We start from the raw sequence: 270,172 nt of genomic DNA, 5'->3' as shown, positions 1-270,172 counted from the left end.
GCAGTGGCCGGACCCGCTTTGCTGGTTGCCGGACGACCTCCGAGTCCTATTGACGCCCTTTGCCTGAGAGATACCAGCCATCATTGGGTTTTCCAAACTCCAAGCACTGTGTCCTCGAACCAAGGCGATCCTGTGCCGAATAGCTCGTCTCGTCCACCCAGGTTGTGCAAGTTACACAACAAAAAGTAGAGCCCAGTCCAACGCCGCGGAACACAACAGTAGCTCCTGCTGCCATCCCACTTTAGCGTGTTCCAGTTTCAGATTCATGGTAGTGGGCCAGTGACCCCCTGTCTCGTTGCGCAAGTAGCCAAGACGAGACAAGCAATCACCCGAATGCAAATTCCAGTTTGAGTGGGACAGGACGACCGCAATGTAGGATAAGCGGAATGCATTGTCTACCATTACCAGATCCTCGGGTATTGTCCGATGTCGGATCCGTCTTGCCTGCCTCAGTCTGTTTGTCCCATCTGCAGCGTTTCCTCGGCGACTCCCTGCCCATTTTACTGTGCAACGGCACTCTCAACCTCGTTGCAGATCGAAGCCTTGGCATGGCCGAGTGGTCGAAGGCGCCAGGCCCTGGTGCTCCTGTTAGGCATACCGTGTTGCAGAATTAGAGCGACTGAAATTGCAGAGATACCACCAGTTGATTAAGCCGTTGCACACGGTCCATTTAGCATATTGTCCCATCCTGCCGCACCCTGGACCGTTACGCCAAGACTCAACCCCTCTGCCGCTTTCGCCGGCTTCAACCTCCAAATTCTGGCCAATATGGAAACTCTGCATGATGCTGGCCAGCTACCGCAACTGTAAAGAAAAAAAATCAAGGAAAAAATAAAGGAAAAGAAAAAAGGGAGACAATAAATTAAAGGAAAAGTGTATCCCTTACAAATCACAAAAAGGTATACCCCTCCAACCTCCCCCCGTCCCACTTCTCCCACACCGCAACGGGCCTCTCAAACTTCACCTTCCTCCCCTCCGTCGCCCGTCGCGGTTCCCACCCCCCTTCTCCTTCCCCATCCCCTTCCTCCCCATCCAGCACCGCAGCACCGGGCCCCCAGCAGATGGCATCGAACACGCCCCTCATCTCAACGAGCACCACCCTCGTCGCCCCGCCCGTCGTGTCCACCAGGAACCGCAAGCCCCCGGGCCCGCCCCGCGCTGCCGCCGTAGCCGCCGCCGGTGCCGCCCCGCGCGACTCGACCAGGTGGAAGAAGTCCTCGGCCATGGTCCGCCGCGCCGCCCCGGCCTCCAGCCCAAACGTCCACACCAGCGCCGCCACCCACGGCTTGGCCTCGTCCCGCGCCCGCGGGAACGGCCGCCGCGCCGCCGCGCGGTTGGACGCGTCCGACTCGGCGCAGTACAGGCACGGCAGCGGGGTGGTGCCGGGCGGGAGGGAGAGGATGCGCGGGTCGATGTGCTGGGCCGCGGAGGGCAGCTGCGGGGTGGTGGTGGGTTGCGGCTTGCGGCGCTTCGCGGGAGGCGGTTTGTTTGTTGCTTTGGCGTCGGCGTCGATGTTGGTCGAATCCTGGGCGCGTTTCGTTCCCTTTGTTGGTTGGGGGGTTGAGCTGTCGGGGTTACTGGCTTGGCTGGTTCGGTTCTGTGCGGTCCATCTCGCGCGCGCCAGCTCATCTCCGATCTCCTTCAGGAACTGGCTGCTGGGCACGTCGGCGCCCAAAGCTTTCTCGAGCCGCATGATTTGCTTGACTTCGGACGCGGCCGCGGCCCTGGAAAGAGCACCGATAGCGGCCTCCTGGGCTTTCTTTGCTAGCATCGTTGCAAAGGCCGAGCCTGCCTCCCCGCCTGCCGAGTGTTGTCGGTGCGCGTCCTGGAGGGCTTGGTCAAATTCCCACCACCACTCATCAGGATCAAAACGGCCCTTTCCCGTAGCCGACCCCGACTTCTTGCTAACTTCGACCTCTGCTGTGTCTCGGAAAGAAGTAAGCAGGTCCTTACATTTAACCACCAACGCGTGAAATTGCCTAGTTGATAAGCCGATATCTTGCCGGATGGCGTCGATAATCTTGTTCACCTCCGCCTTTGCCTCGATCTGGCCCGGGCCGACCAGGCGTCTCTCTGCCAAAATTCGGAGCAAGACAAGGCCGATCACGTCGGACGGGTTATCGTGAAAGAGCGGGCGACCCCTCCCGGTATCGGCATCGGGCAAAAGCATCAGCTTCTTGAGTGACCCCTTAGGCCCCTTGCGGTTGCTCTCTGTCTCGTCCTCGGAACTCGACGGCTGGAACTCCGGAGGTGGCGGGCTCCTCAGACTCTTCCCTGAACTCCCCGAGTTTCCTTCCATCAATTGTCGGTATGTCAGCGACGCTTCCGATTCCTCGGCCCGCTCCGCTAGATGGAGCAGCTCCCGCAATGCCGCGTCACCTCCTAGCAAACGCAGCACCAGCATCACGCCATCCCGGATCCTGATCCACCGTGCGCAATCATCACGGAAGCACGTCTCACAGTAGACGCTACCTGGACGAGCAGGTGAGTCCCGGGCTTGTTGACGTTTGGCTTGTGTCCCCCAGGCCCCGCCTTCGAGGTTCCAGATTGCCGGATCAGCCTTGGGAGCTGGGTCAGGTGTATGCCGTGGTGTCGATGGGACTGACGGTAGAGCACGGGAAACTAGTGGTTCTTTCCTCTTGGACGGACCGGCAAGCGTAAACGGCGGGGTTCCTGCAGCCTCTGAGGCATCTTCTTCTGCTTCCTCCTCCATCACCCGATCTCCAGGCCGTTGCTTCTTCGCCCTTTTCTTGGGGCCCTTCAGCAGCTTTGGTACTCTCGGCATCGGCCCGGGTTTAGACGGTACGTAATCATCTGCCATTTCTCGGCCATGGGGGTCGCCGCACGGCTCCACGTCGTCGATTACTTGAAGAATTTCGGGTGAGATCACTTCTTCCTTTTCCCGGTGTCCCTGCTTCCCGCCCCTTGTTCGAGGGGCCTGCATTGACAAGGGCGTCATATCACTCAAACGACTCGCTGCGCTATGCCGGGAGATACTGCTGGCATGTTTTGGTGAGAGTCGTGTTTGCTTCTTCGCAGCTCCTCTGGGCAGAGATCTGCGCTTAGTCTCCTCTCCGAGCGTCGCCTTTCTTGTGACCCCTGGCCCGGAATCTGCGGCTTTGTCGGCCTTTTCCATAATACCATAGAGCTTCCAGGGTATTGGAGGCGTAACGAGAGGACGGGGAGTGTCATTGGCGCTCTGGGGGACTCGCGACGTCGTCTCCTCCAAGCCGGGCTCCATTCTCTTGGCATTTGATGACGGCGATGACTCTGGATCTGCAGCATCCCAGAAGTCCGAAGCCTCAGGTCGAACCGCACGGCCAATAGCTCTTCTTTTTGCCGTGGGAGGTCCGGAGATACCTGTAATTTTGGCATCCGCGGGTGCAGGCGCAGCCGCGGTGCCCTCTTTGGGCACCCTCGGGATTGCTTCCTGATTGATCTCTGTGTCCTCTCTCTTTCGCTTGCCCCTGGTTCTCTGGGCGGTTATATTTGGCGAGGGCGCCTCCGCTAGCTCTTCGGGTGGTTCGGCCGTCGATGCCTTTCTCCCACCACATATTACAGGCTTGAGCGATGTTTGGGACACGGTCGCGGTGTGTCCTTTCGACGGATCTGGCAGGTCTTCTTGCTCCAACTCTGTAGCTTTTGTGTTTCGCTTGCCCCTCGTTTTCGAAGCGGGAGCCTTGGAAGGTGAAGGTTTTGATGCTTCGTCAACGTCTTTGACCGTTGATGCCTTCTGGTCCTTTATCACTCTGGGTTTCGGCAATTGCTCCGGTTCCGTCTTTGCGCCCGCTTCCTCTGTTTTTTTTCTGGAGGGCCTCGCCGCAGGGATTAACTCGGCGACAGACACTGGCGTTTGTGGAGCGGTTTCCCGCGACGCCTTAGATATTGTCACTCGCGTCGTAGGCGTTGGCGCTGCTTTTGGCTTTGCCGGGCTCGGCTTGGGTCTTGGATTTGGAATGGCCTTTCCCCTTTTCGAGGTATCGACGATGCGGGAGATTCTTGCAGGCTTTAGAATTGCTGTAGGTCGATTGCGTAGCGGTGTTCCGGCAGCGGCTTGTTTTCCAGTTTGTGATAAGCCCAGCGCAGATGATGGTCCCTCAGCGCCAGTTGCCGTTTGAGGTTGCCCACCCCTGCCCCTGCTGCCGGTGATGTAGGTAGAGGTTCTTGAGCGCGGGAGAGAGGTCAACCAGGGCTCGTCCAATGACTTGCCATTTATTGCTAGGAGGCCCATATCCCTTCGATTGCTATCGGTCTGATGGTCTCGAGCTCTTTGCTCGTTGGCTTCTGACAGAGTCGGGGGAATAGCCTTCCCCAGGCTGGTATTTCTACGACCAGGCATTTCTGCGGGGTCTCGCGTTGCGTGCTGGCCAGCTGTTTCCCTTTAGGAGCAGTATGATTAGTGGTGTTCCCGCTGCAAACCTCAAGGATGACTTGTGTGGATCGAGACGGCAAAGTGAGTGGTCGACGGTGGAGATAGAGGCTATTCCTACCAATGTTGACTGAACTCCTGTGGAATATCAACTGGTCTATAGCAGCTTTGTTGCAGCTCTCCTTTGTTAGTACCCCGCAGATCCGAGCTCCTCGATGGTTGTGGTCGTTTCCGGCGACCACCGACAACGCTGCATCCAATCGAACAAAGACAACTGCGCGAAACGGCAGCAGATCGTGTTGGAGTATTCCTGGGACTTCTGTGTATGCGGAAATGAACGCAGGGATCTATAATGGGTTGATTCAAATGCATTGTGACGAACGGGCGTTGGGCTGAAACTGTAACGACTAAAAATAAGAATAAATAAGTCATTTACCTTGTGTCGTTCTTTGTGTCCCGGGGCCTACGTTGAGCCAACCTGCTGCTAGTATGAGAGAAGTGATTTGTCTAATCCTGTAGGAATCAGAGTATGCTAAACCTATCACTGGGGCCAGGTTGAAAGAGTTGGCGGACGCTGCCACTCTTAAGGGCCTAGACCCCGATCTGAATACCACTCCAGTTCTCCCTACTATCGTACAGCTCCTTCATAACAGACAATCTCCCCCAAATGCCCTTTCCATACGGGGGCTTCTCTATTCCCGTGCCTGGTCAGCTCGATGTTTCACTGACCAGTCGAGTCCAGAAGCCGCACGATAGCATAGCTCGTCCCTGCTGCAAGTGCACCCACAATCAATGTTTGAAAGGCGCCCCAGACGCCAGCCTTCCTCGTGCGAATGGCAACCCAGTTCTTGAGAAATCCAAACGCGATGAGAATCACCATGGTGATGACGATAGAAACCAACAAAGCCATCGAGGCGCGCTCCATGAAAAAGTAGGGAAGCATGGGGATCAGGCCGCCGACAAAGTAGCTCGCGCCCATGGTAGCAGCCGAGATCCAGGCGCGACTCACGTCGGGCTCGGGCAGGCGCAACTCAAAGTCCATCATGAACCGCACCCACTGCTTCTTGTCGGCGGTGAGATCACGGACGAAATGGTCGGCAGCGGCCTTGCTGATACCGTACTCGGCGAGGATATCATAGATTTCAGCGCGCTCCATGTCGGGCATGGTGTCCACTTCTTGGTTCTCGCGTGCAAACTCGGCTTCCCTGGTACAGAAAATGTTAGCCGCGGTGTAGATCTCGGAAGCGGTAGGCAGAGGACATATACCAGTGCTGGCGCTCAGTGTCGGCGGCTAGATAGGCGCCTAGGCCCATGCTGATCATGCCGCTGCAAAGCTCGGCGAGGCCGCCCATGATGACCAGCTTGGTGTTGCCGAGAGACGATAGGCCAGCTGTGAGGGCAAACGGGACGGTCAAGCCGTCAGAGAAGCCAATGATGACATCGCGCATGATTGAGTCGTATTGTCCCATGTGCTTCTCAACATGGGGTTTTCCGGGCACAGGAACGCTCGACGACATTCGGTTGGCGACCTTGGGGCGAACCAGGGAGGGCGATTGGCGCTGCTCCTCCGGGTCGCCGGAGCGGCGCGTCGCCGATGACGGCGAACCGAGGCCACGGCTCAGCAGGGGAGTCTCGTCAGATGCTTCAGACATGGTGGTTGTGGTGTAGTCCCGACGATTGAATTGCGGCGCGACGAGAGAAGATGCGGTGATCCGGCTGAGTGGCCGCCCCCAAAAAACCAAAGCTCATACTAATTCGGTCCCAAATTCGGGAAGGAGGGCGACGAGAGTTCAATCCTGCGATTCTGTGAGATTCGTATCACTCTAAAATCTTGGCGCTAAGTAATCGACAACAGCAAGGCCGGTGCATGACATCTCTTGCACCTTTGATTCATGGATGTGCGCAGGCAAATTCTGGCTCAAATCAACGAGCAAGCAAACGGGAACCAGCGTTAACAGTAGGAAAGTCTTAAGGGTTAGGGTTATACCGGCAGCTCTCTTGACCATGCTTTCTCACAGCCCTTTCAGCCTTTTCCAGTTCCAAATCCAGGCAATCAAGCGAATTGTGAAGGTGACATGAAGCTACTCGAAGTTCGCAGCGGTTGTGGGTTTGAAAATTCCGAGTAAAATGTGTTGTTGTTAAGTCCCGTCAACGTTATACAACTCTATATTCAAAATGAAGTACCTTGCGAGTTATTAGGCGTGAATGTAGAGTAGTGATTGATCAGTTTGCATGCGACAACATTTCTATCCTAGTCGTTCTAGGCCACCACAGCAAAGTGACTAATATGATTGGTTACATCTTTACCTACGGTACTAGGTACGCCGCACAGCACATACGACGTAGTACTCATCATTCAATGTATTACATGAAGCGCGGTTCAGCCCTCTCAGCTTCCATTAACCTCGTACGATACTATTGGCCAACTGCGCAAATTTCATCTCGGAAGGTTCGAGCAGGATTCTGCCCCCATATTACTCATCCCCCATATTAACCCCGTGGCGCCCGATTGCCAAGTGCAGGACCTGGAAGTGAATGAAACGCCCACGAAACCGCAGAATAAATAATCATGGAAGGGAGATTTAGATTTAGAGCATCCCAGACATCTAGGGTATCTCGAATGCCGCATTCATTGCGAGGTTCTCAGAGGAACCGACCCTCGCGGATACTTCATAGACCGCTCGTACCGCCTACTCACTCGGCTCCTGCACCACCAAATTCACAGTCGTCATGGAAACCCAGTTCGCGCCGGGTCGTCCCTAGGTCTGCGTTCACGTATTATGACGAATACCTCAAGGCAGTCATCGGCATCGCCGTTTTGGGCGGCCAGATTACTTTCACTCTTATCGTATCCGACATTGCCGACCCGACGAGGCTCAGCTCGGAAAACCTGAATCCCGACAAGGCGCCAGCGTCGTCAGTCTTCAAGCGGGAAGATGTCAGGTTGCTGATATCGCTCAGCTGGCTCTGCTTCACCGTCTCCCTCGGCCTAGGCATCTTTGCGCTCGTGCACTCGAGCAACACTCTTAGCAGTAACGGAATCCCGCCCTCAACGAGCTTCTTTTACACTTGGTCCGACGGTGTCATACGGGTCCTCAATGTGCTGCCGATGGGGGCGTTTCTCCTGCTGTCGCTTGCGGTGGCGGCTTACGTACCCATTGTTGGTTGGGTCAGCGTTGGCTTTATTGTGGTGTACGCTGTTGCTGTGCATACCTACTGGTGGATTGATCCGCAGGTTGGTGGCAGTAGCGAAACCGCTTCGACCGCGTCGTCATCTCGCTCGGGCTCTAGGGCTTCTGGGGATATCGAGGCCTGGGGGGCAAGGAGGCGGTCAATTGCATAGGTGGACGGATATGGTCACCTTTGTGCACGCGATGCACAAACAGTGTTCTCTTCCCACATTTCTTCTCCCTACTTTATCATGCCATAACCTTGTTGGAATGCTGTCGTTCGTTTCCGTAACGTCGAGTCTCGGAACTAGTACGATACGGAAGCATCCGAAGATATCGACAAGCATCTGTGGTTTTGGTGCTGAACCCTGACAGTAAGATCAATATATGCGCAATGCGCATTTATGCTTCTTCCCAACGACTTCCCCGCGTTTCCACTTTCAACTGCCGATCATCGGGAACCCCGGCTTAGCACACCCGCCGATCTTGAAGCGCGCGTATCAAGGTCACCGTAGGATCCGGCATGTTACTGTAACATGTGCAGGGAACCAAAGCAGGACGGTCGGCAAGGCCAAAATTGGAAGGTAAGGAACACGTAGGTGCAGTGGCCGCAGGGGATTCATTGGTGGGATTTTACGCCATCCTTCGCTGGCTCGCCGTTAGCCAACAGTTGCTGTCGTCATTGTGCGACAAACAACGGCCCCACGCTCTGAGAGTAGCAGCACCGTGGTCGGACATTGCGACTTGGATGGACCGAACAAGGGCACCATCGCAAGGGGGACACCTGTACATGCGGCTCATGTCTTGGTTCAGCCACCGACTCGGGCCGAAAGAACGTCTCATCTAAAAGCCGACGAGGACACTCGGCGCAGCGTGCTTTTTTCTCCTCTGCCACACATCACCATGCTCACTAGGGAATACTGGAAGAAACGGTCGCTGCGGGTGCGCGATGACAAGCGAACCAAGGCGGCCGAGCTAACGCTCCGCGAATCACTGTATCCCATCTGCTTGGTCACCATCCTTTTCTTCCTGTGGGGCTTCAGTTACGGCCTGCTCGACACGCTCAACAAGCACTTTCAGAACACGCTTGGCATCACCAAGGCGCGATCTTCTGGTTTGCAAGCCGCCTACTTTGGGTAGGTACTACTAGTGTCTCGCAGGAGCAGTAGTGAAAGATGACCGACACTAAGTAGGGCATATCCACTGGCCTCGCTCGGCCACGCAGCCTGGATCTTGAGGCACTTCGGCTACCGTGCGGTCTTTATTTGGGGCTTGTTCCTGTACGGACTCGGGGGTTTACTCGCCATTCCCGCCATCATCAACCACAGCTTTGCCGGGTTTTGCATTTGCATTTTTATCATTGGCAATGGACTGGGTTCGCTCGAGACAGCGGCTAACCCGTACATCACCGGTGGGTGGTTTCCGCTGTAAAATAACAGAGAAAAGTCTGACCAGGTACTTCTCACAGTGTGCGGGCCACCCAAATTCTCCGAGATCCGCATCAACATGGCCCAAGCCTTCAACGGCATTGGCACTGTGATCGCTCCCGTCCTCGGGTCGTACGTCTTTTTTGACTTTGACGATACGAGGGCCCTCCAGAACGTCCAGTGGGTCTACCTCGCCATCGCCTGTTTCGTCTTCCTGCTGGCGGTCGTCTTCTACTTCTCGGACATTCCCGAGATCACCGACGCCGACATGGCCTTCCAGGCGGCCGAGACGCACGCGGGGGAGGACCAGAGCCAGCCGTTCCGCAAACAATACCGGCTATTCCACGCGGCGTTTGCCCAGTTCTGCTATACCGGGTCGCAAGTCGCCATCGCCGGGTGAGTTCCAGCCTTTGCACGAACAAGCGAGAACTCCCGTCCTGACTCTCTCTTTCTCTCTCTCCCTCAATCCCAGGTACTTCATCAACTACGCGACCGAGACGCGGCCGGCGACCAGCTCCGCCCTAGGGTCGCAGTTCCTCGCGGGGGCGCAGGCGGCCTTCGCGCTCGGCCGGTTCGGCGGGGTCGCCCTGATGCACTTTGTCCGCCCGCGCAAGGTCTTCGCCGTCTTCCTGGCCATGTGCATCATCTTCTCGGTTCCCGCCATCACGGAGCGCGGTGACGCCGGCATCAGCATGCTCTACGTCGTGCTCTTCTTCGAGTCCATTTGCTTCCCGACCATCGTGGCGCTGGGCATGCGCGGGCTCGGCCGCCACACCAAACGCGGCTCGGGCTGGATCGTCGCCGGCGTCTTCGGCGGCGCCTGCATCCCGCCCTTGATGGGCGCTGTGGCGGACCTGCACGGTACGGCATTGGCGATGGTGGTGCCGTTGGCGTTTTTTGCTGCGGCGTGGACGTATGCGGCCGCGGTGAATTTCTGGCCGTGGTATCGGGATACTGTGGACGCCTTTTCGACAACCGAGGTTGGGGTACATGGGGCCCAGGAAGGTGTGGTCACTGAGGGAACTGCGGATGCAGAGACTGGAACTGGCAGAGATGGAGGGGTTGTTGATAGGGAGAAGACGGCGGATGCGATAGAGAAAGTCTGAAGGGGTTCGGCCTCGGCCCTAACCGTTTTCTGTTACTTGAGTGTTGGTGGCCGGCGGAAGGCATATAGGCTACTACTAGCATTCGGATGCTGAAAGTAAACGGTCGTTTGGCACCTACCTTTCAGCCTAGTGAGAAGACGGCATGTAGACTGCCGTGTGCGCCTTACGCAATGAGCACACCATATGAATCACTTTTTGCTAGCTACTTTACCTACGGCGTTTATTTCCTGTTCTATGAGACGAATCTGGGCACACGAGATTTCCATTTTCATACCCCCCCCCCCCCCCCCCCCCTGGTGACATTGCTCACCCTGGCTCAGGCTCGGCTCAGCTGGCTCACTGTGCCTTGCTATTACTCTGTTACCAAGATTACTCCCCAACGACAACTTCACTCCGTTGACTGCCTGTCCAGGAGCCCAATCTTAACCTATAGCCGAACACACCTCGCGCGGTGTCGTCGCCAATTCCCACATCAAGGCCAGCGCCCGCTCATTCATCAGGACTATACCCAGGAGCCCCATCCGCCAGTTATCATGGCGCGGCCGACAATCCCAAGCCCCAAGCCCCGGGCAACCCCTTACCAATCGCATCCGACTTCCTCCCACCTTTGGAACTGGCAAGAGTTGCGTCCGCTATCGGGTTTGGCGCACTGGAAACCGCCAGTACGATCAGGATTACTCCTAAATAGCTTCATGCATCGCTTTTGACCACCGGTGACAATGAAGTGGGCTCTGTCACGCCATATGTCGATGCAGACTTGTTCGATAAAGGGCACTCCAATGTTCTTCTGGCACCCGTCGTCCTTGAAGTTGAAGGGGTACGAGGCAAAATCGGTGTGCCACAGTGGCGAACTGGGATCCAGGCTCGCCTTGGGCCCAGTCAGTGTGGATGAAGTGCGTCCATGTCTCCCCAGCGACGAGGCTGGCGGCTTGCAGCATGGCTGCTGTAAGGGCAATGGTCGGGAGGCGCATGATGGCGGACTGTGGCGAAGCCGTGTTAGTCAGTCAAGGTGGGCAGATAGCTTTGGTAGCCTTGTGCACTTACAAGGACTTTGGTGACTTGTCTTGAGGGGCTTCTTGGCGAGAGTGTGACAGTATGTGGCGAGTGTCGCGGTGAGCAGGGAGAGCACACTTCTGTCTTTATACTGGGAGGAGCCCGTGGGAGAGATTATCCCGGCGAGTTTCCCTAGACCAAATGTGGACTTGCTAGCCCAACAGCAGCCGACTCGCCGTGTTGGGAAATGAGAGGGTGCTATCAGCAATGCCGCTAAGCAGAGACACGGTAGACAGGAGGAATCAATACTACATTGCCGTCACTTCTTTCCCGCCGTCTCGCCGTCGCGAAATTAGCATCTGATAATTGTCCATTTCCTTCAGAAGCGGCTCCATAGTCTAGGAGGCCGTTGTATCGCGTGGCCTTGCGGCCGCTCGGTTGCGGCCGACCCATCTGACATCAGCAGAGGAGTTGCAGCTGCAACTTTGAGCTAACAAGCATCAAGGTTTCTCGGTAGTAACAGGAGAGCAGATTGACAGCCCCGATAATAGGATCGTGGTATCCAACCACAAACTCCACAATGCCGCTCATGGGGTATCTTACATTCAAGCCCCGGCTCCTCCGAAGCACGAAAGGCGCAAGTCCCTAACAAGATGTAAATCAAGACTGCCTAAGCTAAGAAAGAACCCAATCAATTCCCAATATCCTCGTATATCTTTGCAAGCAGTACGTAACTTACTGACACGGCCGCCTATTCTTCGCCCTATCTCTTGTCATCACAGAATAGGCCAAAGGTCGCGTGAGATTCCGAGCATATTTCATTCATTCTTGAGGATTATTGCCCGCCTGGATTGCTGCCTACGTTGTCTCGCCCCCAAAGAAAGGTTTATAGGCGATGGGAATAGTAATGGAAATTCTTTGGGTGGGGCTGTTAGGATGGTACTGCGACATTAGAAATCCTTAATTTGCAGCCGTGAAAATATTCCAGTGGAGTTTCGACGGCCTTTTTTGCTGATGACTGGACCTTACGATCAGTACCCATGGTTTTCCATCAGCACTAAGCAGATACCAAGCCGCTTTCGGCCGACTCGATGCCACGATGCAGGACAGGCAATGCATACCAATGTGGCAGTCCGGTCTTCAGATGGGTGGGGAGGTGAACGCCACTATGGAAGGAGAATGGTAGGTTCCTTGCATGCTTGGACCCAAATCGCCCTGTCCCGCTCACAAGCAAGGTCCTTCTGTTCCCGACAGTATCAAATGTTCCATTGTCAAGCTAATTCGACAGCGAGGTCGTGTGTCTCTCTGGGGCGGACCAGCGGACATTGGAAGTCACCAACTAGGCTCCATCTTTACCCTACCCCTGGACCGAGAAGTATCTCGGTCTAGTTTGCTGGGTCCGCAACGATAAGTACTCCATCTTTCCCTTCCCCAATCCAGAAAATCACCACAGTACTCGCCTGCCTTCCATTCCATTTCTCATCCCTCGCCCGAGGACAGACATCCGCATTCTTCCAGGCCAGTTCCTCCTTCAACATCCACCACCCTTTACACAATGCATTTCCCAACCATCGCAGTCATGGTCGCGGGCCTTGTGTCCACCGTGGCCGCCGACGCCCTCAGCGTCTACTCACGCTGCCCTCCCGGCGTTGGTGCTGATTGCCCTGAGCGCACGGGTATCTGGTGGACCAACTTCGGCAACCACATAACCGACGCTCGGGGAGGCTGCAAGAACCCAGGTGTGCCAGGGATCAACAATTTGTGCATCGACTGGCCAGGTGGCCGGGGCCATTTCGATGCCGACAACCAGCCAAGGAGGTGCATCCAACAAGAAGGTGCCCGTGGTACGTCTGTCTCCTTTGAGAGTCGCTTGCTTTTGCCTCCCTCGGTGACTCTATGCTGACTTGGTCAATTCCAGCTATTCCTGGGGGCCACTGCACTAAAGGCGACACGTGCTACATGGATTCCTTCAAGGAGGTACCATGCACTTGGTAAAGGGGCGAACGGCGGGATGTGGTATGTAGGGGACCGCATGTAATAACAAGGAAAAGGAGCGGGTCATACTGAGTGCATGACTTCCTCACACGAGGGAGCGTACCTCAGGGGCTCTTTGTTGATGAATTCAAAACTTTCAAGACACCTGCTTGGATTTCAAATGACCTTGTTTGTAAACCTCTTTCGTCAAGGTGCCATGTCCAATCCAGCCAAATATTTGTCTAGACACGTTTGGGGCTTCGACGTTTCTCCTGTGATTATCACTAGGTGCGGGGCTACTTGTTGGCAATCCCGCCTTCTGGTGGAACTGCTGCAGCATCCCAGGACACTTCTCAAAATGCGCAGTAGGCTCCCAACCATTGTGCTCGTGTCCGTACCTTTCCCACTTAACCAAGCACTCCATCCGTCTTCCTCGTCGTCGTGACTTCAAAATCTCCTCAACCTGAAAATACTCGCCTCTTGAACCTCCCGCGCCATAGAGATAGCTTTTGAAGCGAGGGCGCGCTTCGTTGAGGAAGTTCTCTCTCTGCTGGTGACTTGCGCCACTACCTTTCACATGTGCACTCTTGTTCGTGATCCCTACAAGCATCCCACTCAAACTGTAGCTGGAAAGCCGTAACACGCTTGAAAACGCTCTTGGCAAGTCGCCATTCCTTAAACTTTACGACCCGAGCATCGACCAACTATGTTCCCAAAGTGGATCCCCTGAAGATAGCGGGTCAGGAATACTCTACTGGCTCCACCTACATTTTAGCCGTTAGGATGGATTTTAAGCCTGTTGTAATTAAGAGCTGATGCAATGAAGACATGTCTGTCGCTTGGATGCCGTTCTGCCGGTTGTGCTGACCCTGCGGCACTTCCACTGTACCGACCGGATCTTGCCGTGCTAGGTATCACTTCTTATAACATTCCAATATAAAAGACGAAACTAATCATTGGAAATTTCCTCTTTCATAGATACACGTGTGCTGCCCCGCTTTAACCTGCTTAGTCGATATACCTGCCTGTGCAGGGGGCGTACATGGTGTGCTGACTACAGCGCAGCCAAGGAGCCTCATGGTGCCACCGCCGGTGGTGCAAAGACTCATTCCAAAGGCCAGGTGTGGCCAGCCGCATGCGGCTGGCCTGAGCGCGTCGCGCACTGCCACACAGCCCGTGCGCATGTACACCTGGGTCTTCAGGAAAGGCCTTCGGAATAAGTTTCACATTACGATTCTGCTCGTGGTCTCGCTAGGGGCCGCGAGCGGGGCATCCCGTCTCTCCGGCCCTGCCCTCGCCAGTCGGTGCCGCAATCGCAAACGACGCTTCTTCCCACCCTCCTTCCCATCTTGGTTTCCAGCCGTCTCCTCGCTGAGTGCTGTGAGACTCTTCCGCTCTCAATAACGTAAAGAGGGCCTGCGAACCTGCTCCTGCTTTTTGGGCTCCGGAGGCGGAGGAGGGTCCTCAGATACAAGGCTGCGACATTGAGTGGTCAGACCGTCCAGTGACCGCTACATGTCGTGGAGCAGGTTCTCGATTAATATCTGACCCTCGTGGGAGGAGCAGATGAATGACTCGGCCTTGGCCGCCATCGGATCCCAGAGATCGCGCAGGTCTAAAACTCAGCCCGCAGCAACACGATGATTGCAAGGTTCACAAATGGCCCCGGCCCACCGTAGCTCCAATGGAGACGCGAGAGTCCGAATTGATGCACCGCGGTCACGAACGGCGAGCCAAGCAGCTCTACTTTCTCCTGGTCGGGGAGGCTGAACGAGCCGTCATAGTTCTGGTACTGCAGGAGCTTGGTGATATAGTCCTCGCGAATCCGATCCTCGCCCGATCGCGTCCGTATATTCGGGGCCACTCGCAAGGCCCGCGAGGGCGGAGGGTTGTTAGTGGGCGCCTTGAGTCTAGGTTTCGCTTCCAGCTAGCGGTAATCCATGGGTCGGGGACGGTATGCTCTGTGCTATATAGTTTACAAATTGCCTATTGTTTGTTAACCGACTAAAATAGCTACATCGGTAATAAACGGGTATGTCCTTAACCTCGCTTTGAAAGATCTAGGGTTCGAATCATGATTCTGATCTGGTTTCTAGATGACATGACTAAAAGAGACACAGACTGATCTGGGGGCAAATTTTTTTTACCTACTATTTTTCTAGGGCTATTGCTAACTTCATGTTCATATTTTTATAAAAAAAAGCCATTTAATAGATGTTGCGAATGCCGTTTGTTCGGGATATTTGTTCCAGGCGTCCCTCTTGCCTCAGTGGTCCATGCATTCATTCAGATAGACCGTTTTACTGGGCCCACAGTGCCCCAGGCAGCACAACGCAATATATTATATGTGCAGAACTGAGAAACTTGGAGATAGAAACAGAAATGGAATCAGAAAAAGAAACAAATTCTTCCAACACGACCCCCTGCGGTCATCTCTGTTAAATTTTCTATTGTTCTTTGGCTTCAAGTTCCGGGCTGCTCGAATTCGCTGCACCCACGCCTCGGAGGGCAGGAAGCAGTGAAGCACCGGCAGCAAGTTGGCAACTGAGCACTGAAGTCATTCTATACCAATCATCAGGAATCACGTTTAGGATGATGATGATCCTAGATGTGCTCCTTAGAACGTCTACGCAAAAGATATAATAGTCAACGGGCTCTGAGTACACAGGTCGCGGATATTCTCGCCAGCCAGCGATACACCTTGGAGGACTCAGTTAGCATTGAGAGGTCGCTGTGCAATAGTTGCGTACCCTTTGGCTGCACCAAACCTGCTACCCACCCCGTCGCCATTCCTTCAGCGAGCCCTCTCAGAAGTATTGGGTTGACTGGATTCGTCATACGTTATGAAATAAACTCGGCGGGTTGATGTTGCCAGCCGCACAGTTGCAAATGTCAAGCGACAACAACGACCAACGAGCCTGGCATGTGCTGCTCATTAGGCAGGAGACACATACCGATTCCCCTTGGGGAAGGAAGCTGGGAAAAGCCAGAGAGACGGAAACCACAGGCGAGCCTGGAATGCACCCACCGGAGAGGAAAGAGCTTACTAATCGGTTGCCGGGCGGGAGCCGAGAATAATTGTCCAACTCGTCCATCTCCTCCATCTCCTCCCCTCTCTCTCTTCCCACACTTCTTCTCTTCCTCTACTATACCGTACCACAACTCTCCTCTCTCCTCCGGTCTTCTTACTCTCTCCCACCTCCCTCTATTGTCCAACCGCCACCTGTTTCCGTCCGCACCCAACGGAGAAGTCTTTCTCTCTTTCTCTCTTTCTCTCTTTCTCTCTTTCTCTCTTTCTCTCTTTCTCTCTTTCTCTCTTTCTCTCTTTCTCTCTTTCTCTCTTTCTCTCTTTCTCTCTTTCTCTCTTTCTCTCTTTCTCTCTTTCTCTCTTTCTCTCTTTCTCTCTTTCTCTCTTTCTCTCTTTCTCTCTGTCTTGACTTGCCATGCTCTCGTATCCGGGGTCTCCGCTTAGCCAGGAGGAAAATATCAGCTGCTGCACTATATCTATGTAATGTCTCGAGAGTAACTTACGCTGCAGTCCTTTCATTCCGTCAATGACGGTCACGACATTGTCGAAAGCCTTCTTCTGAGCGATGTCCCTACACCGTTTCAAATGGCTATCCAACAGTTGTAAGTTTCTGTATCTGAGGAGTGTCTCGGCATCTGATGCGTTGCCAAGCTTGAGTGCTGTCATGATCTCATCCTCGCCGGTGATTTGAAGCTGCCCGGTTGAAAGAAGGGCCTCAATTAGGCCATCAGGGCTGATACCCAAGGCCTTCATAATAAATCGCCGATCCAGAAACGACTTATAGCCCTTGTGCCCAACAAGCTCTTCTAGAATTATTCGCTTCCCTGTCCTGATTGCGAGAAGAAGATGGTCTTCCTTCGCTTGGATGTCTCCATATTGTAAGAGCAATTTCAAAATTGGTTGATCTCCGTTCTCAATCACCGCCGTTAGCGTCCCGCCGCGAACTTGACGAGAAGTTTCCTGGGTTTTGAATCCGGCGAGGAGTAGAATGACTAGCTCCAGGTTTGCCGCACCGCCAGCCGCATCGAGCGCCGATTCGCGGTCATCTTCCGGGTAGCATGACGCCCCACGGGATAGCAAGAGTTCGCAGACCTTATTGTGGCCCTTTAGTGCAGCGAGATAAAGCGCAGTCCGACCTCTGTAGGGATTTTCGGGTTTGTTGATATCCACGCCAGTATCTAGAATTGCCGTGACCATTCGAACCAGCCCTCTCTTAGCAGCTCCATGAAGCGTCAGAACTTTCTTTGGGGCAAGCGAGGGAAAGTCAATCGGTTCATTTGATGTGCTGTGATAGCGCCGCTTGTGCTGTGAAAGCTTGGACTGATCATCAAAACCTAGACTGTACGCGAAGCACTCTTCTGAATGGCAGCGGAAAGGCAGCTCATAACGGGCATTGTGCTTTTGCCGCTCTTCCGACGTCTTCATACCCATTGTGAAAGAACCACACCAAGGCTTGGAACACTTGTATGTCTTCCACGGCCCGTATAGATTGTCCAGGACCTCTTCAGCGTCCAAGCTGAGTCGCTCGTCTCTCAGCATTTCTATGCATTTTCGTATGACGAGTGTCCGGGCTTCGATGTTCAGGTAAGAGTTTCGCTTCCTATCATCCTCTGGCAGCGCATGGATTGCAGCCTCAACTCTGCAGGAGTCATGGCCTCTTCGAAATGCTCACCGACTTTGGAAATTAGGCTGTACGATCGAAGAAATAGCCCTCCCAACCGGGCTAGAGCTTGCGCGACCGAGGGGTCCACCGTCGCTGAAGGCTCAGCCCATTCGAGGAGATGGCCGTACCAGCACTGGACCGCATAGTCTTGGAGGGCAAAGTATCCCCTCTTGGCGTTCACCATAATGTAATAATGGTCAGTGCTTTCGAATGGCTCGGAAGTCAGGTATTGCAGGCACAAAATGCCATACTTTGCGTTCTCAAGACTTGTGTTGATCTCTTCTCTTCGGGATAAATGTCTATGACATTGCCCTTAACCCACAGTTTGGGAATTCATTGATACTAACAGGAAACACTTACTCATAAGCGGTATGATGAACCATACCGACCGTACTTTCGGGACCTGCCATCATGCCTGTTGAGTGGCGAAAATCTAGCAATGATCCACACAGCTCCTTGCAGCTGCCGTATAGGCGTTCAGAGTAGTCCACGGTTCCATTATCGGAATCGATGCAAAAGATTGCCTGTATCTCTCTCCAATATAGAATCCGCTTTGCGCATATAACTAGAGTTAGAACTCTGAGCGCAGTGTTCCGTTCTGCTTCTACGGACTGATCCAAGATACGTGAGAGAACTCTTTCGTAACTATCGAATTATTAGTGGAAAACATACGCCCCTCAACGAGCATCTGCTTTGAACGATGTTGCTCAGCGGGGGAGAATGGGGCACCTACGCCTTGCCGATGTCGCGAGGAAAGACTTCGTTCCCTAACTCTCGATGCAGGTCTGGAAGCCGTGGTTGGTGTTGGAGGTTGTGCATCACCAGCTTTGCGTAGAGAGACATGCCTAAAACAAAGTGTGCTTAGAACGAGGAAATATCGAATACAAACATCTACTTACCTTGAGCCTCGTTGGTTACTCGGTAGACGATCAAGTCTTTCAACGAGTCTGGGATACCGAACTTGGCCTGCATCTCTCCAGAGGCCTCCTCGCAGTACTGGCGGATATCAGCTGAGTGGCTTGATGTATCGAGAGATATTTCGGGCTGGGATTCGAGGAGTACATCCATAACTCCGTCTCGTTGACCCGACACTAGGACTCTCACAGATCTATCGGCTTCGTCTTGCCCTGCCTTTGTCAAGGACAAGAGCCATTTGACCGACTTCCTAGCTTCGTCCTTACTACATTCATCAATTCCATCCACGATAACGTACAATGTCTGGTAGCTGGCGAACGCAGTTTTTGTGTATGTCTGTAGCCTATCAATAGATAGCTGGCATGAATCGATGGGGTGAGAATTCGTCCAACAATTCGTGCGACAACGCTACCTCCTGGTTGATAAGCTGATCCAACACCGTGCGGAGCAAGCTTTTATAAGTTCGCTTGTCAGGTTGATCGTGCTTGAAGTAGAAATATGAGATGGAGCAAGAGCAGTCTCGAAGGTGTGCCGCTTGGTCCAGAGCCCGTTCGATGACGCTGGACACCAAGGTTGTCTTGCCTATCCATAACCAGTATTAGATCAGCAGCAGGACTATGTTTTACCCTAAAGTTGCCCTCAGCAGTTTCCATGTTCGTGCGTGACCCTGAGCCGCTCCTGAGCTAGGGTGAGCTAAGGGTGAGCCTAGCCTGCACAGCCGTGTGGCCCAATTTTGGACCCTGGTTTTATCTCCACCAAGACACCGGATATCCCCCTACGGCAATCTTCTCCAACGAGGAGAAGCACGAGCCTGTCGATGTGCAAGCTGACCACGCCAAGTTAATCGAATGAGGTCGCGTCGCCAACCCAGCAACGCTCATGCACATCCGTAGCGAGCTATCCCGCTAGTACTAAAATGTTGGAGTTGTTTAGCAACGACAGCCACGACAATCGATAGCTGCAGACTCGGGCGTTGATGCCGGAACAGCGACTCCCGTCACAGAATTTGTCTCTGCCGCATTGCGTGAAAACTGGAAATCGGCGCTGGGCAAAGATCGACGAGGGTTGCATTGAGAAACTTCTATAGTACAGAATACGGGGCAGTTACCTCAACCCCGCCACGAAGAGCCATTCCTGGAAGACCTCTCATCAGTTACTTCCTCCACGCTGGCCTGAGCTTCCCTCGCCACCATTGTCGTCCTCCTTTGGGAGGAATCGCTTGGCGAATTCGGGAGAGAATCGCATAGATCGGATCCATACCCATCCGGTACACTGAGTCTGGAGCTCCGCTTGGACAGATGCCGACTGAAAGACATGCTGAGATGCGTTGGGGTCGTTCTTCGTCTTCATATACTGTCCAGTTAGCTCAGAAGAGCTCTCGAGCCGAGCAACCTTGTCGTTCGCCATTCCGCAGATATAACCTATGAGGAGCGGCGCCTCAATATACTGAGTGAGCGAGGCTGGGAGTTGAACGTCGTCCAAGGAGCGCACAGGGCCCCTTGCCCACCACAAAAGCCGCTGCCAGTCTCGGCCGAAAATCTCCCTGTGCTCGTCGACGAGCTCGGTTGGGACAGCAAAAGACAGCACTGCACCCTCCTCGGCAGGGATGCGACGCTGAGAAAAGTTGGCGTACTGCTCAGCAATTTCGATGTTCTTGGTGAAGTAGAGCAGATCTGCTCTCGTACGGTGGAAGTCTGTCGGAGGAGCAGAGAAGAGTTTGGCGACATTGAGAGATCCATCCTCGTTGAAAACAGAGACCAATCGAGTCATTGCCTCTCCCTTGTGGAGCATGATCCTTCCATCAACGCTGTCCGGCACAGCAGCCATGGTGGCAAGCTTCAAGACGGGAGGCTCCTTGTAGCTGTCCAAGAGACCTGGCTTGTTACGAATGGCAGGACGTGGCGCGATGCTAGGCGAGGGAGTGACGAGGCGATCCTCCTCATCCTTTTTGCGGCGAACTCGCTTGTCGAGCCCTTTCAAGAACTTCCAGGAAGTCCGGAACGTGTTGATGGCCCACGCGGATGCAGACTTTGACTTGCGAATCTTGTCGAAGTTGCTATCGAGAATAGCATCGGTCAAGTCGCTGTTGATGCCCATCTTGATCAGGGCCTGTCGCCAATTGTGAGTGGGAAGCCATGCGTCCTCGACACCCGCCATAGTCTTGATGTAATGCTCTGCAGAGGTGATGATGTCGTCACCGTGTCCCAACTGCCCCGGCGTCTGCTGCAACTCCTGCCAGGACTCGAAAATTGTCTTGGCAACATCAGGCTGGAGACCAAAGAACTCGAGTGTCTCCTGCGAGTTGAGCACCTCGGGAATCTCGACTATGTCATGGTGATCGGAAGCAGACGAGCTCGAAGAGTATGATGACCGGGAAATGGCAGAGAAGCGGCGCTTGGGAGGGGGAGCGGAGGAGCTGCGAACGATCGCAAAAGCTTCTGACGTCGCGGTGAGAACGCGCGTCCGGCCTGTGCTCGACATGGTGAGACGAGACGATCGTGTCGTCAAGATGCTGAGTCAATATCTAGATGGGTGAGGTTTCTCGAGAAGGGAAGATGTGGTGAGAGTTGGCGAAGAACGCCTCGATTTTTTAGTCTCAGATGCTCAGACCTGCTGGGCGTGAGGTACCGCTTGTACCTGCTGACCCACTTTCATAGACCCACTTCAACAAGCCAATCAAATCGCGTTGAGAAAACTCACAGCAGCTGATAAAGGCAATCTCAAGGACCCACTATACAACGCTCGGGCCACAACGACTTCCCCCCCTTTCTCCCCCCAACATCTAGGCTGGAAGAATAAGACAGTGTGCTAGAGACTACGGTCAGAGTGTGGTGAAATACGGCTGATCGGAGCTGAACAGAGCTGTACGGAGCTGAATGGAGCTCAGATTGGCAAAACATACCAGTATATAGGCTCTCTGACGAAGCCATAGAGCCAACGAACACAAGCAATACAATCAAGCAGTTGCAACACCATCAATTCCACCGAATCCAGTATGCCGTGTTTCTGACAATAAGGGACATAAACTGGGTTTTATAAGACCCCGGGGGAAGGGAAAAGAGGGGGGAGCTGGGTGATCCCAGTTTTGGGACATAGGTAGCCCAAAACTGTTCCCTTCGAAAAGTTACCATTTGAAATTCTAGAACTCGGCTAAGTTATGGAGCAGTGCCTGAGCAAGGTGGCAAGGGGTGGTGTGGGTGACTGGGGGTTGGTGAGGGCAACTTTAAGGTAAAACAACAGACGTTTTGTGGAACGACCTCGGTGACACGGGGACGCTAGGGGATTGCGGGGTGATGCACGCCGAGTGCGAACGACTGGAAGTTCTAGAGACACGAAGGGTAGACCCTTTGATGTATATTGGTACGTTGGTTTTAGGTTTCGGCCATGAGTGTGGAAGATGCACATGCTGATTCGTAGTTTCCCCCTAGGCAGACCTTAACCACGAATGCTGGCCGTCTCTCAAAATAGGAGCGAAACATTGCCCTTCCTATCCGCTATTTTTGTTGACGATAGCGTAATGCACGCCGTAGCGGCCAATACTCTCACAGTTATATCCCAATTCCTCGTCGCCTGGATATAGAGCATGGTGCTAGTCTGGGTTGATCCGGCCAGCTCTCTTTTCTTGCCAAGGCTCTGTAATGCTGTACCTCCGTAGCTTAGCCTCCTCCGGATCGTGATTCTCATCTACGAACTTGCCCGGTTCTCGAACAGTATAACGCGAAGAGAATATAGACGCTCTTAGTCGCGTCCTTTTACGAGGCGGCAATCTTACCGAGGAAGCTATTGTTGTTCGAGAACATCTCTGTACGGGCTATACCCTTCTACAAACCAGCATGCCTATTGGCGTGGCGCTGCTCCTCGGTTAGGCGAAGTTCAAGGCGGAATGGTCCAAACAGATACTCATTTCCAGTATAGTGCAATTGACTGAGCGACCGATATATCGCGCCTGGGCGGTTATCCTCCGTTATATCGGCTTATTCTCGTGAAAGAATCTAAATCACTGGCTCGTAGAAGCCGTCGCCGCAGCCTACCTTCCTGTCTTCCCCTCCATTTGTCTCGGACAGTAGACACTGCCCTCTAAGGACTATTATCGAAGAGTGTTGGTTGTTATTGTCAACATATGCGCTTACGCCGGCTGTCTGGCGCTATTGGGAGCTCGGTTCGATGTACACAAAACGGCTCGCCGAGGCTCAGGGTGACTACATGTTCCTGGTACCGCCAGTCCTCGGGTTACCGCTCGTGAATTTCGCCCAGCACCTTGCGAACAACGTCCGCTACAATTCATTATCTCTTTCATCGTCAATTTGGCTTTTCTTCATTTCTCCTGGGGCAGGTTTTTTTTGGTAGCCACTATGTGGGCAAGAGAGGCGGCATCATTAAAGCAATGAGTCAATGACTTGAGGAGCGACCTCCGGGTGATGTTTGAACTTTGATCGAGTAAGCGGAACCGAAATCGATTTAGGTACCGTAAGTGGAGATTGCTTTACACCTAGAGAAGTAAACTGTAAAATTCTCGCATGAGGACGGTTTCAGGGTAGGTACCTGTAATTATCCCCCGTAGCATACGAGACGAACCTTTCTACTTATCCAGTCTAGACTATTTGTACTGTTTTCTCCCCGGAAGAGAGCCACTGTGACAGAATGAATCCCACTCCTGTCCGGCGGTAAACCTCGGTCTCCGATTCCCTGAGGATCAAAATATAGCTGCAAGGCCCAGGCAGTTCTATATCCAAAGATACACATGCGTCGTCTCTCCAGCTGGCTGTCCCTTTGACAACCTCAATACACTCCCGGCATTCTAGATTTCCCTCCTCCGCGCAGTCAAATCGTATCCAGCCAATAATTGCCCCCTCCACATCTCTGATATAGCCATCCTTATCCTCATCGAGCGTGATGTGACAGTTCCATGAAATGCGTCTCAGCGGAGCGGTGAGAATGCACCGGCGATTGGTGAATTTAAAATCGATGTCCGCCATCCAGCTCACGCGGCTGTCGCAAAGGTTTCCGTATCGGATGCCTCCGGTATAGGCCATCCAAGACCACGACGGAGGCTTCACCCTCATCCCAGATCCTCGTGCCTGTGCATCTGTGGAATGAAAGATGGGTTCCATCCACTCATTTCCGGAACGCTGCCAGAGCAAGCTGCGGCCGAAGAAATCCTTGACGATGCCGAATGCGCTTTGTGTTTCGAAGGTTGTCGCCAGTCGGAATTCAAGTCCACCCATGGCGACTGGCCTGTCTGTTTTCTGGGTGAGGTTGAGCGTCGAATATCTGGTAAACATGTCTTGAAACACGGCCCATTTGTCTTGCACGGCTTCTGGTGACCCCCATTTGGGGAAGTTGGAGCTGCCTAAGATGCTAGATGGCCTTAATGATCCATGTTAGTCAGTGCCTGTTTGATCCTGACGGCTCGATATTTTGAGTCCATTTACCTAAGTACCTAAATAGGTACTAAGGAGCACCCAGAAAGACATGGGCGTTGGACATACGTACCTTGCACCTCTATCCACAGTCTTGGACCAGATAGCAGACCCACACTCCCAGTACATATGATCTCCAGTGAAATGTATGGTTCGACGAGACAAGGCCCGTTCTTGCAGAATCCATCCGCGGCGGCTTAGCTCTCCATTCTCCACATCGTCTTCGAAATTGCCAGTCGCTTTGACGGCAGGAGAGAGAGAAATGGTGCAGTAGGCCGAGGCAAACACCTCTTCCATCCTTCCGCTCTCAAAAGCCCAGTCGAGGCGGCCATTTTGCATTATGCACAGAGAGTCGATCCAGAGAAATCGTACACCTAGTTTCCTGGTGATGTGGACGGCGTCTTGGTAGGTTTGAGGTAGTTCCCTAAGATCTATACCTCGGCATCTATCATCCAAGTTGGCAGCTGTGGTAGTAGGGGTGTCTTTCTGCCAGCGATGGGAGAGCGCAATGTACACTCCCCAAGCCTCCCCGTCCGTTATCCGGAGACGAATGCGATTCATATCACCCTCGTCGCCAATCCCAACGTCAATCACTCTCGTTGGCAGCATGCCCACATAAGAATTGACGTGTTGATGATAGCCATCGCAGACTTGAAGCCACGCCCTGCACAGCGACATGTCGGCCTCGCTTCCTCTTTCGGGGAGGATAAGGAATTCTCGTTGGCCGGCGGACGACTCGACACGAGCAAAGAGTCTTGGCACCCGGGGAGCGGAATATTCCGCGGCTTCTCCTTCGACCGAGAGTTGCAACGGTTTTGCGAATATGTTGATCTCGCCCATCTCCGTCGAGTCGTAGTGAGGGCCCTGAGGGGTGACGGAGGAGAGGACCGTCTGGTAAAAGTTGCATGATTCTGCTCTCTCACGTAGCTCGGAGTAGCTGTCGCAAAGCTTGAGTGTCTGCTCCTGGAACGGGCCCGCCGAATTAGAATCGGGCAACAGCTCACATATTTCGCAGGAATGTGTGTTCGGGGTACGTGTAATGAAGTCGGAAAAGCGTATTGGTCTGGAACGCGGTGGGAGTGGCCTGCATTCCTGCAAATCCACCAAGTCGGCTGCCCGGGAACCTAGTGCCTCTTCCAGCGAGCCCCCACCCCTAACCCGAGCTGTCCTGACATCGTAGTAGTGTTTGTCTTCATCTGAAGCATTGACAAAAAAAGGGATGCGGTTCCATTTTCCATGGAGTCGAATATTCAAGACGCCGGTGCCACCCTCAATAGCTTGCTCTATGGCATCCCATATCATCGCCCCGCTCACCCTTAAGTTTTCTCTCTTGTCCGGGTCATCCGGATCATCCGAGTCATTCGAGCCATCCTGGTTCCCCGGGTTGTCTTGTTTATCCTGTTCTTCCGCGCCGTCCGGCTCCTTCTTGGCCTCGTCCTTTGGTTCGGCCCAACCGCGCTCTCTCCACGCCCGGTTGCTTTCGTCTTTTTTTATGCGCCTTTTCTCTTTTCGATTAGCCCAACGGACGTATGACCCGATGACCCAGTCTCTATATGCGTCGTCCGGTACGCTTAAGACGTGTATGGTCGAAGCCCCACCCTCAGGCACGATTTGCTCGGATCCGTTCGAGGCCATTGTTGATACACCCATCGACTTTTTGGCGTTGCGAGAGCGGAAATATCCTGGCAAGATTGGACCAGAGATCTCCTCAAGAATGCGATTCGGCAAACAGCCACAATAGAGCAACAATGTTCTGCTCTATCAATGGCTTTGTCCTTGCACGAATTATATGGGGCAACGAAGACAATTTCGTGTCAGAGATAACAGCGTATCATCCAGTCAGTATGCCCGAAACGTGGTGAGGGGAAATGCGACCATTTGCCATTTATCTCCCAAGAGTTGCAGCTACAATAGGCAGCCATGTTGCATTTTCCTTCTTGCACGAATCACATACAAAGCAAAAAGGTCTGTGTACCCGGAGCTGCATGCATGATGAGGGGCGATGCACTGTACCAATTACATACGGCTCCGAAGTAAACCTCAAGCGTATGATGAGGGGTTTGTTTCCAGCATCTCTTCTTTGAACGTGATCTATACAAAACGTCTCCGGCGCCGCTCGAACCGCCCGGGCATTTCTACTGAGCGATCGTCGCGGGCAACTTAAAGACGGACGCAAAGAAAAGACACGGCTCACTTCTGATCCAAGACCTACCCGCAACAAAATCAACACCACCACCATGTCTGCAGTCGATATGCCCCACGAAGATGTGAATCAAGCAGGTGAAACTAACAAGACACCCGAATTACCTGTGATCGTTCGTGGCAAAGTCATCCACGTCCAGAGTCCGTATCTAACTCGGGCATTGGCCGAAGATATCTTGAATGGCTACCCGGGAATCTCCCATTCGCCCTCGGAGCTAGTTTTTAGGGAGCCATTTCAGCCTCTTCTGCATAGATGGGGAGACCTGCTAAAGTTCATGGAGAGAGATGATTTGGATGAGACGACAAAAGCCCACACGACTATCCTGCATGAGATTCTCGAGCGCGAGATGCACAACACAATCGGGGTGTTCAAGCAGCACATCTTGAGCCGAGATATCACTTTCGACCACGCGTGGATGATATTCCAACCCGGTTGCATCGTGGTATCTTCATTTAAGTCCGGTCTCGCTGCTTATGAACTGGACAGAGCAGAATACCGAGAAACCCAGCTCGGCAAGATGTTGCGCCTCTACTGCGAATGTCTAGACTGGCACGGGGGCCAATATTGCCGCAAGATGTCAAACATCGACCTGTTCGAATTTGAGGGCACACACAAGATTAAGACGCTCGAAGCGTTCCCGATAGAGCTCTCCGACGACAAGGAACAGATAAAATCCCGACTGGAAAAGCAAGGAGAAGATTTTGCGTCCTTCGTTCACTATCAGTACCAAGCGTAAGTCTGTAGAATTCATGCAACTTTTATTCCCGTATAGGGGATGCTCATCTACGACAGGTACTCGGGCCCTGCATTTACGTGGGACGCCGATGGCTACAAGCAAGAAATCCAGGTCTCTGGGCGTATCATCATCGATCCAAAGTCGTTCGACCAATTCAGCCCGTATTGCTCTGGGCGTTGGAAGCGGATGAGCGCTCGAGACTATGACATGCTCATGACCAGCAGAGCGACTCAGAACGCCATGAGAAAACTGAGAGTGAATGTCGAGGGAAGCCCCGTCATCGTACTAAGTTCATTCCACCACATGATTTGCAGTTCGATGGTGCGCGGATACTCCACCAAGTTGAAGATGTGGCTTGAATTTTCCGTCAGCCATGTCACCGAAACCTCTCAAGTATCGAGCCCCGTTGAGAGCGTCCGCTTCTCTGAGTCCATGGAGAAGATCATCTCTAGCTTCGCCCGGGTACGGCCCACAACCGAACGGGGCCTCTGGACCCCCGACCAGATCGAGCACATAGCCATGAGTATCCATATTCTAGGAGAAGGAAGTCGGTTAGAGGGCACAACAGCCGAGGCAGTATCAGATCGAATTGGTATCCCACTCCTCACAATCAACCGTGACGATCTAGGAACTAGCTTGCTCCAGACAGAGTCGCGCTTGCGTGAAATATTGGAGCTTGTTCACCAGTGGCACACCCTAGTTCTCTTGGACGGAATCGATTTCCTAGTCGACGGAAGCTCAAGCTACGACTTTGGGCTAGACGATGTTCTTCGTATCATTGTGTATGATCTGAACAACCGCAGCTATAAAGGCCCGTTCTTTATATCGACAAACCAGGCGGACGATGTATATAAAGCTCTTCTCATGGTTTCAAATAGCTCAGATGAATAGAGACAATGAGCCCTAATTCTCCAGGAGAGAAGCCCTGCCAAGCAGCTTATTACTCCGGCACCGCTCGACACAGTAATTAGGGAAATCTTAAAATCTTCCTGTGCTGCAGAAGCCGACCATTCTCGCAGTCGTAGGAGTGCGGGCCTCAGTCTAGGTGGTGGGAAACAGGTTATTCATCATATAGGTAGGTACCTTGCTCAGATACCAGTTTAACAAGCTACCCCCCACAAACTCCATTGTTAGTGCAAGTCCCCTACAAGCAACTTTCCAACTTAAGCTTCATACAACTTCAATGCAAAGCGAAAGGCTTCCAATCCATATACACACTAACCCTACCCCTAAACCCTAACCGAAACCTGAATCCTAACCATAACCTTAACCTAACCGCGGTAGGCTAGCGCCGTCCCCCGCATCCCCAGCGATATTTTTGGGGAGCAGCGTTAAGGGTTGTGAAGATGGTGAAGATCCCGAAAATGGTGAGAATGATATGCGCTCAGTAACAAGAGACTGCACCAAGAGCTGGGCGGGGGTGGGGGCAGGTGCCTGGAATGGGGTGATCTACGAGACCTGTAATTATAACTTACACCGTAACTCAATAATATCAATGGTGTTGTGGCTGGCTCAGGCGATACGAGGGTGGTCAGGGTCCCTGGGTGGCAGGGCCTGTGTGGATCACGTTAGCGGGTAAACACACCTAAAGTCAACACACTCAACTCTCTCCTCTGTAATTACTCACACTCTAGCTCTATCCGCGGCTGCCCTTGCTTCCTCGTCAGACCCTTCATTAACCTCGGTCAGGTATTGCTTGAACTTGATAGTCATGTCGCAAATCTACTTGAAATCTTCTTCCTCTAACGTAGCAATCTCTCCCTCTGCCTTCTCCGACTTGGGCTTCGTGTGGAATCGATACTCGGCCAGCGCGACGGCAGTTTGGAAGGCTGGCGGTATATGAGTTAAGCATGTCATGATGCATGGGCAGTAACGGTTACCCTTACCGTTTCGAATCTCTCGCCTATTCCAGTTCATCTGGGCCATCCGCTTGTTTTCCAATATGTAGCGCCGTACCGATTTCTCGATTCTCATAATCAAGCCCCGCTCCGTCTCCAACTTATTAAAGAATTAGTTCCAGATCTTCTTACGGTACTCGTCATCAAGACCCTGGTAGTAGATGATGACGTGAATACGAGAAATAATAGCATCGTCAAACTTTCCCATACAGTTACTGGTAAGGAATAGAATGCCTTGATAGTATTCAATCTCGCGAAGGAAGACTATAAAGTATTTACAAAGGTTAGATACCCGGGACCAGGATAGGGATACCAAAGTTCCTTACTCGAGACAAGACTGTTTCGTTTTAGATCGCTATCCTAACGTCTCTCAAGGAAGACGTCTGCCTCGTCGATCAGCATCATAGCGCCCTATTTATAGGCAAGCTGGAGCCAGTAACGCAGATTCAATTCCATATAGACCTCTTCGGTACCGATATCGCCGCACGTCAAGGCTAGTAAAGGGCGTCCTGCAAACTCAGTAATACACTCTGCAGCGTTGTTAGTAACAGGAAACGCGGAGCTAGGACCCGTAGGTATCCCCCAAAAATAAATGGGGGTGACGTACCGGCAGTCTATATATCCGTCCGAAAGAAAGTTGTTATCAGCATACTGCGCACTAGGTTAAGCAGTTGAGGGGGAAACTCACAAAGGTTTTCCCAACCCCAAGTCCCCTATATAGAAGAAAGACTAAACCTTCACCCTTGTTCTTGATAAAGTCCGCACTCCAGACCTATAAGCTGCCGCCAGCATACTCTGGGTCGGTATACTTGTACACCAATGCTTTGATCATCATCTTACACTCATTTGGCATAACGAGCCGGCCAAATAGATTCTTGTCCGGTGTAACGGGATAGCAGTATCGAATGTCGAGCGTTTCTAGGTACCAAGATGGTTAGTATGTATTTATCCTACAAGATACAGGACTTTATCCTACCCCAGACACGCATACTAAACACAAATCCCTTGAGTTTCCGGGAACAGAGCATATAAGCAATACGCAGACCAGAATCGTCCACAAAATTGCCGATACTTTTAACACTGAGGTTGTCGTAGGTCGCTCCGGCTATATAGAGCACCTTCGACTGCTTCTCCTCGACCTTGGTGTAGTTACTGTAGTTATAGGCCAGGATGTTTAACATGGAGTTGATAAACATACAGTCCGGCGTGTTTCCCGGGATGCTGTAATACGACGCTGGATCGGCATACGCCCGACCCTCGACCTTACAGGGGAAATGGTTAGAAATCACGGATCTGCTTCGAGTTATAGCAAGAATCTTCGCATACCGGTTTTCTACCCGGCTTAAAGGGCTCGCCTCGGTACTCGACCTGTTTGCCCACCAAGTGATCAACCCATTTCTTCTCTCTTTCATCCAGCGAGGCACGGAGTTTAGCCCCGTCTGATTGGTCCCAGATCCTACAAGGCACCACAATCAACGACGTAATACGTTTCTCCCCCTTAAACGGCCGGATAAATGCCTTGTACCAGGCTCGGGAAATGCACTCGCCGTTGAAGTCAAGATACCAGAGGTTGATGACGCAGTCGCAGTTGATATTGGTTGAAGAGAGGGAGAACCCCTCTATCTCTACCGAGTCCACAACGTAGGCATCCTCCGCCTTATCCGACCTGATATATACAGTGTCTCCCGGTCGAAACAGATACCACATCATGCGGAAGGTACAAACTGGTTCATCCCGCGCATAGCACTCGCGCTCTTTGGTAATAGGATCCTTGAGAATCTTGTTAACGAAGCTCAAAACGAGTCTCACGTGAATGCGGGTTTCGCGGGCCACTGAACTAGTATCGTCGCCTGGGCTAGCAGCAGCGACATCTTCGGCGGCTCCATTTACAACGAGATTGGTCTTATCAGTATTATCAGCTTGCTGTACGTACTTCTCAAGCTCCTCGAGATGATGGCCGATGATGTAGAAGGGCTCGTTAAGCTCCAGTTTACCGCTCTCAAGCTTGTCCTGCATGTCGTACAACAGGACCGACTTAAGGGCGTCGATAAACAGGCTGGACAAGATTTCGATCTTGGTGTATTTGATAGCCACAGATATCTTCGGATTTCCTATGATAGAGCCCTTCTCCCGGAACTCTGGTGGTCCGAAATAACCTAGAGCCAGGTGGTTGGGGAAGACCGTGGTGTGTAGCACTGTGGTGGTGATGAAAACCGTCTCTTTGTTGCGGGTTAGGCTTTTGCTGAGGGCTCTATTACGTTCCCTCGAGAGTCGGAAAGGGCGGTCCCAGGTTTCGGACATAATATGGCCGTTGTCGAGGTCTCGATATTCGACACAGTGGCCCACCTTGAGGTGTGCAGGGATTTCACCCATCTCGTCCTCTTCGCCCTCTTCGCTCTCGGCCTCGTCTGCAGCTTGGACCTCGTCGCTATTGCCTGGGTCCTTGCTATCAGGGCTGTTGCCGTCATCTCCGTTCTGACCGCAGCATGGGGACTTGGCCCGCGGACCGACTCTGGCGAGATTCTGGCTGTACGATGGACATACCATGATGCCGAAGCAAAGCACGTTCGAGTGCGGGTGGCCATTTTCCGGACAGTAGAGCGTGGCCGTCAAGATTGACGTCTTCGTTACGCCGTTATCAACTTCATCCTGTTTCTGAGGCCCCCCTTCGACGGTTTCAGTAAACCCGTCGCCTTGTAGTGGGCAGTCTGTAGAGGATGGTGGAGTTGGCTGCGAGAGGCTGCTGTCGCTGCCTGAGGACGAGTTGGAAGGAGCAGATTCAATTGCGTTGGTCTCCGATACAGTTGGTGGGCAGTCGCCATCCTGAGTACGGATGGGTCCTTTCTGTTCTGGGTCCGATATGATGTTGTTTGTTTGCCTGCCCTCTCCAGTGAACTCCGAACTGGCGTTGCTTAGGGAGGTGGGCAAATACTACGACCGAAACAGAGCTCCTCGCTCCGTCGTCTTCGCTGTTGAGTAAGGCGTGTACCACGGGGAAAGTTCTTGGCCGGGTTCAGTGAGAAGATTAAACCATGGAAGGTCGGTTGAGCAAATGGGAAAGGAGCAATTGGGAGGAAGAGGGGCAGCTAGGTCTGGTTTGGTGAGTGCGGCTCTAGCGCTCCCTACCGAGTTCTTTGGGACACCATCTTTTTTGGACTATCTACCGTATCTCGGCACCCCCCAAAGATACAAGGAGTTCCTGCCTATCTCGGCAATTCGGATACAGGCTTTGCTCTTCATCTAAGGCTGACACCAGAGAGGTTAACGACAGCATACCACTGGCCCGACAAGACGACACTAGGACGGAACGGGATGCCGACCGAGCGAGAACCGCTCCATCATGGCCAATCTAGGGGTGAGATAAGGGACAAGGCTGCGACGTACATATCTGCCGGTTTGCCAATATTACGCTGTGGACGAATCCCTTCTCCAGATTGCCGCCCGTCCCGTTTGAAGACGTCTCCGGGATAGCTTATACTACCCCAGGCAGGCTGCCTCTCGGCGATCAATGGCGGCCGATCGGCCATCAATTGGCCTGCACATTGAAATGGAAATGCAGCCCACGTCAATTGCGTCTCGCCAGAAATCGCGACTCCCTTACACCAACCCGGACATAGATGCTGAGGAGCTCGACCCCGCCCTCCACAGGGTGGTTCGGAGATACAGCCTTATCGTGGCAGAGGAGAGACCGAGCGATCTGCTGAGCCAGGCTCTGGGCGCAAACGCCCGACATGAGATCGCAGAAGAACAGCGACAGCGAGAGGAGAGTTGGCCCGCGTAGCTGCAAACCCAAGGATGCTATACCGACTATACACTGCTCCGCCTTGACAGGGCAAAACAAGAAATTGCAAAACGATGGAAGGCCTTCAATGCTGAGCATGCCGACCTACAGCTAGACGAGATGTTCAAGGAGGGTCGGGGTCCGCCCCGCATCGGTGACCTCATGCGAGCAGCCCAGGACGCGGAAGCGGCCTAGGAGCACAAGAAGGGATCCAGCGTTAGCAAGACAAAATCTGCCATTAAGAACTCATAAAAACCATGGACAGCCATTCCTATCTATTTAGCATCATCTCTAACGACGGCAAGTACACAAGTCTGATCACCGGTATACTGACATCGATAACCAAGGTGAGCCCCCAATTTCCCATTACATCTGAGTAGGCGGTCCTCTTACATGCTTGCAGGCGTTTGTAAACCACAAAAGGATAGCCGAGCTGTTCTCGGAAGTCCTAGAAAGGATCGCCAAGGATCTCGCAATGGTAGGTGCGAGTGTCAGGGTATCGGATACCCCGGAAATGAGGCTCCTCGTTGTCGAGCTCTATGTCGCCGTATTCAACCTGCTCTGCAATGCGATGAACTGGTACGGTGGCAGCGGTAAACGACGGTTTATGAAATCCTTTAGACAAGATTACACTGAGGACATCATGAAGAATACCGAGAAGGTCCAAGAGTCCTTGGGCCATATCAGGCTCAAGGCTGAATAGGCGGCGCAGTTTACCGTCCGGGACACATATCAGGCAGTACAAGATACCAACAGGGGTCTCCAGAGCGTGGTGGAGTCCGTAGTGAATTCCACCGTGGAATCCGTAGCGGAATCCGTCTATCAGAAACTGGAAGGGCGATTGTCAGCAGCGGGGGAAAAGAGCAGAAAAGAGCCCTCTACATCAACAGCAGCACTCGAGGAGGTGAAAGAGAACTTGCAACTCCTCCTGGATTTAGGCCGAAATGCTATAAGAACACTTATCGCGAACAGCTAAGCACAGCAGGGTAAGAGCCCAAAGTAGCGAGTATCCATGAATCCCGGCCTCCCAGTCTCGTAACTAACAGCGACATAAAGGTCAGAGAAAGTATCCTCCTAGAGGTGTCTTGGCCAGAGAGAGCAAAAAGCTGCTATCATACCGACACGTTACTGGGGTTGATGGGTATATAGCGGAAGGCTATAGCGACATAACTGATAGTAAGTTGAATACTGTCTACGCTTGATACAAAGGCCTAATAACAATTACTTGAAAGTATCCGACGCTTTAGATATAGCGTTTTTCTATACCCGGGCAGAGATTCAGGAGATGTCAGCGCCTTTTTTGAAACTCTACTTCCAAAACGGGAGGTCCGAGGCCCTAAAATCGAGCGGTTCAATCTCCAAATCCTACTTGCCTTCCGAAGTCACCTACAAGATAACCAAATGGATGGGAGACTCCTCTTCCTCTTTTCTCTGGGTCGAGGGTCCGGCGGCGTTTACCCCGGCAGAGCGCCAGCTCTCCGCTATTGCGGTGCTGCTCTGCGAAGCGGCCTTGGACGGTGAAAACCCTATCCTATACATCTCGTTTACTCCCAAGAGAACCTACGCTGTAGAGGAACCGGGCGGCATGTCTCGATAAGAGAAGGTCTTGATCGCCATGCTCTACAGCCTTGCCGGATAGCTCATCCAGATGCTTCCCGAGGAGCTTAATGCTGCAGCGTAGAGCTTCGAGACGTATGTCTTTGCGAGCCTAAATGGATCTTTTGCTAGCGCATCCGCTGCGTTAGACCTTATCGAGTCCCTACTCGTATACGGGCCGCTAATGCTTATGATCATCCTCAACCGGGTGCAGGTGGCCGAGTGCCCTACCACAACACCGTACCTACAACGTCTCGTCCGGCTGCTAAAGGTACTTAGTTCGGATTACATTACCAAGGCCTTGTTTATTACACAGGGCAGCTCCCGAGCCCTCTCCGCTACGCTTGTTAGCTTGAAGGAGCAGGTGAGCGCGAGACGCATAGTGCAGGCCAAGCCAGGGCAGCCGCTCAGGGGATGGTCAAGCCTGGAGAATCTCAGAAGACCCGAGGAGCAAGCACAGTAAACTGTAAATAGCGGACGCGTGTGGCATCTTGACGGGGGCTCATTAGGACATTAATATACACGAAGCAGCCGAGTCTACAACTTTGTCAGGTATAGCGGTAATTCCATATATACCAGAAACTAACAATAGAAGCTATTGATTGTATTGGTTTTAGGAAGAGAGACGCTGATAACGCTTAAGAGATTTTCTATGCCTCCGGATTCCCATCGCCAGAGAACCATTGTAGAGAAAAACCTCTCCCTTACAGCGTCGGATACATTAGTCCTGAACTGAACCGACTCAGATCCTACTCACTATCGGGAAACTCCAACGACCCTGTCTTCCAGAGTTCTCTGGAAGGAATTAACTCGATTGGGAAGACTTCGCCGGGGCTTTGCTCCATTGCCTTTTTATAAGCTACTTACTAAAGGAACTAAGTATTACACTCGATAACGATTATATTACAGATTAATAGCATTATTACTCAGATATCTAACGCCTCCTTAGCACAAATCGATAAACTGCTAAGACAGCTTATATATCTCCAATGGTAGAAAATGATACTTGTCAGTTAGATAAGAGTATAGACAGGTAACATTACCACTATCGTCAGCGACTCCATTGACAACTACCTGAGTTATATCCCATAGCATATCGACACTAGGACTGAAATGGATAATTAGATCCCTTTAGTTTTTCTTGGTCCCTTAGCAAGGCGCAGGTTACTCTGCTTCAGCGATAAGGCTTTCTAGCACGCATGACGCAAGTTACACACACACCTAGTATACACATACATGGTAATCGGAATTTTTCACCTGGGAACCATTCCTACAGATTACACATCATCTACTTTCCATCGAAAGGAAACTTTAGCAGGGGGCCCTGAAAACGGGCCTCTGGGGCTGTGCAGTGGCCACGTATGGGATCACCCTAGGTCAGTGAAGAATCAGGGAAAGCTCAGGACAAATCAGCCACAGCTCACCCCGGCTCAGGACTACAAATGAAAATGGAAATTTTGCGTGCCCAAATTCGTCTCACAGTGCCAGTCTGTACTTTACCTGGTAGTTACTCATCACAAGATTGACCCCCACTCCTGCCCCGGCGCAGTTATGCCGCGGAACCTGGAAAACTCACTGTACGTTGCCGGGGTTTCGAGGCGCGAGCCTTGTCTAACGAACAGACTTCCAACGTCAGTGATTGCGAAGGCCACACCAAGCGGTCTCCCTTCCGGGCCGTGACAGCAATATGTCGGCAGCCTAATGGTTGGGAATTTATTCAACTGCATGAGAATCCTGTTATGGCCAATCTCCAATAAGTCCCAACACCTACCGTGTGTCAAGGAGGGGGTTAAACGACTTGATTGGAAGCATCGTGGCACCAGGTTTCGCGTAAGCGCATGCACCCCGCGCAGTTGGCCATGTCCTGAGGCCCACAGCAGCCAGACCAACGGCCAACTCTGTTTGAAGAAGAGGGCTGCGGTAGGGCAAGTAGGCACGTAGGTGCCTGGTTGGGTCTGCCAGACGCAAAGTTGATGTAGCTTCGCGGCAAACGCGTAATTTAACCTGCGACCAGGGCGCAAATCCCTCGTACCTCGTCTTTTAATCCGACGTTTCCATCCCATTCTCCCAAACGAGCGAGTCGGACCTAGGGAATTTAAAAACCCTTCAATTCCACTGATTTGACTTTACATCTGCAATCCCACGCAACCAACCTCCTCGACCATGGCTGCCATCATCAGTCCGTTTGATGCTCAGGGCCCGCGCTCGACATCCAACACCAAGGAGTCAGAATACTTCCAACAGCTGAAGGCCTTGGTGCATCCGGTCCCGGTGCTACGGGCGGCTGGCTACGTGGTGGCACCGCTCTCTAGCTCTGACTTGGAGCGCAAAAAGAGGTGTGCCCGGTGCGGAGTCCGCTGTGAGTGGTTTTTTATATGGCCAGGATCTCCATGAAGGAATGGCAAGCACCAGGCGCTAATATGCTGTACAGGCATTCAGAAGGAGCGAAAACGGCCGCGACCCAAAGGGACTGGGCGGCCGGAACGGAAAGATCAATCTACTCCGCAGGCCACGGAAAGCCCAGGAGACGACAAACAGAATACGTTTCAACTTTGCAAATTCCACACTGGAGTGGTGGCTAACAAAGTATGGCACATTGCCGAAATCGTTTTCTCCATTCTACAAAGGCTGGCAAGCTGACCGAGCCCGTCTCTGTCTCTAGATATGGACTTGCTGCGGCGACCACGTGTCTGTCGCAAAACCCTGCGCCGGCGAACGAGACCACCAGGCGCTGCAGTACAGAGTGGGAGAACTAGAAGGACGTTGGCAGTTTCATCAGACCCCCGCACCGGGCCGAGGTGCGCAGAAGAAGAAGTTGGCCGTTGCGCTAGACTGCGAGATGGGCACTGCGTCGGATGGTGAGACAGAGTTGATCCGCTTGACGGCCATCGACTACTTCACGGGCGAAATCCTGATCAACAGTCTGGTCTACCCCAACATCAGTATGCAGCATTACAACACAAGGTATTCCGGAGTGACGAGAGCGGAGATGGAGAAAGCTAGGCGACAAATGCGGTGCCTCTTTGGTAAACACGCTGCACGGAGGGCGCTATGGAGGTTCGTTGGCCCAGAAACCATCGTCGTCGGGCACGCGGCTCAGAATGACCTCGCTTCGTTGCGGTGGATTCACCATTCCGTGGTTGATTCGTTCTTGGTGGAGGATAAGGAGAGGAAGAGGGAGGAACTAGAGGCTGAGGAGAGGAAGAGGGCGGAAGCTGAGGCTGAAAAGAAGGGTGAGCAAGAGTCGACCCCTGAAGAAGACCGAAAAAAAGGCGAGTTGGAGAAACTGAGTTTGTCGCTGAAAGCCCTCGCTCTGAGGAAGCTTGGAAGACAAATCCAGACAAAGGCGGGAAAAGGACACGACAGTCTGGAGGACGCGGTGACATCAAGGGACTTGATCCATCGGCACATTGAGACTCTGATGGTGCCAATGGAACCCAAGGCCTAAGGTTTCAGGCCAAGCACACGCAAACCATAGATGATAGGCCCAGAATAGAGCTTTGCTATGCATTTTTCCCTCTTCTAGTCTAAGCTATTTACAGCTGAATAATCGGCTTGATAACCTGGACTCCGTGGTTAGCTGCGTTCAATGTAAACGGAGGTGTAGTGGCCACTTACAACCCCCGCTTCCATATCTGCAACGGCCTTTTTGAACTCTTCAACTGGATAAACTTTACTGATCTTGTCGACAGGGAATTTTCCCTCCCTATGGAGCTCGATCAACCGAGGGATGAACTACGAGTTGCGGTCAGCATTGCGGTGCGTCGGCGACGACAAGAATGTTACAACCTCTGGAGGATAAGAGTCGCCCTCGGTAATGGTCACCCAGTTCTTGAATGTCGAAAAGAAAGCGCCTGCATCCAAAGTGACCGTCGCCCCCTTCGGTGGGGCGCCGACCGACGCGGCAGTACCTCCAAAGGCTAGGCTATCTAGCATCTGCTCGATAACCTTCGGGATTCCGGTTGTGTCTATGGCGAAATCCACCCCGCGCCCCCCAGTCACGGTTTTTATCTCTTCCGCGACGCTCATTTGCAGTTTAGAAGGGTTGATAACGTGTGTCGCCCCGAGACTCTTAGCGAGCGTGAGCTTTCGATTGACGAGATCGACGCCTATGATCTGTTTGAGTCCGAGCGACGCCGCGGCCATCAGAGCAGCAGACCCGACACTTCCCACTCCGAATAGGGCGATAGTTTGAGAGGGCTTCGGTTTGAGGACGTTGAAAACGGCTCCGGCGCCTGTCTGGTAACCGCAGCCCATGGGTGCGTATATCGACATCTGGTCTGGATCGGGACACTTGACCACACACTTTTCATGGACCGCTGAGATGCGGGCAAACGAAGACTGCCCGAAAAATTGGCCACCAACTGGACGCCCATCCAGCAGTTTGGCCGAGGCGCTCCCGTCCGGCCACCGCGTTGCAGCAAGGTTGACGAACGGAAATAAGCTACATTTGCTGAGCTTTCTCTCCCTGCAAGGTTCGCATTTTCCGCAGGCTGTGAAAGATAGAAGTACTGGATCGCCGACTTTGAGAGACTGATCTTTGACTTGCGACCCGATGGCCCGGACGATCCCTGCTCCCTCGTGCCCAGCAATAGCGGGAAATTCTATGAGACCGCCGAGAGAACCGTCTTGGAGGAGGAAATCCTAGATGTCGCATCAAGTCAGCTTATAGAGCTTTGCACTTGGCGAAACCCTCCGAGTCTTTGCTGGGCCCGCAAGAAGCTCTCACAGTATGACAGACGCCGGAATACTTCATCTCAACAAGCACTTCATCTGGCTTTAATTCATCGATGACAATCCGCCTCATTTCAAAATCACCCCCAGCTGCCTCGACCACAAGGGCCTCGGTCTCGATCGGGAACTGCATCTTTCCGAACAAATCACGTAGGACGGGTAACGGACAGGCCCAACCGCGCAAGAAGCCAGAAAGCCGGGAGCGAATTAAGGCCTACCGGGGAAGTTGTGTCTTTAAGCATCTTGGCCTCCACTTGTGCGTCCGGTCCCTTGACCCCGCGATGTACTGCATGCCGCACCCCGCACATGGGTCATGCCGTCCATGGGTAGCATTTGGCCAGATCCTGCGTTTGCGCCACACCGAGACTAGAGATATCGTCGAGCGGTTGTTGCCCAGAGACAATCGAACTATGTTCCAGTAGACTCGGCTCCCACATCCATTCTGCGTACGCCCAATTTCTTCCGCCTCAATCCAACTGCCAAGGCTGAGCGCACTGCTTTTTTGCATCCCCGGCTACCCTTTTCCGCGTCTTCACTTCCACTATAAGTCTCGACTAGCTAAACAACTGGCGTGTTGTTCCCTAGGCAATTGCCATCGCTTTGTGTACATTACCTACTTACCTAGATATCTCGGCTGCCGCAACGGTTTTCGATAGGGCAGACGAAAAGTCGAGCAACGTATACTGTCTACCTTGCTAGGTTTCGTTGTTGGCTTCACAACTAATTATCAACAAGTACCGACCTGTGCAGATGGGGTGTCGTGTTGTGCCTCACAGAGTGCCATCCGTAACGGCGCATGAAGTCTAGGGTTATCGTCGGCCAGCGTACAAGTGTCTACCTTGTTACCCAACTTCCGGGAATAGATGGGAGGGGAAAAGGAAAAAACGGAAAAGAAAAAAAGTCTGCCGGTAGTAGCGTTCAATTGAGCTTAACGCCGTTAAATTTTGAGTTACGTACCGAGACGTTTAGATCGCAAAAGGGGCGGTCAGGAAACGGCAACAGTGCGAGCCATTTGTTACAAGGCTCATTCTCTTCTCCTTTATGCTAGCAATGGATTCTTGCTGATACCTACTGTTAATTGCGACTACGGTAGCTGCTCTACCTCGTGAAAATGGAGAAATAAATAAGCGCTACCAGTGCTCCGAGGGAGCGGTGTAGTTGTCTGATTGAGACCAATTTGGAGGGGAGACACTATGGTGGCTCCGGTTAGAAGTTCTCGGAATAAGATATTTTGTGGAGAAGGTCCTTGTTCTGAGCAGCCAGTGTCAATACGAAAGAAGGGAATGCTGGAGCGGGCCTGGCGGCTTGATGCAATCCGTAGCGTGAAAGCTACCTGAGGTAGAGTACCACCAGGTACTCAGGGTATCGGGCGGGGGCCCCCATCAGCACGTCGATGCTGATGTTATTCCTGATCGTTCACTGTCCCGGAGCTCACAATCATTGATTCCGGCAAAAATGATGACCCGACCCGAAGCGAGCCGGCAGGGATTGGACCTGAGTCCATGGCCTTGGTAATCATTTAATCAGGCCACAATATGCACCTGGCGGCCCTACAAACCTCGCTTGTCTACCTAGAGTTGGGGTAAACCGAAAGACTCAAGTCCGACGGATGTGTGTCAGGTTGCGTTCAACCATTGGCTACCATGGTGGCTGATGTGAGGCCAACACCGAGTTTTATCCGGAATGCATGCTCCAAAGTCCCAAGCATACTGGGGAAAATTGAGGCTCGGTTGGTATTGGTGACAAGCATTTACAAAGGAACGCTGGGAGTTACACTACGCATAAGCAGGCAGAGTTAGAAAACTGCGTCGAACCATGGCTCACGAACTGCATGATCTCGGCCTGTTGCGAATGCACTCGCACGTGGCGTACTACGGGGGACACGGTTCATCTCCAACCGTCCCGCTTTCTGCCCACCCCCTATGCAAGTCCGGCTAAGAAGAGGCTGCGAGTGGACGGGAAGTGGATGGGAGCTGGAATGCACATGTGGACGTGGCAAGCACATCGCGGCACTGCAGCCAACCACGGTGCCGGACCTGATTCTCAGCTCACCTTGGACAACATCTCGCCTCCATGACAGAAAAGCCCAGGCCGTCCGCGAGGAACAGGACTGGGTCAATTTGGTTACCAACCACAGCCCACCCATTCGGTGGGTGGACGCAGATCCTGCAGAGCCTATTGCACTGTTCGACATTTCTGGTGGGTTCAGACTCGGTGCTTGCTCCCGTCTCGTTGGCTACCAAGCTCTGGCCAACCACGGCGCCATACGAGCGCCGCATATTTTCAACGTCGCCCGTGGACGCCCTTTGAGGAATTTGGGGGGAGGCCATGCGAAGCAGTGATCAACCAGGCAACGCTCAACTGTATTCGCCAGCTCACCGATGGTCAAAGTCCCGGAACATGAATAGGATAACCTAAGATTTTAATAGCCTCAAAACTACGTACGGTGTCATTGATCAAAAAACTAACATCTTGAACGCAAAATCATCTTCAAATCGTTGACTATGGTATATACTGTACCGAACTCCTCAGCTTCATGTGCTGCAAATGTCCCATCCCCATAGTCGTGAAATGGATGATGAAAAAGGAAATACTACAGGATCCCAAAGGAACGAAGAAACCCCCAAAGATACCGATCTTCCGTTGCCCTCCTACCGTCCCAAAACCTCAAAAGATTTTCCAGTCTAATTATACCCGCGAAAACCCGCTACTCCCACACACCCACACCCACCCAAGTTCAACCCAGCCACACTCACCACCCCCGGCCCCGCCCTGAACAACTTACCCCGAGCCTCAAAGCTTCAACTCGCCGAGCACGCCGTGGTAACCTTCGAGGACCTGGCGGGCGCGCTCGTCGCTGCGGGGCTTGATGCTGAGCTGGTAGGGGCTGGGCTCGAGGATGACGTGGCTGTTGGTGGCCTGGGTGTCGATCTCGACGACCTTGCCGGTGCGCGGGCAGACCTTCTGAGCCAGGTTGAAGGCCCACAGGGTGGCGGCGCCAAAGACGAACGTCTCGTCGTCGACGATGTTCTGCCCCAGGCACGTCCGCCGCCCCCACCCGAACGTGTGCATCGCCTGCCCCTCGCGGAAGTTGGGGTACCGCGACAGCGGCTCCTGGTACGTCGGCCACCCCGGCTCCAGCCACCGCTCCGGCCGGTAGTTGTCGCCGTCGGGGTACTTGGAGGGGACGCGGTTGAGGGCCCTGGCGGCGGGGAAATGCGAGTTAGAAGGAGGGGTTTGTACGAAGGGGGGTGTGGCTTACCATTCGCAGGCGAGGACAATGGTTCCCTTCTTGATCTTGACGCCGCGGTACTCGTCGTCGCGCTCGGCTTGGTGGGGTACGCCTGTGTGTTCGCGGCCAGTTAGTTTTACAACCAATTCAACGAGACCTGAATTAGTAGGTTGGACTGGGCTTACCAAGCGGCACACCAGACCTCCACCGCACCGTCTCCTTGAGGCAGGCCCTGACTGTGGGAAGATCCGCATAATCCTGCATCGTCGGCATCCGGTCGCCGCAGACGCGGTCAATCTCGGCCTGGGCCTTCTTCTGCCACTCGGGGTGCAGCGCCATGGACATGAGGAAGAATTTCAGCGGCCCGCTGATGGTGACGACACCAACAAGGTTCAAGAAGCCAATCATGCAGCTCGCAAAGATCTCCTGGTCCTCGGTCTGGTCGAGACTCTCATTCCCTTCGCGGCGGATCTGCTCGAAATACCGGTAGGCCCAAGTGTCATTGGGCAGGTCGCCCCGCCGCATGCGGTCCTTGGCCAGGCGGAAGTTGTTGAGCCACCAGGCGCGCTGCTCCCGCTCGCGCTTGATCTCAAAGTTGTACCACGGGTTCATGAACGCGGGCAGGTGCCACAGCGGTGTCACGGTGTTGGTGATGGGGCCCGACACGCTCATGCAGTGCAGCGTCTGGTCGGCGCTGTCGCCGTTGGCCTTGCCCTGCGTCGCGTCGTCCCACGCCAGGCGGGACATGACGCGCCCGCAGTACTCACGCGTGTAGTCGAGGAACCGCGCGGGGTCGAGAAGCAGCAGCCCGAGATAGCGCTTCATCTCCTTCTCGACATGGCCGTAGAAGTGATGCTTGTAAGCCTCGATCATGGCGGCGTGCGCCCACTTGCGTTGTGCTTGCCATATGTCTGATTGTTTTGTGTGAGAATGGTTCCGGAGATTTGACTCAATAAAAACGTGAAGAGATTTTTTTACTTACCGTGACGGTCCATCAAGGCCGAGTATGCCGGCCCCTCCTTGTGTTTGATGAGAGATCTGATCTGAGGACGGCCCGAGTAGATGTGGCCCCTCTTGACGAGGAGCTCCCGGGCGATGTCCTCATCGGTCACGATGATGAAGGGTTGGCCTGGGACGTGAGTCTCGTAGATAGGGCCGTAGATATTGGCCCATTCCGTGAACTTGAGCCAAAGGGAAAACCTGGGTAGATCATGAATGCGACCCACGAGGGGGAACTGCCGTGGCCCAGGGAACTTGGCCACGGATCCAGAGCTTCTCTTCCTCCATGACAGAATCTGTTGGACAGCAGAGAACAGAAGGCTGGGGATGGCCAGGTAAAGGAGGATTAAAGCGAAGCCCTCCATTTTCACGTCTCGACAAAATGTCGACTTGGTGATGGTCGAGCTGGCGAGCAAGTCGGGGAGGGGGGGGCCTTTGACAGGGACCTCGAGGATACTAATAGAACCGCCGTCCGGCTTCCGTCCGGGAATCGGCCAGGGCCACGGAACCTAGGCAGGTGGGATGCGTGCTGACCTGGCTGGCTCCCTGTGCTGTCTCACCAAATCGCCTGTTCCGAGATCCGAAGCGGGCCCTTGCCTGCTGTGTCCGAGTCACTACCCAAATAAGTAAGCTTACGGTCCGGAGCCGTGCTGAACTTTTAGTAACGGGCTCACCTCCGTATGTGTCGTACCTTGGACCAACCATCCTGGTATCCGGGGTTGTTGGACCTAGATGTGGAGAGAGTCCGGAATGGCGGCTCCATCATCAGGCTAACCGGGCGTGACTAATTGAGGATCGGATCCTGGACTGTGGAATTCTCAGCCACAACGGATGCATGGCGCTCCCGCGACTTCTAATGTGGCCTCGTTTGGGATGCCATTTTATTTGCCAAAATGCCTAGCACGAGGAGGGAGATTCAGCCTATAATCTGCTAGCGGATATGCTGTGTAATTCTGTGTACAACATCAGGAACGGCGGCACACCACAGTACCACGACATATTCTTAACCGGGGTCTCGCACGTCCCCGTATGCCCAACCAAGAATTCATGCGACTCCAGGTCTTGAGACTGCCGGTTCATGATGCCATCTAGCAGACCCGTAACGGCGATGTCCCGTGCCCCGCAGTGTGCATACCACCTCAACCCGGGTTTCGCTCCCGTTCCAACATGTACCGCTAAGCAGTTGGGGTCCAATCCCAGAGCCCGAGGCTATGGCGTGTGGATTTACCCCTTTTGGTTAAGCTGGTTGGAGTCAGTGGTCGACCAGTTATTTTACCTTTGGACGTCACAACCGCCCCGTCGGGAAACGACTCAAGGACGGGGTGTTATGGTTTTGCGCGCAGCAACCCAAGTTGGCCAGTGGGATGCTGGCACGGCAGATTGCGGTGAAATACGGATAACCTGCTTTCTGGGCAAGTGGTGTCTTACAGCGGGCGCCCGAAGTGACAGGGGTCCTGTGATGCAAATGGACATTGGGTTGGGGATGTCCGTAAACTGAGTCGTTTGACAGGCGAATGAAGGGCCACGCCCAGATGAGCCTCTCGCAAAAGCTCGGAGGCCTGATATCACATCTGTGCTTGCACTACCAAGGAAGGGAAGGTCGCGACCAGGCCGCTGGGACGGGTAAACTCCCGAACCTCGTATGTACACTACGAGCCGCGGGTCGCCTGTCAACTAGACAAGCAACAAGAAGCCTCAGCTGGAAGAACAGAGGATTCGGACCACAGACGAAAATCCCGGCCCCGAGAGGGAGAGATACCGGCTGCATGTAGTTAGCCTGGTCAATGATCGGCCAATCTCAAGAAGCACGGTCAAACACTTTCGCAGCTGACTGCGCTGTCCCATGCATGGGACCTGCGGCGATCACGGTCTTACCGATTTGGCAAACCGTTGTTTCCGCGGACTATTCGCACTGGGAATTCTGCCATGAATCATCTCGCTGGCTGCCCGCTGGAGTGTTTACGATGATACAGTTGGTCCATTGTTGGGTGCTGCCATATCCGCGGAGGTCCTATGCGTTGGCGGCCTGGTGCCAGCACGTGATGTCGTACAACGATGCAGCCGGATCTTGGTTCACGATGATGTCGAAGCGGTGCAAACCGTCCTTGGATTTGGGCGGAAAACAACCCTCCCCTCTCTGCATGGGCGGCTGGTGGTGGTGCGGCTTGGCAAGGCAGTGCGATGGTTGCACAGCATTAACTACCCTGGGCAATCGACGACGCGCCGAAAACCCCAGAGGCACGGAATACAAGTGAAGACAACTCCAGGGTTTCAGTAGTCGGGACCGAAGCGAAGGTGGAAACCGAGGTGTCAATGCCCAACGCAGATTCCAAGCGAGCGGTCTGGGCAAGCGAAGAGGGCGTTTTGATGAGTTGTCGTGGCGCCTCAGCCCCGAAGCCTTCTGGGGTTTCTAGCGCTCTGGGCGTGCAGGGTGGCCAGGTTCGGATAAGCCCAGGCCTCATCCAGCACCCAGCCATCGAGAAAGCAGTGGTCCCGCTGGCTGTTCAGCTCTCAGAGTCCAGCGCCGGGTGGGGACCAAGTGGCGACGGCGAGAGCTGCCGGGCATACCGCCCGTCCTCGGCGACTTGCCAAGCCGGCGTTCGCGTGCAGGACGAGTTGCAGGATTCCTCGGCCAGCAAACCGCTTCAGCGACGGCCCCCATGATGCTGGCTGAAAAGATGTGGTCCGGAGGCGGCGGAGCGGGGCCTTGGAACAGGGAAGATTCCCGCCGCTTATTTAGCTCCGCAATTGGCCGCGGCCGGGAGCGCGGAGGAGAACAATCGCCAGTCGCCAGTCGCCAGTCGCCAGTCGCCCAGTTGCCAGTTGCCAGTCGTCAGTCGCCAACCGGTTGCCTTTCCGTAGCGATTGGTGGGAGGGTATCGCGTCTTGGTGGGCTGGTATGCCCCTGCCGGGCGCCTTCGGGGGCCTTTCCGGGCACTGCGATGGTGGAAAGAAGCGTGCGAGGCTGATGAACGTTGCATTAAGATTTGTGCATCGTTGCTTGAGGCTGACCGCCTCCGGTTGGTTATCTCGATGACTGTTGGCTAACTGTATTAGTTGGCGTGATTCCTGCGAACTGGATCCTGCGAAGTAATCCTGCGAAGAATCTGGGGAAGACGGATCCAATTGTCACCAGTTGCTTGCTGGCCGTGCCGTGGGCAAAGGCGAATGAGAATTTTGAGCCTGTGCAGTTGGTCGAAAATTGTATGTACAGTGCAGTATGCACATAAATACAGTGCCTGGATGAAAAATGCCTGGGATACAAGGCTGCAGCGCGGGGTTCACCCAACCCACCACTTGACATCTGGTCTTGGCTCCCCGCCAATTGCCAGGGCTGCCATTGCAGACGCCACAATAATGCCGACCCCGCCAAACACACCTCAAACCAGGTCGTCCACCGCGTCGGGCGTCTGATGTCATCCGACGCGACACGGCGAACAGCACAGACAGAGCCTGGTGTGCACGAGTCGCTTTCAGTAAGAAAGGAGTGCTGTGCGCGGATGTGAATGCGAAAATCCAACATGACAACGTGAGCGGCACCAGTACGCGCACACTTGATGGCAATCCAACGCTGATGATGCCACAGCTCCAACATCTTGTCGCTTCCCTTCCGGAAGTCGACGCAGATGTCGCTCTCCTCGGCGATCCGCCAGTACATCTCGAAAAAGTACGAGCAGCATCCAGACATGTTCCGCCCAGACCTTGAAGTCATCGATGCCCTGCGCCGCGATGCCGTCAACGTGCGCGAAGCCCATCCTAGCGGCATCAAGAAGCTCCAAGTGTATGCCGGGCAACTCGTGTGGATGGGTGGGAAGTTTCCCATCGATGTAAATCCCGCTGTTCCTTCGCCTCCCCCTGCGCCCTGGCTAACCGTGGTGTTCATTGCATGGTAGATTGGCGTCGACTTCACCTGGTACCCTGCTCTCGGCTACCACACCGAACACCCCCTGCCCCAGAACAACCTCAAGTACGAGCTCATGAATGTCCTCTACAACCTCGCCGCGCTGTACTCGCAGCTCGCAATATCTTCCAACCGCACCAACACAGACGGCCTCAAGACGGCCGCGAGCTTCTTCTCCCAGGCTGCTGGAGTGCTGAGCCACATGAAGACCGAGGTGCTGCCGGAACTGCGCATGGCCAACCCGCCCGACGACATGGATGAGGCGACGCTCGAATCACTGATCCAGTTGCTCCTGGCCCAGAGCCAAGAATGTTTCTGGCAGAAGGCCGTCATGGACGGGTATAAGGATGCTTCGATCGCCAAGCTCGCCGCCCGCGTGTCGGATCTCTACAGTTTGGCCGGGGAAGCCGCCATGCGCAGCGAAGCCATCAGCTCTGCTTGGATCCACCACATGAGTGCGAAACACCACCACTTCGCCGCCGCCGCCCAGTACCGCGCTGCCTGTGATTGTCTTGACAAGAAGAAATACGGAGAGGAGGTGGCCCGTCTGACCGACGCTGTCTTGTGCGTGAACGAAGGGTTGAAGGAGTGCAAGGGCGGTTACATCAACAAGGCTGTGGTAGATGACCTCCAAGGCCTGAAGAAGCGCGTCGAAGAAGACTTGAAACGAGCAGACAAGGACAACGAGAAGCTCTACTTCCGTAGGTCCGCGCTATCACCTATTACAGACAAAGATGCTGACTCGTCCGCAGAGGCCGTCCCACCAAAATCCGAACTAAAAATCCTGGACCGCGCCAACATGGCTGTGGCCCGGGTACCTCCTCAGGTTGCCAAGCCATACGAGTACTTTGGAGACCATGCGGAGTTCGGGCCCGCGTTGTTCACCAAGCTCGTGCCTTTTTCCGTGCATGTCGCGGTCTCTATCTATGAAGAACGGAGGGATCGTCTGGTAAACAACAACATCATCGCAGAGTTGGAAACCATGACGGAAAAGCTTCACCAGATCCTCTCCAGCTTGAACCTCCCGGGATCACTACAAGCTCTCGAGAAGCCGCTGGGGTTGCCCGGCACCCTGGTTCAGCATGCCGACGAGATCCGGCAAGCCGATGCGCTGAACAGGCTCCAGCGTGGCCTTGCCGACATTGAGAAACTCTGTGCTAGTGACCGGGCCGTCTTCGAAGAAGGCAGGGCACTTCTAGCAGCCGAGGAAGAGGAAGACAAGAAACTACGTCTCAAACACGGCACGCAGCGCTGGACGCGACCGGAATCACGAGTTGAGCCGAGCCACGACGGCGGAGCCAGGCTGTGGAACCAAGCGGCCGATATCGAAGGTTACTTTGCATCTAGCACATCAAGTGATGCTGTGGTGCGGGAGAAGTTTGCCGCCGTCAAGGACACGCTCGCCATCCTCGCCGGTCCGGATAGAGGAATAATGGACTACATCCCCAACAGCCGGAAGACGGAGATCCCAGAGCTCCTGAAGCCGGCGATTGGGAGACTCAGGGGCGTCTACAACGACGTATTGCGGCTCGAATCCCGGAGGAGAAAGCGCGTCGAGTCGCTCAGGGCCAGAAGCCGTGCGGATGACGTCAAGACGGATATCCTGGCAGAAGCAGCCCGTCTTGAGCGGACGTACCCCAACACACCCATCGTGCCGGCGCACTTTGAGGAGTTTTTCGACAAGCGTCTAGATAGCTCATACGAGGCTGAACTCGAAGCGGTCGAAAAAGAACGGACAGACCAGGAAAAGATCGTTGCCGACATTCAGCGGGCCAACCGGGAGTTTGAAGCGCAAAAGAAGAGCATCGGGGAAAGAGGGAACCAGGACCGGGAGAAGGCCCTGCAGCGGTTGGACAATGCCTACTACAAGTACAAGGAAATTGTGAGCAACGTCGAGGTCGGCAGGAAGTTCTACAACGATCTCAGCCGGATCGTCGAGCAGTTCCGGAACCAGGCACGGCACTGGGTCAACGAGAGGAGAAAGGAGGCGCGGATGCTCGAAGAGTGAGTTGGCGTCGAAACGCGTATTATCACCCAGGCTGACCAGCAAACTTGCAGCGAAATCTCCATGCCCACACTATCTTCTCTCTCACTAAATCCTACCGCAGCACCCCCTGCACAGTCTTACCAGACGCCGCATCCCACATCTTACTACATGCAATCGCCGCAGCCCCAGCCGCAACTGACGAGGCAGAGCGTGCACAGCCCGCCAGCCGAGGCTCAGATCCAGAGCTGGTCCGATAATGTTGAGCAACAACAACCCCGTCCGATGCCGCCCATTGCACCTGTTGCCAACATGCAGGGAGCGTGGACACCGGATATGGGCATCAGGTTTGCGGGATCGCCCGCAGCGGGCGGGAATGCGCAAGGCGGGAGGCAGGCAGGCGGTACGCCTCCGGTCCGGGGCACCTGGGAGCCGAGTAGCGGGATTCGTTTTGGGTAAGCCAGGAGTAAGTAGAGGGTATAGGCGCGGATTGTACAGTTGAAGTCTAGAGCTCGCGGTTGTCTGAGTGGTTTCTTTGCGACGATACAGTGAATGTGGTAAACGACTCGGAGCGATTTACGCAGTTCCATATGTGCCCCTTGTTGAGAATATCAGGCACGGCTGAACCTCATTCATCTCACCGGGTTTCAGCGACTACCAGTTTCAGTCCCCATCTTGATTGGCATATACTTTGAATCCCTAAAGGAGGCCCCATCAATCCGCATCAGATATGCGCACCCACATGTTCTTGTACTTGGGCGTGATGTAATGCTCCTCATCCCACATGTTCTTGGGGTCAACAGGCTGGAAGTCAAACCCCCGGAGCAGCTTGGGTTGTTGGTCAGCTCCATCACTCCAGCGGAAGCCAGAAAAATGAAAACAAACGCACCTCGAAAAGGACTTTATTCAGTTCATACATGGCCACTTGCTTACCGGAACACATCCATCTGCCCCCTCCAAAGACAATGTCCAACGCCTTGATTCGTTCCGTATCCATCTCGACTTCTCCACGCTTCATACCGGGACGGTACGGCGTGCGGAAGAAGCGCTCCGGCCTGTACACGTCGGCGTCCTTGCCGAAGATGGCCTGGCTTCGAGTCATGGCCATCGTGTTGTGTCCGATTGCCGTGCCAGCCGGTAGATATATGCCGTGGAAGGTGTCGCCTCCGGGCGGGACGAGCTTGTAGTGTCCTTGGTTGACCGGGTTGCGGATGCGGAGGGATTCCCAGATCACGGCCTTTTTCGCGTTCAGCCACGTATTTGCGTAACCAGGGAGAAGGGTGGGAAAAATTACCTGTAGATAAGGCAGCCCCTGCGCCTGCTCAAAAGTGATGGGTTTCTCGGCGTCGACGTGCCCGCTCTCTACCGCGTGTCGAATCTCTTGCTTCAGCCGGATGTAGGCGTGTGGTGTGGTGGACAGGTATATCAAGGCGGCGCTGAGGGCGTTGGCCGTGGTCTCGGAGCCGGCAAATAGTTGCAGCATGGCCTCGCCCTCGACTTCCTGCTGAGTCATTCCATTGCGGATGAAGCCACCCTGAGAGGAGAGAGAGAGAGTCGTAAGCAGACGGATGCCGCACGGAAATACTTAGCGGAGAGGAAAGACTCACAATCATATCTTTGTGCTTGGCTCCGTTCTGGAACCGCTCGCTGACGATTTGGCGGACCACACTGTCGCGGTCAATCTCCAGCTTTGATGGTGAGAAGCGATGGGAACTCACCCCATAACCTTCCCGATCCCCTCTTTGGCCGTGACCTGGGGGCCAAACGTCGCCAGGCCCCAGTTGGAATACATGAACGGCCGTATCATCGGCTGCTCCAAAAAGAAACTTATCACCTTAACGCTCTGGTCGCTCTCCTTTATAAACCCGTAGACGTCGGTGCCCGCATCCAGGTATCCAAACGGCTTACTATAGGCTAACCGAGTGATAACGTCGAGGGTGAGATAGCGCATGAGCATGCTGAGCTCGACCCGCTTCAACTCTCCGTCGCCAACAGACAGGTACTTCCTTCTGATCAAGTCCTTGAGGCGTGCGATCTGCTCATCAATGGCAGGTTCAAACCCCGCTCCGTTCTCGCGCCCACTGTACCCGCTCGTTGTCTTGGCTTTGGCCCGATCATGCATATCATTGTCGATAATCGTGCCGATATTTTCGTACTCGGGATGGAACCGTGCGCCCTTGTACCAGTCGTCCTTGACGTATTTGCTCCGGGCGACGGCAATGCGGCGCAAGGCATCCGGGTCCGAGGTAACTATGTGGTTGGGCCCAACCCGCACCACCGGGCCGTACTTGTTGAGATTGATGTACGTCGACCAGACGCGGCCCCTCGCGATGTAGTACGCAGTCCAAAGGTACGAGAAGCGCGCAAGAAACGGGCCCGGGACGTGGCGCAGCCGGTACCACGTCGCTATGGCGCTGGTTACGTACCATAAGATGAACAGGGTGGCCACCCAGCCCCAGATGGGGAGGGTAGTGAGAAAGTTGGGAGAGATAGTAGAAGAGATGGTTGTCATGATTTAGGTAGGTGCCGAGCCAAGTGCTGGATGGGATGCGGACAGAAAGAAACTTGAGTCCGGGGTGGCTCAAGGTTTGAGAGCGCCCACGGCAGATAATTAAGGTAACAATGGCCTCTCAAGAACTTGGATTACGGAGCGGGGGAACAACAAATCTTGTTTTGTTTGTCTTGGTGCGTCGCCACAGCCAATTACGGACTTTGGACCATTGCGAATTCGACGACCCCATTCCTTTACACACATAGAGCACTCTCAAAAGTCTCAAACACAAGTGGTGTGGTGCCTCCCCCGCCCTCACCCAAGCGCCACCAACCCCTCCGTAGCGAATTAGACACATTTCCCCCACAACGATGTGGTTGCAATGCCTACATGCAAGTATAATTTGCGGGATCTAGAGCAAGCCCATCACGCGCCAAGTGACCAACCAAGCTATCCCGTCGCTTGATTCCCTGCGTCTAGCCTGTTCCGTGCACCCCCGTGAAGCTGTCACACTGGATGATCCAATCAAGCTATACAGGGGTGATACGGTAGTGGGCACAACTGCTGTCTTCCAGCTCAAGACTAGTCATGCAAGACCACATATACCCGTGGGTCGATGTGGGAAGCGCCATCGTATAGGAGCACCCAATGCACAATTTGCGTACTTAGCACCATATCGTTGCGTCATTTTCTGGTATAAGGCAGTATATGAAAAGGAACATGGGCAATCGGAGGTAAATTCCTTACCTACTGGTACACGCGTTGCGCCTATGTAGGAGAAGGAGGTGGCAGTAATACACCGAGAGCGAGATAGGTATGTCAGGTAAGGCTATTGTAAGTATGAAGGTCACGCATTGATCCCAATTTGAGAGCCATCGCCATTGTATTCAGCTGCGTTGTGCACACATATTGCGGCCTCCTATAGTAGCTGAACGCCCTGAGTACATGTGTCCGATACGACGCTATTATGCTCCATTGTTCGGCAGCAGATCCTTGTAAACCGTTCTTTCTAGTTCATCATAGAGCCGCGTCACAGTAGCATCCCCCTGCGGCAGTACACTTACGAAGAGTGTTGCGGCAATACCAGACTCTCGATCGATCCACTGTCGTGGGTTGTAATTGTTAGTCTCCGTTGATGCGAGGAGGCAAGCACTGTCGACTTGAAGCGTGTCAGCAACAACTTACCCAGTGACCGTTTGCCATGCCCTGCCACATCATACTTCCTTTCCGTCTCTTGCCCGGAGTGTCCTCCAAGTTGATAATGCCGCTGATACCATGGTCCAAGGGCATTCCCGGCGGGAACTCGGGGACCATGGCGTCGTGGAATTTATCTGTGACCATCTTGAGAACCGCTCTTTGCAGATCGCTCAGCTGTGGACGGAACATCTCGTCAACAGTAGACTTCTGCAGCAGGCCATCCTCACCGGCACTGGATTTCAGCAAGCTCTGAAGTACCTTTGCGTGGTCAGCAGCGGTCATGTATAGACCGCTGCCGAGGCTAAGGAGGGCAGGGTTCGCCGGAACTACCCAGGGCACCGCAGAGAGAGCTCCCGTCTCGGGGTTGCGCATGGTACACGGGGCAGTCCGGCCAGCGACTCTGCTTGCCATGGAGTTCCGGTAGAAGGTGGTGTCCTCCATGCGAAGGGGTTTAAAGACGTGCTCCGACATGTAGTCAGAGAGCGTCGCTCCGGTGATGCGTTCAAGAGCCACGCCAGCAAACTCGGTTGCGCCGCCGTAGTACCATCCCTCGCCGGGTGGGAATTTCATGGGAACGCTCCAGCCCTCCAAGGTGTAGTCGAGGCACGTGGCGGTGCGACCCACAGCTCGAGACCACTTCATCAGTTCAGGGTCGGCGATATCGGTGCCGATGCCTGCGCCATGCGTGAGGAGATGCCTACCCCGTTTAGTACCCATACCCCGTGGGATGTCGGAATGGAACTTAACCCTACCGCAAAGTGATTGGCCGGGTATTATCCTCTAGAATGGGTGTATCATCGGTGAATCCCTTGAGAATTTGGAGCTTTCCGAGCTCGGGGACAACAGTGCGAATATCGTCGTCCAAGCCCACAGACCCCTTCTCCACGAGGGCCATGACACCAGTCATCGTTATGATCTTAGACATGGAAGCCGCCCATGTCCAGGTATCGACCGAGAACTTTGGCGAGTCTGGTGCTATATCGATCCTGCCCGCCGCTCCCTGATACAAGATGCCTGTCTTTCGTTAGGATGTTGTGTCGGGCGCTGTAGCTTGAAACTATGGTGGATCGTACCGTTTTTGTTGCATACTATGAAAGCCGCACCGAGCAATTTGTTGACCGTGTCGTCACCGTCAGCGACGTATTTGTTCAGGATACTATCGAGATTCTCCATTGGAAGTAGCTGCTTCAATTCGGTGCTGGAACTTGCGACTTGGTTGTCCACAAGGCACATCAAAAAGTTGAATGTATGGTTTTCCTAAGAACTGCTCTGCTGATTTCACATACGATACGGTCAAGGAGAAGCAATGCCTTTTGTGCCCAAGATAGCCTCGCGGGGAAATCGGCCCGAGGGGGCTTCAGCTGCAGGTTCTCGATAATGCAGATACTTTCACATTATTGGGCGGATTAACGATATGACTACGGTCGGCGTGGTACGCTTACGGACCTCGTATTTTTGGCCAGTCTACTGTGAACTCTTATGAGTCACCCATTGCGCGCTGGGCCACCCTGTGCCCGTACGAATTACCTGTAGGTTTTCCGCCCTTGCTTCTTAATTAGGTTATTTCGTTTACGTAAAAGTCATTCCGTCCAGTGTAGGAACCTATCAGTGCGTCTTTCCAGACACCACAGGGATCATGCGGGCTCTATCCATGTAATCGTTTAGCAGGATTTGCCGGAACGAACAAGAACAACAAGTTCAAGTTCTTGCATATAAAAGTTCCCTGTCTGCTCAGAAAGTGCCAGAACTGGTAGCTATGAGGACAAGAAACCGCACCCTTTAAATAACAACGAAGACCAGAAGCTGTCGTTGTTGTGAGGAGGGTGAAAACGTGAATCTGGACCTGGTACTTAACTCTTTTTAGGGTCCTAATTGTTGACTCAGCAGAGCCTGGGTCACGTGTTGAAGGCGTTTTCTGAGGATTAAGACGGTAGACCCCGTACCCGCTCAGTTTCTTACTATCCGTTTCCCAACTCCGTTTCCCATCAATACTGCGGTGTGGTCGTAACATCGCCTTCTGACCATAAGTTCCACCAACGCGTTGCAAATCTTATTCTTAGCCAACCAAACGCGTTTACGGCTCTATGCTATACGTCTTGGCAAATTGCAAGGCGTAGCAGCTGAATTGCCCACTGGGCGTGCGGGTTAAATTCACAACCAGGACAACCCCACTTTTTCTAGGAGATGTCATCGCTGGTGGTCCGCAGGGTGGTGACGACGAGAAAGCAGGCAGCCGGCGCAGCTCGGATCGCGAAGACCGGATCGTCATGCTGGAGCGCTGACTACGTCCGGCCGTCCGCCTGCGCTCAACGGTCGGCGACGACGATTGCGTCCAGGGAAGAGCTCGCCTCCTGGTCGCCAAGGCCGGCAGGTCGCCCGCCGTTGCGGCCGTCGAGTTGGGCTGGCGAAGGCGGTCAGCACTCCCGCCGTAACGGGGCCGATCAGAGCTGTAGGGGGTTTACGCACTCGATCACAGCGCAGTCCACGGCAACTAGCGCTAGCAGACAGCGTGCAGCACCCGCGCGTGCGCCGCCGTTATTTTCTGTCGCGTATCCCGCGCTTCTTGGAGATGAAATCGGCTTGCGGTTAGGTATTGTCACAGGTGCCACATGTGGTGTCACCTTTGACAGGGTTATCGGCGAGCACATGCCCCACCCACCGGGCTTGCAGGGCATATCTCTTCGCCTCGCGCACAGCTAGTTTAGTCTCCCTCGCAGAACCACACAAATCCCATGGCATACCTACCTCGGCAGAACGTGAACGCAAACGCGGGGAAGAACTATATTCTGGCGCTTCTTCTGCGCATCTATATGTTGGGTCCTGAACGCGTTCCTAAATCTCGTTTTCGCATTCCCATTCTCGGGGGCGGCTGGCCGCCAGCGTATATCCTTCGCTAGCAGGTATAGCGAGTTGAAACTACGGAATCCCTTAACGTTATATTAATAACAGTACTAATATCACGATCACTACACCCTAGCAGGCCTCTCCCCTCTTACAATAGGCCAGAGGGAATTAATAGTGTTGTTAGCTGAATGTAAGCTAGTTATCGTAGTACACCTTGTCCCAGATACAGAGGACCAACGAGAATTAGTGGCGGGGCGGGGACAAGAAGGTGGTAGGAATGGAAATGGGGAATGCGCCCGAGACCAGAGAAGGGCTGCTAATATAGGACGTAAATTCGAATGTACCAGACTGCGATCCCACGCTATCTTCAAACATGTGCACTATCTATCGGAAACACGGCACCTCTGAATCGTGGGAAATGACAGTTGAGGATTTTGTGTGTCTTGTCTTGATTGTCTTGATTGTCTTGATTGTCCCTCCTGTCTCTCGTCTCCCTTAGAGAGCTTACTCCTTTATAGACGAGATACACGTACAGGATGACGTTAGATCCTGTTATCCTGATCCTTTGGACTGGCACCTGACCCTTTTGACACACCCCCTCAGATTCAACCCATCAGGAGCTTGAATCTGGACTTCTCTCTTGCAGACTGGGTATCTGTATCAGTCCTAGCTGCTGTCAAAAGGGTCAAGAAGCTGGATCCTGGATCTGCAAAACACGAACCCGGATCAGTGTGATCCGGATTAGTGCGTCTCGGATAAGTGTGATCCGATCTCTCGGAGACCCGTTAACCCGGGTCTCCGTGGTCCAGGAAATTGGGAATAAGAAGGAAGCTCACCTCCGTTAGACAAGGAAGAAAACAAGACATCCTCAATTTTCCATCCTCAATTTTCCATCCTCAATTTACATCTGAATTTCCATCCCAAGTTTAACTCCGAACGTTCAGAGATGCTGTGCATCCGACAGCTGCTTGATGGATCTTTGGTGTAAGGGATAGTTAAGAGCCTTGGTTAACCCGTCTGTCATCATTTTGGCTGAGGGTATGTATTCCACTTTGATCTTCTTGCTTGCCACTTCTTGGCGTAACTAGTGGTTATGAATATCTACGTGCTGTAATCGGGTCTGGAGGGTAGCTACTTCAGCCGTGACAAGTCGTATAGTTTGCTAATTGTCATATTGAATCTTGATGTGGTGGTCATCCAATTTGACTGATAGTTCGGCCAGTAGTCGGCTTACAAAGAGAGATTCTTTAGCGGCTTGTGCTAAGGCTAGTAGTTCAGCCTCGGTAGTAGATGTGGTGACGGTTTCTTACTTATTAGCCCTCCAACCTATAAGCCCACTAAATAACTTTATAGCGTACGCCTGGGAGCTCTTTCGATTAAGGCTATTGTCAGCAAAGGAGGTATCGCTGGCAATAACATAGTCGTCGCCACTCCCTAATTGTAAGGCCAGTTTACGCGTATGATGTAGGTAGTAGAGGACTTAGTCTACGGCTTTGTAGTGCTTGGGCCCAGGGTTAGTATTGAATCTGACTAGCTGTGACACTACAAAAGCTATGTCGGGCCTTGTGATCATAGCGGCGTATAGGATAGATCTAGTCTTCCGCTAGTAACTGGTAATTAACGAATACTCTGCTTTATCATTGTACGGCAACAATTCGGCTATAGCTATTGGGGTCTTAGCCATTAGATTCGTTGTAGCTAGGTTGACAATCTTATTAAAGTACAGAAGTCCTTACCAAAAGGCTTCGCTCACCGCCTTCCTGTAACGAGAGCCCTCTGGGCCAGACCGGGGGAACCGGCCGAATGACGGTGGATGATGTTACTGTACTAGGGTAGATAAGAACCTGTCGGATGCACAGCACCTCTGAACGTTCGGAGTTAAATTTAGGATGTCTTGTTTTCTTCCTTGTCTAACGGAGGTGAACCTCCTTCTTATTCCCAATTTCCTGGACCACGGAGACCTGTCAACCCGGGTCTCTGAGAGATCGGATCACACTTATCCGAGTCGCACTAATCCGGATCACACTGATCCGGGTTCGTATTTTGCAGATCCAGGATCCAGCTTCCTGACCCTTTTGACACATAACCCTTTTTAACACACCTCCTCAGATTCAACCCATCAAGAGCTTGAATCTGAACTTCTCTCTTACAGACTGGGTATCTGCGTCAGCCCTAGTTGCTTGATAAATCTTTAGTGCAAGGGGTAGTTAAGAGCCTTGGTCAGTCCGTCTGCCATCATCTTGGCTGAGGGCGTATATGTAACGAGAGCCTCTTGACGGAATTAGGACGACCGAGCGAATGTCCTACAATAATGTCATGTTACCTGGTAGATAAGAACTCTGCGTTGCAGCTACATACGCAGGGGAACTTCTGATCCGTAAGGATCAGTCTTTGTCAATAGAAGGAGGCTGTTCGTGAAGACTTCTACCCATAATCGTTAACTTATCAGTACTGGTATATCGTGTCCCAACTCCCTCAACGTACCTGTGAACAACTCGTTACAATTCTGATCCTTCTCGTTCTACCGTTGACCGAGATGGCGCATACGATGAGCACCCCTACAACCCCTGGATCCGGAGAAGATAGCCAAGGAAACGGGCGGCAATCCCCTATTTACCCTATGACGCTGTATCGATCTGAGTCACCTACAGTAACTAGTCGACCGCCTATACTCTCTTATACCTTGTCGGACCCTCAGGTTTCGCCTTCGAAACGCTATAAAAACCTATTAGAATCGCTCCGTTCTCAGATCTGGTAACTCGAGGAAGTGAAACAGTTATGAGAGCGAGAAGAACGGCTACTCTATGAGTTGGATATATTACCTAGCGGCTCCCACCCGAAAAGAAGACGATACCGGTCCTCCTCTGAGGAATCTAGTGACTAGGAGTACGTTAGAGCGATTAAAGTAAAGAACCTTATCCAGCTTCCTAATAATATCCCCTACCGACGCCGCCTAGAATAGCTCTAAGATTTATACCGAGTATTCCTAGGGGATCCAAAGTAGTTCAAGACCGATACGAATCAGATCCTTTTTACCCTAGACTAGATAGAAGAGAAGCCTTGTAACCGATGGTATAGTTACTGCATAATCTCTCGATAACTAAGCGATAAGCTGTCGAAAAGGACTAGAATGCCTTTAAGGAATAGATATTAAATTGTATTCGAGACCTTGCTGATTCTGAGACTACAGTTACTAAGTAGCTTAACGATACTAAATAGCGAGAGAACTAGTCTCCCTTAGATTTCTATTAATATCTGGATCCCTTAAAGCCTAGTTTCTATAGTAAGATAATAAGAGCTATACTCGGACGTTTTATACTAAACTTTTATCTTCGATTATCAACTATATCGACCTATATATCTATAATAAACTAGAGACTTGGGAAGAAATAGTTAAGCTAGCTACCTAGATTTAGCTAGAATTCCAGTACTAAAGACGTCAGGAATCTCTCTAGCGCTTATCCTGTTATGCTCTTTATTTATCTTCGAATTAGCAACTATTATCCCGCTCTCGAAGAGGGTTGTCTTTGTAAAGGGGTTGTTCTGGGAACACGTTGAGGGAGATGGACCACGATGTCTTGATACCGAAAAGACCTGGACCAGCGGGCGATATCTTGGTGAACAGCCTCCTATCAATTACACAGAGACTAATCCTTGCGGATCAGAAGTGCCCCACGTAAGAGAGTTCCCTCACGGGGTTCTTATCTATCCTGTATCGTAACATCATCTAGCATCATTCGGCGGGTCCTCCTGACCTTCGTCTGGAGACTCTCGTTACAAATTATCCTCCCCTCTGTAGAACCTGTCCTCAGGTTCCTTACTGCTAAGGATCGTCTGAACTTAGGGGGTAAGACTTGGGATAACATCGGGTGGATATCAGGTATACGTCGAGTGCTATTCGTAGCCGCGTAAATGGATAAGTGTCGAACCGGTAGACCTCACAGTCCATCCGCTCCAACGAGCTGTATAGTAGGAAAGGAGAAACGATGGTTTGGGGTAAGGAGTGAGTCGTCTTATAGTCAGGAGGTTTTCGGGAAAAGTTCGGCCGGTTGTCGGGCCGTAATGGGATTCGCGGCTCCGAGGTCCCACTTTCCCGGTTCGGGCCTGAGATCCGAATTACGGCCGAATTATCCGGATTTCCATCCGAACTTACGCGTTGTCCTCGCAACTTCAAAACGCATGAAGATTATGCGACTGCTCAATCGCAAGGCTTGTGTACAGTTGCAAATTTGCAGACGTACATTGGCCGTTTCTCCTCGGGTATAAATACCCCTCTCCTCTCCCACCTTTTCCAAAACTTTTCTTCTTCAGGCTCTCTTCCACACGTTATTTCGCTCGCTTTTCGCTCTACTCCTGCACGTAGCTCGCTGCCCGTCCTCGCCTCTCTCTCCCTCTCTCTCTCTCTTCCTCTCTCTCTCTCTCTCTCTTCTCGTCATCGCTTCGGCCACTTTTCTGTCGCGATGGACGCTTTCGCCGCCTCCGCCGCCGAGATCACGCCGTACATGAAATGCATTCGCTCGGCACTTAAAAACACCAACCCTCGCTCCGGCGAGGTCCTCACGATTGACTGTTCTTTCGAGCAGTCGACCTCCTCGCGTTACTCCCATTGCAATGCAAAGAAAGAGTTGTATACGCCGGTAAGTTGTATGCATTTTCGGCGGATTGGCGGGGGATTTGCTAACGATTACAGGCCGCTACCGGAATGGTTGGCGACTCCGTCGACCTCATGATCCTCATCGATGCGGCTCGCGCTATCGTCGATTATCGCGTAGAGGACGCCGAGGGCGAGCTCGACGAGGAGGGTAATCGCCCTCAAGTTTCTACACTATCTCGCCGCAGCCACAAGAAGATCGCCGCCGCCGCCAAAGATCTGGTCGGGGCTTTCGACACCGCCGAGACCGCTCATCGCCGCCAATTCGGTATTTCCGGCACCACCAAGCCGTCTTCTGTAAATACATTTGTCTCGCTTGTTTTCGTACGCAAATCGCTGATATCTCGACAGCAAGCTTATGTAGTATATTGCTCTATAGTCGCGCTACGCAGCCAACTCCGCCTACAGCAGTCGTCCCGCCCTAGCCGGAACCGCGGCCGCAATGCCAACGTCAGTCTCAATCACCATATTTCCACTAAGTCATCGCTGACTTTTCGCAGTACGAGTCTGAGGTACGCGCCTAGGAGGTGCAATCTGTCGCTCGTCTGTCGTTTAGCGACATTGGTTTCGTAGGTTGGTCGGGCACTAAACGCCGTTTTCTCAAGAAGGTCAAGGAGGAGATCGCCGCCAACGTAGAGGATGCGGAGACCTGGCAGGTTTGGGTGGAGGTGGCTCCTGACTTGGAGCTGGTACCGACCTCAATTTTCTGAGGTTCATATTGTTTTCGGGGGTTTTTCTAGGGTATTTCGGTTAGAGTTAGCATCTAGTATACCCCGGGATATAGCTTCATACAGGTAGATATTAATTAACATCTTATTGCCTACACTTTCGCTAGTTTTCACGTACTTTTCGGAATTATAATACTAGCTTAGGTACATTTGTCATATCCTCCTCTGATACCCACTGATTGTACTCCGAAGGCCAGCCTGCCCATTTGACCAAAAAGAAGGTTTCACCCTAGAATTTTCTCTCGTCTCGAATCTCTTCAACTTCCCACTCTCCGTCGTCCTCAAGGTCTGGCATCGGCATCACAGACGAATCGTCTCCTTTTCGGCTATACTACGGTTCCAACATTGATACAGGAAATACATCATATAAACGATCGTACTTGTCCGGGAGTGCCAGACGATAAGCCAGCGATCCGACTCGGTTTAGAACACGAAATAGACCGATAAACTTGGGCACCAATTTCCTCGGTAACTTAAATCTCAAATTCCAGGTTAATAACAATACCAAACTTCCATTCTTAAACTCCTTTTTCATATACTTCTCGTCGTAATATCGTTTCTAGACTACCACAGCTTCAGCCCAATTTTGTTCTAACTGTTTTCTCAGCTCAGCAAGTTTTTCAATTCTTTCAATTACACTGGGTATCCTCCTCTCTTATACATCGCCCTCGATACGGCAGGAAATCGGAGGTTAATAACCTATTAGTACTTCAAAGGGACTCATCTTAATTATAGAATTAACAGCACTGTTGACAACAAATTCTACTTCTAGGAGGAGATTTGCCTAGGTAATTTGGTTTTAGCATACGAAGCAACGGAGGTATTGAATAAGTGTTTGATTTACTCGCTCCGTTTGCCCGTCGGTTTACAGGTAAAAAGCGGTCGAAAGCCGCTTATATACCTTTTACAGGTAACACAAATCGCTCCAAAACTATAATATAAAAACAGAACCTCAATCACTGACGCAACCATCAATAGGGCTATACTTAAGTTCAATCTCTTTATAAACAAGCTCTACCAATTCTTAGCTAGTGATAGTGATAGACACTAGGAAGAATCGGTTCATCTTCATATACCGATCGACAACCACCAGAATTACGTCCTTCTCGGAGCCATCGGGACTCTTCACCACAGGAAAACCCACGATAAAGTCCATAGTAATTTCGCTCCAAGGTCGTATAGGAATCGGCAACGATTCGAGCGATCCATACAGCTTATACCGTCTTATCTTATTGACTTAGCAGGTATAGCAGGTTCTACAGTAGTCTTTAACATCTTTAGTCATACCATACCAGAAGTATTTTCTTTACAACAGTTCGAAAGTCTTTTCGACACCAAAATGACCTACCAACGGATCGTCATAAAAAAGCTGGAGTAACTCCTACTTAACGGCTTGCTCTACCGGGACGAACAATCGTCCTTGATACAGCAATTCTTGCTCATATCCAAATACCTATTCAGGCGAAACTCTCTGGTTTCGGGCTAGACTCACCAGCCTTTCCTTGATTTTCAGAGTCACCGGATCCATAGCTTGCAGCTCTAGGATCAATTCTCTCATAGATTTCGACGGTTCCGCAGTATAAACCGCTTCCAGTCGAACGTACTCTCTCGCACATTAACGAGTAACAATCTATTCCCGTCTAAGCCAATCGGCTTCTTAGTAATCCTGAAGTCCTAGTAGGTAAACACTCAGCGATCCCACAGTAACTTCTAAAGGACAACCCATTATTTCGGGTTTCCAACTAGCTAGTTTGCCAGGGTCCTATACACTAGCATCTTCGCCATTCTCTAGTACACAGTAGGCTCTCTTAACCCCTTCCGCAGTCGTCTTTCCGACCCGGGTACTAGCTGATTTACCAGGGTTTCTTACACAAGCTAATTTACTCTCTTCTACACAATAGGCAATCTTATTTCTTTCCACGATCAGCTTTCTAATCCGGTTTACCCGAGCAATTTTGCTCTCAAAAGTAGGCATCTACTCGAGTCTGTCAGGACGTTCTTTATCCTCGTAATCTGGTCTTCTCAAGGGGCTATCGGCCGGATTTCGCTTCCCAGGCTGATACTTAATAGTGAAATCAAATCCTGCTAGATACATACACTATCTAACCTATCGGCCATTCAATCGGTTTTACTTCATAAACCTTTATAGGTTATTATAATCCGAAAACACAGTAACTTCATAGCGATTCCCTTCAACATAGTGTCGCCAATACTTAAAGGCTTCCACAATAGCTATCATCTCCTTATCAGGAGTTCCATAGTCCTAGGCCGGTCCAGAAAACTTCGCCGACCAGAACGCAACAGGACGTTTTCAGCCCCCTTTCAGGACCTACGACAGGACAGCTCCCATTACAAAGTCAGAGGCGTCTATCTCAATAATGACAGGGAGTTCGGAGTCGAAATAATACAAAACTAGCGCATCTTAAAATACTCTCTTAAGCCGCGCAAATACCGCACGCTCTTCAGCCTCTAACCGGAGGGTTCCCGGTTTTCGTCCGTTCTATAACCCCTTTAGCAAATTACTCAACGGTAATGCAATCTCCGAATAACCTCGAATAAATCGACGGTAAAAATTGCAAAATCCTAAGAAAACTTGGATGTCTCGATAGGACTGTGGTTCAGGCCAATCTTAAACAGTCTGAATTCGTACCGAATCCATACCGACACCTTCGGGAATTAAAACATAACCCAGAAATTCCACCTTATCCTAATAAAATAAACACTTACTGGGCTTGCAGTATAACTACGCTTGTCTCAGGCATTCTAGGACTCGTCGGAGGTAAGTCGTATAGGTTTCCCGGTCTAGGGAGAAAATTAAAATGTCATCCAAATAACACACACAACAATCGTCCAGTAGCCCGCCTAAAGCAGTCTGAATATAACTTTAGAAGGTCGCAGGAGCATTTGTCAGGCCAAAAAGCATAACAAGATACTCAAACAGACCGTATCGGATACGGAAAGCCGTCTTCTATTCGTCTCCTTCTCGGATACGAATCCGGTAGTATACCTCTTTCAGGTCCAACTTCGTAAAATACTTTACTCCGGATACTCGGTCCAAGAGTTCTGAGATCAACGGTAAAGGGTACCGATTCTTAACCGTTATCCGGTTAAGTCCGCGGTAATCCACATATAAGCATAGAGTACCATCTTTCTTTAGGACAAACAAGACAGGACTTACAGCTAAACTCTGGGATAGACGAATACAGCCTTTCGCCAGGTTTTCACGCAGATATTCCTCCAAAATCGAAAGTTTATATCGTAATAGAGGGTAAAGAGGTCCAACAGGAGGAACAGTATTAGAGAATAGATCAATAGCATAATCAGTACTTTTGAAAGAAGGCAGAATATCTACGTTACTGGAGTTCATAACATCCGTAAAGTCTGAGATTTCAGGAGGGATATCTTCAGGTTTTCGAAGGGTATTCTCCTCTTCCTCCTCCGGAAAAAGCGCCTCCGGCATATCTGGGTACTACATCAAGGAGTAAACACAAGCTTCTCCTCGACATATTTTTAAGAATTTCTTCGGGTTTTCAATCCGAATACACTCCGATTCCGTCATAAACCACTATAAATTCCCTTCTGGGTATAACAAGATCTTATAGGATATTAAACTTAGCATCCCAAAAAGAACAGGGGAATCGTTTATAACAAGGGGGTAATTGATAGCGGTATAAGAAATGCATATTCTTTTAGTAATTCCTTAGTAGTCTGTCAGTTCCAAGGGAACTTTATAAACACCAAATGCTTTAACGATATAATAGTCTATAAACCGAACACGGGGTAATTGTATCCCGATCCATCGGAGTTTCCTCTGCTTCACGAACTCCAGACTGACAACATCAATCTCTACTCCAGTATCGAGATCGACTATAATAGATTGAGGGGCATAGTTCAACAAAGTTACGGAAGTATATATTCGTTCTTTAACTGGAACCCCTAGTACATCGTCTTCACCGACGTAATCGGGGTTTATATCCGCCGGTATCTGCCGTTTCCCCGCCGATTTAGGCGCGATCCCCTACCTCGGCGACTGGGGTACCTAGTAGCTTTATTCACTGATACTCCTTTTTATAGGCAGTCGTTAGCGAAATAGGTATTACTGCCACAAACAAAACAAGTCAAAGGGTTTCCCTAACTGTCTATAGGGTTCAGCTGATTGAAATGAGATGGGGTTGACGTAGGATGATCGTCAGGTTTCGTATATAGCGTCGTTGACTATACGTTTCGTTGGTGATAACGGGATAATAACGCTCTTCGAGGATAAAATGACGATTTATAGGTTAGGGAAGAACGCAATAAAGGAGAAGAGTAAGAAAGATTTCGGGACGAATACTTAGGGGCTTCCTAAGGTTTTCGGTACTAGAAACCATACCAAATTTAAGTAGCGAGTTTGACCATCTCTTCCCGAGTCTCTGGCTTGTTGTAGACGTATAAGTCGATATAGTTACTAATTGCGGACGAAAGCTTCGTATAAAAGGTAAGAGTACGAGCCTTTTCATCCTGCTTCGGGAATTGGGCCTCAAGGGATTCCAAGTACTGATGAAAGTCCAAGGGAGACTGGTTTTCTCGTTACTTAGCATCATTAAGCTGCTTTGCAACAGTAGATTCTTGATCTGCAAGATCTCGAACACAGTTCAGTATCCAATCTTCAAACGTTTTCCAGTCGTTTTCAGCCTCTTATCGTACATCTATCGGAAGATTGTTGCAATGACTGTACCATCGATTGCAAGGACGTTCTTCCATTTGATCCAAGGCGAAAAGGATCCGGTTCATACCCGTTTTGAACCGTTTCGGGTCTCCCATAAATACTCGCTGTAGATCTTAGAGCCATTCCAAACGGCGTCGATAGGTAGTATTGTCAGGGAACTGAATCAGATACTTCACCTTAATCGCCTTTCAGTCCTCATCATAGTCACTAGAACCTGCTGAAGGAGAACGATATCGCCTGCGTTTCGGTAAGGATTCACCTGGTGAGATGCCTAGCTTCCGAAGCAAACCCTCTTCTTGTTCTCACAGTTGTTTCAGCGCTTCCAGTTACTATATCCGAAGACGGGTTGATTCCAACAGGTTATCATGGTAAGGAGCTTGACGCGGAACCCGGGAGTCCGAAAGGGTATACGAAGATATACGAGGTCGAAATCCTGGTAATTCCGACCGATAAAGGCGCACAGGATTTATAGGTAATTAGGGGGTGTTTTCCCCTGGACTCGACTCTGCTCCCAGCTCACGGGAGGTACTCATCGTAGATGCCATCTCGGCCAACGGTAGAACAGAAGGATCAGAATTGTAAAGGGGTTGTTCTGGGAACACGTTGAGGGAGATGGACCACGATGTCTTGATACCGAAAAGACCTGGACCAACGGGCGATATCTTGGTGAACAGCCTCCTATCAATTACACAGAGACTGATCCTTGCGGATCAGAAGTGCCCCGCGTAAGAGAGTTCCCTCACGGGGTTCTTATCTATCCTGTATCGTGACATCATCCAGCATCATTCGGCGGGTCCTCCTGACCTTCGTCTGGAGACTCTCGTTACAGTCTTATCGAAATCGTTAGCATAACCTCTACTTTCCGACGCTATATACTAAATCTAACGACTATTCTATAGCGCCCTCCTTGTACTCCGACTAGTTGAATCCAATGGATAGTCATAGAAATCTATTAACCTGCTTTATCTACAGCAGTAATACCTATTTCGCTAATAATTGCCCCTAGAAGGGTATATCGGTTAGTAGGGTTACCCGGTTCCCGACTAGGGGATTCCGCGGAAATCGCTGGGGAAACGGCAGATACCGGTAGGCGTGAACTCCGGTTATACTGGTACTTCAGAAATAGGAATTCCTACCGAAACCTGTATATATACTATCGGAACTCTACTAGGTCATTCCCTTAAACCTGTTACAGTTGATCTAGATACCGGAGCCGAAATTGATATAGTCAGTATAGAATTCATAAAGCGGAATAACCTCCGATAGGTCAGTATAGAATCGCCCTATATCCAGTATCTAGGTTTCTATATTACTGAGGTTTTCAGTATTTATAAGGTCCCTCTAGGATTAACGGACTACCAAGGGGTTACTAAGAAGATATCTATACTCTATACTGCTGTCAATTACTCTATTATTATAGACGATTCCCCTGTCCTCCTAGGAATAACAAGTCTAACTTCATTTAAGATTTTACTTTTCCCCTACGACTATATATAGTAGTTTATAATAGAAATGAATAAGGTTCGTATAGAAAGCTCTAAGAAATTTAAGAAGATGTACCAGAGAGAAGTAAAAGTCTATTCCCTTATCTAATACCTAGATATGCCAGAGGCACTCTTCCTAGAGGAAGAGGAAGAAGAGAAAACCTCTCGAAAACTAGATAAAATCCCCCCTGAGATTACAGATTTTGTAGATGTTATAAACCCTAATAGTATAAGCATTTTATCTTCTTATAAGAATACTAATCACGCTATTAACCTACTCCCTAATACAATACTCCCTATTAGACCAATTTACCTCTTATTACAAAAGGAGCTTGCGATTCTTAGGGAATATTTAGAGGAAAATCTAGTGAAAGGTCAGATTCGCTTGTCCCAGAGCTCTGTAGTAAGCTCTATTCTTTTCGTACCTAAAAAGGATAGTACTCTACGTCTGTGAGGACCGGCTGAGCGGGGCCAGCGTGAGGCGCGGTCCGGAAGCCTCGGAGCCGCAGCGTAAGCGAGCCTCAGAAGAAACAACGGCACTAAGCTGGAATGGCATAAATAGCGCGTCAGATTGTGAGGACCGGCTGGGTAAGGTCGGCGTGGGCGCAGGACGGAAGCCCCGAAGCCGCAGCGCCGGCGGGGTCGCAAAAGCAACAACAACGCTAGGCCAGAAGGGCGAGGATATTGCGTCAGAGGAGCGTCGAAGGAGCGTACAAGCAAGGTCGATGACGAGGCAGCGAGCGGGGTAAGTGAGCCCAGACGCTGTCATCGTAGAGCATAAAGAGGGGGGTGGAAGACAGGACTTAGGAGAGAGACAGAGTTCAATGAGACCACCATCCTACCTCTAACGAGCACTCTGCTCCTACGTTGCGCGTGCACTGCTCGTACCCAGGTACTCTGGTCCTACTACCCTTGGGTCCTTGACCCTCACACAGATGAGCGTCGAAGGAGCGCACCAGCAAGGAGGACGACAAAGCAGCAGAGCGGGGAAGTAAGCCCTAGCGATACTGTCACGGGCATAAGAAGGAGGGCGGGAGACAGAGCTTAGGAGAGAGGCAAAGTTCAATGAGACCACCACTCGACCCTTAACGAGCACTCTGCTCTTACGTTGCGCGTGCACTGCTTGTACCCAGACACTCTGGTCTTACTACCCTTAGATCCTTGATCCTCACAACGCCTTTATATAGACTACCGTAACCTCAACCGCATTATAGTTAAGAATCGTTACCTACTACCCTTAATTTCGGAAATTCTAGATCGAGCCTCTAGAGTAAAATTCTTCTCTAAGCTCGACCTTAAAGACGTATACTACAGGATTCACATCCGAGAAGGAGACGAATAGAAGACTATACTCCGAATTCGATACGGATTATTTGAGTATCTTATTATACCTTTTGGTCTGATAAATGCTCCAGTAACCTTCTAGAGCTATATCTATACGGTATTAGGAGGACTTCTAGATAACTGTTATATATGTTATTTGGATAATATCTTGATCTTCTCCTCTAACCGGGATACCTATACGACCTACCTCTAACGTATCCTAGGACGGTTACGAGAGGCGCAATTATATTGCAACTCCAGTAAGTATTCTCTTTACTAGAATAAAGTTCATTTCCTCGGCTATATCCTCGATTATAAGGGCATTACTATAGATTTATTACGAATTCAAACAATTCAGGAGTAACCAGAACCCCAATTATTTTATAACATTTAAGTCTTTTTAGGATTTTGCAACTTCTATCGCTATTTTATTCGCGATTATACCAAAATCGCTTTACCTTTAACCAACCTGCTAAGAGGCCTATAAAAGGGATAGAAACTAGGAGACATTTAATTATAAGGCGATAAGTATATAGCTTTTACTCGACTTAAGAATACCTTTAGCAAGGCACTAGTCCTATACTACTTTAATCCCGATCTCCCTATTATTATCGAGACTGATGTGTAACGAGAGTCTCCAGACGAAGGTCAGGAGGACCCGCCGAATGATGCTGGATGATGTCACGATACAGGATAGATAAGAACCCCGTGAGGGAACTCTCTCACGCGGGGCACTTCTGATCCGCAAGGATCAGTCTCTGTGTAATTGATAGGAGGCTGTTCACCAAGATATCGCCCGCTGGTCCAGGTCTTTTCGGTATCAAGACATCGTGGTCCATCTCCCTCAACGTGTTCCCAGAACAACCCCTTTACATGATGCCTCTAACTTCGTAATAGGAGCCGTCTTATATCAGGTACCGAAAGGTAGCCAAAAATATCTAGTTGCATTCTAGTCAGCCAAGTTCTCTAGGTACCCCAAGGACTATAGTATATCGGATAAAGAAATGATAGCTATTATAGAGACCTTTAAGTATTAGAGGCTGTAAAAGGAGGTTGTTCTGGGAACACGTTGAGGGAGATAGACTACGATGTCTCAGTACCGAAAAGGGTTTGATCAGTGGACGATAGCTTCACAAACAGCCTCCTATTATCATTGACTACACAGAGACTAATTCTTACGGATCAGAAGTTCTCTGCGTAAGAGGGTTTCCCACAGGGTTCTTATCTACCCTAGTACAGTGACATCATCTACCGTCATTCAGCCAGTTCCCCCGGTCTAGCCCAGAGGGCTCTCGTTACAATTTATCCTCCCCTCTATAGAACCTGTCCTCAGATTCATATTATCTGAACTCAGGGAAGGGTAGTAGTTAGGATGATATCGGGTAGGTATCGAATACTGTTCGAACCACATAAAGTTGGATAAGGATTGAAGTGCTATATCTTATAGGGCTCCTTTACCCCGGAGATTGCATAGTGAGAAAGAATTATGACTTTAGTGAGGGATAACAAGTTTTTGTATTCGAGGGGTTTTCGGTAAAATTTCGGTTGCTGCCCGGGTTTGGTGGGGTGCGGCTCTATAGTACCGGTGCTCCACTCTTCCGGCTCCGGTACGCGTTCCGAATTATCGCTAAATTGCCCGGATTTCCGTCCGATTTCAAGTATCATTCTTTTCGTAGAACTTGAATAGTATATACGCTCTTGCAATTATATAGCTTGTATACAACTACAAATTATATACGTATATTAACCCTTTTCACTCGGGTATAAATACCCCTCTCCTCTCCTACCTTTTCTAAAACTTTTCTTCTTCAGGCCCTCTTTTATACGTTATTTCGCTCGCTTTTCGCTCTACTCCTATATATAGCTCGTTGCCTGTTCTCGTCTCTCTCTCCCTCTCTCTCTCTCTTCCTTTCTCTCTTTCTCTCATTATCGTTTTAGCCACTTTTCCGTTACAATAGACGCTTTCGCCGCCTCTGCCGCCGAGGTCACGCTGTATATGAAATGCATTTACTCTGCGCTTAAAAACACTAACCCTCGTTCCGGTAAGGTCCTTACGATTGACTGTTCTTTTGTTGATTAAGTAAGGCACACAGTAGATGATAGAAAAGAAGGAAGGTGGAGAAAAGACTTCAAAGTGCTTGATTGTTAATTCTATCTAAGTGAGAGAAAGCCGTAGTTATTATAGATTTGATCTTGTCGGCTGTTTCGGCCTTCGAGATAATTGGAAAGGGGGCTTATTGTAGATCACCTGCTTACTGTAGAGCTAATTTTGAAGATCTCCTTGAATACGAGATTCCTTCGCTCCACAGGTGAGATTATAGTGCGTTTAGAGATGCTGGACCCTGTTCTGGGTGCCAGTGCCCTATTTCGGGTGCCAACGCCCTATCCCGAGTGCCAGAGCCCTGTTCTGGGCGTTATGGCCTTGTTCTGGGCGTTGTGGCCTTATTCCGGGTGCCGGAGTTCTGTTCCAGATGCCGAAGCTCTGTTCCAAACGTTGTGGCCCTATCCTAGGTACCGTACTCTTGACCTAGGTGCTGTATTATCCCCAATATTTTTCCGATCGGCAGGTCCTATTTGGCTCTTGCCGCTACAAAGAGCTGCGTCTTCCTCTTTTATAACAGCGCGATCTTCCTATCGAACCATATAACCGTCTTTCTTAGCTATGAGGCTATACCGATATAGTGCTCGAGATTGTCTAAGTTCTATAGGAACTTCAGCTTTTTGAATGCAGCGATACAGTCGTCAGTTTTGGTAATGCCTTTGCCGTTAACGACGTATCCGAGCAGTTGGACGGCGGGGTATACCGCGAAAGACTTCTCGGCTGAGATGTAAAGCCTACAGTCACGGTCAAAAAGTTGGGTCACACTCCCCACTTTAGCCGACGCGACCGCGTCCCACCACGCGTCTTCCAAATACCACCCTCCATCTTCGAACCACCACAACTTTATCAATTCTGGGCTAAAATGCGTGGTTTCGGGCTAGAATTGTCCCCTAACGTCCGCTCTATCCGTGGGTATAGGAAAAACCTTACCACAGAAGAGCGGGCTGCAATTGTTACGGCTCGAATGGCAGGGATACCCCGCAAGGTCCTGGCTGACAACTTCGACTGCAGTCCGGCCTGTATATCCCGTACAGTCAAACGCTTCCAGAACCGCAACACCGTCGAAAGCGCACCTCGCAGTGGCCGTCCAAAGAAGCTTAGCCCTCAACAAGCCCGATATATAGTCCAGATGGTAAAAAGGAACTCCCGAATGAGCTGGGCCGCCTTGATTGGTTCCTGCCCTGTAGGCACAACCAAGAACACCCTACGTAAGGTTCTTGGTCGGTATTTCAAGCGCAAATTTAGGTCTATCAAGCGTATCGCTCTTAACGAGCAAAGAGCGGCCAATCGGCTTGCGCATGCAAAAAGACTGAGGCACGAAGAGGCCATATTGATTGAGGTAGGTCAACTTATCTAGGCCGTATCAAGGTGCCCGCTAACTGCCCCTAAATTCAGGGAGCTTACTCTGACGAATCATCCGTCGCTACTGCCCCAGATACCCCTAACGGCTGGGTTTTTCGTACCCCAGAGACCAAATACGACAAGGAGATAGTCAATATCCAGGCCCACGTCAAGTCTGAGATCACAATTATGGTGTGGGGGATGATATGGGTGGGTGGGAGGTCTCCTGGTAATCGTGACCAGGGATCCCGACGCCCCGCGCAATGGGTATACAGCCAACAGTTATATCTGGGCTCTGGAGGAGGGTCTGGCTCCTTGCTATCGCCCTGGTACTTTTTTCCTTCAAGATAACGCCAAAATCCACGTGGCTGGCAAGACGACGGAATGGCTCGAACGACACGGAATCTGGGTTATGGAACACCCTTCCCACAGTCCAGATTTAAACCCCATTGAGCACGTCTGGAAGAAAATGAAGGAAATCCTACGTAGGGACTACCCTGGGCTATATTTGCTCAAGAAAAACGAGGCCAATATCGCAAAGGTGGAAGCGGCCCTGAGAGATGCGTGGGATAAGGTGCCCCAGGACTTGATAGACAGGCTGATTCAGTCTGTGCCCCGCCGGCTTGCTGCAGTACGTAAGGCAAAGGGCTGGTATACCAAATATTGAAGCCCTGTCAAAGAGCTTCAATTTGATCAAATCTGTGTTCAATTTGGCCCAGTTTTGACTGCGTTGTGATTGTCCTTGTAAGGAGGGTGGTAAAGTGGGCGGAGGCGCCAAGAGAAGTGTGACCCAACTTTTTGACCATAGCTTTAGCTTTATCAAGTAATTCACAGACGATAGCTAAATGCTCGAGGTGCTCCTCCTTAGTTTTGCTAAATACAATTATATCGTTAATATAAGCCTTAACGAAGTGCTTATATAACTCAAACAGCCTATCTATCTATCGTTGCCCAAAGGTAGACGAGTTCTTAAAGCCTATAAGCATAATGTTAGATCTTTCGAGCCCTCAGAGACTTATAATAACCATTCGGTTATAGTACTCGGTTACAACAGGGAGCTGATAGAAGAAGCTGGTAGCGTCGAATACGGTAAAGAACTTATTGCCTTGAATAGCAGTTATTATATCATCCTGGTCGGGAAGAGGGTAGATATCTGGAATCGCCTACACGTTCAAAGGACGTAGGTCGACGACTATACAGTTCTTTATTTTACCTGTAACCTCCCTCTTGACGATAAAAGCCAGGTAGGCGATAGCTGCAGGGCCATATATAAAGTCGAGTTTGCTTGCTATACGCATTACATCGAACTTAGTATCGAGAAATTCGCTATCCTTGCGTTCTAATAGGTAAGCTCTGATGGGCCTTACCTTATTCTGCTATCCTTCAATAAGCTCGATCCTCATCTTCTAGTCCTCCGGTATTGGTACAATCCTACAGTAGCAGTATAGGTTATACTTATCTAGAAGTACCTTTACCTTTTCCACTAGCTAGAAGTCCTTATTATAGATACTAATACCTACTACGGATTTTATAACGGGCATATCATCAAATTTCTCGATATCGTAGGATGGTATATAATATTCGGACTTCTATAGTAGATGCGAATCTTTATCTGAAGATAGCTCCGTTATATTATAAGCCTCATCTCGGGGTACTCTTATCTTTGCGAGTTCCTCGTCATCTACTCCGACGTAGAGTTCAGCCCAGTTATAGAGCACTTCTTTCTATTCGACAGCGATCGGCTTATCGTCTCTATCGTTGAGCTCTACGATACGTCCAAGCTTCTGCCCTTTCCTGATCTTCAGTGGCTTGTCGGACTTATTGTATACTACAAAGGCCTTTATTGTTTTCTAGTCGACTTTAGCGTCTACGACATCAAGGTATTCAGATATAAAGTATATCACTAGTACATCGGAGTCTATCGGGCTGGTATATCTATTATTGGCCTTGAGTGGCCTAGGAAGGTCGCTCTAATATGCCTAGTAGATACCTGACTGTCCTAGTATAATCGTTACCATTTATACTGCTACAACTCGCCGAGTAACTCCTCGTAGGGTTCTTTTAATAATTTCACCTTCGACCTTTATATTAAATGCCGATCGAAATAAATAAATTCCGCTAACGAAGTCGATATAAACGCTATATTTGACTATAAAGTTGGTACCGATCAACATCTTAGGTCCTAATCCCTCAATTACGTCTATATAAACTTAGAAATACCTATTGAAAGGTACTCTGTTAACCTTGCTAGAGATATAGAAGTCGAATTCTACTTGGATATCGATTTAGGTATATAAACTAACTCCCTTAATATAATGCGGCTCGACTTTTATTTATCGAGGGTTCTTTGCCTACTATACAATCTATTCTTGGTCCACCAGGTTTATAGAACTCCCGGTATCGAAATAAACGTTAGTTGGCTCGTTTCTAGAGTTGGAAGTAATGCCGATTCTCAAGTAGGATGTTTTAGTCGGTGCCTTAGTGTACGTCGTAATATAAGAGTTGGCTTCGATAACCTATCCCTCGTTGAACATAAGGTAAGTATCCTCTGTCTTATTATCCTCGGCTTTACTAGTGTTATCAGCTTTAACGTTCCTAGCTTCGAGCTCTATACTAGTACCGTTTATTTCGGGCCTTAGCGGCAGCACCTTAGGTTTCTTCGTCTCGGGTTCTAGGCACGATACTTTCGGCTGTTCCTTCTGGCTTTGCTGTCGCTAGTTAGGACAGTTTGAGCATCGGGAATACGGATTATATAGCTTGCTTTTATCTAGGTAGAAGGCTTCTTCGTTGCTGTTATAGACTTCCTCATCTATGTCTTCCAGTAGGAGGTATCCTGTTCTTCAAGCTATTGGGCTTCGTTGTCGGCTACTTTATCACTACTGATAACGCAGGTTTCGTTGATGTAAGTATATATACCGTCTAGATTACTTCGTCTCTTAGTGAAGTAGCGTTTTCTCTAGAAGGTTTATTTTCGCCCTCGGCCATACCTGTAGTCTCAGTCCTCTCGGGAATCGTCGAATCTGCTGCACTGGTTACTACAGCTGACCTAGGATCCGCCTCTTCTAATAGAGGATCCTCTATTCCGCTAATTGCTCGAGCTAGGTTAGTTTCAGCTTTACTCCCCTCTTAGGAACTAGTAGTCGTTCTAACCGAAACATCGACTGAAGTTTCTATAGTTTCTCTATAGTCAACGGTTATACTACTCGTTATTTGACCTCTAATATACTTCCTCGTCTAATAGTTCGTAGGGGTTTATTTTCTCCTCTTCGATATCCGCGTTATATCCTACGCAAGTAGCGGTCTTCTTAGCTCTCAGAGTATTATAGTACGCTACTCTACACTTTTTAACGTAGTTCAGGTACTCTGTAAAGCTCGTACCTTCCTTAGGTAGTTAGCACAGCTAACGAAGTTCGGGGTATAACTTACTATATAGTCGTATATATAGCTAGAGCGGTATACTATCTCCCTAGACATATATATATCAGAAGAGTTCTATAGTAAACTTCCTAATAGGTACATCGTCAAGGTTATCGGATACCGTATAACTATATTCGGATATCCAACGTTCTATATCCTAAGGCTTAATACCAAACTTAGCTTAGATCTTATCGGTCTAGCTAATAACTTCGATACGAAGTAAAGCTTTTAGTGATAGTAAGCTCTTCTTAATACCACTACATTACCTTACCTCATAGAAGTTAGTATATTCTCTTACGAAGTACATCCGAGTTAGCGTAACTGACGTTAGTATAGTTATACACTACGTCGATCCATAGATTAACATCTCGGTAACAGAGCTACTTTCCATTATCGATATAAAAGAGATTGCCCTCGCTATACTTTTTAGGGTCCGCGTCGATCTATAAGAGACCGACATCGGTAATCTTCTAGTTTAACTATATAGATTGGGTACCTAAGGTTAGAGTATAGCTGGAGCTATTGGAAGTGACAGGCCCTACATCTCGGAGTCTGTTAGTAAGGAGTCTTATAACGATTTCGATAATCCTTCAGTTAAGCTCATCGTTATCGATAGCTAGGGCCGAAGTTCTCAGCTCCCCTAAATCCTATAGGACTGTAATTATTAACGACAAGTGTATCCGTCTTAGCGGGATTTCCATCGTCGTCGACAGGGTTCTGGATCCGCTTGATCAGAGGTCGCCCTCGTATTCGCCCAGTAGAAACTCGCTAGGTATTTGCCTTGACATTATTCCTATAAGCGGCGACGCTTTAGGATCCGATATAATTGCTAATAGAAAGGTTTGGAATGCTAGAGATACTCTTCGAATAGGGTTTTCTGGCGGCGATACCGTTCTTAGTATAGCTGATGTTTTGTCTCTAGAAGAGCCTTCCTAATTTAGCTCGGTTCGGTAGATCCGCTTATAATGACTTGCTGATCGTAATAATTATGTTATTCTCGTCGGTAGTAGTATATTGTATTGTACTAAGAAAGCTGTTCTTAGCGTTTTCGGGGTCAATGCTACTCTCCTCGAGTACGTAGTTGTAAAGGGGTTGTTCTGGGAACACGTTGAGGGAGATGGACCACAATGTCTTAATACCGAAAAGACCTGGACCAGCGGGCGATATCTTAGTGAACAGCCTCCTATCAATTATACAGAGACTGATCCTTGCGGATCAGAAGTGCCTTGCGTAAGAGAGTTCCCTTACGGGGTTCTTATCTATCCTATATCGTGACATCATCCAGCATCATTCGGCGGGTCCTTCTGACCTTCGTCTGGAGACTCTCGTTACAAATTATCCTCCCCTCTGTAGAACCTGTCCTCAGGTTCCTTACTACTAAGGATCGTCTGAACTTAGGGGGTAAGACTTAGGATGACATCGGGTGGATATCAGGTGTACGTCGAGTGCTGTTCGTAGCCGCGTAAATAGATAAATATCGAACCGGTAGACCTCACAGTCTATCCGCTCCAACGAACTGTATAGTAGGAAAGGAGAAACGATAGTTTGGGGTAAGGAGTGAGTCGTCTTATAGTCGGGAGGTTTTCGGGAAAAGTTCGGCTAGTTGTCGGGCCGTAGTAGGATTCGCGGCTCCGAGGTCCCACTTTCCCGGTTCGGGCCTAAGATCCGAATCACGGCCGAATCGTCCGGATTTCCATCCGAACTCACGCGTTGTCCTCGCAACTTCAAAACGCGTGAAGATTATGCGACTGCTCAATTGCAAGGCTTGTATACAGTTGCAAATTTGCAGACGTATATTGGCCGTTTCTCCTCGGGTATAAATACCCCTCTCCTCTCCCACCTTTTCCAAAACTTTTCTTCTTCAGGCTCTCTTCCACGCGTTATTTCGCTCGCTTTTCGCTCTGCTCCTACACGTAGCTCGCTGCCCGTCCTCGCCTCTCTCTCCCTCTCTCTCTCTCTTCCTCTCTCTCTCTCTCTCTCTCTTCTCGTTATCGCTTCGGCCACTTTTCCGTCGCGATGGACGCTTTCGCCGCCTCCGCCGCCGAGGTTAACCCATTAGTGCTTCAAAGGGACTCATCTTGATTGTGGAATTGACAGCACTATTGACAACAAATTCTGCTTCTAGGAGGAGATTTGCCCAGGTAATTTGGTTTTGGCATACGAAGCAACGGAGGTATTAAATAAGTGTTTGATCTGCTCGCTCCGTTTGCCCGTCGGTTTGCAGGTAAAAAGCGGTCGAAAGCCGCTTATATACCTTTTGCAGGTAACACAAATCGCTCCAAAACTGTGATATGAAAACAGAACCTCGATCACTGACGCAACCATCAATGGGGCTATACTTAAGTTCAATCTCTTTATAAACAAGCTCTACCAATTCTTAGCTGGTAATGGTGGTAGACACTGGGAAGAATCGGTTCATCTTCGTATACCAATCGACAACCACCAGAATTACGTCCTTCTCGGAGCCATCGGGACTCTTCACCACAGGAAAACCTACAATGAAGTCCATAGTGATTTCGCTCCAAGGTCGTATAGGAATCGGCAACAATTCGAGCGATCTATACGGCTTATACCGTCTTGTCTTATTGACTTAGCAGGTATAGCAGGTTCTACAGTAGTCTTTAACATCTTTGGTTATACTATACCAGAACTATTTTCTTTACAACAGTTCGAGAGTCTTTTCGATACCAAAATGACCTACTAACGGATTATTATAAAAAAGCTGAAGTAACTCCTACTTAATAGCTTGCTCTGCCGGAACGAACAATCGTCCTTGATACAGCAATTCTTACTCGCATCTAAGTGCCTATTCAGGCGAAACTCTCTAGTTTCGGGCTGGACTCACCAGCCTTTCCTTGATTTTCAGAGTCACCGGATCTATAGCTTACAGCTCTAGGATCAATTCTCTTATAGATTTCGACGGTTCCGCAGTATAAACCGCTTCCAGTCGAACGTACTCTCTTACATATTAACGAGTAACAATCTATTCCCGTCTAAGCCAATTAGCTTCTTGGTAATCCTGAAGTCCTAGTAGGTAAATACTCAGCGATCCTATAGTAACTTCTGAGGGACAACCTATTATTTCGGGTTTCTAACTAGCTAGTTTGCCAGGATCCTATACACTAGTATCTTCGCCATTCTCTAGTATACAGTAGGCTCTCTTAACCCCTTCCGCAATCGTCTTTCCGACCCGGGTACTAGCTAATTTACCAGGGTTTCTTATACAAGCTAATTTACTCTCTTCTATACAATAGACAATCTTATTTCTTTCCGCGATCAGCTTTCTAATCCGGTTTACCCGAGCAATTTTGCTCTTAAAAGTAGGCATCTACTCGAGTCTATTAGGACGTTCTTTGTCCTCATAATCTAGTCTTCTCGAGGAGTTATCGGCCGGATTTCGCTTCTCAAGCTGATACTTGATAGTGAAATTAAATCCTACCAGATATATATACTATCTAGCCTATCAGCCGTTCAATCGGTTTTACTTTATAAACCTTTATAGGTTATTATAATCCGAAAACACAGTAACTTTATAGCGACTACCTTTAATATAGTGTCGCCAATGCTTGAAGGCTTCTACAATAGCCATTATCTCCTTATCAGGAGTTCTATAGTCCTAGGCCGGTCTAGAAAACTTCGCCGACTAGAATACAACAGGACGTTTTCGGCCCCCTTTTAGGACCTACGACAGGACAGCTCCTATTGCAAAGTCAGAGGTGTCTGTCTTAATAATAACAGGGAGTTCGGGGTCGAAATGATATAAAACTGGTATATCTTGAAATACTCTCTTGAGCCGTACGAATACCGTATACTCTTTAGCCTCTAACCGGAGGGTTCCCGGTTTTCATCCGTTCTATAACCCCTTTAGTAAATTACTTAACGGTAATGCAATCTCCGAATAACCTCGAGTAAATCGACGGTAAAAATTGTAAAATCCTAAGAAAACTTAGATATCTCGATAGGACTGTAGTTCAGGCCAATCTTAGACAGTCTGAATTCGTACCGAATCTATGCTAATACCTTCGGGAGTTAAAACATAACCTAGAAATTCCACCTTGTCCTAATAAAATGAACACTTACTGGGCTTATAGTATAACTACACTTGTCTCAGGCGATCTAGGACTCGTCGGAGGTAAGTCGTATAGGTTTCCCGGCCTAGGGAGAAAATTAAAATATTATCCAAATAATATATATAATAATCGTCCAGTAGCCCGCCTAAAGCAATCTGAATATAACTTTAGAAGGTCGTAGGAGCATTTATCAAGCTAAAAGGCATAACAAGATACTTAAACAGACTGTATCGGGTATAGAAAGCTGTCTTCTATTCATCTCCTTCTCGGATACGAATCCGGTAGTATACCTCTTTCAGGTCCAACTTCGTAAAATACTTTGCTCCGGATACTCGGTCCAAGAGTTCTGAGATCAACGGTAAAGGGTATCGATTCTTGACCGTTATCCGGTTAAGTCCGCGGTAATCCATATATAAGTATAGAGTACTATCTTTCTTTGGGACAAATAAGATAGGACTTGTAGCTGAACTCTGGGATAGACAAATACGGCCTTTCGCCAGGTTTTTATACAGATATTCCTCTAAAATCGAAAGTTTATATCGTAATAGAGGGTAAAGAGGTCTAACAGGAGGAACAGTATTGGGGAGTAAATCAATAGCATAATCAGTGCTTTTAAAAGAAGGTAGAATATCTACGTTACTAGAGTTCATAATATCTACAAAGTCTGAGATTTCAGGAGGGATATCTTCAGGTTTTCGGGGGGTATTCTCCTCTTCCTCCTCCGGAAAAAGCGCCTCCGGTACGTCTAGGTGCTATATCAAGGAGTAAATATAAGCTTCTCCTCGATATGTTTTTAAGAATTTCTTTAGGTTTTCAATCCGAATATACTCCGATTCCGTTATAAACCACTATAAATTCCCTTCTAGGTATAACAAGATCTTATAGGATATTAAACTTGGTATCCCAAAAAGAATAGGGGAATCGTTTGTAATAAGGGGGTGATTGATAGCGGTATAAGAAATGCATGTTCTTTTAGTAATTCCTTAGTAGTCTATTAGTTCTAAAGGAACTTTATAAATACTAAATACTTTAACAATATAATAGTCTATAAACCGAATACGGGGTGATTGCATCCCGATCTATCGGAGTTTCCTCTGTTTTACGAACTCCAGACTAATAATATCAATCTCTGCTCTAGTATCGAGATCGACTGTAATAGATTGAGGGGCATAGTTCAACAAGGTTACGGAAGTATATATTCGTTCTTTGACTGGAACCCCTAGTACATCGTCTTTACTGACGTGATCGGGGTTCACATCTGCCGGTATCTGCCGTTTCCCCGCCGATTTGGGTACGATCCCCTACCTCGGCGACTAGGGTACCTAATAGCTTTGTTCACTAATACTCCTTTTTATAGGTAGTCGTTAGTGAAATAGGTGTTACTGCTATAAACAAAACAAGTTAAAGGGTTTCCCTGACTGTCTATAGGATTCAGCTGATTGAAATGAGATAGGGTTGACATAGGGTAGTCGTTAGGTTTCGTATATAGTGTCGTTGACTGTACGTTTCGTTAGTAATAACGGGATGATAATACTCTTCGAGGATAAAATAACGATTTATAGGTTAAGGAAGAATGCGATAAAGGAGAAGAGTAAAAAGGATTTCGGGACGAATGTTTAGGGGCTTCCTGAGATTTTCGGTATTGGAAACTATACCAAATTTAAATAGCGAGTTTAACTATCTCTTCCCGAGTCTCTGGTTTGTTGTAGATATATAAGTCGATATAGTTGCTAATTACGGACGAAAGCTTCGTATAAAAGGTAAGAGTACGAGCCTTTTCGTCCTACTTCGGGAATTGGGCCTTAAGGGATTCTAAGTACTAATAAAAGTCTAAGGGAGACTGGTTTTCTCGTTATTTAGTATCATTGAACTACTTTGCAATAGTAGATTCTTGATCTACAAGATCTCGAATATAGTTCAGTATCTAATCTTCAAACGTTTTCTAGTCGTTTTCGGCCTCTTATCGTATATCTGTCGGAAGATTATTGCAATGACTGTACTATCAATTACAAGGACGTTCTTCTATTTGATCTAAGGCGAAAAGGATCCGGTTTATACCCGTTTTAAACCGTTTCGGGTCTCCTATAAATGCTCGCTATAGATCTTAGAGCTATTCCAAACGGCGTCGATAGGTAGTATTGTTAGGGAACTGAATTAGATGCTTTACCTTTGATCGCCTTTCGGTCCTCATTATAGTCACTAGAACCTGCTGAAGGAGAACGATATCGCCTACGTTTCGGTAAGGATTCGCCTAGTGAGATACCTAGCTTCCGAAGCAAACCCTCTTCTTATTCTCGCAGTTGTTTCAGCGCTTCCAGTTGCTGTATCCGAAGACGGGTTGATTCCAATAGGTTATCATAGTGAGGAGCTTGAGGCGGAACCCGGGAGTCCGAAAGGGTATGCGAAGATATACGAGGTCGAAATCCTGGTGATTCCGACCGATGAAGGCGCACAGGATTTGTAGGTGATTGGGAGGTGTTTTCCCCTGGACTCGACTCTGCTCCCAGCTCACGGGAGGTACTTATCGTAGGTGCCATCTCGGCCAACGGTAGAACAGAAGGATCAGAATTGTAAAGGGGTTGTTCTGGGAACACGTTGAGGGAGATGGACCACGATGTCTTGATACCGAAAAGACCTGGACCAGCGGGCGATATCTTGGTGAACAGCCTCCTATCAATTACACAGAGACTGATCCTTGCGGATCAGAAGTGCCCCGCGTGAGAGAGTTCCTTTACCGGGTTCTTATCTATCCTGTATCGTGACATCATCCAGCATCATTCGGCGGGTCCTCCTGACCTTCGTCTGGAGACTCTCGTTATAGTAGTAGTCGATTCCTCTGGTTGCTCAGGCTAAGACGGGAGTCTGGCCTCTCTAATGCATTGTATTGCCTTCTTGATATAATGCTGAACGTACTACCTAGGTATATAATAGTTGAGTTTCCAACTATCTAGGTAGTCTTCGAATTATGCTTCTTCTGAGAACTTCTATTCGTAGGTGGAGGAAATATCGCTCTCGACGAATAATATAACGCTATACAGCTTCCAAATGATATCGTCGGTTAACTTCTAGATAAAACTGACTATCGGGTTATCGATAATAAAATTACATATCTACCTCGCACGTTTGAGGTCTTGATCGTTCATCTGCTATAATCTCGTAAGATAGTTGTTAACGTTGACGATTACTAGTTCCGAATAGGATGCTCCTCTAAGCTCGCTAAATGTGTTCGTGGCGCCTCGCTTTGGCGTAAAAACAACGTCCTCGTCGTCGGGAATGACAAAGGTCAAGTTCGATTCTAGTAGTAGGTACTACTTATCACGAGGTTTCCGTCGTAGTCCCGTAACTGGTGACCTCAAGGGCGTCAGCCTTAACGCTAAGGTAGGCACTTTATAAATACTAGTATGATCTATGACAAAGTAAGATATAATGATGGTTGATTGAATGAAGGTCCTCTGAGAACAAATCTGAGGGGTCTTTATAGACGTATACGATGACCCCTGGGCCGTCATCCCTAATGGGATGTGGGCCTAGGTACTGCTGAGTAGTGCTAACCTCCGCTATGTAACAGGTACGTTGAGGGAGTTAGGACACGATATACTAATACCGATAAGTTAATGATAATAGGTAGAAGTCTTTACGAATAGCCTCCTTCTATTGATAGAGACTGATCCTTACGGATTAGAAGTTCCCCCGCGTATATAGCTATAACACAGAGTTCTTATTTACCAGGTAACGTGACATTATTATAGGGCATTCGCCTGGTCGTCCTAATTCCGTCAAGAGGCTCTCGTTACAACTTTTGGGTTTGGATGTCCCTGTTGAAGATCTCCTCTTCGTTGAATATCATATCCCTTATGCTGATCACCTTGTTAGTTACCGGGTTCCAGATTCTGTAGATATTTGAAGAGCTGTATCCGATAAGGTAACTGATCCAGGCTCTTGGTTCCAGCTTTGGGTTCCATTGCCGAAGATTTTTCGGCTTATTGAATACCTCTTTTTGAGCGCTTGTTATCAAGGCAAAGGCTTTACAGCCGTAAGCTCGGAGATGAGCTTGGTCTGGCTTCCTATCTTCCACTACTATACCGTCTCTGTAGGCAAGGTAGGTATAGAATCAATCGTATAGGGTCTTCTAGTTGTATCCGTATTTGGGAGTCTGGTTGTATAGGTAGACTGCAGCTCTAGCAATCTCTGGCCAAAGTATTACAGGAAATTTGGTACCAGCTTGCATTGCCCTGATCTTTTCTGTAATCATACCTGTCAAAAGGGTCAGGCGCTAGTCCAAGGATCAGGATCACAGGATCTAGTGCAGGAGTCAAACCCATGTATTCTAGTCAGCTAAAGCAGGCTGGCAGCTAACTGCGCCACTATACGGACGTCATCCTGTACGTGTATCTCGTCTATAAAAGAAGTAATCTCTCTAGCAAAGATAGACGGGAGAGAGCTAGAGCAAGAGCGAGAGCAACAACGAAGGACAATCAACACAATCAAGAGAAGACACACAGAAACCAAAAACTGTTATTTCCCAAGATTCAGAGGTGCCGTGTTTCCGACAATACCCTCTGAGCGTTCGGCACCCCCATTTTGCGCTGGCGTATTAGGTGCCGAAGACTTGACCTTGATGAAGCGTCGTATAAAGACAGCCTTAATAACTGGCTGATGGAATTCGTTGTCATATTCCACTACCTTGGGCTGTAGTTGGTATTGTTGCTTTAGGGTACTAAAGAAATAATCGAGTGCTAAAATAATGGACTCGGCCTCTCTGTCTTGAAGGTAGTAGTCCTAAGCTAACCCGGACTATCTATCAACTATCAATAACAGATATCGGTAGCCGTTATAGCCTTCTTTGAAGTCAAAGAGGTTAATGGCAAAGCGTATGCCTGGACCTTCGTCGTAGACTCTGGGTTGTTGCTAGATTCGAAGCTTGGCCTTGGAGACTCTATACGCCTTATATTCGACTGTAGTAGGCCCCTTGATCCGTATGCCTTGTATATGCTGGACGAGGTGCTCTAACGTCTGTGGGCCAGGATGGCCAAGCCGTAAATGCTATAAGTCAGCAATTGCTTTGCTGGGCCATCTTTAGGTATATATGTTGAACCTGTTACGACGTGTAACGAAGGCTGCATTGGAATAAATGCGAGATAGGTCTTCTAGAACAAACTGGTCGTATCAATCTACTAGGTAGCTAAAGATAAGACCATTAGACCTCCGTAGGCAGTTGTTACCAAGATTTGTATCCTACTAGATACCTTACTTTTGCAACTACCGTAAGGAGACTAGGTTACAAGCGATTCTAAGGCAGTAGGCTATATCTCGAAGCTATAAGATGTAGGTGACCTTTCGACGGCGTTGCCGTATCTATAGCCATCGGGGCTGTAGTTGTTGGTGTCCCTGAATCTAGATATCTATATCTCTATATCCTTAAATAGGTACTGAGCTATCCCTGGCCTATACATAATCGCCAGGCTCGGCCTTCTTGAAATTATTGAACCTATCTCTTCGGTTAAAGATATGAATAGTAGTTCTAGAATCTAGGATAGCTAAATTCTTCGAAGGATACTCAGCTATTAAGAAAGCTGTCTTTGCAATCAGAAAACTACTAGGGCAGCAGCTAATTTTCCGGTTTAGTTAACTCTATAACTCCATCTAATGCCTCAGCTTCTCGACTTCTTTTTATAACGTTGGATCCTTCAAGGCCTCGTCGGCCCTGACTCGAATGTAGTTTCTTTTGACAAAGCTTTTAGGTGCTATTTCTGGAAAGGCATAGTAACATCTTTGCAGATAGTGGAACTGGTTACAACAGGCATATATGGTTGTGACGGCTGTGCTTAAGGCCTTCTTTGGCCCTAATTTAGATCTTTTGCCCTCTAGGGTCTTGGCTTTGTTTTGCCGTTTTTTCGGCCTGCCGCTACCAGAGCTACCCTATTGCGTTCGTTGACTATTGTTTTGTTCACCCCTATTACTACTAGGGTCGACTTTGCTATCAGAAGCGTCCTCCTAATAGACCTCTTTCCTACCTTTTATGGGACTACCTTTTGTAGGGGCAAAGGAAGGGCCAAACGAGCCTTTTACTATCCGGTGGCCACCGGGTCTACTAGCCTTCGTTAACTGCTTTACCTCCTCCCGAAAGTCGTTAGCTACCTCTCGATAAGTTAGGGTTAACTGCAATGCCTTTACTCCTTTTACTAACTTATAGGTTATAACCCAGTAGTTCATAATCGGCTTTACCGTATTAGTGAAATCCTAGAACTAGGCCCCTATTGATAAGGCCTCGGGAACTTTCTTCTTTTGGATGTTAGAGAGGGCTTTTCGGACCAGGTAATCAGGTTCTTAGGAACTCGTATAAGAGATTTAATAGCTTGTCGGTAGGCCTCGCGGACGTCCGAAAGAGCCTTTTCGTCACTAATCCCAGCTTGGATTTGAAGAGCCGAATACCACTCTGAGATTGTCTCGGTCGGGTTATAGGAAGTAAGCTGGTAATATAAACTAACTGTCTTTAGAATCTACTACTTCAGCCGCTTAATCTTATCGGTTTATTACTCGTACTTCTTGAGCTCAGCTTGGTAAATAGACTATTCGAGCTGGAAAGTACGAAAACCGTCTGCCGTAAGGTCGCCGATTCCAATTGCTGACGTAGTTGAACCCGTTACCGGGGTTGCCGTCTGGTCGTCCTCAACTACAGATTCAGTACAGCCTCTAGCCATAATAGTTGACTAGGTAGGGCTTTTGTACTTGTAACGTACTGGGTCCGGAGCTGTAGGTTCGCTGAGAAATGGAGTAAGACCCTGAATCTGGGCCCATATATTGTCGGCAACGGCCTGGGCTTGGAACTGTAGGTTCTGTCAAAAGGGTCAGGCGCTAGTCCAGGGATCAGGATCACAGGATCTAGTGCAGGAGTCAAACCCATGTATTCTAGTCAGCTAAAGCAGGCTGGCAGCTAACTGCGCCACTGTACGGACGTCATCCTGTACGCGTATCTCGTCTATAAAAGGAGCAATCTCTCCAGCAAAGATAGACGGGACAGAGGAGAGCAACAGAAAAAGGGACAATCAACACAATCAATACAATCAACACAAGACACATAAAATCCTGAACTGTCATTTCCCAAGATTCAGAGGTGCCGTGTTTCCGAGAGGTTCCAGGATTCCCAGTCGTCGGAACTAGTCAGGTAGACAGTCTTATCGTTATTAATAGCAGTCATCTTGAATTAGGTTCAGAGATGCTTTTGAATGTACTTCCTTTATTGGCTGGCTTAATTGGAGGTTGAGCGAATGAGACTCTTAATTGTCGGATGTACAGCACCTCTGAACGTTCGGAGTTAAATATAGGATGGAAATTCAGGATCGAAAATTGAGGATGTCTTGTTTTCTTCCTTGTCTAACGGAGGTGAACTTCCTTCTTATTCCCAATTTCCTGGACCATGGAGACCCGGGTTGACGGGTCTCTGAGAGATCGGATCACACTTATCCGAGTCACACTAATCCGGATCACACTGATCCGGGTTCGTGTTTTGCAGATCCAGGATCCAGCTTCCTGACCTTTTTGACACATAACCCTTTTTGACAGCACCTCCTGACAGGTGTATTACTAAGGTTGACAGCTGAAAATCCTTGGCAAATTTCACAAGTCAAGCTAAATATCTCGATTTTGCTGATTTGGCTTAAAATTGGCCCATTTGGCTTGGCTTGGCTTGGCTTGAGTTGATTTGGCTTGTTGGGAGCCTTAGTTCAATCCGAGGCTGGAGGCGGTGCTGTCGGAAACACGGCACCTCTGAATCTTGGGAAATGACAGTTCAGGATTTTTTGTGTGTCTTGTCTTGATTGTGTTGATTGTGTTGATTGTCCCCGTTGTGTTGTTCTTCTGCCTTCTTCTTCGCTGGAGAGTTGGCTCCTTTTATAGACGAGATACACGTACAGGATGACGTCCGTACAGTGGCGCAGTTGGCTGCCAGTCTTCCTTAGCTCAATAGAGTACATGGGTTTGGCTCCCGCACTAGATCCTGTGATCCTGATCCTTTGGCACCCGATCCTTTTGACAGGTGCCGCGCGGACCCTGGGCCGACCGTGCGAATCCAGGACAGGCTCCGGCTGATCGGGTTCTGCAGTCGTATTTCCGCATACCTCCGAGGAGGGCCGAGTGCAGTCGCTTTCCTCCACTGTTACCCGCATAGCTGACTTCAAGGCCTTTTATGTTTATGTTAAGCGATTTAAGCAAAGCAATTGAAGTGTTCGACGCATTTTGAACAGGTACGAGTGTGTCAGCCCTGGAGCGTCACGTGGCTGGAAGCACAAGCTGCGTGCCTGCCCACCTTGATCGTCTGACTCTCTGGGAGCGCCGCTTCGTTAACCTCGCGAAACCTGGCCGCTCCCACGCTTCGACATTTCGCTTTGACAACTCACCCATTTCAGATCTCAACACCATGGAAGGGGTAGGATCCGCAGCGAGCGTCATCACTGTGATTGAGCTGTCCGCAAAAGTCGCATCGCTTTGCATTCAATACTCCTCCGCCGTCAAGAATGCCAGATCCGATATTGAACGATTTCAAGGAGAACTTGAGAGATTGAAGACCACTCTGCACGGCGTGCGGGAGCTTCTAGAGAGTCAGAATGGCAAGAGGCTTCGAACTTCCCAGGACATGTGGGATGGACTCAGCGACTGTTTTTCCCAGCTGACACAACTGCAATTGAAGCTGGAGAAGAAACGAAATCATGGATCCACGCGCAAGGTGATGAGCCGGTTCGGGTTTCGCGCTCTCAAGTGGCCCTTCGAGCGCAAGGAGGTGGACAGTATAATCAAGAACTTAGAAGGGTACCGAGACACATTATCTGTGGTTCTCGCTATCGACGGAGCGTACGTTACAGCTTTACCTCCTTCGACTTCAAGCTCACATGGCTATAGCACTCAGGTCCTCAGTGTCGGCCAGACACTTGTCCTTTCCAAGCTCCCGATCGCGAACGATGCAGCCTTCGATTCTCACGCGGACGAGCACGACGCGCGATGCCACCCCGGGACTCGGGTCGACCTCCTCAAGGATATAAAGGGATGGGCGGAGGATCCATTAGGCGAATGTATTTTCTGGCTGAACGGTATGGCAGGGACCGGGAAGTCCACCATATCACGCACGATCGCGCAATCTTTTGCCGACAAGGGACTTCTCGGCGCCAGCTTCTTCTTCAAAAGGGGCGAGCGAGATCGGGGCAACGCAGCTCTTCTGTTCACAACCATCGCTGCTCAGCTTGTCGCCATGGAGCCTGCTTTGGCATCGCCCGTCAGAGCTGCCATCGAAGCCGACCCTGCAGTCACGCACAAGGCGTTGAAAGAGCAATTTGAGAAACTCATCTTGAAGCCGTTGGAAAGTCTGAGGAGCGGTCCGGGCGACATCAAAAAAATGATCTTGGTCGTTGACGCCCTTGACGAGTGCGAGCGGGATGACGACATCAGAGTCATCATTTACCTTTTGTCGCAGGCAAAAAGTCTGAGTTCAGTGCAGCTAAGAGCATTCCTCACGAGCAGACCCGAGCTGCCAATCCGACTTGGCTTCAGCAACATCAAAGGCAAATACCAGGATCTGGTCCTACACGAGATCCCAAAGGCAATTATTGAGCATGACATCGCTGCATTTCTGGACTTTGAGCTCGCAGAAATCCGAAACGATTATAACGCTCTATCTCCCACCGACCGACAGCTCCCGCCGGATTGGCCCGGTTCCCAGATCATCCAAGCCCTTGTCGAGATGGCTACTCCGCTCTTTATCTTTGCAGCTACTGTTAGTCGTTTTATCCGGGACCCGGCATGGTGCGACCCCGATGGCCAGTTAGCAAAGGTCCTGGAATATCGGTCAGGGATCCAGCAGCCCGAGATCGACAAGCTGGACGCGACTTACCGCCCGGTCCTTGACCGGTTGCTTGTTGGTTCCGAGGCAGCCAAAAGATACCTTCTTGATGAGTTCCGTATGGTCGTAGGCCCGATCGTGCTGTTAGCCGAACCGCTCACAATACGGCCACTGGCCCGCCTCCTCGGCATACCAGAGAACGTCGTTATTCGCAGACTTGAATCACTCCACTCTGTGCTCAGCGTGCCTGCCTCTACTAAATCTCCCGTCAGGATGTTTCATCTGTCATTCCGTGACTTCCTCACTGATCCCGAAAAGTGCGGCACGAACCCGTTCTGGGTAGACGAGAAGGCAACCAATGAGTGGATTGCGACTAGATGCCTGGATCTCCTCTCTGGTCACTTGAGGAAGGACATCTGCGACCTGGGAATGCCCGGAATGGCTCGTGCGGATGTTGAACCGTCGGTCATAGACTCGCATTTGCCAACAGATGTTCGATACGCGTGCCTATATTGGGTTTACCATATTAAGCAGAGCAAGGCTCGCATAACGGACGGCCATCAAGTATACATCTTCCTCCAAAGTTACTTCCTCCACTGGCTGGAAGCGCTAAGTCTTCTTGGAAAGATATCTGAGAGTGTTGCAATGATCAGGGGCTTATATGATCTCACCAGCGTATGGCATACCGCAGCAGATTCACAGATATTCGCTGACAGGTTCCGTTCAGCCCGATACCAGTACCGCAGTCTCCACTTTCTTATATGACGCGACCCGATTTATCCTCAGATTCCACCAGATTATCGATCTCTATCCCCTCCAGATTTATTCTTCTGCAATCATTTTTACGCCAACGAAAAGCGTAATAAGAAGATCATTCGAGGACTACATATCTGGATGGATCTCGCTATTGCCAAACGTTGATCCGGAATGGAATGCATGTCTACAGATACTTGAAGGGCATGATGGTTATGTCAACGCAGTCACTTTCTCGCCGGACGGTAACACGGTCGCGTCAGCTTCATACGATCGAACAATCCGGCTTTGGGATGCGGCGACCGGCGCTCATCGGCAGACGCTCGAGGGGCATAGTGGTTATGCCTATACGGTGGTGTTCTCGCCGGACGGTAGTATAGTCGCGTCGGCTTCATCCGATCAAACAGTCCGCTTTTGGGATACGGTTACCGGTGCGCACCGGCAGACGCTTGAAGGGCATAGCGATTGTGTTAACGCGGTGTCGTTCTCACCGGACAGTAGCACGGTTGCGTCGGCTTCATCCGATCGAACAATCCGCCTTTGGGATACGGAGACAGGCGTATATCAGCAGACGCTCAACGGGCATAGCGGTGATGTCTGGGCGGTATCATTCTCGCCGGATGGTAATATACTGGCGTCGGCTTCATCCGATCGTACAGTTCGGCTTTGGGATACGGCGACCGGTATACATCAGCAGACGCTCGAGGGGCATAGCGGTGATGTCTGGACGGTAGCGTTCTTCCCAGACAATAGCACTATCGTATCAGCTTCATCCGATCGAACAATCCGCCTCTGGGATATAGCTACCGGCGTACATCGGCAGACACTCAAGGGGCATAGTGATTGTATTAACGCAATAGCGTTCTCGTCGGATGGTAGTAAATTAGCGTCAGCTTCATCCGATCGAACAGTCCGTCTCTGGGATGTAGCGACCGGCGCGCATCAGCAGACGCTCGACGGGCATAGCGGTGATGTCTGGGCAGTAGCGTTCTTACCAAGTAGTAGCATAGTCGCATCAGCCTCATCCGATCGAACAGTCCGCCTCTGGGACACGGCGACTAGCGAGAACCGGCAGACACTCGAGAGGCATAGTGGTTGTATCAACGCAGTGGCATTCTCCCCAGACGGTAGCATAGTTGTATCAGCTTCATCCGATCAAACAGTCCGCTTTTGGGATGCGGTTACCGGTACATACCTACGGACGCTTAGAGGGCATAGCGATTGTGTTAACGCGGTATCGTTCTTACTGGACGGTAACACAGTCGCATCAGCTTCATCCGATCGAACAATCCGGCTTTGGGATGCAGAAACCGGTACTCATCAGCAAACGCTCGAGGGGTATAGTAGTGAGGTTAGTGCCATAGCGTTCTCGCCGGATAGCAGTACATTAGCGTCGGTTTCGTCCGATCGGACAGTTTGGCTCTGGGATACAGCAACCGGTGCACATCGGCAGACGCTCGAAGGGCATAGCGGTGATGTTTGGGCAGTAGTGTTTTCGCCGGACGGTAATACAGTTGCATCAGCTTCATCTGATCGAACAGTCCGCCTCTGGGATACGGCTACCGGTACATATCAGCAGATACTCGAGGGGCATAACAGTGAAGTTAGTGCAGTAGCGTTCTCGCCGGACGGTAGCACGGTCGCATCGGCTTCATCCGATCGAACAGTCCGACTCTGGAATACAGCGACCGGTACATATCGGCAGATACTCAAGGGGCATAGCAGTAAAGTTAGCGCAGTAGCCTTCTCGCCGGATAGCGATATACTAGCGTCAGCTTCATCCGACCATACAGTTCGGCTCTGGAATATAGCAACCGGTACACATTGGCAGACACTCGAGGGGCATAGCGGTGATGTTTGGGCGGTAGCGTTCTCCCCGGACGGTAATACGGTCGCGTCAGGATCAGGGGATCGAACAGTCCGACTTTGGAATGCAGCAACCGGCACGCATCGGCAGACACTTAGGGGACATAGCGGTTGTATCAACTCGATAGCATTCTTACCGGACGGTAGCACGGTCGCGTCGGCTTCATCCGATCGAACAATCCGGCTTTGGGATGCGGCGACCGGCGCTCATCGGCAGATGCTCGAGGGGCATAGCAGTAGGGTTAGTGCAGTGGCGTTCTCGCCGGACGGCAGTACACTAGCGTCTGCTTCAGGCGATCGCACAGTTCGGCTCTGGGATGCGACGACTGGCGCACATCGGCAGATGCTCGAACTACAGAGCATTCTTACACGTCTATCGTTTTCGGAGAATGGCCAGTATCCCGGGACAGACCGAAGACTGCTGAGGATAACCTCAAGCCCAAATGCGTCAAGCAGCGCTGGAAACCAGAAACCGGCCAGTACTTTTCTCTTCATCGATAACGATTGGGTCACACAAAATGGAAAGAGCGTCCTTTGGCTTCCCGCTGACTATCGGGCGACATGTGCGGCAATTTTTGGTCATACCCTCGTCCTAGGACATGCATCTGGTCAAATAACGTTCTTTCGGTTTGCTTCCGCCGAGTGATGGATTTCCGAAGGAACACCCCGCGACCGCGATGTTGCAGCACGATCTTCGGCGTCAAACGACTGGCTGTGGCTGTTGGGCGGCCGCCAGTCAGGCCCCGGACCGAGAGAAGGCTTGCAGCATTCGGCTCGCCTCTACCAGACCTTTCTTCTCGCGACGGCGTCAAGTACCAGCGTGAAGATCCACGCCTTGGTCAATGTCAAGATGGCCGTCGCGGAAACGGCGTCGGCTTTGGACGGGGGAATCGTTGCGGCGGTGGATGTCGCAACCAAGACGGAAACTGCCTCTGTAACGTGACAGAGGTGGTGACAGACGGGGATTTGAGGGACCTGGTTGAGGGCAAGCAGGCGCTGCAAGCAGAGGTAAGGGCGGAGGTTATCGGAGTCAAAGTGGATCTGGATGTGCACTTTGCGTTGGGTTCTCCTTGCCAATGATTTTCGCGACATCCTCTCGGAGGTTGACCGACTCTAGTCTTTCAAAGAGAGCGAGCTTGTTTACTCCATCCGCCTTCACCGGGTACCCCCGTTCAACGCTAACGCGCGCACCGGGAATATCGTCAAGCCATTCCTGGTTCTCTCTAGCTCTCTCCGTCTTCGTAGATTGGAATAGAATACGCACCCTATTTTCATCCTATCCTTCAAGATATCGGTTCGGGTCAGGTCCAGCTCGATAGCCGGGTAAGATAGTCGTTGGTCTTCCTGGGATGCGGAACTCCCAGGCAACACCGAGTTTGGACCGAATATAGGGGACAACGAGGGAGGAGACCTGGCTGCTGAGGCCGAAAGCCATGACTCCGAGTTGGTCACTGTAATACTGGGAGTTGCTGCGAAGAAGCAGGGACGGGTTATAGGGTGTGTATTGAAACTTTGGAAGACGGCCGGCTAATCCGCAGGGTTGTTTCAGGAAGTGAGGCCGGCCTCCTTGAGACCTTGGACTACACCAAACTGCCGGAAGCAAAGGAGATGAAGGTGGATAAAGCGAAGTGGACCTTCAATAACCGGGCCAAGTTCAAAGAGCGGCATTGGGTTGCCGACACCTTACTCGACAAGTACGATGGCTGTATAAACGATCCCGAAGCACAGTGTCTTGTATTTATGGAATGGGGGATGGAACTGTGTACTCCTTTATATCTCATTAGGCTCCTCGGGACTGGAAGTGCTAAATAGAGAATCGAGCGCGTATGCATTAGAGATCATATTCAACCCCCGTGGGAGGGCTTGGAACGTGGGGAGCGACGACCTAGGAATGGCAAGCGCGGAACTCCATGGAGCAGTGGCAGGGTAAGAAATGAAAACAGGCGACGGAGCTGAAGCACGGATTCACTTGGAGAGAGCAACGAGGTCGAAGAGATTCGCGAAGAGCTCAACGATAGGATAGACCATTTAGAGACCCAGGTGAACAAGAAGTTTGACTTGCTTATTGAGGAGATGGGAAGCTTAGGGAAAGTGTACTGAGCATTAATGGAGGCGAAAAGTGAAGAGGTGAATGCCTCATAGCACGTCACCTATGTCCTTAGGAGCTATCATATACGAGTCGTTAGCCTGGTTACACCTTCATTTTTATGTCGCTCAACGTCTATCCCAGCCCTAGCCCAATTGCTTAACTTTATAGGGTATCCAATTAGTTTTAGCAGTCACTTGAATAGATTGAGTTGCTTTGCCAGGAGCAATTCTGTTGTGTCAGTGTTCCAATGTTTGTCATAGAAGTAATAGCGGCGGACTCACTGAAATAATTAAGCGCATTAGGCCACAGATTATACACAGTCGCCGAAACGACCGTATTTTTGCCACTACGTCCGTCGCAATAGCTCACTTCCACAGTATCCGTTTGCCATTGAGCCACCAGAGGGGCGATTCTCAGAGATGGATCCGGACCTTGATATGCTTTTGAACCTCCCTCGGCGTTGTCGGATATACATCCCCTATTCTCACGGAAGCTGTTCAAGGTCTTGGAGTCCCCGCGAAGAACAGCACCTGCCGAGACAAGGTTCAAAAATCTGTCTTGGCTAGGGGCCATATTTCGATTCCTTAAATAAGGTCATCACGTCATTCCTCCTACTTAGCTTCACCAATTTCCTGATCACTTGCTTGCAAGCTTTACTTGAGGGTTTCCTTTGCGTGCGATATTCCTCTGACCAGAGGAAGCAGAATCTACACAAGGATAGCTAGATCCAACCATAGTAATATAAAACACTAAAATCCCGCTATATTATACCGTTGGTTCATAACGCGCTCTTGTCTATATGCACATGGCCCTACGCCCTCGTCTACAGTCCCTGTCAAAAATTTGGGTCACACTATTTTTTGCTGGTTTTGCAGAGGTTTGTATGGGACCCGCGATACAGTTAGATTCAACCCAAGATCAGTTACTACCGATTTCAGAGAAATTAAAAACTATTTAACTGATCGAATAGCTTGGCAAAGTTCATTCTACTAGAATTTTCTGGGATTTTTTAGTGCCTGGCGAAGTCTTGTTAAGTTGATGTACGTTAAAGTTGGCGAGTTTAGGTGTGATTTCTCGGATGTGACCCAACTTTTTGACATAAGCTTTACCTATCCCCTGATGGGCCTAAGTAAGCGCATTAGGCGAAGCTATGCCACCGATATTCTCACCCTTACGTATCCAGCATGTAGGTAAGTTCTGCTTGGGTTTTCAATGAAAAGAACTGGGCTCGGTTGCATAGTAGTTAACGCGCTTAGCGCCGCTGTGCCTCTCAAACACCAAGTCAAGACGATCACTGGGGCCGGTTCCCCCCCACCCAAAAAAAAACCAAAAAAAGAAAAAAAAGAGAAAGGAAGAAAGAAAATGATACCGGCTGCGACGTCTCGAGCTGGAATCCAATTTTGAAGAGACTGGTCTGACGGTTAAGAGACTGGGTCATCTTGCGCCGCCGTCTTCCGTCCTGGATGGTTGTCATGTACAAGCTTCCAAGGGAATCAACCTGACGAGAGCACCCGACAGAGCGCAGGCTTGGGAGTGATTACTGGAAGTAACCACATTGGTGGCCGGAGGAACATGCTCTAGCGTGAAGGCGATTTCTGAAGTAAAGGACTTTCTCACACCGGGCAGGTTCACGGGTGCTCCAGGAGGGGGAGCTGGTATCATTGAGCGCTCTGTATACTACCTCTACCTATTTTATATGTAAGGGGGTGGACTGCGAGATGATTTTGGGGAAGCGTGCTTACATCTTCCGAGAGAAATCGACTGGTCATCTTCACTAAGTAGTTCGACGCATTTTTTAACCGAGTCGTATACATCGGTCTGATCAACGTGTGGTGGGGTTTGCGGGGCTGCACTAGGCGGGGGGGTAAGCCATGGCATTTTTGGATGTGTTGATATGCTCTGAGAACGTAATGTAGGCGACGAGCAGGCGAAGAAGTCAGGATTTATTCTTTATCAGGTAGCGCGGATTTACTTGCTCCCCGAAGTATCCTTCCGGTGGGCATGTGATACGCTGGTTGCCCCAAGTGTGCAAAACCCCCGCGCCGGTCCTATAACAGAGCGCCAGGTAGCATAGAGCACAAGAGCTATCCCCCGCGGTCAGAGAGCGGTACATGCATAAGCTGCGTGGTACCGAGCGTGGCTGGAGAGCAGCCAACGCTTACGCTAGTCACCAACACCCCTAGACATATGTAACTGACGCCACTGGCCGCCGTCCCCGATTCACCGGTTGCTCGTCAGAGATTCCGGGTCGACTTCTATTGGTTCAATGACGGTCGCGCATGTTTCAGACCTGCGGCAACTCGCCATGTCTCCAATGTCCGGAACCAACCAGGTGGCCGAGAGAGCCAACTTGGTCTCCGAGGATGAGCATTGCGGCTAAGATTCGCGCCCCGTCGACCGCCACCCCGGTTGCCCATAGATATGTGATACCTGCCTTCGTGGTAGCATCTGTGATATCTGCAGCCCTGGCCTCGGCGGTCTATTCGGCGGCCATAGCTTTAGTCTTTTCCTCCTCCTTCCGCTTCGCAGCCTTGGCCTTTCTTCCTCTCGCTTAGCAGCCTCGGCTTTCACAATCTCGAGAAAATTTTCAGGAATAGACCAGGCTGTTAGGTAGTAATAACATTTAATGAGTTTATCGAACTCCTCCTTTATAGTCTGTAGTTTCTCTTGTAACTTAGTCTCTTCCAGAAAAGCTGAAAGGTTCTCATACTGTTTTAGCGCCCATACATAATTAGACGTGAGGAATCTCGTTAAGAAGCCAGTGGTCCTCTGGAAATCCGAATTCTTTATTTTGCTTTGCAATCTCCCCATTTATATCGACCCTAATATGCTTCAATGCCTCTACATTTGCCGGGTCAGACTGCAATGTCTTTATTGCGTTGGTTACTGCTTCATAGATCAGCAGAACATGCGCTAGCGGCGACGGCGTGTCGCTGTCCACAGTCATATCGTCATCGTCCTACGTAAGATCATCTTCGCCATCCCAATTTTTGACTTCTGTGATATCCATGCTATATATCTTCGCCTTTTTTACTAGCTTCATGAGTTCTAGAATCCCGCGATCAGTAATATATTTCGCCACGCAAGAGGCTTGTAACAGGCTATACAGGAGGTTCCAAAGACGGAGGCGGGGCCGTAGACCCCACTGCCGCAGCAGCTAACAGTACCTGAGAGAGCTGCTATTACTGTTAGCCAGTGGGTAAGCCTGGGCCGAGACCAAGGTCGGAGACAAAGCCCTACAACAGAGGAAGCGTTGAGCAAGGCTTGTGTGAGGATTAGGAGATCCAAGGGTAGTAAGACCAGAGTGTCAGGGTACAAGCAGTGCACGCGCAACGTGGGAGCAGAGTGCTCGTTAGGGGTAGAGTGGTGGTCTCATTGAACTCTGCCTCTCTCCTAAGCTCTGTCTCCAGCCCTCCTTCTTATGCCCGTGGCAGTATCACTAGGGTTTACTACCCCGCTCCGCTGCCTCATCTTTCTCCCTGCTAGCACGCTCCTTCGACGCTCATCTGACGCGCCATTTATGCTATTCTGGCTTAGTGCCGTTCTTGCTTCTAGGACCTGCTTACACTGCGGCTCCGGGGCTTCCAGACCGCGCCTCACACCGACCCCGCTCGGCCGGTTCTCACACCGTCTTAAGATGCCAATACCATCGAACTCCCAGCCTAGTAGTACCTATACCTAGGTTTCTAAGACCCCGAACAACCTAATCGAAGCCTTCTCGTAGTCTACCCTCACAAAGACTCGAATTACCCAGTATCAAAATAGCTCTCTAACTGAGATTTTGAGGGCGGTTGTGTCTTTGCAAAAGGGACATCCAAGATAATGCATCAGTTAGCATTATTGAAGTCGGAGAACCAGAGCCTCCGAGCAGCAAAATGAGGCACTAAGCAAGCGCCGAAGGGCCAAAAAACAACAGCTACAGCAAGGAGGATCGCTTAGTATACAGGATGCACAGGATCTACAGGATCAGAAAGAGGTTGAGGTGCAGATCAAGGAGGAAACGCAGGTAGGTAGTGGTCGGAAACCGAGGACCAAGACACGCGTACAGCGTTGTAGCAACTACAGCGAGCACGGCCATAATGCACGGACCTGTCAAATAGTTGTAGGCGCGTCTGAAGAAGACGACTCTAGGTAGTTTATTTGTTTTGAGCTGCTTTAGTGGAATTGTTATGCATTTTGTTGGGTAGGTGCGATTCGGTGGGACTTTCGCTTATAAACCACGTTATCCCAAATGCTCTATATAATAATCATCGCGTAGCATTGTAATGGGGTCGGTGGGATGCCGGCAGAACCTACTGGTTAAGCAATAATTGTAAGGCGAAATTTGCGCAGAACGGGCATACCAATATCATCAATATCCGGGCACAGCACCCCACTGTAGCACAAGGCTTCTAACGTCTGATATAACCACAGCGGGCTATAAGGGGCGAACTACCTGCTATTTCTAGTACAGTACTAAGAATCAAAGTTCTCTAGGAGGAATTTCTTAAGCGGATTAGTGAACTGAGGAGTTCGAGGTAGTCACCGGTACAGACATAGATATATAGGTAGTATACCAATATAATCTACTCCCACCATGTTGTCCAACCCTGTACTACATCCAGTTCCGCAGTCGGGGAGGCTAGGACATTCCTCGAATCGAGTTTTGGCAAACAGACCTTTGACTTAAAAAAAGCTGGAAGACCGGGAGCAGAAGAAGTATAGTGAATACCCCTTAATATAGCAAGACGCGGCCCTACGAGGCCGGTTAATCGATCTTACTTACAAACATTGCTACTTCGCCTTTATAAAGCTACTATAAATATTATTCTACAATGATATCAATACTGTAGTAAAAGCAGAACCGCAATTGCAGAGCAGTAATTGCACTTTAGGTATCGTAAATGCTAACAGGGCTACTGGCCCTATTGAGCTGTATATTTAACCCGTAGGGCGTTTTATACGATTTAGGTTAATAAGATAGCACTGTTCTACTTAAGCTAGAAGAAATCTATCTTGGGGGGGGATAGTGCCTGCAGCTTATATGTTATGATTCTGTACTGGTTTTGGTTTGAATACGGGGTTGCTGAGCCTGAAGTAGCTTGGAAATCCAAACAAGATCTATAACGTTATACCAACCTGCATTTCTATTCCCCTTATATCCGATAAAACAATACTATAATACACCTTCGTCCTATACATTTCTTTATCTTGTCTCCGTAAAACTCATTGTATGGCAAGTAATATACAGTACTCCTTCAACTCTTCCTTGTCGAGTTTATAATGGGTTCTAAGATGCTGTTCCAGATGGTTACGCCTCTTAAACCCACGTTCGCCAGCCGGGCTACAGTTTGGAAGTGTGTATTTCTATGCTACAGGCGCGAGGTGACGCCCTAGGGCATTAGGTCTATAAAAGTGACGGCCGTAGCGATAAGTGCGATCACTTCCAGGAACCCGTCCATATTGGATCGCATATGCAGGCATGTGATCCCTATGGACGATAATAGCATTTGCAGGGGCCGGATTGGCTTAGGGGAAATGAGCTTCAATGTAGGTTCGCGGCCTCAAAAGTGGGTCAGTAAAAAAAAAAAGCCACTTATAGCGCCTCGATATTACCAGACGATTGATCCCAGTCTGGCCACCCCATTCCCAAAGAATTGTCAGAGTTCGATGTGTCGAGACGGTCTGACTAAGTAGCATCTTCGAAAAAATGTTGGCATTCCGTGGTCCATAGGGCCGGAGCCTACGACGTTGTCTGCCATCGGTAGAGTGCTGTTGACGAATTGACGTACGGGTGTGCGTGGGAAAGTTCCAAGATTAAGGGCCAAGCGGTTGCGAGATGCTTCGATAGTGAATGTCGATAGAGAGATGGGAGGTTGGAGGGTTATTTTGCTACCACCGTACAACCCCCGCTGCTACAATACCTCGCCAACACTGGCTTTCGTCTCGCTCAAGATCCTTAATATTCCACCAATATCGCTTACGCTTCAGAAATTCATCAAACGGCCATATCCACCAGGGAGTGCGGAAATCAGGGCGTAGCAATCTCGTGCTCTAGTAGATACCTACCTTAACAAATCCCTAGCGCTACGCTCTCCATTGACCCGTGTCTGCCAGGGTTATTATGTCACAGAAAGGGTCGGAATAAAGTATAGTGGAAAAGTCTCTGCCGAAATTAAGATGTCTACCGGGTTTACAATGTTCTCTACGGTTCTCAAAACGCGGGGGTGAGGAATTCCCAGCATCCGTTGAATGAATGACTCTGTGGTCACTTGTTCTCCTGGCGGTAAACTCTGCAGGGAGGATCTTCCACAATGTACTTTGAAGCAAGAGGCGCGATTCAAGTTTACAGTAGAACCTGGCCTGCCTGCCTGTGGTTCATCGTCCTCCAGCTTCGGAAACCTGCGATGAAAGGTCTTTTCTTCCTGTGGGTCCAACTTGCGAGCTCAAATTGATTCTTGAATCCGGGGCACATTTGGCCTTGGTAGTACTTCGCCAGTAAGAGCAGGGGCACGATGAACATCACTCAGGAATGTCAGCTAGCGGCGAACCGCCGGCCAGTAGCCACGACATTGGCCGTATTACGTTGACACCCCGTGGCAGTAGAGTACGGGGACGAGCGCTGAGGTGGTATTTCTGAAGGATGTCATGCGGAGGATACTCCGGCCGAATCCAAGACGCCACAGCCCCAAATATTTGACTTGCAGGCGAGTGACACCATCCCAGCATAAGGGCCCCTGCTAGTGTGAGCTTGCACCCATAACACTGGCCGACATCCCTCACACATTGACAGACTAGTTAACAAAGTGTCGCATTCACAACTGACTTGATCAGAGCGAATTTTGCATCAACTGTATATCACTTTCAACGTGTCACCGGCGTTTCTTTCTAGAGCCAACCGCTGTATTCCCCCTCCGGACTCTTTAATCAGTCAGCATTATTCTATAATATTGGCCGTGTATTGAAGAGTTCGGGCTGCGATATCGGCAGGACATGGCCTAGCCGCATCACCGCTGCGGGATGATTCGGATTTGTTTTCGTCCAGGTGTCGGTCATAGAATTCCTGACGGTCGGTGTTTTCCTGTTTTCAGCTGCAGTATGCTCTGCGCGGCACCACAAGCACCCGAAAATATGACAAGATGATGCATCTAGCACAGTCTGTTTCCAGTACAAAATATCCGACGTTTTAGAGAGGAGGATATGGGAGGTTGCATGTAGCTCCAAGGTGAATGTAAGGGATATAAAGTACTTTACTATATGACACCCAAGAACTCATGCCACTGTAGGGAACCGATAGCCAGTGAAGACCTGTGGGGCTCATTTCGAAACCACCCATCCATTTGTAACTGTGTAAAAGCCGTGCCGGTCACCGAAGACTCTGTTTTGCACCATGATGAGGGCGGGCGCCTGCTTAGTTTGTTTTGTTGATATATGGCAACATGGGGGTTCGTGTGTGTTTTGGGGGGAGGCAACAGACCAACAAATTGTCCCTGCTGCGATGGCTGTCAACATGTAACCGGTGATCCATGATTGTACCGTAACTTCCTCTGCACGAAGCGATCCCGCTGTTTCCGCCCTAGATCTTATCTTCCTCACGGAGCTTTGGTCTAGTTGCGAGCAGAACGACGGAGAGAGCATCGACAAGAGGCACGATTGGGATCGGGAATTCCCCTGAACAATTTAGGTATCTATGGTAGATGGGCATCAACAACTCAAGCGCCGGGATTATCTACGTCAAGGGAAAAGGCAGATTGATTGGTGCTATTAACAACGTCGGTATAATCCATATCACCGGTGGGCCCCAGACGGTGCAGAGATGTCCCGCCCAGGCATATTCCCCTTGGATCGGAACGTTTCCTGTTGGGACTTTTCATTCAATACTGCATGATGACCCATGCATGTTGGCTTGATTGATAGTTGGACCGCTCAGAGCGCTACGTTATAGATCTGATTGGCGGTTTTTGTACGACAGTGCCGCAACCAAATCGCCGATGATGCGGTTGGCCACGTTCACCGCCCGGTGCAGCGGCCGCCGTTGGTTCCAGTGTGCATACACGTGAGGAGGGGAAATAGGGGGTAATGCTCACCAAACCGTGCGCCAATGCGGCTGCAAACGGACCGATAATTAATGGTAGGTTATCCGCAAGGCTTGGGCACGACTCCACAGCTGCCACACTATTTTGAGGATGAGCACGATTAACGGTTACACGGCGTTCCCAGTTTCCGCACACAGAGTGTCTGAAGGTTGGGTAGGGTGGTACCTTGTCCGGGCTGTGATTACTCCGTCAACAGGCTCAGACAACCCTCTTCCTAAACTGCACTTCAGGGCCTTTCCTTAGCGAAATGTAAGCGTCTACCAGCTGGAACTGGCCAGGATCCCTCGCGCCCCACCCGAGTTTAGGATTACCTCCCCCCAATGTAGACCCCGGAGCCCTCCTCACATCTAGCCGGTGCAACGTCCGCGCGACTGTGATCATGATCTCGGTCATGGCCAGATTTTTTCCGATACAGCTTCCCGGCCCCGTAAGGAAAGGGTGAAAGCCCGCTCGCATACGCGCGACTGTCTCTTTGGTCACGCCCGTAGACTCATCCACGATCCACCGCTCCGGACGGAACACCTCGGCGTCCCCGAACACTTTGGTACTGCGCGAATCAACCCACGGCGCTGCGGCTACGATGGTCCCTCGGGGGTAGTACTCCCCCTTGATTAAGATGCCACCAGGGAGCACCTCGCGCGGTGTCTCGCACGGTCCGGCCGGGGAGAGGCGCATTCCTTCGTCGACGCAAGCTCTGAGGTACTCGCAGCTGGACAGCTTCAGGCCGTGGACGATGTCGTCTGCCGAGGCAAACGTGGTGCGTATCTCGTCTACAAGCTTCTGCAGCCGGCGGGGATCTCCGGTGAGGTAGAAGAAGATGCCTGACAGGCTAACTGCCGTAGTGTCGGACCCGGCGATGATGAGAAGGCTAGACTCTGCCCGTAGCTCGTCTTCCCGGTAGACGGGCAGGCCCGTAGCGGGATCGCGGGCGTCGGCCAAAAAGTAGAACATGTCTTGGCGCCGCTCGTGCTCCGGCATAGAAGCTTGCTTCTCCTGCAAGACTATCCGGGAAGTGACGCTGTTGTAAACGAATTCGTTATAATGCCGGACATTAGGAGGGGAGATGAGTTCAATGAGCCGGTCAAGGCCACGGGGCTTTAGCCAAATGATGAGGTCGCGCAATGGGGAGCGGCACATGGGATAGTAGAATTTCATGTAGTCGGCAATAAAATGCGGCACTGCCTTCAACGGGTTCTCCCCCGGCTCCTTGATGTCGAACGACCTGCCAAAGCAGAGGTCGCCCATGATGTCGAAGACCAGCGCGTCCAGCTTTTCTGACAGGTCGAGAGGAGCGGTCCAAGCTCCCGTTTTTCTCTCCTCCTCTCCAATCAGTAGCTCGTTCCATCGGTCGACGTGTTTGATGATGAAGCCCGAGGAGGCGCGAAGTGACTTCTCGGTGAAGCAAAGATTCAGGAGCTTGCGTTTCTTGGCGTGCTCTGCGACATCGATTGTGTTCAGGGTGGTGCTTTCGCGGCTGCTCCTCTTCAGGGCTGAGTAGAAGCGGCTCCTTCGCACATTGGACTTCATGCCGTAGATGTCGGCGTAGGCTTCGGGGTCACAGAACAGTACTGTGTTGGGCTCCGGGCGTATCCTGTCGCCGTAGATCTGGAACTGTTGCCAAAGCCAAATGTGCCTCGCGCCGCGCATAGCGTGTAACCATGATGGAATAGCGCTTACTCGGGCCCAGAAAGGTCCTGGAATGTGGGCCAAGGGGTGAAGGTACAAGTTGTAGATTACGTTCGCGATAAACTGAATCAAGGCACGGCACCTTTGTAAGTTCAAAACTCTACCGCTGCTTAGGAACGAGTATCAACATACCAGACTAGGGCAAAGTGCGGCGAGCGCAATGAGCCAGGTGGTGAAATCCATGTTCACAATGGCGATACGTACGAACCTGCAGTGGTGTGGAGTAAAATTGTGGACGGAGGAGGCTTTGGGAAAAGGAATCAAGTAAATATATTGCCATGGATTCGAGTGGTAACCGCCTGAGATTAATTAGTTTCCAGGGGATTGGTAGGGTGGGATGTGGAAGAGGATCGCTGTAAGGCACACTGTGCCGCATGCACCCTCCTTTTCCCCATGCGCCAAGGTCTGCCTAAGGTACCTTAGGTTTAGGTATACCTTACCTAGTATCCTCGCCGATTTTGGGCCGATAAAAGGACTGTCTTCAAAATCGGAGGTCGAGATAGGCACCTGGCCTATTGGTTGCTCAACGACTCGCCTACTATCGTTCAAGTATTTTCGAGATCCAGACGGCTACCGAGTTCATGTATATGGCCGGGATGACGCACCCCAAGCTCAACATCCTTCTGCTCTATCCGCGCATCTTTACCGAACGCGAAGTCCGAATCGCCAGGGGCATTATCGCAACCCTGGCCATCTGCCGGCCGTTTTCATTCAAGTGGGACGAAGCCATCCCGGGGGGAAAGTGCGATAACTTCATAGCCGCATATCAGTACTGTACATCAGCATATAATACCTAACACGGCTTATGAGGGAAAAAAAAAAAAAAAAAAGACTTAATTACGACCACTTCATTACCAGGGTATCGGCGTCATCATCCGTTTCGTAGACATCTTCGAGACCCACCTGGGGTCCAACCCAACCTACCACAGCATCTACACGCAGAGTTGGGCACTGGCGGAGCCCAGCGCCTACTTCATTTCGTGTATACTCTGAACCCCGCCGCTGATACGGCAAATATCCGAATGGTTACGTCTCAGCACCGTTGTCACTAACAGTCGCCAACTATAGTGGCGAGCCCGAGCTGCCAATAATAATCGGGCAGGAACAAAAACCGGAACGGCGGTGGCGCGGGCTTTGGCATTGAGCAGAATCGTAACCATAAGAAAAATATAACATCGGTAACTGCTGTAACGCCGACTAAACCACGCGCCACAGTCTTAACGATGGTGAACGGGGTTTTGTTCGGTGCGAGAGACGGTTGACGTTAGGTACGGATCTAGCGAGAAGCCGTTACATTCAAGAGTTCAATCCTCTTCTAGGCCGCTCGGAATAGTTAGTGAAATGGTACAGAAACACACATCTACACCCACATACCCATCAAAACAAGGGGGAGGGCAAGGTGGCTAATTGCCCGACAGACAAGACAAAAAGACAGGCCAGGCGACACCACCACAGATTAGGTCCCTACAGCCTAAACAAGGTCAAAAACAACAGGTACAGTTAGAGATCCCTCTAGTCAGAGGGAGATCTCTTGGTACGTAAAGAAAGCTCGTTAATTGAACCTGCAACATGGAAAAGAGTGCTGAATTGATTGTCCTGCCTAATGAGTACTGCTAGGACCGCCCTACTTCTAATAGTGTAAAAGAAAATTGGGCCTACGGCAAGTTCCAGCCCCCCGGGGCGCTATCCTAGTAAGTACGACCGTCTGATCAGAGGATCCCTGTCCTCTGGGGACAGTTTTCCCCAACTCATTAGATATTAAGGAATCCTTTTTCTAATCCTTTTATCAGTGGAGGTAAGACATTTTCTGCTCTGAGAAGATGAAATCGGTCGCCACCTAAAGCACAGCCTTGCCCTCTGCTTTCCCCTTCCGTCCACCGTTAAACTTTCTCTCCGCCTCCAGCACGAAGACAAGCTGCTGCGCCGTGCAAACCAGCTCCATCTTCTCGTTACAAATAGTGATATCCAAGTCCATTCTGCCCCCTTCCAGCATCTTGGTCACGGTCCGCGTAAACACCCACTCTAGGCCGTGCGCAGGAACCTTCCTCTTGAACTCGATATCCAGCGTAACCGTAGCGTTGAACGTCTTTGCCCGGAGCGCCTCGGCCAAAGTGGTGGTGATCTCAGCAGGCACGCCAGGGTTCTCGTCGGCCCAGCGTTCCAGCTTCTCCGAAAAGGCATGGGCGTCATACAAGCCCCTGTTGCGCATCAGCGTGTCCGACATGGACGGGATTATATCCGCCATGAACGCCAGATAGGTGGGGTCCATCCGTTCGTGCTGATGGTCGGCCGTGAAGCCGTACCAGGCGTCATGGATGCCGTCGACGGGGAACCCTCCGCGCGGGTTGAGCACCAGCATGTTGCCCGTCACGTTCAGGATCTCTCCTGACATGCGTGCAGGAAGCCAGTTCCCGTCGGGCCGGCGCGCCGCGATGCACCCTTTCAAATCCGGTTTGGGTTTGGGTGGGGGGAGGAGCGTCCAGGCGGCCGGGACCGAGGGGCCGAGGGGCTTGTCGAAGTTGATCGACGTGACGATGGCCAGGACCTTGATCTGGCCCTTCTGCGAGAACTGCAGTTGCAGGGTGCTCGTTGCGGCTCCGGTTCGGAGTACCGAAACCGTGATGGTGCTCTCCCTTCGTCCACATTGGCGGAGGAACTGTAGGTGCATTTTCAGGATATCCGGCTGCTTCTTCGCTGCTAGCTCGGGGTCTGTTGTGAGGTGCGTTGCCGCCGTGAGGTGAATGGCTGCAGCCACACAACCTCCTTGAAGCGCTACGCAGGAGTCAGTACAAAACCGTCAAGGACTGGACAACATCAAATAGCGGAAACTAGGTAGCGTACTCGCACCAACAGTCCAGTCGGCATGCCAAGACACTGTATAAGTGTCGGCTGATACTCGCCGAAGATCAAGCTGCCGTTTCAGAATGCTCGCCATGGCCACAACCAGGAGCAGTAGAACTGTAGAAAAGTGGCAGAAGTGGGATAACATTGCAGGTGGGACGCTGGTTAAATTCTGCCGCACTAACACTGCTTATGTGTGTTGAGGCGCAGCACGATTCTAAAGTTCCACTCTGACAACCAACCCTAGCGTATTTAGCCAGGGCAGGGGTTGCAGGGGTTTGCTCTTCCAAGGGAAGCTCTACGTGTAGAGCGGTATCCTGAGAGGAAACTCAAGTGACTTCTTAGTCATCACAGGTAGCTGCTTTTACGATCCTCGGCCCGCCCCCAGTAGTTTACTAATTCGATGAGCCCCCATCCGTTCCAATGAACACAACAAGAACGGCAGCGAACCTGGGGATGTATCAGCATCGTCTTCATCATCCTCGAAAGGGATGGAACACGCGTTGCCGTAGCTGAGACAATCTCCTGTGGCGTCGCCAACGTCATACCGGCCAGACAGAGCAAAGAAGACAGGCAGAACAGCGATAATGCCGATCCTATCAGTCATCCCCTGGACAATATACAGAATATATATCGAAACGGCTGGCATGGCGCAGCCGACGGCTAAGGCTAGTATTCCTACTGCCTTGACGATTTTGTTTTCTGAGTAATGTACCATGTCTTCGAAGTTGTCTTTGGTTTCGAACTGCGAAGAGCAGGGTGAAAATTTCGTTACTCCCATGCATACACGACGTTGCATACCTTGTTTGTCTACCCTCTAATGGGTTTGTGGTATGGCTTGACCAGCCATTCAGTGATCCAAGCGGTGAGGGGGTCGCGGTTATTGGTGGAGTCGTCAAGACAGACCATTGCTTTGTGATTGGGTTTTCTCTTCTTATTGGGGTCCAAGAGATACAGCCCGTCGTCTTCGCTCTTGATGTGGATGTTTCCAAGGCTAGGGCGCTCTATCCACTCTGCCATTTCCTGCATTGACTTTTTCTTGGGCTGGCTCATTTTCAGAATCTTTTCGTATCGGAAGAGCGATTCATCTTTTCCGGTTGAGGAGAGGGCGTTAACAACAACGGAGAATGTATGCGATCCACGATCCACCAAACTCACAATACTTGTCGAGAGCCCTTCTGAGTTTGACGATAGCTCTGAATTGTTCAGAATCCTCCCCCTCAGTCGATGTACGGAGGAGTTTCCAGTCCTGGAAGTATGAAGAACGCTCATCGGTCGCGTTGTTACCGTCAGTTATGGTGCTGTCGTTGTGCTGAATTCGCTTGAGCTCGTCGGCCAGGTAAACAACTTCGGCCTGCAGGTACAAGAGATTCTCGGCGTACAAGTCGCGGAAGCTGCAGAAGATAGCGTGCTCAGGCTTCTCCCCAATATAGCTGCCCAGTTTTGGGTAGCCCTCGGCGCGGAAGTGCTTGATACGGGGCTCTGGCTCTCGGTCCATGGTCTCCGAAGGGATGTCGAAGGTGAGCAGGCAGTTCCGGGAGGAGGCCGCCGAGGTGTGGTGTTGGAGGTGCAGGTAGCTTCTTGTACCCGAATGCAATCCCAGACCAATCAAGGATGCAGCCTGCGGATTGGGCTTGATTGCTGATAGCCGCAGCACACAAGCGCCGTCGATTTTGTCAGTCGCGTTACCGCATTTGTGTGTCTGCCAGCCGAGACGACAGCCTACAGCAGACCTCCCCGCTCAAAACTACCCGGAGCCCGGTGCAGAAAGCCTCACAGGTTGGGCAGCTATGAGACAGCTGTATGTCTCAGGTGTCTTGGTTGTCTCAACTAGCGGTTTTCTGGCGGGTCCTTGGGGCTGGGGTTCTCGAGGGGCCCGTGGCGGACGCTAATATGCAGGCCAGCAACGCGCAGAATCAAGAAATACACGCAAGCGTGGAAGCGTTCACCTTGGCGAGCCATAATTTGTAGCCAACCAGGGCCCCGTCTGTTTGTGATCGCCGGGAAGATGCGGCAGTGTCCTGCAACCACCGCCACCTCGGCGATATCCGCTGCATGGTGTTGCAAGGGGGGAGGATACCGCGATCAGGACGCGGTAGGTGGGTGGTATAATAGTTGGAGGAAATTGGAGAAATACTTAATAGAGCGTGTATGGGCGGCGGAAACAATCATGTCGGCGCATGAACAACTGGAATACTTTGATCTTAATTCTTTAATGACACGATGACGCCACCCCGCCAAGACGAAGGGCTTGAGGCCGCTGTGGACGAGGGCAGCAGCGACGGCCGCGACGGCGAGCCATTTCTAGGCCAGGCCTCGCGATCAAGTACCTGGAATACAGCGATCCTCGAGGAGTTCCCGCAAGTCGTGGAAGAACTAAACAGACGCGAGTAAGACATAGAACGGGAGCGGAGAAATTTGCAGGACAGTCGCCAAGGCTTCCAGGATACCAGCCAGGAGCTACATCGACAGATTAGCCCGGCATTGCATGCTAGGGGAAGAAAGGATGAGGAGCTCGGGGAGGATGATGGAGATGAAAATGGGGGGATAACCGCACGTCTCTTTATGATCATCCTGCTACGTCCAAGGTCTCGCCCCCGCCCTGCACAACAAAACCATTTCCAGTAACCACCCCCATACCCTAGAAACTGACGGCAGTGCATAATGGCATCCAGAGCAGCGACTATTCTCCCGCTTCGGGTTCCTGGCCCGTTACGGTCGGGCCCTACCGCACACCAGCAGAGCGGAAGTCGGATTTGGAAGACGCTTACAGACTCGTAACGGAAAGCCTCCCACAAGACTCCAGCGAGCGATTGAAGAAAGTCCGCGAGGGGTGGATATTCGCCAAGGAGAAGTATCCCAGACTTAGCCAGGACCAGACATTTTCCATAGTGCAAATGGTCAGAGAGTCGATTCCCGATGCGATTCTCCAAGGAACGAGGCTCTTCTGGCTGCAATGCAAAGGGGAACCACCACAATATGTTAAAGCCACACGCTTCCTCGACACAGGCAACCGTGTTGGACCCATGATTTCGAAAACCTTCCTCGTTAACAACCTGGGCTACGAGCTCAAGCGGGACGTGAACCGAAACGAAAGAGTGAAGTTCATGGGCGCCACGGGCGACACTGCCTGGACACTCGGCTCTATCAAGATAGGACGTAGCTCGATTCAAGTGGCTCAGCTCCCAAGGAGATAGAGTTCCAAGTCTGGGATGACAAGAGCAACCTTGCTGATGTGATGTTTGATGCGGATGAAGACGCAGCCTGCGACGGGAAACGGGACGAGTTCCCATGCCTACTCTTACATATACCTATACCGCCCAGTAAAGGTACGTAGGTGTGTGTGCGAAGCTTCAGGCGGGATTTCGAGGCTAATTGCGGTATCCTTAGAGGAATTCGAGACCATGGAGCAGAGGAGGAGACGGTGTGACGACCGCGAAAACACCGCGGCTTCTCTGGGTATTTCAAGCGGAACTAGCAGACCTAAAAAGAGCACCACCAACGGCAAACTCGTTGACACACCCAGTCGCATAGCCAGTGGCTCGGGGGGTAACCGAGAGGATGACTCCAACAACTTGAAGAAACTCCGCAAACCTAACATAACTAAACCGACCAGCAGCACCGACAACCTTGGGAACGGCAGACTTGGCGGCCCCAGCAACAACAATAGTGCTAGTGGCTCTAGGAATGCTGGCAATGTTGCGCGCCGCGGTAAGAAGCCGGCCCAGGACACCGCCAGGTTTGCAGGTAGCAAGAAGGAAAATCCTCCGGGCCCCCCCGCTGCCCATTCTGAGGACGGCCGCGGTTACTAGTCCGAGCCTGAACAAACAAACAGTTGCTGGGACGAATACTGTCCCTGTTGTTCAGTGATGTGAATACGATTGTGGAGTTGTGAAGAAAGGCTACCTAACGGTAGTGAGGTAATGAAGTAGTGATGGTATAATAATGGATAACTATTTCTGGGTGCCCCAATAGCTCTGTGATCTCAGTCACTAAGACTACGAAGCGAGGTCCCTCTTCTTTGGACCCCACCAATACTTTAATTCCTTCGCGTACTGCTTCTCGCGTTCTTCGAGCTCCTTCAGCTCCTTCTCGCGTTTCTCTCTCTCATTCCTCTAGTACGCCGCCTCCTCTTTCAAATTATTCATGGCCTCTTCGTGCTGCCGTTTCGTCTTCTCCAGGAGCACCGCCACGGCCTGGCGCAGCTTCTCCTCGCGCAGCCTGGCCTCGTCCACCTCTCTGGGTGTCGACCTCTTTGGTTCGCTGATATGGTACCCTAGCTTTCGAGATGGGTCGGTATAGCCTCGAATACCGACGGTATATGTTTCGTCTTGCTGTTCCGGTGGCTTCCAGTCCACAACTCTGTCATGCCGAGGGGACCCGGCCGGTGAACCTGCGACGGCTTGAGGCGAGCGGGGTCTTCCACGGATCGGCGATTCAGACGATAGAGAGCGGGGAAACCCGCTGATGAAGAAACTTGAGGAAGCCTTGTCCCCGAACTGCAGCCGCATTTCGATTAGTGCGGCTTTATTCTTGAGCTCAAAGGACAAAGGCTCAGAAGATGGTTGGTTTCGAGCCATCGCATCCACCATGGCTGACAGTTCGGCAGTTGCAATGTGCACTTTTTTCCCTTCATTGTCCTCATTGCTGATATGGACGCGCAGCGGGCCCTGGATCCTGGCCTGCTTCTTAAGATGGTCTCCAAAGCCGGCCAACTCATTCGATCGCTGCGGTAGCCTGCAGCAGATTCTCCCTGTGTTCTGTCAGAGACGCCAAGTTAGTTCCGTAGACCCTCCAAATGCGTGTTGAATGCGCTGGACGTATAGAGATATTGCCGTACCTGTGACCCGAAACCTTTTTGCGTACCCGTCCTCGATCGACTCAAGCTCGAAATAAAACGTAGATGCGACAAGGTGGGATACAACTCTAGCAAATCAGGACTACCCGCTAGCGACTCCCTAGCCTGCCTGCGAAGTTCCTTGATTTTTGATGTATCGTCAAGAGCGGGCAGTCGGGTCTGTATATTGGGGCTGATGCGAAACATGGGCTTAGGGGGCGCAAGACACCCTACGACCAGCTTCACCAAAGTTTCATACTTGACCCAAGCTTTGTCGCAGTCAAGCGTGGTATCCATGTTCATCCTGAGAAGCTCAATGAGGTGCTGCCAATAAGTGATGATGCCCGTCTTAGCCCTTGAGAGGCTTCGCATGGATACCTCGTCACTTCCAGAGCGACCTGTGCCAAGTGACAACATGACATCGGGATAGTGAACTTCAGGCCACAGTGCAGTTCTTTCCTCCTCTGCGATTGCGATAGGATTGTTGTGAAGCATTGCGCCATCGAGATATGTCTTTTGTGATTCTCCATGGAAGAACTTTTTAAAGTATTGGGGGGCGGCGGATGTCGCTCGTGCGCTGGTGGAGGAGTTAGATATTTGGAAACCGGCAGATATACCTACTTTCCTGAGTTGGTAGGGTTGGAGTGAGTGGACTTACGCCTCCCATATTTTGAGCTCCTCGGAGATTGTTTCAGGCCGTTGGAAGTGGTAATCCACTGCGATTAGATCAGCGCCAGTCAACTATCAGTTGCTAATCATGGACAAGGTGAGTTGTCGGGGGCTTTGACTCACTCGAATTGCGGCTTCCCCATGGCCGATTGTAATTCGACAATACGAAGGCCTTGTTGTCGGTGAGAGAAAACGAAGTGACCGCAACTTTGACAGACAGGATCGAAGATTCTGCTCTGTGTTCGCCACCGAACAGAAGCATATCTTCTGAGAAGGCGGTCTGTAGAGCCTCCTCCAGTGAGGTGGTTTGGTAATTTGAATGATGGAAGTTCTCAACAATGAAACCGCCCTTCCTCCTGGTGAAGGCCTTGGTACACAGGTCCTCGAATCTGTCAATGCAGGTATCCACCGACCAGCCCATAGCGCCGAGACCCAGCGCCACAAGACCGCCGGTGCTGTACGTGTGAGTCCATGTGTAATTGCGTATGGGTTGGGTAAACACGAACCTTGTCCCAACGATAAGGTCAAGAAAAGCCTGGATCGGCAACCTCCCACCAAGGGTAAGCTCTATCTGCTTGAGAATTTCGAGCTCAACTATTCCCCTAACTCCGCCTCTGTAAATAATGTCAGTGAAGGTCGAGATCATCGTGGACGATTTCATACCCATCTAGGGATAGGACACGGACACCAGCCGATTTGGGCTTGAAGCGAACAATCTGGGACTTGGACCGTCTAGGCCAAGGGCACCCAATCGGGCATCCGTTCATCTCGACTTCAACTTCGGTGCTGACTCCTCGTTTCCCGTATGACGTCACACACGGCGTGCAGAGTACATGTCCACATAGCATGGGATGCTCTCCTGGCTCGAAAAAGCAGCAGAAACAAGCACTGTGACTTGTGAGGGGACCAACGCCTTCTGACCGTTTCTCAGTGGGGTCAGCAACTCGGAAGAAGCTGCGGGCGATGCTTTGATGAACCTCAGCTGCTGCTTGTAGTTCGGATATGCACAGAGAGTTGACTTTTTCCGAAACCTCTGCGCCTATAGTCTGCAAGGAATGATAAATGCTGCACAAAAACGTTTGGCGGTATTGCTGGAATGAAAAGCTGGATTCATAACCACCGGCTGCAAAAACCTTGCCATTTCTGGACTGATGTCCTTTGGCATGTCCAAAGCTGGTGTTGACACAGCGAGCGCGTGTCTTGGGGTCCCGTACTTCGCATGGCCACAAACGATCGCAGAAGCTTTCGAGGACATCCTCTATCTGGTCTATGTATCTCGGGAAGATATCGGACGGGCGTCCTAAGCCAAGCCGTTAGTAATTTGCGAGTGTTAGAGCCTTGATAGGACGTGAGCTTGCCTTTATCACTGTGCCGGGCCGCGTCAAGCATGATATAAGATGCGATGATGAAGTTTACCTCATAGAATAAGTAAGGGGCTGATATTTTGGGATATCTTTCCAAATATTCACCACCCCCCGTAGGAGCTTCAAGAGATTGCCACCGAAATCTGCTGAGAGATGCGACATGCGGAGCGACACCCTGGTGAAGTCAAATGAAGAGTCAATCTTCGCAGAGAACGTTGTGAACGCTTCCTGCATATAAGTTTGCAAATCCTGTATATCAAGAAGCATTCCCGCACGGCTTCTGCTGGTCTGTGCTGCGATGCAGGACTCTGAAATGGACATCTGTAGCTGCTTGACCCGGTCGTGAACGAGCTGGGGCCTATCCCTTCCGGGCACTCTCAAGATCTTCGAGTGGACCACGTCAGCTACCCCCTCCTCGGATCGATGGCTCCTACATTATTACGCACCTTGATGGAACTGTAGTAACAGTGAATAAGATCAGAGAGAGTGGAAATCGGTTTACCACGTGTTCTCCAATAGTCAGCCCACTTTGAGAATGTCTCGTTCAAGTCGATGACGTGAGAAATGTCTTGCAATATATCGCTCGTCTCTGCTGGCGAACCTCCCAGCATCGTGAAATCTTCATGTTTATTCAGCACGATGATGGCGTGGGGAAGCAGAGGCTGGTTTGCTGACGCCTCTATGGCGTTCACTGCCCAAGTGACCAGTTTCTCGAAGACCTGCTCGATTACCCTGTCGACCGTTAGGAACACCACTGGCAAATTAACAAAGATGGAGCGTACCGTGCATTATGCAGCACGAAAACGATCACGTCGGAAAATGCGTAAATAAGCCTTGGGTAGAGATGGGTTACGGCAAAGCCGCGGGTCTTGGACCCTTCTCCAATTGACCACTGCAGTTCGTATTCGGAGAGGATTCGCTGCGACTTAAAGTAGTTTTCGTCGAGTCTGGCTTTTGTCTCCTCATCTCGCCTCCGCTCGAACTTGAACTTGGCTCCTGAAGGTTCTCGTTCGCCGCCTTCCAGTCCCTCACAATCGACCATCATTATCGGGCGATGGGACTTCGCAGTGCGTGGATCCAGGTATACATGGACATCTCTGATGTAGGGTGATGGCTGCCGCTTTGGCCGATGACAGGAGTCGAGTGTTTTTGCCCACTGGCGGTGTTTAGATCAATCAAGAGTTTGATCAGCGAGCTCTTACCCGCCCCAGTCTCTCCCACAAATGATGCCAAGCTTGGGACCATAGGGGTCTGGACTGGTTGAGCTGTATCTGAGATCCTGGCCCTCCGGATATCGAGCAAGCGGCCATAATCATAGAGCACAAGGCGACTGGTTTTCCCTTTTCCCCGCCTCTCAATGCCTAAGGTGATTACCGCGTGTTAGTCCTTAGCACGTGCAAAGCGCCAGACAATCGCTCACCGAACCACGCCGTAATATCATCGCCATGATGGAGCTTCTCACGCATTCCCTCATCCGTCGGCGGCGTCAGCGCGTTCCTAACCCTCTCTGCTATTTCCAGGTTTGTCTTCTCATGTGCGACGTCACCCGGTTGGGCCAGGTTTTTCCTGTGTACCAGTTGACCACTCCAGCATTGATCGCAGTATGTGAGATTGCACGCTCGGCAAAACCACACCACGGGGTGATCGACCTCGCATGCCTCGCATCTCTGCTCGTGGCGGGGATTCAAGATAGGGTTCGATATTGTTTCAACTCCCGGCGACTTTGGTTCAGAGACCGAGACAAGGGGCGGGGCGGGAGAAATGTCTGGTTCCCCTAGCTCATGCGGGTGATGTAGCTCAAGCACCGGGAGAGTGTCCTCGCGGGTCTCTGGCGGTGAAGCTTGAGGAAATATCAACGGCTGGCTGTCCAGTCTACCGACGAGTGGGCTTGCTACCTCGGGACCGGTGTCCTCAGCCACGCTATGCTGCTCTGAAGTTAGTGTCCTGATAAGCTCACCGAATAGCTTTAGAGGAGCCGTTGACTCAAAGTGCTCTTCCCAGGAGGGCAGCGTGGTTGAGCCTCCTGCGACTGGCACTGAGTACACTGTCTCATCCGCGTCGGCAAAGCGGCACCGGGGAAAATCATGTTCCGGTTTATGGCGATGGCGGTAGGGAAGACGAAGTAGACGCTTCATCTTGACAAAAGGGATTTTTGTAGGGAAGTAACGCGAGGCGGCGTCAAGAAGGGATTGAGTGACGTACGCCCAGGGCGTGGGGAGTCGTATTCACAAGAAAAGAAGGCTTGAGCCGTCTGGGGATCAAGGTGGCAATGCTGCGAACAGCCTGAGTCAGGAATCGAGCAGTCCATGGTTCGAGAAGGAGTAGAGACCATATCCCGCTGAGTTGGGCCGCAATGATTGCCTGACTGTTCTTGAGGGTATTTGGTGCTGGGAAATCGTGATTGGTCATTCTTCCACACAAGCATGCATCTTTACCTACCCTCATCATTGGCGACGATAGGTGTTTTCAGATTACTTACAGCTACCATCGTTGAAGCTACCGGGGGGGAGGAAAACTACGGCAGTCTAATTCTGAGGCTCTTATTTGATGTCTTCAATAGGTACCTGATCCACGCGCAGTAACCGACGCCTTCTCTTCCCTTCAAGAGCCTCCGATAATCGTTATAACTTCGCAGAGCAACAGCCTAAGGCATTCTCTTCTGCTCTGTAACGGAGCAGTAACGCCAAGACAGAGCAGTCTCTTACTGGTGTGTCGGGGGCCTTGTGGGTCATTGCACTTCAGGCCCAATGAGCGTGCGGTGCGTCTTGGAAGCCACAACTTATCGAGCATCCGTTGTGTGGGGTATTATTCTCGTGTTTTCTACCTCTATTCTCATAATATCGCCAGATATCTAGTACGCGGTTACAGACTAATTTCTCCATTGCACCATGGGCATTTATCGTCATAGAGTTTTATGGTCGTGACGGCGGGAGGTCCGGACCGACGAGGTCATCGAGCTTGACCCGGACTACGACTCGAGTGACAACTAAAGGGCAAGACGAATGACACGCCCATTGCTAGCTCAGACGGTAACTCCGATGGCAGTCCGGAAGAAGCACGCCGGGGCGTTGACAAAAACAGCTCTGGTCCGGTTGATCACATCATCGATTGGATCTACCGTTCGAGTAAGACGCTGAAGGACTCGGAGGTAGCTCTGGCCACGGTAACGGAGTTGGGGTTCTCGGTCCATATTGGAGAGAATTACCCCCCGTCCGACATCATTTACAGCAGCTTTGACCTACGGATGTAGACACAAGCGGACGAGCAGGCACAGCAGAAGCTTGGATACAGATTGCTCCACGGTCAGGTGCCGGCCAATGGAGAGAATGACAAATTCGTGCTTGTTGACATATCCACTGACTGGAGAGTGGCACCGAACTCTATGGACGAGGTTTCGGGGTTTCCCAAGGGGGTAAGATTGTGGATTCATAATGAAAAGATGAAACTATACCGAAAAAGCAACGTGCAGGATGGACGCATGGTCTAGGTATCCGGCATCAGGGATGATGGGGCGGAAGGAGATTGATTAAGGGTGCGAAAGGCTAAAACTGAAGAGAGGGCCAATGGTCGGCCAGGTAAACCCGCTGCTGCTAGGTAAGGAGGTACGTTGACTTACTTAATACCCATGGAGCGCGGATAGTAGATCGTACACTAGCTGTGCGTATTGCTCTGCTGTAGACCTTTCCTCAAAGGCCTTCCTATCACTGCCCTTATTATTTTATTATGTTCAATCGATTATCGCATCCCACTTTACTCCGTGTGACTGCAACCATTGTATTGTTTATATCAGGGCCCTTCTTGGCAAGGCACCTACTTGCATGCAGCATGCGTCGGGAAATAAAATCGGCGTCACGACGTGGCGGCTTGATTGGAGGCGAGAGGAATCAATTGGAATTTCGTGCATCGCTAGGCAACTATTCCACTTGAAGTGCGCTGCACGCGCTTCCGGATTTGGGAAGGCGGCTCACTGTTGGGTGAGGCCTACATCGGTGAGGCATACGAATGCATGAGGCCTACTGCGATTGAACAGGCTCGAGGTGATTCAGCTGGCTTGGAATGCACTGAGATCTATCAGGACAAAGTCAAGCATAATCCTTATTCATCTCCAATCGTCAAGCCTTCTACCAGACAACGCTCTTGATTCGTATTGTACAAACATTACCAAGATTTATTTTGTTTGATCATCCTCGGGGGCTGAACCACACCAGTGCAAGCTCCAGGGCGACCACAAATCAACACATCGTCATGGAGAATGATGAGAGCTCGGTGCAATACGGGCGTCGAATTGGACCGCGTCCATTACCTGGCAAAGACCATCAGGCGCTGTCGTCTTCCAATGTACTTGGCCCGGTCGACGCGAGTCCTGGTGATGTGGTCGAGTACCAGTGTGCTATGGCCGCGAGAGCGTACCAGATAGAAATGTACGAGGAGAGTCTCAAGGGAAATACCATTGTCGCGGTAAGACCATGACCCCGTGCGACGAACCATCAATAACTGGCTAACTAGGTGCGTGGATTGTAGATGGATACCGGCAGCGGGAAAACTCATGTGTAGGTTACCTCGCTTCACTTATTTCCAACGTCTCCTCATAGCTACCAACTTGAATTTCATTCCACGTGGAGATGGCGCATCCTAGCTGCTCAGCGGGAGGTACTAATGGTAAGATAGGGCGATGCTTCGAATTATCGAAGAGCTTCGGAACACCGACCCAGACAAGGTGCCTTCCTCATACCAAACTCTCTTCGGTTCCGAAACTGACAAACGAGGGTAGCGCGTCTGGTTTTTGGCACCGACTGTTACGCTTTGCAAACAACAGTGCCAGGCATTACAGACACATATCCGTTCCGTCCAGACCCGGTCCTTCACATCCGCCGACAACGTTGACGCGTGGACAAGCAAAGAGCTATGGGACGAAGTCCTCAAGAATATCAGGATTGCTGTGGCGACGCCCGAAGTGTTGAGGAACGCCTTATCCCACAAGTTTGTTGACATGAGCTCTATTGCCTTGATCGTATTCGATGAGGGTAATGTGTCCGTTAGATAACCTCAGTTCTTCTCCTACTAACTAAACCGACACAGCGCATCATTGCGTCGGGAAGAGTAACGCGGCGAAGATTATGGACGAGTACGCTCACGATAAACGGCAGGGACGGCCCGTGCCACACATCCTGGGCTTGACAGCCAGCCCTACCACCGGCACTCGCAAAGTTGATTTGGGGAAGCTTGAAGAAAGGATGAATGCAGATTGCAAGACCCCAACGGTTTACCGGGATACCCTACTCTCGCATGCTAACAGACCTACCATAACACGGTGCACTTACGAAAATACACCTGTGGACTCCCTCCCAGGAAGCATTACTAGCTTACGCGCGGCTTATACGAGTCTCCGCGTAGAAGATGACCCAGATGTCATCCGCTGGATCTCTGAAGCTAATGAACAAAGCCTGGAGAGACTGAAAGGGGTCCTGGAGCGCGGGAAGAAGACATTCATCCAAGCCCAGATGGGCTCTTTGGTCAACAGGTCGGAACGCATGTGTGAGCAACTCGGGCCCTTGGCTGCCGAAATTTACCTCGTCAAGGTGACCTCGATGTTCATCGCGTCGGTGACGTCGAATGGCGCCCATTATTTGACCTGGGATCACTCATCGAGGGTGTATCTTGCGCAGGCACTGCATCAGGTTGTGGTCGACAAAACCGCACTAGCCAAAATGACCGAGTCCGACGCCATCTCGAACAAGATGCGCTGCCTTATCCAAGTCCTCAGCGCTCAAATTCGTGGCACCCGAGGGATTATCTTTGTCACGGAGAGGGCATCGGCCATTGTGATCAGCCATCTTCTCTCTCGCCATGCTTTTGTCAAGGAGATCTTCCGAGTTGGCGCAATGGTCGGAACATCAAGGCGCGAGGCGGGCAGACAAGATTTAGGTGACGTCCTCAGCGCTGTTGAACAGGACAACGCCTTACACCAATTCCGAAATGGCGAAGTTAATCTCTTGGTAGCGACGAGCGTTCTGGAGGAGGGCATTGACGTCCCCGCCTGCAGCCTTGTCATCGACTTTGACGAGCCATCCTCACTCAAGGCTTTCATCCAGCGGCGGGGCAGAGCACGGCAAGCAAAATCCAACTACATCATGCTCGTGGATAAGAATTCGCGCCAGAGTCCCGCCACCTGGGAAAAGCTGGAACAGGAGATGAGAGAAGAATATGAGAAGAAGGACAGGGAGCTGCGGAGGCTCGAAAGACTAGCGCTGACTGAAGAGGACTCGAACCGGCAGTTTCGTGTGCCCTCTACAGGTGCCCTGCTTGAGATGGACAGCGCGAAAACTCACCTGCAGGTATTCTGTGCCCGCGTCTCGCCGCGCCGCTACACGAACAAATCGCCTTATTACATCGTTCAGGAATTGACCGAATCATCCGCAGGGAAAACGTCCTGGGACCATAATCCCCCATTGCTAAAAGCAAAAGTTGTTTTGCCCGCGTTCATAGCTCCACCTTTTCGGATCACTTGGAGTAAGAAGGCATGGCGGTCCGAGAAGAACGCGACCAAAGATGCAGCGTTCGAGGCTTACTTGCGGCTTTACCAATCCGGCCTGGTCAATGAGCACCTGCTACCACTCATCCCCGACGCGCCGGATGGCCCAGACCTGGCCGAGAACTCCACCATTCCGGTCTCTGAGCAGATTAACCCTTGGGTCAGCGTCGCCAAGGCGTGGAGATGCGGAGGCACCGTTCGACGCTACGCGATTACACTCGAGGACCACAACGGGAACACAAAGTGTACCGTCGACATGGTGTTACCGGCCGACATACAGCAGATGGAGCCGATACCAATCTACTGGAACGACACCGAGATGTGGAGAGTGCACATAAACCGGGCCCAGCCTGATAGCCAAGAGCGCTTGGATGTGGATCACACAGCGAATTTGCTGGCCTTGTCTTACGGGCACCGCTGGCAGATCGAGAAAAGGCAACAGCTTGTAATTTTCAGGGCTCCTGAAGCCGACTTTGGGGCGCAGAAACGGAAGATCATGGTGGACATGAAGCATGTCGACAGCGGATTTAACGGCTTGGTCAGAGATGTAGATGACGGAGACCGGCCATTTGTCTTGAGCGCGCTGCGCCAGGCAGAGCCATCTTCTGGGCGGCGAAACGTTTGTTCAGACTCAGACGGAGACAACACCGAAAGCCAACTGGAGGCGGTCGTTGAAAACTGGCCGCCGCGAGCAAACTTCCTTCATCAGAAATCCGGCTCCAGCACGGACGAAGGTGGAGGCGACGAAGGAAGCACGAGGCCGCTATTCACGCTCAGCCCATCCCGTCTCCGGATTGACAGCATGGAAAAACTCTATTCAGAGTTTGGTCTCCTCATTCCCGCTGTTCTGCACAAGGTCGAAGGACATCTCCTTGCACAGGACCTGTATCGCGCTCTGCTTTCCGAGGGGGCCACCGGAAGCGGAGTGGAAATCAATCTCATTCGGTCTGCAATAACTGCCCCGGTAAGGATGGAACGCGAATACCAAAGGTTGGAATTTGTGGGGGATACGTGTCTGAAGCTCCTCATCTCGGTCTACTTGACCGCCAAGCGTAAGACAAGACGAGAGTTTCCTCATGTTATGAGTCCGAAGAGTCTGTATAACTGACAGCCAGCTTTGCAGACCCAGACTGGCCCGGAAAATTCCTGACAACAGGAAGGTCACGGATCATTTCCAAAGCCAATTTGTGCGGAGCTGCTCTGAAACGAGGCCTGGATGGGTTTATCCTTACTAGGACGTTCAATGCGGCGTCGTGGCGCCCATCCTATCTTGACGACTTTAGTGAGACCATCGATTCAACAGCCACTCGAACACTGGCTGTAAAGACACTGGCGGATGCTGTGAAAGCCCTGATCGGAGCTGGAAGGATTGCTGGTGGGCACCCCACGGCGCTGGTATGGACTAAGGCTCTACTCTGCGAGGTCGACCTACCGAGTCTCGAAGTCGGCCGTCGTCAGCTGTTCGACTCGATCGCCGGCGACGAGCCACTCTCCAGACTTCTCGAGCCACTGGAGACCCTCGCGTCATATTCCTTCAAGAAGAAAACCCTTCTCATGGAAGCCACCACTCACAGTTCTGACCATACGAACCACTACTGCTACGATCGTCTTGCCTTTCTGGGGAATTCAATCATCGAAAGCGTTATTGTAGATGAGATACGTGCCTCTAAAAAGCCTCTCTCGGCCGCTCAGATGACCCGGTACCGGGCAGCAGTCGTCAACCGGCACTATCTCGGGTTCGTGGCCCTGGAGTGGCACGTCACGCAGCTGAGGACGAATGTTGTCAGCGACGCCGTCACCGGTTCCCTCAGGAAAACGCAGGATTCGACAAAATTCTCTCTGTGCCATTTCTTGAGCCACCAGTCCCGCGAACTCGCGAAGGAAATGTCCCTCGTTGAGAGTAGGTTCGCATCGCTCCGTGACGGCATCATACGGGCGATCGAGTCGGGCGCATGCCATCCGTGGGCACCGCTTGCGGAGCTGCGAGCCAACGAATTCTGTGCCGAGATGGTGGAAAGCCTGGTTGGAGCCATCTGGGTTGATTCGGGGTCCATGGAGAGCTGCCGGAAGGTGTTAGATCGGATGGGCGTCCTGCCGTACCTACGCCGGATCATCCGCGACCAAGTTCGCACCATCCACCCTAAAGAGGAAGTCAATATCCTGGCAGGGTCCGAAGAGGTACGCTATGAGACCAGCGAAGCAGCCGCGGAGGGGCGGACGCGACATATGAGATGTGTCTTGTATGTTGGTGACAAAATGGTCACCGAAGCACATGGCACAGTGGGCGTCGACGAAGTTCAGGTGAAAGCAGCCGCGCAGGCGGTGCAGTTAATGAAGTGTGTTAGAAAGGACTGACGATGGAAGTTTAATGAGCGATGCTACTCTATAATCTTTGATGGCTTTAGTACTTCTCGTTTGATTTTATATGTAGGGCTCAGCATGAAGACAACGCCCCTCATCCAACTCCCAGCACCAGCTACCGCGACCGAAGGTCGAAGACCCGTAATCTCAATCAGGCGTCAGCATCGTACTCGTATTTGAGTTTGAATTCGGCAGGGCCGTTGGGGCCATCCTGTCGGCCGAGTGGTGTCATGTCGAGTAACTGGAAGGTTACGAGCAAATGATCCAGTCCGCGCGAGTAGGTCGAGTAGGTGTGATAGATGGCGCCATTCTGGCGGAAGAAGACGCTCAGGCCTGGCTGTTCACCGGAAATGTTCCACTTTTGGCCTTTGGCCTCGAGCTCCGCCGCCGTAGCAAAGTTGTACTCGACAGGGCACACTGCTGGATCCAGCGTTGCATGAAAGTCGTAGTTGAAATCAGACCCCTCGCTTGAGTACCATGGAAATGTCCACCCAATCTTCCTCTTCCAGGCATCGAGTTTCTCGAATGGGGCTCGTGACACCACTGCCATAGCCGTGTTGCGTGAACGCAGGTGGCGGAGGTCGGGGATATGCTCGCCTTTGAACACCATATGGTAAGCTAGTGGCATATAATCGTGTGTGGAAAAGCGGAAGGGAGGGTCTGGTGGGAGCGAGCCTACCAACGAAAGCACATCCCTTGCAGCCGTGATCAGCCTCGGGCGCAAACATGAAGTGGTAGATGATCAGCTGGTCCTTGTCGCCAAAGAGGCTGTCGAGTGTCATCGTCGAGCCATCGGGGCCGTGGAACTCGTAATTCTTTTCCACTTTGACCATGGGAAGCTCTCGCAGCTCGACCGAGAGAGCGTCGCGGGCTCGCACCAAATCTTTCTCCTTCTGTAGCAGCGCCTTCCGCGCGGCCACCCATTCCGCTTGACTGACCACCTGCCACGACTGTCAACTATGTCATTCCAGTAAGGTAGCGAATCGCAATGAAACTCGCCTTGCCGGGCATGATGAAGACCAACGGATGGGTTCCTGATTTACGCGATTGAGCGTTGATATGTGAGCAGCCAGATCAGCTACGCAGTAGGAATGTAGTTAACGGTGCGACGCGTCGTCGATGGCCTCTGACAGGTTGTAGGATGGATGGATACGAATCGCCATCAGGTAGATATATTTGCACATCAACAGCCGGAGCTGGAGCCAACCCTGACTGGAACCGCATGAGACACGCGGTCAGCCACGGACCGGGCAGTTCCTAACAGCTGACGAATACCAGGTACATGCCAGACGAGGATTGATGTGCACCGCGCGGGAGCCGAAACCAGGTCTCGTGCCTACGTGGCTTAACGAAGGCAAGGGACGTCAGGTAGTGAGCCACGATACAAGATCTTGGTGTGTACCCGCATCAAAGTATATCCCGAATAGAAATAAATGGCCCATCGCTAGTGATTAGTGAACACGGAGGAATTTCAGCCCGGCAACACGACCGCGACCTATTGGCATTAAGAAGACGTTCGCGCAACACGTCATTTCGGCGGTGGAGTGACGCCCGCAGACGCCAAAGCGGCACGATATCACCTGAGCGAGAGCCAATACCAAAGCCCAGGACTGCAGCCCCCGGTCGCAAAGGCAGCCACCAGATTAGGCATCCACTCTGCCTAATACGACACTGCAAAGTCCAACAGACTGGTTGTGTACCTCTATACCAAAATCCCAAAGGTAAGTAGGTCCTTCTTTAGAGGAGCATGCACCCCAAAGGCGTCGCTACGACTCCCGGTGAGAAGATGCTTGGTAACTTTTTACAAGGGAACATAGTGCCATTGCCTGTTCAGAAATCGGCTTCTTGATAATTAGTTGTCAGCGCTGTGGAGGTTTGTACGGGGTTTAGACTGGTGCGCCCAGCTTGTTTCTCAAACAACGGAAAAGGCGCATAGTGTCCCGGAAAGACATCCCTGCAGGCAGATAGATTACCTTACCATGCAGAAGCTAGGAACAGCTCCCGGTGTTGAGGTCGTGGGCTTACAAGCAGGCTTTGGGCTCCGGGGTACGCTCCTGGTGCTTCTTTGGAGCAAATACAAATACGTAGGTATACTCGGAAACTCTACCAATCCTTGCACATAGTCAATGCTATTGTAATGATGCGCTGGGTTTGTATCTACCGTAGAGCGAACATTCAGCCATAATTAAGGTACGTAGCTAGTAAAACCATCGGAAGACGCAAGGTGCTGCAGGCCCCCACTACTGCCATCGCCGCGCCTCTATCGGGCAACCCGATCTTTGTTGAATACTCAGGGTAATCATACAGCGCGTTAACCTTGTTCCAACGCCGCCGTGTTCCCTTGAACGCATCGCACATCTGATATCAGTAGCTCACATCTCTAAGACGTCTTCCAGACAGCCCTGCAACCTTCTCAAGTCGAGGTAGCGCTGTTTAGAGTAGGTACTTTGACCGTGTTAAATGTATATGGCTTGCAGGCAGATGCGCCACGGGGCATGGACATGGGGGAAACTACTATTCGAAATGACGCCCAGACATCACAGTTTGTGAGCAAGGCGTCCCTGTCATTTGTCACGCGAGACGCGCCGTTTGGGGCGTCCGGCGGACCAGGGTCGGCAAGCAATATCACGTGCTACCCTGCGGTATCCCAGCAAGGACTTCCCAAAATTTCCACGTAGAAGGAGATAGAATCGCAGGAGACCGGGGCATAGCGTCAAATTCCACGCGCAGCAGCAAGAACTCGGAAGGTTGACTTGGTGGCAACAAACTACGATGGATCTCGAACCGCTCCGACTTGCCGAGGACTGGCAGGTCCGCGCAATCCTCATCGCTCTCTGTGATGATGACGAGGTCCGCAAAAAGGCCTTGGGCTACTGCAGACAGCTCACAGGATCCGGGACGTCTTCCTCGGCGCCCAAGCGCAAGCGTACGCCATCACCATCGCCGGACGCAGCTATTTGTGTCCAGTGTGAAACTATGTTTATAAAGCACGAGAACACCACGAAGGAGTGTCGGTATCACAACGGTGAGTGCGCTGAGTGCCCTTTAGCTTTATGACGGCACCGGCCTGGCTGATGTCCCAACTCGTGGCTCTACCTCACCGTAGGCCGGTTGGAACCCGACTACGATCTGACTTCTGGGACGACCATGACGAGAATTGCCACGGCATAATCGACTCAGACTTCTGTCGCAAGGAGTACCCGGAGGGCTTCATCTGGAATTGCTGCGGCAAGATCGGAACCGAACCCGGCTGCAGACTCAGCCGCCACCAGGCCGACCCCGAAAAGAACAAACGACATAAACTCAATGACTCGGCTTCGGAATGCACCGCCCCCCCTGAGGAAGAAGACGACGAAGGAAGCGAGAAAAGCGAGGAGTACGGCAGGGCTTAGAAGATAAAGACCGTGTGGGATTTGGTACGGGATTAGTATTAGCATTCTGATAGGCCAAACGAAGCCAATCCCTTCTTTGTGCTTTTTTGCGCGTCTGGGCTAGGTACACCGGATTGGCTGCCTTGAAAAGTATATTATCATTCCTATCGAAGCGGACGAGTTGGCAATGCTATTCTATCGTACATGCGTCGTCTTCCTGGCGTTCCTCCATGCTTCGGGTCGCACAATAAATGCAGACGTCTTACGCCCTTCCTCGTCGCGCGCATAAACCCTTAACCTCCAAGGCTCAGCGGTAACCATTTTTTCCTCTGAGTCATCGTCACGCATATACTCAGGGGGCTCGGTCTTCAAAGCGAGGGCGACGAGTTCTCCCACGTCGGACCAGCCCTCGTCTTCCTCCTCATAGGTCCTCTTCCGCACGTAATGCTCGGTGAAATGTATGAGTACCAGCGCCACATGGAGGAGGAGGAAGACCCACGCGGCCGACTCGGCGGCGCCGGTAATCCGGTATGCATATTGCCAGCTGTAGTACGATGTAACGATACTCAGGTACTGGTTTAGGTCGTCGATGGGGGTCATTGGCGCCGTCGCCCTCGTCAGGTCCGGGCCCCTCACTGTCACGCACTTGAGCTGCTGGAGCGGTGCCAGATATGGATCTCCCTCGCAATTGTATACCGTCCACGAGTTCATGTGCCTGGATAACGCGTCCGTCAGGTACAGCCCGAAGGTGATGGACAGGCATTGCAGGTTATGCTGGCAGGTTGCGCGGATTCGCTCGAACACGCCCACGGCATTCTGCGTTGAGTTCGCGACGGGGTCGACCTGGGGTTGGAGTACCGTGTCGAGCTGATTGGCCCAATCTGGGGCAATGGTGATCAGGTCGGCGGGGTCGGCAAAGGCCAAGGCTGAAATGTTAGGGTCGACGGAATAACTAGACTCTGCTGTCATCTGGTTCGGTTCTGATATCCAGACGTTGCCTGCGGCCCATTTCGCAGCGACCAGGCAGAGTGTGTCTGCATCCGTTTTTTCACTCCAAAGAAAGGCGGTTGTGAGGTTAGCGGGGGGGTTCCTGCTAGTGTCCATGAAGACGCCCAGCGGCGTCGAGGTAACGTTGAAAGCGGCTTTGGGCAGTCCGAGGGTTCTAACGGTAGGAACTTCGGCAGGCTGTGGTACACGAAACGGCAATTCAGGCACCTGGACTAGGTAGTGGGTTGTGTTAGTCGAGGAAGGCAAGCAGCGAATCGCAAGCGCGGGCTGACGCCAGCGGGACCTGCTAGTTGATACCAGGATCCTGGGCATATCGGCATCCAGCGTCCCATCGGGTGTAAACTGATATCGTTCGTTTTCCAACGCGATTTTTGCCTTGGTAGTGCGAAGCTTCGACCATTGTCTGTTTCCTTCTAGAGCTAGCTCCCGGGATACGATATCCATTGGGGATGTCGCATAAACCACAGTGGATCCGGGTTGGTTGTCCTTGGTCCACCCAACCGAGATGTCCCGAGCATGCTTCCTGCCACTGATAGTATAGTTTGAGATATATCCCGTCTGCTGGTTCGAATCTAGGATGCGAGGGAGGTAGTTGATAATCTGCTGCGCCGCTGTATGGGGGCACGCGGAATCTGAGACGGCCGAGGTTCCGGCGCGACCCGGCTGGCGCTCGCTCGCCGATAATGATGGGCAAGAGCCGTTAAAATATGCCGTGTCGAGATATTCTGGGTACATGCTGCGAAGCTCTGAGCTCAATTGCGCTGACTGGATAAGAGCCAGATTGGCCGCCGTTGACAGAGCAGGAGGGGGTATCTCCCACCAGTCCAGCTTCGGCAACATCAAGATGCTTGCACTGGGCCCGGCCGCAACTGATGCGACAATGAGGACTATGATGAGAATCTTTGTCGTCAAGTCGCCTCTGTCGTTTGACGCTGACTTCGTTGCCGCTTGCCAGAACTGAGGGCTGATAATGTAAAGGGACGTGTTGAGGTTGAATGGGGAAGCGAGAAAACCAAGCGGTATGCCTTGCGAACCTTTCAGACAAACCCGAACCCGGTGCAGGAGGACTGTCGATAGAGAGGCAACTATAAGAAGCTCATGCACCTTCGCTGCGATGAGCAGCAGGTTAATTTCTGAAGGAGCTGGGGCCCATGTTAAATCCTTAACATAGACAACCAAAAGCGTCAGAGTGAAAGATATTGACAGAATATGCACTAGTATTGAAAGATGAAGAAACGCCATTTGGTTTGGGTCTCGAGGTTGCTCGAGGCACCATCGAGTGAATGGGACTTGTCATACCAGCGACCCGTCTTTCTGCGTCAGCTATCTTAAGAATGGCGACAGTGGAAGCATTTCGGCCCTAATTACCTAACGAAGGTCCTTCCTCTTTATTTGGCCAGTCTTCTGCACGTGCGGTTCCAATCCAGAGCCCCTGGTTACGACTCCAGCCCTACGTTACTCCCCCCCTTGAGCCACCTACCCAGGGTACCTTTAGGAGTTTAGCCGACAGGCGCTACACCCCGGCCATCAAGTACCTGTTGGCAACACACCATGCAGAAAACCCCGCCGAAGGATTTGTGTAATTTATATGGAGCGCCGGGAAAGTGGTCCGAAGGTGTCTCTGGCCCTGTGGCACCTTGAAGCGAAACCCAAGTTTTTCTTCATCCAGTCAAACGCAGACTTTCTGGAGCTGAGCTGGAAAGGTACTTGGGCTCAACCCAATTGTTTGCTCCGATTCACGCCATTGTATTGGCCCCCTTTTCTATTGGGCTAACGTGTTTATTAAGTATACATGGTGTATTTTGCGGGACCACCTCCTAGGATATAGGATAGGGATAGCAACGGTCAGAGGTCACCCAAACCAGGATACGGACTCTAGAGCACCACGTAGTCACAAGATAAAGATCCTCAATTACGTTGCTGCTCGTAAGCGCCGGCCTTCTTTACCGAAAAATTTGCACTGCCAAGCATCCCGAAACGTGGGGTCCAAGATGGAGCACAGGATACGAAACCAAGTTCACGGTAGTTCCAATTATAACGTTAGGCAGTCGAGGGGCATATTCTCCTACCGCCAACGGAATATTCCATACTAGGCTCAAGGCAATCGACGGGAACCAATAATCATTCTGAGTATTCTTCCTAGCGAAGCGAGCAGATAGCCGTTCAAGATGTACACTACCCAATAACGTGCGGGGCTACTTGGCCCTCGGCGGCACAGACCGAAACATATCGACCAAGCCTTCACACATGGTGGGATGAACCATGATCAGGTCCACCAGTTCTTTATACGGAAGCCCGAGTTTCATTACCAGCTGAACTGCTGGCAACAACTCCCCCGCGCTCGGCCCCAGCGCTGTGAACCCTAGCACCTTGTCACCATCAGCTTCGACCAGCGCCTTGGCGAAGCCGTCCGTCTCGCCTAGCGCACGGGTCCGTAGGAAGGCCGCCATCGGCGCCTTCGTCAGCCGATATGGAATGCCCTTCGCCTTTGCCTCCTCCTCACGGAGGCCAACGTGCGCCAACTCGGGCGAAGTGAAGAGCGCAGAGGGGACCTGTCGTGTGGTCTTCCCACCTTCCCGCGGCGACCCCGTGAGAGAAGCAAGAATTATGCGATGATCGTCCCATCCCATATGCGTAAAATAAGGGCTGCCAGCGCAGTCGCCGGCCGCGAAGACTCCGGGGACTGACGTGCGAAGTTGTTCGTCGACGGCGACGTGGCCCGTGGGGGTGAGTTTGATGCCTGCCTCTACAAGACCAATGCCTGATGTATTCGGCGTCCGGCCAGCAGCCACGAGGAGGTGCGAGCCGCGGATCTCGGCCGGCCCCGACCCAGAAAGGGCCAGAACGACCTCCGTGCCAGACGTCCCAGACACTTTGGTAACGCTCGTCGATGTCAGGAACTGCACGCCCTCTCGAGCCAGGATTGCCGTGAGCGAGGCAACGACATCACCATCCTCATTCTTCAGCACTCGGGAATTCCGCTCGACGACCGTTACCTGCGCGCCGAAGCGCACAAACGCCTGCGCAAATTCCAGACCGACATAACCACCACCCAGGATGATGAGGTGGCTGGGGAGGGTCGTAAGATCCAGAAGCTCGACGTGCGTCAAAGGCTTCGCATCCGCAAGACCAGGAATCTTCGTATCCACGAACGCCTTGGACCCGGTGTTGATGACAACCGTCTTAGCCGTGAGCAGGCGCCCGTTAACCCTGACGGTCTTAGGGCCGGCAAGCTCGCCGTGCCCTCGGGTGAGGTCGACCTTGGTGTCGGCAAAGATGCCCTGGAATAGGTCACCCATGCCGTCGACCACGGCCTTCTTCCGAGCGATTACCGCCGCCATGTCTGCTTTGAGGTCGTTGCGGGCAGCTCCGAGTCCAAATGCCGGAGCCTGGCGAGCCAGATGGGCGACATGGGCCGAGTGAACAAGCGTCTTGCTCGGCATGCAGGCCACACTGGGACAGGAGCCGGCGATAGGATTGTGCTCAATGACGGCGCACTTCTTTCCGTGGTTCGAGGAGAGGTCCCAAGCCAAGAGTTTGGCGGCCTCCCCGCCGCCGAGGGCGATGAAGTCGTATTGTTCGGGGCCCGTCATGGCGATTATAGTTGGTTTGTCTGGCAGTGGAATGGCGCACTGATGTGGTTAGACTTAGGGCCTCTGGCCAGTGCTTGCGATTCTGTCCGGTCCCGTCCTCCATGCTTGGTGGTGCCGGTCGGCCAAATATATACAAAAGCTCGAGCACCAGGAAGGGGCAGTTGCTTTCAGACATTTGTGGTAACCAATAACCCAACCCTGGAAGTTTGGAATCATTTTCGATATCCGGATTCCAATGGCACTCCACAGCGCTGCAGGCCGATCCGGCCCGGATATGCGTTCCCATACTTACACTCGATCCGATTCGCTAGGCTTCTTAGGAATCCGGGGATTCGGTGGGCCTCTTCGGAATCACCGGTTCGGACGGCAGACATCTGGATGATTTATTCTCTAGCTCTATGCATCTCAGACCAATCCTTTACATCATCAGCACGTAGTCCACAGAGCAACACACCCTTAGCCCAACGACCAAAGTCGCAGCGACGTGGAAATAGAAAGGCTGCGCAACGTCGAAGAGAGAATTACCACCGTCGTTTCGAATGGTAGGTATTTTAGCCCGATGCACAAGAAACCGCCACCAAAATTAGTACGTTCCCCTCATACCGATTGGTAGGCCAATGAGGATTGCTGACTAAGTACCCATCCATGATCGTGGCCCCTCCCGCCCCTCAACTCCTTGCGCGCGTCGCGACCCCGGCTACCTCGTGCATCACCCTCGCCGCCAGCAAGACCCAAGCCATAGCACGCCAGTTTTGGCGTGGTGAGCCGCACATGGGATACATCGATGCCCATCACCATCGCCCGTATCCATCGACCATACGCCAATCATTCCCCCGTACCACCTGTAAGGGTAGGCTCCATGGCCTGCTTACTCATGAAGACTTCTCGCACCTCTCGTACTTCCAGCGCCAGGTCTTAGCGTTCGCATTCGTATTCGCGGCCAACCCATGCTCGGCCGTAAATCCATCACCCTTCTTTGCCCTCAGTAAGCACGACACTGAGAACCGGTCCCCTCCCTGGCCGTCGATAGGAAAAACCCGGTATAAAGCGGAGCGGAGCGGCGCCTCCCTCAGGAAAAGTACCGCAGCACGTCTGCTACGTTGGTGATGGCGTGTCTGTCTCTTCGGTTTCACTATCCTCGTGGTAGTTGAGGAAATACAGCGTAGGTAGGCTTAGAAACCAGCTAGGACTAGTGCCAGGTTGCGTTGCTCACTATTTACACTGTTGCATCGGCTCTCTGTCAACCTCTCACTGTCACATAGCGTGAGTCGACACCTCTACAAGCGCTATCGGATGGCATACCGGGCAAATACTGAGTCAAATGGCTGCTAGAGACAAACAAGGGGTTCTTTATCAGCTCCTCGTCAGCATCTTTGTCCTAGCCGTAACATTCGCCCGGGTTGAGCAAGGCTTAAGCACAGGCAGCTAAGGAGCTGGCAAATTGTGTCCTCTTTTTCCTCCCCGTTGCTATCTTGGCGGGTGTTTCCAGTACCGGAGGGCTGGGGTTTGCTCGGGAGAGCCGCCATAGTGGAACCTACCAAGCAGAAGAAAGCGGGACCCGGTTTGGGCATCCGAGAATGAATGACTCTCCCGGTCGGTGTGGTAATCGGATTAAGATGCTTGGGAACTAAAGTTTTGCGAAGGTGTGCCGGGACATGAGGTCTTTAGAATGCATTTCGTACGGCCCCGCAAGGGTTGGTCAGGATTACTAGCGGCCGGTTTGGTCAGAATTAGAGGTGATATTCTCCGCGTATCATGGTTAGCGGTTGTCCGGTAAACCCTAGGACAGGCCATCTCGTTATAAAGATATCAAGAAGAACCGATCCCACTATCTAAACCAAGGCACTTTCATCCCCCAACCCCATACTACCTAACTGCCGGCTCGGAGTTCTCTACACCCAACCCACCACCAGCTTAGACTCGACAACTTTGCCTAAAATCTTCCTCCTCTATGCATACCATACCCTCATATGCAAGCCAATGTTATTATGGAATAGGGGCCGTTCTAGATAACCCGCATGTCATGGAACTTGCTGCCCTTGATTCTGAGAAGAGACACTAGAAGAGTGCGGAGAGCGATGCTGCACTTGAAGAGGTCTCCGCAAACGCACACTTATTATTCTCGGCTGACTAGACTATAGCCAAAGAAAGATGTTCTATGTGAATACCTCGACAAGAAGGGAGGCGTTGTATTATGGGTTAAAATGAACGACCATAGGCTCATGGAAGTGTAAAACGAGTAAGAAACATGCAATATGCGATATAGAAACTTGACACGCTAAAGGAGGCCAAGAGAAGATTCGACGATGGACTAACAGTAGAGAGAGGAATCTAGATAAGGAGAGAGGAACGGACGGAGTGATGGAAAACGAGAACGGAAGAAGGAAGGAAAAAACAAGATGAACTAGCCCAACGTCCCCGGCACAAACCCTGGTCCTAACACCCTCGACAATCATAGCCCAGTAGCCGTCAATGTTTTTTGGTGTCTCTGTGGCGCTTGACGTTATCTTTGCGGCCTTTATAATCACATGTGGGGCATTTGTCCTCGTCCCTCGGGATGTTCCGTTGTCTCGCCTCCTCGGGGTGTCTGGACCACATGTGGCGGTTAAGGTCTTTCGTTTCGGCGCCGCCACCGTCGCAGAGATCGCACCTGCGTCGCTTGGTGTGGTTGTTGTAGTGCTTACTGGAGATGCCGTCAAGTGTTAGTTTCTAAAAGGGAATCTTTTAGGCTGGTTGAGGGAGACTGGAGACACGAACTCAAGGTCGCACTGCCGGGGATAGGAATTGTTGCAACCATCATAGGGGCAGACGAACGGCAGGTCAGAGGAGGCGCCGGCGTCGGTGCCGCCGCCATCGCCGCTCTCGTGAGGCCAATAAGCTTGGGAAGCCGCATCCTGAGCGTACTCCTCGAGATTAAGGTTGTTTAATGGGCCGCCGGTCTGATCTGATGTGAATGTTGTGGTGGTTAGGGGCGTAGGGCCAAAATTGCCAAAGTTTGTTACGGCGGGGTCGGGAGTGACAGATGGGTTTTGGGCCGGCCAAAACGACGACGTGCTAGCGTCGGTGGCAGCGTGGTGGAAGGCTGCTCTTTGCGATGGAGCGCCACTAGCCATGGTAAGGTCTGAGAAACGGGAGTCGAGTTCGGGGTCGAAGACCGCGTCGTTGGGTTCAGGGTTAGCCATGTCTGCAGGGTAAGGAACCTATGGCCCTTGCGCAACCATGGGTGCCCCTGAAGCTGGAACGTGCGGGCTTTGGTAGTAGAATCCCGAGGGCAATTCCTCGGCACCGTAGGACCAAGATGGCAGGTTTTCGTAAGCCGCTGAAACGGGCAGTGCCGTCGTGGTCTCACAGAGAGTAAAAGGAGGGTGAAGATTGTTGTCAAACTGAGGTTGGGAATCAACCGGGGGAGGGGGAATGCTTAAAAGTCGAGGATCAATTGTCCCGTCTTCGGGATTCCAAGAGGCGGTGGCTGGGTCCAGTGCTGCAGGAGGGCGGGACCCGCCTCGGGACCTCCCCCGCGAGGATGCATAGGACGGCATGCTCGCCTGCCCGGGAAAAGGAAGCTCGTTGTCTGTGTTCTGAGTGGCTCGTAGTACACACCGTTGCTGCCCAAGTCGACGGCCTCGTCTGGTCGTAGCTCAGATGCGCGGGATCTTTCACTCTGGAGGAAGATCCAGTTACCGGCCAGTTCTTCGATACAACTAATTCGCGAAGCCAAAGGGGAACTTACACAAAGTCCGCACTACACTTCGCTAGGTTCCTCAAGGACACCAATACAGGCCCTTGAACAAGTGGATCCGGAGGCTCGGGAGTTGGCAATCAAGGTGTGTGTGGGTGGTGCTCTTGCAACATGAGTCCACCTAGGTATTCAGCGGAAAAGTGGGACGAATGCGGATGCCCTACTGGTTCTGTTGTAGCATCGCGCTTGGGGAAACGCAACCAGACCAAGGACCGATTTGTCAGGGCTCCTGACTCAGACGTGGGATGGGTGTGAGGTGGAATCTCTGCGGCAAATATCGCAGTTCATATACTAAGCCAATTCGAGCTCGCCGACGGAACCTTTGGGCATCAAGTTGGAGGCATCTCACAGGGCTCTAGCGCTGAGATGTGAGGCCCAGCGTGGAACCCCTGGCCGCCGAGCGGCCAACTTTGGCCGGTATTGCCAGCGGGTCTTTCACTCGATTCTGCACAGAGGCCCACGGTGAGGCCCGCAGCCTGCTGCATGACTGCTACGGCAAGCTGGAGTCAGGGAGACAGGGCTCTGATATTCCGGGTTTAGATCCACCCAATCAGCTGTCTGTTGACGTCTTCGGTCGCCTCTCCTTTAGATGGGTCTGCAGCTAGGCGTTTCAGGAGGCCGCAGACCTCACCGAACCATTGCCCTCTAAAAAGCCGGTTCGGAGCTGTAAGCACGAATATACGCATCTTCACTCCGAAGAGGCATACAGGAAAAAATGAAAATGATTCTTCCAGTGAAAGCCCTGAAAAATTGATTGGAAAAGGAGCAGTGTCGTGTTGCTGCCTCTCTGACAGCCTCCCGTCTAGCAAGTAGCAAGTGCATAAGCGACTTGTTTGTCAGCCCTCTATGTAAAATGGAGAGAGGCATACATTCTTAGATATGCCTCCGCCAATAAGCAGCCGAGGGATGTCACCTCACCTAAACTGCCTGATCGATCACAACAGGGTTTGTCGGTATTCAGGATATAATTCCAGGCTTAATTCCATGTGGCTTTCCCTATCGTCGTCGCAAGGCACCGTATCTAGCATATTCCCTCCCAGCTTTTTGCATCCCCTGAGCATTCTATTCACTCTTCTCGCCTACTTGGTTCAGCATGGCGGTTGAAGACTCTGGCATTGTTCCGTTGCCTGCACCCTTAGGCACCTGGCGTTTCTACGAGCCTCTCCTCCTCCTCTACTGCCTCAAATCAGTCCTTCCAATGAACAATGGCACGCGCCCGTCTGATCTGGAAGGCATTGCGGACAAGGAGCCCAGAGAGGCGTTCTTTTGCTTCGTCAACAAGCTGAGCCAGGTCTGCGACAGTGAGCGCGGCGGTGGCACTATCACGGCTTTTGGAGTGTTGCAAACAGGTTCCATCGAGTATCGCTTCGCATCCAACCAGCGTGACAGTCAGAGTCTTGATGGAGTCCGTCGCTATGTAATAGACTTGTTGGAGACCTTGGGTCAAGCCCCTGATGCGACTTTCAGAGACGCAAACCAGCGAGCTGCTCTAACTGCCCAGATCTTGGGTAAGATTCTTGGCTTCAACCAACAGCGGATCAAAATCTATCTTCGTTGTCTACTGAAGCATATTGACTTCTGCATTGACGGCTGTCATGCTGAGGGGACCACCGATTGTAAGAAATACCGATTAATCGAGAAGGGAGTTTATCTTGTTGCTGACAGCTGAATCTCCGTCCATCTAGCCTTAGCTACCGCTCAAGATTTACAGAACTTAAAAGGACGGGCGAAACGCGCCGATGAGAACGACTTAGACAACTCCGAGTGTGGGTCTCTAGCCACTTACCCGAGGCGAGCGGGGCTTTACTGATATCTCTTATAGTCATCAGCCGAACCATTGAGTTGTTGCGAGCCGTTAAGCCACTATATGATGATGACCGATCCAGAGACTTCATGCGTGAGAAGGCCAGGGAGGATCGTGAGAAGGCCAGGGAGGATCGGGAGGATCGGGAGGATCGGGAGGAGTCCAACGGAAATCGTTGGTCTGAGTTGTGCCATTTCCTCGGCCGCCTCCGTACGTGGTCTCCAAAAACATCGATTGCTAGTTCGACATCGCTAACACTAGCCAGACTCGTATTCAGTCGCAACAAAGGTCTTCCTCTGCGCCCGTGGCCGCTGGCCAGAGCTCTTCGAAGCCTTCGAAGTCACCTACATTCTCTCTAGCAAACCAAACACGCAAACCCCTTCCGTCCGTCGCTCCGCAGCTCGCATGTTGGAGCGCCTCACCAACGATCCGGAGGTCCTCAATGCGTACTACAAGGAAGCTGAGCGGCTCCAGGGCCTGGGTCTCGACAAAAAAATCCAGGAAAAAGTTAAACCGCGCAACTTCGCGCCCATAATCCACGCCGAAGTCAATCTCTGCGACGACATCCTTCGCGAGGAGCGCAACCCGCACGGCGAGGGCCGCGTTCGCTTCTTCAACGAGAGCGTCTTCGGCCGCTACATCGGCAGCAGCAAGCCGACCTGTCGGCTGTGCGACCTGTACTTCCACGCGCCGTCGGGCCCCAACATCGAAGTCCGCAAGTCGCACCTGAACTTGTACTACAACTGGCGCGCGCCAGACGTCTACCGCCAAGACGGTGCCGCGGCCGAGCAGGCGCGCAAGACCATTCTCGAATCAATGATAGCGAGCATCAAGCACCAAACGATGAAGACGATTGTGGATAGGTTGGCGGTCGGGAAGAGATATGACTCAAATACTACCACGTCGTATCCATTTAGTACGAGGTTCTACTACGGGGCGGGATCGGCAAGGGCACCGGATGGTATGTCGTCTATTCGAGAGGTTGGTGGTGATTCGGAGAACGGAGAAGGAGGGTCGAGAAGCGAGGTCACCGCGGGGGTGGTGGACGATTTGGCATCTACGTTAGGTCAAGTTGATCTTGGATCGGAAAGCGGCCGGCCAGACTAGAAAGTGAAGATGGGAAGATGAGGTATGCCGTGCAGAGAAGGAGGGCAGTGACGTATGAATTTCATGGTATTTGAGCGGTCGAGTGAGTCTGGACAAGCACTAGGATGTGAACAACATTAGTAGCCTGATTCTTTGCTTACATCTCTTTAGGAGCTTACCTTATTCTACCAATGATTTAGTTATATGACTAGTTTACTGCCGTTAAACCAGTCTCGAGCGGATATATTATCCTGAATCGTAGCGCCTTTATACCACGATCATTCTATTCTGACTTCGCTCCCAAACCATAAGCTTCATGTACACTACCTTAAATTACTTCAAATGCTTAGCGGGAGAAAGGGTGTATCTGTCATCACCTGGACTGTATAGCCCAGCGCTGGCAATTCCGAAATGCTGATGACATTATGACGCCCGGACAGGCACCGGCATGACTTACTAAAGCTAGTAGAGCACCCAGCCTGGCGTCGTTATATTACCAGTATAGATGCCATTACCGACACTGGGCGATACGGTCAGGGTGTGGCAACTTCATGACCAAGAAAACACACGCCCTTCTTCTCCTTTCCGCGGCTAAGTACCTGTTCAAGGAAGACCGGCGCAGTTAAGCTCTGCATAACTGTCAGTCTGCGCTCCAAAACCAAAATCCTCTCAGCGGCTTTTTTCATAGCAAGTTCTGTACCACTGAGGTTTACGGTTTCAACAAGCTCATACGTTGGTAAGCCGCCTTCCTACTCTGATTCTAGCAGAGTGTCTACATGAAAGGTGCAACACTCGCTGACCCAAAAGTCGAACTACCGCAAACCAGGATACAGGGTAAGAGACTACGGAGATAGTGGTGCAATGTTGGGATGCCCGAACAGCATAGCATATCCGAGGGCATACGCTACTAGTAGTGTTTTAAAACTGCTTTAATTAAGTTGTTATGATCCCGCGAACTTGTTCCGGTTAGGAATGCTGCTAATTAGATCCTTAAACCCCTCGGATCAAGCATTTCGCCCACTAGGCACGGGCCCAGGTCCTAAATGTGCTAATTAGCTATAATTAAACGGCAAATACGAGGCACAGCCATATGGCAGATACACATGGTTCTCGAACGATCTGATGAACGTCGAGGCCGAGTCCTGATTCGCCATTACTCCACCAAAAGGAGTTTTTGCCGTAGGCGCCCACCCTCGTACCCCTTCTCCAGACTTACCGCGCGTAAGGGTGTCGGGGTGAGGGCTGTGGCTGTGCCTCATCCTTCTTGAACTTTCCCACTACAAACTTAGGTAGGTAAGCGCGGGCCCCAAGCGCCGTGTGGTGTCTTTCGAAGTCACCTTATGCAGCCCAGGCCCTGAAGTGTAACCATAGGTTGGCCGGGGCCATTCGTGCGGGGATGAACCCGCCAGTCCGGGTTTCAAACTTCGTCGGCCCATTCAACGAACGGGTACGGAAGATTCTCTCCCCATGCTGGGTGGCTTGTCAGATCTCGTTTTCGGTTAGTCCCTTTGACAAGGTTCGGGTCCAATCATCTGTTGCCTCACCCGCCGTACCACAGCTGGGCAACAATAACCCCTCCGTAAGTCTGCAGCGCAGCGGCAAACCTTCAGGTAGGTCACAAATACAAAGCAGCATTAACTCCCGTGCAGCTTGTCAGTGCTAAGCGGTAGCGGCGACGGATCTCCATCCCTCCGTGTCGATACACTACACGCCGGGTTGGCGACGCAGAAATGTGAAGTATCGGCACAAGTACGACCCCATCTCGCAGTTCAGGCAGCTAGCCCTCGCCAGCTCATCAACCATGGATCCTTTGTCAATTACGGCTGGGGTGGCCGGCATCTTGGACGTCGTCTCCAGGCTGAGTATCGCCGTATCCAAGTTCAAGGAAGACTACAAGCTCGCCGACGAGGACCTAAATACCGCTCGAGGCCACGCGCTGCTGCTCAAGGAGGAAATCAGGGCGCTAGAGGCGAGGAAATGGGCGAGTTATTCGCCCCCGCACAAGATGGCAAAAAAGGAAAGTGGTGATGCTTTGGGAGCCGTCACCATGGACGAATCATCTTTCGAAAAAGGCACTGTCGACTGCACGGGATCTCTTATCCAACATTGACGGATCGTTCTCCCTGCGTACCGAGCCGCATACTTGGAGGAGCAAGGTGAGGTGGGCCCTAAAGGGCAAGCAGGTTCTTGCCCAACTTCAGGAGCGATTGAAGTCCGCGGAGAGCACGTTGCAGGGGATTGTTTCGATGGAACAGTTGTAAGTTGCTGTGTTTTATTCCACCCCCTGGTGCTGAGGGTGCTTGCTAACCTAATATTGCTGTTTGTCTAGACGAGTTAGCCGCATGATCTACGGGATTCTTCTCCAGCAGCAACGTACCATGAGCAAGATTGAGAGCGGTGAGATTCTCAACAACAATGTCATCAACATGGCTGTGATCAGCCAGACCACCGCGCAATCGACCCCGGCGGTCCTTCAGGCCCAGCTTTCTGAGGTTACAGAGCCAGAGTCAAAGCAGTCGGCCAATACCCTAACCCGGCCCTCTAAGGTACTGCCTCGCAAAGTCCAATTCGAACGATGGGGGTTCTCGGCGCAGCTTGTCGCATTACCCAGGGACCAAGGCGCAAGCTACCACGCCGCTGTGCGCGTATCGCTGCTGGGAAAGATTTACTCGGTCCAAATGCACATGTCCTGGTTGGGTCTCTCCTTTGATGGCATGCTGCACGTCCACAACATTTTCCCGGCAAACTCGGAAATAGTGTTTGCGTGTAGAGGGGGCGATTTCAACCGGATTCGCGAACTACTAGAAGGTGGATGGGCCAGAGGGAGTGATGTTACCGACTCGGGGTGGCCAATGCTCGATGTGCGTGCGCAGCCAATCTGAAGTCATATGATATTATCGGATCAGTAATGGGGAAAGTGTGCTGACAAATAGACATGGGATAGTTCGCCATTCAGAGCGGCTCTGCCAGGCTTGTCCGACTGCTCCTTGAGCATGGGGCTGGACCCGACATGGTGTATGGGGAGCAGAATATGTACGTCAAGCCTGGCGCATAGGAACTGCGGATAGCTATGGGTGCTGACAGTTGTCAACCACAGGTCAGCGTTGCAATCCTCTTTTCTCCATGGTGAATTCGACATCGCCAGAATCCTACTCACCAGGGGTGCCGACATCGAGCACGTTGACAGTGACGGCTTCTCGGTCCTCTCGTACCTGTGGGTCGTGGACGGGAAACTGGACAAATCGGTGGACTTTATGCGCCTCTGTCTAGCCAACGATTTCTCCCAAGTCAACGCGTGTGACAACAGGGGCTGGACGGCGTTCCACCGGGCTGCCGCTATAGGGACCCCGGAGGATGTCGAGACCTTTTTGAAACTCGGAGCGTCGCTTAGCTTGCGCGCCGAGTGGTACGGGTGGACGCCGCTCTTCTTTGCCAGTTCACACGATAACGTCGAGACGTCCCAGACGATCCTAAAGCACTCCGGACCGGACGCTTATGAGTCTCTCGATGACGACGGCTGGAATCTTCTGCATTGCTGCGTCTATTTCGGCGCTCCCCGCGTAATGAGGCTGGTCCTGCAGAACGGCATTGACATAAATCAGAAAACCCTTCCGGCACCGCTCCCTGAGGATCCGGAATTGTCTTACCGAGAGTTGACGGCGTCTGATATTGCTTACTACATTGGCCCCAACCGATTCAAAATGTACATGGACGCTCTCGCCGAAACGGGTCGGGATGGTGATCTAGACGAGTACCGCGACGTGTTTTGGGATGCAGCGGATTCCAAAGCAGAGAATGATGACATGCTGAAGGAGGGAGGAGGCGGAATGGTCTATGGCGCGGAGGACGTTGATGACAGATGGACCCTTCTGCACTGGGCCTCATACAATGGGTCACCCAAGATCAAGAAACTTTTCCTCCTGAAAGGGGCAAATCCGGAACACATGGATGGGATTATATTGGAAAATAACCCGACCTTGTTGCCGACGAGTCCTTTCGAAGGGCGGTAACCTGTGGTGATTTCTCCGACGTCATTAGCTGTCATTCTAGGTAATTGTTGAGTTCTTCGACCCTAAACTGCAGAATTTAGGTGGTAACTCCCAACTCAAGTTAATAATTATGCACTAACTGAAAAGATTCGAGTTCCAAGGTTGACCGTGAACTTGATTCGGGAAGTCTGGGTAAAGTGCCCTTATCTTACCACCTTAACTTCCTTAAGCTCGCTCGGCGCGTTATACTTATAGAACCCTAACCCTACACACACAAATGTACCTGGCCCCCTCTGCGGGGCATGGTAGCCTGGGGATGGTGTCCACCAAGGCAGAATTTTAGCCAGATTCGGCATTGCCGATGCGGGGGGTCAGCAGTTGGAGCCCGATCAGAACGCGTACGGGTTGTTGAGTGATTTAGAAACCCGCCTTGCTACTACCTACCTTGGATACTCTATTTTTTTCGCACTCTTTGCCTCGCAAGAAGCTGCCAAGGAGAGAAACGGCCGTGCCAACTGGAGGCATCGTTCGACGGCATCCCCGACTCGTTCTGTCTTGTTTTCCTTCCCCACCTGCTCCGCTCTGCCGCTAACAGCAGAGTGGCAGAGTCATCACGATGGCGGCCTGGCGCACCATGACCCCCGAAGATGCCCAGGATGTTCTGAGCGTGGCCAACCTGGTCCATACTGGACTGCCAGAAAGGGGCGAGGTCTTTGCGGAGCGTGCGAAGCTCTTCCCGGAGGGAAGCCTAGTGCTGGTGGAAAACAACGAGGTCTGCGGCTACGGAGTTTCGCATCCCATCCGGTCCGGCCAGCCTCCTGCTTTGGATACCCTGCTGGGTGAGATAGCACCTGATGCGGATCAGTATTATATTCACGACGTCGCCATTCTCCCCAAGCACCGCGGACGCGGATTCGCGACACAGTGTATCTGGAAGCTTCTGGCTGTTGCCGAGCGCTACACGTATTCGACAAGTTGTCTCGTGTCGGTCTACGGTACCTCGTCGTTCTGGGCTGGGTTTGGGTTTGATTCCGGCCTGGTCGATCCGGCTCTGGAGGAGAAACTGCGGGGATATGGAAAGGATGCTGCTTACCTCATGCGTCCGAACGCCCGAAACCAGGAGAATTCATGATCAGGCGCGGTGGGTAAACCTGGGTACTGTACCTTATTCAAAAAGGGGTAATCTATCAGCAAAGTTGTTCGTCCGAAATATCACATCGCCACTTCAGGTGTCCTGGTCCTTCCAAACTGGGACGTTTTTGTGATTCGATGCATTCGCAGCCTGGAAAATGGCAAGGCATAGCGGCAATCCCCACCAACGTCACTCAAAATCTGGTAGGCATACCGCGATGAAACGATGCTTGATTGGCCACGCTGGTTGGCCCACAAATGCATCCCGATTTCTGCTCACGGCACAGTTGATGCTACCAGTAATAAAACGACGGCCTGGAAGAGACCAGTGGAAATTCCTCCTTCTTGCGTCAATATTTCGTGTCTGTTGTTATCCAGCGATTCATGAAACTACCCGTGATGCGAGGCATAGAGTCCAGTCGTTCACGGATGCTCGGTCTGCGTTGTTGGAGCTGGTGTGAGCGGACTTCGAGCTGCCGGACTGCTTGCTGCCGCCGGCTTCGAAGTCACTGTACTCGAGGCGCGGGATCGTGTCGGCGGTCGCGTCCATCAGGAAACACAGCTCGGCGTGCCGTTAGACGTCGGCGCGAGCTGGATCCACGGGACTCAAGGCAACCCATTCGTGACCCTTGCACGAAAGGTGAGAGCAACAACCGTCGCCTGCGGAGCCGTGTCTTCAATATGCGACACAAACGGGACATGGCTGGACAGCGATTTGGCACGGAATCTCTACGAGGAAGTCTGGGAGATCCTTGAGATGGCCATGGAGAAGAGTCGCAATGATTCGGCGTCGATATCGGACGAAGCCAAAATGATGGACTTCTTCCGCGGGGAAGTGAAGAGAAGAAGCCGCATGCCCAACAGCCCAAAAAATATGAGGCCTTGATGGTGCAAATCGTTGAGATGTGGGGAGCGTTCATGGGTGACGAGTGCGAAAACAAGTGTTTGAAGAGTTTGTGGCTCGACGCTGGCTTAGAAGGGGGTATGTTGAAATCCGTCATCCGTTTCTAACAGGAGCTAGCTAACTTTCCCATAGACAACCTACTTGTGGCTTCGACCTTCAAAGGCATCCTTGCAGACCTGCTTCTTCCAGTGGCAGATAAGGCCACTCTACGGCTCGGTTGCGAAGTCACACGTATAGCCAACAGCCATGATGGTGTTGTGGACATTGAGGCGGCGGATGGATTCCGAGGCTCTTTCGACAATGTGATTGTTACGGTTCCACTGGGCTGGCTGAAGCGTAATGAACACGTCTTTTCACCACCTCTCTCGCCGAGGATATCCACTGCGATCCACAGCCTGGGATACGGGAGCCTTGAAAAAGTGTTTATCAAATTTCCACGCGCCTTCTGGGAGACCCGCATCATTCAGATGAACGACTGCCAAGGGGGCAAGACCGGAGATAAAGGGGCCTTGCCATTCCCCATCGAGTCTCTTTTTCTCAGTCCGGAGTACGCCACACAGACGAATCCGGCAAAGTGGCGGCTGGAGATCATCTCCTTCTCGGGTCTCCCAGCGTCCTTCTCGCAGCCTGTCATCATGTTTTTTGTCTACGGTCAATGGGGGAGGCACGTTGCCGGGCTCGTACGAGGCATGAAGCAAGACTCGGGGGAGTACTACAAGATTCTCGACAACATCTTCCGGCCGTATTACTCCAAACTACCCAACTATAACCCCACCTCTCCTGAGTGTAAGCCAGTCAGGTTTCTATCGACCGATTGGCAAAACGACCCGCTCACTGGTTACGGGGCGTTTACCAGCCAACCAGTGGGATCAGGAAATTGCGCTGAACACTTTGAGGCACTGCGGGAGGGAATGGGAGAGGATCGAGGCATCTGGTTTGCCGGTGAGCACGCATCGCCACCGGGCGGACTCGGTACCGTTACGGGCGCTTACTGGAGCGGAGAGGAGGCTGCACAGAGAGTGGCCCATCGCTACGGGATCACCATAGACTTATAGAACGCAGTAGAGCCATATAAGTTTGGCGTAAAGCGGTTATGGGTTAAAACCAATGTCAACAAGAATTGCTTAGACCAAAGTGAAAATATCGGAATATCACCTCTAGAATAAACAATCGATTTATCCCGTCTCGTTTGAAGCAGCACTTAACTGATGGGCTCATAAGTGAAGACATGAGTGAAGGATCTACGCCTTATGTCTAATTTGGGCCCAGCTATCGGGTGTTACAACGTTTGTGTCGGAGAGCTTGTGTGTCCTACTATTAGAACATCACTTCACCCTTTCTCAAGAATGAGAACCCAGTCATGTATTTCATGAGGACAACTTTCTTCTTATCCACCGCTCTCATGCCAACTAACTACCTCCTCGGCTGCGTACCACAGAGACATACCATACACGCTATAAAAGTGAAGTTGTCCCTCACCTACCAACCCGTCAAGCACTCCTTAACTACAGCGAACAATTCATAGACAATATAACTAACCGCAACTCTGTTTGTCCACCGAACTGACCAGATTACCACCCATGGCCGACCGCGACCGCGTCATACCCATCTACTGGCGGTGCAGTAAGCTCACCTGCAACCCCGACGGCGAGCAGGGCTGGCTCCGAGAAATAAGCCGCAGCGCCTTCATCTTCGAAGGAGATGATTCCCAGGGCAGGATGCTCTGCAGAATTAGAGTTCCGTATCGCGGTAAGCTGGAATACTCCCCGTTCACCAAAACCTGGAACCAAGTCACCCCGGGACAAGAGAGCCTCATACCGCACAGCAACCCGGTCCTAGTCTTCCCCGACAAGCCCTCCACCAAGCAAGCATGCACCTGTGTCCAGAACCACGCCAGCATCCTCTACAACCGCTACAAGGAACCCATCTGCCTCCTCGGCGGCGTGAACCTGCTCGCTGGCAGGCTGGAACCTACCGGCTGGTCTTGCTGCACGCACTCGTCCCAGCCTCCGATCCCGCTCAGCCGCGGGTCCGGGGACGGGAACTGGGCGGGGTGCCCCTGGCGGCCGCATTCCTCGCACGACGGTGCCGGGCCCTGCGTCACGTGCATCCTTGTCAACGACTTCCGCGAGCGGTTGGTGTTCCTGCACGACATCCTATATGAGCGCCCTGGCGGGTCGACCGGGCCGAAGCCCTTCATCGCCTTGCCGCACCACTACCCAAACGACTACCCCGACGGGCCGCTGAAGGAGGATCTGATGCACAAGATAGGCCTGCACGAGATGGGGTTGGTGTACGAGGTGATTGGGTGCGTGAAGCGCTGCTTGGAGCCGGGGTTGGCGGCGCGGCTGAACACCGTGGCTTACGATTACTGGGCAGAGCCACGGGCGCTTGTGCAAGATATGGCGGCCGTGATTCGGGCCGTGAGGGGTGCGTGGAAGTATCATTGAGATTGTTGCCATTCAAGTAGGCAAGATGGGTGTTTAGGTGTGTTGTGCAGTCGGGTTGCGGTACTTGCGCCGGCATGTACTATACTTGGGCGAGTTGTACTGTACAGTACAACAGACGCAGACAGAAGTACTAGCACCTATCAAATCTACTGGACTTCTCCCTGTCCTCGCATGACACGTATACACTAACAGTTACCTTAAGATCTCTCTGGGCGGGACAGTAGCAGTTGTGTACAGATTTCCAGGGCCTGCTCCCCGTTCTTTAGCAAGGAGGGAAGTAGTCGTACAACGCAAGGGATGCCAAAAGTTGGCCGTCCCATGCGCAGGACTTGGCAATCGTGGATCAATACGACTCTGTTGGCCATGTCGACCGTGGGTTACTCGATAATTAGAGTGTACGCCCAACACTGCTTAACGCTGGTGTCACCTTTCGGTTTTGTTAGTGGTGATCACATGGACACTTATCGCAGCGGGTAAAGGGAGCATAGGGTAGCTAGCTCTAGCTGCTACCTTAGTCACATCGTGTGCATGGTCAACGTTTGTGGTCACAGTACAACCCAACCAGAAGAACCGGCTCACCGCTTCTTGGGCCGGTCGGGCGAGGACCCGAAAGCCACAGCGGGCCACATCACATGGCATTTATTAATTAATTATTGGGATGACCCCTGAAATCTATGCAGAAAGTTCTGCTGTACGAAACGGACGGTGACGAGTTCTGTTGGTCGGTCTCGCTGTACAGTACGTACGTTACCATCCGCGAGCCGACCCGAGCCGGCCGAGCCGACCGAGCCGGCCGAGCAAGCCGGCCGAGCCTCAGTCTCGGGTGGCCGAGACTGGTCCACTTACATAAGAGGCTCCACCTGTCCCACAGTCCATATTTTGATCTGATCTGATCTGTTTCAACTCAATAATTAAGCCGAATGCCCCAGCAAAAGCAATGTCTCAAGCCGAGATGAGTTTCCCGTTCGCATTCATCCTAACGAACATAATAATCCCGTCCCAAAGTCACCTGTGCTGCTCGAAGGGCCCAAACTGCTCTACCCAGGCGCTAAGATAATCGTCTGGCGCAGATACGGTCCATGCGGAGGCCATATACTCAGGGTCATGGGTAAGGTTCCCGAGAAGGACGGCAGGTAGGATCCACCGACAGCCGCTCCGGCGCCGGTACCTGAGCCGGCGGCGTCTTGGGCCGCAGAAACTAGTCTCGTTGACGCCAAGGGGTGAGCTGACCGTCCCATTTTAAAAATTCTGGGGCTTAGATTGGCACAGTAATTTCACGCTTCATGTGCTGTGCACGGTGACTGGACGTTACGAGCCGGTTCGCCGTCTAGGAATGGTGTGACAAGGGAGCGTCGGTGAAGGCTCTGCCCGTCACCCTTCTTCTCATCAAATTTTTACAACACTGTCCACGTTTTAGTAACCAGCCAGCTACTTTATGTAAACAAATACCTAGTTCAGCCACAAGCCATTGTCTATTCTATATCCTTCGACATGACGGCTCTAACTAGATCCGTCGCCGACATCGCGCGTAAACTTTTGGACCTCGAGCGCTCTGAGAGCGGAAAACCACCCATCTGCTTCCAAAACGGCGCCCATGGTGCTATCGACTACTACATCGAACCCGAACCAACAGTGGGCGAATGGCTCCGCTCCCACGCTCCTACCCTCGGGGGCGTGCTCCGATATATTCGCAGCATTTTCGTGTTCACACAATGGCTTCCCCATTACAACCTGACATGGCTGATTGGAGACTCTATTGCCGGTCTTACTGTTGGCTTTGTGGTGATCCCACAGGCCATGGCGTATGCACTGTTGGCGCAGCTGTCCCCGGAATATGGGCTGTATACTAGCTTTGTCGGTGCTGCTCTTTACTGGGTTTTTGGCACCTCCAAGGACATCGTCGTTGGTGTAAGTACACTCATGAAATTCCATGCCCCTGATAGCGCACCCCTTTTGATCGAGTGGTTGTTGACGTTTTCACCCCAGACCACCGCTGTAGGGTCACTTCTGGTCGGGTCGGTCATCACCTCGGTTCAGGAAGAACGACCTGGTGTATACACCAATGAGGAGATTGCCAAGGTACTTTCTGCAGTCTCTGGCATGATTCTACTAGTAATCGGGCTCTCACGCCTCGGATGGATCATCGAATTCATCCCTTATATCCCAATCTCGGCATTCGTGACAGCGGCCGCTATTACCATCATGACAACCCAATTCCCGACTCTCATGGGCATCACCGGCGTCAACACCAGAGAGTCCCCTTATCTAGTCATCATTAATTCCCTGAAGTCATTGCCCAGGACGCAGATTGACGCTGCAATTGGCCTGTCGGCGATCGTTTTACTCTACACTATCCGCTACTTCGCCGCCAAGATGGAGGTTCGTTACCCGGCAAAACAAAAGATGTGGGCCATCATCTCGTCATTACGCCTTACCTTTACCATGCTTCTTTTCACGTTTGTCAGTTGGCTGGTCAACCGAAACAACACGGGGAAGAGTCCATTCCGGATCGTCGGTCACATCGAGAGAGGTAACGTATCCTGTACTACACGAATCTAGAGAAACCAATGGAGCCTAACGTACCTTAATCTACACAGGCTTTCGACACGCCGGACCACCACCTTTGAATAAGGACCTAGTAACACTCGTGCTCCCTGAGCTGCCCGCCATTCTCATCATTCTCGTGATCGAGCACATCGCGATCGCCAAGTCCTTCGGGCGTACCTTCAACTATACCGTCGTCCCTTCCCAAGAAATCCTTGCTCAGGGTACTTCCAACATACTCGGCACCTTTGTAGGAGGCTACGCTTGTACCGGTTCCTTCGGTGCCTCGGCTGTACTCTCCAAAGCTGGCGTGCGAACCCCACTGGCAGGGTTCTTCAGCGCCCTGATTCTCCTCCTTGCCCTCTACGCGCTAACAACCGTCTTCTACTACATCCCAATGGCCGCACTCGCCGGCCTGATCATCCACGCCGTCGCCAACCTCCCCACACCGCCCAAGACTCTATACAGGTACTGGAGGCTTTCTCCGGTAGAATTCATCATTTGGTGGATCGGGGTCCTCGTCGCTGTCTTTGTGAACCTCGAAGTCTCCATTTATAGCACCATCTCTGTCTCTCTCGCCCTCCTACTACTCCGCCACGCCCGGGCGCGCGGCCGCTTCCTGGGCCAGACCCGCGTCTACCAGTATCACACCCCGGCGCAGTGTAGCCCGTGTCCTGGAGATAGCGACAGCACCGACGTTGAATCCGACTGCGCCGCCACGATCCCCGGGCCCACCCGCTTCCCGGGCTCCCCGGAACCCCGCGACATCTACCTGCCCCTCGACCACCACGACGCCTCCAACCCCAACCTCACCATCTCGGCGCCCCACCCGGGCGTGTTCATCTACCGCTTCCCCTGCGGATTCAACTACATCAACCAGGCGCAGCACATCCACCGGCTGGTGAAGCACATCAAGACGCACACCCGCCGCGCGGCACCATTCACTGGAGACGGCGACGACGACGACCCCGCCACGCGCCAGTGGAGCGACCCGCCGCCCTCGAAATCCTCCTCGCCCTCGCGCAAGCAGCACGACTCCCTCCCCCGCCTGCGCGCCGTCGTCCTGGACTGCGAGGCCGTCGACCTGATCGACATCACGTCGGTGCAGGGGCTGACGGACGCGCGGCGGGCGCTCGACAGGCACGCCGGCGGCGCCGGCGGCGCCGGGCGCGTGCAGTGGCACTTCGCGGGGCTGGGGAACCGGTGGGCGAGGCGGGCGCTGGCCGTGGCGGGGTTCGGGGTGCCGTCTGGTCTGGGAGTTGGGGCGGGCGAGCAGGCGGAGGAGTGGGAGAAGGGGAACCCGCTGGCCGGGTGGGAGCCGGCGTATCTGGTTGCTGCGGGCGTGTCGGGGGCGCGGGGGCGGTTGTTGCCGGTGCGCGGCGTGGATCGGCCGTTTTTCCACGTGGATCTGGTGGAGGCGGTGGATGCGGCAGTTCGGGACGCGAGGAGGACGGAGGTGTTGGAGAACGGGGCGGATGGGGAACGGAGCGAAATGGACGTGTGAAGAGGAGTGGAGGGCGGAGGGTGCTAGGCTGCTGCGATGACCATGGGGGTAACAATTAATTAGAATAGATCTCTTAGAGGCATTCTCGCGATCACAGCCGCTCGTCGTCCACATGGCTGGTTTTCAATACCGGTAATTCTTCAACTTTCCCTTCTTGATGTATCTAAGCAAGAAACATCTACGGATTCTATCGACTCAGGCTATCTCGTTAGAAAATCCTACTTTTATTTTTTATTTTTTTATTTTTTTTTACTCGTCCCATAAACGTTATAATTACATTGCCAGCTTACCACACATTACCAGCTTACCATACATCCAAACTTGAAGTACAGGATACAGGAGTTGCACATACCCCAGATATAATGCTGGCAAGTGCCGAACAAGTGCATCAGTGTCTTTATGCGGTTGCTTCTACTTGCTACAGCGATATATACCAGAGATCTTTTGACTCACATTGCTACCGTCCTGCTTAGCCCCCGTTCTAACCGTGTCACACACATGGCTTCGGCTTAAAAGTGCACTATTATAAAGCATTCCTGGATAATACAGGAGGCTGAGCTTGAAACTTTGCATTGTCCGTATTGTTAGACGATAAACTCTAACATCCAGTCCCAAACCCATGTTGAAGTTGTGGTATGGTGGATGGCTACAGGCTCTTATCTTATCATTCCGACTTTGACTGCGTAAAGTCTGACAGCTTCAACCCATTCATGGCAGCCCTTGTCTTGTGGAGATGAGGCTGTATCATATCCGTCAGACTACAGCGGTGAGTATTGCAGTAATCCGAATAGTAGCCGCGAGAAGGCTGATTGCACCACGACGGGCTCTTGAATCCTTCAACGCGTTTGACTATTTCCGCCAAGCTGCAACCTTGAAACGAGGGTTCCGATTTGGGATCTAATACCTTGGGATTGTGCAACTGCTTCTGTAACGCGCCAAGAAGGATTGAGCGACATTCAAACGAGCACCCTTCGGATTCATCCAGGAAGGCTTGGATAAGCTCATGAAGAGCTCCAACTAAGGCAGCGATAGTTACGTTCCTCTTCTCGACGATCCTGTCTTATGAAATGTTAGCATAACTCATGACCTCAGGCTCAAGGTTTGCACCCCGAACGGACAATAGTAATTGGCGGTCTTGACTTACCGATCACGGTGCTTGGAATCGGAAGTTCAAGCGGTTGGAGATAACCGGTATGATGCTGGATGGCAACGTGTGTGGTATCAGTGAAGATATCGTCGTCGTTGAATACCCAAGCGATAGATATCCACAACATGAGTTCCCTATTGTATAACTTGGGAAGGTTCTCCTTCAAGGCCGGGATCCAATGCAGCTTATGGAGGTAGAAGGCATCGTGAAGTTGGTAATAGTCAACCAAACCGGCAACTTTGGAGAGATCTTCCAGGCCAAGTGCCAACGGGACCCGGTTCAGCCGGCAATGGATAACGTTCATGGCGATGAGCAGGGCATCAACATCCCAGTCCTCTGCCTCAATTTCCAGACATCCGTTCTGCGCTTTGATCCCCTCTTTCCAAGGGCCGGTCAGGGCTGCTTTGAATACCGGGGAAGCGAGGATCAGGTGCCTTGAGGAAACGCGAAATGTCACGGGGCCAGGTGGCGGCTCGTTGGCCAAGGGTGGGTCGGGGTTTTCACTATTCTCGGCGGTGTCTAAAAGTCAGGTGGTTAATTAGTCGTCAGTCTTCAGAAAGAGTGAAACAGGATGCAGAGTGGCTGACCTTTGTTCCACACGGCGAACGGGGCATTCGGGTTGCGCAATGTGAGGATTACGTCTCCTTCTGGGTCCAGCGTGTAGTCGTACATCTTTTGCGTGGGAAACGGAATGATCCACCTCGGTGAAACACTCAACGGCGCGGAGGACCAAGTGTGGGAGCAGAGCTAATTCCTTGGAGAAAAATGAGGTCGTGATAGAGAAATATTGCAATTAAGAGAAAAACGACGTCGTGATAGAGAAATATTGCAATTAAGATACCCATTGGGCAGTCATGGCCCTTTTTGTACCCAAGCTTGACAGAAAACGCAGTTGCATGCCCCGCCATGATTGGAGCCCTTGATGCGGTGAGGCCGATCGGCCTATTACACCTCTCCATTGAATGACAGCACTGACGGACCGCAGCTCTCCAAGTTGACCTTGTACACAGGAATCTGGCTTTTTTTTTTTTTTTTTTTTTTTTCTACGGTACAGAGATAAGCTCATTCTCACGCAGGAGGCAGTCTGGTAGTCACCACAAATTGTAATTTCTCCGTGTACTTTACATGCCTAGGTTGGCTCGGTTATAATATGACAAAGAGTAACTAGTTGGCATCCTAAATATTTGACAACCACAGTCCATCCACGACCTGATCACTTTTGCTCCTGGCTCTTCTGCTGCTGCCCTTGACTGAACTCTGTGTCCTTGGCGGCCTGCTTTTTCGCCGCCCTGTCTTTTGCCATCTGCTTCCTGCATTCCCGTCAGCCCCTGTGCCCGCTTTATTGGGCGATTCTGTAGCATAACTCACTCCTTCTCCCTAATCCACTGGTTCTCCAGCGCCTTTTCGCGGTCGGAGAGGGGGCTCGCGTCCATGTTGCAAATTCTTTTGGCGCTGTAGCAGCTATGACACTATCAGGGCGGGTCCGATATGGAAGTAGAATTATCCCTGGTTTAGAGACGCTGAGAAGAGTTGGGTTGTATTAAAGCAACGCAGAAGTCGAGGCCGGCAGACAGTGAGGGGCAAGCGAATGACGTCAGCCTCCGGACAGGGGGCAATGCTCAGGGGTTCAAGCGTCTGGCTGCGTTATGCTGTTGACATGGTTAAAGTACCCGAAGCAATTGCTCTTGTTACATAGTCCTTGTACGAAGCAACTAATTACCTTACATCCTAGCGTGTTTTGCCCCAGCGATCGGTAATTACGGACCAGCTGACTTGCGGAACTCATCCCGTGCAAAGACGCGTTAATATTTTCAGAAGGCCTCGTCGCGAAACCAGGGGACCAGCGGGGCCATGCACAGGACAAGGAGAGCTCGCGTTAAACGAGCAGTCTTCCTCTTCAACCTCTATTTCCTCGGCTGGATGATGCAATACAGGTCTATAAGGAGATACGAATCACGAACGATTCGCAAACGACGAGAAGAGCTACCGTGGGTCATTCAAGCGGGCTTATCATCTGATCTGCCAAGCTGGGGAAGCCGGGAGACCCTGCAGGTATCAGGGCCGAGGAAAGTGGGGATTGCAGCTTTGCAACTCTTTCACAGCTCCTCTCAAAAGTTGCTCGTGAACATGTCGACTTCCCCGCAGGCCCCAACCCAATCACTCCAGATAGGGCGCCGATCCCAGCCACTCCTCCGACTTCCCACGTCGCGTCTGGCCAACCATGGGGCGATCACTTGGGGCTGCCGTTCCTGCAGTTCTCAGGACAGTGCGTTGTGCGCCTGCACCTGTGCCTGCGCCGTTGGCCGTCGGCTTGTCCCGGTTTTCGCAGCGCAGCACGCCGATTGCCGCTCGCCCATGCAGGCGCATCCACGAATCCAGACGTTCTTATAGCGCCGCCGCCTCCAGGACGTGGAAGGGCGCTGCTGGGAGCATCATCCGGGGCCATGAGACACTGACCATCAACCTCGCGTCCAGTCCGCACAACATCCAACTGAGCAAACTGTGGCTGCGGGATGCCTGCGCTTGCCCCAAGTGTGTCGACCCGGACTCGGGCCAAAAGAACTTCTCAACCACCGACCTGCCCGACAAACTCCATGTGAAGCACGCAGAGCTCGGCCCCGATGGTTCTCTGACGGTGGTGTGGTCGTCCGACCGACCAAGCGGCGGCGCTCCACACACCTCGACTTTTCCTGCCGAAGAGGTGCGGTCCTGGGAAGTCGACAAAGTGCCCCGGGGCAATGTGGTATCTACCGATACGCTCTACAGGATGCCGTGGAACAAGAGCATGTACGAGGACGCGTTGAGTCGCGGGTCGTGCCGCGTCAGCTACGACGCCTGGGTGAACGACGAGGAAGCCTTTTGGAAGGCCTTCTCGAACCTTCAAGAGACGGGTCTGATCTTCATCAAGGGCGTTCCCGATGGCGAACACGAAGTCGAGCGTATCGCGAGCCGGATCGGTACCTTGCAGGAAACCTTCTATGGACGCACGTGGGACGTCAAGTCGAAGCCGCAGGCCGAGAATGTGGCCTACACGAGCGTGTTCCTCGGCCTGCACCAGGACCTCATGTACTACAATCCCGTCCCCAAGCTGCAACTGCTGCACTGCCTCGCCAACAGCTGCGAGGGCGGCGAGTCGCTCTTCAGCAACGGCATCCGCGCGGCCTACGAGCTGCGGTCCACCAGGCCGGCCGACTACACTACCCTGTCCAACCACGGCGTCTACTTTTGCTACCAAAGAGGAGGACATCACTACTTCCAGCGCCGGACTACGATCGCGCCCGCGGACAACGGCTATCCCAAGGAGACATATTGGGCGCCGCCTTTCCAAACAACGTTTCCGAGATTTGGCAACCGGGGAGGCCATGGTGGCTTGTTAGCGTGGAAGAATGCTGCGACGGCATTCCAACGCATCCTCGAGTCCCCCGAAAACATGATCGAGGCCAAGCTGGAGCCTGGAGAGTGCGTCATTTTTGACAACCGGCGGGTTCTTCACGGCAGGCGCCAGTTCGCCGCGGGACAGGGAAACAGGTGGCTCAAAGGATGCTACATCTCGCCTCAGGTCTACGCGGCGAAGGTGACTGAAATGCTAAGCCGCAACGGGCCCATTGTTCCGCCTACGACACCGGAAATGTATAGAGAGCAGATGACATTCAGGGAAAGTTTTGAGGCTGCCGATGCCAAAAGTCGGATTGACAGCGGTACGCCACTGGGGGAGAATAGCAAACAAGGCCTCAAGATCCAGAAAGGGCAGCCTGGGGACAGCTGCTGGGACTGTTAAGGATATGAATGGGCATCTCGTGCATATAGCCTAGGTGGCATTTGACTTCTACAAAGCCAAATATGTCAAGAGTTGTTCCTGTTCCTTATTCCCCCGTCAGGGTCAGGCTTGGCGAATGATTCACAAAAGCAGAGCTGCACAAAACTGTTGGTCCGACGCGTCACATTGCCACTGTATGCTGGCTACACCGCCATGGATCGAGCGACTATGCGATCGCTCCCGGACTTGCTGGGCTTGACATTCCCATCTTGGCCTCCTCCTATTTAAGCAGCAATCGTGACCTCGACCTCGACACCAGCCTCGATGTTGATGATGATCTGCTTGACAATCTCGGTGGGGGCAGTCAGGTCGATCAGGCGCTTGTGGATGCGCATCTCATAAAGGTCCCAGGTCTTGGAACCCTCACCGCAGGGCGTCTTGCGGGTCTGTTGCGGATCGTGTCAGCCTCCCTGCGCAACCCCCCCTGACGGAAAAAAACGTACCATGATCTTGAGCGTCTTGGTGGGCAGGCGGACGGGGCCCTTGGCACGGAGGTCCTTGTTCTTGGCGCGCTCAATGAGCTCCTGGCAGACCTTCTCGAGCGCCTGGACCTTGCGCGAGGTCAGGGTGATGCGGATCTTGTGAACCTTCTGTATCGAGAGTCAGTGTTGCGCGCATCGCTGGGCCGGGAGCCACGGTTCACGAACGGGCGCCTCGCCAAAGTCCTTCTCGGGCTTGTTGTAAGACATCTTGTCGGATGGGTCTCGGAGAGATTGAGGATGTCGGTGGCTGATTGACTGCGGAGAAGTGCCTTCACGACTCGAACGCTATTGTCGGCTGTCCAAAGTTAGCTGCTTATTCGCATAACGTTCTCGCAACGCGGCAATGGTTCTTGTCGCCTCTCCCAAGCATCTCTCAAGGGCGGTTATGCATGAACGCAAGCACCAGAGTCACATACCGGTTCGGCAAAGTGATGAAGGCTAAACGGCGCTGGATTGCGGTTGTTTGGTGGAGGTTGTACAGTTGCGAACTTTTTTCCATTTTCGCATTTTGCGATCTGGTGGGGGGGATATCTTGGCGAGGGCATTGATCCGCCCCACTTTGATGTGGCGCTGCCTTGGGGATTCTGGAGCTGTGGCTTGTTGCTTACCCCTGCAATTTCAGTCCCCAGCTTCTTAACAACAGACGGGTCAATGACACATCCGGCGAGCCCCTCCAACCGATTTGACGAGGGGCAAACTTCGCGAACAAGAAGCATCGAGCTGAATGCCGACAGCCATAAATCGTGCCATTTCCCGCTCTGAATATGTGAAGTGCAGCCTCTTCAGCCCAATAACTCTTCGCTCGGTCCATTCCACCCATTTTTTTTTTTTTTCAAGGCGAGCCCAGGCTAAGCTTGCATTGCCTGCTCGACCCCAGTTTCTAAGTTGATTCTTGGCCCGCATCTGGCAGCTCTTCGCACCCCTGCCACTGTCGGTATTATCATTACCAACATGGCTTCCTCAAGACTCCCCGCCTTTGCACTCTTCCCAATTGCAGCCTGGAGGGACCAACTGGTCCCCGACGAATGGGCCGCTTGTCTCAATGCTTGGCTCGCTCTCGTCGATAGCCATCTTTCGCTTTCCGACCAAGATTTCTTGGCCATCTCGACCAAGGACCCAAGTTTGCCGGCTTTCCTTACTTCTTTGATCAGAGAAGCCGCCCTGGGTGGCATCAGTGTTCTCGGCTCTTCTCCCTCGGCGAAGAGGCTGCCCAAAGTCTGCTTCTCGCTCGTCACGAGGCTGCTTCGATCATCATCGCCACCCAGTGGATTGGCGCAATGGGAGTTCCTCGCCGACCTCAGCCGTGTTTATGGGAAAAGAAAGACCGAGGTGCTATTGTCTGGTCTCTCTGAAGCTTCAAGGGAGTATATGGATGCATCGCTGGCCGGCCTCAAAAAGTTTCTCATCAAGAACCTCGATGCCGGCCTCGATGGAGGGGACCTTAAGGGCATCGAGGAGCGGCTCGAGAGGGTAAACGACTTGATTCGCGTCTCTCCCTCCGTCGCCGAGTTCTTCCTCGCCGGCAGCGATTTTCTGGATGGTCTTGTCAGCTGCTACAAGATCACCAACCCGCCCCTGAGGAAGACCCTGGTTGCGACCACCTACCTCTGCCTGGTCGGCCTGGCAGAGGGTCAGAAATTGTCGGCCCTGACAGACCAGCTTTATTCGCTGAAAGCAGCCGCGGCGGCGCACAAGTCTGGGCCCCTGAACGTCAACGATTCCCTCGTAGCCGAGCTGATGACATCCACACCCATACTCCAACGACTTCAACGCACACTCGACGAGACCGGTGGCTCTTCGAACCGGACCAAGTCTGTCCTGACAGAACTTGGGACCTTCAAGAAACCCGGCGGCAGCTTGTTTAAGCCCAAACGCCTGATCAAGCGTAAAATCGACAAGGGCAAAGGTCTCGCCGAGTACGATGAAGCCCAAGCCCAACAAGAGATGCACATCCACCGCATGAGCCAGATCTCCCAGGTGCAAGACCTCTTCCCGGAGCTCGGCTCAGGCTTCGTCGCGAAGCTCCTCGACGAATACTCGGACGATCCCGAACAGGTAGTCTCGCACCTGCTCGACGGTTCTCTCCCACCGCACCTCGAATCCGCCGACCGCAGCGAACAACTATCCCACGCCAACACAACTACTACCACCACCACCACCACCTCGACTCACCGGCAGCATTCCCACCTCCCCTCACGCCCTCTCCACTCCCAACCCCAACCCCACCCGCACGACTCCGACGCCTCCGACCTTGACATGCTCACCGCCCCGACCGCCCGCCTGCACCTGGGCAAAGCGGGGGGCGCCGACGCGACGGCGGACGCGCTCCTCGCGGGGCCGACGACGGCGACGCACAAGGCGGCCATCCTCTCGGCGCTCGCGGCCTTCGACGCCGACGACGACGAGCGCGACGACACGTACGACGCCGCCGACGTGGGCGGCACCGTGGACACGTCGACGCCGGCGCTCGAGCAGCCCGCGCCGGGCCCCGGACAAACGACGCAGCAGCAGCAGGAGCAGCAGCAGGAGCAGGAGCAACAGGAGCAAGGCGATCTCGCCGAGGGGGGTGCGGAAGCGGCGCTGTTCGCCGCGTGGCAGGCTAATCCGGGCCTGTTCGCGCGGGACGGCGCGACGCGCAGGGGCGCCGAGAGGGAGCGGTTGCGGCTGGAGACGGGCATGACGGACGAGGCGGTCGAGGGGTGGGCGGTGATGCTGGGGCGGGACGGGGCGATGCGGAAGAGGTTGGAAGGGAGGTACGGCGAAGGCGCGTGGCGGGGCGAGCAGACTCTGTTGGAGGGGACGCGGGGCGCGTGGAGGGCCGAGCTGGATACCGAGGGTGAGGGAGAGGGAAGCGATAGCGCGGCGGGGCGCGGCGGGTACGGGAGAGGACGCGGCGGTAGGGGGGGAGGAGGGAGAGGGAGGGGAAGGGGAAGGGGGGGAAATGCTCCCCCGGCGGACTCAAAACTTGCTAGGCGGAGAAAGGAGGAGAATAAGGGCAGTCGGGCGAGGGAGGGGAGGGCGAGGAAGATGGCGAGGGGTGGGTTTGCGGGCTGAACGGACTACAGAAGGGGGCTTTCCCTCGTTGTGGGTGGACAGAACCTCCGTCTAGTTGATGTGACAGTCAACATTGAGACGTCCGCCATTGTGCCTAATCATATCGTCATACAAATACCTCCCCAACGCCAAACAATGCTACCATGGCAAAATTTACTTTTCCCTTGATGCGTTTTCCGTGTCTTCCTCCTCTAAAAATCCCACGCACAAAACTCCCTCTTCGGCGGGACCTCAGGCATGATACCGCCCGCAAACCGCCCCGTCTCCACAAACGCCTTCCATTGCTGCAAGACATGCGGGTCCTCGTACTTTGCCGGCTCAGCCTCGGTCTCGGTCGTATACTTGGGTGCCCCGTCCGGCATCCAGATCTTGACTAGGCTCCCGTCAAAGTTGCGGATAAACGGCGCCGGTCTGGTGGCTCCCTTGGGCGTCTCGTACGTGACGGGTTTACCCTTGAACATGCGCAGTCGTCCGTCGGCTTCCCTTGCGCTGTACGCGGAGATGTCGGGGTGCTCGCGCGTCGCGTTCGGGCCGTAGGGTCCTACGCCTGCGGGTTTTGCTGTGCTTGATGGAGGGGCAGAAGTCGTGCCGCCGCTGAAGGCTGGTCCGGAGGTGCTTGGCTGGCTGAAGGCGTTTGTAGCCGGCGCGGTGAAGGGTGAGGACTGAGCTGGCTGTGTGAACGCGTTGTTGGCGGCGGCGGCGGCGGCGGCGGCGGGAGCACCGAAGGGGTTGGCTGCTGGTTGCTGCTGGGGTTGGCCAAATGGGTTTACGACAGCGGGTGCCGGCTGCGTGAATGGACTCGATGTGGCCGCTGGCTTACCAAACGGGTTGTTAACCGGAGCGCTGCTCGCGGGCTGGGCAAAGGGACTGGCTTGCTGTGTGGGTTTGCCAAATGCATCGGTTATGGCCTGTGGCGCCGCCGCCGCCGGAGCAAAGGGGTTTGGTTTTTGCCCTAACGCGGCCGCTTGGCCAAATGCCGGCTGCGAGGGCTGAGAAAATGCTGACTGAGTGGGTTGTGCAGGCTGAGAAAATGCCGACAGCGTAGGCTGGGTCTGCTGTCCGAATGCCGACTGAGCAGGCTGGGCTGGCTGTCCGAAGGCTGGCGTCCCGAAAGGGCTCGGCTTTGGCCCCAAGACACTGGTCTGCCCAAAGCCGCTTGTTCCTTGTGGTGGCCTGTGGAAGGCGGCGCCCCCGAATGCTGACGGCTGCGCTGGCTGACCCAAGGCTGGAGCACCAAACGGATTAGGCTTCTGGCCTAATACCCCGGGCTGTCCGAAGGCGCTGCTGGTGGTCGCAGGGGTGGTAGGCGTCCCGAAAGGGTTTGACGGCGGAGGCTGGCTCTGGAACGCATTCGCCGCACCTCCAGGCGCACCAGCCTGTTTGCAAATGTCTAGTCGATTGGGATGCTTATTTATCCCGTCCACCACAAACTGTATCGCCGCCGGGATGTTGCTTAGAGTGTGTTCAATCTGTTGTCGTGCGGTCTGGTACAGTGCTTGGGCCTCATTCAGCTGTTGGAAGACATCGAAGGTTAGCAACTGCCACAGAGCCCTTCCAGGGTATCAACTTACAGCAGCCTGTTGATTCCCTTGCATGGCCCCATGCATCCAGTGTAACCGCATTTCCTCGAAGCTCTGCTCGCGCGGATAGCCGCCAAAGAGCTGCTCGGGCGCATCCCTCCCCGGTCCATAGCATGACAGAATCCATTGCGGCAGCTCCGACGTCAACTCTCGCTGGATGATGTCTGCTGTAAGGCCGGCATACGGTGGCGGGTCTGGGTGTGAAACGCCTTTAGCACACGCATCAGCTTTTTGAGGACGCATCCATACCTCCTGGTCTGCCGCTCATTCCTTGATTGGTTTGTCCGGCGAGGGCGCTGAAGCGATTAGCGCCTTGTTGACCGGCTCTCGGGGGGTGCTCGAATTTGCAGGCATCTAGAGTTCGCGAGAGGCAACAGTCAGCACCGGGATCCCAGCCGGCTATACACGTGTTCGCGACATTGTGGTCCAAACGGGCAAATGAAGCCTGATAGGTAGATGACGGGCACGAGAGATTCCCATTGGTGTCGCGAAGCGGCCCGGGAACGGGGAGAAGGCAACCTTCGTACTTCCATATCGGCAATTGCCCTGCTGGTAAAAGCGGCAGATGGTCATCCTGGCTGGGTCTTCGATCGATCGATTGTTATTGTCCCGCCGTAAGCTTGTACCGCAGCATGACGTTGTCGTCTGCAATGGCAAACGCGGCTTCAAAGGATGTTGCGAAATTGCTTTTCAGCCTTTCAGCCTCGCAGCAGCATGGAATCCATGGTGAATCCACGGCTTAGCCACAGCGGCATCCCAGAGGCCTGAAGGTGGCTGTGGCTTGCCATTCGGCTAGGCTAGGGACCTTGTGCCCCACCAGGCTGGGGTGGTTGGTTCCATGGGCCAGGAACCTTGAAAATGGGACGCCGTGGCATGCCGAACTCCCTGACTGCAGCACAGACGGGATTGCATGCATGCCGACCCATTTTGTCGAGTTCCACAACTCTGGTCCCATGTACGATCAATCCTTCAACATCAGCGGGAACCTGCTGTTCACCCATTCCGCCATCACATCATCCCAGGCCAAGATTCTCTGCAGTCTAACGTATATGACCCGTGAATAAGACACTACTGCTTGTCCACAAAACAGACTCCGGCCCCAGGTTGTCCCCAGGTTGTCCCCGGTTTGTCCCCAGACCGTCCCCAAACCCTGGAGTCGTATCCAATCCTCCATAAAGATCCAAGTCTGGGGAAGTTGGGTCCACACCAATGGACCAAACCCAAAGAGCCGCTCGACCACAAAGCCGAACCGCCCGTTTCCGCTCTCATTCCGCACAATGCTTACCCCAGTGGAGAGTACACTAGAACATTCTCATGATTGCGGTAAGGGGATTGGCGGTCCGCATATTGATGTGCTACCCCAAAAAAGAAATATCGACATCATCATGCGGCAGCTGCCACAGGAGTGATAAGCCCGATAAGGGGATCGGTTGGCACTGTTTATGCCGCCACAAGCCGAAGTCGGTGGCGGTCGTTGGCGGAGGGCATGCAAGAAACGCTTCGTCTAAACAAGGCATTTCATAACAAAGCGCTTGTCAGCGGTGTATCACGGGATCTCGTTGGTGTACCTTCGGCCAGACTAGCCCGAGGAACCTTCAGTTGCCGTTCGTCCGTTGCGTAATCTCTTGCACTCTTAAAACATGTTATGCTTCTGCTCCCGCAACCTACACCGTTTCCCGCCTTGAGCTGCTTGTTATCGTCCAGTCCATGGTCAATTGGTCTCCATCATGACGTCCAGCGCTGCACACATCCAGCTCTGGCTGGGGTTGTTAGTAGGATCTGGACTTCTCTACGTAAGTGACTGAGAGCGGTTGACGAGGCGGACCGGTATTGACAAGAGCCGAAGATAGCATGTCTAGTAGTCTACCGCCTCTTCTTCCACCCGCTGGCCAAGTATCCGGGCCCCTTCCTGGCCAAACTCACGGATGCCTACATGCTCTATTTCGCCTGGAAAGGTGACCGGCACCTGGAATTCTGGCGAATGCACGAGAAGTATGGCAAGTTTGTGCGATTCGGGCCTAACTCGCTCTCTGTCAACTCCAACACGGCCCTGAAGGAAATATACGGCTTCCGCGCCAACGTGCGAAAGGCCGAGTTCTACGACGCCTTTGTGCATCCCGCCCCGAACACGCACAATGCCCGCGATAGAGACCTACACGCGAGGAAACGCCGGGTTTTGTCACACGCCTTCTCCGACGGTGCTATCAAGGAGGTGGAACGGTACATCCTGGCCAACATCAGGACGTTTTGCGAAGCCATTGGCGATTACGGCCGGGTGATCCCCGATAACAAAGGGTGGAGCTCGCCAAAGAACATGTCCGACTGGTGTAACTGGCTCGCCATGGACATCTTGGGCGACCTCTGCTTCGGAAAGGCCTTCCACATGCTGGAGCGTCCGGATAACCGATACGCCGTCGACCTCGTCGGCGTCGCGGCGCAACGGCATCTCCTAGTAAGCCCTCCCCATACCGAGACCAGAGTGACGCCTGTCGGACCGCTAACAGCCAGCAGTGCGGAACCATGCCGATCGTGAACAAGCTCAGCCTCGACAAGATCCTCTTCCACAAGATCGCCGCCGGGCGAGCCCGGTATATGGCCTACAGCCGCGCCCAACTGACCGAGCGGACTGCCCTCGGCGACGAGACGGACCGGCGCGACTTCTTCTACCACCTGCTCAAGGCGCGCGACCCGGAAACGGGCCAGGGCTTCACGACGCCGGAGCTGTGGGGCGAGTCCAACCTGCTGATCATCGCGGGGTCCGACACGACGTCGACGGCCATGGCCGCCACGCTCTTCTACCTCGTGCGCAACCCGCCGGCGCTCGCCCGGGTCACCGCCGAGGTCCGCGCCGCCTTCGACTCGGCCGAGGACATCCACCAGGGCGCCCAGCTCGCCTCATGCACCTACCTCCGCGCCTGCATCGACGAGGCCATGCGCCTGTCGCCCTCGGTCGGCGGGCTCCTGCCCCGCGAGGTCCTGCCCGGCGGCATGACCATCGACGGCGAGACCGTCCCCGCCGGCACCGTCGTCGGCACCCCGCACTACGCCATCCACCACAACCCCGCCTACTACCCGGACCCGTTCGCGTACCGGCCCGAGAGGTGGATCGCGGACAAGGAGACGGGCGTCGGGGAAGCCCTGGTGGCCCTGGCGCAGAGCGCCTTCTGTCCGTTCTCGATCGGCCCGCGGGGCTGTATTGGCAAGGGGCTAGCCTATGTTGAGATGAGCGTTACGTTGGCGAGGGTGCTGTTTTTGTACGACGTGCGGAAGGCGGTCGGAGTGGTCGACCCTGGGGAGGGCAAAGTCGGGGCCGAGTGGGGAAGAGACAGAGTGGGCGAATTTCAGTTAGTGGACACGTTTACGAGCCTGAAGAATGGGCCGATGATTGAGTTCAGGAGGAGGGAGTGTTGACAACCGGGGTAGAGGGAGATGTCGGTTCGAGAGGTCGCAGCCGGAGGCGTGCTGGGACGGCTGGGGTAACGCCACAAGGTCGGGACCGAGGCTGTAATGTACATAGCTGCGGCGTGAGATGTCGATGCCCTACGTACCCCTAAAAGCAATTGACACGATAACATAAAGAGTCGGGCCCGCTTTCCGCAGTGTAGAGCTCGATTCGTGGAGAAAATGGAAGCGTTTGGCGTCGCTCCCGGCGTGTGGGGAAGTGGGGTTTGCTCCTCCCAGCGCCGGCAAAACAAGCTGGGGAATCACGGCAGATCACCAATCCCACCTCAACTTCCAGCCCGCAGCAGCCGCGGCCAGATCTGAGATCCTTTTCCAGCAAGAAGCTCTGGGAAGGGCGTCATGGAACAGGTCCAAATTGCGCCAACATGGGTATCCAAAAGCCGCCCGAATCAGATCCCATCCCGGAAAAGTGTAGGCTTTGCCAGCTCGAGGCACAGCGCATCAACCTGTACCTCACGGTCTGGCAAGAGTTCCAATATAGGCGCGCTCCCTCGTTAACACACGGTTCCCCTCAATATGGAGGGTAATTTATCAAGGCACCCGTCCTCCCGCCGGAGGGGCTACTTCTGCCCGTGATCGCCACCTTCGCAGACTGGCGACCTGAAGGCACGGCACGACAAGTCTGGCAAAGTCACTACCTTCTCAGCAGCTATGAGGTTCATTGCCGCTTTTCTGGCGTTGGCTAGCCTCAGCGCCGCCGCTCCAAGCTCAAATGCCGCCCACAATGAAGCTTCTAAGCGAGCGGCCTGGCCAGACGGGCCCTTTGTCACCTCAGGCCGCTGGATCCTCAATGCGTCGGGCAAGAATCTGACCTACGCGGGCACCAATTGGCCGGGGCACAACGATGCCATGATTCCCGAGGGCCTCCAGTACCAGTCCATTGAGACGATTGTTGAAAAGGTGAAGAGCCTCGGCATGAACACGGTCCGCCTCACGTTCGCGATCCAGATGGTCGACGAGATCTACAGCAACGGCGGCAGAGACATCACCATCCAACAGGCGCTTGTGCAGGCGCTCGGCCAGGCGAACGGGATGCGGGTGCTCAACCAGGTTCTGGCGAAGAACCCCCGGTTCAATGCGTCCACGACCAGGCTGCAGGTTAGTTTTGTCGGCCCGCGCACAGCGAGAACAAGAAGCCTGACCCCAGCACTCGTTGATAGGTGTTTGACGCGGTAGCAGGGGAGCTGGCCAAGCAGCAGCTCTACATCCACCTCGACAACCACATCTCCAAGGGCATGTGGTGCTGCTCGGCCACCGACGGCAACACCTGGTGGGGCGACACGCACTTCTCGACGCCCAACTGGGTCCGCGGGCTCGCGTACATGGCCGAGCACGGCAAGTCCTGGCCGGCGCTGATGTCCATCGGGCTCCGCAACGAGCCGCGCGAGCCCTCCAACAACCAGGCCCTCCGCGCCACGTACAACTGGCAGTCGTGGTACACGTACATGCGGCAGGGCGCCGACGCCGTGCACAAGGCCAACCCGGACCTGCTCATCTTCCTCTCGGGCCTCAACTACGACACGTACCTGACCCCGGTCGTCCAGGGCACCGCGCTGACGCCCGGCAACGGCCGGTTCAGCTTCAACGACTTCCCCGGGTACGCCAACAAGCTCGTGCTGGAGCTGCACAACTACGAGACGGGCATCGGCAACTGCAACAGCCTGACGGGTAATCTGCATCGGAACGGGTTCGAGGCGCTGACCTCCAGCGCGAGGAACCAGTTCCCGGTCATGCTGACCGAGTTTGGTTTCCAGATGGATGACAGCACCTGGCGCGGGGTCTATGCGAGCTGCTTGGCGAGCTACTTGCCGGCGCAAAAGGCCGGGTGGACGATCTGGGTGCTGGCGGGGAGTTATTACATCCGGTCGGGAACCCAGGATTACGATGAGACCTGGGGGCTGTTGAATCACGACTGGAGCGACTGGCGGAGCCCGGGTTATGTGAACGGTGCTTTGCTGGGGATGGTTAGGAATACACTGAGCTGAGAGAGGGCCAGATATCCATCGGGAGCACAAGCAAATATCAACCGCTTGGTCCGGAGAGTGTGTCTACGCTAATTATGTAGCAAATTTGCAGGCCGCAAGGTCTTGGATAATACACTGCTGCCTAAGGAGTCCCGCCCCAGAATCTTCAACGTAACCGCTCCTCACCGCAGAGGGTGTGATAGTGCATGCGCTCTAATAAAAGCCGTATGTATGTAGGTGACTAGATCCCTCTTCGAGCCGAAAGAGCGAAAGTGTGTGTGCAACAAAAAGTGGAGACCTACAAAACCGCACCAGGTGTGTTCAGATGCAAAAATACGTGCCCCCACGCGGGATTGAACCGCGGACCTCATCATGTCGCTGTCTCCTCGGGAGGATACGAGTGATGCGCTCTACCACTGAGCTATACGGGCTTCGTTACTTTAGCCTTCAGCTTATTGACCATATCAGGTGACTTGCGCCACCCACCGTTGTGCATGAGGGTCCCGAGAGGAGCACCCCCATCTCGAAGTTCCAGTCTCGTAACTGGAGCTAGATTGAGAATTACCGATCTAGTAGGAAAATTGGGAGGTAGCCTTATGTTTACATATTCTACCTCGGACCACCACTTTGAGTTGCTGAGATTGAAACCGGAAGACGATGGAATAGAGCAGTGCCGGTCCGGTTGGTAGATTGCGCTCAGGGATGAGGATGACGAATATCACCTTAACGGAGGCTAAAATGGTAGAGCATGATTGGGACGTGGCAATGTATATAGAATGAGTGAGCCTTGTACGCAATGGCAACGTCTACGCGATAACGAGCTCGGTAGCAACATGGCTCGCACTTCAATGGTAGCTAACCCGGCTCCTGAAGAAGACGTTAATGTTTCACAAGCAGAGCAGGCGCGTGGTCTTCGACTGCGGACCCATGGCATGCAACACCAACAATATACCTGGATCCGAACTCGTCTCCAAAATATCGATGTAGTCTTCTCGTCCGTCTTAGACTATGCGGAGGGACTGCATTGCCAGAGTTCGGAGCGGCCGAGAGGGTGGGCAGTTCTATTAGCGGGCGACCCTAACCCTATCGCCACCGGTTTTCATCACTAACGAGCTAGCCAACAATAGCCTACAATAGCGTCCCGGGGCGCATCAGTGGTCTGGGCCGTCCTCGGCAAGCTAATAAACGTCGGTCCTCTCGCCAGTCTTAGTTAGTGCCACTGCGACTGGCGATAGCGCTGTTCAGACGGGACGTGGTCGCCAATGTCCGGTCCAAAATATCCGGTTTCTGGTGGATATCTGCCCGTCGACGAGTGATGATTTTGTCCGCGCCGAGACAGCCAAGCCCCCAACAGAAAAAAAAGAAAAAAAAAAAGATAAATAAAATATAAAAGAAAAAATGGAAAAGCCACACACACCTTAGTACGTGTAGTGCGAGCATGGCGATGCCGAGTCCGAGCCATTGGGGGCTACGTCTGTGAATTGGGCGGTACTGTACCACCATAAGCCAATACAGGATCAAGAAAATGCCATCCAAGAGGCGCTTGGCGCTGCGAACGGCGCTGCCACGGCGCCATCGGTGGGTTCTCCCAAAATATCCACAAGTCTGACTGTGAGTTTGGCAGCCGATCTGCGTCCTGAATCGCGCAATCACGGCGCTTATCGTGATCAGCAAAGTTTGTTGACACCTTGACGGGGTTGGGGTTTGGGGAAAGGTCAGCGAGCGTATCAACGAGGAGCGCTTCTACAGTTCTCATGTACCCCGTTCTCCGTCGACAACACACAGTGTTTCATCCCCTGGCGCTTGCGGTTAGCGTTGCGTGCACAGTCTGCATGGCACTGTACATCACATCCGGTAACCAGGTTCATCGCCTTGCCGGATCCACGGTTCATGGCTATCTGAGAACTCTAGCGGCCATTTCCGCAGCTTAATTTCAGCTGTGACCCACCCGTTTCAATGCCGGACGCCACTGATCCTTCGAGTCCAGTCGCCCGAAGGCGTTCCTGTAGGAATTCCCCATGACTCCATCTTCCAGCCGCTGTTGGAAGACTGGCTTCTCGTTCGGAGTCCTTCGTTATTTGCGTCTATTACTGTGCCACCCTTGGCATAGAGCGCTTGGATTATTCTTCCTTATTTCGCTCCCTTGTTGGCTCACCTGCCGACGATCCCATCATTGCATCAAATCCAACACGGGCGGTTGTCGGCAGCGGGCCGGCATGTTACGATGGGTGTCGCCCAGATGATATTCAGCCTCCTCTCATTATGTCTTTTCCTTCTGTTCCCGAGTCCCGCCGCGGCCATCTCGCCGATATCAGTCAAAGGCAGGAAGCTCTATGACCAAGACGGGAATCAATTCTTCGTCAGAGGTAACCCCTCCCCCTCTCCCGCCAAGCCGACAACAGATTCCGCTGACAGGCATGCCTCGCAAGGCGTGGTCTATGTTGCGGGCCAGTCCCGCCTGGACCCTTTGGCAGATGCTAAGCAGTGTGCGGCCGACGCGGTGCTGATGAGGAACCTGGGCGTCAACACTATCTACGTCTACTCGATCGACCCCGAGCGTGATCATGATGGCTGCATGGAAGAGTTCGCCAAGCAGGGCATCTACTTGTGGCTGAATCTGGGCGACTTCCCACGCTCCACCGATTCGGTTCGTCCAGCCCCCCATGAGGCATTGTTTCCCCACGCTAACCAGGTGGTATTAGTTGCAACAAGAGCCCCAGTGGACTGCGTCCGAGTATGCTTGGTGGACGCAGTGTATGGACTCGGTTGCTGCGTTCGACAATGTGCTGGCCTTCGGAATAGCCCAGCAGACCATTGGCGAGACCGGTACGGCTCGAGCATTGAAATCAGTCCGAAACAACTTGCTAACATCCGCCCAGCCAACTCGACTGTCGTGGCACCATCGCTCAAGGCCGCCGCTAGAGACGTCAGGGCCTACAGAGACGCCCGCGGCTACCGCGCCATTCCCCTGAGCTACAGTGCAGGGGAAGAGGAGCAGTTCCAGCTCCTGACGGCCCAGTACCTCACCTGCGGAGACACGGACGAGACCATCGATATATTCGGTCTCAATATCTTTGAGGGATGCGAGGAGGCCGATTACGACCAGCTACGCGACCGGTATCGCGACTTCCACATCCCGCTCATCATCTCGGAGTCCGGCTGCGCAGACCGGTCGGGGAGACGTGATTTCGAAGAAGTCGCCCTCACGTTCAGCTCCAGGTTCCAAGAGGTCTTTTCCGGGGCTAGCGTGTACGAATGGTCGGAAAAGAACGACGGCATGGGGTTAGTGCAGTATCCAAACGACGCGAATCTGGGTTTCCCGACGACTCTGTCGCACTTCAATACGCTCTCGTCCATCTACGCGTCCCGCCCCGCCGGCACCCCAGCAGTGTCCTACACACCATCAAACTCGGCGCCCAGCTGCCCGACTGCAGACCCATCCCTCGGTTGGCTTGTGGACGGCACCGCTCCGCTACCCACTATCGCGGGGCTGCAGGTAAGCACCGTCAGCAGGATCACGACCACCTCGGATCCCGTCGGTGGGCCCACCGGCGCACCGGACACGGCAGGTGAGCAGGGCGATGATGGTACGTTCTCTGCGGGAGCCAGCGACGGAGGCGGTACCAACGGGTTATCTACCGGCGCCATTGCCGGTATCGCGATTGGGTGCGCCTTGGGTGCGTTGGGCACCGTGCTTGGCTTCTTCTTATTTCTACGAGAACGCAAGAGAGCCCGCCAAAGTGGCAATTACCCAGAGGACAAGCCGAAATTCGAGCTGCCGGCGGAGGCGAAGGCTACAGAGATGGCAGGGACGCCGCAAAGCCAGATGTCTCCGGAGCACGCCTGGAAGTTCCCCGGCCAGGAGGTAGGGGAGTTGCCTGAGCAATCTGATGTACGTGAGTTGCCCGGTGGAAACTCGCCCATGGCGCCGACATCCCAGCATCATTACGAGCTAGAGGGGAGCCCGGTCGAGGGTCTCACACAGCACGGAGGTGAGTAGTCTGGGATATCCCGCTCCGTGCGAGTGGGGGCTGCATGTAATCTATTTCCTACTATATCTCAAGAGCATATGCCGGGTACAGCACCGCCGGGTCGGTTCGCTTAGATAGTACCCGTCCTTCATAGTATTATTCGTCCAAATTCAATTAACTAGTAAAATCCTAATCAACCGGCCCGTTACTACTAATACCCCGGTACTATCAGTCAGTCCTACAGCGTAACACCATTCAATCAACCGTGTACATATTAAAGTCTAACACCCTAAAACCTACTTCCCCCGCGAACCACCCCGCGGCCTCATCTAATCCAATCAGCAGCTGAATAAGCGCGGTATGAAGCACAATGCGCCGGGGTGCAAGCCCCCTTAGCAAGCCTGTCACAGACCAAGCGCACCAAAGACAAAACAACCTCCCTGCCCATATCTCAGACGAAGAATAAAATGGATCGTGGGGTAGAGCCGGCGAGCAGCGGGGAGCATGCGCATCCACTTTTTATCCCCGCTCATCACCCTCCACGTCTGCCTCTCTCATGGTCATCTCCCAGGGTTGAGTTCTGTTTAGCTGAGCGTTGACGGGAGGCAGCCGGTGTTGTAGTCGGCGGCTACTACGTACAGCTGGTACGCCACCCCCGCAAAAAGATCTCAGCACGTTATTGAAATTACGAGACATAATTAATAAGTTGAATTTGGTTAAGGCGATTACGAGCAGTGGGGAGGGAATCATTTGTCCTGACTCGATTTTGTGCCGGGAAGGTTGGCGGGATTTCTGTGCCACCACGCCCGCCACTTCTTAACTTTAGATGTGGGTAACTGTGTATCACAAAGTTAAAGTCTCCTCTTGCTGTGTTATAGCATTGCTTTCTCGGGGGAAATCCCCAAGTGTACGGCAGCTGAAACATGGATGGGAAAGAGCTGAATTTCAACCGGCTATCCAGGATCAGTTCCCTCCGAGTCGCGGACAACCTCTCAAGAGAGAGCTAATTGGATAGAAACACGAGGAGTTTGTGAATGCCTCGGCAAGTTGCCCGGCGCTGAGATTGTTGGCTTCGACGTTGCAACTAACTACGGTCTAGCACGGCAACGTAGGCAGTGTCAGTCGCCTGAGCCAACCACGGCACGAAGTGACAAGATACAGAAGGCGTGGCACACACAGATGCGTAGTATTATGATCAAATATAACAACAGTCAGACAAAGGAAACCACCCCTATCTCCGTCCTTCCCAACACACATCCCGTTCAAACAACCCCCCTCTCTGCCATCACCTCCCTCTCCACTCATCCTAATAATTAAAGTACCTCGGCTCATCAAAAACATGATACCGATGCCCCCTCACACCCTCACCCCTAAACATGGCAGGGAACCTCCATCCCTCAGGCACCTCAGTTTCATGCACCCGGCGGTCCCTCAGCTCCTTGCTCACCGTCCAAGCTTGCTGGCCCTCCTCGGCGGTACCGGGCACCACAAACTTGGCCACCTGCAGCTCCGTGTCGGTAATCGTGCTCCTGCTGACGCGGGCGTACCCGGTGCGGCGGAGGCCCTTGAAGAGGATGTACTCGCACCACCTATCGTCGTCGGTCCAGTCGACGTCGTGCATCCCGCTCACGTCCGAGACATAGGTATTGTAGTTCCCCTCGAGCGGCTTGGTGACGAGGTACGAGAGCAGGACGCTCGGCCTGTCCGAGCCGCCCATGAGTTTGGCGAGGTACTCGGACTGGAGGCGCCGGTCCTCGGGGTCCTCTTCCTGGCCCGAGTGGAAGACGAACACGTCGACCAGAGTGCCGTACACGTCGAGGGTGGCGTGGATGGCGGGCGCCAGTTCGCCTACGGGGCTGGGCAGCAGGTGGTGGGTCGAGTTGAGGATGGGGAACTTGGAGAGCAGCGCGGCGCCCCACGTGTGCTTGTTGGGGCCCGGGCCGTAGTCGACGTACATGCCCAGATCCTCGGCGAGGAACTGGGTGGTGTCCCGGTTGCCCATGATGATGCGTTGCAGGTCCGACTCGAGCAGACCGATCACGTCGACTTCCATCTCCTTGATCAGATCGCGCATCCGATGCTCGGACGACCACATGTCGTTGTCGAGCGAGAAGTGGATGGTCCAGATGCCCGCGGTAAAGAGCCGGTCCTTGGCGTGGTATGGCTTGTAGTCGTTGGTGGGGAACCGGAGGAAGTTGGCGCAGAGGAACAGGACGTTGAGGACGCCGAGGGCGCCGAGATGGTACTTCCTATGATTTGTGTTGGCCGGGCGGCGACGGTCGGCCTTCTTCCGGCTGGATTTGGCTTGTTGCGTGATGAGGTTAAAGACGCCGGCACCAATAAGTAGCATCATGGTGATCATGATCCAATCCGTGTGCTCCCGGACGAGGGGCCCGCCGGGCACGAAGGCGTACGCGACAACCCAGACGTGGAAGAGAACCATGAAGTTGTAGACGAGGAAACCAAGGCCGAAAGTGACGGCAGGGCTCTTCTTGGCGGCGTTGCCAATCAGGGGGATCGAGATGGCCATAAGATAGGCAGCTAGAGTCAGGGCGCCGTAGTAGCCGAACCACCGCTGGTAGAGAGTGAGCAGAGCAGCGCCGACGCAGCCGACGCCGTAGGCAGTCCACGTAGTGACGAGACCGGGCCTAAACACGCCCATGACCAGACCAGCAGTCATAGCAGCGATGGTGTACCAACCATGAACGTTGGAAACCGGGCCCCTGATCGGGTATCCATCCCAAACCCAGAGGATCATAGTGCTGGTGTCGGAGAGCAGAGAGTGCAAGCCGAAGAACAAGCCACCGATGCCGAGGGCGGAGAGCAATGCTGACCCCTTCACATCAGCACCATCCGCACTGTGCAAGGGAGCCCGCCGGGTAAATCTCAAAGCCGCAAGAACGGCGAGAACCAAGCCGGTGCCGTTCCAGCCACCGTTCTCAGCGTGCATGATCGGCCAGATGGGGTTGTTCGTGTGCCACGCAAATTTGGCAACCGAAGACATGAGCAGACCAATAGTCCAGGCGAGAATGCGGGCCTCTAGCCTGGCAGGCTGTACCGAGTCGGAATACCAAGTAGCGGTCCACGCAAGGCAGCCCATCCAGACACCGAAGCTGACTGTGAAGAGGCGGTAGACTGGGTCCTTCACCATGTATGCCAGCAAGCCGGCGAGCGAGAGAAGGTGGGTAAGACGCTGGTTCTTGACGACCAGAGAGCGCAGAGGCTTAATGGCGAGAAGCCCAGGCGCGACAGTGGACATGACAAGGGCCTCATAACCCGAGATGCCCATATGCCAGAGCGGGAAGTCTATCGCAAAAGTTAGGATGACCGGCGTGGCTCCGTGGTAGAGCCTCACTTACACCAGATGACGACGCCCAAGCTGGTCAAAATGGACCAAAACACGAACTGGCGCGAGTTAGGCTAGCATATTTACCCCAGTCGAAGAGTACTTACGCCGTGGTACACATCGGCCGCAATGTCGACGGCCTCAGCCAAGCGGAAGCCAGCGGCGAAGACTCCGCCAGTGGCCTTTTCCTTCCTGTTCGCAAAGGCCATTAGCCACTTCTCATTATTACCGCATGGGCCAGGAAGGGAACCAGGGTAGGGCTTACTCCTTTTCAAGCACAGCGGTGGGCACGGACGACTTGTTGACGCTATAGAGACAACTTTTAGAACATAACCTCATCTCATTCCGGATATTATGGATATGTACAAGCCCTAACCCGCAAACTTGCGAGAGGACAAGGGCTATCTCGGAAGCCATTGGACGTACCCCTTGCTCACGCCCTTGACATCCCTGACAACCAATTCGAAAGTGTCAAAGTCCAGAGCCGTAACCGCGTCGAAGGCCACGTCGAAGAGGATCAGAGCCCATTCGAAGAAGGCGTAGATGGTATAAGCTGGCGACCGTGTTAGCATTGCGATCCGGTTGCGCCCAATGTTTACCTAGCCTTACCTCCCGGGATGCGGTGGACCTTGTGCTGGATGAAAAAGTAGATCAACGGCACGAGAGTCCCAAAGAAGGCGCCTGCCAGGTACTTCCTGTACTTGATCGCCCGCGGGTTTGCAGGGCTGAGCGCGATGCAACCGGTGGTCCACGGGATGGTGAACACAATATACGAGATCATCAGGATATCGTGCCAGTCGTGGTCGTCGGTGGACGTGATGTATGTCCATCCGCCGCACGTTAGCGTCCGGAGGACGCCACAGAGGGCAATGGCTTTAGGGAGTGTGCGGCCGGGCTTTGCGGTGAGGAGGTAGAACAGTCCGACGAGGGCAAATCTCGGGCCTGCTCGGCGTCAGTGTTGTTGACGAGACCATACAGGAAACCAGGGCGGACACGCACCGGAAGTAATGGCGATGAAGATCATGAAGATGGAGCGTTCGGGGTATCTGTCGCCAATGGTGGCGGAGACGGACGGGAACCACTCGTCTGGGTAGCCATACCATTCGTTCTGGACAATCTTGCGGTAGTGCAGCGCGGAACCGACGATGAGGGCGCTGAAAAAGGCCACTGTAACAGCTCAAGTCAGCATTGTCGCGCCAGCCCAAATCGACGGGAATCACGAACTGTAGGCAACGGCAGTATGCGACCAGCTAATCCATTGGCCGCCAAAGGACAGCACGACGCCGGCGTCCTTGTCCTTGTAACGGGACGCCATCTCGTCGCGCGGGTTCGAACAAGTCGTGGGTAGAAGAACTCTATGCGGAGATGAACATGTCAAGCGACTCGATCATAGCCGGTCGCGATGCACCAAACCAAGCAAAACTGCAAAGAAAATGGGGACGAAAGAGCGTCGAGAAGAAATCCAATGGCTGATCGAGCACCGAAGGAGCGAAGCTGACGGAGACCTCGGCGCGAATTGGATCTGGAATCTCGTTAAAATCCACTGTGCCGAGCCCCTGCCGTTCCGTTTTGGTGGGGCCAGACTGGACGTGTCCCCGACTCGATTTGACCCCTTGTTTCGGTGAGCGGTGACGGAGGGCGGTAAAGCCAGCCCCACTAAAAAGTCCAGTTTCTGCCCCGGCTGGCACCTCAGACAAATCTAGCTCTGCTATGGACATAGCACCAGTTTCCTCCGCTGCTCTCACTGGCCTGCTCTCCTATATAGCGGCAATTGCTCTCCAACCATGGCCGGCGTCTCAGACAAGGCGCGTTTCTACCTCGAGCGCGCAGCGCCTCAGCTGCGCGAATTCGAGGAAAAAGAAATCTTTTCCAAAGTCAGTCATCCACACCCCCCCCCCAGGAATCATCATCCCCCTACCTCGGCAACCACCCACATGCTAACCCGGGGCCGTGCCGCCATAAAAAAAACAGGAAGAAATCCGCTCGCTCGTGACCAAGCGCTCCGATTTCGAGCACCTCATCCTCTCACCACGCACCAAACCGACCGACTTCCTCGCGTACGTCGAGTGGGAGCGCTCGCTGGACCGGCTGCGGGCGAAGCGGTGCGCGCGGCTGGGGATGCGGGCGTCGGGCGGGGCGGCGCGCGCCCACGCGCACGCCAGCCAGGCGCGCACGTTCGGCATCTTTGAGCGCGCCGTCCTCAAGCACCCGGGCTGCGTGCCGCTGTGGCGGGCCTACCTCGACTTCGCGGCGCAGGCCGGGGCGTCGAAGCGCTGGCGCCGCATCGCCACGCGCGCCCTGCGCCTGCACCCCGCCGACGCCGGCCTGTGGGCGCTCGCGGGCCGGCGCGCCGCCCGCGCCGGCGACATGGAGCGCGCCCGCGCCCACTTCCTGCGCGGGTGTCGGTTCTGCACCGGCGAGGCGGCCCTCTGGGTCGAGTACGCGCGCTGCGAGATGGAGTGGTTGGCCAAGGTGGAGGCCAAGAAGAAGGGGGCCGGCGTCAGGAAGGGCGTCAATGCCATGGAGGCCATCAAGGCCACCGAGGCGGAGCAGGAGGGGGATGTTATTGCCTTTGATGAGGAGGACGAGGACGAGAGCGGGGATGAGGAGGGCCTGATGCTCCCTGATCCGGATGCGGAAGGTGCTGGGAGGAAGAAGAAACCCAAGGTGATGGATGAGGAGGAGGCCAGGAAGTTGGAGCAGAGCCCGGCGCTGAGCGGTGCCATACCCATGGCGATCTTCGACATTGCCAAGAAGCAGCCCTTCTTTGGGCCTGCCGCGGCTGAGCAGTTTTTCGACCTGTTTGCTGGCTTCGGCAACGTCTCGTCACGAGAGAGGATCGCGCAGCATGTGCTGGGGGCTATGGAGGAGCTGTTCCCCAACCACCCGTGCACATGCAGCTGTCGGATCCGGCAGCCGCTCATCGGGGTGGATGTGCACACTGCGGCGTTCCCCAAGGCCCTGCGGGAGTCGCTGGCAAGACTGAAGGATGCCTTGGAGAGAACGGAGGACAGGAAGGCGCTCAGCGGCAAGGTGGTTTTGTGGGTGGACACCGTCCTCTCCGAGGAGAATCTGGATGCGGCCATCAGGACGGTGCTGGAACATACGAAGCGGTCGTTGGAGGAGTCGCCGAGTTGATACCCATACAACGTGGATTACAGTTTGACGGTGATATAGTACATTACAGTTCGCTCATTCACCATGCCGTTATGCCTTAGACGCCTTCTCCTCTGCTACACCCATCAGATACTCCCATTCGGCTGCGTTGACCTTGCTGACGCTGAGTCGCGACTGCTTGAGCATCTGCATGTTCTCTAGCGGCTTGCCGGCTGCTCCCATCTCTCGGAGCTCCTTGAGCCCGATCGGCACCGCAAACTTGCTGCGGAACTTGACGTGCACGACACTCCACTTTGGGTCAGACGGCTTGGAGTTCGGGTCATAGTACGGAGCTTTGGGGTCGTGGGCGGATACTGGGGGCTCTGTTAGAGACGCTGTCACCGCCGAGAAGGTGGGCGGGTGCTCACAGTCGGGGGAGTGCTCCTGCACAATCTCCATGGTTCCGACGATGCCGGGCTCTTTGCAGTTGGAGTGGTAGAAGAATGCGAGGTCTCCCTTCTTCATAGCGCGAAGGTTGTTGCGAGCGGCATAGGCGCGGATACCTGTTTGGCGTCTGTTAGCTGTGTTGACTGTATCCTGGTCTCGGGCTTCCTCTGTGGCCCGGCTGAAGAGTGGCTTCTTGTAACTTGGACATACCGTCCCATGGCTCCGGCTCTGCCTTGGCTGCTAGGTCGTCAATTGAGAACTTGACATCGACGCCGTTCTCAAAGCGTGACTCGGGCTCGGCCTTCATGAGCCAGTAATTTCTCTCTTCTCCATCTTTACTAGTAGTTACGCTGGAGGACGGTGCCGTAGCGTCCCCGCCTTGCGTCTTTGGGTCGCCGCTTTTCTTGCCTGCAGACGACGTTTCTGGCTGTCGCTTGCTCGAGCGGCTTTTCTTGGCTGGTGGCTCAGAAACAGGCTCGGATTGATCCTACCCGACGGTCAGGGATCAAACGTCTCGCAAGCTGGCAATAGGATGGGATGCTTCGGAGGGGATAAGGCACTAGGCATTGGCGAAATGGGAAAAATGCTACAGGGCTGCTAGAAAAGTCGAGCATCATGTGCAAATGGATTTATCATTGTTGTTACCTCTTCAACTTGCCGATTAGGTCGTGATGCTCGCTTCTTTGCCGGATGCTTCACTCCGTCTCCGTTCGTCGCCCTTTTCTCCGCAGCGGTTGTCGTGCTGTCTTCGGTTTTCCGGAGCCGCAGCGAGCGCCGCATTGGCTCGGCAACTACCTCACCGGCAGATACCGATTTCCTTTTTGACATGGTGAGTGGGCGGGAATATACAAAGGTCGACTGTTTCAGTAAGTTACCAGGGGAACAACGGGGAGTGAGTCCCTCTGCTGGCTTCAAAATCGCCGAATCGCCAAAACCAAGCACAATTTGGGCGCTGCGTGAACACGAGCGTTGCAGCCAGCAGTTGCAGTCAGCAGGCCCCACAGTGCTGGGGGTAGGTTCTGATTGATTGGATCCCCCGAACCCTACAGAAACCCTAACCCTGATCTAATATGAACCGGAATTCGGTACAACGTAGAGACCGCGGAGTAATGCAATTGCAATTATTGACAAAGAGGGAATCCCAAAGGGGTAGGGGGAATTAAGCGAGTTATGGGCCTTCACTGAATACCAGAATCAGCTTTTCTCACGACGGTCCCAAGGGTGATCTTTAGCAATGATGCTGCGTTATAAGCTTCGTTGTGACTCTGTGAGAGTTATAGCATATCCAATGTTGTAAGCTGCAGTAGAAGCTCTATTGCGGGCTGCATTGTGGGTTGTATACTGACTAATAGCTATAGCACCTTGATGGGCTGAACCAGGGAACAGAGGGGCGCAGCTGGGTTTCAGTTGGTTAAGGTATCCCTACTGAGCTGTCCTAGCAATGGTTCTTATTTAACCAGAAGGCCCCTGTGCTTGAATGCCGTTATATAAACCTATACATGCATAGCCATGACTCTGAGAACTCTGAATTTCTCGCGCTTCTTGTTCTAGGCCTGGGATTGACGGTCTCTAGTTGCGTGTTCGTTGTTTGCACGTGAGCCGTTTACCTTCCAGAGGCTGAAATTGTGTAGACGCGCTAGAACGATAGCCTCGTCATGGACGACGGCTGCTTCTGCGCCTATTGACAAGTTCGATGGAGGCACGACTAGGCGCCAAAACTGGCTCTTCCGCGAGTACCAAAGTGGGCTCTTGTGCTGGCGCCGTGTCCCTTCTTATTCCCAGGACCACCTCTTCCCTCTCAGTGCTAAGGTGGTGCGAGCGAACAAGCAGGTTTAGAAGCAAGGAGAGGCCCGCAAATGCAACGTACTTCGATTGTCACAGGCTGGGGTTAGTGAGGTGTGCAAGGAGAGCAAGAGACAAGGAATGCGTCACATGGGCCCTCGGACTCACCATAATCCACATCTTCTTCAAGGAATTAAAATAGGCCAGCCTAACAGTTGCCTGGTCTTCTGCCGTCAAGCTAAAGATGCGGTCCACGCTGGCCACCGCTTGGCCACCACGGAAGTGGCTGGCACTCTGCTCACCTATCTGAGCAACCAGGCCGGGATGGGCCGCATCCATTTCGTCCTGGAAGATTACACCGCCGACAACGATGGACACGGCATTGCCGATCGATCGCAGGAAGCCCATTGTCGCGATTACTGCGGCCGTGTCACGCGCTGTGGTGGCTGCCTGAGCCGCCAGTATCGGTGGCTCGATGTTCATGCCCACGCCAATGCCCGCGATAATCTCGAATACGAATAGGCGCGCAAGGCTGGTCTCGAATTCCAAGTTGATGAAGAGCCCGGTCCCTAGGGTCAGCAACATCTGGGACACGTACATGAGGGGCAGGTAGATGCCGGTGCGCTGGATGAAGACGCCCGCGAACGCGGCCGCGAGCGAGCTGGCGACTATCAACGGTACGAGGTGTACGCCCGAGGTGAGCGCGTTTGCGGCCAACACCGACTGGGAGTAGAGTGGCAGGTAGTAGGCGAGCCCGGTGAAGACGTAGAAGTTGCAGGCGAAGATGACGTACGTGGCAGCCGTTGAGGGTGTCGAAAAGAGCCGCAGTGGCAGGACCGGGTTGGCAGCAAACTTCCACTCGACCACGAGGAAGAGGGCTACGACAACAGTGCCGAACACAATCAGCGAGACGGTGGTGACGGAAGACCAAGGGTATGTGACACCGCCAGAGTCAAGACCCAGCAGGACCATCAGAGCGCCGCCGACGATCAGAAGACAACCGGTCCAGTCGATGGCCTTGAGTCCGGCCAGAACGGGAGTATTCGGCGTTGGGACCCTCAGATAGAAGAGTAAGACGACAAAGACAACGCCACCTAGGGGAACTGCCAGGAGAAGGTGAGCTGGAGCCGGGAGGTGAAATGTTACGTGGATTTGGATGGCCAACTCACGATTGATCCAGAAGCACCATCTCCAACTGCCCAAAGGGAGAAGAACGTCATGCAGAGTTGAGTTACCGGAAACTGACGGGCATTGATGCCTGGGGCGGAAGGCCCGGGATGTTAACTTACCTTAGCGTGGTGGTGAAGATTCCGCCAACCACGGGCCCAACAGCGCTCGCAACGGCCCACACAATGGAAGTGATGGCGAGATAGAGCCCCCGGTCGCGCAGCGAGAAGGTATCACAGATGATGACGTTAACCATGGTGCCCATCCCAGAGGCGCCTAAACCCTGGACCGCGCGGCCGGTCACCAGAGCGTCGACGTGGGGGGCGAGGGCACAAAGCAAGCTGCCGGCCAGAAAGACGGCAACCGAGATGAGCATGATCGGCTTCCGCCCCCAAATGTCGGAGACGGAGCCCCAAACCGGCGTGCTGACTGTGTTGGCCAGGATGAAGGCGCTGCCGATCCAAACATAACCCGACTCGGATTGAAAGGCGCTGACGATAGCGGGGATGGCTGGCGTGACAATGGTAAGGTCGAGCGCGGACATGGCAACTGACAGACAGAGCGGCACCATGATCAGCGACGCCGCAGAGGCGGAAACCCTCTGGCCCTGCTCTTCTCGTGTAGCGTTTCGCTCCGTAAGAGCGCCACCAGCAACGCCCTGATCCGTTTGGTGGTCCGGGCCGTTGTTGCCTTGGGAGTCGACAGTTGTGGTGGGACCGCCATCGTCACGCGGTCCGCCGTTACTCGTTCCGGCAGCGGCCAGTGACGCGTCGCGCTCCGGTTCAACGGCAGCGATTAATTCGGGGGACGATGATCTGACTTTAGTTCGACGTCCCATGTTGCGATGAGGAAGAGGGTCCTGATACAGCCCTAAAATAGCGGTGGGAAGCGCTGGCGTAGACTGCAGAACCCTAATTTTGTTGGTTGTAGAAGGAAATCAGACTGACGTCTCGGATTTTAAATAACAAAACACATCAGGTTGTTGCATAAGACCTTCACTTCGCTCATATCGGATTAGGGGATATACAACAATGTCCGGGTGGGCGCAGGATTCGTAAATCCTATGACAATGCCGAATTATAACGTAAGCATCTACCGTTGTATGATATCCGTCCTATTCACTCCTCGTTGTTACAATATTATCTGCAAGATCAATGGAACATAAATCCCAATAGCAATGAGAAGTCGGTACATTTGCTACTCCCCCGCATTTCAGATAGTTATCCCATACCTTCCGTGATGTAGTAAGAAGGCCGTTATTACTTTTAATGCCGCGCAGACAAGAACCCTGCGGGAATGGAAAACGGATCGCTTCAAGTTGCTACATCCAAGTTCGTGCCAATCACGCTCCTTGACGCCACGCCCTTCCGGCGGCAGCCAGCTTCACCCATCCCCGTCGCGGACCACTAAAGTCAAGGGGAAGAAAGCTGGTATATTTCACCCGCAATATCCTACTGTGTGGCTCAGAAGGTTAATTTAATTTTCGTCAAATGCCTCGAGCTTTCAATAATGATAGCGACCACCCGGCCAATAAAACCGACATCGAAGGGGACATCGATACTTATGATCAACTCGGTAGGTCGTGAGGACTGGCAGAACGAGCCCGAGGGCAAGAAGCGTGCCGGCTAAGGACGAAGACCTTGAGGGCGAGGACGCTGCCGAGTACCATCCAGATAAATCGGGATAGAGTATTAGGGAGAAGAGGATGACTACCTCACAGTTGCAAGGACTAGGGTTAGGATAGTGAAAAGAAAGAAATGAAACCATAATGCTATATATCTATCTCGGCAGTATAATAACTACCAGCTGTTGTTCTCTCCTGGCAGGGCTTAATTTCCGTTGATCGCACTCTCTCATACATGCTACGAGATATAACACTAAGAGATCCATCGCACGTCTATGGGATAAGTGTTAAGTGTCCACAACGCCATGTGGGACTCTTCCGGTATGGAGTTGTCTCCTCCAACACCGAACAGATTCTCAGGCTGTGGCAGGCGCTCCATGGCCTTGATGGTGGAGTCCGCGGCAGGAGACCGCGTCGAATACCAAGATACCGCAGGCTTTGTCAGGCCTCCGCCGTCTGGTGTAAGCTGTCGACATTTGAGTGTCGGGCTCCGGGGTGTAGCTATTTCCCGGCGGCAAAGACCCGCCCCAGGCCCTGCCGCTTTCCGGCAAAATGCCGCCCCAAGGCAGATGACGGTGGGTTCGTTAACTTCGATAGAGGGCCGCGGCCCCTTAAGCCCGAATCCATCAGTGAGTCAAACCTTTCTCAACAGTCATTGGTTCCGAGATCCTCAGCCCTGTAATACAAGGCTAAGATCCCGGTTGTTACTGATTTCAGCTCATGGCTAACCAAGTATAAAGATATCAGACAGCGAGTATCTCCCTTTCCATGGCCACAGCAAAATGCAAATACTAGGCATAAAAGTGTTTGTGGCTCCTGGATCTTTCAAATCGGTTGATTATCGATGGATTTGATTGAAAGAGAGTGGCTATGTCAATCTAGGTCAATCACTGCTCAAGTAGTACATCATATATCTGGCACGGCTTATCCAAAAAAACCATTTCCTAGTCGGGGATCAATACCCACACGGGATGAGATACACTGCCACGTGCAACCCCAAGTCACCCGGTGTAACGCGCTCTGCCTCTCCAGAAATCAATTCGCACCCGAGGAACTGTGAGTGTCCCTGCGCAAGACACAAAGTGGTTGCCACGCACTGCACCGCTAGTTATATTAAATTAGGTACTTAATCAGGCACATTGTCTGGTGTATCGACCCTTTTATACCATGTGAGATTTCACTTCTGCCATGATGTCCCTTCCATCTGCAACTGAATCAGTAGGTTCTGTACTGTGTGTATTGTTCAACACATCACACTAGATGAAATGGAACTAATTCCCAAGAAAAACGATCCAAAGACCTCAGACAGGCCCAGGGCCCAATCTAGCCAATCCGCCACGTCAGACTCAATTACCGACTGCACTACGACGACGAACAGCCCACAGGAGAGAACATTAGATACTAGCCAAGCCTTATCCGAGGAGCCAAAAGCGATCGCCACCGCCGTACGGAGGCCTATAATCCGGCGCTGGGTTCTTGTCCATTCCGCGCCTCTCCTTATGCTCTATGTGTTGGGGGTGGTATACACGACCAATCTCTCCTGGGACCTGAACGAGATCAATCTTGGCTGGCTGCTGTTCGCTGCCAAGGTGTACGAGTCGTGGATTGTCATATCATTGTCCGACATGCTTCTGTACCACATCCGCTACGAGCTCGTTCGGGGCCTACATGGCGTGCCCTTTGGGCTTCTCTCGGCTCCGTTTCAGATCGGCCATGTCCTTTACTTGTTTCAACAGCCCTTCACCGCAACAGCCTTGTCGCGCAATGGGATAAAGGGTCACCACCCCATGATTCTTGCCATCATCATCGCGTTTTTAATAGCCGCGTTGGCAGGACCCAGCACTGGTATTGCCTTGCTGCCAACACCCGTCCTAACGCTTGTTAAGACGCCCGATTTCAAGGATATTGCTGTCAGCCGAAACAAAACAGGGCCTGATCGTTTTCAGTTATTCATGGGTGCGCCAATCGACCAGTTGATGCCCAATCACCTGGGCATCCAAAGCACCACAAACATCAGTGCCCACCGGCACCGCGAGAGCCGCGACATAAAAGAATGGGGCACCGGAGTTATAGTCAACACGAGCCAGCAGGCTCTTCCAACCGGCGGCCTTTCGCAGATCATGATGCACACTGCGGCGGCAATGCTCACCCTCCGCTCAGATGACTTATTCTTGTCAAATTTGACCCTACGCCACGACGGCTTAGGTCGGGACATATCCATAGCATCGGATGTGAGCGGTGTTGCATGTGCAACTACGCCGATCGGGCCCGTTGCTGATCGGTTGGCCTTGGCAGGTGCAGAATACTTCAAAGGCATCCAAAAGGCCGCGATCCTGCGGACCCTTGCCGAGACATCCGCATGGCAGTTTCGCTGGAAACAACCCTTCGTTCTGGTTGCCTGTGCTATAGTGGACCCTATCAGTAACGAAGCGGTTTTCGGGCCTGGCATCTTCTCCCCATCCTCTTTTACGGCGACACTGGACCGATACGTCGTGTCGAACACGGATCCAGAACGGAAACTCCGGTTCATCGATGCCGCCAGCTACTTACCACAGGATGTTAGGTTTTCCACTGCTTTCATCGCAGATCGGGATAACTGGGAAGACTTCTCTGAAACAATCTTTGCAGAGACTACTTTATGTCTGGTCGCAGCAAGGTGGCTAGAGACGGACTTGTCCTACGACCGCATCGCATCTTCGGTAGCTCAAAGTTCCCTTCCGGCCTCTCCAGCAATCTGTCTTAGCCCATCCTTTGCCGCTGAAGATGTAATCGTCATTGATAAAGCATGGGCCAACGCAATGGACGAGGATAGCAAACGATTCGTGGATACAACTCCGAAGTACTTGAGCTCTTACATCTACACTGGAGCCGAGTTCTCCCTCGCTGATCTCTCCAAACTCTGCCGAAATCCCCGTTCCCGGTGTCTGGCGACTCTTTTTGCTACCTTTCTTTCGGATGCGCTAGCCAGGTTACCTTACGTGCACGGCATTTATCCAGCTAGGAAATTCGAAGACAATGAAAAGGTCTGGATGTACCATCCGCGTGGAGAGGGGCGATTAGATCTAGATACATCCAACCAGAGTGACTGGGGGAAGCACACCTTGGAGGGCTGGGTGCCCGTCCCCGAGACATTTACGGGCATCAAATGCTCTCTACACCGGGAAATGTACCAGTACAGCTTCCAAGGCATCCCTGTATACCTCGCCTTCTCAGTCCTGGTACTACACAGCATCATGGTAATAGCCCACACGACTATCGCCACCAGGCTTAGGCCGTTCAATAGCACCGCTTGGTCTCAGATTGGAGAGCTCCTTGCTCTAGCGCTAGGATCAACCCGGCGACGGGTATTGAAGAATACGGGCGGTGGTATAAAGTATAAGAGGACGTGGCAGCTATTAGGTTTTATACGCGAAGCATATCCGGGGAATAATCTAGAATTGGTGATACGGGACCCAAGGGAGGGGAGTGAATGTGACGGCATTATACGGGACGACGGCGGGGAGATTTACGTGGCTAAACCGGAGCCAGACTGGAAATACGTCTAACAGAACCCCAACCTAATGTAAGGTGTGTCGGCTAGTACTATTCCGCGATACCGCTGCCAGGCAGGGGAAGGAGGGTCTTCATCATGGCTGATGTTGCTGCCCAGTACTGACGATAGCTGAAATAGTTACATTTAACTGAGCATTACCGTAGCCAAGCGAATAGGTAATGGATATCACCATGCCACCTAGTGGGAGGCAGGGGGGTTCTTTGACTCCAATGACACCACACTAACCAGCTAGACCTCTATAATTTGCGCGGGCAATCGACAAGATGATTACACCTAGCTAGTTATCACAATAGCACATGATGGTACCTAGCAAGGTGGTATCGTTTTTTCTTTTGACAGCACGGAGTAGGGAGGTCTAATTGGTTAAGGTGGTGACATTAAAAGTCGAATACCCCCCTTCCACTGCTTGCTAGGTACGTATATAGTATAGAATGCATAGCTTGGAGGAGCGAAGTTCGAAGAGACGACAGATACGACTTAATGAAGCTAGTCCGGACATTATAGAATTGCACGTGTGCATTCTGCATTAGACTTCTGTATTAAAACTACAACAAATGAAAGCATCTGTGGGTATGTGAAGAACGCCATCGGAAACCGCCGCCCATCCCTTGGAGTTAAGAAGCCAAATTCGTGTGGCTGCTGTTGAAACATAGGAAAGAGACATTCTAGCAAAGCTTTGAGGGTGCCCACCGCATATGATCCTTTAATGTTACACCTGTTTATCCTCCAGCATAATGAAAAGAAAATTCGCGAAAGAAGGGCGGTCTCCTATGTTACCACGTCTTTCGATTAGTGCTTTCCTTTGGACGCCTCCTCGTTCCTCTGGAGCTCCGACATCTGCCCAGCCAGACGGCCGAATTGCCACTCGGGGAGTGTAATGCCCGTCTGCTCGTTGATGGTGGTCATCAGGGGCGGCAGCATCTGGTAAATGTTGCGTATAGTCGCAACGCTGCTCTGGTTACCGTACCCTGCAGCGCCGCTGCCTTCTGCACCAGCCTCGGCGCCCGTGTTCCAGACGCTGATCTTGGGCTGTAGGCCGCGGATGGCCTCGGCGTTGGCCTTAGCCAACTCGACATAGGTACCCTTCTCAATCATCATGTACTGCAGCAGACCGGCAGGACCGCCAAACGCCTGGCTCATCTTGGAGTAGGCTTCGGCCATGGCCATCATACCCTCGGCCTCCTTGAGCTTCTTCTGCAGGTTGGCCTCGGCGTTCTTGACGGCGGCGTAGCTCCACGCCTCGGCGTCCTGCTTGGTCTTATAGGCGGCCGCATCGGTGTCAACCTTGACCTTATATACGCCCGCCTCGGCCTGTTGCTTCTGCTTCTCAAAGTTCGCCTTGGCTTCGACTTCGATCTCGTACGCTTTGGCATCGGCTGCTTGCTGCTGAGACTCGCGGGCGATGGTGGCCTTGACGACGTCGGTGGCACGGAGACGCTCCATCTCGGCGGCGGCACGCTTGATCTGCACCTCACGCTTGAGCTCTTCATCCTGAGCTTCCGTCTTGCGAGTGGCCGCGATGCGTGCGATATCAACGTCCCGGTTCAACTCAGTCTTGCGGGTCGCCAGATGTGCCTCGGCCGTGGCCCGCTCAATGTCCCGCTCCGTCTTCTGGACGGCAGTCTCGGCGTGGATTTTGGCGATCTCACGCTCCTGCTCACCCTTGCGCTTTGACTCGCCGACATTTCCACGCAGTTGAGCCTCGGCCACGTCAATACGAGCTTGGTTCGTAGCACCCTCGTGCGCCTTCCGGCTGAGCGACTCGAAATAGACCGAGTTGGGCGCGTCCTTGAGCTCTTTGACCTGTGTGGACGTTAGCAAAGGTTCGAGGAGTGAGTGACAGGGTTAGGGTTGAGGCGGAGCATTGACTCAGGGGCAACAACGCTCCCTCAACACCCAACCACCAAACCACCAGCTCCAGATCGCGGATTTTCAACGTAGGAACCGAGGGCACTTGCATTTGCGTTGTAGATTTTTAGTCCGAACTGATCCAGTTCGCTCTGGATGTTGCGGAAGATGCGGCGCTTGAAGACTTCGCGTTCGGTGAAGATCTCCTCCATGGTCATGCTCGAGACCAGGACACGGACCTCACCCTCGATGATGCCCTTGACGATATTCTCGAGGAACTGGCGGTCGTTTCTGCCCTTGTTAGTGCCGGAATCCGCCAGCAACATGGCGTATTTCATCAGGGAGTCGCCCTGGTCCTCGCGCCGGTGGTTCGAGGCGTGATCATCGCTGGCTGGAGCTCCATCGCTGACCGCGCCAGTAATGACCGGCTCATCGCGGGGCATATTCTTGGTGTTCGCACCCCGCTGGTTGACATCTGGACCAACGGTGAAGACCACGGGGAGGAGGAACTGTAGCTTCTCCTTGGTCATGGCCTGCAAGTTCATGGCATAGTCATGCGGCTGCACGCTGAAGCGCATGCACCTCTGGAAGGGCAAAATCCAATCGGCCTTTGTAATTTTGACTGGAATGAGAGTTAGTATCGGTTTGCACGTGTCGAGCATATATATCTCGTGGCAGAAAAGGGGGTTCTCTGTCATCACGTCGCCAACCTAGACATCCGCACCGGTGACAGAGACCGTACATGTCCTGCCCAGCAGGTAACTCACCATTCTTAATTCCCATGCCAGTAATGGCAAGGTACTCATCCGGAGCGGCAATCCTGTAGGACACCATCTTGACTCTTCGATGCGTGACGCGGGTGAAGAAATGATCAAAAGAGGGGTTCTGAGCCCTGCAGGTGTTTATTGGTGCTCGAAAAGGCGGGAGGAATAGGGCAAATCGGAGGCCGAGGTGGTATTTGTACTCGGGCCCGGTTGCAAGTAGGCTTGCAAGTAGAGTTTGTGGCTGCCAGGCGGATTCAGCGATCCAAGAGCGGCGGCTTGGGAAAGTTTGTTTCCCAAAAGTGTCCCACCGATTGGGAGAACAGGGGCAATTGTTTGTCTGGAAACAACACGGTATAGTGACGTGTCAATACAGAACGACATCGCCCAACGGCGGGTTCCCGCTATATACTTATTATTTACTTGACTGTGCGTTTGCACTTCAAACCACACTCGAGCCGCACAGCCCCTAGGTACCTTAGTTGACCCCAGTGTGCAGGACATGGGTACCATTTCGGCCGTCATCTGACCGGCAACAGCGTAGACGGAAGCGGACAGCAGATGGTAGCGTGGCGCAGTTGCTGCGCTTCCAGTAATTAGCGGTTCCACGGCCGTCTCTGCGAGCCAATGAGAGTTTGGTTGGCTGAATCCCGAGCTTCACAATACGCCTTGGGGAAGTTGACAACCATACCATTTGATGCTACCAAGCAATAGTGGCAATGAGTTACTGCCCCAAACGTAAGTTATGGAATTCCAGATCCCTGTTCTTGGGTCGGAGTAAGACGGGTTGAGGATGGGCGCGAACGGGCGCGAACGGGCGCGAACAGGCGCGAACAGGCGTAGACGACTCGGTGCTTGGCAGCCAATGTCAATTCCGGTCACCGAACCACCAAAAAGGTCACCACCAAGAGGGTCACCAATGCCAGGCACGTTTGCCCCTCCGTCAGTTGTGTATGTCTTTGTCACAGCCAGAACAGTTACCGATACTGGCAATTCCACATGCTCCCCGTCCCTCTTTGACACGGCCTCCCAAGACGCCTGGCGTATCGGCCTTGCGGATCCCCGACCCGACCGGTCACAAGTGGAAATCCGCCGCAGCCCCCACCCCCCCACACTCAAGCCCCGGATTCCCCGCAGGGTGCCGAACACAGCCCCCGCAAACGGTCGACTCACTCTATTTCTCCCTGCAAGGCACCTCGGTCTTTCATTAAAGTTTAAGGGCGAGGTTTTACAGGCGCTAGCGAAATCGGCTTCCGCTTTTCATTCACTGTTCATTTGTCTGGGGGCCCGCTTTTGGGCCTCTTGGCGCTTACACCGTGCCAACTCCCACGGTCAAATGTCGCCCCAAGACCGCAACGTTGCTTACATAAAGCCACGAAATCGCCCGGCAAGCCGCTTGGGCGTACAAAAGTCATCTATATGCTCGTAAAGCCATCATGCATTTGCTGTGGGAATAGAATAGCGATTAACTGTTGTACTGAGAGCTATACGGTTGGTTGAGGTTGGGTAGGGGTTGTATCTCAGTAGTCTGCTTCTTGGAAACACCAAACGTCGGCAGAAAAGTCAAGACGCCACCGGCTATGGCCTTTCTCAGCGCTACTGCGAAGTTGACTGGCAGCGCAGTTGATACGAATCCTCTAACCCTTCGAGTGCTCGACCTCGCCTACCTACCCAGGCCTACGGATGTCCACGTCAAAAGTTCTGTCCAAGACGCTAGTCCGTTTTCGGGCTTGACTAGTGTAAGTACTAGACTTATTCAGCTAGTGAGGCATTTAGAGGAGCAGGCCTATATTTGGAGGGTGCAAAGCGCTGAAGATTTAGCGCGCAGCTTTACCTATCCTAGGCCTCGGTGGTTGATGTTCAGCAGAAATAACACCCAGCCAGAAAAACCAGCTTCTAGTCCAAATACAGTATAGCGTCCTGCTTTAGCTGGACAGAACTTTTGAAGTGGATATCCGTAATTCCGGAGCGCATTACCGGCCCAGGCCATGATACCGCCTTCGAAGCTGTCTCGCTAGGATGGTCGAGCACCTTCGTCGACGTCTCGAAGAAAGCACTCATCTTGGAGCTGATAAATGGAAAAACCTCTTCTGGCAGCGGTACAGCACTACTAAGGCCGATGCAGGCCAAAACAAATCTACCACCATCATGAGATGAAGCCAGTTCTGAGTCCGACACATCGCAGCAGCCATCCTCCGAAAGATTATATTGGATGTGATTAAGTCGGGCGGACCGGGATATGCTCTCAGAATATGTAAATAGATGATAAATTGAACTTTCGTTCTTCACATACAACACCAAACTCCACCTACCTCTAAGTTCATCGCTGGCCATCTGGTCTGATCAATTCACATACGTCCGAGAGTGGAAAGATGAACACACTGAAATTTCTGAAGATAAACTTGAGTCATCATAGTCTCATTGAAAACGCCGAACTGAAAAACAATCAAGAATTTCACCACAATATTCCAGCAACGCAACCGCTGGAGACATACCTTGCTTCCATCTTCCCAACCCCTACCCTTTTATATCCTCCGCCCTCTGCCTTCTCTCGAATAATAAGGATGTGGTAAGTTTGCCGAGCGTTTTCCTTCTTTGCGTCCTTAATCATGCCAACAACAACACAATTACAATCTTCGAGTCGGATGTGATCTGCAACATCAAACCACATAGAACCTACTTGCTCTGTCCCATCAACAACGGCATATTCTTCCTCCTTGTCTTCCATTCGAAAATCTCCCGAAAACTTCCTCACTTTGACATGCAGCGCCTTCCCATCATTGGTGAACCTGAGGTCCACGGCCCTTGGAACCTTGAAACTCTGATTGGCATCTACAATGAAATCAATCCCTCCAGGGTAGGCCATCCAGGACCGTGATGGCACAAATTGATTGCTGTAGGAGATCGGGGGCGTCTTATTCTCATCCCGCCTCCACAGGAGAAGAGAGTCAAGAAAACAACGGAAGATCCCATATCTCACTTCTGTGCGCAGCACTTGTGCCATACGATCGACCAGGCTGTAAATCGCGACGTCCCTGTCGGTTGCATAGCTGAGGTCGGATGTTGAATACTTCCTGAACAGGAATTGGACGAAATCGACCGTGCGCAGATATCCGGACTCGTTAAGTCTCCTCGGAAAATTGGGATTGAGGAAGAAGTACTGCTTCCCAAATGGCCTGAAGTGGGATCAGACTTCGTACCACCCGTGATATCCAATCCTCAATCCTGTGAAGACTTACGGGCTCAGTTTTGTAAACTGTTCACACAGCACACCATCTCCGCATTCGCAATACGTGTGTGCCTAAGTGAAATGGATGATTCGTCTTGATAGCACCCGTTCTTGTAGTACCCAAGCTCTCTTCATCAGGGCCCCCCCATCTACGTCTTTGTCGAAGTCACACGCACAAGTGTGGCGATATATTGGCTGCAGTTACGGCTCCCAAATTAGCTGAAGCGGGGACGACGGCGAGCAGCCGCACTAGCCCTTTGGGTAGCACATGTGATTGCTCGGCTCGGCATTGCAGAGAGATCGGCCGGACCAGACAATGACAACCCGATAACTGCATAACCATGCACCCATCTCCGTGGAGGCAGAGTAGCCATGTCGCTAGTTGAACCATAACTACAGGATAGAAGGAACTTTAAACGTTCATAGAATACAATAATTAAGGCTAACGTTACCGCAGTAAAAGGCGAATGATTGTCGCTATATTTCCTTAGATAATTGCCTTCGCTCCTTAGGAACCCGGCGTAATTTAGCCCGCAATTTCTCCAGTATTTTCACCTTAGCTTTCGGCGACGGTGGCTCGGTTTGTAGCCGACGGATCTGCACACGAACATTTAGTGGACGGAACGAGCAGTTACGGCCTCTTAGACATACCTTTGGTATGCGGTAATAAATCCAGATTCCGCATAATAAGTTGAGTTTTCCAATGCAATGGCCCTAAGGCGACCCGGAACCCAGATAGCGCCCGCTGATACATCGATTCGGCCTCCGTCAGCCGGCCTTGATCCCTGTAGAGGAGGCCCAAGTTGTTGACCGTATTGAGAGTCGATGTGTGGTCCCGTCCGAGCGCCTTCTCCTTGCCTTCCAGCGCCCGCTGATACATCGACTCGGCCTCCGCCAGCCGGCCTTGATCCCTATAGAGGAGGCCCAAGTTGTTGACCGTATTGAGAGTCGATGTGTGGTCCCGTCCGAGCGCCTTCTCCTTGCCTTCCAGCGCCCGCTGATACATCGACTCGGCCTCCGCTAGCCGGCCTTGATCCCTATAGAGGAGGCCCAAGTTGTTAACCGTATTGAGAGTCGATGTGTGGTCCCGTCCGAGCGCCTTCTCCTTGCCTTCCAGCGCCCGCTGAAACATTGACTCGGCCTCCGCCAGCCGGCCTTGATTTCTGTAGAGGAGGCCCAAGTTGTGGACTGTATTGAGAGTCGATGTGTGGTCCCGTCCGAGCGCCTTCTCGTAGCCTTCTAGCGCCCGCTGAAACATTGACTCCGCCTCCGTCAGCCGGCCTTGATCCCTGTAGAGGTTACCCAAGTTGCCGACCGTATTGAGAGTCGATGTGTGGTCCCGTCCAAGTGCCTTTTCGTAACCTTCTAGCGCCCGCTGATACATCGACTCGGCCTCCGTTAGCCGGCCTTGATCCTTGTAGAGGAGGCCCAAGTTGTTAACCGTGTTGAGAGTCGATGTGTGGTCCCGTCCGAGCGCCTTCTCGTAGCCTTCTAGCGCCCGCTGAAACATTGACTCGGCCTCCGTCAGCCGGCCTTGATCCCTGTAGAGGTTACCCAAGTTGTGGACCGTATTGAGAGTCGATGTGTGGTCCCGTCCAAGTGCCTTTTCGTAACCTTCCAGCGCCCGCTGATACATCGATTCGGCCTCCACCAGCCGGCCTTGATCCCTATAGAGGAGGCCCAAGTTGTTGACCGTATTGAGAGTCGATGTGTGGTCCCGTCCGAGCGCCTTCTCGTAGCCTTCCAGCGCCCGTTGATACATCGACTCGGCCTCCGCCAGCCGGCCTTGATTGCTGTAGAGGAGGCCCAAGTTGTTGACCGTGTTGAGAGTCGATGTGTGGTCCCGTCCGAGCGCCTTCTCGTAGCCTTCTAGCGCCCGCTGAAACATTGACTCGGCCTCCGCCAGCCGGCCTTGATCCGTGTAGAGGAGGCCCAAGTTGTGGACTGTATTGAGAGTCGATGTGTGGTCCCGTCCGAGCGCCTTCTCGTTGCCTTCCAGCGCCCGCTGATACATCGACTCGGCCTCCGCCAGCCGGCCTTGATACGCGTAGAGGATGCCCAAGTTGCCGACCGTATCGAGAGTCGATGTGTGGTTCCGTCCGAGCGCCTTCTCCTTGCCTTCCAGAGCCCGCTGATACATTGACTCGGCCTCCGCCAGCCGGCCTTGATCCGTGTAGAGGAGGCCCAAGTTGTTTACCGTATTGAGAGTCGATGTGTGGTCCCGTCCGAGCGCCTTCTCCTTGCCTTCCAGCGCCCGCTGATACATCGACTCGGCCTCCACCAGCCGGCCTTGATCCCTGTAGAGGATGCCCAAGTTGTTGACCGTATTGAGAGTCGATGTGGGGTCCCGTCCGAGCGCCTTCTCGTAACCTTCCAGAGCCCACTGATACATCGACTCGGCCTCCGCCAGCCGGCCTTGATTGCTGTAGAGGAGGCCCAAGTTGTTGACCGTATTGAGAGTCGATGTGTGGTCCCGTCCGAGCGCCTTCTCCTTGCCTTCCAGAGCCCGCTGATACATCAACTCGGCCTCCGTCAGCCGGCCTTGATCCGCATAGAGGTCGCCCAAAAAATGCATTGCGTCCATCGCCCTTGTATCGTCAAAGCTCCGTCGCGACTTATACATCTCTGCGATCCACCATGAGCACCTTTGCGCATGCGGGAGGAGCCGCCGCTGGACCACCCAGTAGTCCATGCTCGTAGCGCTGGGCACCGATAACCCAACTACCATCACCGCCAACCGCAGGACCTCTCTTTTCTCAGCGCCATCCTGTATGTGCGACGCCCATCTGTGCACCACCGGATGCATCATATGGCTCCCCTGCACTGATTCCTGAGACTCGATCATCGAGTACCGGAGCAGCAGTCGAACCACGTCCAAGTACCGGACCTCGTTGCCTGCGACGTCACATAGCCATCCAGGCCACTGCTCTCCGCCCTCCGCAGCCGCCTGCAGCAGGCCGTGCCAAAGGTCTCTGCCATCGACAAAGGCCCAGAGACGGAGCAGGCTCGCGGCGTTCTTGTTTTGCGCCTCAACCGCCTTGAACGATACGGTCCACGTTGTCGCGATGGTTCCTTGTTCGTAGTCCACCAGCGGCGGGCCCGAATCCTCGTCTGATCCCATCAGATCGTCCCACTGCTGCTTGTAGAGCCGAACATACGACGGGATATCGAGCCCGGTCTCGCGGATATATGAGGCCGCCTGTGCCAGCGCGAGCGGAAGGCCATCGAGCAGACCGAGCAGCTCTCCGCCAGCCTCGTCCATAACTACAGTCTGTTAGCACCAGTCCGGACTCATATGCAGCAGAAACCTACCTCCCTCTGCCCCGCGCCACTGCTGGAAAATAGCCATGGCCAGTTGTTCGTCGACCCCTCTCAGCCGCGTCGACTCACCTAACTGCGCTAGCCGCGACAGTCTTGTCGTGATCAGCACCGACCCATGGTCGCCGGGCAGATACCGCCGGACATCGTAGGCGCCCGTCTCCCTGCCCTGATTGACGTCTTGGTCAACGTTGTCGAAGATAAGGAGCCAGTTACTATTGTCTGGTTGCGCGAGCCAGTCCAACACCTCCGCCACCACAGTTTTGAGATCCTCCTCGCTATGCAGCACAGCGTTCCTACTCCTCTCGGAAACCTGGCCTTCCGGTATTCTGGCTGCACAGCTAGCAAGGCTCTGCCTCAGCCGGTCCTCCGATCGGCCATCCAGCCAGAAGACCGAGCTGAAAACGGCCTGGTGCCGTCGCGCGAAGTCGGCCGCCAGCTGTGTCTTCCCAATCCCACCAAGTCCGTAGAGGACAAATATGCGTCGCTGGGTTTCTCGTGAGCGACGTCGCGGGAGAAGGCACTCCTCGAGCTCTGCGGTAACCGAAGGTCGGGCCACGAAGTGATTTGATACGGGCACGCCTTGCAGGCTAAACGATGTTCGGTACGGGCCGTAGTCTGATGATTGCACCAGGAGTAAGCAAGCGATTGCACATAACGAGCTAGGAGAACTTCGGCCTCATCGAAGTGTTGCTCACCCTTTGATGCTTTATTAATTTCCTCTCGTAGCCGTCTAAATGCCTTTTGTTTTCCCTCGCTGTAGATAAGCGGTAACTGGACGTCGAAGATGCCGAAAAGCGAGTATGCCATGTCTTCTTCGCGTGTTGTCGTACGCTTCTCGATCCATGCCATTCGGTCATTAACACTGAAATCAGAGAGAGGACCACCTTGGAGGACCTTGAGGGGAATCCCCGTCACGTCGTGAATAACTCGCTCCAGAGTAATCCTGTCCCCAAGGCGCGCTCCCTCCCTAGAGAAGAATTCGACTGATGTTGGAGCAATGAGCTCTTGAAGAGTCCATCCCCGGGTGAACCACCTGCTCGCTCGGAAAGCCGGCTCCCAGATGGACTTATCGTCGGCGTCGGACGAAGAGATTGAGACGTCTACCAGATAGGTGTAGCATTTAGTTGCTTTGCGGTACCAACGAAACATCGAGTTAATCGCCTCCTGAAGCTCAACACTGTTTGACTTGTCGATGCAGCATGTGTCGACCCAGAAGAATCTCAACCCATCGCGCCAGGCCTGATCTCCGCAAAAACGAATCTTAGCGTAGCCTGCTTTGTTCTTGCATGTACCGTCCATCAGGTCCCTGAAGAGGACCTCCCCGTTGCCCCATGTGTGTGAAAGTATCGCATACGGCGGAATCTTGTTGTTGGGGAGATCCTCCGTCAACCGGACCTCGCCGGTATCATCCCGTTCCAGCAGTCGCATTGCACAGACCGCCGGGCTCAGCTCTATCGGCAGCTATCCAAACGAATTTTCGGCGGTGGGAAATGGCGAGCAGGCGCCCGAACGGACGACTAATGCGCGCGAAACTGTTGGGACAACTAATCAGCAGCTGAAACTAGGGTATCTGCCAGGCAAACAAGATGAACCTACCGTAAGCAGCTGTCGAGATGCGTAGCGTAAATCTCGGTCGGTCTGATTGAGGGCGTCGGAGGCTGCTGTTGTTGTCGTCGTCGTCGTCGTCAAGAGGCCTCCACCCAACCCCGCACGTTGTACGTTGCACGTTGGGCGTTTTGTCCCGCGCCGGGCGCCAGGCGGCAACTGCGCATAATTCGAGGCATCCTCATTGGAGGTGCTTCCGCTGGTGTGCATCAGAATCACGTCCCTCTGGAGACTAATCGCGCGACACGTAGAAACTGCCTTGCTGACGGTGAGGTGGAAATTTAGGACGAGTGCGCGGGGTGATGGGCCAGTAGAGGGTATTGGTACCTCTTCAAAGATTCTGTCACCAAGAGATGGGTGCATGATTACATACTACTGTACAGTACTGTAGCCTAGCAGATCATTTGAAGTCTTCATTCCCCCTAAACAGTAGATGCATGCTTACTTTCGAGGCACGTGAGCGAGTTTGGCGTAAATTCGGACAGGGGGTTAGGTAAGCAAGGCTGTTTCTGGGACATCTGACAGTGGGAGCAAGCACGGTGTAAGCGCCAAGAGGCCCAAAAGCAGGCCGCCAGACAATTGAACAGAGAGTAAAATGCGGAAGCCGATTTCGCTAGTGACTGTAGTTCCTCTCTAAGTTTCTGCACAACATTCCTAAGACACGCCCGGCCTAGCCGAACGCAAGGGGACCCGGTAAATCAGTATCTCCGGCACGGCCCCAAACCCATTCCCACAGTGGTCGCGAGGGACTGCCCCGCGGTATCACTAACAGTGCAACCCAAGACTGCACCATAGGAGCCCGGTCGTGAAGCTTTTCCCGCTCTTGGGTCGCTAAGAAGGCCTGTTTGCAGCAAGCCGGTCGCACAAAAGAACCCCACAAGGCAGCAAAGTCCATCCCCGACGTCATTCGACCTACACTCACCATCCCCAGGCCCAGGCCGCGATTTCGCTCCCCTCACCTTAGACCACCTCACCTGAACCCCCCCTAAATTTGGAGCGCAAGATCCATCACCCTTCCCATCGCGGAAAGAGCAAAACCTCCAAAATCCCATCTCCAAAAATGGGCAACCCAACCGACGACCTCCCGCCCTCCTACGAGTCCATCACCTCGCCCTCCCCCTCTTCCTCCTCCAACATCCACCCGCTGCCCTCGCCGCTCACAACGCACCTGCAGACCCTCCCCGCCCGGCTGCGCGCGACGCACCAGGCGCGCATGACGACGCAGGCGTCGCGCGACCTGGACACGACGGCGCTGCTGGTCCCGCACGTCGAGGCGTTCCTCGCCGACCTGACGGCGCGACAGGGCAGCAGCACCACGGCGCGGTGGCCGTCGGTGGCCGAGCTGACGCTGGTGCCCGCCGCGGCGGTGCCGGCCGGGTGGGCCATGACGGGCGCGGCGGAGCGGCGGAAGGAGGGCGAGGTCGTCCGCGTCGGCCGGGTGGACATGGCCAAGGCCGGTGGGGAGAAAGCCGGGGACGCTGTTGCTGCCGCTGCCGCTGCCGCCGCCGGTTTTTCTGGCGATGGGGATGGCGACGACAGGGACGACGGCGATGAGGCCACCAGCTCGCTCGCGCGGGGGGAGCCGGGGGGGTTTGATGAGTGGGGCCGGTTTGACACGGACGATGGTGCCGGCGGCGGGGCGGGAGGGGGAGGGCGGGCGGGCGAGTGGTGGTTCCGGGACGAGGAGATGGCGCGGAGGCTCGCGGCGTACCTGAGGCCGGAGCCGAATTTGGAGAGGAAGCACGTGCAGGCTGCTGTGGCGGAGAGGAAGGTGGTGCCGGTTAAGGAGGAGAAGCCGTCCTCGGGCTGGCGCTGGGGATTGGGAGGGGGGAGCAGCAGGAAGAAGGCGCCCGGAGAGGAGAAGAGCCCGATTCCGTCACCAGTAACACCGAGCTCGCCGAGCCCCAGTGTGGGCACAGGTAGTGAGATAGACGACTGGGTCAAGATGACTGTGAGGGCTGAGGAAGTCACGTTTCGGAAGGAGAATGAGTTTGGCGTGTGGGAGAGCAGGCGCGGGTGGGGCGTTGTGGTGACGGTGAGGGTGGCAAAGGTGTGAGATTACGGAGGGTTGCTGGGGCGTTCTTATCTCTGTATATCCATACTTCAGTAACAGTTAATTAAACGCAGTATAGTACCATCGAGCCGAAGCTGGTTCTGTGGTCAAACTCAGATGTTTAAGGTAGAATATCTCCTCAAAAGAACGCTCGGTCTTTCATCTAGAGATGAGTTCCTCCCTAAGGGGACAATCTCATAGCCTCTGTAACGGGTTCAGCTTGGACGCTTTTACCCCATTAAAGCGCTTGAGATTGCTCAAGACCGATATGGATAGCTATTGATAGGTTATCTAAGGTACTTCGACCGCTGTAGTGTTTGTATTTGTGTTATCGCCCTCGATAACAGCTATAACTACTAGCTACTTAGTGTTCTGAGAGTGTCTCAATATTGGATTATTCATTTCAACGGTTGTTAAAGAATTACTCTTCTATACGGTTACTCCAGCACTAAACTGCCGTTGGATGAGATATCTTGAAAAGAAGATCAATATGTAGTACTAGGTACTCATGAGCATTGCCTCGCCGCAGCGAACTTATAGATGGCTTGGCCGCAGTTGGTGGATGTACAACCGGAATCCTCATTGAATTCAATTGCTACATGTTAATAATTGAAGTAAATAGGATACTTAAGGACGCAATGGAGTTCCCGCAGCAGATAAGTCGGTTATCCCCTTCCTAGACCCTTAAACCTGCATCGAATTTCCCACATAATATGAAACCGAATTCTGAATTTGGATTTATTTGATCTAGACCTGGACATTACCGTGGGGGAATAACTCGCATTAACCACTCAACCACCAAGGAGACCTCTATACGTACATAAGGTACTTAGACAAATGGATTAGGCTGTCCCAGAGTTTGCTTGCGGAAACCACACCCTTCTCGCCCTCGCCCCCTGTTTAAGATTTCTCCTTATTGGGTTCTCAACTGTCATGTTTGATACCATAAGGAACTGGAACAAGCTCTGTTGTTGTTAGAGAACTGCGGCTCAATTTTGCGCGGCATCTGTCACCTGCGGCACACCCTCTCGAGGCGGAACCAAGAGCGCGAAGACAAAGATGAGCAGGGGGGGAAACAAGTTGGCTCAGCCACCACCACTGCCATTTCTCCCTGCGCAACGTCCGCGGCTTCTCACTCCCACCGCCTCCCAGGAAATCCTTGTCACGCTTGGCACCGTTGCCAACCTACCTCCAGAGCGACGCCGCCGCATCCTGATCGCTGCGTTTGGGCGGCGCACACTACACTAGACTTGCAACGAGCTCACTCACAAAGGCCCGGCCACTCGACGAGTCGACGGCGAATTGCTAGCATGGACTCGGCGCCGCTGCTTTCAGCCCCGCCTACAATCCGGACTTGACTGCGCCCAAGACATGGCGCTGGCATAGTTGCACGTGCTACCGCCTAATCCCCCCCGGTTCTCACTATGATCGCTGCATGTTCTCGGTAGGATCTGCGCGGTATAGGTACCGCCACTGGGATAAGGGTCTTGCGGGCGAAGCCTTGTGGATAATATGGCCGGGGCCGTGCATGATCGGCGTCATGGGCCGGCTCCTTGCATGCCAACACACGTGAATTCTTTTTCCTCATCCTTTCTGATTCGCTTGGCTCCTTTTTGACCTACCAAGAGTTGTATCCGAGGGAATCGACGTGCTTTACTCAACCAATACAATCTTGATGAAAGTCCCGACCTCCTGGATGCCTTGGCCTGCCCCGGTCCCCGCGCCTACCACCTGCGCCTCCCAGAACGTCCCACTAGTATGCCTTCCCTGGAGTTACGATAGGAGGTCTTATTCCTCGGTCAAATTGCACTCAGGCACCGCAACCCACCAAACACCCACTACGACACGGCCCGGCTGGCAACCCTTTTCCACCATGTGACCAGTCCCAAACTTGCGCACCATTGTGCGGTCCTTCTCGGATTATCTTTACAACGATTCCAGAGTACGACCCGCCCAGGTGTTGGGCGAAATCCACCGTGTGCTTTTACAGCCTCTGGACGGATATTGTGACGCGCCTCTTGTCGCGAGCGCAGCGTTACGTCGTAGTCGAGCTGCCGTACAATGTACTCCAGGGCCTCAGCGATGCGGGTATAGAGCGCCTGGGATTGGGGGTGGAATTTGGGGAGAAGCTACTCGGTGAGTGAAAGGACGTTTGGTTGTAGTATCCCGTTCTCGCTTCTCGGAATGGTGAAGACGCGAAAAACGTGCATGAGAGCGCTTCTTTATCTCTTCACGTGTATGACCGAGTTCTTTCGGCGTCGGCTCGAACGCTGGCTTCTTACCGTGCGGCGTCATGTTGCTTTGTCGACTACAAAAATGTTGCTCGGGTGATATCGGTGTTGGGGGGAGAAAGTAAAGGGGTTGCTGATAGGGTCTGGTTAGGGCCCTCGAGGAAAGATAATAGGAGGGAAGTGGAAAAAACGGACCGAGAACCAAGATTATGCGGCCTTAGAAGTCCCAACCGCACATATGCTTTTCACGAGGGTTAAAATTCGCGGCCGCAACTGCTCCGGTCGCGAATCAGTACATCAGCCCAATTCAACCCGGATCCAAACACAACCGATTAACTACCTACGTTGATGATAACGAGGGAAACTGCTGAAATGGTACGGAAACACACATCCACACCCACACATACCTACGTATCAAAATAAGGGGGAGGTCAAAGGTGACCAAATGCCAGACGGACAAGATAGACAAAACAGGCCAGGCGACACACACAACAAATTAGGTTTCTATAGCCTATACAGAGAAAGTTCCTTCTATTCCAAGGGCGGCCACTTTATACGTAAAGAAAGCCCGTCAATTGAGCTTGTAACAAGTGCTGAAAAGATTGTTGAATGGATTGTCCTGTCTAAGGAGCAATAGGAAGGACCATCCTACTTATGGTACAAAAGAAAAATGGGCCCTCGATAAGTTCAACTCCCGAGGTGCTACCCTACTAAGTGTAACCCTTTGATTAGAGGGAGCTTGTCCTCTGGGGACAGTTTTCCCCAACTTACTGCCTCGTCGACGTCTATGGTCAACGCGACAGCTCTCAATCCTTGGTGGTACTCCGCTGCAATTCTGAACGGTGCGGACCGCGTGCCAAGCATAAGATACAGACGTTCCAATTCCAGTACTAAATGTCCCAGGATGCCTACCTCAATCTCATCATTTTGAGAAACAGCTGTTTGATTAAGTGCCATGGTCTGACCTTGGCTACTCTCTGCCGGAAACGGATCAACTCGGAAGGCGAGAATTGGGTGCAGCTGAGATATAGCTTTGAAATATATGACGTTGGGCGTCAGGGAGGCTGCTTCAAGGAGCTCAGGGAGTAGCTGGCGAAGGGGCTGATATTCACGCCTGCGATTGTTTCCGGCTCGTCTGAATGTACCCCTGGTAATAGCAGTGCGGGGCCGTCTGCTCAACTCGGTGGTTGCTCCTTTTCAGAGATATAAATGTTAACGAACGTTATTTCCGCGACGATTTAACGTAACGTACAATATACGAAGCCCACCGGATGCAATGATTGAAGGGCAGGCCACTGCTTGGCGCTTCTGCGGCTTTCTCGTACTTCAAACCGAAGAGACGAAGCTGGTTGAAGAGAAGTTGCTGTCGATTTGACCGGAATGAGATTTTTGACCGGACCATACTGCAAATTTCGTTCATCCGTTTAGGAACCACCCTCAACGCGGCCCGGTCATCGAAGCTAAGTAGTTTGATGATTTCGTCGCAGATTTCTTGTAGGGTGCGCCTAGAGTCGAGACTCAAGTGCCTCATAGTAGATGGCGTACTTCGTGCTGAAGTGGTGAGGGCTTTCTGCACTGAAACGAAGTGCTTAAGCGGACTGATGATGGTCGCTGAGGTTGCAGGCGGAAGGAAAAGAATGCCGGGTGCAAGAGAAGATCTATCCGACGACGTCAGCGTTTGGAGATTAAAAAGAGAAGAGCATACCTGCGAGGAGATGAATATAGCAAACATACCTTAGGACCACCGACTCTAGCTAAGACCAGAACCTTGGGTAAGGAAATGCGGTTTCTGATGATTGCTATACAGGCTCGAGAAAAGTGCGGGCGAATCTGCGGATCGTGGTAGACGAGGAAAAGAATGAAGAGGGAACTGAAAGAAGTGGAGGTTTAGAAAATTTACCAGCCTTTGACCTTGAGTGGGTGCGCCGCAGGTGCCCGTCCGGTAGTGGAAGTCGATATCGGACCTTAAAAAAACCCGCTCTGAACTTGGCCGGGAAAGTCAGGACAAGGTGGAAGAATAAGGAGGATGGAGCACGGTTAACGGCGTCATGTTTCGGGTAGTCAGGTGCTGTCCAGGCCTCCGTCATCGCTAAACCCATATGCCGGATCCGGGCGGATTACAACATGAGTAGCCGCAAGCTTCTACCAACAGATTCGCGATTTAACCGGCTAAAACGCCATCTGTGCTACTAGTTCCTAGTTTCACAAACGCTCCACGAATACAACGCTATCTTCAGGGACTGGAGGTGGAACCTGGGCTTTGGAGAAATGCATGAAGGCGCGACGCAAATACATGTGACGGTTTTGGGGCTCCGTTTTGATGCGGCTCAAGAACTTCGATTAGCGTATAACTTAATCGCCGAAATCATCCAGCTTTGTTTTCTTGGTACGGCCAATGTCTGCGTTGGCGATCTTGTCCGAGTCGGTCCGTCGCCTCGTGCTCGGTCTTGGGTTGGCGGCCGCTGTGGCAGCGGGGTGCTCGAATGCGTAACGGCCGGGAATGGCCCCTTGCGCCATCCAAATCAGCGGATTCTGACGATCCGCCAAGTCGTCGTCGTCCAGTTGGCGATTCGCATCCCGCAGGATGTGCCACAGTGACGTCTGCGCGCGGAATGATCGAGGCATTTGGGGAAGGAAATGTGAGAAACTTGCGATTGGCAACGGAAGCGCAAGGACAGTGGGATGCGAAATGGAATTCGGGAGGGCCCGGTTGTTGCGGTGGGGAGCAAGATCAATAATTTTGAGATTTGCTATCAGTTTAGCTGTGGACAAGGAAGCCTAAAGAACTGAGGAGGAAGGCCGGTCGCCGGCTGAGAGGAGGGTAAGGTTTTGGAAAACGAAAATTTGATTTGAGTAGAAGAAACGATGTCAAATGACGTTTGGGAGGGAAGAGGATATCATGAACTCGAGAACCTTGATCGTTTCTGTGCCCAAAACTCAGATTTCCAATTGTTTCTGCAGTTCTAAGTCACAGCTTTCTTCTACAATCCAATTCCGCTCCGATCTTTCTGCAATTGCAGTGGCGGTTGCGATGGGAAATAGGGGGAAGGCTCTGACAGTTCTCAGTCATGCTGCCTGAGGCATTGCTGGAGGTGCCTGCCTTCTCTTTTGTCCTTGAGGTGCCTTCACCATGGCGGCTCTTGCCTATCTGGGCAGCGTGCTGCGAGTATGAATTTCTCCTCCTCTCCTGGCGAGATTCAATTCTGATGATCGCTCTCTCTCTCGCACACCCGACGCGTCGACGCCCTTGAACTCGCGCACTCACCAGGACTCGCGCACTCACCGGGACTCGCGCCCTCACCATACATGTCCATTTCATCGCTATGCAAGAAGCTTCAAGGGTCGATGATGCCGCGTGGGACTCATCCGACATGGAGGTGCCTCCCCTACCGCCACACAAGTTTTCGAGGCCCGGCAAGGGCTCCATGGGCTCGATGGCGGAGTCGGCAGCAGAGGTCCGCATCAGCACCAAGACGAAGCAGACGCAGTGCCAATTTGCCAATGCGCTGTCAGTAGAGGCGGAGTACTACATGTGGTCCAACCGCTTCAGCTGGTCTCGGCAGTGCACACTCAAGCAGAAGTAAGCCTTCTCCTTCTGGCCCAGCATTTCACATTCTTACCAAGGATGCAGCTTGGACGAGCCGTCGAATGATTACCAGATAGAACGATTTCTCGACGGGATCGTGCGGCACATCCAAGGTCGAAACCCGGACCCAAGCATCCCCGTTATCACCAAGCGGACATTAGATGACGCGGCGGTAAACATCGTGAAGTACTGTACGTTCAAGTACAAGCAGTTCAGACACGGGAAGCACGAAAGATTTCGGATCAGTATGTTGCTCATTTGGTATACATTTCTCACGGCTTTAACATGTCCATCAGGTTCCTGCATCCAGCAACTTTTGCGTGAAGGCCTCGCCACCACATTTTCTTTCTTTTCCTTCTTTCCTTTTTTCCTTCTTTCCTTCCTTCCTTCTTTCCTTTTCTCCTTCTTTCCTTCTTTCCTGTTTTCCTTTTTTCCTTTTTTCCTTCCTTCCTTCTTTCCCTCCTTCCTTCCTTCCTTCCTTCTTTCCTTTTTCCTTTTTTCCTTTTCTTCTTCTTTCCTTTTCTCCTTTCCTGTTTTCTTTCTTTCCTTCTTTCCTTCTTTCCTTCTTTCCTTCTTTCCTTCTTTCCTTCTTTCCTTCTTTCCTTCTTTCCTTCTTTCCTTCTTTCCTTCTTTCCTTCTTTCCTTCTTTCCTAAACCGCTATGGATTACCAGTGATATTATAAATACGGCAACACTTGAAGCTGTTCTCGTCAATGGCGTTCTCTCCTAGGACTACGCAGTGTATAAGCAATGGTTCTCTGTTTGCAGTCTGCCCTGGCTGCCAGAAGCGGGAACATAGCGCGAACGCAGCTGTACGATGGCATGGAATGCCTCACGCATAAAGACATTCGGATATTGAGTTGGGGAGAACTGTCTCCAGAGGACAGGGTTCCTCTGATTAGAGGGAGCTCTATTTGCACATGTTGTTTTAACCTGGTTTAGGCTGCAGGTACCCAATTTGTGGTGGTGTCGCCTGGCCTGTCTTATCTATCTTGTCTGTCTGGCATCTGGCCACCTTTGCACTCCCCCTTATTTGATGGGTATGTAGGTATAGATGTGTGTTTCTGCGCCATTTCATCAGGCAGATGCATGCCGACATCCACACCTTGTGGAGGGTAAACGGTAGGCGCGTTCAGCCTAAACGCAATCTTTACTACTCTTTCCGAATGCGGGATATGAGCTTGCCTTGCGACGACATCCATCGGCCTGTTCTAGTAGGCTCTTCAAAGTTTAAACCGACTCGGGGCCTTCTCTGCCATCTCCGCAACGACCAAATCGTCGGACGACAGCTACTGCGACCGCTGCCACTTGGTATTAGCAAATAATGGCTCTGTCTAGTCTTTCCCATGTCATTCAAGTCGCGTGCATTCTCCTGCTCCTTGCGCCCTTCGCTCTGAGCCAGGCTCCTCCGGCCCCCTATCTTCGCATTCCCAGCTCGCGTCAGCTCGCCTGGCACCAATTGGAATACTACGCCTTTGTGCACTTTGGACCGAATACCTTCACCGACGAAGAATGGGGTCGTAGCCAGAGTCCTCCTGACGTATTTGACCCCTCAGACCTTGATACCGACCAATGGGCCAAATCTTTTGCCGCCGCTGGCATGGCGGGCATGATCTTGACAGCGAAACACCACGATGGCATGGCGCTCTGGAACACTAGCACGACCACATACAAGGTTGATAACTCCGGGTGGGCCAAACGGCGTGCGGCGGGGGGTCTCGACTCCGACGTCGTGCGACTTACAGCAACCTCAGCCAAGAAATACGGCATCAAGTTCGGCGTGTACCTCTCACCTTGGGATATACACCGCGATCCGGCTATGCCGAAGCCCGGGCTGAAGGGAACCATCTATGATGAGCCACAGATCTTCGGCGATTCCACGCCATTGGACTACAACGAGCTCTACGCAAGTCAGCTAACCGAGTTAGTAACGATGCGCCTAGCTGACGGATCACCGGTCGAACTGTTTGAGATCTGGCTCGATGGCGCATCCGGATCGAGCACAGTGCAGACGTTCAACTGGACTTCTTTCCGGGACATCATCCGCGTGAACCAGCCGGATGCCATCATGTGGGGCCACCAGGGGGTAGATGCACGTTGGGTTGGCAACGAAAACGGCGTCACGGCCGCGACAAACTGGCATACAATAAGCCGGACGCAGGACGAGCCCCGATACAATGAGGCTCAACTCCAAACGGGGGTGCGGGATGGGTTGCACTGGACCCCAGCCGAGGCCGATGCGCGGATTCGAAGCGGGTGGTTTTTCCACCCCGAGGAGCGGCCTAAGACGGGGGCCGCTCTGATGGACATGTACCTCGATTCAGTGGGGAGAAGTATCAATTTGCTGTTGGATGTGCCTCCCAATCGAGTAGGTGTGGTGATGGAGGAGGATGTGGAATCACTGATGGATTTCAAGCGTCTTAGAGATGTCTTCCTAAACAGGACGTTAACGACTCCGGGTTTAAATGTAACTGCGAGTGGAGTCCGTGGGGGTGCTACTGCTTTGTATGGACCGGCCAACGTTCTCGATGGGAAGAAGGATACGTACTGGACGCTGAATGACTCGGAGAGGACCGGGTGGGTGGAAATTGATCTTGGAGGGCCTTGTGTGGTAGATGCCTTCATCGCGCAGGAGCATATCGCGCTGGGGCAGAGGATTGGCGGATACGCCATCGACGTGATGGTGAACCAGGAATACAGGACCGTCATCAGCGGGGCCTCGCTGGGGTACAAGCGGATTGATCGTCTGCGCACTCCGCTCGAGACGTCGCGTATGAGGTTTCGGGTTACGCAGGCTAACGCTACGCCGTTACTACAAAGTATCCAGGTTTTAGGCACAAGGAAAGGCTAAGACACACCATAGTCACCACCCTCATAGTACACGCAGCAAGATCAATAAACCATACAGGGACTAAAATGATTTGAAGGGAAATCAATCGCTAATTACATAGTTCGATGAAGTAAATTTGTGAACCTAGGTATATGTCTTGAATACGTGTGCGGCGAATTGTGTAAGGGTGGAAAAAGAGTGACTCGCTGGTGCCAAGTCTGCTATCCGGACAGGTACGGCCGGGGGCAGCGGCCAGTGTCACCCGTCGACTACAGAGATCTGGTAGAAAGAGCGGTATATACAATGTATACCCGCGAAGGAGATGCCTGCAGCTAACGCTCAGTTAACTCTTGGCATCGCCAAGATCCTCCTGATCGCAACACCGAAAGATAAAAGCTTCAGATAGAAACTGTTAGGATCAGTTGTGATCTGGTAAGAGCGCCGATAACTTTGATCTCCTGGCGCGATAAGAAGCGCTCCAGTCGTCCTTCCATCCAAAAATATTACAATATCCCGGATCCAGGAGCCTTGTCCCCCTCCTCCAATCCTAGGTCCGAATGCAGCACCGTAGCCTCTACCTTCTTCTGGGTCGCAAGTTCGCGTGCCTGTTTCGTACATTCGCATTCGTAGGTTGCAAAATCATTGACACTGATCCGCTTTTCAAACAGCTCGTCAATCTCCTCCAGCGAGCGGCCGTTCATCTCCGGAAGAAGGAAGTAGAAGAAGACTTGGAGGTGTTAGCCGGTTCTATGGATGAGGATCTGGGGTTACCGACTTAGCGTGACGACGTTGGCTCCCGCCCACACCCAACAGTACTTCATTCCCCAGTTCAGAACCCTAGGATTGATGAAATAAGGAGAACAGAATGCGATCAGCCCTAGATAAGAGGAAGACCAGTCAGTCAGGAGCTCCTTCGCGTTTCTATGCTTCCGGTGCTGTTGCTGACTTACAAGCAAAGACGTAGTCAATGGCGGTAGCAACCGACAGCGTCAGCACTCGGAGTTTGGAGTTTACCACTTCAGCCGAGACGGGCCATGAAATGGTAGCTGCGAATCCGCCGTAGGCAACGCTGTAGATGACGTTCCAAGCCATGAAGTTTTTGGCAGCTTGAGGCGTCCCTGGGGATATCGTCCCACCGAGAGCTGCAGCCGCCATGCACACCACGGCACCCGCAGTACCGAATAGCATCATGGCTCGTCTTCCCAAAATACGATATGAGCACCAGATGGCAAAGACCGTCCCGGCGATACCCGCGGCGTGCGTGTACATGGACATCGCGAAGGGGTCGCTCACACCAGCCTGTTGGAAGAAGTAGGTCTGCTCCAGTCAGCCACCGTAAGGTACTAGCACAACACCTCAGGCTCCGAAGTCTCACTTACTCCATAAGCAATAAACACCCAGAGTCCACTCGCAGCCCTGGATGAATACACTCCAATACAGAGAATCGTCCTCCTCAAGTTCGCCCCTTGCCAAATCTCCTTCAAGCTCGCTCCCGACGCAAGCATCTTCTCCTTCTCAATTCCGGTAACCATTTCCAGAAACTCCTCCTGGAACAATTCCTCTGTCAATGACTGTCCCCTCAGAGTCCTCAACGCCCGCTCCGCTTCCTCCTTACGGTTCTTCACAAGCAACCACCGCGGAGACTCGGGAATGAACAACGCCACCACACACAACATCGTCGGAAAGAAGAACAAACACGCGAGCGGAATCTGATAACACAACTTATTGTCAATCCCTTTTGCCAGATAAACCGTCACCGTCCCCAACGTGCCGCCAATGGTCGGCATAATCCCAAACAGACCGCCCATGACCGCCCGCAAGTGCCTCGGGGCGGTCTCGCTGACGTAGGCATTCGCGAACGTGATGTAGAAGGCGTTGCAGACGCCGACTAAGGTCCGGCCGACGCAGACGCCCGCGATGGTGTCGGTGCCCATCTGCACGCCGATACCGACGAAGCCGATGGCGCTCCCGGCCCAGATGCCGTTGCGCCGGCCGCCCCACGGGAGGCGGGCGAAGGCCGCGGTGAAGAGCACGCCGACCATGGTGCCGACGTTCATGAAGGACGTGATGAGCTGCTGGTGGGTGGGCTCGATCCCCCAGCCCGAGGCGAGCGACGGGTCGCGGTAGCCGAAGACGCGGAGGAAGCCGCGCATCGCCTGGAACGCGGCGATGACGGCCGTGTCATAGCCGTACTGGACGTTGGCGAAGGAGATGAAGAAGCAGATTATGAAGCATTTGAGGTTGGTTCGGAAGGGGGTGTCGCGAGATACTATGTTTATGGAGGCCATTTTTAGTATGGTTCAGAACTTGAAGGCTTCACCCGGTCGTGATGGTTACACATGTGGGAGAGCGTGAGGGGAGTGTAGGCAACGCGGGTGAGGGGGTTTGGGTGTTAAAAAAATGGGACGATCCATTGAATGGTGAGGGGAAGTCGTAAGTACTGTGTTGATCTCGACGGCATATGTGCATGCGGGATGCAAGATAATAAGACTGGCGTAGTATTGGGGAGGGTATACGTTGCGGACTGGTCCAGACTCTGGGCCGAGTAAATTGCGCGGCAACATGGGAGTGCGAATTGGTCAACGGGAGCGGGCTTACTTCTTTGTGTAACACGCGGGTAGTTCATCGTCGCGGGATCTGAGGTTCACGTCCCGTCTGGCAGATATCCAGACGTATTATACCTAGACTGCGTTGCGGCAGAGCTAGCTATTTTGCTCGGTGGTTGGTGTGAAGTGCGACCGGCTTCCTCAACCTCGATGTGAGTCGACGTGTTGGCAAGTCTCTTCTTCACCCGGCGTTTCCTTCTATATTATGTACGCACCTTGTGTGGGCGCAGAGTCACAACCTGCTGCAACAAATTTCATGGGGCGGGGTGGGCCACAGATGGCGTCCGTCACCCTCGAGGTGGACTTGACAAAGCTCAGCGGAGGCCGGAAACCGGAAGCCGCAAAAAATTCAATTCCGTAACACAACTGAGGGGCATCAAGAATGGAAGCTAACAGAGAGGTTGATACAAAGCCAATTGACCCAACGAGGAACCACAATCCAACTAAGACTTCCGAGTACTAGTTCGAAGGTACCACGGCTTCCGCTCTGTGTTAAGCTCAACCAAACCCTCCACCAACAGAAAGAACCCGAACCCGAACCCGAACCCAGCCCCACTACTCACTCATCAACCCCTACATCTCCCTCACCCGTCAGAGCCAGCCTAACAGTTTGCCTTCCTGATAGACAACCACCCAGATGTGGCTTTGCTCTGCTCGACACGCCGCTTGTTTACTCGGGCTCAGGGCAATCCGCGCCATCCAGTTCAGGATCCGTCGGCGTGATGACAACCCCCGTGCCGGGCCCACCCCCGTCACAATACTGCGTGCAGTTGTTCAACTCGCCCAGGTCGCCCTGGATCTTCAGCACCGTGCTGAAGTCCGAGTTCCCAGCGGTGTCATTGCACGAGGCATTGTACTGCGCCTCAATCGCGCCGGTAAGGTTGCATGCGCCGGTAGTCGAGTTGCCAAGGGTTGATGGATACTCAATGCTGAAGACGGGCTTTTCTCTCGTGATGTAGGCCTGGAAATCGCTGCAGAAGGTGAAGTCCTCGTCGTCGTTGAGCGTCTTGCAGTCCTCGAGCACGGCAAAATCGAGGTCGTCTTCGAGCTGGCCCACGAGCTCGGGTGCGTTCTTCTGCCCGATGAGCATCGTAAAGTTCTGCTCGGTCGTCAAGTTATGCGCGTGGGTGGCTAATTCAGTTACGAAGGAGACGTAGTCGCTCTCGGAGAGGTTCCACCCGGTCCCGTTGTTGCCGTCCTCGTCTCTCAGGTAGCCGTCGATGTTGTCGGGGTCGACGGCGTCGCAGCCAAGCTCTCTAGCAAGTGTGATACGTTCCTTAATCCAATCACGGGCCGTCTGGTTCCTGATGTTGATCCAGCGCTCGTCGTTGAACTCGGGCTCCTCCGGGTCATAGATGTTGCCGAGGAGGCCGCTGTTGTTCCATCTCTCGTAGTCGCAGTCGCTCTCCTGGGCAAGCCCAGCGTTGAAATAGCAGATGAGGATTGCGTCTGGGATGTTTGACTATACAATTAGCATTGGCGGCGGAACAAATGGGTCTGGGAAAATCCTTACCCGAAGGTGGCTGACAACTTGCGGGGTACGAGCGATGTGGTAGAGATCGAGGTCCCAGACTACGGCATCTGTGGGCTCGAGGGGCGCACTGATGTTGATTGTGTGCTGTATTATGATCTGCCACTTGGTCCCGACTCTAAAATTTGGAGGGACAGTGACTTGGGCCAGGGCGCCATGCATAGACAACCCAGCGATGATAAGAGATGCTAGAGACTTCATGATGAACGACTCAAGAAGCGTGCAGGAGAAGAACGTTGGAGAAAAGGAGGTGGAGGCTGAAGATTCTAGTTGGAGCAGTGTAAATGAGGAACAATAAGTTAGGTGGTTCTACTACTTATACGCTTCTAATCATATTACAGCTTTTATGCCACCGATGTCTGGTCTACCTTGGAACTGACCCATGAATGTTATAGCTCGTCCCACAAACCCTCAAGGAGTGAATCCTTCGCCCAGACTCATGAGGCCAAGAGTAACCGATGATACTGCGTGTGGGTGAGGGCCCATGACGAGAGATCTCATTGATTTGTGCTACGCCGCAGAAGTGCACTAGCTTACGTCGGTAAGTCGGCATTGCTGGGTCAGTCAGAGAAATTAGGTTGGACTTGTGACCTACCTCGGACTCTCGAGTCAGCCACGAGGTGCCGGATATTACGGTATAGGTTGACTGAACCTTCAATTCCCGGTTTTATCGCATGACCTGCAATTAAAGCTTCGTCTGAGTCTCATTCCTGGAGCCGTACTTTGTCACTGCAGTGTCATCTCACATAAGACGGACACTTGGATTCATGTTCTTGCCGAGCAAGTATCTGTTCCCGAGAGTCGTCCTCAATCAGCACGAAGGTCGGCACATCTGAAGCTCTGGTTAGAGGCATTAAGCTTCTCAACCGATTGAAGGCCCTTGGATCGACGATTAAATATCATTGTGAACTGAAAAGCTTTTGTGTATAATCACATTGCTACGTCCCAGACAAAATCTCGCGAGGCTCGTGGTATATAATACGCGGCATAATTACGACGATCACATACCGGTGGATCCGACAGCTGATGTTCAACGAGCTGTATCCCTGTAACTCGAGACATCCTTTCGCCCGGAACCCCTCCAGTGACCCAGCACATAATCCCGTACATTGATTACAGTGAAGTGCCTTGAGGTTTTGAGACCTCCATCCATAGTAATTAGTACTTAGGATCTGCTCGATAGCTACAGCCCTGGAACAACCTTGCTACCAGCTGGATGTAGAAGTACGCAATCACTACAGTTCGCTTACTGACGGGTTTCTATTTAGTGTTTCGCCGTAAGCAGTGAGTTGGGGAATTGTCCCCAAAGGGCAGGGTCCCTCTAATCAGAGGGCCACACTTACTGGGATAGCGCTCCGGGGGCTGGAACTTATCGAGGGCCCATTTTCCTTCGTATCATAAGTGGGACCGTTCTAGTTATTATTCCTTAGACATGACAATCGATTCAGTGCTCTTTTCTACAGTTGTAGGCTCAATCGACGAGCTTTCTCTGTGGTCTCCTCCACTAGCGGGAGCTCCGTTTATATATGTTGCTTTGGCCCTTTCTAGGCTATAGGAACCCGATTTATTGCAAGCATCGCCTAGCATGTCTTGTCTATCTTGTCCATCTGGCATTCAGCTGCTTTTGCCCTCCCCCTTGTCTTTATGGGTATGTGGGTGTAGATGTGTGTTTCTGCACCGTTTTTAGTATACAAGTGTATTCGTGACGCAACCATTTTTGGTCGGCTTAATTGGAGTGATGATACCAGTTCGTTGGTTCTACAGTTCAGAATTGGCGTAGTTAGGGGACCAAGTAGTCAACGGAGTTGCTTACAAGACACTATAGTATCTATAGGCACTTGGCTTCGTCCGAGCTGAAAACAGCTGTTGGGATTATCAACGACGTTTGTGCAACTGGGCGATATGCTCCACTTCAGCTGTGGCTGTTACGGCAGAGCCACAGCTGCTGTGCAGCTGCACGGCTATTCGCCGAGCAGCCACAAAACTGCTTGAATATCGTGAACTCAGCCCAAGACGACTCACTGTCCGTATCCACCACCCCGCGCCAGTTTCCTGCTCGACAATAACCTCATCCTCACCCGGGCCCACCGGTTCTATCCAAAGTCGACTGCTTGCGTTTTCGCTTCCCCGTTCCCCACTGAAGCTCCGGTCTCCCAATCCCACCCCCGCAGCATCACCACAACTTGAACTTGCGCCCAACTCCCAAAATGTCATCCTACCTCTCCCTCCCAACCCCGGCACCCTCCTCCCTCCCCCCATCCCTCCGCGCCCTCCAGGCTTCGGCACTCCGTCAGGAGCCCGGGTCAGGCGGCTCCACCAACATCCGCCCCGTCCGCACCCGCCGCAAGCACGACAGCACAACCCAGCCCAACCTCTCGCCCTGTCCCATCCCGGACGACCAGCTGCACCCCCCGAACGAGACCATGCTCCAGGCGTTTGAGTGGTACGTGCCCGCCGACGGGCAGCACTGGCGCCGCCTGGAGGGGGTCGTGGCCTCGCTGGCGCAGCTCGGGGTGACCAAGATGTGGATCCCGCCGGCGTGCAAGGCGGCGTCGCAGGCGGCGAACGGGTACGACATCTACGATCTGTGGGATTTGGGCGAGTTTGAGCAGAAGGGCGGGAGGCGGACGAAGTGGGGTCCCAAGGAGGAATTGGTGAGGATGGCGGAGGTGGCGGGGCGCTGCGGGATTGGGATCTTGTGGGACGCCGTGCTGAATCATAAGACCGGGGCGGATTTCTCGGAGACGGCCGTGGCGAGGAAGGTGGATGACAAGGATAGGACGAGGGAAGTGGAGGGCGGGAAGAGGAAGATTGAAGCGTGGACGGGGTTTGAGTTCTCCGGGCGGGCGGGGAGGTATAGTCCGATGAAATGGACGAAGGAACATTTCACGGGAGTTGATTGGGACGCGGCGAGAAAGGAGAAAGGGGTGTGGAAATTTGAGGGGAAGGAGTGGTACGTCCTGGCTTTCCTGAGGACTGTTGATCCCTTTCTTGACATAATTCGGGAGTCCAAGGGCAAACGGTCGCTCTAGAGGAAGCTTCTTCGCCCTTGTATTGCTTATGGAAACCGGAAGTATAGCTAACGCCGTGGTCTAGGGCAAAGGATGTTGATGAAGAATTGGGGAATTATGACTTCCTGTAAGTCTTCGTAGCAGTGTCCTCTGCTACTTCAACTCCATGCTGAACCATCCAAAGGCTCTTCGCAGACATCGACCACAAAAATCCCAAAGTGAGGAAAGATCTACTTCGGTGGGTTGAATGGCTCCCGCATCAATTGAGACTGAGCGGCATGCGCCTTGATGCTATCAAGCACTATAGCTTTGAGTTTCTGCGCGATTTCGTGACGCACATCGATACCGCCGTTGATCCAAGCTGGTTCCTCGTCGGCGAGTACTGGCGGGAGGATTCGGAATTCCTCGCAAGGTTCATCGAGTTCATGAATCACCGGATTTCGCTGTTTGATGTTCAGTTGGCGTCAAACTTTAGCAGAATATCCCTGTTGGGCGAGAAGGGCGATATGAGGAAAGTCTTGGATGACGCGTTGATCTTGTGGAAGCCGGATAACGCTGTGGTTGGTTCCAATTTAGCCTCCTCAGTACAGGCATATTATTGAATAACATACTAACGGCTGGAAACAGACCTTCGTAGTCAATCACGATACAGTAAGCCATGCTCTCATCCTCAATTTGAATTTACATTTCTATCCCTTTTTGGTCCGCCTTTCCCCTCATGATAAGCTAAATCCCATTCTCTAGCAAGCTGGACAGTCACTCGAGGTACGCTTCGCTTTCCTTTACCTAACGTATGTCACGTAACCCATGTTGCAACAGACACCCATCGCGCCCTGGTTTCTCCCCCTCGCCTACGCTCTCATTCTCCTCCGGGCGAACGCTGGAATTCCCTGTGTCTTTTACTCGGACCTCTTCGGCTCCATCGGGAAGCAGCACCCCCAACCCAAGTCGGCCAACACGGGAACTTTCGTTCCCCCCGTTTCCGGTGGCAAGATCCTTCCCAGATTGATGCTCGCCCGCAGGCTCTGGGCATATGGCGCGCAATACGACTACTTCGACGACCCTCACTGCGTGGGCTTCACGCGCTTGGGTCACCCCTCTAAATCTGACGGCCACGGGCTAGCCGTTATCATGACCAACTCGTGGGAATTCGGCACTAAACAAATGTTTGTCGGGGAACACCATGCCGGAGAAGTGTGGACGGACCTACTTAGGCAATGTCCGGGCCAGGTTTCGATTGGCTCTAATGGAATGGGATGCTTTCCTGTCGGTCCTCGTAATGTCTCTGTTTGGGCAAATGCCAGAGCGGAGGGAAGGCGGGCGGCTGATAAGTTCGTTTTGTAAGTTTGCCGTTGCATACCGTCCATGGAACCCTCAGGGGTATCAACGCGTCTGGTTAATGATTTCGTTCGCAGCGACCACGACATCTACGGGTTCAGCCGCAATAAAGAGGAAGAAGCACCATCTCGGGAGTCGGATAGAGCGGGCTTGGAATAATCGATTCATTACCCACAGGGAAATACATGGCACACGAGCAACACTGGGAGATATCCAACCATGGGGAGAGTGGAAAGATGGCCTGTATTGCGGTAGCAGCCATATCACGGCTCGCACGTTGATTCCATGAAGCTCGCTGTTATAGGTCTCCTCGCCGGTTGTGATATGTAGTGGTTAAAGTATCACTCCCAATAATCCGATCTAGTGCCGGTAATGTCTATTAACAAGAAAGGTTTTCATCCAAGCTCTGATTACTTGCCATTCCGCTTCAATAGCTCCTTGGTCAACACGTTACAAACCGGCGGCGTATTCTCGTTCGACTCTGCTAACCCTCTCCTCGCCTATAGCAACATGGATAGTATTGCCTTACTCCGCCGCCGATACGTGTATAGGCCGCTGTGCGGCAAATAAACGCTCTGGGATAACAGAGGTTGGGCTTTGGTTAAGCTTTAGATTAGATAGTGATGTGAGCGATGAGGGGCAAACGCGTACGACATGAGCAAGGACGACAACAACTCCGAGTAATGCCGAGTTCGCCCTCGAGGCAAGCGTTCCCAATCGGGCAGAATAACAAAGCTTGGTGCGTGTGTATCTTAAGGGGGGGGGGGGAGAGTGCTCGGACTGGTTGTGCAACGAGAAAGTGGTCAGCGTGAATGCGGATGAAGTGTAGTTAAGGCGCAGTCTCGCAATAGCGTGAGAAAACTGACGGGGGCTGGAGGAATGAGAACTTGGCTTCAAAAATACTATTCTCAGTAGTCCCATTTCCGCGTGTTTATCTTCTCGCAAGCCTAAACACCAGTCTAGATACCAGCATTGGAAATGAATATATACATTATTGAAAGGGAACAATACTTGAGCATCACAGGCATCACTCATCCACTAACAGCACTACGGCCCTTCCATCGAGGCTTAGACTCCGTTCCAGGGGCGGCACTTGTTCGCAGCGCAATAGCCATTGCAGCACGGCCCGACCAGCTGCCCGTTCTCGTAGCAGTTGCTATAGTTGGGCACACACATGCCCTGGCAGCTGACAGCCACGATCGGCTGCGGAGGCCCAACCAGCACAAGGCCAATACCGTCAGGCGAGATGCTGCTGGCAAAGGTCACCTCGGCGCCGTCAACGGTGCGGAAATCGCATTGTGAGTAGGCGTTGTAGTCGGGAGCCTCGATGATGTTGACTGCCAGGTTGCTGTCTGTGTGTTGTGTTAGTGCATCAAGGGAAAATCACATAGAGGAAGACGGGACTGACTGGTAAGGCGCTCGGCGCCGTCAGCGGGGAAGGCCATGTCGTATTCTGCCGGGCCAGCGCGGAACTTGAGGTGCACGGTCTGGACATCGCGCTGTTCAAGCGGGATGACTGAGGCGGCGGCGAGGCCAAGGGCAGAGGCAAGAAGAGCGAGGTACTTCATCTTGAAAGGTTTTAAATAACGACAAAGTGCAGATGTTTCGCGATCAGAGGTCTGGCTGTTGTCTTCGTTCAGAAATTCAAGCCGTTCACCTAGGCGGCTCCAAGCCATATTTATACCCATTAAAAACCCCAGCGGCAGCCCAACACTGGATAGTGATTGAGGAGCTACATTTAGCATCGCAGCTCAAGCCAGCCAATACAATGCTACCTTGATTCTAGATGCATGGTCTATTCAACCCAATACGAGGAGGAACTCTTGGCATCTGCGGCGTGGCGTGGGACGCAGGACAGCAGCTGACTCTGAATCAGTGGGTTTGGGTCAGCCCACGCCTAACGTGATTTGACAGGCCCAACAGGCCCTCCACCGGCCGCGGGATACGACGTTGCCTGGAGCCCTGCCGGCTCGGTAGGTACCCAAGCAAAGAGGGGAGAGTGGAGCCCCGATGTCCAGGTAAGCACCGGGACATATGTCAGCCAAGAGTTGGCTGCATTGCCCGTTGGGGTCTGTTGATCGTTGACATGTTCGTGGGCTATACGACAACCGGTATCGCCTGAGCGTAAGTCAGTAAGACGGGGTAATATACCTTTGCCGATGTTCCGGGTTCTGACCGCTAGTGCGCTCCCCAGTTCCGCTGGGGGATCTGAGTACATGGGATGCTTAATCTCAACATCTTTACATGTCGATATCGTCATAGTTGGTGGTGTGCAAGTTGATCCTGCTTTCGGTAAGATCAGGTCATTTGTATATATGCATGATGGGCACTCGCTCCCTGTACGATATGTGTAACCTAAATGCGCATCTTCTTTCCCGCAAACAACCCAATGAACGCTATGATACGGTGTACCGTCCCGATCGCCACAAGGATGACCAGGTTCCTCCCCCAGCCTATCGAGTGCAAAGCCTATCAACTCGGACAACGCATGCACATCATAGATGTGCTGGGACGGTTTGACGAGCTGGCCCCAGTAGATTTCCGTCGGCCAGACATCGGGGCTCGCTCTCCACAGCCACTCCAAGTTCCTGTGAATGACTCAGTTAGCAACCACCCAATCAACCCGCGTTGGCTAAACAAATAAAAAAAAAAAAAAAAAAAAAAAAATGAAATACCAGCTATTCGCGGTCCTCAACGGCGGTGCCGCCCCGGACAAGATACCCACAATCAACAGATCATGGTCGCCAGCAGCGGCGCCGACTCCCGCTTCGCCACCATGGTCACACGGCTCGCCAGCCCGTAAATACAACAAAAGCAGAGCGGATTCGTGATAAACCCAATGCCCCAGGGGATGATGGTTGCGCTTAGTAAGAACAGCCGCGTCATGAAGTGCAAGCAGGCGGCGACCATACGCGGCAGCACGCTCACGCTTCTGACGACAAAGTAGGCGAGGCTGGGCGCGAGTGGTCGGCCTCGGCCTCGCAGCGTCTCCTCGGAGAAGACCCGCACGCTGGAAGGCGTTGGGGGGGACGAGACGAGCCTGACGGCCATGGCCGTCAATAAGTAGCAGGTCGTACAGAGGTTGGTACTACGGGCCCCAGTACAGCTCACCCCCGGCCCTTGGCCTTCTTCGCCAGCTCCAGCACGATCACGGCCAGCGCCGCCAGCACCAGCTGGAACGCCAGCAACGGCAGGTCCCGGTACTGCTGGAGCATGGCCCGCTTCAGGCACAGCCAGGCCTGCTTGCGCCGCAGCGCGCCCCGCTTCTTGAGTTGCTAGGTCATGCTCGCCCGTTGCTGGTCGGGTCGGTGTTGCCCGTGAAGAGGACTGTGGTGCGTACGTCGTTGTTCCGGCGCAAGTGGCGGGGTTTGTTGACTTCGAGGTTGTTCGAACCTCTAGCGGCCGTCGGATTGTTGTTGCTGCTGCTGCTGTCTCGGTTTCGATCGTCCGTGCCGCTGGGTGTGCCGGGCCTAGCTTCGGGAGACGGGAGGGCGGTTGCGGCGCCGCTTAAGATCCGCCACTGCCTCGGCGGGAGGACACCGGCGCGGGGTTGATGCTGACGGTTGCCAATCTCAGGGCCGACCAGTGGGCAACGAGCGCGTCCTTGGAAACGTCCCACTTTGCCCTGTAAGATCGGCCGTTGCCCGTGATGATGTCGGTCACCACGTCACCAACGTTGGGCAAGCCCGGGGAAGCCAAAGCCGAGCTTCTCGACGAAGGCTCGCACTTCCGACTCTGGTCCTTCGTACAGCTGCTACCCATTCGCTAAGAGGACAAGGTCGTCGAGTATGTCAAATATTTCCTTTCGTGGCTGGTGGATAAGGGTAATTACCGAAATGCCCAGCCTTGCGATGGCCTTGAACCCCCGCATGATTGAGCCCGGCGCGGTAGCGTCGGGACCTGACGTCGGCTCGTCCAGGAAGATGGCCATGGTTGCGGCTGCTAGCTCCATGCCGATAATAACACGGTATCTGGTATTTTGTTTGAACAATGTCCGAATGGGGCGCCATCACCTTTTGCAGACCCGAAGGCAGTAGATGTCTGTTACCATCTCATGAGCAAGACAGCTGTTGCACCACTTTTAGATAATACTACAGTGTCTAAAGCAAAGCCACAGTCATTGGTCGGATCGCGGAGTCAACACTAACTCACATCTCTACGAATCGATGCTCGGACGGTGCCGCGGCATCTCTTACCGCTCGCTATCAATAGGGGCAGACACCTCAGCCGCCCACCAGATTGCCCCTGTCATATCACTCTCCTATATTTACAGTATCTAAACTGACAGTAGGTCGTTTGTTACTCAGTAGAACCGGCTTGATCACACAGCCTGCTCGCAAGTCCCGGAGGGCTTTGTGCAGTTCGTCGAAGCTGTAGAATGTGAGCAACTCATCAAACGGAAACTTTCCTGCGCATTTCAAAATCACTCGTCAGCGTTCAGGTTGTCACTACAAAGCAAAGATGGAATTAAAAGAGAGAAGAATTGATACCGACCTTGTTTCCACAAGTCAATCATTAGAGGGATTGACTGTGCACCGTCAGTGGTGAATACCAGCTTTGCGGCAAGAGATCCCGCGGACTTACCACGCGAGGCACCGAGTCACCCTGATGTGTGCCCCGATACGTGATTCCCCTGACTAGGTGCTGGCTTGAAGTCACCTGCAGCGCCACATCTGGTGATCCACCAACCGTAATGATCGTACCCTTCGCCTTGAGCGCCAAGTGGCCGACCTTGACTAAGTCTCCCCTTCCCACGCAGTCGAGGGCGTAGTCAAAACCTCGTCCACCTGTTGTCAACCCCTTCAGTCTTTCGACAAAGTGCTCCTCGCTCTCTCTTCCGGCGGCAAAGTCGGACGAGTCGACCAAGTCTGTCGCCGCCGCCTTCACGCAAGCAGGTAGCACCGCAAGCTTCTCCGGCGACTTGTCCACCAGCACCAGTTTCGCCGGCATGCTCAGCTTTGCCGCGAGGCAAGCCGCGAGGCCCACCGACCCAGCCCCAAAGATGCACAAGGCGCTGCCCGGACGCGGTTTCGCGACGTTGAAGATCGCTCCCGCCCCGGTCTGGATGCCACACCCTAGGGAAGCGTACAGGCACATTTCCCGGTCCGAAGTCTCCGACGACAGCTTTACCGCGCTGCTCGCCCGCGCCACGATCCGTCGGCCCATGCTGCTCTGCCCAAAGAAGAGCCCCTTGATTCCTTTATCACCACCACCGCCACCACCAGCACCACCACCGCCGCCGCCACAATCCTCATCGACAACAGCACCCACAACCCTCCCCTCAAAATTCAGCCTCCCCAGCTCATAGCAATACGCATTCTCCCCGGCCGTGCACATCTCACACCCCCCGCAGCTAGCATACGACAAGACCACCTTGTCGCCCACGTGGAGGCCTGCCACATTGGCGCCGACCGCGACCACGGTCCCCGCACACTCGTGGCCCAGGATGAGCGGGGGCTTGCAGTGGGCGAAGGCGCCGGAGGCGACCTTGACATCCGTGGCGCAGACCGAGAAGGCCGCAGTGTCGAGGACGATCTCGTCCGGGAGGATGGGTCCGTAGCGGATCGAGGCGAGGGTAATCGCGGAGGTGGCGGAGGGGGCAATGTATGCTTGGGAAGTGAAGCCCGAGGAGGCGAGCGGTGGGGACATTGTGCTGGGACGGGGAGGTGAGGCGGGTGATGGCTTGGGGTTTTGCGAAGGGAAGAGTGAGGGAGTGACTGTGAACGATTTGGGGTGATGCTAGGTGTTGGCTTGATATAGGGAGCCCCAGGGCGTGCGGGCGCCGGGTAAGTGCTTCGCCTATGAGGGATGCGGGGCTGCTCGGCAGATGCCGACGCTGGATCTCGAATTGCTGCCACTCCGGGCTTGAGGCGGTTTCAAAGAATTAGATCGTAATAGCCGGGATCCTACTGTAGAACCCTGCGGTTTGGTTCCTAGCAGAGATTTCAGTCGAGGGTATCAAAACTGTCCCAGCGTTTATAACTCACCGAATTGCACTTACCATCAAGCACTCCGGGCCCCGATGCACTGGCTACCGATTGTTAAAAAAACTACCAGTTGTACTCCGAATACTCGCTCTACAAATCTAGTTCGCCATAAGTTGACCTGGGGGGGATTCAGAGGGATGGCAGAGCGGTATCGTATAAGGTAGTCATAATCGTTGAAGACTGCCGCTAACACGCAAGGTTGAGGCTGGAACTCGGTGTTACTATCTTAAACCCTTGATTCAAAGGTGACAAGTCTGCTTTAGTTTTACCGCGTCGGGAACTAAGAGGTTAACAACCAATACTTATGTGTTTTCAGCTTCGGTTGATGGCATTGCTGATGGTGTCGGACGTGTGGTCAAAACAGATAATCTCGCCTGAAGCAAGCGAATTTACGCGAGACGATCAGCCCTTGTATCGCGCAGTCCGTCTACCAAGACTGTCTGACGCCTGCATTTGAGGGGAGGCGACATGAGACTTTGCTTAGGAAGAGAGATAAAGAAAGAAAATTAAGGAAAAGAAAAAGAAGGACGATAGTGCACAAAATTCCAAAAGTATGGGCGACCCAGGAATCGAACCTGGGTTTCTTCGGATTTGTTCGCCACAACGAAGCGTCCTGACCACTAGACTAGTCGCCCTATATCTGATTGATTATTGTTATGACAATAGTTATGTACAGGGTATCCATGCGGCCATATGAATAACCACTTGGTTAGCAAACAAGTCAGCGGCATAGGCACATAATGCGGCTGTCCATAATAATACAGTCAAGGGCACAAGAGCAAAACAGAAGTGAGCCTGAGAGGCTGCTGGTCAAGGTAATGTATCATGACCCAGAGATGCAAGGGAGTATGAAGGGGCGGAGCAACAATGAATGGGACAAATCGCATCCCGGTCGAGAAAGATAATGTATCATAGCATACATTCTCCCCATGTCATTTCCATATTGCATTATTAGTAGTGCAGAGATGATGAACATCAAATTCGCTTCTCTCACCCTTATGTCTCATATTTACAACCCAACTCAGCAGTATGCAGCTGCCAAATATCTTCACCACGCCCCTGTACTAGCCCTTCTATATATTATAAGGTGATATTCTTATTTTCTGCGTGATGTTACGAGGCTGCATATAAGAGTCTTTGGGCATTAATCGCCGGTTTGGAGCTGTCTAAGGTCCGTATGATCAGATCCAGCTTAACGGGCCGGATGATTAGAATGATTTCTCTTCTCCGCGGAGATGTGCTGAATGGCTAAGTAGTCAGGTAGAGCAATGATAAGTCCACATGTAATCTCTCCTACGGTGTAACCCATCGTTTACGTACGTGTCTACTCCTAGCCATCCGGCCCGCAGAGGTGCGCGAAAAAGAATGCTTAGAACGCTTCCTCTACATCCATCTCCACGAAGCTGTCGTCTTCCACCTGAGAATCTATTTTGCTCCATTCTGGCCCTCCCCCAGGCTGCTCTTGCTCTAGGTTATCACATCCGAAGCTAAGCTTCTCCTTCCAGCCATGAACCGAGTCCCTGTGCTCGTCCATGGCGCCTAGCAACACGGCGTCCCCATTTTGAGATCCGTTATCGGATCTTGGACGTGGTGAATTCCTTGCCGGCTCTAGGATTTGGCCATCCAAGTCGTCTGCTTCTAGCTTGCATACCCAGCGACTCATTCCATCTAAGTCTGCCTGCATGTTATACCGTAACGGCGGCGACGGCGCGGCGACCCCTGGGGTGGAGTCTTTAGAGAACCCGGAGTGAACTGGCTGGCATGTTGAAAATGGAAATATCTCTGGCCGCGTTGTGCGCTTTGGGCGGCCGGCTTGCTTCCAGAATAGTTCTTTAGGGGTACGTGTTGCGTTTCCCACTGCTACGCAAAGTCAGTCGCTGTATGTTAGCTAGTACTGGTTGAGAATCCTTACTGAGGAATTTCTCGTCAATGATGCCGGCCATTGGTGGCGACCACGAAGCCTGGGCGGGCGGTAAGCATGACTTTGCAGGAATGAATGTTCCCTGAGGTGCTAGGCCGTCAGAGGAGGTAACGACATTGCTGCTCGTGGGCTCGACTGGGGAAGCCTCCCAATGCCCGCGTAGCGGCCGATCCATTTGGTGAGCTAACGGAAGTGGAAGGGCCCAAAGGGCTGTTGGGGGCCTCAGTAACCCTGGGGGCAGCAGGCCCTCTTTGAGCTCCATTTAAATTTGAGAATACTTAAAAGTGCACGATGCTCAGTGGGAGTCATGTAACAAGAATACCATAACTATCAGTACGAGTGAGTCATAAGGTTCCTGCCGTTATGCCACTTTCCAATGTTAAAACTTGCACGTTGTATGCATTGCAGATGATTGGGGTCCGTTAAGGACTCCGTGTGTAACTCGGCGTCAAAGTCATGCATTATACGCACGGCTGCAGCTGAGTCCTAGAAGTAGCCAAGTACATGGAATACGAGGCTTGATGCTTGGAAAATGCAGTAGATCTGCAACATTGGGCAGGATTAGCTCCACATCATGCATTGGTGGCAAAATGGTCAACGATTCTCTGTCCATTGACCGGATACCTTCAACTCCTTCCTCCAACAGTATTTGAAACAGAATCAGGCATCCGTGACGCGTCCCATGCGGAGGCCCAATAAGGCTGCGTCAGCAGAGAGTAGGTGAGCCTGTCGCATCATTGTTTTAGCCTCAAAAGCAATCAGCCCTTGTCTTATTACCAGCAGCATGCCTGTTTCGAGGACTTTGCGTACCGGGGCATGAGTATGGTACGGACCACTCCAGTGATAAACACACAAGCTTTTTCAATGCAACAGTCACTTAAGCTCTTCACGGTCTATTTGTTTCTGTTTCCACTGCCTTTAGTGACTCGGGCATCGGGGTTACGCAGGTGCTCAGGGGTTCAGGGGCTGGGTCGATCGCCGGGCCGTAACCTGGCATATTGGCCACCGTGGTATCTCAGTTCGGCTGTCAGCACTCTGGGAGCATCTATGCAGCGAGATGAATTCGGAGCATTGGATAGCCTGCTGAGCCTTGTTAAAGACTTCCGCGATGGCTGCAAAGCGGTCTATACCCTCTCACATTTCTCCTCTCTGTTCATCGTGGCACTGAGGTCACTCCGATCAAGTCCGCGCATGAGGCGTTGCCAAAAAAACGAGGGACTGGGAATTAACGCAAGCATGGAGACCGCTGGGGCAAAACTATATGCTTACGATGATTTCGTCCAGGTTCGAACTGGAGACCTTCAGTGTGTTAGACTGACGTGATAACCAACTACACCACGAAACCATTCCCACTCTTATGGAGGGTGGAGTGACAGCCTGGCTCTAGAGAGTGCAGCATCGTAGGTCACGGTGAATCTAGTTTGGGATCTCACTTTCGGCATGTTGCACATACAAGCTATAGGGTCTCAGAGACCATGGTTAAGGCACTCTTAAACTGCATTGTTTCCGACTCATTATTGCATTAGCTCAGTAGCCTTTCAGTTTGCAGATCCTTGACAAAATGTCCCTTTACGCTAGGCAACTTCGGAGTATTTGCGTACAGGCGACGAGATCAGACCTTGATATATCGCCCTGACTAGAAATTTTATCTATATGCGCCTTTCCAACCAGTCTCTCTCTATAAAATGCCTTACAATGTCGCCCTCTTCTCGCACAGCTCCAGCTCCCCAAAAGCCTTCTTCAGCTCGGGCACCTCTAGTAAGCTCTTCAGATACCCCTCAATACTAGGCGCCTCCTTGCGCATCTCGGCATCCACCAAGAACTTGGCCGCCAGGTGCATCGGTCCCAGCACCATGATATCAGCCAGCGTGAGCTGGTCTCCGACCAGGTACTTCTTCCCCTTGAGGGCGCCCTCGAGCCGCTTCACGGCCCGCTCAAGGTTGGCCACATTGGTCTTGTACTTCTCCTCGTCGTAAGGGATCAACTTGAGGGTCACCATGAGCAGCGGCGGGATGAGGTTGGTGGCGAGCTCCTGCTCGGAGAAACACGCCCACTGCTCGATTACGGCACGGGTCTGAGCGTCATTGCCGACGAGCTGGCCGGCCTTGGGTCCGCTCTCCGCCAGATACCGCGCGATGGCCTGACCTTCGGTCAGGAGGAACTTGCCGTCGGCCGACTCGAAGGCGGGCACCTTGCCGAGCGGGAATTTCTTGAGGAACTCCTCGGTCTTGTTGGTCACGCCGATCTGGAAGTCCGGGGTCGTCTCGAGCTCAAGGCCATTGAGTTCGGCGATGGCTTGGGCCTGATGAGGGGTTAGAATGGGAATGGGATAAGGGGCGGGGGTGGGGTACTCACCCGCTGGACACGGTAGTTGTTAGAGTAGCTGTGGATCTTGCCAAAGGGAGCCATGGTGGAACGTGTGAGGTATGATATGAGGGGGATCTTGAGTTGGAAGTAAGAGTTCTATGTTATAATTTGAGTCGTGAATGGCGTGCTCTGAATTGTTCTCAACGTTACCGACAATCGCCATCTTATATACCTTGGTCTCTATCCCCCGCTTGGGTAATGCTGCCCACCCTTGCCTGAGCAGTTTTGACCCTCGGACTCGGGACCCCACTCTATACGTCCCTGCTACGACGCCCGATGCGCTCTGCCGCGTCAGGCTTTGGTTGGCTCCAAGGGTTGTTTCACAGGGGCCAGCGCGGCAATCGCAAGCCCCTCTTTTCGGGAACGTTCTAGGGGGATCTGTCGATCAGTTCGCACCAGGAAACTTAAGCTCGGCCTAAGCCGATGCCACAAGCGGACATCTTGTGAGTTTGTGACTGATTTCTTGTTGTGCTCGATCTTGAAAACCACGGACGTGTATTGTCGCCCAGATGGCGAAACCCTGAGGCTGAAGCCATTGTACTGCAAGTTCCCTCTGTGCAACGTGATCCGGGTTACCGGGCAGCTTCGGAGACATCGTGAATAATGAGGGACGCCTTCTTACAAATCAACAGCTGTTAGCGGTGGGACTGGTTGCGCCGCATCCCTTGAACCCAGCGATCTGGGTCCACCCGCACACAAAAGTGAGCGATCCGGATCAAAAGTCCGACCGGACAGGGGTCACCCCCCTATCCGTATCACTGCATATTGATGACAAATGGACGGGCTGGGAATCGAACCCAGTACCTTTCGCACGCACTGTTGGGCATGCTAAGCGAACGCTCTACCAAATGAGCTACACGCCCAGTGTATGCTTTGCTTGTTGTTGAGAGGAGGTGGTGGAGATTCGATAGCTGAGCGGCAGACAGTTGCGGTCATGTCCAGCTGCATCTTTCTGCTAGAGCCTACCATGGAACTGCTATGCCAACGGTTAGAGGTGAGGAAGACGTGGCCGGCACGCGTAAGCTGCATTGGAACCTTCCCCCTGGCAAGTGACGACTTCCCGGGGGTCCAGGACATTGGCCGGATGCTCACAAGAGGAAGATAGCAATATACTGGTATAAACAAGCCATCCGGCCACCCAGCCACCAAGCCACTGTATGCACATCCTGCTCTGCCTGTCTTGCCCTACCGTACAAGCCCTTATCGGGCATCCTCCCTCAACGCGCACACCGGGCATCCACCGGCTATCCGATCCCTCAACAACCTCGCATGCGTAACCTTAGCCCCAATAAGATGCGCTGCCGCGGACCTCTGCTCAGCAACCCCGTTCAGTAACACTTCGTCCACCTCCTCTCCGGGGTGCAACCTCTCAAGCAGATGCGTCAAGTGGAAAACATGGCCGCACGCAAACCCCACCAGCGTCTCAACCTCCCACTCGACAAACGGCTCGTAGCATTGCGCGCAGTGACCCGGTGCCCACTTCTTCGCCGGCGCCCGCGTCGCCACGGCGTCCCCTTTAACACCGGCTCCCTCCCGGTCACCCCCTTTCTCCCCCCTATCCGCCGTAGGCAGAAACACGTCCACATGCCCAGCCCCCTTCACAACCACCTCAAACTTGACCCCTTTCCTCTGACCGGCCCTCAGCAGCCCCTGCGCGCGCGCCACCTCGCTCCGCAGAACCCTCGCGACGCCCTCGCTGATGCTGTGCTGGATCTCGTGCTCCTTCATGATGTGTTTTAACCCCTCCCTGAGGCCCTCAATCTCGAGGCCCTCGGGGATTCGCCGGACCAGGGTGATGGGGTTGATGGCGGTGCCGACCTCCTCGAGCAGGGCCCGGATGAAGCGGGGCTTGTCCATGCTGTAGGTGAGCAGGTCCTCCCAGAGGTCCGGGTCGTCCTGCTCCTTGGCGAAGGCGATTGCGCGCGAGACGTCGCCGAGTCGGTCGATGATGAGGTACAGGGCGCGTTTGGTCTGGCCGGTCTTGGAGTAGAGGTAGACGAGTTCGGGGATGTAGTTGAGGGCTTCGCATTCTTGGGCGGCCTGTTTGGATGTCTGGTCAGTATGCGGCTCTGGTGCGGCGAAGAACGGGAGAGACATACTTTTTCGAATGCGTACGCAGTCGAAGTTTTGAGAAAGTCCATGAGTAACGACTGGTCGTAGGCCGCAAAGAGGTGCACGGCAAGGTCGGCAAACTGGTCAACGAGAGACTGGCTGTCGGCCACGAGCCGGGCGCGCGACTCGCTAGAGTGCTCGTGCATACCCTCCCCCCGCCAGAGGCCCCGGAGATAGAAGAAAGTGTAGAGGTCCAGTTTCTTCTCCTGCAGTTGGTTGATGACGATATCCGGTTTTACTAGGCCGTGTTGCGCCTCATCCACTAGTAGTGTGATGGCGTCCGAAGTGGCCTCTTCCAGTTCTGGGTGCGTCATCTTCTTGACGCGGTCTTGGGGCACACGCAAACCGATGAAACTGGGGATATCGTCGACCACGGCGTCAGCCAGGTGACCCTCCTTGATCAGCCGCATCGCGGAGTCTGCATCTTGGAGTTTGATGTGGCACCTCAGGGCCTCTCTGTTTCTGCCATTCGCTTCGTGCAATTTGGCTAGACTCTCCATGACAATGCGCCAGTCCCGGCCAACCTCGCCGTCTTCGACGCTATCTTCCCGCACGTCCCGGAATTTGAGCTGATCCTCCAGGGCGGTCGTGATGGCGGCCACATCGAACAGGTCTGGGGACCAGCGCTCCAGCAGCTCTCGGAATCGCGGCTTGCTGGCTTGTAGGTAGTGCCCAAGCACTATCTCGTACAGCGTCCCTGGTATCGGCGGCCGCGTGCGTTCCGTGGGTATGTAGTTTACGATCTCGTCAAACTTTTTGGCGCCTGCAAACGTCCACACCCATTTCTCCCATCTGTCGGGCGTCCCGAGAACCTTACCGCACACCTGCCCTGCGCGAGTCCAGTCGCCGGCTTCAATGAGGTCTCGTATCCAAAGCTCCCCGATCCGCCGCTTTTCCTTCTCGGCAGACGAGTAAAAGTTTCGCATGCCGTCGATGACAGATGCAGTTTCTTCGTAAAAGTCGTCGGTGCTTTGCGTGTGCTGAGGTGATGTCGGGGTGGCATCGGAGGTTGTGGATAGGATCTCGGGGTGCTGGTCGACAAGCTCCCACGATTGCTCATATTGCTGGCGCTCCAGGAGCCATGCCAAGTGATCACTCAGATCTCGCTTCGTCGCCAGGATACAGTCGTACGGGCTATGAATGAAGATCTTGATACCGGGTTTGACAAGGCTTAGGTGCGCAGAATTGCGTCGGTGCACGGCTCCTACGGCAGCGACCTTGGATCCGGAGGCTCCGTCACTGTCTTTGCTCTTGACGCTCGCTCCGGAACTGAATAGGGACCTGGGGTTAAGGGCAGCGTTCAGCATGTCGACGCCAAACCCTGCTAGCGTCTCCAGGGCACCACGGGATGATGTAACGGCGGCCACATTTTGGGCGGGCAATACGCCAAGGTGATAGTCGTTCGAGGATAGCCTCTCAAAGCGGCTGATATTGAGGCCATGCTTGTCAACCTCCGCCTGCGACGCGAGATCAATGAGCCGCAGCTCGGGTGGCAAGTTGTTTTGTTTGCGCTGGATGCCACCGGAAGGCCTGCTCCCCGTGGAATCCCCTGACAGCGTGCGCCCGTGGCCCCGCAACGTCCTTTGTTCCACATCCTCATGATCGGGTAAGCAGTAAGCAAGAACCAGCAGTAGGTTCTGGGTATATAACGAAATGCCGGAAATGATGCAATCCATGCGAAGTCTAGACGTTCATGTCAGCATGGTTCGGCCGATCGGAACAAGAGGCACGTACATTTTTACAATCTCGGCCCGACCAGCGGTCCTCTCCCCGGCGTCTTTGCCAACGCCAACACCGCCTGGATGAACGTGGATGATCCAGATAGTGCCTCCCCACCCCACCAGCAGGCGCTCAATCTTTTTGCTACTTTTAAGCTGCTGCTGCTTCAGACTCTCGGCGGCGGGCGAGAGGACAGAATCCCGGCGTTCCACATCTCCCTCGTCGGGCTCTACTGCGTGCTCGTCAATCCACTCGGCCCGTCCCCTCCACACGCCAGCCATGGTGTCCCATTCGTCCGTTTGCGGCCGGTCGATATGGCCAATACGCTTCCAGGCATCGTCGGCGTCGGCGCTCTCAAGGTGGAGCTTGGTGCGCATGATCTTGATGCCGTGCTCGTTGAGCCAGACAACGTATCGTCCCGACAAAGACCACTTGATCGTGTTTATAGTGCCCTCGCCCGAATGCAGGACCGTGTCCTTGCCGCTGCCGGCCCCCACCATACCCCCTAACCAACCAGCAGCCTGCGCCGTGGCGCCCGTGGTCATGGCTGTGCTTCTGCCAGTTGGTGCGCCAACGGTCAGGATGAGCTGTCCCGAAAGCCCGCCCGACAAGTACATCCTATCGTGCTTATACTCGGGGGAGAGGGCAACCGCCTGCACAGGGCGGGCGAAATTTCGCAGTTGCACATCCTTGACATCGATCAACGACTGCACGCAAATGTTGCCGTCCATCGATGAGGTCGCGATGTATATGCTGTTTGACGGCGTGTTGGGCACAGCAGAGGCTTCTCGAGCTCTCCTTGATGCGGCGGCCGGTGATGCGTGACCTTCGGCTGTCCCCGTTGCCGGGCGGAAGGGGCTGTTCGGAACTGACTTGACTGCCGCCTCAGCCCCGATGTTGGGAAGCGGCGGCGGAAACGGAGATATCGACACCGATGTGACGGAGGCCGAGTGAGCGTGATACGTGCGCAGAGACTGAAATACTGGTAATTGAATGACGTGCTGGAGACGCGGCGAGTCAGTAGGAATGCCAGGGGATGAGGACGCGGAGGGAGACTGACGATATTGCCATTGTGAGTGCCGATGATCTGTGGAGTGGATTAGCAATCGGAGAACAGCTAAGGAGAATGTCATGTCCGGAGGTGCCAACCATCTTGTCCCCCGCCACAAGAAAAGAGCTCGTCGCATCGCCATTCCGGTAGACTGGACCCAGATGCTGGGTGAGCCGTGCGTCCTTGAGCTTCGGCTCCTCGTCCTCGTCTTCGTCCTCGTCGTCGTCATCGTCCTCCTCCTCCTCCCCTTCGCTCTCATCGTCGTCGCCGCCCTCATCCTCCTCACCACTAGAATGCTCTGCCGAGTCATCCGATCCATCGCCGCTGTCTACGCCGTCGCCGCCCGAGGACAGCCGAGCAGGTATGCTCAGGCTCGGTTGTATCGCATCGCCCCCTCGGTCGGGCGCAGGTTCGGTGCTGGGCTTCGGTCCTGTCGTCTCATCGCGTGTCTCGTTGTCGCCTGGCTGCGGCGAGCTTTCCGTCATGTTGAATCGAACGGCATAGACAACTTCATGGCGGTTTGAGTGGTGGCTTGCGCAGGTTGGAGCTCGGGGGGTGTTGTTGAGGTTGTTGTTGAGTTGAGTGGCTTCCGAAGCTTCGGGTGCGCCCGGCCAAGAGCTACGTCAGAGCTCGGTCGGCCGTTGAAGGCGCTGGGCGCTGGGCGCTGCAGGGGGTCTGGGGAGCTTCGGCCAATCGACATCGGCCCTGCCCCTCAAAGGCGGGCCCTCTCAGCAGCGATTTGCAGCCTTGCCAAGGCCCAGCCCGCCAGCACGGAACCTCAACGCGACTCCATCGTGAGGCCCTGAAGCGACCCTCATCCGTCTATTCGGGCCAGCACAACCAACGCCGCCTCAGCTGTTTCCCGGCAGCTCGACCGACATGGACCCGTCCAGTCTCTCTTCAACACGCCGCTCTCGACTTTTGGCGTAGCTTGCAGAGGAACAGACGGCGGCCGACCATGGCATCGGTCACGTCTCTCGGGGTGCATCAGCCCGCTGGCCTGCAGCATGCGATTGAGGAAGGAATTCTGCTCCCCGATGCACCGCCCTCCTCCTACTCGTGGGAGGTCAGCGTTACTAGCGAAGACGGCCGCGAGTACGAAGACGAGATTCTGACAACCGACAACTGCGTGCTTTGGTCTCGGGGAGGCTTCTTCCGGAAGACGTTCAGTTTCGATCTCGAAAAAGAATCGGTCACGCAAGCGCTCCTCGCCTACTTCCCGGCATCTGCAGACAAACCAAAAGGCGATGCACGATCCAATAGCTCCGGTCGGGCGTCCGCCGACAAGCCAGCGCTCTCGAGAGCGCTCGTCGTTTTCCTCAAGACGCAGGCGCACATTTACTTCCTCTCCGGAGCCAGTCATGTCGTCCACATGCCCTTCGAGGTCGAATCTGCCTGCGCCGCCCCTTGCGGCATCATCATCCAGCGCAAACCGCGAGTCGATAACACGTCGGTCTCGCTCAGATTGCCCAAAGTCCCACCCAATTCGTTCATCGCGTCGCAACCGTCTCCCGCCTCTCGGCGCCCGTACAATCAGAGTGTTACCGAGTTCTCGACCGAGGGACTGGGCAACCCCAAGGTGCTGCCACTACGGCTTAGCTTGACCCTGGAGAATATGTGGCAGACGCGCATGGAGACGAATGACAGCCATTGGCCACGTCTGGTCTGCCTGACCGATCCGCTGCTGGAGCTTGGGCTAGTTGTAACACATGCCGACAGGCCAACAACTTCAAAACGCCGGCGAAGCTCCACAGGCCCCCTTTTCCTTGCCCCATCCGAGGAGATCCTTCATGTCGAGGCTGTCAAAGTCCCCCGTTTTGCTGAAGGGAGCTCGGATGGCCTAACCATCGCAGTCACAGTCAACCGAGAAACAAGCATGTATACTATCTGGCGACTGAATTATCTGGAAAATGACGACCCCTTTTTGGGGCGACAGAAACAACGAAAACCTAAGCCATCTCGGCGGCGAAGTTCTATGGCGCCCGCACTGGCAAGTGGCGCCGCGACGCCGATTCATCCATCCATGAGGGAGAGCTTCGGCGCACCCCTACCCGGCAAAAAAACAAGGAAGAGCGTCAAGATTGACGAAAGGGACAAGGCTCTCGACAACGCGTTGAGTTCCCTTGACCCTGAGAAGGGCAATGATGCTACACGGAGACAATCCAGGCGGGTGAGCTCGTTGTTGGCCCGAGCGGATCTGTCCGCCTCCCAGGATAGATCAACCTTTGCCGAGCCGTCGATACATACCGGTCACGGAGGCAGACGGCCGGAGTCGCATGGCAGTCAACGCCCCCGGATGAGCAGCGGCTATGGTCGTCCGAGCTTTGGCGGCACAATTAACCTCAACCACAGCATTAACAGTCTCCCAGAAGCTCCCGTGGACGATCTCCTCGAAGAACTGCGTGCCGGGGGGGATTTCGAAGGGTTTCACAGCATGGGCCTGGAAGATCATGACTTTGAAGGCCTCGAACACGAGATGCTTCTAACCAAAATCCACACTGTGAGCATGGACAACACGAATGTGCGGTACTCGCTGTCAGACAAGCCTGCCAGAACCCAGTCCAAGGTGTTTATCGTGGCTGGCCCGCCTACTGCTGCTGATGACCAGGGTCGGGCGCTCCTGTTGATTGCTATCCAGGATCCTGTCGACAAGAGACTGCAGCTCCTGACTCTTCACCTCGAACCCGATGACGATCATACCCCAACCAAGAGCGGTGTTAAAACACTAGGAGGTGTGGGGAGCTTCAACATCATTCCCGGCGACCCTAGGAGAGTCCAGAGCGTTGTTGACTCGTGCAAGATATCTGACGGACACGAAACCATCATGATTCTGTCAGAGGACAAGCACGGAGGTAGGGAGCTTAGCTTGCAGTCGCCATGGGGCAAGGTTACAACTGTCATCCTGCCCTCGCTCTATTTGGACACTCCCAACAGCCTCGAGGATTTTGGGACGCGTAAAGCCCACGGGTTTCTGGGACGCCCGATTCCTAGGGTTGGTGTGACGGGGACTCAGATAGACTCCATCCGCAACTCTGATTCCCGCGGCGTCGTTGAGCTTCGAGACAAGGAAGGCAGATCCCATCGTGTCCGAATCAAGCTGCAGCCCTCGTCGCCTGAGGTGCGCAAGGCTCTCGACGTCTGCCGAAGTGTTCTCCACGCCTCCTATGCAGATAAGCTGTTGGCAGGATGGTGGCATGTCATGCAGTGGCTTCAGCATGTAAACCTCGGGGGATCTGAGACTCCCCTGGCAGACGTGGAGTGGTCGGCCGCTGTGGTTCTACTCTTGGCAAGCTTCCTAGCTCTGGGTCATAACAGCGAGACCTCTCTACGGACTCTCGGCAACGATATGCCAAAGTCGTCCGCAAAGAATAAGTGGGATGCGATGCATCTACGCGAGACACCCAATTCATCCGTCTGGCCGCCTTGGATGCGTAGCAAGGCGTGGCAGTGGCTGCTCGACGGCGAAGTACCAGACGCGCCTAGCAGCTACGAGCCAAACTGCTCGTCAGGCACTTTTATATCCGTTCACGTGGGCCTTGCAAAAAGATGGATGGCTTCGGCTGAAGGCCTTTCAGCGCTCGGCTTCGAAGGATACCTGCCGACCGCCTTGAATAGGATTGGCAGCGGCCGCGAAATGGCGGCCTGGAGCATGGCGCTCGCACTCCATCTCCTCGTGGAGGAGCAAAAACTCAACATTCTTTCGTCAGAAGACACATCGCCCGGCCAAAGCGATCTGAAGGCAGTTCTCCACCAAGTCTCCCGATGGCTCGGGTGGCAACAATACGAGGCGATGTATGCGCTAAGCATGCAGGCGGATCTCGCTACCGCCCATGATTTGAGTATGTTATGTATATTATGTCGCTTTACATTGTACTGACTGTGCATAGTCCCTTTCATAGCAGGCAGCATAGCCGAGCCTCCATCTTATTACTGCATTTTGACCTGGATTCAGGGGCATCTCGCAACCGGCCGAGGCACCGAATTCCCAACCCTGCCCGAGGTCTACGCGGCTGCTACCCATGATACCCACACCGGGAGTCTACGGAACGACCTATGGACTAGGCTCACGCCTCGTACCATGATGTTTGGGAGACTGTTTGGCCTCCTCGGGTCATCAACGTACCGCTTTGAGGTGGTGGCCGCCATGCATGAGTGTGGCTTCACCCCACAAATCCTCGAGACGTTGCCAGAAGCAATCCTCACACCCTTACAAGATGTTATCTCCATCTGTCAGCCGAACCCTCCGACGTCGTGGCCAAAGGAGCTGCTTGCGCTCGTCAGCCGCACCGACATGAATGCCGTCCTGCGAACAGGCAAGACATGGCGAGCCGTTGGCTCTGATATCACCGTGAGCGCCGGCACCTCCTGCCGTCGTGCGTTGTCTCTAACCTCACTTAGGCTCCTTCACATGTTGCAAAATGGGACTTCCGTATGTTGTGTCAACACTTAGACGGCTTCAACGACCATACCGAGGAGACCGATACAACGCAGCGGCAGGCCGTCGTCCGTTTGTTGTTCAGAGAGGACAGGAGGTTGAATGAAGCGCAAGCCATGTTGTCAAGTGTCAAGAACCGTGTGCTGCGTCTAGACCCGAGACCCGAGTGGACCGAGGCCGAGTACCTAGAGCGGCAGAAAGAACTGGTCGCGACCATGGCGACCAGCACGCTAGCGATCCCAGCTGGCCGCGGTCTTCTGTACTATGCGCTCCGGTACCCGCTTCTCACTCAGAAGTACCAAATTGGTGGGTTCAATTTGACGTGCATCGTCAAGCCTGCGAACAACACGGTAAGCGTCGACAAGAGCTTGTTCTTAGAAGAGAAGATCAACTGGGCTTTCTTCCACCAAGGTGTTGCCGGCGGGCTTGCGATATCGCCGCAGGCCAAGGGCATCGACACTTCGTGGATTCTGTACAACAAGCCGGGGCAGGACCTGAGCAATAGGCATGCTGGCTTCTTATTAGCACTCGGCTTGAACGGTCATCTCAAATCCGTCGCAAAATGGGTGGCGTTCAAGTATCTCACCCCAAAGCACACCATGACTTCCATTGGGCTGCTTCTCGGCCTGGCGGCGTCCTACCTCGGCACCATGGACTCCCTCATTACCCGACTTCTCTCTGTTCATGTCACTCGCATGTTGCCTCGAGGTGCCGCCGAGCTTAATCTCTCAAGGCACACGCAAACCACTGGTATTATGGGTATCGGGCTGCTCTACTGCAACAGCCAACACCGACGCATGAGCGAGATCATGATGTCCGAGATTGAACACATCGACGACGGAGAGGAAGAGGATCCCCTCCGCGACGAGAGTTACCGTTTGGCCGCGGGTTTTGCCCTCGGTTTCATTAACCTCGGAAAGGGAGGCGATCTCAGGGGATTGCGAGACATGCGGCTTACGGAGAAGTTGCTTACTATCGCCACGTCCACCAAGAGAGTTGAGCTTGTCCACGTTCTCGACCGTTCCGCCGCTGGCGCTGTGATAGCCATCGCGCTCATCTTCATGAAGTCAGAGGACCACATCGTGGCACGCAAGATTGACGTTCCCGACACTATCTTGCAGTTCGACTACGTCCGGCCCGACATCTTGCTCTTGCGGACGGTGGCCAAGAACATTATCCTCTGGAAGGAGATAGATCCCACGTTTGAGTGGATCAGGAACGGCTTACCGTCCGAGTACAGGGCACGCTTCCAACTCACCAGCATTACCAAGCTGCACAGCCGAGACATGCCATTCTTCTCGATTCTCGCCGGTCTGTGTTTTGCCCTAGGCCTGCGTTTTGCCGGGTCAGCCAACGTGAAGGTTCGCGACCTTCTCGTCCACTACCTCGACGAGTTCAGGCGCATTGTGCAGATTCGCGCCGTCGACTTTGACAGCGAATTGACCCGCAGCAACGCGCGCATGTGCATGGACCTGGTGGCCCTCTCCTGCGCGTCGGTCATGGCCGGGACGGGAGACATCATCGTCCTCCGCCGACTCCGCGCCCTGCACGGCCGCGACGACCCCAGCACAACCTACGGCAGCCATCTCGCCGCGCACCTCGCCATCGGCGCCCTGTTCCTCGGTTGCGGGACCTGCACGTTTGGCACAAGCGACATCGCCGTCGCGGCCCTGCTCCTCTCCTTCTACCCCTTGTTCCCGGGCAACGTTCAAGACAACCGCTCTCACCTCCAAGCGTTCCGGCACTTTTGGGTCCTCGCCACCGAGCCCCGCTGCCTCGTTGCCAAGGACCTGGTCACGGGCCAGCCACTCAACGTGCCGATTCTGGTGCATCTCGTGCCCGGTTCGCCCTCTGCCGTAGCAGCAGCAGCAGCAGCAGCAGCCGGTGCCGCCACCGCCCCTCCGCAGACCGCCCAGAACGACGAAACCGTCACGCTCCGCCGACAAACCCCCTGCCTCCTCCCGCCGCTGGACGACGTCGTCCGCGTCGAGACGGACGCCCGCGCGCTCGGCTACTGGGATCTGACGATCGACCTGGCGCGCTCCCCGCAGCTGGCCGACGAGTTCCGCGAGAACCAGACCGTCTACCTCCGCCGCCGGCCCGGGAACGAGAGTACCTTCTCCGCGACGCTGCGCGCCCTGGGCAGCAGCAGCTCCTCGTTCTCTTCTTCCATCCCGCCTGTCTTGGGCACGGAGGCCGGGGGCGGCGGGGGAGGCGGCGGCGCGGGCGGTGCCCATGCCGAGCCGTTTGCGTGGGTATTTGGGCTCGACGCGCTGAAGGACCTGACGCGAGCCGAACGGGCGGTCGTGCTGGACAGGCTGGGGTCGAACGGCGGCGGCGTCGGGGAGGGCGAGGGGGCGAGCACGGCCGTCGACGCGCGGCTGGTGCTGCGCAGCGGGCTGGAGAGCTGGCGGTGGAACAGGGACGGGCTGTTGGGCCTGAGGCTGCTGTTTGAGTGGGCGGAGAGGAGGGGCCTGTTTGTGGCTTCGGAAAGGACGGCGGAGGAGACGCATGTGCTGCAGCAGCAGCAGCAGCAGCAGCAGGCTGACGGGGCAGGGGGGAAGAAGCGAAGGGAGAAGGGTAAAGGGAAGAAGAGTGAGACTAGAAAGGGGAAGAAGAAGGTCTCAGTCGGGCCCGCAGCGTATGTGGAGCCCGGCAGTGCTAGCGCGCAGGAGAAGAAGGTTGAGCCCTCGGGTTCTGGCGGGATGGAGGGGTCGTGGTGGTTGAGAGACAGCGCGATTGAGGAGTTGAAGGGGCGGACATGGCTCGCTAGTCGGGAAGGATGAGGTGGTGGTTCTTGGAGTGTATGACACCTAGTCTTCACAAGAGCAGAAACACTACGAGATACTTATTACTATCTGTGCCCCTTGCTTTTACCCGCATGGCTCTGTTCGTTCAAGGCATCCCCGGTCTGTCGTAAACGCCTGTACGCTTTCTCGATCGCTTCTTGTATCAGCGGTTCTGCACACCTCATCCCTCCGCCGCCGGTTTGATCTTCCTAGTTCTCCCGTCAAAGTCTAATTCTCACAGGCAAGACAAATAGAGATATACATGGAGCAATAAGAGCAGAAGAACCCGGACGAAGGCACGGAAAAACAAGGCAACAATTTAGGGGATGTATAAGCATCACCCAGCCGACATGTATCACTTGCCTCCCTAAGGTTATCCGACTTATGCAGATATTCCAGTTAATGCCCTTGTATTTCTCGGCGCTATTGTCCCTAGGGCACGATACGGCGGACCTTTTCAATTGTCTAGGGGTAACTAGGCTTGAGATTTAGGTGCCCCCTAACTTCTCACTTGACGAACCTTGAAGCGCCTCAAGACGCCTAGTCCGATAGTACGAGGCATGCCAAAGATACCAGATATTTACCCGACTACTCTTCTCATCATCTTCTTTGCTACTGCAATAGCTTCTTTCATCGTCCTCATCAGCGTTGTCACTGCCATGGTCTTGGAGTTTGAGATGCAAAGGCACGCAGAACGACGGGATCACGGAGACTGAACTCGTTGTAACATGATAGTCTACTGGTATAACAATCGTCACGGCATGCAGACATGGCCGCTGTTGGGTTGGCATTACTTCGCGTCGCCTCATTATCGGCCGTCTCGCCCCCTTCTACCTGGCAACGGCCGCGCTAAGAACCTGGGTCCTGAAGAAGCCGCCCTTGGTCTTCTCGATGACCTGTTGGTATACTGAGCTCGGCGGGTGGTTCATAACCACTGTGCCCTCCTTGTAGTCGATCTTGGCGTCGAGCCGCGTGTCGCGGATCAGGTTAACGATCCACTTCTCTGCCGCGTCGGCGTTCAAGCCCAACCGTGCGCTGAGGTCATTCAGTGCGATGCGCGCGTGGATCTTGCAGTAGCTCTCGAAGATCAGGTGCCTCGCCGAGTCGACAAAGTCGTCGGCGTGGGCGAGCAGGAAGAAGTCGCTGCGGAGAACCTCCTCGGCGAGCACGAGCTGCTGCTGGGCCTCCTCAAAGTCAAAGTCGATGCACAGGGCGTGCACGAACCGGGTGACGGGGTCCTGGTACTCGTACGCCTCCTGCTTGACGATACGGACGACGTCCTTCATCTGCTTCTGGTGTACGCCGGGATTCTTGGCCCGGCCACGATTCGTGATGACGGCGACGGTGAGATACCGCAGAATCCACGGGCAGTTGGCCTGGATCGTGTTGATGTAACCGGCGTTGAAGAAAAGGTCGAGGATCGGCTCGCGCGCCTTGTCGAAGTTGAAGAGGGGGAAGAGTGCCCAGTGGATTAGCGCAGTGCGATGTTGCAGCTGCGCAAGCGGATTCTGTGACAGCTTCGAGTCGATACCCTCCCGCACCTTCTGCAGCTCCTCCATCGCCGACTCCCAGTTGGTCGTGAGGATCTCGCAGGCCAATCTGCCCCAGGTCGCATACGACACCTTGTCGTTGTCCGTAGATAGCACACGGAACCGGTAAAGCACTTCGGATGCGTCGCCGTAGTTGCCGCAGCTGTATTGTAGGTTGCCAAGGTCGAAGAGAGCGTTGACCATCTCGATCGTAACCTGCCACACCGGACCCGTCAGCACACACCGATCTCGCCGAGGATACAAGCCCGCCGGGGGCGGGAAAACCTACATCATGTTCCCGTTTCAGAAACTCCAAGTTGGCCACCTTGTCGCTCCGCAGGTTGTTAACCACATCATCCCGCTCCAGCAGCTCCGTGATCTTGCTCGTCTCCTGCTCGTACTTGTCTAGCTGGCTGAACACTTTTTGCCTCCTCTCGGCAAACTCGGCCGGCGGCTCCTTCAGTCCCTCCAGCTCGCAGTAGAGATTGGCCACGTAGTCGGTCATGTTGGTCTTCTTCAGCAGCGCATACTTGGACTGTGTGATCTCGCGCGCCTTCGCCTCGTCCTTGACCTCGCCGCTCTCCTCGTCGACTAATTGGCCGGCGCTGAACTCGAGCAGGGGGAAGATCATGTGTCTGTCGAGGTGCGGAGCGAGCTTCAGAATGAGGTCGTACTCGGCCGGCGACGACGCGCCGTCGGTGGTGGGTGCGGAAGCCATGATCGGTTTCGGGGGAGGTGATCGATTGCTCGGCGATCGATATGCGTCAAAGAGAATTCCCTCACAAATACCGACTTGGAGAAGAATCCTTGGTATCTCGGTCAAGCGAGAGTCGGGGGGCCCGGTGTGCAGGGGAGAAGTGGCCGATAGGGAAGCCAACCGCCCAATTTTCTCGGGAAGGTTATCTTTCGAATCTTTGGTGGGGTCAAAAATTCGAGAGTTGTGATTCAGCAGTGGGTGGGATGCGGGCAGCGCCGAGCGGAATCCGCTGCGGACCCACGTCTTGGTAGGCAGGGCACCATTGGTTAAAGTTCCATTTCTGAAAGCCAGAAAACTGTGGGGCCGGCGAATCATTGTGCCGCCTCCCGACGATTTTCCTTAGCAGCTATGCCGGATTGGGAAACCCTGCGATTATCGCGAGAGTCGAGAAGAATCGAGCCTACACTCCGGCGACGCATTCACTCCCTCAACGCCAGCCAACCCAGCTTCCAACCAGCACAATGCTCCGGCCTACAACCCTTTTCCGGGCGACAATAGTCCCCTCGCGACAACTCCTCCCCCAAACAACCCCCAGAGCCAGCAGCATCCTCCTCCTCAGCAGGAGATACCTCTCGACACCAGCGACTCCGAGCGCTGAAGAGACCGCACCGTCACAACCCCCAGCCTCGCAAGCCTCGCAAGCCTCGCAAGCCTCGCAACAACCTCAACGCCACCCCTTCCACGTCTTCCGCACGCCGGGCAAGAAATTTGCCGTCTATCACCTCTCCAAGCGCGGCGGCAACAAGAAGCTCACGGCCATCAAGAAGATCGAGGGTGACCGCAAGGTGTTCAAGAACCGGCTTGCCGAGGCGCTCGGTGTGGACCTGAAGGACATCGCGATCAACTCGCTGACGGGCCATGTCGTGGTAGAGGTGGGTTCTACTTTGCCCCATGCATGGGGGGGGGGGGGGGGGGGGGCAGACCGCTTTGATCAGGGGGATAATCTACACGTCAAAAGAAAAAATAAAATAAAATAAATAAATAGATCAATACGTCAAGACCGCTGCTAACGAGGAGGCGCATAACAGGGGCATCGCAGAACCGAAATCAACGAGTGGCTTGCGAAGCAAGGCTTCTGAGGATGGCGACGTCTGGTCGAGGGTTAGAACAGCGACGGAAGGTCGGAAATCGAGGAGGGCAGCGCTGCGGGTGTTGCGGCCGTTGAAGCTGAGCTTGCGTGGAGAGGGATCTGCTGGCCGACGCCGAGGGATAGAGTGGTAGATGTGTACGATGGGCAGCCATATACCAAGCTTCAGGCACAGCACGAGCATCAAAACGGACACGGCCAGCCCACCCGGATAGAGGGCTGTGTCGTGGAAGGTTAATGCTTCCAGCCTCAGGAGGCGAGGAGGCCGTGGGCGTGTACAAATACAATCTGTATAAATTAGAACTTTGCGTTCTCTCCGGAGATGGTCTCGTGCAGCCCAGAAGGCATACCCATCGACCCGTCTGTGTTCCAAGGACGACAAGCACTCTGCATGAGTCAAGAGGACCCGGGTTCCAGTACAGCGAGGCACGAGATCCCAACACCATTCCATTCCAAGAGTATGTACAAAAGATACCACGTGCAATAAAAATACTGTCTACCAATGCTCACCCGTAGGTTATCCAAAAATAAAAATAAAAATAAAAAAAAAATAAAGAAACTGCCCTGTCACTGCGCGTCGAAAACAAAACCCATTATCGTTTCTCTCATCAATATCCAGCTACACCAGAAATCTGTACAGAGTGACGGCAAAGCCTGCCCGCCACCCATCCAAAAACCCCTCGCAGCTGAACCTGAGCTTGGGAATGCAATCAGAAGTTTAACCCCTGGTCCCCGAACAATGCAGACTTCGCTTGCTTGCTATCTAACATCCAACACCCCAACGCCGTTTGCGCACCACTCCCCATCTAAGGCACTCGCCGTCGCCTAGAGTGCCGACGCCTCCCATCGTCGGCCTAGCGCACAAGGTTGACATACGCCAGCAGGTCCGCCAACACGCCTTCCCTAGTCCACTCATGCGCCTGCATCTGCAGCGCGCTCAGGACGCTTTCCCCAGCCGGCAGGATTTCCGGAGGCACGCCGCTCTTGTCCTTGGGGTTGCTAGGATCCCGCGCCTTCTCCCCGAGCCGCTTCAGCATGTTGACGGCCAGCGCGATGATGTACACGAGATCCGAATCCCGCTTCGGCTGGCCTCTCGGCTGACCACCCGCCCTAGCGGGTTGACCCTCGAACTGGGCGCTAAGCTGCCGGACGAGGAGCAAGAGATTCTGCACGAAGCCGTTGCCCGACGCGAGCCAGGCGCGCGTGACGCCGCTTTCGAACCCGGGAGCCAGTCCTGCCATGATGTCGGCGGCTAGGAGACCTTGCATAAGGATGGGCTTGCGTGCCTCGACCAGAGATGGCAGATTCATTGGCCGGTGATCACGCGAATGATCGGGGATCGGCGATATCGCGAGCCCAAACACCCGGGTGAGGAGCTCGCAGGGAGGGGAGGCGTTGACAGCAGCCTCGGCAGCGAAGATGGCTTTGTAGTAGGTCCTATTGGGCTCATCCCGCGCCAGCAGTTTGGCCAGGCAGTCAATGGCATGGGGAAGGTACGGATGCAAGGCGGGTTCATAGGAGGAGAAGAAGAGCCGGTCATCCGACCAAGTCGGACCTGGTGTTGGCGCAAAGGCAAGCAAGAACTGCAAAAGACAGAACGCTTGCTCCCGTCCGGGTATCTCTACCGAGCTTGCGACGTTGGACAGTAATGTGACCAAGTCCTTCATCAAGTCCAGCGTGTCGGCATGGGTTCGGAGGAGCATCTCCCGGGTTCCCAAGTATCTGATGAGCACACAGATGAACTTGATGACCGTGTCGTCCGCAAGAACCGCGTGGTTCTCCTCGCGCCACGAAAGGTTCCGGAGGATGGTGGTTATGCATATGAGCCGGTCCACGGCGCGCTCGAGCACGTATTCCTGGGACCCAAACAGTGTGGCGTTGCGCAAGGCCAGTTTTTCCACCCGACAGGCGCGAACAACATCCTCGTATGGGGAGATGGTGACCTCGTTCGATGCCTCCTCAGAATTCTCCACTAGGAGGTCGATCTGATCCTCGGCACACTCGACCAGTGCCTCAACCAGCTCGTCGCAATGCCGCAGGTCAATCTGGGGGATGGGGACCGGCTGGGTGGGACTGAAGAAATGGTAGTCTTTGCATGTCAAGGACGCTAATGTGTCGAGAGCCAGCCGCACTTCACCGTGAATGCCGCTCTGGATACTCTTGGTGAGCGCGTGGATGTCGACATTCCCAAAATCAGTGGGGAGCGGGACGTCGATCTTGGATCTCTGCAGTTCGTCCCCGACCTTCATCAGCGCGTTCACGTCAAATCCCCCAAAGGTTGTGATTTCCCTCGAGCACGGCATGTATTCATCAGGGTTGGTCGCGAATGGTGCAGGGAACTTTAGAGAAGTCCCGACGTCGTCTGCCATCCCTTGGCTTTCCGGATGCGCAGAGCCGGGGAGCGACATGGTCCCAGCTTTGCTCTGAGCAGGCGACGGTATAGGAAACTCGTCCACCGTCGGCGTGGCCTGGACGCTCCTCGACAAGCTGTTGCGCGAATGGCCTTGGCTGGATAGTATCGGCTGCTGGCTGTGGGGAGCGGCTGGGAACCCATTGACCCCCCCCTGCTGCGGCCCCGGCGGCTTGATTGGGGACTGCATCTGGGTCGGTTGCTGGTGTTGCATCATCTGAGGCTGCATCTGGCCCGGCGGCATCGGTTTGGTTGGCGTCCCTTGCTGCGCATTCTGGGTATTGGGCATTCCCCCTGGCTGCTGCATGCGCATCTTCTGCTGCGCGGCCCACAGCTCCTCAAACTTGAGCAGATTGCGTTCGTAGATAGCCTTGAGCTGCTGCGACACGATAGGGAACTGGTGAGGTGCAAAACCCGTGAACTGAGCAGCTTGCATCCAACCGTTGGAATTGGTCGCGTTCCGGTATCCACCAAGCCTGTAGTACACAAACTGGAATAAATTGTGCAGGGGGATCGTGCGACCCTCGATCACGGGTTGCGAGTCCAGCGGGAGACCTTTCGAGCTCATGAAAGTCGTCAAGTGCTTCATGAACTGATCCGGGGGTGGCATCCGACTCACGGCCTGCTGCTGGGGCATTCCTTGTTGGGGCCTCATTGCGCCTGGCGGCATCTGACCGTTGGGGATGCCTTGCCTAGCGGCCATCATGTTTCGCGCTTGCGCTTGTGCCTGAGCCGGGTTCTGGCCAGGCTGCGCTTGCATCATGTTCTGGGCGCCCATTTGCTGCATCTGCATGCTTGTCCGCTGGGCTTGCTGTTGGAGCTGCTGCATCTGATAGTAAAGCTTCTGCTGCTCCATGGGGTTCCGAGCCTGTCCCATTTGCTGCTGGAACATCATGTTCGTCATTTGGCCTGCCATCTGTCCCGCCATCTGTCCCGCCATCTGGCCAGCCATTTGTCCCGCGAGCTGACCCGGCATCTGGCCCGGTATCTGACCCGGCATTTGTCCCGCCATCTGTCCCGCCATCTGTCCCGCCATCTGACCAGGCATTTGGCCTTGCATCTGACCTCCCATCTGTCCGGGCATCTGTCCTGGCATCTGCCCCGCCATCTGGCCCGCCATCTGCTGCATCTGCCCGTGCATTTGTCCCATTTGCTGGGGCATCATCTGGCCGGCCATTGGGTTCGGCGCTGGAGACGGTCTGGCGGGGGATTGCGCCGCTGTGAACTGGGGATTGAAAGTTTGCGGGAAGGCGTTTTGTTGCATAAAGGGCTGCGGCGTGCCTCCATGGTCGGATGGGATCGGGGACGCCTGGGGAAACTGTTGCGCGGCAGGCGAGAAAGGATGCGGAGAGGTAGAAGCGACCCGCTGGGGAACGCTTCCCGGGCGCATCTGGTTGCCCAAGATGGGCGAGGGTGTCGCGTTCGTCGACCCGTTCGGTTGGAGATGTGGGTATGGAGATGGCTGACCGGACGATTGTTGTGGCATGCCAGGCTGTTGGAAGCCCGGGAAGGCCGATTGCTGCGGCGTCTCGGCGCGCGACGTCGGCAGCATGCCCGGCGCTGGGCGCGGCGACTGGCCCATGCCATCTTCTCTCGGCCGCGGTCGCTTCGACGGAATGACGGAATTGGTTTGATACATGGGGTTCGGGAACGAGGGCGATGCATTGCGCATAGGCCCGTTGCCCATGACCATTTGTTGGGGGTTCGCGAACTGCGCATTGAATTGGGCGGGATTGCCCATGAAGGCCGAGGGGTCCATCATGGCGCCCGCGACTGCCGAGGGGTCGTTGATGTGCGCGAAGCCGTTGCCATTGTGGTTGGGGACAGCGGCCTCGTTGATCCAGGAGCTCATGTCGTGCGGAGGGTGGGTGCGACTATGGCAGCGATCGCGCCCATGAGATGGAATTCCTTGAAGCGCGGTTAGCGACCACGAGAGCCGTGCAGAACAACTGCCATGGACCAGAAAAGTGATAAAATCAAGATGGGTAGTGACACGGTTGAGGCCTGTCGCGATGGAGCAGTCGCGTCGCGGGTGTTTCGGAGAAGGCAGTGTGCAGTGCAGTGGTTAAACGGAGGCAAGGGCGGGTTTCTGGCGCCGCTGCTTGCTTTGGGGGGGGCTGCAGTGCCCGTGGCCTGCGCGGGTGCTGGGCGCTGGCGCTGGCGCTGGCGCTGGCGCTGCTGCTGCTGCTGCTGCTACTGCTACTGCAGTCTAGGGAGTCTAGGGGAGAAGGGGAGGGGGGGGGGCCTGGGTCCACAACCCGAAGCGAGCAACATGGAGGAAAAACCAAGGCCCGCCCGAGGAGCGGAAATTGGTGCGGGAACAGTGAGCCCAGGTGAGAGTGTCCGACCGACTCGCCAGACCTGCGGGTTACAGCACGCCGCCGGTACCGACACACACCGATCCGGACGGGAGCAAGGCCAAACACTCGACCGACCGGCAGCAACACCGGGAGCGGGATAGTGGAGGCGATCAGGCTGGGGGGCTTGACGTACTCAAAAAGCCCAGAGACTGGCCGACTGGGATGCGAGGCAAAGGCCGCGTGGAGCGAGCCGCGAGAAATTTTCGCAGGCAGCTTCCCAGCGACTCCAGAACCTCGCAGCCAACGATCGGTGCTCGCGCAATCCCAATAGCATCGAGCTCAGAGGCCCAAAGCACCCGAGATCACGAGACTGAATATGTACGGGCACCTAATCGGCAGGCCGGGGTGGATAAGGTGGGAAAATGGAAGGAAGGGCAGGTCTTACCTCTGTACAGTACCTAGGGCGCGCGTTGCTTGTCGGATGTCCACTGCCCAGTTGTGCTGCGACGGAGCGCCGAGTGATCTGGTTCTTTCAACCGGGCCCAAACCATGCGCCCCCAAAGAGTCTAGCGCGGTGGGTCCCAAACACGTGCCGACGAATCGGAAACGTGCTAGGGTGCTACTTCGGTCCCAACACCGCGACCTTCGCTTCCCAAGGTCTCTGGCTAATTGGCCTCGAGCAGCACGCGATGCAGCAGCCGAACTGTTCAATCCATCAGACCGTCTACCTGAGTGCCTGGGTAGAAACGGTACCAAAATATCCTGGGATTGCTTCGGGTTCCGAGGCTGATTTCGAGAGTGTTCCGTGCGCCGTAGCCGGCTGAGCAACAGACGCTCCAATGCGGCCATGATTTGGGTGCCGGGAAGGGTACCGCAGTAGCCTTCCTTGGGTACGACGCTTGCTCATACCCTTCCGTGAATGCGCCCCTACGCTGTCTGAAGCCATCCATGGGTGAGACGCCGCATGCAAACAACATGTCGCAGCCTCTTTCGTTTGCGGTTCGGAGCGTCATTCCGGGTCGGGAGAACGTTGGGATCCACGTCGTGAGCCAGCGTACTCCATGAAAGAACGGTTCAATCCCGCCGACAACCCGAAGGAAGCTGGTGCCTCGAAGTAGTAAGGCGTTACCAAAAGCCGTCCCGAAGGGCGAAATCTCGTGGCCATTCTTGGAACCCAGATCCGGCGAGTCGCTTGACCGCCGCGACTCCCATTCGGTTGCCCCGCCACTCGAAACGGCATCGCATCACACATGACCGAAATGCAGTGTCAGCCCGCGGGATGAGGGGTTTCTGCGCTCATACCCAAACAGCGTAGCTTTCGAGACTGGAGCTTTGGAAGAAAAGAATTCACCCCCCCAGATTGCTGGAAAAAGAGAGGAAAGGCTTCCTCGAAACCCACGCGGTCTCGCCGGTGATTGCGGGCATTGTCATTCTGGGGGACCCAGGGTGTGTCCCACATGGCTTGCCAGGTGTGGTGGAGATCTGGGTCACTAACCCGCAGGCATGGGCCGGGCAGCCCAGGCGTCGCCAAAACGGTCCAAATGCCGTCGCTGGCAACAAAACCAAAATAAATGACCAAAAGCTGTCGCGAGGCGCTTCAGCTTCAGTGGTATTTTCTTTCCTGGTTTTTATCCAGCCTGCCGCCGACTGTAAATCATTTTCCGCAAAGTCGGACTTGTCGCCGCTTCCGTGTCGCTTCCAGGGTTCAGTGGCCGTTTGTACTGGACAGTTCTGGCAAGGGGAGTGACTTACTGAGTGATAGCGGTCATGATTCCCAGGGCCCGACAGAAGCCACAACGATTATATATCTGGCTCGAGAACATCAATTTGGACAGAAAAACGCTCAAATGGAGGGTTGGGGAGGGAGAAGGGAAGGGGAACGAAGGGGGAGGTGGGCAGTTGGGCCGTTTTAATGTCGACTGTCCTCCAGCAGCCAAGTCACTTTTACAGCCAGGCACTAAAAATTCTCCGGCCATCAACCATTTGACAGGCATTTCGTACCTGCCACCAGCCCAGCAAACTCAAACACCTGGTGCCTGTCGCCGTTCCTCTGTGCTTCCCAACCAACCAGCCCGGCAATTACGAGCAGAAGGCAGGGCAATTTGCAATTTGCAATTTGCAAGGCGCAAAGACGCAGGTCGCAGGTCGCAAAAGTCATCGCCATTCTGTTTTGCCCTTGCGTTCTACCCGATCGATTGAGCTTTGCCTTCCCCCCCCCCCCCCCCCCTTCCTCTCCTCCTCTCTCCCCCAAATCCTCCATTACATGGTGGCTTCGCAGTGTACATACCGCACACAATGAAAACGGATAAGCTTCCGCATGTAACAACGACGCCTCGACGTCGCTCCCCCAGCGGTCCATGGATCACACCTCGGATCGCCAGCTCCTGTAGCTCACGCGGGCGAGATGGTTCCTCTCTTCTTCAGCTACCTTACGTTACCTTGGTCCGAGGCCCCTGCTTGGCTTGTCTTCCCCTCGCCTCACCTCCGGTTCGGCTGGAGCCGCTGTCCGCAATTGAGGGTGGCCTTGTCCTTGACGGATCTGCTGTGTTTCGTGAGCAAATGTCACGACCTTGTCTGCGTCCTTTTGATTAACCCGTGGGCGTGGCCGCTGATAGGCTGCCGCCGAGAAGTGGTCCCGATGGGCTTGAATGATCCCCGGACCGGCTTTGTCCATCTTCCAGACGATCCCTGCTTGGTGCCGGCACTGATGGCGATGGCTGGAGACTCTACCGACCACAGAAGCTCCCAGGACTCCTCCTCCTTCACCTGCCCCTCAAATGGCGGGCAGCGGCGCCTCGAACCGTCGAGAAGCACAGTCCGCTCTCAGCGTCCCATTGTTTCGGCGTGCCGGAAGGGCGGGAATGACGACGCCCCGATACTGCTGCTTGCTTTGTAATTCCCGCACAAACCATGCGCACACAAAATCCCAACGGCTCAAGGTCGGCAAAAAGATGTGCCCCGTCTTAACAGCGGGCGACGCACCGAAACGGGTGGCCCTCGACGATCCGTGTCGCAAGCGCATAGACTGGCTGCTGGCCAGACCAGCCAGCATTGTCCCCGCCAAGGCCCCCCCACCTCGCCTCGAGACAGCATCGTAAATCTGAGTTTTGGTGCTCATGTCGCCTGCGTATGAATAATCACAAATCGAGGCGATAATTAGGTAATCTAAGCTTCCTAGGCCGCTTACATCATTATCGTTATATTGTATTCTCCCTTGAGTGTGTGCTTGAACCATCAGCTTCTTCATTGTCCAAAGGTACAGTACAGAGCATCGGCAGTATCCGGGGCCCCACAATCTCCAGAACACACCTCGATCGCAGCCCGGCGCAGGCACAGTTCCTCGTCTTGACCGCAACAAGGGATTCCACGTCGTACTCGACGGTCCCAGGCTAGCTACCTTCTCTACCAGCGCCTCGTACGGTAACTCGGTAACGGCAGAGCTCTGCTGCCTACGTCGCGCTAACTCTCCCGCACCGCTGCACCGGTACCTATTGCTGCGCTGCCAACGCCAACACCAGGCTGCAGCAAGCTGAAGCAGCGTACTGGTTTAAACGGCGCCCTGTCAAGCAGGATAGACGTTACCAACTGGCCTGGTCCAGCCCGCGCATCTACTGGCGAATGTCAGCGCTCACAACGCAGTAAAGCAACAGTTCGTTAACACGACGCAGCATGTCCCTGTTTTTCGGGTAACCAAGGTCGCTAACGGGGCCGGAGTCAACGGCGCAGGCCAGGAACCCCTGCCGCAGGCGGGTCGAGGAACTCCTACGGCATCATCCTGTTGTACACGTGATTCTTCAGTACCTTCCCGTCCGAGAACATGCCAACCACAGGCCAGGATGCCTGTCGGAACGCTCGCCTTACATCGTCAACGACGTGACAACACAGAGAGTCGCAGTTGTAGATTTATGCGATCAAAACCGCCGTGCGCAATAAGTGCCGGCAATGTCGTTTTTTCCATCTTCTCTCCGCCTCAGCCATGCGGGGCCGCACGAAAGGGAACTCAAGCACTTCCGGTACCAAGACCGCCTTGCTTAGGAAAACTGGGTAGGTACAGTCGTAGGCTTTGCATGTCTCCTCAATACGGAGGCCATCTTGCAGGTATGGGAGAGGCTTAAGGTGGATGCGGCGCACCCGCCCCATTTTCTCAGTCGGAGATTTCTATATGGTTCTGGAAGTCGAGGAAGCTCCAATCAGTGCAATCACTCATTCTTAGCACACGGTTGCTTAATACTCCAGCGAGGGAACCCTTTTAATACGACGTGCCACGGTCTGCTGGGGAATGGATGAACCCGCTTGGGTAGAACTTCCATTTGTAAGGGGGTAGACATGGAAGTAGAAGCCTCATTCATCGGCTACTGCATTGAGACGCCTGTATCCCTATATCCTAGTGATTTGCCGTTCGGCCTGCGAGCTAAGATCAATTCCCATCTATGCTAAAAATGACCCAACAGGCGAGCCAGGAAACCGCAAGAACCTTGCTCTCCCCCGCCGACACAAAACTGGTTCTATCGTTTTGCGGATGGGTGTGAATCGATACAAACGTGGAGTTGGTCTTGGTAAATAGTCTAAGTTCCTTGGGCCGATATCGGACTGAGTCCATCGGGCGTAAAATACAGGCTTCAGTCAGAGGGCCGAGGTATGTATAGTAGTCTCCCTGCGCCCGAGTCGTTCAACTCGCCGGCATGCGGCTCCCGGACCGATGGCCGATCTATAACTTCTTTAAGGGAGAACCGGATATCGTTTATAAAGCCTCCGATTTCAGCCATCACGATGGATCTGGTTGCGTCAGGGACGGATTGTGCGAGTCGCCCTTCTAATTGGAGAGTGAGGGCCGAGATTTTTTGGTCGATGGCGCTCTCGAGTTCGACAGACTCCACGACCGGAACAAAAGCTAGTAACGTCAGCCGGCTCTGAACGACGACATGGTTGACGGGTGACCCACTCGGCTCCGGGATTACCGCATCTTGGGGGAAAAGAACCCTCCATAAAGATTCCCAGGAATCAACCTTCGTCCCGAAACTCCTCCTGCTTTTGAGTAAATCCTCAACTTGCGTAGTGATCCCGTCCTCTGGGTCACCACTATAAACAGACTGCACAACATTACAGATCTGGTCCCATGGCGCCGCCAAATGCTCTTCATATGTCTCAGCAGTAGAGAAACATTCTTTGCAACGTGGGCATTGGAGAGGCGCAGGACGTTCTCGCTTGTGGAAGTCCATCACGTGCAGTCTCGTTATCAAGAGTCAATTAAGATCCAACACGCAGAACAGCAAATAACTCACTTGATGTGCGTGATATCGCGAAATGACTTCAATGCACAGCTCTGGTAATCTCGAACGTTGAATCGAGAACGGTTACGTTTTCGGAATGGGCAGGGCAAGCGTGAGACAGCACCGCTCAGTTGAATACCGGTGCGCTGACGGAGCACGTCGTTGTCTAATCTAGGGCTGAGCGGATAGTTGTGCTCGGATCTCGGCGGACTAGAGATATCGGATTGTGGGCCGACTCCGGAATCACAGCGACGGGGCAAAGAAGGCTCAGCGATACCAGCAGAACCAGTACCGGTGGTTTTAACAGAGTCATGGGCCGGTTCAGTGCTGGTAAGAGGATGGGACTCTGCCTTGTTCGCCAGAAAACTGAGAGAAAAAGTCAATAAAGCCGCGTCAACTAGCAGCGTCGAGTTTCAGAGCGGGCCATACCGTGGCGAAGCTGGGTCTTGGGATGTCGGCGCTTGAGACTCTTTACCATTATACTTTCGAACACCCCAGCTTTTTAATGCGTGTACATACTGCCTTCTTCTACGCAACATTAGTCGTTAAGCCTCTTCGCGAACGCGGACATTCGGCATCGAGCGTACGTAGCAATAAAGCCATACTGCGTCCCCATTTTAGACACAACTTCATCAAGCGTAGAGGCCATGTAGAGTTCTGCGATTTTTGACCGGTGTCGCTCCCATTGTTCTGGTGTGATTCGAGGAGCGTGAGCTCGACCTCTAGAGATAATAGGGAGATCGGCCATGTAGGGTGGATGGTATCTGAAAGTTGGATGAAGAAATGAAGAGGGTCAAGGGGCAAAATACAAATTACTCAACGCCAGGTCGCGGAGTTGCGGGGAATTTCCAATCTGGCAATTGTAAATTCTACGGTTGGCTTGATGCCCCACGGGAACTAGCCAGATCCCACCCAATCATCGCCTCGATCGGAGTGTAATTTCCCGAGAAAAATGGAATTGTCATTCAGTCACACTCCGTCACACCAATGGGTGATGCCCATTCTTCGCTGTTACCGAATCCTAGCGCGGCAAGGGTCTGTTGTTAGAGCCTACTAGGAAAAAGATGGGCGCCGTAAACAACGACCCTGATCACACTAGGATTTATTACCTCGAGGAAGGTGATGTCCGGGGCTGTTATCACAGCAAAGACACTGTCTTATCTAGCGCTGTGGATTGTATAAGTATTCCAAATTTCCACTTTCTGTCAAAACGGGCCGCTTGAACTTTTCCAAACATTTACAAATCCAAATCCAACCCCACTTTTCACCATTTGTCGCCAGCTGTCTGTCGTACGATGAACCCTCTTTCGCCTTCACCCACATCCAGTTCAGCAACTTCAGCTCATCTGCACACGGGTCTTGAAAGACAATCATCCACTCTAGACTCTGCCCCAGGATATACCAATGTGGTCGTCAAAACTCTGTCCAGAAGCGCCGTCGTCGTCTATATCCTCTGTGTCCTCAGCTACCTGTTGATCACGTCCCAGGGTCAGCAACCGGCTTGGACCGATGTTGCGCGTATTGTGTATGTCTGCACTTGCACATGCACTTCGTTCATATCTTTCATCTCCCGTCCCATCACAATTTCCTTTCCGGGCTCGGTCACCGTTAGCCCCCATCCATGGCCCCCGCCCCATGACGTTAAGCCCAGACTAACAGACCACCTCTATCTTTAATTAGCATCATCGGCACTTGCTTGGTTGATGGAGGGTTAATCTTCCTCAGTAACAGAAACTACGTTATCCAGTGAGGCCGTCGGCTCTTAGGAACAGCGCCATCGCTGACCAGTTGTCTCACCCCAGAAACAAGTTAGAAATCCTTCTCACTTTTCTAATCTTTGCCTTGGTTCTGAAGTTTATCCTCGGAAATGTCACGGATGGTGCCGGTATAATGATGATCTCTGTCTTCTTGGCGGCCATGTTTCCCGAGTTGAGGGAGGACCTCGTACGATGGGCCAATTCCGGATCAGCATGATTCGATGACCGGTTACAGGGTGAGGAGCTATAACTCCACCAGCGGGTGAAGACCTAATGTACGCAGATATCTTGAGACCGGCCTGGCTGAAGTACCAACGGTTGGCCTCCTCTTGATACTTGGTTATGTTATGATAGAAGAAGGCTCAACGTTTCGGCGAATTGTCGAATCCCAACTCCTGGACCAGCGATGCCATATCATATGGCATCTCAGACGCACCATATACTTTCCTAAGCCCGTGACGATTGCTGCATTTGACACAAGACCTATCCGGCGGCCAACAACGGTAGGTCTAGCACCTCGGCATATACCAGTGTCCAGGACTCCAGGCCACGTGCTAATTAATGGGATATTGGGCGGTAGCCTAGGGGTGATTCTCACCAGAGCTCCGCGCTTGAACATCGTTGTGGGCATTGTTGATCTTCGCTTTGGCAATAACAGGGTTGGTAAAATATATATCGTCATGCTCCAGCGCTTGCAACCTTAAGATTGCCCATGGCAAATACACACCATCACGGCTTACCTGACTCTTTGGCGACTTGCAGAAGGCGGCGCAGAAAATAGAAACAATCGCTATCTGAGCTTAACTGCAGAAGGGTGACTGTATCACCCAATACCAGAGGAAAGTAGGGATAATGCGAAACGAACAGTAGATATAGTTACCGAACCATCGCCTCGATCCCATCAGCCCAATACCATTGTGTGCCAGATCTCGCCTTTGCCAAATTACTCACTCCTTGGCCCAACGTTAACTGAGGAAGATATTACGTTCTACATCAACGTTTATATCTTGTTCAACGTTCTGGTAATCTATAAGTTACACCCAGTTTCTGGCTGATACCTTATATATTCTTAATATTTCCGCATTGTGACCCTCTTGTTCTCCGAAGGCAGGATACATCGTGCCTGATATCTCCCTTAACGGCACTATATTTGATAGAGCACCTCCCGTCTCCCTTGATAATGGCGTACCGTTGCTACTCGCAGCTCCTCTTACTCATCACTACCCACACTCGTACAAGCCAGGGTTTGCCCAGCACACACCTTCCTTAATCCTGGTAACGTGCCAAATCCTGCTACGTGGTTCGAAATTGTTTCGCGGCGAGGTTGGGTTGCTGTTAGTCACGTTTTCCTTCCCACATCCGACACCGCCTGTACAGGCCACAACCCTGGGGACTTCAATTTTACATCACATGGCCATGGGCTCCGGCGGAACCGAGCGAAGGCCCACGATCTACGTAGAGTTTCTCAGACATCAAAGGTATAGTTGGGGAAATATGGTGCTGGTACCTAGGAGCTGCCGGCTGAAGTAGTCAAGGGCTGAGATAACAGTATCACTTTGCGGTGAATAAAATCTGTGACCAACCCAGTTATGGAAGCGGCAAGGCTGACCGCCTGCTGTGGTGTTGGTGGGCCAACGGTAGTGCGGGGAATTCGAATCATATGCCCAATCTAAGGACTTGGTCAGGCATTTTCATTTTGTATTCCTTTTTTGAACCGTAGGAGCCCCTGCATAGTGACATCTGACTCGAATATATGGAACATCTCCAGGAACTTGGCATATAAACACCGATAAGTACCATACATAGCCGAAGGAATCAAGCTAGACGAGAAAAGTCTGGGACTTCCCCAGCGTACAAGCACACAGCCGAATCAGACGAAGTGTCACCTGTACGCCCGAGTAAGCCGCAGAATGCCAACGGTTCCGGGCCAGCCGACACTCGTCACCCACGTACAGCAAGTCATAATCGAATTTGCTGAGGTGTTCCCATAGTGTCCCTACTGGAAGCTAACACCCGCAAGGGTGGAACCGTTTTGCTCCCCACTTCCTTACGGCATCCCCTACCATCCTCTCCATCGGCCCGGTTTAAAGAGATCTGGCAAATAAACTCCTCCGTTCGGCGTAGAAGGGGTCGCAGCAAACAAATCAGAGAGAGCTGCTAACGCTTGATTAGACAAAGACGGACTGATCCTGGCCCGATTGACGAATTGGCGAATGAGCTCCGCCGCGCGGCGAATTAGTCATGGAGAAGAGGGGTTGCGGTGGATTTGTGCCCAGTTTCCCAGATACCCTGTTACTTTAAGACAACATGGGAGTAGGTCTGTTTACACATATCGAAACAGGTGCTGCACAAGCCTGAATCCTACCAAGCCTACCCGGCCAACTTCCAATTCGGTCCACCAGCAGCGTTCTTCACCGCCCCAATAGCTAGGAGTAGTCCTTGGACTGAAACCTAGTAACGTAAGTTACCAGACGCGCTGTTTGCATGGTTTACTGGGTTATCTCAGCTCTACGCCGTAGGATCGACTGGGGTTGCGGGCAAGGGGTGTTGGGGGCCTTAAATCACTAGTACCAGAACCCGGATCTTTTGTCCAGTGCCGATAAACAATGGATGGAGGCCGATTAAGAGACGACTGCTATTTGCCGCGCAATGCAAGCTACGGGCGATTACCACATGACATGACAAGGCCCAAAAACGGCCTCACTAGTTCCCCTGCTACAGCCTTGCATAAAAGTGAACCTTGTTTCACGGACCCCGTCTAAGGATTTCTAGGCCTGCTCTTTCCACACAAGGTTGGATAGCATTGGTGAGGATTGAAAACCTCGTCCGGAAGAGGCCAGGGTCGAAGACCACGACAAGCCCTTTGGCTTCCGGTGTTACCGGTCTGAGGACAATCCGGAGTATAAAACGCCTTCTTCCTCAGACCTTTTTCCATCTCGACCTTGTCATCAACTCACTCACACCACTACACAACTCAAACAAGCCTCGACAAAAGCTTCTTTTCAAATCAGCCAACATGAAGGTCTTCGGTTTCCTCGCTGCCACCCTGGCCATGTTTGTCGCCACGGCCGTTGCCCAGGACTGCGTCGCCACTTGCTACCAGGCCGAGGTCGACTGCCTCAGCCATGGCGGCACCGAAACGTATTGCCGGGCCCTGCGCGGTATGTATTGACGGGGGTGTCACACTCTCCGAGTCATTTTTGCCGCAGCCATGACATGGGACGCGAGCTAATTCATTACGAACTATTAGATTCGTGCCTCACCGGCTGCTAGGGGGGGAAACGTGTGAGTCCTCGATTGGGGGGCCCGAGAGGGGTGACGGGCGATGATTTGCGTTCCGAAGAGTATACTCTAAGTGGACGGGGTAATGGCGGCATGGACTCTGTTCGCTACATTCAGAGATTAGTTCTGGTCCCCTGGAATGCGATGACTTGCCCTGCTCGCTGTGTCAAACTTTTGTCCTCGTTTGGTGAACACTCGATCTTTTCCATCTCGGTGAACCCGCCGAAGCGCAAGGATCCATGTCTGCTAGACGTTTAAGCCACATGATTTGAGTGTATAGGCTGGGATGGCATTCCATGGAACACTCCAGCCAAGTGGTTGGGGGGTCGGGAAATCCTAATGTACCGTGGGAGCTTGCGGTATCCCCTGCTTCTAAAGCGTCGGGGTTCGGATGTCTGGATCCTTGACAATACTCCTGAACTATGTCATATATACACGACGTTGTAAGCGACAGCTCGCTCGACATAACAAAAGTCGGGCGCCTGAGTCCATCAGGATTGCCGCCGCACCATCCATACCCCGCCATCACTGTCCTACAGGTTGAGAAGGTGAAGTAGAGACACTGAGTTCGTTGTAACTTTAGACGTGTGAACGGCTGAATTGTCTGACATGTATATGCGGAGTTGTATCCTCAAAGTACCATACGACTTGACAACATTCACAAAGTGCTACGCAGCTTTATATTGGCCAGCCCTTACGGTGGCGCCTATGTCCTCGCCACATACCTGCAGGTTTGTTACCGCAACTCCATCCATGAGGTAGTCCAAGGCGACCAGAGACTGAAACCTGTCAGTATGCTAGTTTCTACGAGCAGACACTAATGGTTACCCGCTCGTGGCTACGGTAGTTATCATAATAATACAGAGTAGAGGAGGCGCAGCCTCAGATGCCTGCAATCCGTGATGGAACACCGATATGATAGACTCGGACGATTAGACCTGGTTCTAGTGGAAACTCGACAGTGTTCCCAAGGCGCTATCTACAATGGGAAGAGGCATTGTTATATGATTCAGATGCCTTAGCCAACGCTATCATCTAGAGGCTTACCACAGCTAGTTCCTGGCCTCACGTATAGTCTGAGATGCGTTCTTGCATGCAACAAACAGTCCCCGCCGGCTTCTTTCTGTTTCCTCATAATTGCTCTGGTCAATTAGGGCATATGCCTGCGTGCTCTGGCCTCGCGAGCCATGACTCTTCAGGAACTTGCTTTTGCAATGCCAACATCTTCACCTCATCTGCATGCGTCATCATGATGGTATTCTCATCCCTAGCGGGGTTTCTGGCACGGTTGCAGAAGTGTCGGCACACATCTAGTAGTCGGTGCAGGGAGTTCTCCCTTTTCCCAGCATTAAGATCAACGCGATCGATAGCCACCTAATTAGGAGCTACGGCCGTGCCTGCCAAGCTAGAGAATGGCGCAGAAATACGTTGGCGAGTTGTCGATATTACGATCCCCAGTCAGGCGCTGCCTAAGCCAACAAGATCGGCGCCATCTCCGACGCAGCCGAGATGGTCTCCCCTTGCATGATGCCGTGTAGATAGCATTCCCCGATGACCAGATGCAGTCCTGATCTCGACGGGTGTTGGCGGACGAGAATCGGTACTCGCGAACCCGAGAAAACAGCCACTACATCCCCAGGCTGGGCAGCAAACGGAACGAGGCCGACATATCCGTCCGCCGTTCTGGCAAACGTGCGTCCGTCCATAGCCCTCATGATTCCGAGTTCGATTGGCCTGCTTTTGTCACGTACTTCCCTGATGTAGCCCCTGACATCATCGAGTCGATGTTTCTGCAGCTCGGCTTTCTTCCACGCAAATTCGCGGAGAGCGAGGAACGCATCACCTATGGCTTTTGGCGGGTTGGCTTCATTTTCAGTCGCGTTGGCGATCAAGGTCCTCCATTGCACCTCGCGTAAGTCTTCTCCGGTAGGATACTTCGAGAGATCTTCCATCAATATGTCCGAATCGGAAATGTATTGTTTGAGATGGACGAGGTCCCCGGTAGCATCCACCAGCAGGGAGTGGTTGCTCCCAACGGCTGATATGGTGTCAACGAACACACCAGTCACAGAAAGTACATCATTCTCTTGATCGTAATGGCATTGTTGGACGGTGCCGCCGCCAGCCGAGTAGAAGAAACGCCTGGATGGCCCATCTCCATGGTGACGATACCACAGTTGGCTGCTTGAGGCTTGTGGTTTCGTCCAATCCGGAATCCACGAAGGAAACCTCGAACCCTCCTCACCGCCGGCCTGGTACAGCAACTCGAGAGCACGCCCGCGCTCCACATAGACGCTTGCATACCGCCTGGCAATTTGATCGAACGGCGCGTCGTAATCGGGGTCAAATCTTGGGTCTGCCGCGTCGCTAGCCAAGCCTAGCATAGCGAAGTAGTGATCTCGGTTCCTGGTGGAGAGGAACGGCTGGCCTAGCTTTAGCAAGCCAACCAAGTCGTGTCGCGTCCCATGCTGGTAAGAGGCCCTGAGGTACATGAGGGAGTACATGGTCTGCGATCCCCATCGCGCGGGGTCTTCACCCTGATCTGGGTAATAGGGAAGGCCGCCTCCCCCCTGATGGTCGAAATACGGCAGGCCGCCTCTCCGGGCGTTTGCGACGGCGGCTCCAAGGATCTCCCAATCCGAAGTCGTGTGTCCGCACATCATCATCACCTCTTTGGCGACAACGAATTCCTGGATGATCCAAACCCTCCTAAACCACGGTCTTCTGAATAGAGCACGGATGGCCGCCCAGCCGGGATCGCCTGCCCCAGGGAGATCAAGATCCCTCAGATACAGGGGCACGGCGCTGCGGTCCTCCGGGCCAAAGTCGTAGTTTGCAACCTTGTCGAGCAGCTCGAAAGCCAGGTCGCTACTATCGGCCTCCTCGCCGAGGTCGACAATGACCAACTCGGCGGACCGGTAGATGTCGCCCATCATGCGGACCTGCGTGCTCTTCTCGGCATTGTCGCCCTGGTTGATGCAGACGGCGTCCGCCCAGAGGGCGACCTGCTCGCCGGGCCGCCGGAGCCTTTTCAGGGCCGATGCGAGGGACGCTGTGAGCGGGATGCGTCCCTCAGGCGTCTCGAGGTCTGCGGCGTGCTCCGCGCTTCCCCATGCGTATGACAAGGCCTGGAAGCTTCCCCCGCTCTTCAGATCGCGATGTACGAGCGACCCGCGGAGGACGTCATCGCCGAGACCTGGGCTGATCAACAAGACGCGAAACCATGATGATCCTTCCAAACTTCTATACGCATAGTCCGGCATGGTAGGTTGGGATGGTGCGGGGCGGAGGTGTGATACTATCCCCCGATTGTCAATTGATGTCGCGTGGTTGATGCGAGTCGAACACTTGACTGGCAAGTTATGTGGCGCGGATAGACGCTTGGCGGAGCCATAGAGATAGAAAATTCCCGCTCCACGAGATAGACAGTCTCATCTTCCATCGTGGCCCGGCGGCGATACCCTTGGGAAGGGTAGATGTCGACAGCATTATTACCTATGATTGAATTGCGTTATTACTACCGAGTCTACGTTAATTAGATAGGATTTAATCATTTTGGCGCAACTCCTGCTTTGTGCTATCGTCTCTTTTGTGGCAGATGATGGCACCCGCGACAGCTTTGTAGCGCGCAGAGCCCTCACAGCAGCTAGATGATCGAAAAGATAATCCACGCGAATCTCCCAAGATCGTGGAGTAACTCCGGGTCTGTTCAGAGATATCTGGTTGGCTGCCATGCCCACAGCGCAGCGAGAGGACCTGGCAACGGAAATCTGCGAAAGCCCCTAACTCAGCCTCGCTCGGGTGTCGAGACTTGCCAGCTACTGGGTAATCTCGGAGCTGTGGAAGTTAGATGGCGACGGCCGTGTCTATCCATCAGTCTCTTCACCAAGTAAGGTACCTAACCACCTAGCAAATTCAACATGCTATGGTCTGTAAACGCACTCACGCCCCGATACTCCTTCGCGATGCCATGTTGCGAGGCCCCTATGACAGATCACGGCCGCGAAAGCGAGATGACACACCGCGATGATGTTGCCCAGGTTGCCCAGGTTGCCAAGCCTAGGGCTACTTCAATGTGACGCCAACAAGTATTCATAGCGTACCACGTGTTGAGGGAATGCACGAAAACGCAGGCGAGCTTCCAGACATGAATCCGGTTATATGCAGCCTGTGCGGCGCACCTCGGAGACGTGGGGGGTCTCACTGGAGTGGCTCGGAATTCTCTCGGTGGTATTGACAATATTGACGGGTAGAGGCAGGGTTTGACGTTGGGACAAGGAAAAGACTCATTTAGGCTGCGTGTACACTAGTTAGCTCCTGTGCAAAATGAGCTTCCTGAATTCCGATACCGCCGATCTGATGCTTGGGTGCCAATGTCCAGTTGATGGTCAGTGTGGGTCTTCCATACTCGGAGGGCTGCCATCCGTTGCTGGTATGACCACGGTTCCTGGCAAAATCAGAGCACGATGGCGGTGAGCTGTCAAGACGGGGCACCAGTCTGCATCCTGACATCCAGTCGGATGTCACCGGATTGCCAACACCCCACGGAGATGTCAGGAACAGGCCAACATTCTGCTGGGAAGCTGCCGAGAAAGGCGATTGATGATATGCTTCCAGATCTAGACGCACGTCTGTCTAGCAGGGACGAAAGCCACCTCCTAACCCTATCTCCGGGCCGGGCCGGCCAAGTGCTCGCATACAGTATTTGCTAGACTGAGTTGGCAGGAAACTGTGGGACCTAGGGCCGGGGCCGGGGCCGGGGTCAAGGCGGGGGGATCTTGACGGTTGGCTGGGGTACTAGCCAACAGAACAACTCGAATCGTAAACGGCTCCCGCAAGACCTTGTCAGCCGGATTCGGCATCAAGCTCCCGCGAATACGTGAATATCGAGCTTTCCTCTCATTAGATAAATTCCCCGCTTTTGCTGCGAAGGGTACGGAGTCTACCGGAACAGGGCAAGCGATCCTCGACGATGACACCAGCCCGGGACCTTTGGCGGAGCGTGCGAAGGAATTCGAGCGCGTTGCTACGACCACAAACCGGCATGTTGACACCCGCACTCGTGGCTAACCTCGGCTTGTCGTCTAAAGAGGCGGGGGAAGCGACAACGAGCCTGCTGCATTGTGAGCAAAACATGCATTTGCGGTATGCTATAGCTCGTGCCGGTGCCGTAATCGACATCGGTGGATGTTGCGCGAATATCGTAATTGCCACACAGAACTCTCTTCTGTTGGCTTCAGACGCATGGACGGTGATAGGATGGAGAGACTGAGGGTGATTAGCCCGCTGGCCAATGGCTGCCACCCGAAGTGCGTAACTCAAAACCACTTGTGTGCGCTTAGAAGGCGAACGCGACCAGTGAGATGATCCAAATCGAAGCCGGATTGCTTCCGTAATATTTGTGGTACGTGTGCAATGCACGCCGTATGCGGCGAAATGCAGTCGACGAAACGCTGGCTGTTCCCTGTGCACGCTGTGAATGGCTGTGTCTCCATGGGGGCGTCCTCTCGTCGTTCTTATTCCAACACTGCGTCGGCGTGCCCTGCTGTGCATTCTGGGGGCCCTGCGAATGCATCATGAAACCGTCACCTTGCAGTGAGTATTGCGCGGCGAGCTTGAGTGACGACTTTCAGGAGACGACCGGCCAAACAGCGCGCCTACGCCACACAGGGTCTCAAGGTGGGCTTCCAATGTCGATCATCCTCAGAGCTGGGCTTGCGTCAGTGCGTCGAGGCCGAGGTTCTGCCCGGCTTAGGCGGTGCGGCCAAGGGTCCTGAGGATTCGCGTCCCTCCCGCCATGGGGTTGCCCTGCCCTGCACTACTGTCTTAGACTTGGATCGACATTTGACATGACTTGCAGGTCGGGAGTCGGGGGTCACTTTGGCCGACCAATGTGCGTAGTAGCAAGCCTCTGCAGAATGCGTTTTTGGCCGTTTTCGACCCAAACGGTCACATGCCGAGTCGATTGCATAGACGCCAGCCACTCGTAGAGGGAACCCAGAAGAGTCAGCGTATGGGATGAACAAAACAGGGCTCCCGTACCAAGTTAGCACCCACTCATCAGTCAGCAGACCTGCTCGCCCTCGTGAGACTTTTGTATGCGCGGGGCAAAGAGACAGGCGACTGTCCTTGAGGCGCCAAGCTTCAAATGTCCTCAACACTCGGATGTCGGCGGCGCAAAATTGCCCCCCAGAAGGCACGGATGGCGACAGGAAATCTGTGGTTCGATAGCTCCTCGGCTGGCCCGGTTTGGTGCATGGCTGGGGCGTCTCTAGTGCTCAGCTTGCGTGAGATCAGGCAATATCCTTATTGCCAATAGCGATCTAGATTATCGTTTGCAAGCGGCGGCACGAGAGCCGCGCCTTCGCTTCGAAACAAGAGGCGGTCCCGAAAACAGACCGGGACCCCCGGGCGCCCTCTGCAAGGAGCAAAAAAAAAAAAAAGAAGGGGCCATATATATCGCAGGGGGGGAGCCCTCTCCTTTTCGGCCCCCCCAAGGCTAGCAGACAACAACTTTGTTCTTGGTCATCGTCAACGATCGCTCAAGTTCCCATCATCAAAAATGGTGTCGTCCAAAGATCTTGTGTTCATTACCGGTGCGACGGGTCACGTCGGCTCATGCACCCTCCTCCACCTGCTCCGGGCGGGGTACCGCGTCCGGGCAGCCGTCCGGTCGGAAGCGAAGATGGCGGCGGTGTTAGCGCGGCCGCAAATTCAAGCGCTGAATCCGCAATCCCGCCTCACATTCACCATTGTCCCCGACATTACCGTCCCCGGCGCATATGATGATGCCGTCGACGGCGCGACACACATCATCCACATCGCCTCGCCCTTGGCCTCGGGCGGAAACGCTGTCCCGCTGAGCCAGCACGATGCACACTTCATCCAACCGGCCGTCCGCGGCACGCTCAACTTGCTGGAGGCTGCGTACCTTACCGGCACTGTCCGGCGAGTCGTGATCACCAGCTCCTTTGTCACTCTCGTGCCTATGGAGGAGCTAGAAGGGACGCGGAAGCGTGACCCTCGCAGGCCTGTCACGCCATACGACCGCATCCCCTTCACACCCGGCCCCTACAAGTCGGAATTCCACGCATACGCCGCGTCCAAGGTGGCCGCGCTGCAGCAGGCCGAGGCGTGGATTGAGCAAGTCAGGCCTCCGTTCGATGTCGTGCACCTCCACCCGGGGTTCGTATTGGGCCGTAACGACAATGCCACCACCGCCTCGCAAGCCATGCAGGGCACCAACTCGGTGGTATTGGCCCTGCTGCTCGGCAAGCGATTTGGGCCATACGCGGGCGCCACCGTGCATGCAGAGGACGTTGCGCGGGCCCACGTTTCCGCCCTCGACCCATGGGTGCTTGGCAACCAGAGCTACATCCTCAGCCAGCCCGCGCGGTGGGACGACGCAATAGCCATCGCCCGACGGGCGTTCCCGGAGGCCATGAAGGCGAAGATCCTGGTGTCGGGAGGCAGTGTCAAGACGACGCACCTGCCGATGGACGCCAGCTTGACAGAAATGACGTTCGGCTTCCGGTTCGCCAGCTACGAGGAGCAGGTCAAGAGCGTCGTCGACCACTTCCTCGAGCTGAGGCACCGGAAAAGGAAGCTGGTCGCCAGCGGGCGCGCGAGCGCAAAGCGAGGAATCGACATGAACGTGAGCGCTATTGCATAAGGTGCTGATGGCAGGAAAATAAGCATTTGAGTGGCTGCTGAAATTTTACGCTGGCGTGTTTTGGTGGCTGCAGTAGTGGGAAGTCCCTTGTCGGAAGGCGTCGGCAAGGCGCAAGCATCGCATGTAATTTTCTCGAGATACCCGGATCGATAGATTCTATATTTTCTTTTTAATTGGAAAAAAAAAAAAAAAATGAAGCCAGCTGAACATTCTCGTGTGCGTAAATATGCCGTGATGCAACGAGCTTCTCTTTTGGTGTTGAACGGGCGGGAAAAGCTTTGGTATTCAACTAACGGGGGCATGGAGTTAAATAGTACCTTGAGAGGGATTGCTCGAGCACGCCGATAAGATAAGCCGCCAGCCGTGCCAAAACTTCCAGGCTGTGACGCCACAGAGCAGGCACCTCACCTTCAAGCTTCAATCCACGGCCTTGTCATCGTCCTCTGTCGCGGACTCAGCCCTCTCCGTCATGGCGCGCCTCGATGAGATGCGGTTCGAACCTTCTCGCCTGAGCAAAGCGAGCGCTGCCGAATATTCGTCTTCGGAGTCCGATGCCGACGAGGACGACGAATATCTGATGCCCTCGCGCAATCCGCATGACAGCGAATTCGCCGACCACAACCCCCGGAAGCGACGCCGCACCGGTCGCGATGCAAAGGAGAGTGCAGCTCTCGGCATCTTCGGCTCTGAAAGCGAGGACGAGGGCCCGGGCCGAAAATGGAAGCACAAGCCGCTGCGGAACAAGGGCGTGAGCTTCGTCTCCTCGGCCAAGGCGGATGCGAGCTCCGACGGCGATGAGGATGAAGAGGAACACGATGAGGACGACGAGTATGGCGAGGGGAACACCATGTCAGCAGCTGCCGCTGAGGAGGACGACGAGGATGAAGATGAAGAGATGGGCGGCGTGGGCCTCGGATTCAAGGGTGCCTCTGCCGGCGCGATGGGAGGCCTGGGCTGGACTCCACCTACACAACAAGAGTTGCCGGCAAGGAGCTCAGCACCTCCACCAAAACAATTCGTCAAGTCAAAAATCGACAGCAGCAACCCACTAGGGACCGGGTTCGCGCCAACGTCAGCGCAGGGGCCGACACTTCTTGTGAAAGACGATGAGCCGACTACATCCCGCGCCGCGCTGCCGAGCGCTTTCCGGCATGGCAAAGGTGGCAAAACCAAGATCAACGCCGGATCGTTCGGTGCGCGCATGATGGCCAAGATGGGATACGTCGAGGGCAAGGGTCTCGGGAAAGAAGGTCAGGGGCGGAACGTCATCATCGAGGCGAACCTGCGGCCCCAGGGTATTGGCCTGGGCGCCGTCAAGGAGAAGACCGAACAAGAGAGACAGGAAGAGAAGCGGCAGGCCCGTCTTCGCGGGGAGGAAGTTGTCGACTCGGAGGAAGAAGAGAAGAAGAAAAGGGCCGCTCGCAGGAAAAAGGCCCTCACGGGCGGCATCAGCAGCGGCGCCGGCAGTGGCGCCAGCAGTCCGAGACGGCCGAAAGCAAAGTATCTCACCATGGACGAAATCAAGAAAGCAGCGCCTGGCCTCAACATTCCCGATGCCTTTACGCCAATCCTCGACATGACCGGACCGGGGAAGAAGTTACTCACATCGTCTTCGGGACTCATGACCCCTACCGGGGGTGCCGCGCCGGCGGAGTCCGCCGAAACAGCGGAAAATCGAAAGCTTGCTAGGCGCGCCCAGAATGACTTTATGGCGATTCTCGAAGAGTGGCAGAGTCTGCAGGAGCGCAAAGCCTACCTAGACCTGCAGCTGAAGCAGGAGCAGCAGGAGCTGGACGAGCTATCGGCGAGCTTGCAAGGCAACCGATCCGTCACTACCGCATGCGAGACGGCGTCCCAACCTACCGAGAGCGGGGAGCTGGATAGGAAGGCGGATCTCAGCTATAGACTGGGCCGAATCATTTCCGGGCTCGGTGATGCCAACAACTCTCTATCAGACTCCATGCTGCCACAGATAAAGGAGGAGCTTGCATCACTGGCTGTTGCCGCAATCCACCCGACATTTAACCAGTTCCGTCAGCTCTGGGAACCACTCGAAGAGCCCAAGCCAAGTTTCGTGGAGGGTCTCAACTCGATCCGCGGTCTGTTGGGTCTCGAGCAACAGGCAAAGAAGACCTACCGCAGACCAACAGCAACACCCTACGAAACCATGATGTACGAGCTCTGGTACAGAACCGTCGCAAGCACCATCCGCGAATGGAGCGTGCGAGAGCCCGACCAGCTAATTGCCGTGATCGAGGCATGGGACGCTCTCATCCCTGCTTTTGTACGCGCACAGCTGCTCCAGGACATCATCCGCAAGCTCGAAGAAGCACTCCAAAAGTGGCAGCCCAAGAAACATACCCACAACCTCCCCCACAGCTGGATCTTCCCCTGGCTACCGTACCTACCGGCTACCCATCTTGACCCAAAGAGCTCCACCGGCCTCGTTGCCGACGTGAGACGGAAGTTCCGACAGCTCATCGACGCATGGGACTTCAGACGAGGCGTCATCCCAGGCCTGAAGCAGTGGAAAGAAGTCCTCCGCCCCAGCGGCGGGCGCGACCAGTGGACGCCGCTAGTCATGAACCACGTGTTGCCGGGCATGGCGCGGCACCTGCGGAGCCACTTCCGCGTCAACCCGCAGGACCAGGCGCCGTACATGGACGCGCTCGACGGGCTGTTTGCGTGGCTCGGCGTCGTCCGGCCGACCATGGTCGGCGAGGTGGTGGTCTCGGAGGTGTTCCCGCCGTGGCACGACGCGCTGTACCAGTGGCTGCTGCTCGAGGACGCCAACTACGACGAGATCGGCCAGTGGTTCCAATGGTGGCACGACGACGTCTTCCCCGACGAGATCAGGGCCCTGCCCTCGGTCGCCGCCGAGTTCGACAAGGGCACCGCCCTGATTGAGCGCGCCCTCGACCTCGGCGACCGCGCCAGGACCGAGCTCCCCCCGCCAGAGAAAGGCCCCGCCCTCAAGACGGCGAGGGAGCCCAGGAGGGACACGCATCGCTCCGGAGATGCTGCTACTGCTACTGCTGCGGCTGCGGCGGTTAAGCAGCCTGAGGAGGTTTCATTTCGGCAGGTCATTGAGGAGTGGTGTCAGGAGAATGACCTACAGTTCATGCGCGAGGCAAATAAGGTCCACGCCGAGGGCCCGTTATACAGGATCTCGGCGTCGGATGGGAAGCGGGGCGTGCTGGTGCACTTTAAGGGCAACAGTCTCTTGGCGCAGGTTAAGAATCGGGAGCGCCCCGTCGAGATTAAGAGGGATAATGAGGATGATTGGGGGACGTTGCTCGACTTGGTTACGTAGACTGGTAGAGGGCTTATTGGAAGAGGATAGGCGTGGCCGGGAGCTGGGTATTGTCTAGATACTTATTAATGAGAAATACGGTTGTGATATGCCTGCCTCTCGGCCACGCTTGTACGATACATCCCGCAAAGCCATTATAATGGCTGAATTTGAGGCGTTTCTTCTTTTCTCAACAGTCATTACAAGGTTGCTCTAGGGGCGAGGGGAAGGAGAGGAGAGGAGAGGAGAGGAGGGGGTAGGCTGAAACATAATCACGTTGTGCAGGTTAGGAGAATGCCGGAGTAGATTGTAGATTGCCCGGAAGACTGGGAAACGAGGGAGCGACTATAATACGTAGCAAGCGGCAAGACGCGCTATATCATTTTTTATACTAGTATTTCCAATCAATCATTGTCGGATGTTGACCACCTATTTCATGATATGGGCGAACTCCTTGTCTAGAAAACGATCCAGTTAGCAGGCATGAAACAAAGGGAGGCGCAACGACCCCTTACAATCGATATGTCCGTCGCCGTCGCGATCGGCTAGCTGGACCATCTGCTCGACCTCTTCATCGGTCAGCGATTCGCCGAGCGACCTGAGCACGTTGCGCAGCTCGTCGCTCGAGATGGTACCGCTGCCATCCTTGTCAAACACCTTGAAGGCGTTGAGGAGCTCCTCTTCGGTGTCTGCCTCCCTGACGTCTTTGGACATGAGGGCGAGAAACTCTGGGAGGGTCATCAGCGGGTGGTAGTTATTCCAGGAGAGCAGAAGAACACACCGTCGAATGAGATGACGCCGTCCTTGTTGAGATCGGCTTCGTTGACAAGGTCATCCAGCTCCTCGTCGCTGGGGTTCAAGCCAAGCCCTCGCATGACTTGGCCGAGCTCGCTAGCGGTGATGTCGCCTGGAGGTCGTTACGTTAACACCCAGCACCGCCGGGGATGAGAACCGTGGAGCGGACTTGAAACTCACCGGTGCCATCCTTGTCCTGCGCCGGTTGCGTGTCAGTCACCACAATGACACCATGCCGGTCGTATGACACTGGCGGGCCGACGTACGAATGTGTCAAAAACACTTTTGAAGTTGGCAATGTCTTCGGGGGACATGTTGGTCGGCGCGGGAGCCTAAGCGGATGTCCCAGTTAATCGTTGGTCACGTCATGCTACAGTCATCCTAAGGTATGTTGGTAATACGCACCATGATGCTGGAACAGTAGGTTTATTGTAGTTGGTAACTGGAGGTGCGTTGCCGCTTTGCGAGGAAGAGATCTATCGTTGATGCCTCAGCCACTTTTCTTGAGCCCGACGAGCCGATGAGGGGGAGGGGTTGATACCAGCACGTTCTGAAACACGTGCCAACAATTACGGTAAAGCTCTTTGCTGGAATCACTGCAATGACATTGGTTCGTAAACTCTCACGTATGACCCTAACCCTGTTTCATTTAGATCAAGGATGGTGGGGGGTTGTGGTTAGTTGAGTGCCCTGGTCTCACCGCGGTGGCACTTGTCAAAGAACAAAACAAACGTTTCAAAGATTGTAGTCCGCTACTTGGTGATATTGGCTCTTGCAAAATAGTCAAGAAATGCTCGAATCTGGAAGGTTGCAGGTGAACGGATAACCCAGGGGAAGCCCCTCGTTGCTCTTCTAAGCTGTGCCGGCACCTATCTCATCAAAATGAGTTCTATCCACTGTATCCTGTAACATCTCTTAGTTCCTTGATCAGACAACAAGAGAGTTGTAAATGGTACCGTATCTTACGCCCATAAAATATCTAGTTAACAATGATAAAGTGATTCACCTCTGTTGAGGTCAACAAGTCATCTCGAACGCCCGGAATTGTTAGTCTTGCTTTACCTGGTGACGTGTTCCTACAAGTTACACAGAACACATATCCAACCCTCCAATATAAAGTGTGAGCTCTTTGGTGACTTTACTACAGTGAATTCCCTTAGGTAGCCGCTAGTCTAACTGTCTTTAGCGACTGTGATCTACAATTTAGGCTTCATTTCCGGAATTCCAATCCAACACCCGACATCTGCACACCACAGACAATGTCTTCTATGCCCGACAACCACGAAAGTGGTAAGTCTGTTATTGTATTCCAAGATGACCTGATACCAAACTAACGCAATACTTCCCAGTCCCAGTGGCGGACCTCGTCAACTGGAACCTTCAAAGTACGTTTAAACACTCCGAGTCCGGAAAGACATAGTTCATCTGACATACTCCAAGAAAAAAAGTTGTGGCGTGGAAAGGGTCATGCTCCAAGCCATGTAGAAATCCGGGCTGTCGCTGAAGCCGCCATCACTGACGGGCTGAAGACATGGTCACTCGACGATCTGGCCAGCCTTATCGAGAGCCCATGCAGAGAGGCCAATCTCAAAGGCGCTCGTGAGAGACGAGACAAGGCTCTCCAGCTCAAGCGCGAATACTTCAACACGGCCACAGAACTTTTAGAACGTAAGAAGAATCGGCTTAGTTATCCCTTACGCTGAAACTGATGATTGAACTGCTAATATCCTGTCAAACCAGAGGCAATCAAGAAGCGAGCAGAACGTTGCGAACTCACCGAGAAAGAACGCAAGATGGAAGGTACCTTATATACCGCGCTAATGCCAAGTCTTAGTTACCCATACAAGTCCCTCGGCTAACAAATTTCCGCAGAAGAAATCAGAGAGATGACGCAGGAGATGGACGGACTACACCCGAGGCCTGAAGGTGAAGTGGGCAGGCAGGGGAATGGACTGCATCAAGAGACAGAAACGAGGGTGAAGATGGCCCGAGAGAACGCCGAGATCCCGCAACAAACATGCTTTTACGCCAGCCTGCTGATGGGGCTTACACAGGCCGTTCGAGCTCTCCCCGAGGAGAGTATTGAGCTATCCTCACTTACTGAGCAGAACGGAACTGGGTTAGACGGATGGGTTGATGTCAAAGCTGAGACGGAGTTAGGTTCAGGCTGGGTCGATGTCAAGTCCCAGTGCTCTACAAAGTCTTCTGTGGTGCTCTGATCAAGAGGGTAATGGCCGCGGATCTGAGCGAAGGGGGGGCCATTTATTTCTCGATGATGCATGAGATATCTACTGCACTGACACCTCGCGAGCCAGCCACGCTTTAACCCCAACACTGCAATCAGGACGGCACAACTTAGGTAGTCATTATTTGGGGGATGGGTTAGAAGGCCATCGGAATTCCTAGTGTCAATGTGTTTTATACCAGATTCTAATAGATTTACCTTGGGTGCTTGTGATACGAATATTTGCTACTTCTTCGTTACGGCAAGTCCATGGTGAAGCTATTTTAAAGACAGATCGACCCAATATCGGCATTTACATATGTGGCGTCATTTAGCTGCTTAATTCACAGTTCCAAAATCAAGAAGGCATTAATTACCGGCGGAGGGCCATTGGGAGAAGGTTTGATGATGCGGTGAAGGAGTATGCCAGGTGATGAAGATCTGCCTTTCTCACCCTTAGCGGCGGGGTTCTGTTAGCCGGCCAAAGAGAATCCAACCGTTTGAGAACTAATACGGTTAAAGCAATGCTCGTATTAATGTATATATTCTAGAGAGACCAGCTCTCTTCAGGTCGATAGCATTCTAGTGCCGGACGATGTATGTAGTGTAGAGCCTGGAAAAGATACAACCAAGCTACAATCTGAGACCAGCTCAGAAACCCGTGAGTACCAGCTCAAACCCCGTGAGTGCCAGCTCACATGACATCGGTATTCCAAAAGAACATAAGACCAGCCCATCCGGTAAACGGGGAGAATCCTTGAGCAGCTTGATTCGCTTTATACTGTGTGGGAATGCTCAGTGTAGTGTTCAACGCCAGTAATTAGTTGGAGACGGACCGTTTCCCATGTTATTTGGTTTGCCACGGACCTTTAAGCCGAGCACGGCGCTACACTTGTTGCTGCTGGCATCGTCCTCGCTCCTGTTCGCGCTAACCCTGAGGAGTTGTTCGCGACATGGATGCTTTTTGACAACAGACTGCTTGGGAATTGAGGGAAAGTAGTATGATATATCGGCGCCAGCGCCGCGGGCTTTCTCCTTGTTACCGTAATGAACGTGCCTGCTGCCGCGGCAGTGAAGTAGAGGGCGGTGGGTGAGAGGATGGGAAGGAATCTCATTTTAGCGGCTCGGGCGATGCAAATCCGAATGTTAATGTAAGATAGACTTGGGAATGAGGGGCATATTGTGTATGGCCTGGGTTTGAATGCGAGATGCTGTTGTCGACGTCTTGAGAAAGTTGGACTGCTGGGGAATTTGGAAGATATTTATACACCACAAGCGTGCGGCGGCCGACCTAGTAAGAACTGCGTTCCTAACCACAATGCAAACATGCACGAGGTTCTCTTTGCGAGACACCTCAGCACTCCTGTGTTGACCGTATTAGGATCTACTGGTAGGGACGGCCGGTATACAGACAACCCCGTTGTACGTTAAGCGGTACGACAATGATCTGATCCGGATGGTGATG

At 53.3% G+C, this 270,172-nt stretch overlaps 75 protein-coding genes and 4 non-coding genes across 79 annotated transcripts; 35 read left to right on the top strand and 44 right to left on the bottom strand.

Moving 5' to 3' along the window:
- Window positions 1-889: 889 nt before the first annotated feature.
- On the bottom strand, window positions 890-2,821 carry MFIFM68171_08398 (uncharacterized protein; the record flags this gene model as incomplete). The annotated part of the gene is made up of 1 exon (XM_071063818.1): window positions 890-2,821. The coding sequence occupies one exon, from the start codon at window positions 2,819-2,821 to the stop codon at window positions 890-892; it is 1,932 nt and encodes a 643-aa protein (XP_070919919.1).
- A 2,269-nt stretch (window positions 2,822-5,090) lies between these two features.
- On the bottom strand, window positions 5,091-6,021 carry CCC1 (the record flags this gene model as incomplete). The annotated part of the gene is made up of 2 exons (XM_071063817.1): window positions 5,091-5,574; window positions 5,636-6,021. 2 exons carry the CDS (start codon window positions 6,019-6,021, stop codon window positions 5,091-5,093), a joined length of 870 nt encoding a protein of 289 aa, XP_070919918.1.
- Window positions 6,022-6,989: 968 nt separating this feature from the next.
- MFIFM68171_08396 (uncharacterized protein) lies at window positions 6,990-7,712 on the top strand (the record flags this gene model as incomplete). The annotated part of the gene is made up of 1 exon (XM_071063816.1): window positions 6,990-7,712. One exon carries the CDS (start codon window positions 6,990-6,992, stop codon window positions 7,710-7,712), a length of 723 nt encoding a protein of 240 aa, XP_070919917.1.
- A 730-nt stretch (window positions 7,713-8,442) lies between these two features.
- Window positions 8,443-10,072, top strand: MFIFM68171_08395 (Glucose galactose transporter protein; the record flags this gene model as incomplete). The annotated part of the gene is made up of 4 exons (XM_071063815.1): window positions 8,443-8,675; window positions 8,733-8,950; window positions 9,008-9,362; window positions 9,439-10,072. 4 exons carry the CDS (start codon window positions 8,443-8,445, stop codon window positions 10,070-10,072), a joined length of 1,440 nt encoding a protein of 479 aa, XP_070919916.1.
- A 577-nt stretch (window positions 10,073-10,649) lies between these two features.
- MFIFM68171_08394 (uncharacterized protein) lies at window positions 10,650-11,043 on the bottom strand (the record flags this gene model as incomplete). The annotated part of the gene is made up of 2 exons (XM_071063814.1): window positions 10,650-10,940; window positions 10,990-11,043. 2 exons carry the CDS (start codon window positions 11,041-11,043, stop codon window positions 10,650-10,652), a joined length of 345 nt encoding a protein of 114 aa, XP_070919915.1.
- A 1,601-nt stretch (window positions 11,044-12,644) lies between these two features.
- On the top strand, window positions 12,645-13,060 carry MFIFM68171_08393 (uncharacterized protein; the record flags this gene model as incomplete). Its single annotated transcript, XM_071063813.1, has 2 exons — window positions 12,645-12,909; window positions 12,984-13,060. 2 exons carry the CDS (start codon window positions 12,645-12,647, stop codon window positions 13,058-13,060), a joined length of 342 nt encoding a protein of 113 aa, XP_070919914.1.
- Window positions 13,061-17,647: 4,587 nt separating this feature from the next.
- MFIFM68171_08392 (uncharacterized protein) lies at window positions 17,648-18,798 on the bottom strand (the record flags this gene model as incomplete). The annotated part of the gene is made up of 4 exons (XM_071063812.1): window positions 17,648-18,029; window positions 18,091-18,375; window positions 18,464-18,575; window positions 18,630-18,798. 4 exons carry the CDS (start codon window positions 18,796-18,798, stop codon window positions 17,648-17,650), a joined length of 948 nt encoding a protein of 315 aa, XP_070919913.1.
- A 996-nt stretch (window positions 18,799-19,794) lies between these two features.
- On the bottom strand, window positions 19,795-21,126 carry CCC2_2 (Cu(2+)-transporting P-type ATPase; the record flags this gene model as incomplete). The annotated part of the gene is made up of 1 exon (XM_071063811.1): window positions 19,795-21,126. One exon carries the CDS (start codon window positions 21,124-21,126, stop codon window positions 19,795-19,797), a length of 1,332 nt encoding a protein of 443 aa, XP_070919912.1.
- Window positions 21,127-23,237: 2,111 nt separating this feature from the next.
- On the bottom strand, window positions 23,238-25,700 carry MFIFM68171_08390 (Heterokaryon incompatibility domain-containing protein; the record flags this gene model as incomplete). Its single annotated transcript, XM_071063810.1, has 2 exons — window positions 23,238-24,012; window positions 24,139-25,700. The coding sequence occupies 2 exons, from the start codon at window positions 25,698-25,700 to the stop codon at window positions 23,238-23,240; spliced, it is 2,337 nt and encodes a 778-aa protein (XP_070919911.1).
- A 602-nt stretch (window positions 25,701-26,302) lies between these two features.
- MFIFM68171_08389 (uncharacterized protein) lies at window positions 26,303-27,895 on the top strand (the record flags this gene model as incomplete). Its single annotated transcript, XM_071063809.1, has 2 exons — window positions 26,303-27,000; window positions 27,061-27,895. The coding sequence occupies 2 exons, from the start codon at window positions 26,303-26,305 to the stop codon at window positions 27,893-27,895; spliced, it is 1,533 nt and encodes a 510-aa protein (XP_070919910.1).
- An 831-nt stretch (window positions 27,896-28,726) lies between these two features.
- Window positions 28,727-28,978, bottom strand: MFIFM68171_08388 (uncharacterized protein; the record flags this gene model as incomplete). Its single annotated transcript, XM_071063808.1, has 2 exons — window positions 28,727-28,833; window positions 28,891-28,978. 2 exons carry the CDS (start codon window positions 28,976-28,978, stop codon window positions 28,727-28,729), a joined length of 195 nt encoding a protein of 64 aa, XP_070919909.1.
- Window positions 28,979-29,014: 36 nt separating this feature from the next.
- Window positions 29,015-32,048, bottom strand: MFIFM68171_08387 (uncharacterized protein; the record flags this gene model as incomplete). The annotated part of the gene is made up of 7 exons (XM_071063807.1): window positions 29,015-29,166; window positions 29,229-29,239; window positions 29,697-29,820; window positions 29,879-30,164; window positions 30,229-31,377; window positions 31,447-31,804; window positions 32,029-32,048. 7 exons carry the CDS (start codon window positions 32,046-32,048, stop codon window positions 29,015-29,017), a joined length of 2,100 nt encoding a protein of 699 aa, XP_070919908.1.
- Window positions 32,049-32,940: 892 nt separating this feature from the next.
- Window positions 32,941-33,386, top strand: MFIFM68171_08386 (Fungal N-terminal domain-containing protein; the record flags this gene model as incomplete). The annotated part of the gene is made up of 2 exons (XM_071063806.1): window positions 32,941-33,030; window positions 33,087-33,386. The coding sequence occupies 2 exons, from the start codon at window positions 32,941-32,943 to the stop codon at window positions 33,384-33,386; spliced, it is 390 nt and encodes a 129-aa protein (XP_070919907.1).
- Window positions 33,387-36,442: 3,056 nt separating this feature from the next.
- On the top strand, window positions 36,443-37,727 carry MFIFM68171_08385 (Exonuclease domain-containing protein; the record flags this gene model as incomplete). Its single annotated transcript, XM_071063805.1, has 3 exons — window positions 36,443-36,638; window positions 36,711-36,865; window positions 36,942-37,727. 3 exons carry the CDS (start codon window positions 36,443-36,445, stop codon window positions 37,725-37,727), a joined length of 1,137 nt encoding a protein of 378 aa, XP_070919906.1.
- Window positions 37,728-37,815: 88 nt separating this feature from the next.
- MFIFM68171_08384 (Geraniol dehydrogenase) lies at window positions 37,816-39,146 on the bottom strand (the record flags this gene model as incomplete). The annotated part of the gene is made up of 4 exons (XM_071063804.1): window positions 37,816-37,842; window positions 37,898-38,014; window positions 38,069-38,923; window positions 39,009-39,146. The coding sequence occupies 4 exons, from the start codon at window positions 39,144-39,146 to the stop codon at window positions 37,816-37,818; spliced, it is 1,137 nt and encodes a 378-aa protein (XP_070919905.1).
- Window positions 39,147-41,806: 2,660 nt separating this feature from the next.
- Window positions 41,807-43,609, bottom strand: MFIFM68171_08383 (Fumitremorgin C synthase; the record flags this gene model as incomplete). Its single annotated transcript, XM_071063803.1, has 4 exons — window positions 41,807-42,215; window positions 42,276-42,357; window positions 42,431-43,156; window positions 43,228-43,609. 4 exons carry the CDS (start codon window positions 43,607-43,609, stop codon window positions 41,807-41,809), a joined length of 1,599 nt encoding a protein of 532 aa, XP_070919904.1.
- A 3,156-nt stretch (window positions 43,610-46,765) lies between these two features.
- RIM20 (pH-response regulator protein palA/rim20) lies at window positions 46,766-49,588 on the top strand (the record flags this gene model as incomplete). The annotated part of the gene is made up of 5 exons (XM_071063802.1): window positions 46,766-46,773; window positions 46,831-47,071; window positions 47,138-47,846; window positions 47,898-49,149; window positions 49,204-49,588. The coding sequence occupies 5 exons, from the start codon at window positions 46,766-46,768 to the stop codon at window positions 49,586-49,588; spliced, it is 2,595 nt and encodes an 864-aa protein (XP_070919903.1).
- A 255-nt stretch (window positions 49,589-49,843) lies between these two features.
- On the bottom strand, window positions 49,844-51,641 carry MFIFM68171_08381 (Pisatin demethylase; the record flags this gene model as incomplete). Its single annotated transcript, XM_071063801.1, has 5 exons — window positions 49,844-49,957; window positions 50,019-50,366; window positions 50,424-50,663; window positions 50,737-50,797; window positions 50,848-51,641. The coding sequence occupies 5 exons, from the start codon at window positions 51,639-51,641 to the stop codon at window positions 49,844-49,846; spliced, it is 1,557 nt and encodes a 518-aa protein (XP_070919902.1).
- Window positions 51,642-52,585: 944 nt separating this feature from the next.
- Window positions 52,586-53,990, bottom strand: MFIFM68171_08380 (Acyltransferase LovD; the record flags this gene model as incomplete). Its single annotated transcript, XM_071063800.1, has 4 exons — window positions 52,586-52,723; window positions 52,806-53,514; window positions 53,570-53,831; window positions 53,891-53,990. 4 exons carry the CDS (start codon window positions 53,988-53,990, stop codon window positions 52,586-52,588), a joined length of 1,209 nt encoding a protein of 402 aa, XP_070919901.1.
- Window positions 53,991-87,900: 33,910 nt separating this feature from the next.
- Window positions 87,901-90,519, top strand: MFIFM68171_08379 (Vegetative incompatibility protein HET-E-1; the record flags this gene model as incomplete). Its single annotated transcript, XM_071063799.1, has 4 exons — window positions 87,901-88,331; window positions 88,380-89,988; window positions 90,041-90,437; window positions 90,512-90,519. The coding sequence occupies 4 exons, from the start codon at window positions 87,901-87,903 to the stop codon at window positions 90,517-90,519; spliced, it is 2,445 nt and encodes an 814-aa protein (XP_070919900.1).
- Window positions 90,520-92,275: 1,756 nt separating this feature from the next.
- Window positions 92,276-92,578, top strand: MFIFM68171_08378 (uncharacterized protein; the record flags this gene model as incomplete). Its single annotated transcript, XM_071063798.1, has 1 exon — window positions 92,276-92,578. The coding sequence occupies one exon, from the start codon at window positions 92,276-92,278 to the stop codon at window positions 92,576-92,578; it is 303 nt and encodes a 100-aa protein (XP_070919899.1).
- A 9,716-nt stretch (window positions 92,579-102,294) lies between these two features.
- MFIFM68171_08377 (Benzoate 4-monooxygenase cytochrome P450) lies at window positions 102,295-103,965 on the bottom strand (the record flags this gene model as incomplete). The annotated part of the gene is made up of 2 exons (XM_071063797.1): window positions 102,295-103,845; window positions 103,915-103,965. The coding sequence occupies 2 exons, from the start codon at window positions 103,963-103,965 to the stop codon at window positions 102,295-102,297; spliced, it is 1,602 nt and encodes a 533-aa protein (XP_070919898.1).
- Window positions 103,966-105,619: 1,654 nt separating this feature from the next.
- MFIFM68171_08376 (Thioesterase domain-containing protein) lies at window positions 105,620-106,717 on the bottom strand (the record flags this gene model as incomplete). The annotated part of the gene is made up of 2 exons (XM_071063796.1): window positions 105,620-106,554; window positions 106,624-106,717. 2 exons carry the CDS (start codon window positions 106,715-106,717, stop codon window positions 105,620-105,622), a joined length of 1,029 nt encoding a protein of 342 aa, XP_070919897.1.
- A 301-nt stretch (window positions 106,718-107,018) lies between these two features.
- On the bottom strand, window positions 107,019-107,404 carry MFIFM68171_08375 (uncharacterized protein; the record flags this gene model as incomplete). The annotated part of the gene is made up of 2 exons (XM_071063795.1): window positions 107,019-107,073; window positions 107,124-107,404. 2 exons carry the CDS (start codon window positions 107,402-107,404, stop codon window positions 107,019-107,021), a joined length of 336 nt encoding a protein of 111 aa, XP_070919896.1.
- Window positions 107,405-107,433: 29 nt separating this feature from the next.
- MFIFM68171_08374 (uncharacterized protein) lies at window positions 107,434-108,121 on the bottom strand (the record flags this gene model as incomplete). The annotated part of the gene is made up of 2 exons (XM_071063794.1): window positions 107,434-107,711; window positions 107,782-108,121. The coding sequence occupies 2 exons, from the start codon at window positions 108,119-108,121 to the stop codon at window positions 107,434-107,436; spliced, it is 618 nt and encodes a 205-aa protein (XP_070919895.1).
- A 1,528-nt stretch (window positions 108,122-109,649) lies between these two features.
- On the top strand, window positions 109,650-110,435 carry MFIFM68171_08373 (uncharacterized protein; the record flags this gene model as incomplete). Its single annotated transcript, XM_071063793.1, has 2 exons — window positions 109,650-109,782; window positions 110,014-110,435. The coding sequence occupies 2 exons, from the start codon at window positions 109,650-109,652 to the stop codon at window positions 110,433-110,435; spliced, it is 555 nt and encodes a 184-aa protein (XP_070919894.1).
- Window positions 110,436-110,738: 303 nt separating this feature from the next.
- On the bottom strand, window positions 110,739-115,628 carry MFIFM68171_08372 (FabD/lysophospholipase-like protein; the record flags this gene model as incomplete). Its single annotated transcript, XM_071063792.1, has 12 exons — window positions 110,739-111,383; window positions 111,464-112,037; window positions 112,119-112,176; window positions 112,253-112,584; window positions 112,636-112,743; window positions 112,793-113,429; window positions 113,488-113,545; window positions 113,599-113,877; window positions 113,940-114,225; window positions 114,276-114,489; window positions 114,696-114,854; window positions 114,914-115,628. 12 exons carry the CDS (start codon window positions 115,626-115,628, stop codon window positions 110,739-110,741), a joined length of 4,065 nt encoding a protein of 1,354 aa, XP_070919893.1.
- Window positions 115,629-117,738: 2,110 nt separating this feature from the next.
- DCL2_2 (Dicer-like protein 2) lies at window positions 117,739-122,380 on the top strand (the record flags this gene model as incomplete). Its single annotated transcript, XM_071063791.1, has 6 exons — window positions 117,739-117,951; window positions 118,015-118,043; window positions 118,162-118,210; window positions 118,265-118,517; window positions 118,573-121,077; window positions 121,149-122,380. The coding sequence occupies 6 exons, from the start codon at window positions 117,739-117,741 to the stop codon at window positions 122,378-122,380; spliced, it is 4,281 nt and encodes a 1,426-aa protein (XP_070919892.1).
- Window positions 122,381-122,537: 157 nt separating this feature from the next.
- On the bottom strand, window positions 122,538-123,670 carry MFIFM68171_08370 (putative dithiol-disulfide oxidoreductase, DUF899 family; the record flags this gene model as incomplete). Its single annotated transcript, XM_071063790.1, has 3 exons — window positions 122,538-122,983; window positions 123,066-123,327; window positions 123,662-123,670. 3 exons carry the CDS (start codon window positions 123,668-123,670, stop codon window positions 122,538-122,540), a joined length of 717 nt encoding a protein of 238 aa, XP_070919891.1.
- A 1,488-nt stretch (window positions 123,671-125,158) lies between these two features.
- On the top strand, window positions 125,159-125,557 carry MFIFM68171_08369 (uncharacterized protein; the record flags this gene model as incomplete). The annotated part of the gene is made up of 2 exons (XM_071063789.1): window positions 125,159-125,411; window positions 125,493-125,557. 2 exons carry the CDS (start codon window positions 125,159-125,161, stop codon window positions 125,555-125,557), a joined length of 318 nt encoding a protein of 105 aa, XP_070919890.1.
- Window positions 125,558-125,952: 395 nt separating this feature from the next.
- Window positions 125,953-127,500, bottom strand: MFIFM68171_08368 (uncharacterized protein; the record flags this gene model as incomplete). Its single annotated transcript, XM_071063788.1, has 1 exon — window positions 125,953-127,500. The coding sequence occupies one exon, from the start codon at window positions 127,498-127,500 to the stop codon at window positions 125,953-125,955; it is 1,548 nt and encodes a 515-aa protein (XP_070919889.1).
- A 1,460-nt stretch (window positions 127,501-128,960) lies between these two features.
- On the bottom strand, window positions 128,961-130,358 carry MFIFM68171_08367 (uncharacterized protein; the record flags this gene model as incomplete). Its single annotated transcript, XM_071063787.1, has 1 exon — window positions 128,961-130,358. One exon carries the CDS (start codon window positions 130,356-130,358, stop codon window positions 128,961-128,963), a length of 1,398 nt encoding a protein of 465 aa, XP_070919888.1.
- Window positions 130,359-132,827: 2,469 nt separating this feature from the next.
- On the bottom strand, window positions 132,828-133,540 carry MFIFM68171_08366 (uncharacterized protein; the record flags this gene model as incomplete). The annotated part of the gene is made up of 2 exons (XM_071063786.1): window positions 132,828-133,041; window positions 133,116-133,540. 2 exons carry the CDS (start codon window positions 133,538-133,540, stop codon window positions 132,828-132,830), a joined length of 639 nt encoding a protein of 212 aa, XP_070919887.1.
- Window positions 133,541-135,190: 1,650 nt separating this feature from the next.
- MFIFM68171_08365 (uncharacterized protein) lies at window positions 135,191-137,008 on the top strand (the record flags this gene model as incomplete). The annotated part of the gene is made up of 3 exons (XM_071063785.1): window positions 135,191-135,713; window positions 135,920-136,111; window positions 136,167-137,008. The coding sequence occupies 3 exons, from the start codon at window positions 135,191-135,193 to the stop codon at window positions 137,006-137,008; spliced, it is 1,557 nt and encodes a 518-aa protein (XP_070919886.1).
- A 1,446-nt stretch (window positions 137,009-138,454) lies between these two features.
- Window positions 138,455-139,097, top strand: MFIFM68171_08364 (uncharacterized protein; the record flags this gene model as incomplete). Its single annotated transcript, XM_071063784.1, has 2 exons — window positions 138,455-138,485; window positions 138,658-139,097. 2 exons carry the CDS (start codon window positions 138,455-138,457, stop codon window positions 139,095-139,097), a joined length of 471 nt encoding a protein of 156 aa, XP_070919885.1.
- A 232-nt stretch (window positions 139,098-139,329) lies between these two features.
- TRPA1_2 (Transient receptor putative cation channel sub A member 1) lies at window positions 139,330-140,997 on the top strand (the record flags this gene model as incomplete). The annotated part of the gene is made up of 3 exons (XM_071063783.1): window positions 139,330-139,848; window positions 139,932-140,020; window positions 140,085-140,997. The coding sequence occupies 3 exons, from the start codon at window positions 139,330-139,332 to the stop codon at window positions 140,995-140,997; spliced, it is 1,521 nt and encodes a 506-aa protein (XP_070919884.1).
- Window positions 140,998-141,592: 595 nt separating this feature from the next.
- MFIFM68171_08362 (uncharacterized protein) lies at window positions 141,593-142,108 on the top strand (the record flags this gene model as incomplete). The annotated part of the gene is made up of 1 exon (XM_071063782.1): window positions 141,593-142,108. One exon carries the CDS (start codon window positions 141,593-141,595, stop codon window positions 142,106-142,108), a length of 516 nt encoding a protein of 171 aa, XP_070919883.1.
- A 902-nt stretch (window positions 142,109-143,010) lies between these two features.
- Window positions 143,011-144,066, top strand: MFIFM68171_08361 (uncharacterized protein; the record flags this gene model as incomplete). Its single annotated transcript, XM_071063781.1, has 2 exons — window positions 143,011-143,089; window positions 143,144-144,066. 2 exons carry the CDS (start codon window positions 143,011-143,013, stop codon window positions 144,064-144,066), a joined length of 1,002 nt encoding a protein of 333 aa, XP_070919882.1.
- Window positions 144,067-144,591: 525 nt separating this feature from the next.
- On the top strand, window positions 144,592-145,461 carry MFIFM68171_08360 (uncharacterized protein; the record flags this gene model as incomplete). The annotated part of the gene is made up of 1 exon (XM_071063780.1): window positions 144,592-145,461. One exon carries the CDS (start codon window positions 144,592-144,594, stop codon window positions 145,459-145,461), a length of 870 nt encoding a protein of 289 aa, XP_070919881.1.
- A 1,491-nt stretch (window positions 145,462-146,952) lies between these two features.
- On the top strand, window positions 146,953-149,509 carry MFIFM68171_08359 (Sulfate permease 2; the record flags this gene model as incomplete). Its single annotated transcript, XM_071063779.1, has 3 exons — window positions 146,953-147,369; window positions 147,448-147,991; window positions 148,059-149,509. 3 exons carry the CDS (start codon window positions 146,953-146,955, stop codon window positions 149,507-149,509), a joined length of 2,412 nt encoding a protein of 803 aa, XP_070919880.1.
- A 664-nt stretch (window positions 149,510-150,173) lies between these two features.
- MFIFM68171_08358 (BTB domain-containing protein) lies at window positions 150,174-151,328 on the bottom strand (the record flags this gene model as incomplete). The annotated part of the gene is made up of 4 exons (XM_071063778.1): window positions 150,174-150,248; window positions 150,414-150,568; window positions 150,654-151,175; window positions 151,244-151,328. The coding sequence occupies 4 exons, from the start codon at window positions 151,326-151,328 to the stop codon at window positions 150,174-150,176; spliced, it is 837 nt and encodes a 278-aa protein (XP_070919879.1).
- A 1,549-nt stretch (window positions 151,329-152,877) lies between these two features.
- MFIFM68171_08357 (Gamma-butyrobetaine dioxygenase) lies at window positions 152,878-154,434 on the top strand (the record flags this gene model as incomplete). The annotated part of the gene is made up of 1 exon (XM_071063777.1): window positions 152,878-154,434. The coding sequence occupies one exon, from the start codon at window positions 152,878-152,880 to the stop codon at window positions 154,432-154,434; it is 1,557 nt and encodes a 518-aa protein (XP_070919878.1).
- A 263-nt stretch (window positions 154,435-154,697) lies between these two features.
- On the bottom strand, window positions 154,698-155,162 carry RPS20 (40S ribosomal protein uS10; the record flags this gene model as incomplete). Its single annotated transcript, XM_071063776.1, has 3 exons — window positions 154,698-154,859; window positions 154,917-155,063; window positions 155,121-155,162. The coding sequence occupies 3 exons, from the start codon at window positions 155,160-155,162 to the stop codon at window positions 154,698-154,700; spliced, it is 351 nt and encodes a 116-aa protein (XP_070919877.1).
- Window positions 155,163-155,906: 744 nt separating this feature from the next.
- Window positions 155,907-158,009, top strand: MFIFM68171_08355 (CUE domain-containing protein; the record flags this gene model as incomplete). Its single annotated transcript, XM_071063775.1, has 1 exon — window positions 155,907-158,009. One exon carries the CDS (start codon window positions 155,907-155,909, stop codon window positions 158,007-158,009), a length of 2,103 nt encoding a protein of 700 aa, XP_070919876.1.
- A 191-nt stretch (window positions 158,010-158,200) lies between these two features.
- Window positions 158,201-160,162, bottom strand: MFIFM68171_08354 (Nucleoporin AMO1; the record flags this gene model as incomplete). Its single annotated transcript, XM_071063774.1, has 4 exons — window positions 158,201-159,520; window positions 159,581-159,783; window positions 159,839-159,943; window positions 160,117-160,162. The coding sequence occupies 4 exons, from the start codon at window positions 160,160-160,162 to the stop codon at window positions 158,201-158,203; spliced, it is 1,674 nt and encodes a 557-aa protein (XP_070919875.1).
- Window positions 160,163-161,316: 1,154 nt separating this feature from the next.
- Window positions 161,317-163,000, top strand: MFIFM68171_08353 (Isotrichodermin C-15 hydroxylase; the record flags this gene model as incomplete). Its single annotated transcript, XM_071063773.1, has 3 exons — window positions 161,317-161,382; window positions 161,436-162,041; window positions 162,101-163,000. 3 exons carry the CDS (start codon window positions 161,317-161,319, stop codon window positions 162,998-163,000), a joined length of 1,572 nt encoding a protein of 523 aa, XP_070919874.1.
- A 702-nt stretch (window positions 163,001-163,702) lies between these two features.
- Window positions 163,703-165,036, top strand: MFIFM68171_08352 (Putative beta--galactanase; the record flags this gene model as incomplete). The annotated part of the gene is made up of 2 exons (XM_071063772.1): window positions 163,703-164,149; window positions 164,212-165,036. 2 exons carry the CDS (start codon window positions 163,703-163,705, stop codon window positions 165,034-165,036), a joined length of 1,272 nt encoding a protein of 423 aa, XP_070919873.1.
- A 317-nt stretch (window positions 165,037-165,353) lies between these two features.
- MFIFM68171_t122 lies at window positions 165,354-165,446 on the bottom strand. Its single transcript has 2 exons — window positions 165,411-165,446; window positions 165,354-165,389 (listed from the first exon to the last, which is right to left on the bottom strand). It is a non-coding gene; the product is annotated as a tRNA-Thr (tRNA).
- Window positions 165,447-167,239: 1,793 nt separating this feature from the next.
- Window positions 167,240-169,015, top strand: MFIFM68171_08351 (1,3-beta-glucanosyltransferase; the record flags this gene model as incomplete). The annotated part of the gene is made up of 4 exons (XM_071063771.1): window positions 167,240-167,381; window positions 167,445-167,662; window positions 167,718-167,841; window positions 167,895-169,015. 4 exons carry the CDS (start codon window positions 167,240-167,242, stop codon window positions 169,013-169,015), a joined length of 1,605 nt encoding a protein of 534 aa, XP_070919872.1.
- A 1,277-nt stretch (window positions 169,016-170,292) lies between these two features.
- CWH43 lies at window positions 170,293-173,647 on the bottom strand (the record flags this gene model as incomplete). The annotated part of the gene is made up of 8 exons (XM_071063770.1): window positions 170,293-172,292; window positions 172,346-172,391; window positions 172,440-172,524; window positions 172,598-172,639; window positions 172,759-172,885; window positions 172,942-173,274; window positions 173,332-173,499; window positions 173,557-173,647. The coding sequence occupies 8 exons, from the start codon at window positions 173,645-173,647 to the stop codon at window positions 170,293-170,295; spliced, it is 2,892 nt and encodes a 963-aa protein (XP_070919871.1).
- A 469-nt stretch (window positions 173,648-174,116) lies between these two features.
- On the top strand, window positions 174,117-175,470 carry UTP6 (U3 snoRNP protein; the record flags this gene model as incomplete). The annotated part of the gene is made up of 2 exons (XM_071063769.1): window positions 174,117-174,206; window positions 174,304-175,470. 2 exons carry the CDS (start codon window positions 174,117-174,119, stop codon window positions 175,468-175,470), a joined length of 1,257 nt encoding a protein of 418 aa, XP_070919870.1.
- A 69-nt stretch (window positions 175,471-175,539) lies between these two features.
- Window positions 175,540-176,703, bottom strand: MFIFM68171_08348 (PUA-like domain-containing protein; the record flags this gene model as incomplete). The annotated part of the gene is made up of 4 exons (XM_071063768.1): window positions 175,540-175,802; window positions 175,857-175,991; window positions 176,086-176,362; window positions 176,521-176,703. The coding sequence occupies 4 exons, from the start codon at window positions 176,701-176,703 to the stop codon at window positions 175,540-175,542; spliced, it is 858 nt and encodes a 285-aa protein (XP_070919869.1).
- Window positions 176,704-177,528: 825 nt separating this feature from the next.
- MFIFM68171_08347 (Plays a role in the entry into G0) lies at window positions 177,529-179,662 on the bottom strand (the record flags this gene model as incomplete). The annotated part of the gene is made up of 4 exons (XM_071063767.1): window positions 177,529-177,741; window positions 177,826-178,760; window positions 178,827-178,852; window positions 178,947-179,662. The coding sequence occupies 4 exons, from the start codon at window positions 179,660-179,662 to the stop codon at window positions 177,529-177,531; spliced, it is 1,890 nt and encodes a 629-aa protein (XP_070919868.1).
- Window positions 179,663-181,713: 2,051 nt separating this feature from the next.
- Window positions 181,714-183,993, top strand: MFIFM68171_08346 (uncharacterized protein; the record flags this gene model as incomplete). Its single annotated transcript, XM_071063766.1, has 1 exon — window positions 181,714-183,993. One exon carries the CDS (start codon window positions 181,714-181,716, stop codon window positions 183,991-183,993), a length of 2,280 nt encoding a protein of 759 aa, XP_070919867.1.
- A 797-nt stretch (window positions 183,994-184,790) lies between these two features.
- MFIFM68171_08345 (Flotillin-like protein 2) lies at window positions 184,791-186,683 on the bottom strand (the record flags this gene model as incomplete). The annotated part of the gene is made up of 3 exons (XM_071063765.1): window positions 184,791-185,804; window positions 185,960-186,471; window positions 186,617-186,683. 3 exons carry the CDS (start codon window positions 186,681-186,683, stop codon window positions 184,791-184,793), a joined length of 1,593 nt encoding a protein of 530 aa, XP_070919866.1.
- Window positions 186,684-190,395: 3,712 nt separating this feature from the next.
- Window positions 190,396-194,588, bottom strand: MFIFM68171_08344 (Nephrocystin-3; the record flags this gene model as incomplete). Its single annotated transcript, XM_071063764.1, has 5 exons — window positions 190,396-190,436; window positions 190,491-193,103; window positions 193,152-193,775; window positions 193,856-194,260; window positions 194,453-194,588. 5 exons carry the CDS (start codon window positions 194,586-194,588, stop codon window positions 190,396-190,398), a joined length of 3,819 nt encoding a protein of 1,272 aa, XP_070919865.1.
- A 1,237-nt stretch (window positions 194,589-195,825) lies between these two features.
- MFIFM68171_08343 (uncharacterized protein) lies at window positions 195,826-196,821 on the top strand (the record flags this gene model as incomplete). The annotated part of the gene is made up of 1 exon (XM_071063763.1): window positions 195,826-196,821. The coding sequence occupies one exon, from the start codon at window positions 195,826-195,828 to the stop codon at window positions 196,819-196,821; it is 996 nt and encodes a 331-aa protein (XP_070919864.1).
- A 4,580-nt stretch (window positions 196,822-201,401) lies between these two features.
- MFIFM68171_08342 (uncharacterized protein) lies at window positions 201,402-201,674 on the bottom strand (the record flags this gene model as incomplete). The annotated part of the gene is made up of 1 exon (XM_071063762.1): window positions 201,402-201,674. The coding sequence occupies one exon, from the start codon at window positions 201,672-201,674 to the stop codon at window positions 201,402-201,404; it is 273 nt and encodes a 90-aa protein (XP_070919863.1).
- Window positions 201,675-202,372: 698 nt separating this feature from the next.
- MFIFM68171_08341 (uncharacterized protein) lies at window positions 202,373-202,633 on the top strand (the record flags this gene model as incomplete). The annotated part of the gene is made up of 1 exon (XM_071063761.1): window positions 202,373-202,633. One exon carries the CDS (start codon window positions 202,373-202,375, stop codon window positions 202,631-202,633), a length of 261 nt encoding a protein of 86 aa, XP_070919862.1.
- Window positions 202,634-203,959: 1,326 nt separating this feature from the next.
- On the top strand, window positions 203,960-205,486 carry MFIFM68171_08340 (alpha-L-fucosidase; the record flags this gene model as incomplete). Its single annotated transcript, XM_071063760.1, has 1 exon — window positions 203,960-205,486. One exon carries the CDS (start codon window positions 203,960-203,962, stop codon window positions 205,484-205,486), a length of 1,527 nt encoding a protein of 508 aa, XP_070919861.1.
- A 482-nt stretch (window positions 205,487-205,968) lies between these two features.
- On the bottom strand, window positions 205,969-207,753 carry MFIFM68171_08339 (uncharacterized protein; the record flags this gene model as incomplete). The annotated part of the gene is made up of 4 exons (XM_071063759.1): window positions 205,969-206,192; window positions 206,241-206,342; window positions 206,416-206,782; window positions 206,845-207,753. The coding sequence occupies 4 exons, from the start codon at window positions 207,751-207,753 to the stop codon at window positions 205,969-205,971; spliced, it is 1,602 nt and encodes a 533-aa protein (XP_070919860.1).
- Window positions 207,754-208,741: 988 nt separating this feature from the next.
- MFIFM68171_08338 (uncharacterized protein) lies at window positions 208,742-209,803 on the bottom strand (the record flags this gene model as incomplete). The annotated part of the gene is made up of 2 exons (XM_071063758.1): window positions 208,742-209,533; window positions 209,585-209,803. The coding sequence occupies 2 exons, from the start codon at window positions 209,801-209,803 to the stop codon at window positions 208,742-208,744; spliced, it is 1,011 nt and encodes a 336-aa protein (XP_070919859.1).
- A 2,006-nt stretch (window positions 209,804-211,809) lies between these two features.
- Window positions 211,810-214,110, top strand: MFIFM68171_08337 (uncharacterized protein; the record flags this gene model as incomplete). The annotated part of the gene is made up of 7 exons (XM_071063757.1): window positions 211,810-212,555; window positions 212,699-212,740; window positions 212,798-213,173; window positions 213,241-213,264; window positions 213,358-213,378; window positions 213,433-213,953; window positions 214,029-214,110. 7 exons carry the CDS (start codon window positions 211,810-211,812, stop codon window positions 214,108-214,110), a joined length of 1,812 nt encoding a protein of 603 aa, XP_070919858.1.
- Window positions 214,111-215,019: 909 nt separating this feature from the next.
- MFIFM68171_08336 (uncharacterized protein) lies at window positions 215,020-215,519 on the bottom strand (the record flags this gene model as incomplete). The annotated part of the gene is made up of 2 exons (XM_071063756.1): window positions 215,020-215,303; window positions 215,360-215,519. 2 exons carry the CDS (start codon window positions 215,517-215,519, stop codon window positions 215,020-215,022), a joined length of 444 nt encoding a protein of 147 aa, XP_070919857.1.
- Window positions 215,520-216,306: 787 nt separating this feature from the next.
- On the bottom strand, window positions 216,307-219,600 carry MFIFM68171_08335 (uncharacterized protein; the record flags this gene model as incomplete). The annotated part of the gene is made up of 12 exons (XM_071063755.1): window positions 216,307-216,347; window positions 216,388-216,539; window positions 216,627-216,717; window positions 216,864-216,991; window positions 217,063-217,226; window positions 217,292-217,471; window positions 217,513-217,716; window positions 217,784-217,922; window positions 218,104-218,153; window positions 218,238-218,359; window positions 218,446-218,479; window positions 218,536-219,600. 12 exons carry the CDS (start codon window positions 219,598-219,600, stop codon window positions 216,307-216,309), a joined length of 2,370 nt encoding a protein of 789 aa, XP_070919856.1.
- An 892-nt stretch (window positions 219,601-220,492) lies between these two features.
- On the bottom strand, window positions 220,493-220,573 carry MFIFM68171_t121. Its single transcript is given in 2 exon segments — window positions 220,493-220,527; window positions 220,537-220,573. It is a non-coding gene; the product is annotated as a tRNA-His (tRNA).
- A 2,557-nt stretch (window positions 220,574-223,130) lies between these two features.
- Window positions 223,131-223,204, bottom strand: MFIFM68171_t120. The gene has a single exon. It is a non-coding gene; the product is annotated as a tRNA-Val (tRNA).
- A 345-nt stretch (window positions 223,205-223,549) lies between these two features.
- MFIFM68171_08334 (uncharacterized protein) lies at window positions 223,550-224,268 on the bottom strand (the record flags this gene model as incomplete). Its single annotated transcript, XM_071063754.1, has 2 exons — window positions 223,550-224,161; window positions 224,215-224,268. The coding sequence occupies 2 exons, from the start codon at window positions 224,266-224,268 to the stop codon at window positions 223,550-223,552; spliced, it is 666 nt and encodes a 221-aa protein (XP_070919855.1).
- A 734-nt stretch (window positions 224,269-225,002) lies between these two features.
- Window positions 225,003-225,089, bottom strand: MFIFM68171_t119. Its single transcript is given in 2 exon segments — window positions 225,003-225,038; window positions 225,053-225,089. It is a non-coding gene; the product is annotated as a tRNA-Ala (tRNA).
- A 337-nt stretch (window positions 225,090-225,426) lies between these two features.
- VPS41 (Vacuolar protein sorting-associated protein 41) lies at window positions 225,427-229,593 on the bottom strand (the record flags this gene model as incomplete). Its single annotated transcript, XM_071063753.1, has 5 exons — window positions 225,427-226,266; window positions 226,326-228,021; window positions 228,073-229,058; window positions 229,118-229,144; window positions 229,207-229,593. 5 exons carry the CDS (start codon window positions 229,591-229,593, stop codon window positions 225,427-225,429), a joined length of 3,936 nt encoding a protein of 1,311 aa, XP_070919854.1.
- A 473-nt stretch (window positions 229,594-230,066) lies between these two features.
- On the top strand, window positions 230,067-236,329 carry APC1 (Anaphase-promoting complex subunit 1; the record flags this gene model as incomplete). Its single annotated transcript, XM_071063752.1, has 3 exons — window positions 230,067-232,947; window positions 232,996-233,456; window positions 233,507-236,329. 3 exons carry the CDS (start codon window positions 230,067-230,069, stop codon window positions 236,327-236,329), a joined length of 6,165 nt encoding a protein of 2,054 aa, XP_070919853.1.
- Window positions 236,330-237,162: 833 nt separating this feature from the next.
- Window positions 237,163-238,579, bottom strand: INT6 (eukaryotic translation initiation factor 3 subunit E; the record flags this gene model as incomplete). Its single annotated transcript, XM_071063751.1, has 2 exons — window positions 237,163-238,077; window positions 238,151-238,579. 2 exons carry the CDS (start codon window positions 238,577-238,579, stop codon window positions 237,163-237,165), a joined length of 1,344 nt encoding a protein of 447 aa, XP_070919852.1.
- A 500-nt stretch (window positions 238,580-239,079) lies between these two features.
- img2 (mitochondrial 54S ribosomal protein mL49) lies at window positions 239,080-239,697 on the top strand (the record flags this gene model as incomplete). Its single annotated transcript, XM_071063750.1, has 2 exons — window positions 239,080-239,490; window positions 239,647-239,697. 2 exons carry the CDS (start codon window positions 239,080-239,082, stop codon window positions 239,695-239,697), a joined length of 462 nt encoding a protein of 153 aa, XP_070919851.1.
- Window positions 239,698-240,559: 862 nt separating this feature from the next.
- Window positions 240,560-243,967, bottom strand: MFIFM68171_08329 (ARID domain-containing protein; the record flags this gene model as incomplete). Its single annotated transcript, XM_071063749.1, has 1 exon — window positions 240,560-243,967. The coding sequence occupies one exon, from the start codon at window positions 243,965-243,967 to the stop codon at window positions 240,560-240,562; it is 3,408 nt and encodes a 1,135-aa protein (XP_070919850.1).
- Window positions 243,968-256,193: 12,226 nt separating this feature from the next.
- Window positions 256,194-257,987, bottom strand: MFIFM68171_08328 (uncharacterized protein; the record flags this gene model as incomplete). Its single annotated transcript, XM_071063748.1, has 1 exon — window positions 256,194-257,987. The coding sequence occupies one exon, from the start codon at window positions 257,985-257,987 to the stop codon at window positions 256,194-256,196; it is 1,794 nt and encodes a 597-aa protein (XP_070919849.1).
- Window positions 257,988-261,286: 3,299 nt separating this feature from the next.
- Window positions 261,287-262,396, top strand: MFIFM68171_08327 (NAD-dependent epimerase/dehydratase FUM13; the record flags this gene model as incomplete). Its single annotated transcript, XM_071063747.1, has 1 exon — window positions 261,287-262,396. One exon carries the CDS (start codon window positions 261,287-261,289, stop codon window positions 262,394-262,396), a length of 1,110 nt encoding a protein of 369 aa, XP_070919848.1.
- Window positions 262,397-262,865: 469 nt separating this feature from the next.
- MFIFM68171_08326 (Tuftelin interacting protein) lies at window positions 262,866-265,709 on the top strand (the record flags this gene model as incomplete). The annotated part of the gene is made up of 1 exon (XM_071063746.1): window positions 262,866-265,709. One exon carries the CDS (start codon window positions 262,866-262,868, stop codon window positions 265,707-265,709), a length of 2,844 nt encoding a protein of 947 aa, XP_070919847.1.
- Window positions 265,710-266,117: 408 nt separating this feature from the next.
- MFIFM68171_08325 (Polcalcin Jun o 2) lies at window positions 266,118-266,797 on the bottom strand (the record flags this gene model as incomplete). The annotated part of the gene is made up of 5 exons (XM_071063745.1): window positions 266,118-266,146; window positions 266,204-266,416; window positions 266,470-266,595; window positions 266,664-266,679; window positions 266,750-266,797. The coding sequence occupies 5 exons, from the start codon at window positions 266,795-266,797 to the stop codon at window positions 266,118-266,120; spliced, it is 432 nt and encodes a 143-aa protein (XP_070919846.1).
- Window positions 266,798-267,742: 945 nt separating this feature from the next.
- Window positions 267,743-268,702, top strand: MFIFM68171_08324 (uncharacterized protein; the record flags this gene model as incomplete). Its single annotated transcript, XM_071063744.1, has 5 exons — window positions 267,743-267,773; window positions 267,833-267,868; window positions 267,924-268,151; window positions 268,224-268,283; window positions 268,356-268,702. The coding sequence occupies 5 exons, from the start codon at window positions 267,743-267,745 to the stop codon at window positions 268,700-268,702; spliced, it is 702 nt and encodes a 233-aa protein (XP_070919845.1).
- Between the last annotated feature and the right edge of the window lie 1,470 nt (window positions 268,703-270,172).

The sequence above is a fragment of the Madurella fahalii genome (assembly GCF_045866475.1).
Source record: "Madurella fahalii IFM 68171 DNA, scaffold_4, whole genome shotgun sequence".
Classification (NCBI taxonomy): Eukaryota; Fungi; Ascomycota; class Sordariomycetes; order Sordariales; genus Madurella; species Madurella fahalii.
The sequence above is the reverse complement of the archived record's forward strand: the minus strand, read 5'-3'. Positions and strand labels throughout refer to the sequence as shown.